General features: G+C 37.7%; 3 protein-coding genes, 4 non-coding genes and 2 pseudogenes across 8 annotated transcripts in view; 6 read left to right on the top strand and 3 right to left on the bottom strand.

The window, feature by feature from the left end:
• The first annotated feature begins 9,374 nt into the window (after window positions 1–9,374).
• VGLL2 (vestigial like family member 2) lies at window positions 9,375–15,609 on the top strand. 2 transcript variants are annotated; one of them, XM_049771367.1, is made up of 4 exons: window positions 9,375–9,458; window positions 11,654–11,972; window positions 13,826–14,353; window positions 15,569–15,609. In XM_049771367.1, exons 1-4 carry the CDS (start codon window positions 9,375–9,377, stop codon window positions 15,607–15,609), a joined length of 972 nt encoding a protein of 323 aa, XP_049627324.1. The 2 variants fall into 2 exon arrangements, with proteins under 2 accessions (XP_049627324.1, XP_049627325.1); XM_049771368.1 differs by lacking the exon at window positions 13,826–14,353.
• Window positions 15,610–25,450: 9,841 nt separating this feature from the next.
• Window positions 25,451–141,469, bottom strand: ROS1 (ROS proto-oncogene 1, receptor tyrosine kinase). The gene is given in 51 exon segments (XM_049772614.1): window positions 25,451–25,761; window positions 50,440–50,546; window positions 52,800–52,935; window positions 54,319–54,515; window positions 54,517–54,537; window positions 54,724–54,818; window positions 66,970–67,099; window positions 68,728–68,792; window positions 69,951–70,074; window positions 70,076–70,105; window positions 72,821–72,956; window positions 76,134–76,200; window positions 80,179–80,223; window positions 83,660–83,744; window positions 84,800–84,917; window positions 85,596–85,654; window positions 89,526–89,629; window positions 92,307–92,483; window positions 92,582–92,814; window positions 93,659–93,795; window positions 94,967–95,028; window positions 96,467–96,542; window positions 96,544–96,611; window positions 96,614–96,657; window positions 98,149–98,204; window positions 98,206–98,314; window positions 103,906–104,080; window positions 104,082–104,210; window positions 105,228–105,375; window positions 105,377–105,423; window positions 109,036–109,168; window positions 109,779–109,788; window positions 112,339–112,449; window positions 112,712–112,719; window positions 113,411–113,488; window positions 113,490–113,601; window positions 115,694–115,774; window positions 115,777–116,139; window positions 120,883–120,928; window positions 121,312–121,361; window positions 121,364–121,495; window positions 121,599–121,606; window positions 121,844–121,877; window positions 121,880–121,934; window positions 130,587–130,659; window positions 136,892–137,020; window positions 137,630–137,711; window positions 138,040–138,073; window positions 138,076–138,176; window positions 139,878–139,934; window positions 141,451–141,469. Coding segments are annotated over 51 exon segments (5,007 nt in total).
• Window positions 94,110–94,313, top strand: LOC126008178 (uncharacterized; annotated as a pseudogene).
• LOC126007386 (U6 spliceosomal RNA) lies at window positions 122,484–122,590 on the top strand. The gene has a single exon (XR_007494962.1). It is a non-coding gene; the product is annotated as a U6 spliceosomal RNA (small nuclear RNA).
• A 35,239-nt stretch (window positions 141,470–176,708) lies between the features above and the next one.
• Window positions 176,709–176,872, bottom strand: LOC126007880 (U1 spliceosomal RNA). Its single transcript, XR_007495356.1, has one exon. It is a non-coding gene; the product is annotated as a U1 spliceosomal RNA (small nuclear RNA).
• Window positions 176,873–193,670: 16,798 nt separating this feature from the next.
• Window positions 193,671–194,087, top strand: LOC126006045 (protein FAM136A-like; annotated as a pseudogene).
• Window positions 194,088–216,200: 22,113 nt separating this feature from the next.
• DCBLD1 (discoidin, CUB and LCCL domain containing 1) overlaps window positions 216,201–288,358 on the top strand; it is an 80,677-nt gene continuing 8,519 nt past the window's right edge. Inside the window, exons 1-10 of the mRNA XM_049771357.1 lie at window positions 216,201–216,315; window positions 240,275–240,487; window positions 264,089–264,223; window positions 269,064–269,115; window positions 271,928–272,000; window positions 278,794–278,927; window positions 284,778–284,818; window positions 286,116–286,331; window positions 287,164–287,285; window positions 287,889–288,048. Coding sequence (XP_049627314.1) covers window positions 216,204–216,315; window positions 240,275–240,487; window positions 264,089–264,223; window positions 269,064–269,115; window positions 271,928–272,000; window positions 278,794–278,927; window positions 284,778–284,818; window positions 286,116–286,331; window positions 287,164–287,285; window positions 287,889–288,048 — 1,258 coding nt within the window. The 5' untranslated portion in view covers window positions 216,201–216,203. The remainder of the gene's footprint in view (window positions 216,316–240,274; window positions 240,488–264,088; window positions 264,224–269,063; window positions 269,116–271,927; window positions 272,001–278,793; window positions 278,928–284,777; window positions 284,819–286,115; window positions 286,332–287,163; window positions 287,286–287,888; window positions 288,049–288,358) is intronic.
• LOC126007426 (U6 spliceosomal RNA) lies at window positions 234,880–234,981 on the bottom strand. The gene has a single exon (XR_007494999.1). It is a non-coding gene; the product is annotated as a U6 spliceosomal RNA (small nuclear RNA).
• On the top strand, window positions 257,874–258,001 carry LOC126007918 (small nucleolar RNA SNORA51). Its single transcript, XR_007495389.1, has one exon. It is a non-coding gene; the product is annotated as a small nucleolar RNA SNORA51 (small nucleolar RNA).

Raw genomic sequence — 288,358 nt, forward strand, 5'->3', positions numbered from 1 at the left:
ACACATAACAAATATATAAGCAACATATATATATATATACATCTACACATACACAAACATAGCTGCATATATTTAGTTTGAAATGCACCTTTACCTCATAAAGTGGGCTTTTTACTAAATAAAGTATAATAGTAGAAAGGTATTCACTTCCTTGTTCTACTTCTAACATTTTTAAGGTAAAATAAATTTATCATAAAGGAGAAAGGATAAGGAACTCCCCAAGTGGAAACTAACTTAGCATAGGACTAACATGTTATAGTTGCCTCTATTTATCTCTTCCATTACTATACACCATTTATTTGCTATATTTTTAATTTTTAATGATTTTTTTATTTAAGCACTGTGGCTATAGAAATCTTCATAGTTGGGTTTCAGTAATCAGATAGACACCACCCTTCACCAGTATAACTTTCCCACCACTAATGTTCCCTCATTTCCCTCGTCCCCCATCTCCTGCCTGTCTTTGGACAGGCATTCTACTTCTCTCTCTTACTATCATTGTCATGGTAACTGTCAGTGCAGCGCACTCACCATTCTTTTTGGTAAGCTTCAGATCATGGGCTGATCCTTCTGGAACTCATCTCTATTATCTCTGGATATTATTATCATACTGGCTTTTATTTTTCTTATATCCCATTATATGAGTGAGACTATTCTGTGTATATCTTTCTTCCTCTGACTCATTTTATTATTCATTACAATATTATAGCAGTCATGTTCACCCATGAAGAGAACAATTTTATGACTGTTTTTCTCCCCTAAATTTCATTTTTCCTAACAACTACACAGTATAGAGGTACTACTGTTTCTTTAGCCATTTATCTGTTGTTGGGCACCTGGATTGTTTCCAGATTCTCACTTCTGTAAATAGCACTGCAATGATAATAGAAATGCATAGGGCATTTTTAGTTGTGTTTTTGTGTCCCTAGAGTATATTCCTAAAGTGGTAGTGTTGGATCATATGGGAGCTCAATTTCTAGTTCTTTGAGGAATATCCATCTTGTTTCCCAAAACGGCTGGACTAGATTGCATTCCCACCAACAGTGAATAAAAGCTCTTTTCTCTCCACATCCAAGCCAGCAACGGTTATCCTTGTGGTTTGTGATGTATGCCAGTATCTGTAGCATGAGATGACACCTCATTGCTGTTTTTATATGCATCTTCCTGATGATTAATAATATGAAGCATTTTTAAAATTTTATTTTAGTAAAAACCATCGTGATTTACTAAGTTCTTCATAGTTGGATTTCAGATGTACAGTGAATCAAGGTCATTCCCACCACCATTGTCTACCTCCCTCCACCAATGTTCCCAAAGTTTATCCTATACCACAACTCTTTGCCCTCTGGCCTGCCAGTATAACAGGGCCATTTTAAGTTTAGATTGTTATAGTTTGGGACTCTTCATTCTATTGTTGTTGACTTTGGCTTGGATATTAATTCTGACCCTTTTTCCCCACCAATGCAACTGAAACCACTTGGCCCCTAACGACTATCCTTTCTTTTTTATTTTTTACTTGTTAATTTTATAGAAAAATGCAGAAATATGAGGTTAACAAAGTAATCCTGCCCCAAAGTTCTATGAAAAGGTGGGAGCACCTATATAAAAGATATAATGGTGGGGTGCATAGGCACAGCAAAAGTTGGAGGAAATATAACGGAAAAGCCTTTGTACTAAAACCAGTGTGTCCCTACCTATGAAGCATCCTGCCATAAGACCAACTACAAGCTCTGATCATACTAAGTTTGTCTAACACCAAAGTCTTTCTTCATAGTTCCAGGAAAGGTTCTCCTCTATCACAGTTTCACTGTAAGGCTTCTGTAATTAGAGATCTTGGTTTTTGCACAGATTCTATGTCAAAGTCAGGGTGTCATGAAGTGTTTTCTGGTTTCATCTCACCATTGGGTGGCAAGGCAGAGAAATCTACCCTGAAAGCAAGTTGTTGCTGTTTCAAAGTCATGAGGGTGCCATATGAACCTAACCTGGAGCAAGTCAGTGCCAGGGAAGCATTAGAATCTTCTTCACTGGAAGTTTGGTTTCTGGTGCTGGGCAGAAAACCATGAATGTGGATCATTTTTTTCATGTGTTTTTAACCGTTTATATTTCTTCTTTAAAGAAATGTCTCTTCATTTCTTCTTCCCATTTTTATGGAGTTAGATAAACCCTATTTATTTATTGGGAAGATTAACATTATTAAAATGGCAATACTCCCCAGATTTAATAAAATCCCTCTAAGGATACCCATGACATTCTTCAAAGTAGTGGATCAAACACTCCTGAAATTCATTTGGAACAATAACTGCCCACATATAACTAAAGCAACCCTTAGGAAAAAGATGAGAGGTATCACTTTTTCCAACTTTAAATTGTACTACAAAGCAATGATCATTAAAATAGCATGGTATTAAAATAAAGACATACCATCAGATCAATGGAATATACTTGAGTATTCAAATAATCTCCAGACATACAGTCAATTAGTCTCTGATAAAGGGGCAAGAAATGCAAAATGGGGCAAGGTAAGAAATAATAAAACTTAGCAGGAATTAATGAACTGAAAACTCAAAAGAACATCCAAAAGATCAATGAAAGCAATCGTTGGTTCTTTTAAAAATAAACAATATCAATAAACCATTAGCAAGACTCAAATAAAAGACTCAAAGAAAGAGAGAGAAACTTAATAAACAGAATCAGAAGTGAAAAGCAGGAGGTCACTACAGATACTGCATAAATTCAAAGTTTAATCAGACATTACATTGAGAATTTTTTGCCACAAAACAAGAGAAACTAGAAGAAATGGACAAATTTTTGTACTCCTATACCCTGCAAAGTTTAAACAAAAAGGACCTGAAATACCTGAATAGACTTATCATGACTGAAAAAATTGAAGTGGTAATCAAAATGTTTCCCCCACAAAAAAAAATATCAGGACCAGATGCACTCATTAGTGAACCCTTTCAAACTTTTAAAGAATATATATTGTCCATCCTTTTCAGGGTCTTACAGTAAATTGAAAAAAAAAAAGAAACACTTTCAAATGGTTTCTATGAAGCTTACATCACCTTGATACCAAATGCAAACATAGACACCACAATAAACAAGGATTATAGGCCAATATCCTTGTTGAACACAGATAAAAAGATCTTTATGTGAAATTTTATTGTATAAATTGTATAGTATTAAATAAAGAACAGAAGGAAAAGGCTCAGTTCCAAAAAAATTATCAATTTATACCGTCAAACTCTTACCTCATAATCAAGTAATTAACACAGTATAAACTTTATATATAATCGTGAAAATGTATTTTAAAATAAATACAGCAGCCAGAGATAATAGGAAGGACAATTCCAGTCTAGCAGTTGTGCTTAAATTTCTTCTACACAAGCCAAGAGAAACTTCCTATGAATATCTAAGAAGCCGTTTCAGACCTCTTGAAGCATGTGACAGGACATCACACTTCAAATGAGTATCTTCACCTTCTGTCTGCTATTACTGTGGTTTCCTTTTAATCCCTTGAGCTTCCTGATGAAATGAAGTTTATAAACAGATGTTTTGGAATGGATCAACACCAATACTGTCAAATATCTAAGCCAACAGTTTAAATCCTTCAGTTTTCTTTTACCTTATGAAATTGAAAATTCCTCCTTGTCCTTTCATCAAATGCATTTTGTCCTTTCACAAAAGTATTTTCACAGAAACATTGATTGCTAGGCAGAATATCTATCTTTTTAGGAAATGGATTTATATTTTAGTCATAAATTAGAGGCATAATGAAAAAAATTGCATTAAAAAAAAACAAAGAGCCATACAGTTAGTTCAACAGGAGAGTGCAGGCTTTGTATGTGGGAGGCCGTGTTTCATTCCCAAGCATAACCAGAATGAGTGACCCTACCCAGCACAGAACTAGGGATAGATCCTTGCCCATCAGGACAACTAGGCATGGAGGGTAAATAGTGTGAGGGAAATAATTGCTCCCAGTAAACTTGAGCCTGAAGTGTTGGGTCACACATGACACTGTTCAGGAGTCATTCTTAGTAGTGTAGGGATTAAACCAGGATGAATTATGTGGAAGACCAGTTCCTTTGACCTTGTAGTATAAGGTCCCTGTTTGATATTCTTATAATAGTAAAATACATGTCAGTAAATTATAAACTCATATACAAAGATTCTACAAATTAGATCATGGAGAATTTTTGCATGAATACATTGTCAGAACTAATGTAATTTTGCTTAAAAACAATTTAACACCCTTAACTTGTTAAAAGAAAAGGAGAGCTCCATAAAGTCAAACTAGAATTCTTCCATTTATACTACTTTTTTAATTTTGGACTACAGGGCTTTCTCTCTTTTTCTCCTTTCCTTCTCTTAATTTTTTTTAAATAAAATGATTATTAACACTCTCATTTAGTTATTAAGGTGCCATACTTAAGTAAAAACCTAGTAAAGCTCGGTAAAAACCTACCTGAAAAACCTAGTTTTCACAAGATAGGCTTTTAACTCTTACTATTAATAGTTTTAATCCACACACTCTTGTCAAGTCTTTCCAAATTTCAAAGGCACCTTTTCTTTTGGGTTTAAAAATAAATCTATGAAATCACTGTCTTCTTCATTTGCTTTGAATGGCAGATGAAGAGAATATGCCAACAGTCAATGATCTAAATTAACCATGAGTTCTCTAAGATCTGGGCTGATTGCAGACAATTTTCCGACTTAATTTTATTCATTTATCTTTATTAGTTATATATTTAAAAAAATGTACCACATAGTTGATATAGTTGATCTCGATGCATTTGTTTCCATATAAGTGAAAGCAAAGTTATTGATCATTCATTCTTTCTTTAAAATTACTTCCTTGATGGTGGGTGTGGTGTAAAATTAAGTGAATGAGAAGGAAACATTAATAGCATTGTAAATCAGAGAATCTCAATTTTTTTAATTTAACAAAAATGAAACAGCAGTGTGCTGGAGCAATGGTAGAGCTGATAGGGCACTTGCCTTGCTTGTGGGACAGAGTTTAATTCCAAGCACCACACCTCTGCTTTGGGGTGTGATCCATGAGTGCAGAGTCAAAAATGAGCACTGAGTACCCAAGGTTCTGACCTAAAAAAACAAATTAACAAAACTGCTTCTTTACAATGCTCTAAATAATGAATCAATAGGACACAAATATTCAAAGGACAGTACAAACAATGAAAAAGGGGGCAGCCTCAAAAAGAAAATAGAATATTTTCTTGTAATGCTGTCTTGAAAAGTATTCACTACAAAATAATTTAGCTTCATTTATTACCTTTGAGAACAGTTAATAAATGAAGGCATTTTCCACATTTCTATATATTGTTATCATTGCACCATAGAATTAGCATGCTAAAAGGGTATATTTGGTGAGTTACACTAGATTTTCCTATAGCAAATATTTTTGAAAACTCAGTAAGTTGCCACAAAGCTATAATAACTGAAATTCATTTCTAACAAGAATTTTGTATTGTTCCTGACCAATTAAGAAGTTTAAGGGGAAAAAGTTATATGGCTTGTAAACAGTTGGTATTTCTGGGGTTATATTTGTATGGGATCCTGAGTTTTAAAGCCATTTAACTGGTTTTTACTCTGAACTAGCAATAAGGTAGGAGCAGTGATGACAGGTCCTGGTCACTTAGGCGATGGTGGTGGTGCAGTAACTTTGGAAAATATTGCCAAGTAATTGGGCACTAATGCAACTTCCTAATCCAAACTATGATTTAAAAAAATTTTTTTTGGTTTTTGGGTCACACCCAGCAGCGCTCAGGTGTTACTTCTGGCTCCATGCTCAGAAATCATTCCGGGCAGGCTCGAGGGACCATATGGGATGCTGGGATTTGAACCAATGACCTTCTGCATGGAAGGCAAATGCCTTACATCCATGCTATCTCTCTGGCCCATGATAAAAAATTTTAAACAAAATGAAAAGTAAAATAAAATTACTTGCATAAAGAAATGGAGAAAAACTAAGAATCCCCCCTCATTTTTCTTCTTCCCTTTAGTTGTTCTGAATCAAAATGTGACTTTAAAAAAAAATCAATGTCCAGATTGTTTGACTAGTTGGAAGAGTTTAAAGATTTCCATTTAGTTAGATTTTACTTTTACTTTAGCATGGGAACAAGAGATGATCTCATCATATTGAGAAATGCCATCCTCTTGTAAAAGAAGTGAATAATTATACTCCTCTCCAATCCTCAGAAATGTTCTCAATAACAAGGTCTATACTATTAATATTTTTCTTTCAACTTTCTTCCATAAAGTTGCAGTTGAGGAGCACTAATGTTTTCCTGAAGAAATTCAAGATCAATGTTCTGGTATTTTCAAACAATTCTTTTCTAGTAGAAGGATGGTTGAGAACAGGAGAGTGAACAGAAAACAACTCTGAGCAAATGACATCAAATTCTCTTTCAAATTCTTTGTTCAAAATGCGGGAATTAGCTTTCAAAATGGACTTTTGAAAAATGTATTTTGCTAGTCCTAATTGTGTTCAGTGAGGCTGTGGACAGGAGGAGCAGCCAAGGTGGCAGAGAGATGTGCATTTGAGTTACACAGCAGGACTAGCCTTACACCTCCAGCTCAGAATCTGTCACCTTGCATACCCTGCAGTGCACAGCAACCAACTCTTTTGCAGTAACTAGGCTCCCCTCCACGCAAGCTCAGATGTCCTCAGCAGGTCCACCTCAAGTACAATATCTGGAGTCCAACTATGAATCTGAACTTGCGAAGAGGTGTGACTTGCAGTGGCTGACTAATGTGAGTTTTAATGGCTGTCACTAATGGTGACATTTGTCCTGGAGGCAATAGCAGCAGTCAGCAGTTTTTTGGCATTTAGACACCTCTCCTGGGGCTCATGGGCTGCAGATAATATTTGACCCCCGCATCGCATCCTCGCATCCTCGCTGTGGGCTACAACAGCAAGAAAGAGACTCTGCAACCCATACATTTTCTGGAGAGACACTCTGTGGCTCCCTCAGTTTGCTCCTTTGCCCCGAGGGAGCACCTAGAGGAAAACTGCCCTCTGCACTTTCTGGGTCGGGAGCTCAAGCAGAGCGATGGGAGGAAGGGGAGTGAGGATGCTCTGTGTTGCTCAGCTCTCAGAGAATCCCAGCCACAAGAGCAATCAGCCTCTACAAAAACGGGCAAAATTGGACTGGAGTCTAGCCATTCTTTAAACTTGAAATTTCACTAACATACACTGAATCAAAAAGGGGTAAATTGACATATATGGTTCCTTTAAATTAATGATAGTGCAAACAATGGGGGGAGGGGAGAGAGAAGGAGAGAGAGAGAAGGGGAGAGAGAGGGAGAGAGAGAGAGAGAGAGAGAGAGAGAGAGAGAGAGAGAGAGAGAGAGAGAGAGAGAGAGAGAGAGAGAAGCAAAATATGGGCCCTAGAGACAGGGGTAGGGGTAGGTGAATAGGAGGAGGAACCAAGAATATTGGTGGCGGGAAAAGTGAATGGTGAAGGGTGGTATACATTCTATAAATGAAGCACAAGTATGAACAACTTTGTGACCACGGTGCTTAAATAAAGAAAGTATTTTAAAAAATAAAATAAAACAAAACAAAAACAAGAAGGGAAAAAATTCTCCAAGATCTCTGGACTACTCCCACTTTACATAAGCCAAACTGGATGTATGAGCCTATAATAACCATTTAAGAATCTAGCAAACCCAAAACTCACGTCCTGAACAATGTACCTTTAAACATTTACCTAATAAGGACGTAAATCATTCCACCTTAAACATATCTTTAAGGGAAGATTTGTTTGCAACTTGACAGCCTGAGAAATGATATCAGACTCTTTAGATTTAAACTGAATAATAGATGTGGCAAGTAGGCAGTTCACATTGCCTTTACCATACTATCTGGGTTCTTTATTTTTAATTTATTTTTATTTTTATTGTGGTCGACGTCTACCTGGGTTCTTAAAACTCCGGACATAAACACTCCAGAAGCGAGTGACCCACCAACCTCTGATACAATCTGCCACATAAAATTTACACTAATTCCTGAAGGGGTGGTGTAGTGTGGTGTTGTTGCCCAGGACCTGCGGGTGACTTCGGGAAAATGCAGGGCATTGCAGAAACAGATGGAACCTAGAGTCCCACTCTCTGGGGTGGGACAGAAAAGTTTTGCGCCTTTCACAGTTGAAATGCATCCTTTGTTGCAGCTGCTCTCCTATGGTCTGTGAAGGTTGCAAATCCTGTTGATCCTGAGTTCCTGAGATGCCTTCTTTTGCAATCAACTATCTCCCCCAACCACCACCCGCACCACCACCCCAAAGTTACTCAAACTTTAAAATATCTCTGACTGAGAAGACCTGGGGCAGCTGAGTCCTGAGTAAACACTCATGGACTCCTCGAAAGCAGCCGAATTAGAGATCGCGCACGAATAACGCCGTCCCGGGGACTGAGGATAAAGTTCTGGACCTCAAGAAATGGGCGGAAGCAGGGGCTAGAAGGGCAGAAATGAGGTGTGAGAGCTGGCGGAGGTGCCAGGGTCCTAGCGACGGCCTTGGGGGTGGGGTGGGGTGTGGAGTTGGAATTGGGCAGCACGTGCAATTCAGCCACGGATTCTTCCCGCAGAGGGAGCTCCTGTCTGCAGGTGGCAGAAGCCATGGACTCCAGCATCCTGTCTTCGAGGATGGGACCTCCTAGACTCCGAGTCTAGGTCAGACCTAGAGGATTCCTGCGTGTGTCGCTGTCCTCCCTACACCCCAGTACACCGGGGGGGATCCAAGCGCAGAGAATATACTCCTCCTTGCAACCCCTCCGGACACAAGCAGCGACTCTACGGTGCAGATCCGAAACTCTGAGACCTTTCCCCACCTCGCACCAGCTTTCTTTCTCGATCCCCCCTGGAGCCTCTTTTCCCTCCTCTCCATCCCTTTAACGCGTTTTCTCCAGCACTCAGGTCTGGCCGTTCCAGCGCCGAGCTCCGAGCCGGGAACTGCGCGTTCGTCTGCCTCCTGGCCACTGAACTTGGCAGCTTAGGGATCCAGGAGAAAACTGCACCCCTAGACCTCAGCGTCCTGGTCGCTCGATCCCCGTTAGGTCTGGGCCCCCACCCCACCGCTCCACCCACCCTGCCTTGCCTTGCCTTGCCTTGCCTTGCTAGCCGGGGTGGCGTCAGCACGCACTCTCCGCGTGGATTCAAATGCCCACTAGCGGGAGCCCGGGCGCCTGCGTCGGGCTGGAATGTCCAGGGGCGGGGTGGGGGAGCGCGAGCGGAATCCCGAGCCGCCGAGAGCGCCCAGGACTCGGGAGCCGGGGTCCAAGCGCCGCCCATGCAGCATCCCTGCGTGGCCCCGACTCGGAGTGGACGAGAAAACACTTAACCGTCTCCGCTGCGGGGAGCCATGAGCTGTTTGGATGTTATGTACCAAGTCTACGGTCCTCCGCAGCCTTATTTCGCCGCCGCTTACACTACCCCTTACCACCAGGTACGTGTCCCCTGCTCGGTCTCCTTCCGCCCGGGGCTTCGGGAACCTGTGGGAAAAGTCCCTCTTGCACCGAACACGGTGTGTGGACCCGGAGATTCCCAGCGCCTCAAAGCGCCCGACCTGGCAGGAGGCGCCTAGGGGATGCGCGAAGCTCGCCGGCACAGCTGCCCTGTTTGCTGCGTTTGCCCCACTAGCTGGCCTTTTCGCTAGCTCGGGAAGACCGCTAAGCCCCGCTAATGCGTGCCCGGTCTTCCTGGGAATCAAGGGGTGAATCTCGCACACGCTAAATTGTTTTCTTTGGAGCTTGTTGGCCTCTAGATTGCTCTTTCAGGAGGTGACGGTGCAGAGAGATGAGACTAAAAAGCTAGCAGAGGAAAAATATCCCACTTTAGTTCCCAAGCTGAGAGTGACAACCAAACGCCTTTCTCTCTAAGATGCATCAATCTGCCTTCTTATCCCTGCAATCTTATCTTTATCTGACGCAAATCCATTGCAATTCTCTGGTGATCGGGACGATTCATTCTAAAAACCGTGGACTCGTTACAAAGAGAAAGTCAACGTTGGGGGAATACATTAGTTTTAGCGTTAGTTTTAACGTTGTTTTAACTTAACATTAGTCTTAACTTGACAAAGTTCCGGAGCATATTACTTGATGGGCAAAGGATGATAATCTGCCTTTCTCTAACTTCATTAAGTGTATCTGACTGTTCTGTCTTCAAACTCACTTTTAGAAAGATCAGTTAACCCGGATTCTGCAAACTCTTCGTTTTTGTTTAATTATTCCAATTTCTCTTTCTTCGGGGATGTAAGATGTATCTGGTATTTATTTCCGTTTCCTCAGCGAACGAGGATAGCAAAATAAAGTATCATTCACAATAGGGAGGTTTGTGGGGGCTGCTGGAGATGCTTGTAGGAATACAGCGAACACTGAATTTGAAGGACTCCTGTTTCCAGATTGAAATATATCCCAATACCAATCTAATAGAATGCCCAGTTAGAAGTGTTCTCAAGTATTTATGATGAAATTGATAGATTTTGAGATTTGCTTTCTTTTCTTTTTGCCTTTCCTTTTAAAAAGCAAAGAGAGAATTTGGAAGTAACAAGGAAGTCCAGTCTTATATTAATTGTATGAATCAATAGAATTTCTCCACCCATCTACCCAACCCTTGCACTTCAAGTGGGAGTGCTGAAGAAGTGTTGATGTTGTGAAATAATCTGAGTGTTCAGAGTCTACAATGAGCTCCTTCCCTGTCTGAGACTCTTGCAGTGGAATGATAGGTTGTTTGTTTTGTTATCATCCTTGACTCTGGACTAATCCATTGCATTAAAATCTAGTCCTTTTCATATGAGAGGCCACCCTTGGAGGCCTTCACTGTTTTAACACTGTGATCAGACTGTTCTTCATTTCTAAAAAAATGTTTTCAACAATTAAACTTGATTTTTAAAATCACTATCAGTCAAACCTATATTTAAAAAAAAACACTCAATCTCAGAGAATTCTTAACCTTTTCTGCTTCTTTTCATTATTTTGTCAATGTGCATAGATGTGACTGAAGTAGAAATGCCTACAGCTCATTGATTTCTTTTTCTCATCCATAAAGAATATCTGCTTTAAAGCAAGTGGGCCTTTAAGTAGCTTACTGGAGACCAAACCAATATCAATTTGTGTTTATTTAAAAAGATCATGTCAGTGTTGGTTCACACACCTCATGTTCCTCTATTTTTCCTTTACTTTCGTGATAACATGGATTATGTTTTGTTATTTTTATGTTCCATAGTGAAGATGCTTAATCCAGTATCTTGTGTCCTTGACCCAGGCCCCAATTGGACTTGGGTGCCCTTTACCCATGAAGCCTGATTTTAAAAATATATCAGTCTTGAGCCTGCCTCTTTAGTCAAGCCCAACTCATACACTAAGATACTTTGGTGTCTTCCAAGACCTTCACCCTTACAAGAGAGCAAAGAGCTCTTTCTGGTCTTAAGGACAATTCTGGGGCAAGAAAAGCACCAAGCCTGTTTGATTATGGGGTAGGAGGTTTGTTGATTGTGTGGCCCAGGTTACTGCTGGGTTTTTAGGGTTTAGACAGAAAAGCCAGGCACCCCTGAATACCTAAGGAATCAGGAAAAGGAAGTGCAGAATGAACACAACTTGCAATCTCCTTTAAAATTGATTTATTTGTTTTCTCTTTGAGCAGAAATTAGCCTATTACTCCAAAATGCAGGAAGCACAGGAGTGTAACACCAGCCCCAGCAATAGCAGCAGCAGCAGCAGTGGCAGTTCCTCCTTTTCCAGCCAAACTCGGGCCAGTATTAAAGAGGAGGAAGGCAGCCCAGAGAAAGAGCGACCAGCTGAGGCAGAGTACATCAACTCTCGATGTGTCCTCTTCACATATTTCCAAGGGGACATCAGCTCGGTGGTGGATGAGCACTTCAGCAGAGCCCTAAGCCAGCCCAGCAGCTATTCTCCCAGCTGTACAAGCAACAAAGTTCCCCGAAGCTCTGGTCCCTGGAGGGGTGAGTATGGACACCACTAGCAGAGGCTAATAAAGATCCCTCAGAGCCTGTGGTCTATCTATAGGTGGTCAAGGGAAAACTGGTGAAAAAAATACTAAGTGTCCGGAAAGGAGTGAGGAAAGTCTTTGGGGAACGTAAGGAAAAGAGAGAAGGAATGAGGACAGGATAGAGCAGAGCATTACTCTACAAAACAAACATTCCACTTGGAATTGAGAAGCCCGGGTTTGTGATTGGCACTACCATTTCCGACCATTAACCTTTGGCTAGTCTCTTAGCATCTTTGAGGTCACTCTATTACTGGTCTCTAAAATTAGACAAATATTCCTCCTCTTAACTATACTTGGAGTTTAGGGTAAGACCAACAGATAAATGTATGCAAATGTGTCATAGAAATGTGAGGTTTTCCAACATATCTAGCCTGGAAGCAATATATCTTCTACCACAAATGACTACGCCATTGCCAAGTTTCTTGAAAATGTGTCCCCAAAGAAAAGTGTTAGACTCTCCCACACAAACTGCAAACAAAATATGCTAAAAATTGACTCTTAACTCTACGTATGCCTTTGCCAGGTCTCAGTTACTTGGGACAGCTAGAAGCAGAAAACATCTTGCAATAAGCAAGCAAAGTAACAAAGTAAATGATATAAAATCTAAGAGCAGCTAAAGGTTTATTTCTCCAAAATACACTCATAGTTCTTATTCTACTCTTCACACAAAATTCACTTTATCTATCTTGAGATAATGAATTTTCAGATAAGTTAACTAAATGGCCCATCTTCCTTGAAATCTCAACTTCCCAGTGCTGCGAAGACCTGGTATTAACTACTAAACATTCTCCTTGAACTTAGTTTATTTATCTATATATTATTTATATGTATAAAATTTATATTGGATTATTGGAATGGCACTTCTTACCCTACCATTGTTTTTAATTTTAGCAGTTTGCTCAAACCCTGACTACACCAGGTACAAAAACATTAGTTAAAAATATAAAACATTCGCTTTCATTCTTTGGTTGCCTATGTATTTTTAGGAAGACTGTTCACTTTAGCATGTGTTTTAAAAGCATCTACAATTGTCCAGTACAGTTCAAGAGGTGCCCCCTTGAACATTTTCTAATCCAAATCGTTCCTTCAGGAGAGCTTTTCTAAAATGCTGCTCTCTTACCATGTTTCCAAGCACTACGTATCAGCAGTGACACACACACACACACACACACACACACAAAATTATTTTTATTAATGCTGGAGTCCACATTTTGATGCAGAAAATTTGTAAAGACTCGGTACGGATACTACTGCTGCCCTCTTGTCTAGTTACCCTTTTGCTTGAGTTCTTGGAAAAAGAAAATTGAAAGGTTTCTAGTAAGGAAGCTAATAATAGCAAGACTTCGAAATATGTCAATGACTTCCAGTCTATCAGAGGTCTTGGAGGGGTACATTTTCTGGAGCGAGGGAAGCTGAAACGCGAGAGCGGGTAGCGAGATTGCTAGGCGGCCGACCAAGACTGCGAAATGGTATCTTTAGCTGGAGAACAGGCTACGTGCTGGAAAAAACGAGGCCGCCTTAGGCCGTTCAGACAGAGAATTTGGAGTGCTCCCTGCTCCCCCAAACCATGACTAGGTGGGGGTATCTCTTTGCTCTCTTCACGGTTTCTGCACTGAAAACTAGCTTGCACTTGAAAAGAGAGAAGCTCCTTCCCAAGGGTTCCCCTATCATTAAGCAGTTACTACCCCAATACCAAGACCTCTGGCCCCCAACCCGACGTGGGGTTCGGCTCCCCTGCGGGGCGCGTCTCCCGACGGTGACGCGTTTTTCTCTTCCTTTCCTCCCCTCGGACACGCGGGCCTGAAGATGGCTCTTTCCCGATGAGCCAGCGCAGCTTCCCGGCCTCCTTCTGGAACAGCGCGTACCAGGCGCCGGTGCCCGCGCCGCTGGGCAGCCCCCTGGCCACCGCGCACTCCGAGCTGCCCTTCGCCGCCGCGGACCCCTACTCTCCGGCCGCGCTGCACGGCCACCTGCACCAGGGCGCCGCCGAGCCCTGGCACCACGCGCACCCGCACCACGCGCACCCGCACCCGCACCACCCCTACGCGCTGGGCGGTGCCCTGGGCGCCCAGGCCGCCGCCTACCCGCGGCCCACCGCGGTGCACGAGGTCTACGCGCCGCACTTCGACCCGCGCTACGGGCCGCTGCTGATGCCCACCGGCTCGGGCCGCCCGGCTCGCCTCGCGCCCGCCCCAGCGCCCGCGTCCGGCAGTCCGCCCTGCGAGCTCTCCGCCAAGGGCGAACCCACTGGCACCGCGTGGGCGGCACCCGGGGGCCCTTTCGCGAACCCCGCGGGCGACGTGGCCCAGGGCTTGGGCCTCACCATGGACTCAGGTAAGCAGGAGAGAGCGCCTGGCCTTCCCGGGCCCCTTCGGCCCTGTGCCAGACCCTGGCCTGAGCCTTGGACACCCTTAGTTGTGCTCGGGGATCCCAGGGACCCTGAAAGCAAAACGACTCCTTGGCTGGGTTGTGTTTCAGCAGACAGAAAACCATATGGCCCTGGTGTGAGTGGAATGAAAAACAGAAACTTGCCCTAACTTGGGGAAAAATTCGATGCTACTGGGGGGAGGTGGCGTGGGACAAGGGAGTAGGGGTAAGGAAATTGGTTGGAAAGGTTTTAGTTTTGTGTTGTTGGATTCTGTAGCACTAGCTACATGTGTTTGTTAATTACTTGAAATATGACTAAGCCGAGTAGAAGTGCGCTGTAAGTGTGTAAAACACTCTGAATTGCGAAGGAAAAAAATGTAAAGCTCATCTCATATTTTTCTATTGATTGCATGTTGAAATATTTTCAGCATGTTGCATATTGAATATATTGGTTTAATAAAATATATTTATAAGACCGATTCTCACCTGTTTCTCTTTACCTTTTCCCAATGAGGTTGCTAGAAATTTAGAATGCAATTTGTGACTCCCGGTGTGTTTTGTTTCTCTTGGACAGCGCTGATCTAGAGTCCCTGCTAAGTCAATAGTTTAAAATCCTCTATAACTGTAGGGGACTTAAGACTGACCACCTGACAGTTATATGGGAAGACTATGTCTCTGATATCACGTTAATTGCCCAATTAAATAAAACACTTAAAGTGGAAAAATTTAGTTTATGATTTAAGTCAGATTCCCTTCCGGGCCATAAAACTTTGAATTTCAAAGCCACTTTGTTATCTAGTTGATGCTATAGCTGATACATTTTGCCTGCCCCACCTTCCTTCTGGTAAGGATTTGACTTTTCTATTGTTTTTGCATTTATTTTCATTCATACCCTTTAGATAAAAATCAGTGACTTTCACAATCAAATGGTGGGATTTGACGTTCTCTTTCCGTAAACATTTTATGCCTCCCCACCCCTTTCTCTTTCCTTCCTTTCTCTCCTCTCCCTTCTTTATTTGCTCTGTGTTTTCAGGTTTGCAGCCTCAGGACAAAAGAAAGGACCTATACTGGTTTTAGACAGCCCAGCTTCTTCCCTGTAGGTCTCAGCATGGTTCTTTTGGTCATTCTCAGAGCTGAAACGAGTCGAATGGGTTTGTAACGGCTTGTGATCTTGGTTTGCAGCTCGTCGTTATTCTCTCTGTGGTGCATCCCTCCTGAGCTGATCATCACGATGATCCAACGTTCCCCTCTTCTTTTTCCTTCTGACCCTCCTCAAGGCTCAGCATCTGTGCCTCTCACTGGATGAGGACTTGGAGGAAGGCAGAGACTTCTGAATTCTCCAGTGCTGGAAAAAAAAACAAAACAAGCATCTACAGAGATTTCATCTAAAAAAATGTATTTTGTTGAAAGAACAGATCTGAGGACTCTGAATTGTGTTTAATGACTTTTGGCCAAATTCCTGGAAATGGTCTTTGGTAAGATCGTGTTTTTTTGGAAGAAGGGAAATAGACTTTTTGATGTGAATATATTTTATACTGGTGTTAATTATTTCATGGAGTAGTGTGGTCCTCGTACTGCTGCTTTCAGTATCCTCAGATTTGAAATGTATTTGTATTTTCATTGAAACTCTGGTAAAGCAGTGAAAGATGTGGATTCCTTCTTCCTTCAGCTCCCTCCCTCCCCACTCGGTGGCTTCAATACCCACCCCAGACAAAAAGACACACTCTTTCCCTTTGGGCTGGGAACATGGAAGCCTAAGCCTGCATGTGAGTGGCATGTGGTTTCTCTGGTGCCACCTGCCCAACTCCGACTGAAATGCAGCTGTTGTGGGACAACTGTTTAGAACACCAGAAATACATCGACCAAGGTGGCATTTACCAGGATTTGGTACAATTGCAGTTGCACTGGATATATTTTATATGTGTGTATTTGTGTGTAGGTCATATTTTTTACAAGGAACATTTTACGAAGAAAAAAGGAACTTTGTCTCCCACAAATCCTTCCCACTATCCTCCTCTGGATTAAAAACATAAAACAGGAGGAAAAAAAAAAAAACAACAAGAGACCTCTACTGTCTCCACATCTCCACAAAGAGCTAGGAATTGCCACTTGGGAAAGAAATGTCCAGAAGATTCTAAACCTTCACCATTGTCATGATTGCATAATTGATCCCTTTAATGATGGGTGTGGGCAAAACTGAAAGTGATGAAAAACAAACATTAAAGGTATCTGTTTACTACAAGGTCACTGTGTTGTTTCATAAAGAGAAAATAAATATTTATGTTTTTCTCTAGTAAAATAAAATAATTTATGGTAGTATGATCTGATGTCATATTACTTGGGTTTACATCTATTTGTGTATCTATATCAATCCATCCACATATATATGAATATATGTACATTGCCTTTGTTTTACAAAATATTTGCTATGCTGTGAAACCTGTTAATCTAATCCCCTTCTCTTCATATTAACCCTGGAAATGAGAACTTAGATGAGCCACAAAAACCAGCATCTTCCCCATTAGCATTCATCCTTATATAAAAAGAGATGGTACAAAATCACCAATACCCATTTATTTTTCTAAAGAAAAATGTTATATTTACCTCTTAAATTATAGATTCTTTGGATAGCAGTCACTACTTAAAAAGTATGTTGTAGTTATTTATTATTTTATACTTTCATAAGATAGATTAAGAAAACAAAACTTTAAAAGGGGGATAATAGAGAGAGTTATTAAGAAAATAATGGTTTGTACTGGAGCCGGAGAGACACCTTGTATACTACAGGCTTGATTCCCTGAGTACCACCAGGAAAAAGTTAGCCCTGAGCACAGCTAGAATTTTTTTTAACATTAAAATGTGTTCTTTCACTAAAGATACTGTAAATTATGTTCACATTGCTCACAATGCCTTCTAAATTATAAAAGTATAGAAGTTGTTTACACCTTGATCTTATTGCAACATTAGAGGAAAATATGAATCATTTTGAATAATTGTATTAGGAGTTGGGTCAGTTTAGGGGCCTTGGAACCTGACTTAGCAGTTACCTATTCTTTTTTCTGTCCTTTGATAAGTTGTGAAGTAGCCTATGATCATTACTATTACTAATTTTGCTCACATGGAAGGTGATATATGATTTGCTGACAAAGTAACAACAGTAATAATAATGAATGATAATGTTCATTGTCATTATATGGCTACATTGAGATATTATGTATTATACATACATATATATGACCAATGACTTAAATTTCCTGATAATTTTATATGATATTTATCTTTATAATCTCCTTTACCTATAAAATAAATTGAGGCTCAGGGCTGGAGTGGTAGCGCAGTGGAAGGGCTCTTGCCTTGCATGCAACTGATGCAAGATGGACCTCGGCTCGATCCCCAAGCCAGGAGCAATTTCTGAACAGAAAGAAAGAAAGAAAGAAAGAAAGAAAGAAAGAAAGAAAGAAAGAAAGAAAGAAAGAAAGAAAGAAAGAAAGAAAGAGAGAGAGAGAGAGAGAGAGAGAGAGAGAGAGAGAGAGAAAGAAAGAAAGAAAGAAAGAAAGAAAGAAAGAAAGAAAGAAAGAAAGAAAGAAAGAAAGAAAGAAAGAAAGAAAGAAAGAAAGAAAGAAAGAAAGAAAGAAAGAAGGAAGGAAGGAAGGAAGGAAGGAAGGAAGGAAGGAAGGAAGGAAGGAAGGAAGGAAGGAAGGAAGGAAGGAAGGAAGGAAGGAAGGAAGGAAGGAAGGAAGGGAAGGAAATAAAGAAAATTGAGGCTTAAAGAGGGGAAATAAATTTCCCAGCCACATAGCATATAAAAGGCAGGGTCAAAATGCAAACTCAGATTGCCCAGGTACTGAGACTTCAATAAATTGTTTATCTGTTTCCTATTTGTCTTTATTCTATTTTAGACTTATTTTTTTCCCCAGTAGGTAAACACAGGTGTAGTCAGGGTGACTGACACTTTTTTGAACTCACAGAATTTCTGGTCTCAAAAGAAATATCTTTGGGTGTGTGAATTTTATCAAAAGTTGCACCTGTAGTCTCTTGGTTTAACTCGGGAAAATTTTAATTTTTCTCCAACAGTATTCTTTTATGATTCTCTCCTGATTCAATCAGTATCTGCTCTGAAGCTCTTCAACCTAACTCATGTTATATAAACTCAGTAAGTATCTGCTCTGAAGCTCTTCAACCTGTTATGTTATATAAACTGGGGGGGGGGGCTTGCTTGTAGTTGGACCCACCAGGAAAGAGTCTGACTTCAGAATCAGGAGTAAGCTTTCACCATCACGGTGTGTGACACACTACCCACAATATATTGAGCTTGAGTTCAGACATTGAAGCATTAATTAAAATTAAGTTGGGCTTTCCTGCTGTTTTTAAAATTATGATTGGTGTGTACAAACGTGTACACTGATATGTAAAAGTATATACAAAATGCATTATTTCCAGTTTCCAGTGTACATTTTAAAATTTGTCACTGAGTATGCTGTTGAAAATGAGAGCATAGCAGCTCGGTCTGCGGCCCTCTCCAATGGGAGAGCTTTTTCAGTGGTGTTCAACTTACTTCAGTACTCACAAGACCTCAGGTCAGAACCAGCATGAGCTTTTTCCCAGCCACGGGGTTCTGATTACTGAAATCTCTCCTGAGTTGCATCTGACCCGAATATCAGGTTACTGCAGAAGAGACTCATTCACTGCAATTGGCCTTTGGGGCAGTCCTAAACAAATCTTCCAGACCACTGGGCCAAGTGTCCTGCCACTTATAGGGGTACACAGAGGAGAGTGTTTTCTTCCATGTTTCATGTTTCTAAAGTTGAAATGTTAGATAATCCAAGCTAGCATGCAAAAATTATCAAAGAGAACACTGGTGAATGAACAAAAGTGGCATCCTTTAGACCTACCAAGTCATGTAAAATAAGAAAGGCAAACATGATATTTTTACACCTACATAGTTGGGGTCGAGGGTTTGAGAGAAAATTTTGATTTTTTTCTTTAATCATTTTCATTGACAATGGGGTTTTCCTCATCCACAGTTTTCCCTTTTGCACTTGCCCTAAGCCAAGGGAAAGGTGATGAAAAGGGGAGAGACAGTTCTCCGCCACCATATAATCCTTTTGCCGATTGCCCTCTGGCTGAGAACTCAGTCATCCAACAACAAGGACTCTGGCTGATCTTCTCCCTTAGTTTAGAAGGAATTGCCATCCTCTCTCATTTCCACTTTGAAGTTTTATGTCAGTGCTTGGCAAAGCATAGCAATAATTTAGGATTGATTCAGGACCATATGAGAGGAAGCAGCAGGTGCTGGGTGTTGAAACTCAGACTCACTGACTGGAAGCTTCCCTTGCCATGCTCTGGGTCTAAGTACTGCATTTTCTTTTCTCTTTACATCAGGGTGTTGCAAATTTGTTGTTGTTGTTGTTGTTGTTTTGCACACATTAATGGTGCTTGAGAATTGCTCAGGAATTGTTGTTTAGATAACACCTAATGGTGTTCCAGGGGTCCCAAGAGTACCAGAGTTTGACCTCCCACATGCAATACATGTGCTTAGCCTATTGAGCGATATATCTTTCCCACCTGGAAAGTAACTCAAGGTAATTCTATATTCCATTTTGTTTAGAATCGTAAACCCTGTATTTGTGTGATGAAAGCACCATATATCTGTCAAAATAAAGAACTTTTAAAAGCATTTGATGAATGGTTACTTGGAACTAAAAGAGATAATAAAATATAAATAGATAACTTTCTATATTAATTTCATTTTACATTAAATGCATTTTATGTAATTTGATAAGCATGTATGCATGGATGGAAAGAAAAAAATATTTGAAAAGCTTAAAAAATAAAACAAAAAATATGATTCTTGGGACCAGAGTGATAGTACAGTAGGTAGAACATTTATTTGCCCTTCAGCCAACTCAAGTTCAATCTTCAGCATCCCATATGGTCATCCTAGTGCCACCAAGAGTGATTTTGAACACAGAATCAGGCATAACCTCCGAGTAATACCAGGTGTAAACTTTCAAAAAATGAATCATTCTTCTATAAGCCAATTTAACGGTTTGTTGATCATTTGCCTATCAATTATTCATATTTTTATTATATACTTAAGTTTTCCCTATACCATTCTTCTTTGCAAGATTTTAAGACTTTATTATTATTTGCTATATATTAATAGAATCTAAAGCCACAAAACAAATATACCGTAGGCATATTTTTTTGTTTTTATGTAACAGGTTTTGATATTTACACAAGCTACAGGGGTAGATTGTGTAAGTAGCATATTTTTTGAAGAGTGATTGTCTCTCATCTCCCATTAAAGAATCCTAACATATAAATATGGTGTTTTTAAAATAGAATCAGTCTATAGATATCGCTTATGATATGGAAGAAAGCCTAAAGAGAAACTAGAGACTCCTTGCCTTTAGACAAGCATAGATATAAATGATTCTTCTCACTTGACAGACCAACTGTACCACTCTTTTCTTGTGTTTCACTTTAGTCCCAGAGGCTGGATCAGAAAAGAGACACTTGATAGCTGCAGGTTTCATGGTTGAAATATTTGTGAAGTTAACGCATAATCTGAGAGCAGAGCTAATAAATTATGGGATGCTAATTGGAGCTGGTGAGGAACTGTCAATCATGTTATCCTAAACACAGAGGGACCCTCATAACCTAAAAAGGCAAAGCAGCCCTCAGGAACAGCTCCCAGTTGTTCTCAGCTAACAAAAACACTGTGTCCAGGCAGAGTAGCCACTGACAGATACTGCTGGCAGAGGAGGTGATCCTGTGAACCCATGCTTACTTCAAGAAAAGACTAATTCTTGTTAAGGGAGAAAGTGAAAGCATCACTTGAAGAAAGCAACTCTAACTTTTAGAGAACTACAGATTGAATTTTCAATAATGGTTATTACTTTGGTAAAATGTTACCCCTTTGGAAGGTTTAACTCTAAGAAAAAACTGCAAAGTAGTGTTCTGTACCTCAAATTACTATACTTTATAAGTTTTCTAACACATTATTTTAGAACTAGATTCTCAAAAACAAAGGTATTGTCACGAAAGTTTTCCTATCTTGCTGCACTTCATTTCAACTAGAAAAGCAGCAGTATTAATATTCTCCATTCTTTGTTGTTCTTCAAATGTCCATAAACTCCAGTTTATCATTTCCCAGTGTTTGAAATGGCTAATGTGATTTTATTCCAATTTTCCTGCCTGTCATCCTTAATTCACTTAATTTTTAATTTTTTACTTTAGTATATTTAATTTAATTTACAATGCTATTATAATAGTTTGGAACATACAAAGTTCTAACTCTAAACCCAAAACCAGTGTCAGCAATCTCTCCCCACCTCCTTAGCAGACTCTTTTTATAGGTATAAATATGTTTACAATAGTGTTTACTCTGTTCAGAGACACAGTGTTGCCACATTTCTATGACACTAAAGTGTATAAGACACTTGACCAATTTTCTTATCTTTATTTCTTATCAAAACTGCATTAAGTGGGACCAGAGTCTATGTTTTGCATGAAGAATATCTTGATTCAATGCTCAGCACTTTTAGCACAATAACTATCTCTAGGAGCAACTCCTGAACTGAAAGCAGCCTTCTTGATACTGCCAACTGTTACCACCTCCAACTCCTATCAAGAACAAACCTAAAGATTGCATAAATACATAATAATTATCACTAAGTATATTAAATTTGGATTTAAACTAAACTTCAGAAAACAAAACTAAAGCTTAATTTTTGATCCTAATATGTAATAACATGATCTAAATCCTAGCTTAGCAAGTCAGACTCTAGAAATTATTAGAGCACATTTTTTTCTTGCTATTTCACTGGGTTGGAGCAATCGGCAGCAACTTTCTCTGTCTTTTCTGTAAATGCATAGCTCCCATTATATTCACCACTGTAACTTTCAACCTAACTAGCCTCTGACCCAAACCCAGTTCTTCAAAGAATTGCTTCATCCCACTTTCTTTGTAAAACCTTGTCTCCACATAGTAAGATCCACATAGTGGATTGTCTCACAATGAGTGATCACATCCTTTTTGAAGCTCTTCCTTTGAAATTCTTCTTATGATTGCTCCATTTATTTGGTATTAACCATATAACATGATATGAGTTAATTATTGGAGATGTTACAGTAACCCTAATATGATTCTGTTCCCTCTTGATATGCAGTTTATAATATTCCTTACTTTTAACCGTTTATAGATTTGATCAGGATCCACTAACAATTATTTAAAATGAATATAGCATTGAATTGCATTTCATGTTTTAATTTTACTAGTAAAAATTCAAAAAATGGGTTAGAGGGCCAGAGCAATAGGATGGCAGTTAGGACATTTGCCTTGCATTTGTTTAAGATCAATTCGTGGCATACCAGATGGTACTCCGAGAAAACTAGGGTATAGAGCCAGAAATAAGCCCTGTGCACTTCTTGACTCAAACAAACAAAAGAAAAAACAAAAACAAAAACCAACAAACAAAAAATAGATTAGTCTAGAGTTTAGAATTTAACACAAACTGAAAAAAAATCTACTTCAGTAAAGAAATCTTTTTATAAAGGAGAGTAGAAGACTGGAACTATGTGGGCCATATGACTAGTAAGTACAAAATTCAGTTCCAGCATGCATGACACCTAATCAGCTCCATGGGTCTCTCAAAATGACCACCAAGCACTTTGGGGATGGTCCTCACAGTGATAACTAAAGAAATAAAAAGTGTACCTAGTACTATCATTATAATTATGAGCCAATTGGTATCAAATATTCTTTTTGCTACATGCAATTTTCCCATAATCAATTTCTGGCTTCTAGAAAAGAACACAACAACATACTTTCAATAATTACTCTTTCCTTTCTGCTTCACTCTCCTCTCTACTAGGACAGTTGCATTAGTATAAAGCACTTTATAATATTGTTTAATTTTTAAGATATCTTCCTTTTTCCCTATCTCCCTTTCTGGTTACTACATTATGTTTAAGTTCCTTTTAAATTTCAAAAGATCTTCAATGAATTGTTTCTTTGTTCTCTTACTTTTCATTTTATCTCATACTCATTCTAATTTGCTTCTCCTAAATACATACTCATCAAGGTCACCAGCTATGTTCATGGAGACCCTGAACATTGTTTCAGAAATCCTTTTCCTTTCTTTTCAGTAGATTATCTATAACATTTTATGGTAAGCAAATATCAAGATACAAGCCCTTGGGGCCGGAGAGATAGCATGGAGGTAAGGCGTTTGCCTTTCATGCAGGAGGTCATCGGTTTGAATCCCGGCGTCCCATATGGTCCCCCGTGCCTGCCAGGAGCAATTTCTGAGCCTGGAGCCAGGAATAACCCCTGAGCACTGCCGGGTGTGATCCAAAAACCAAAAAAAAAAAAAAGATACAAGCCCTTGAGCACTTCTTAACATATTCTAGTAAATCACTGCATCTGTGTAGCAATTGCAATTGGGTCTACTATTGGCTTACCTCCTGCCATGCTAAAATCTTCTCCAGGATCCTGGCATTTTCTATAGGTGATGTGGTGATATAAATGGAGATATTATAAAAAAAAACCCACGAAGCCTACATAACTTTAAATATTTGGTATGTATGGTTGGGCCACCCCCAGCAGTACTGTGGAGATATTATTGGTTCTGTGCCCAAAAGTAAACCATGGCAGTGCTCAGCGACCAAAATATGATGCCAGGAACTGAAAGCAGCCAAATAATGCTTTCAGATAAATGCCTTATTTTCTATACAATATCTCTAGCCCCACAACCTTTAAATCTTTAACAATGACACCCAAAGATAGTTATTCCCCTTAGATTTATTTTCCTTACCGTCTTTGTCCTGGAAGAGAAGTAGGGAGGACAGCAGTTTTATTTGTTTCCACTTATTCTTCTACACCATGATGTATTTTTATTTCACAGAGCAAGGATTACAAGATCTATTCATATATAATTCCATTGTGTACTTAGAATAATAAAATAACTATTTGGTGGTAACATTGTAGTTAGACTTCAATTAGGACCCAGTTCAATACCCAACTTCAAAAACCACTCATACATTGCCTCCTGTGAGTTCCTTATCATACTGCCAATAATTTATGTATATTCTTAGGTTGCAGAGAAGGAAGACATGAAATAAGTTATTCAAGGTGAATGTAGACAGGCAATCTTTCCATGAATGTTTTTTGCTAAGACTATCATCAGTATAGTCTCTTTATCAAGTGAGCACCTTGTATAATGCAGCTGTAAACGTGAAGAGCATGCTTTCATTCATGCTGCTGTTATAGCAATGTGAGGCTTTTAGATTTCAACAGAAGCTGCAAAATGATTGATTAAATCAGTGTTTCACTGAGGAATTTTTGTAATTGTTCTTATTTAAGTCTTGGATTAACATTGTGCAAACATTTGTATCTAGTAATAATTTAGTACTATGTGTTATCTTAAGAAATTTATGTATAAATATATGGCAATAAAATGAGCTTTATAGGAATCAATTGCTATATAGCAAATAGTTACACAAGAGTAAATTTTATACAATCCAAAGATCAAATACTAAACTTTAGCATTTAAAGAGATCTTTATGATTTCTATAATAGGCACTAATTCCTTCTGTGGGTAGTTATTTGAGAATTTAATTTTACATACATCATATTTCAGCATATAAATCATACCAGAAAATGCAAGTTTACTCAGCTGTGCATACTTCTGATCCCCTTCAACCAAGTCACTTAACTTAAGTACATTGGTCAAGATGTCATAGCCCAGAGTAAAACACAGGACAGTGGAAGGGACGGAGAAATGGTGCAGCAACTCAGAAAAAAGGAGAGGACCTAGATTATTTTTACTAAGCTTTGCAGATGTTAAGTGGTTCACCTCAGAATTCTGACCAATGTTAGGCACTTGTTATGGGGATTGCCACAGTTGAAACCAAATGGCTCTTGGAATCAGGACTTCAGGCACTTTTCAGTGTGGATTTGGGGTCATAGACCACCATTTCTATTGCTTTACTAAGGTTTTCTTTCAGGAACCACTTCAAAGGAGTGTTTATCTCAAGTTTGTATTTTCAACAGAGTTATTAATCAGACCCATCTCCATGTCCACTGTGGGTGAGGCAGGCATAGTTCCTGTCTTCAGCCTTGGCAGGAGGGTAATAAGCCACTTGTTTTTCTTGGCAGATATCTGTGTCTGCATGTGATTCCTTCTCTTCTTTCCCAGACCATGATATTCATATTCTGTGAAGCCTAGAGGATCCTCAGGAGTTTCCATTACCTTGTCTGCATTCTGTAGCAAGCACCATATAGTTTAATCCATCCTGGTTCTTGGTTTCCACTAAAGCAACTGATTTAACATCATCTGAATTCAAACAAGCCATACAACCATCTTCACCTGTGAAGAATAAAAAGAACTTAACATATGGTCTATTTTATTTTCTTTCTAATATACATGATAAGAAAAAATTAATTCCAATTTTATGTATTAGTTTATCAAACATCTATGAGGGCCACTAAAATAAAACTAAATAAGGTATTCACCTATTCTTGAGATATTATAGTCTAGCAGGAGAATAAAATATCACTGAGAAGGTGGAGTGTGCTACATTAAAGAGTAAAGTGTGTGAATGCACAGAGGTCATAACAGGTGGGTCATTCAGATAATTATCTTTGAAGTTGTTTTGGTTGGTTTGTTTTGATTCTGAGTCATAACCAGAAGGTTTCAGGGCTTACACTTGACTCTGCTCAGAGATCGATCATACTAGAGGATTCAGGGGACAATATGGGATACCATGACTGAATGAAGTTTCATGTGTGCAAGGCAAGTACCCTGCCTGCTGTACAGTTGCTCTGGAGCCAAGGCCATCTTAATGATTATTCAATCCTAGATGGCCCCTTTGATCTAAAATACTTACCCTTTCATCCTGAAGTATCTTCATCAGCTGAAGTATCTTTTAGTAATGTATTCCTTTTGTAAGGCAATCATTTATTAAGGTAATATTTATTGCCTGAACTCATATGCTAGACTTCATTCTATGCACTGATGACTGAGCACTGAATGAAAGGGCTTTTTTTTTTACTGCTTCTGTTTCTATAGTTGATTTATATTCTAATGTAAGTGAGACAGATAATAAACTAGTGAACAACTAACTAAATTTATGTCAGGTGTAACAAGTACTATAATGGGAAATTCAGCCCCCCCAAAAAAACTAAAAGAGTAATAGTGGTGGTGAAAAGAACTGCTATTTTAGACAGTGTGTCAGTCAAGTCCTCTCAACCAGGGCAAAAATTCAAGTAGGAGACTAATTAATATAGTCAATTTATCATGTGGCTATCTCAGAAAGAAGATGACAGAAAACAATAGGGACAAAGACCATGCACCAGGAGCTGGTTCAGATTGAGGGACAGTTAGGCAACCCAGGTGCCTGATCCTCATCAGCTGTCCACCATGGGACAAGTAAAATATAAAACCATTACATTAAGTGACAAATTATAACTAGCATTTGGCTTATTTTTTAAGTTGTGACAAACTGCTTATGACCACAGAACAGTAGGTTTGATAAAGAAGAAAATGACATAAAATGCAATAATAAAAACTAAAATAATATTAATTACTATTATTATTGCCATAAGTGCTGGAGCATGTTGTTATTATAGGGAATTTATTAAGTACCATGCACTGTTTTTTTTATTAAATATATTTAAGCACCTTGATAATAAATATGTTTGTCATTGGGTTTTAGTTATAAAAAAGAACACCACCCTTCACCAGTGCAACATTCCCACCACCAATGCACCCTAACTCCCTCCTCCCCATCCATTGCCTGTATTTGAGACAGGCATTCTATTTCTATACTATCTCTAAAAGGAGAAATGAAAGTGGTCTAGTATATATATATATTTTTTTTCTATATATATAGCATGGTATCCCATAAAACATGCCTCCATAAAATAAAGAGGATAAAAAATGTACAGGCTACCTTCACATGTTACAAGGCACTGAAATTAAAAGTAAACTACAAAGGAACACAGAAGGAAAACTTAAATACCTGGAAATTAAACTGTTCACTACTGAACAACCAGTGGGTCAGGGATGAAATCAAAGAGGAAATCAAAACATTCTGAAACAAACTTGAATGAAGATACAAATTATCAGAATTTGTGGAACACAGTAAAAGCAGTACTAAGAGGAAATTTTTTTTATATAATTTTTATTTTGATCATAGTGGCTTACATATTGTTGACAATAATATTCTAGGTACATATTTACATAAAATCAGGGGGGATTCCCATCCCTAAATTGTCCTCCCTACACCTCCGTTTTTGTCCTACCTCCCATTTCCTCTTCCCTCCCCCCCAGGGTGGCTAGAATATGTGATCCCCTCTGTATTTGACCTACTACTTAGTAGTCTTGCATCAGTTTGGTCTTGGTGCCTCCCTTATTTCCCCCTCTAAGTGGGGGCAGGGCTAGCAGTTCAAGTTGGGTGGTTTTGCCTGAAAAAGAGAAAATGAGTAAACTGGGGTAAGAGTCTAATACCCCAAAAATGGGCAGAATCCTTCTAGGGGTTCTCCTCATCGATTTGGGAAATGAAGGAGAAAAAGAAGGTGAAACAACCCATCAGTACCAAAAGAAGTGTCAAATATCCAGTGAGGTCTCCAGTTACATCGATAAGCACCACAAAAAACTGATAAAAAAAAATACAAACAAAAACAAACAAACATATAAACCACAAAAACTCGCCGTGGTCTTGAAATAAGAAACATGGTGTAGCACATAACGAAAGAAAAGAAAGGAAGAGAAAAAAAAAAAAAGAATAATTGGGGACAACAATTTCAATAATCACATCCAAACCGAGAAATCGACCAAAATAGGTAGGTAAATAAAAATAATAATAACAATAATAAATGAAGGTAATATATATATGTATATAAAAAAATATCCAAGGTTTTGTGCTTTTTGCATTTTTGTTTTTTCCCTCTGCCCTGGCACAGTAAATATTGGGGTCATTCGAAACGGAATTCACTTGCCCTATGAGATATGGGGATTCTCCGTCCTTGGAGTATACTGTCATGGGATCAGTTCTAGTCTTTGCTCAGGATCATTACTCTCCCGGTGGTGTTTTTGTTTTGTTTTGTTTTGTTTTGTTTTTTTTTGTGTGTGGAAGACTTCTGCTTTGTCCAGGGTGATACATTCAGAGCTCTGTGTTTAGTGGTCTCAGTATCTGTACAGATCCTGAGGTGGGCCTTATGGTGAAGTCAGTCTTTGTGAATCTAGAGGTTCTGTTGCCTCAGTGCCATTTGAATCCATCTTCTGTGGTTGGTGATCTTGGTCTTTGTACTGAACCTAGGATGGCATCTAGGATAGTGTCTTTCTTTGTGCTTCCAGAAGCCCCTTTCCGTTACAGTTGTCTCTACCGGACCTTTGGAACTGGGGATCATGCTTATTGTGCCGGTCTTAGTTCAAAGCCTAGACTAGGGCTTTTTAATTGGTCCCAAGATGTTTACAGTCTGGTCGTGGTTCTAGCAGCCAGTCCTCTGTAAATCACGATCTTGGCTTTTGGACCTACCAAAGGGTGCCACGTCTTCTGGTTTTGTCTTGTCGTTAGCTGGTAAGGTAGGTTAAACTGCTCTAAGGTCAAGTTGTTCACGTTTTCTTCATTGTCGGGATATCATGTTAGCACTGGCCCTTGTTGTTGACCCTGCAGTATTGAGGCCATCCCAGATGGAGTTTGTTTCTTGCAGCTGTTGTGAAGAGCTGTGCCGTTTCTATGCCTGGGCACCAGGGTTCAAGGCTGGATGAATGGAATCTGATCACCTGAGGTCTAAGTTGGTTCCACATGACATATTTTCAAGGTAGGAGATATCCCTGTATTGTAAACAACTATGAGTTCCTATCTCTAGTAGGTAAGAGCTCTTGTTTTTTTTTTTTTGTTTGTTTTTTTGTTTTGTTTTGTTTTGTTTTGTTTTTTTATGTAAGATTTCCCCTTTATTTAGTGTGCCTTTGCAGGGGGAAGTGGTGCTCCATTATATTGTTGGTGTATTTGGGGTGGACAGAGTGGATAACAGAAATAGGTCTCATACCCAAAAACGATTAAAAAAAAAAAAGTGCATGTGCCCACAAATGTATATGTAGGGCAAACATTAAAAAAAAAAAAAAAGGAAATATAATGAGTTAGTGAAGTTTTTAAAGGACCAAAGTGGTGCAAAAGACTACTTTACAATTGGGGGAGAACAGGTAAAGAGGTGGTGTATTACAGGTCTTATGCCTATGTTGGAAGTACTGTTTTTCCCCTTGTCTTTTGGATTTTTCTTGTGGTGTGTGGTTCTCAGGCATCTTCCAATTACACCCCCTGACCTTCTTCAGATTGGTAAAAATTTGCGGCAGGGAGGTCTTGGAAGAGTTCTTGCATTGGGGATACTATTGGACCTAAGTCCGGTTTCAAGAAACAGTCCACGTTATGGGGAGTTGGTAGGGAGGGTCTCGCAGCATGAGTCCACAGGGGAGTTGGCTGTCTTTTCTTGCAGGGGATGAGGTGTGGTTTCGGCTGGGTGTCCCCTCCCCTGGGTGCTGGGTACTGGTTCGTTGGGTAGGAGGTCGATCTTGATGCCTAAAAGATTAAGGACTGAGGGTGGAGAGTTTTATTATGGTGGGAGATCTGGATGGGCTTGAGGGGTGAAGGGATAGTTGGATTTCCGGGGGGGGGGGGAGAAAGGGGAAGGTATATGGGAGGGGTATGAAGGTAGAGAAAAGAGAAAATACCGTAGAAAGAAACGGGGAAGAGAAAGGGAAAAAAGTAAAGAGAAGAATAGAAGAGAAAAAGAATAGAAGAGAAAAAGAAAAGAAGAAAAAAGAAAAAAAATAAAGTAGTGAGAAGAAAGGAGAGAATAACAAGGGAATTTTATAGCTTTTCAAGCATACATCAGGAAAGAAGAAGGGGTCTACATAAATAAATTAATGACACATCTTGTAAAATTAGAAAATAATCAACAAAATGTGTAGTGTATGCCAATTGTATATATGCTATAGGAATTTTTTTTACCTGTTGTCCCAGCTGGATCTTCCAGGTGGGGATGATAAGGGAAGAAATAAATAGCTTGTTGGGGAGGCGTAAGGGGCTTTTTTGGCAGAGCTGATGGTTGGTTTGGTTTGCTTTTTGGAGATGGCTTCAGACTGACAAAAGACTCTCTTTGCCAAACCTTTGGTTCCCTAATCTTTTGTCTGTGTGGATTATTTACTCCAGATATTATTACCAAGGTCTCCTCCAAAAGGGGGACGGGAGAATGGGATTTAATTTATCTTTCTGGGAGCTATTTGTGGACTCAGAAACAATCAATAAGGAGTTCAACATCCACCAACAAAAATGAAACAAAAATAGATAAGCAGAAGGAAATAACAAAGCTTAGAGTAGAAAGTAGTGAAGTGGAAATACAAAGAACAATCCAAAAGATCAACAAAAGCAAAAGTTGGTTCTTTGAAAAAATAAACAAGATTGATAAACTACTAGCAAAATTCACAAGGATAAGAGAGCAAGAAATTTAATAAACCAAATTAGAAATGAACAAGGGAAGATCACTACAGATACTGCAGAGATTCAAAGAGTAATCAGAGACTTCTTTGAGAAACTCTATGCCACAAAACAAGAAAACCTGGAAGAAATGAATAAATTCTTGAACTCTCCCAATCTTCCATCAGGATGATCTAATCTTCTAAAAGACCCATCACTATTGAGGAAATTAAAATGGTAATCAAAAGTCTTCCCCAAAACAAAATCAAAGACCCAGATGGATTCACTAATGAATTCTTTCAAACCTTTCAAGAGAAACTAATACCAACCCTTTTCAGGTTCTTAAAGGAAATTAAAAAAAACAGAAATACTAACATGAAGCTAACATCACCCTAATACCAAAACCTGACAGAAATTCTGCAAAGAAAGAAAGCTACAGACCAATTTCTCTGATGAACACAGATGCAAAGATCCTCAACAAAATCCTAGCAAAAGGCTGGAGAAATAACATGGAGGTAGGGTGTTTGCCTTGCATGGAGAAGGATGGTGGTTTGAATCCCGGCAGCCCATATGATCCCCCAAGCCTGCCAGGAGCGATTTCTGAGCATGGAGCCAGGAGTAACCCCTGAGCGCTGCTGGGTGTGACCAAAAAATAAAACAAACAACAGCAATAACAAAACAAAACAAAACAAAAAAGATTAAAATCCTTTAAAAAAAAAAAACACCTAGCAAGTAGGATTCAATGCCTCATCAAGAAGATCATAGACCATGACCAAGAAGATGGTCATGCAAGGATGGTTTAATATATATAAATCAATCAACATAATACACCATATCAACAAAAGAAAAATAAAAACCATATGATCATATCAATAGATGCAGAGAAAGCATTTGATAAGTTCTAACAATTACTTATGATAAAAACTCTCAACAAGATGGGAATGGAAAGAACTTTTCTAAGTATAGTCAAGGCCATTTACGACAAGCCAACGGCAAATTTTATTCTCAATGGAGATAAACTAAAAGCCTTTTCTCTAAAATCTGGCACAAAACAAGGCTGCCCCCTCTCACCACTTCTATGCAACATAGTACTTGAAGTACTTGCCATAGCAATTAGGTTAGAAAAAGATATCAAAGGCATCGAGATAAGAAAGGAAGAAGTCAAGTTCTCACTGTTTGCAGATGACATGATACTTTCTTTTTGCACTCTGGTATGTTTTTATTTCAGTACCAAGATTATTATGTGGTGCTTGTCTGTATTGCTGTAGTGCTCACTGGATATTTTATTTGATATTTCTCTTTATATTGTTGTGGTGTTTCAATTCCCTTTTTCCTTTCCTCAAACTGAGGTTCAGAGCCTTTAGAAGGACTCTACCCATTTTCAGCTTATTTGATTTTTACCCCATTTTATTGCTTCTCTTTTCTTCAAACAAAACCATATAACTTGAACTATCTAGTTCTGCCTCTCAAATAGAGGGGGAAATAAGGGAGGGTACCAGGACCAAACAGACGTATGATCACTAAATAGTAAGCTAGACACAGAGGGGACCACTTATTCTAGCAGCCCAGGGGTGTGAGGGAGGGGGTATAGGATGCAAGATGGGAACGAGAGTAGAGGGAGGACAAATTTGGTGATGGGAATTCCCCTCATTCAATGTAAATATGTACCTAAAATATTACTGTTAAAGATATGTAAGCCAATATGGTCAAAATAAAATTTATATTTAAAAATACCTAAAGACTCTACCAAAAAGCTTCTAGAAAAAATAGATTCATATAGCAAAGTAGCAGGCTACAAAATTAACATGCAAATATCAATAGCCTTCTTATACACAAATAATGATAGAGAAGAAATGAACATTAAAAAATCTCATTGACACCATAAAAAGATCTGGGGGAGTGAAAAAGAGCATGTACAGAGCCTGTAGTTATTCCCATGACACTATGCTTCAAGGGAGGAGAAACCCTGTATGTGTTAGGCCAAGGAACTCCCTTTCTAATCTTCCCAATATTTACTGTGCCTGTGCAAAAAATAATAAAGCACAATTTCTTTCTTTTTTTTCTCTATTATTGTTTGGTAGTTGTCTTTATTGCTGTGGTGCTTTTTTGTAGTTGCTGGTTTTAGGGGTTTTATTTGTTTGACTTTTTGTTGTTGTTGTTTTGTTGTTATTGTCAATTTAATTTTGTTTTTTGTTTTTCTGTTTCATGTTTAGTATTTTTGTCTTTTTGTCATGCTTTTCTTTTTTCCCTTTCTTTTAAATTGATATTTATAACCTCTATATGGACTTCTCCATTTTTTGTTTGCCTTTGTTTTGTTTGTTTTTGTTTTTGTTTTCTTTCCTTTTTTATTTTTCCTTTTTCTTTTTTTCTTTTCTTTTCAAACAGAACCACATAACCAGAATCATCTTGTTCTGCTTCATAAATTGAGGGGGGGGGGGAATGGATGGTACCAAAACCAAACATTTGTATGAACATTGAATAGAAATAAAAAATTGACCAGATTTAAACACCAAATCTAAAACCAATGACAACAGAACCAATACCCAATCTACAACAAGCTAGACACAGAGGGGGCCACTTATATAACAGCCCAGGGGGCATGGAGGGGCATATGGGATGCATGCTGGGAACAGGGGTGGAGGGAGGACAACACTGGTGGTGGGAATTCCCCTGATTCAGTGTCACTATGTACCTAAAAAAATTACTGTGAAAGAACTGTAATTCACTTTGGTCACAATAAAAATTATTGAAAAAAATAAAATAAATTTTTCATAGGGGGAAATCCCATTAATGTTAGGGCCACACAAACTCAGATAGCTTGGAGTCAACTTAACCAAAGATGTGAAGGACCTATAAAAAATTTTACAAAACACTGCTTCAAGAAATAAAAGAAGACATAAGAAAAATGAAACACATACCCTACTCATGGACTGGTAGGATTAATATCATTAAAATGGTAATACTCCCCAAAGCATTGTACAGATTTTGCAATTTCTCTAAGAATAACCAGGCACTGTGAAGTTACACATATGTTAACTCATTCTCTTATTAATAAATTTTCCATATTTTTTCTAAAATAGTCTGATCAGATCAGTTCACAACATAAGGTCAGTCCAGTTTGCTCATATATGGCACAACCAAGGAACACAATACTCCTACCTGCCAGCTCTCCTACTTCCTGGCTTCCAGCAATAATGTACCCCCTTAAGTCAGTGAAGCAGTGTTTGTGTGGTTAGTTCATGTGGGTATTTTGTGTGGATCTATAGATGACCTTGAGGAAGTACCCATTCTGCGCATACATTGGGTACAGTTTAGCAGAAACATTTTTTTTAGCAGAAACATTTTTAACAGAAATTTGGACAACCTGAGAGCAACTAAACTTCATCATGTTTATATACATGCCATTGATTTACCTATTCAAAGGCTGATCTTTTTACATAAAAATATATAAGAACTTTTGTTCAACCCTGATGACAAACTTCTAAAGTAGTTAACAAAATTTTAGTTAATAATAAATATATAGATCTTCTGGCAGAAAAAATGACCAACTCTACCACCATATTCCAGAATAAAATAATGGTCAGTGATACCTCCCAGGTAGTCTGTTTTGGGCTGCTACCTCTGTGACATTATTAGAAAAGAGAGGTGACAGATTCCCCTTTCTGCATGAACTATAGCAGTCCCACATGATCCCCAACACCTTTGGACACAAAGGGCCCAGCTGTGACTTAAAATTATCAAACATCCAAGCCACCTCATTGCTTTATATTGATAATTATTAGACACTGCAGCTGCATGTAGTGTCATCCCAGTAGTATCCCAAGAAATTGAATGGGAAACTACACAGTACTCTACCCACTACAGTTGAACCTAACCTGTAATTCAGAAGACGCAACTAGCACCAAACCTAGCCCAATAAATCCTGAGAAGACTTTAGCAATACCATCAAGAGATATATGACCATTTCAAATTGGCCTGTGTTGATCTAAGATTTGATGATTCTAGTTGTCTATGTGTTGTAACAAGCAATATGAAGTAAATTTGTGCCTGCATGGCAGCAGGTTATGGTGATGATTGGGTGACTGGGGATGCTGGTGAAGGGATAATCACACTGGTGGTGGGATTGCTGTTGGAACATCTAATGCCTGAAATGACTGTATTTTGAACACTTGGTAACAGTGTTATAGTAAAAATTAGGAATAAATAACTGACAAATAAATTGCAATATGACCTGGATACAAATTGTTTTTGGAGTATTTTGAGATTTAATGTGCAGATAGAGTTGAGATCTAGATTATATAATTTAAATACATAAAATTGCCAAAAAGAAAAAATATACAGTATAAAGATAAATATTCATGCTATTATCATAAAACATCTATTATAAAGCACAAGTTTTAACAAGACCCAATAGTTCACAGAGACCATTCTTGGCTCTATGATGAGAAATGGTCCCTAGTAGTGCTCAGAGGACCATACATGGTTCCAGGGATTCAAACCAGGCTGGTGACTACATTCAAGACAAGTACCCTACCCTCTGCACTATCTCCACAACATATCCTATTTTATAAATTAGAATCTTTTCAGTTGATTATTAATGGTTCTTTTCTTTTGCCGCATTGTCCTCCCAGAATGAGAGCATACAAATGAATTATTAATCAGGGTGATATATGTTGAGTTGCCCACCTTTTGCTTTAGCTCCTTAAACTTCTAGACTAAATTTTATTTTGAATTGGTTTAAATTAAAATGGAGGAAATAAAGTCATTTAAAGGACAAAGGATTGCAGCATTGTACCAACTTTTCCCTAAGAGAACTTGATGTATCTAACTATTAAGTTCCATTTATTTTTATTTATTTATTTTTATTAATTTTATTAACTATTTATTAATCTCTGAACTACAGAGATTTTTTTGATTGAAAAAATAAAATAATGTGTGAGCTACCATCCCTACAAACTTTCATTTGAAGCATACTCTATCCCAGATTTGAAGAATAATACAGCTGAGCTACAAGCCACTGCTTCTGACTTCATCTCATGTTCCTCTTCTTTCTTCAAACATCAGCATGGAATATTCCAAAACACATCCAAGTCAAGCAGTGAAATAAAATATCTCTCCCATAAAAATAATTTGTTCTCATTGCCAGGCCTTGTTAATACCTCAGTATTGAATTTCGTATTGAATATTAGTGAAAGGATACTTTAGCTATGATTATTAAGCTACAAAATAACGGCTATTAGAAATTCATTAGAACACTTGCTGTGTATGACAACAGCAAAATAAAATACTAAAAATACTTGTAGTCTAGTTTTTCAAATTATTGTGAAAATTAGATATTCCTGGAGGTTTTTTTTTTAAGTAAGCTCTGTTTTGGTTCTGCTTATTAAGAAATTCTAGTAGAAAAGTCTTGCTTGGGTTAAGAGCTCAGGTCAAAACCACGGCACAAGCTTGTCATGTTTACCCACAAATGCATCAATAATATAATATGGTATTATTCTTTTTTTGCCTAGGACACTAAAATGGGGAAATCTTATGTATAGAAACAAATTCTTATCTAATAGGTTAAGAACCCACAAATTTTATAATATAGGGATACCTTCCACCCTGAGCATTTGTCATGGGAACTTGACTTAGAACTCATGTGGTTGAACATTGACCGTCCAACCCCAAGGCCCAAGGCCCAACCCTAGAACTGGCACAGTTCTCTGCCCCAGCACCAGGAATCAAATCCTGCCCCCCACTCTGAGGCCCTAATACTGCTCTGGGCCCAACTTGAGCCAAGTAGGTTCATATGACACCCTTATGAGGAGGAAATAGCAAACTTTATATCTTGATATAAGGTTGTTCTACCTCATTATCTAATGGTGAGACAAAATCAAAGGACCCTTCATCCTAGGATCTGTGCAAAAACCAAGATCATTCATTACAGAAGTCTGACGCTGACAACCACGACTGAACAGAATGTTTTCTGGTACCATAAAGAAAGATCTTGAGAACTAACATGTCCAGAGACTGTAATTGAAATCATGACAGTATGCTTCAAGTGTAGAAACACTTTATCTTTTAGGCTAAGGGAATTTCCTTTCTTATTTTCCCAGTATTTACTTCGCCTATGCAAATCAAACAAACAAAATTTGCCACATCACCCACTCTGTTCTTTCTTTTTTTAAATTTTATTTACATTTATAGCTTCTAGACAGGGGCTCCAGCATGCTTTTATTTTTTAAAACAGAACCATAGAACACGAATCATCTTGTTATTTCTCATATTTCTATGTCTTCCTACAAATTAAGAGAAAATGTGTATGGGACCCAGAAGCCAAGTGGTCTCAGGTGCATTGAGTGGAAACAAAAAAATGGTCAAACCTAAATATCCAACCCAAAGTCAACAGCAATAGAATCAAGAAATCCAAACTACAACAAGCTATACACAAAAGGGATCTGTTACACTAGCAGTTCAGTGGGCTAAGGGTGGATGTATGAGATGCATGCTGGGAACTATGGGAGGTCAACACATGTGGTGGGAATGGCCCTAATTTACTGTCACGATGTACCTGAAATATAACTGTGCAAGACTTGTAATTCACATTGTTTTCAATAGAAATTATTTTTTTAATTATTTTTTTAAAAAGCTCAAAAAAGTTTAGAATTTCAAAAAACATATGTCATGTGATTTTTTTAAACTTATTTATTTATTTTTGGTTGGTTGGTGGGCCACACCCAGTGATGCTCAGAACCACTTCTGACTTTGCACATATAAATTGCCCCTGGCAGGCTGGGGGACCATATGGGATATTGGGAATTAAACAAGATTCCTCCCTGTTCACATCCTACTGCTGTGCTCTCTCTCCAGCCCCAATATGCCATGCCTTTAACCCATGAAATAGCATATTGGGATATTTTCTAATAAAGCATAATTTTAACTTCTGCTTATTGAAAAAAACTGTTTATAATGCAATTTTTTTCTATTAAATCATAGTGACGTGTGTCAAAGAAAATCATTAGCAAACTATTTGATTCATAGCACCTAAAGCAATATTTAGTAACTTGACCTTCGTAAGATTTCAGCAGTTAGTACATCTTCTTATCACATTAAGAATTTTTAATTATGGTAAGGAGAGTTTTGTTTAATTTATTTAAAAACTAAATACAAAGCTTGCAAGTCTGGCCTTCAGCAAAAGTCCTGAACAAAGATAGCATGTATTTAGCAACCTTGTCTAGAAGAGGAAAATATTGAAATAAAGACTTCCAAGTAAGACAGGGTATTTACAGATGAGGCATATGCTGGCAACTGGCTAAGTTTAGAACAGCAGAGGAGCATTTAGATTTGTTTCCTGTAGAACTCTCTGGGACTGATGAGGTGATGTTTACACAAATGTTTGGATGAAGTCACTGAGATATTTTTACTAGATGTTCAGATATGTTACTAATCTCTCTCTATTCCTTTCCACCACATTAGGTTAGTAGGACCATAGAACAAGCATGGATTAATTTCTTCCCCTAATTCTAATGCCTTTTTATAATCCTTATTCACATCTTTCCAATAGCTTTTTTATCTTATTGCAGTGTCCCAATAATAGCAATAAAAATCGACATCTTACTCTTTTGCTAAATATATGTGATCAGTCTACAAAGTAGCAAACTATGATTAATTTTTTTATTTACAAAGGAAAATAAGTTTAGATTTTCCTTGAAAGAAACCTCCATGATTTCTATCCTTTTAAATATGCTTTTCATTATATATTTTCTCAATAAAATATCCTATTTACAATTACCAAAACTTATAATGACTTTTATATGTCCTTCTATCATATATTCAGGATTTATAATAACAATAAATAAAATAATGTAAGTTTCTCCTTTACTAAAATTATGTTTGTAATGTCACAGAATTATTCACTTCTATTTAGTACCAATGTTTGACAATATTCTGTTGAATAATATTTTCTTTACTCTATAATTTTTCTGCATTTTTATGTTTACTACTCTAATCTAATTTTTACTCCAAAATATTGTTTATTTCAGAACATTTTTATGTAACACATAAATATTATATTTCTGGTCAGAGCGGTGGCATGGAGCGGTAAGGTGTCTGCCTTGCTGCTAGGACGGACCATGGTTCAATCCCCTGGCATCCCATATGGTCCCCCAAGCCAGAAATGATTCCTGAATGCATAGCCATGAGTAACCCCAGAGTGTCACCAGGTGTGGCCCAAATGAAACAAAAACAAAAACACATTGTATTTGTTGAAATTTTTTGTTTTGGTTTGGTTTGGTTTGGTGTTTGGGCTCACCTGGTGGCGCTTAAGGGTTACTCATGGCTCTGCACTCAAAAATCGCTCCTGGCAGGCTTAAGAGACTATATGGGATACCAGGGATCAAACTCAGGTTTGACTTGGGTCAGCCACATGCAGTGTGCTCTACCACTGTGTTGTCACTTTGGTCCTATTTCTAGGGATTTTAATTTAGCCTCTCAACAACTTGGTACTTAAATAATAAGGACAAATTGCAATATCCTTTCTAAAAGGCTATTAAGTCTAAAAGGCTTCTTAAAGTAAGCCTTTCTAAAATGCTACTTAAGTCCTTTCATTAATGTAGCTAGGAAGCATATATAATTATAATTGAGGAGAAATGTTACCAGTTTTGTTACACCAATCATGCTTTTGAGAAGGCTGCAAGCAAAAATTCTATACTCAAGCCACTTGAACAATATAATCCATAGGGAAGTTGCTATCTCTCAAACTTCTAAATTTATTTTATTTTTTAATTTTATAAATAAATTCTTTAATTGAATAACTATAAGATACAGAATTACAGTGTTGTTCAGGATTGAGTAAAAGTCATAAATGCTTCACCAATGCACATTTCCCACCACCACTGCCATCCCCCCAGTCTGTCCCTGTGGTAGCCATTCCTCTCTCTCTTTCTCTCTCTCTCTCTCTCTCTCTCTCTCTCTCTCTCTCTCTCTCTCTCTCTCTCTCTCTCTCTCTCTCTCTCCTCTCTCTCTCTCCTATTAAACACTATTGCTTTCAATACTGTTAGTGAAGGGATATCATGCATATCATTTTGTCTCCTTTCTAAATCCAGTTCTTGTCCAGTGATCATTTCCAACTATCACTGTAATAATGGTCCCTTCTCTGTTCTAATTGTATTCCCTTGCTATTTGTGGCAGCAAGCTTCTCATTTTGAACAGTGTTATAATAATACATACATATCATACAACTATTGTGAAGATTTAATGAGTTAATTCACACAACAGTGACATAATAAAATGTTAAAGTAAAATAATTTATTTTTGCTATCAATGGTCATTCACCAAAAAGGTTTTGTGTTGTATTATTTAGTGAGAGCATTTTTTTGGGGGGTGGGGCACACCCGGCGTTGCTCAGGGGTTACTCCTGGCTGTCTGTTCAGAAATAGCTCCTGGCAGGCACGGGGGACCATATGGGACACCGGGATTCAAACCAATCACCTTTGGTCCTGGATCGGCTGCTTGCAAGGCAAACGCCGCTGTGCTATCTCTCCGGGCCCTAGTGAGAGCATTTTTGTCACTTATTTCAGCCTCCTAGATGAAGTAACACAGCTAGGTAAAAAAGGAATTTCCTCAAGGCTGCATAAAGACTCATACCGTTTAACATAAAATCAAGACCTCTCAGGCCCATTATGGCAGCCTCTATGATTTTTATGAAAATGTCTGTACATATTCACAGAAAATAATTTCATAAGCAAAAGGTTGGATTTCAAAATGCAATAAATAGGACTGTAGAGATACTATGAAAGATATGTCTTGATTTTATGCAGCTAACCCCACTTGTTGCCCAGGAGGCTTCAGGGCACGAAAGAGCCTCTGAATAGCACCACATCTTTTATCTCTGAAGACCTCCCAAGTTTTGTTTTAAACACAGTACAAATAACAAATAAATAAAAATTCTTGCTTTACTCTGAACACCATCTTTCCAACATTAATCTCTCACTCATTCTTAAGCCTTTCTCCTTTTGATATCCATGACAATGCTCTCTTGTGGTCTATATTTTCTCTTTCTAACTGCTTTCTCTCCCTCAATTTTCTGTCTGTCCCTCATAAATTGGCTTTCTCTGGTCCCATTCACTGTCCTCTCCTCATCGTTTTTTTTTGTTGTTGTTGTAATTAAATGACCTCAACTATCCCCTTTGACTTCTCCTACCTATATTTACAGGTCAGACCTTTTAATTGAATATAGAGCTGCCCGTTTTGAGCCAGCTCAAATGAAACATGTGCAGAGTTCTTCCTCTTTCTTTGCCCCTATCTTTGTCAATAGCCTTAGCATATACATATTTTCTAAATCATTGTGCTTCATTATGGTCTTCTTTCTCTTCTTCATCTAATTAGGTGCCAAAGTCTAAAACATCTACCTCTGTGGTAATTCTAGAGTCTATTTCCTTCTCTCTGTTCTGGCTACATTTTTACCACTTAATTTAATCTACTTTTAAATTTCTTTTGGTTTTTGGGCCACATCTGGCGGTGCTCAGGGGTTACTCCTGGCTGTCTGCTCAGAAATAGCTCCTGACAGGCATGAGGACCATATGGGACGCTGGGATTCGAACCAACTACCTTAGGTCCTGGATCGGCTGCTTGCAAGGCAAACACCACTCTGCTATCTCTCCGGCCCCATTCTACCTTTAATTTTATCACTTGCTATTTTCTTGTTCTTGGTTAACTATATGCATTTTTGTGAACTCCCCATTCACAATTATTGACTTTTTATGTATGGCTCCTTTGACCCTGACATACTTTTTCCTCACTTTCTGCAGCTCTCATCTTGTTAGTCTTTTCCCACAGGCTTTTGTTGAGTCTACTCTACCCCAGAAGGTGAATTCAAACATCTTTCCTCTAGACTTCCACAGAGCAAGATTCAAACATCCTTCCTCTGGATTTCTACAAATCTGACCCAGGTTTTATCCCACAGTCTATGCCACTCTGACAGCAGTCTGCAAGGCAAGAGCCCTATCAGCTGCCCTATTGCTCTGGTTCCATCCAAGTTATTAACTATGGTTAGCTCCATAGTAAGGTGTTAGATAGGAGACTAAATTCACTTTTTGTATATGGTTGAACAGTTGTCCGAACACTATTTGTTGAAGAGGCTTTCTTTCCAGGCTCCATTTTGCCTTTATTGCCCCGTTATCAAAGATTAATTTATTGTATGTCTATAGAACATTCTCTGAATACTCAAACCTATTCCATTGATCTGAGGGTCTGCCTTTATTCCCATACCATGCTGTTTTAATGACTATTACTTTGCAATACAATTTAAAGTTTGGGAAAGAGATGTCTCACATTTTTCTTTTCCTAAGTGTTGCTTTAGCTATTTGTGGACATTTATTGTTCTAAATTAATTTCAGGAGTGTTTAATCCACTTTTTTGAAGAATGTCATGGGTATCCTTAGAAGGATTGCATTAGTTGTTTTAATGATGTAATCCTCCTCCCAATCCATGAGCAGGGCATATGTCTTCATTTCATGTGCCCTCTTTTATTTCTTTAAGCAATCTTTTGTAGTTTTCTTTATATAGGTCCTTTACCTCTTTAGTTAAGTTGATTCTAAGGTATTTGTGAAGAAAAAAACTATCCAGTTTTGGTACAAAAAGAAAATCTACAAAATTTTCAAGTCAGTCATGACAGTTCTCTGTAAGAAGACTCTGATATACACCACACTAGGATTTTGATCACCCTTGTTACAAGGGTGATGCCACTATCAAAGAAACAAGATCTATATCTTTATGAACAACAAAAAATATTTTAAATGATAAAATCTAGCTTACACTTTCTGCATTTCTCACACATTGGCTGCATTTGTCTATAGAGACCTTAACCCCTTTCACACTCAGACATCAGAAATGCCCACAAAGACCATTTCTGGAACAAGTATTTTCTTGTATGCATGTGATTTTTTTCTATTGCAGAGAGTCTACTGTCAAAATAGTAAGAAACTATACTTTCTGGCAGCAAGGAAAGCCATTAATCAGAATTATTTTAGTTTTTGTCTTCTAAATTATCCCTCATCATTAAAACAAAATTCAGACTCTCCATAGAGTAGTAGTGATTACCATATATACTCGAGTATAAAAGGACCCGAGTACAAGCCGACCCCCTAATTTTTTTTTGTTTTGTTTTGGTTTGGTTTTTGGTTTTTAGGTCATACCCGGCAGCACTCACAGGTTACTCCTGGCTCTATGCTCAGAAATCTCTCCTGGCAGGCTCGGGGGTTGCCAGGATTTGAACCACTGTCCTCCTACAAGCAAGGCAAATATCTTACCTCTATGCTATCCCTCCAGCCCCCAGGCCCCCTAATTTTATCCTAAAAACTGGGAAAGCTTAGTGACTAGACGCAGTGGTCCTCAAACTATGGCCCGCGGGCCACATATTGTATTTGTATCTATTTTTTTTTCTTCATTGCAAAATAAGATATATGCAGTGTGCATAAGAATTTGTTCATGGGGCTGGAGAGATAGCATGGAGGTAAGGCATTTGCCTTTCATGCAGAAGGTCATCAGTTCGAATCCCAACGTCCCATATGGTCCCCTGTGCCTGCCAGGAGCAATTTCTGAGCATGGAGCCAGGAGTAACCCCTGAGCACTGCTGGGTGTGACCCAAAAACCACAAAAAAAAAAAAAAGAATTTGTTCATAAGTTTTGTTTTTACTATAATCAGACCCTCCAATGGATGAGGGACAGTGAACTGGCCCCCTGTTTAAAAAGTTTGAGGACCCCTGGCACTAGAGTATAAGCCAAGGTGGAAAATGCAGCAGCCACTGGTAAATTTTAAAAATAAAAATATATACCCAAAACAATTACAATAATTGAGGAATCAGTAGTTTAAATGTTTTTCAATATTTATTGATAAGAAAAACTGTAAACTAGCAACAATAACTTTAAAACTTTAAATAAAGTGCAGAAAACCATAGCTTAACAGGTAATCAAGCTAAATCACAAAGATTAAAAATCCTTCAAAACAGGATTCCCCTCTTCATCATCTATATGTCTTAATAGAGCTTTAGCTGTATCTGGTGTAAGGGCACAGCATAGACATTGCCATCATCACTGAGCTCTCAGATATCAGCATCACTGCTTTTGGTCTCATACAAAGTGCAGAATATTGCGGGTTAAATAGTTCAATGGTATCCAGTTCAGTTCAGCCCCCTACCTGTTCAGCTCAGCCGTGATTTGTGAACTGAGCTGAAGCTCTGCCCCCTCCAGCAGACGGCAGAAGACGATTGGAGACTGTGCATTTGATTCGGTGAATGTGCACCGAATCAAATAACTTGTATGACCTGAGTATAAGCTGAGTTCAGGTTTTTGGGGCACAAATTTTGTGCCAGAAAAATAGGCTTATACTCAAGTATATATGGTATTTTCAAGCCAACACTTCAAGACACAAATATTTAGTGATAGAACAAGAGATAGAAGGCTTATTCAATTTTAGTTCTTTAATTCTTCAGTATACTGTCAATTTAATTAGAGACTTGGTATTATTTTGCTGACTATTATCTTTCTTTAATGGTTGTTAAGAAATGCCTGTGTAACATTATTAACTGGAGTTCATACATTCATTAGACCAGGGGTCCTCAAACTTTTTAAACAGGGGCCAGTTCACTGTCCTTCAGACTGTTGGAGGGCCAAATTATAGTAAAAACAAAAATTATGAACAAATTTCTATGCACACTGCATATATCTTATTTAGAAGTGAAGAAACAAAATGGGAATAAATACAATAAGTGGCCTGCGGGCCATAGTTTGAGGACCATTGCATTAGACAATGATTTATTAAGCAGCTATTATAGAGCAATAGTGTATCAAAATATGAATGTAACAGTTTCACTCTTCTTATAGGGACTATAAAGTGTATAGGACAGATGACTCATGTGAACAGGAAAATATATAGCTCTTTTATATTATCTGTTACTGTTAAGGTTTTTCTTTGATTCCTCTCACCTGAAAAAAAACGAACTTTATTAAATATAGTGGCAGTGTAAAACTTAGTCCATTCAATATTTTTTATCAATACTTAATGTTTTCTAGTGTACAATCTAGTGTCTTTATTTCTAAGCTTTTCTTACTCCTTTTGATCTCTTCAAAACAATGTTATGATATATGTAGCTTGTTATGTTGCATGAATTGTAATGACACAGTAAAGGATTGTTTGTACTCCTTGAAATGTCTACTGGTCTGAGTCTAATGATCAGGAATTCCTTAAGGAGTGAGTACTCTGTTGTATGCTATGAGATTCGTCTACTCTTTTTTTTTGGTTACTCCTGGCTAGGAGTAACCCCTGAGCACCGCCAGATGTGGCCCAAAAACCAAAAAAAAAAAAAAAAAAAAAAAAAAAAAATGAAAGAAATAGCTTCTGGCAGGCACAAGGGACCATATGGGACACCGGGATTCGAACCAACCACCTTTGGTCCTGGATCGGCTGCTTGCAAGGCAAACACCACTGTGCTATCTCTCCAGGCCTGATTTGTCTACTCTTTTCAGCCTATCATCCCTTTGTAAAATTTCCTAACTAAACTGAAATCCCATTGGGTCTCTTTAACCACAGGCTTCTCTGCATATCCTCCCTCTGTTAAAAGAACTCAGGTTATCCATTTCTGTTTCTGTTGCTCATCTGAGTGCTCCTTATCTGATTTTCTTGCTTCCAACAAGTATTTCAACACTTTGGGAAACAGTGGAAGTATAAAATATAAACTGTATATATTCTGTTGAACCTCTTCTGCCTTCTTCATGACGTTGAGTTTTCATGTCAATGTGTGAGATTTTCTGCTTAGTGATCTCCTTATCATATTCCCAAACTAGGAAAAAGAGGACATTTGTTCAGTGTCCCTAGTGTAAACTATACACGGTCACCTAATTAGGCTGAAACCAACAGAGGAAGCTTTAGATACAGATATCGAACACCTTCACCCACATATTTCTATGTGTCAGCATCTTTTCTTCTCATATTTCTCCAAGGTTTAGAAGGTTTCTAGTTGCTTTTTATTCTTATAAGACTATTCTTAAGTTAATTATAAGGTTCAGTGACTCAAATCTGGTGTATAACATATAAACTAAGAACTGAAGGATCCAAGACACTAGATTATCTCACAAGCTTGAGTTTTGAGTCTCCTAACTTACAGAAAAGATCAAGAACCTACTTTTCTTTTGACTTCTAAAAGTATAAGTCAATTGAGGGTAGAGAGCATGATAGAAAAACCAATCTTACAAACATAAAATGGGAACTATTTCGGAGTATTAGCACTACTAGATTTACAGATAAAAATAGTACCACAGACAGAAAATTGTTTGTTTGTTTGTTTGTTTGTTTGTTTTTTGTTTTGTTTTGTTTTGGGGCCACACCCGGTAACGCTCAGGGGTTACTCCTGGCTATGCGCTCAGAAGTTGCTCCTGGCTTGGGGGACCATATGGGACACCGGGGGATCGAACCGCGGTCCGTCCAAGGCTAGCGCAGGCAAGGCAGGCACCTTACCTTTAGCGCCACCGCCCGGCCCCGTTTGTTTGTTTTTAATACCAGACAAAACAAAAGTGAATTTGTTTTCTGAAAGAAATAATACAGCTCTGGTCTGTTGCTCAAAGAAGAACCCTCCACAGGTATGACATTTAAGCCACACAAAAAAAATAACTTTTTTTATAGGAAAAAATACGTTAGCCATGGGAATAGGGTGGGGATGGCTCAGGGAACATCCAAGAAGAAGGACTAGCTGTGTAAATTTCTAAATTTGGAAGAGGCTGGGCACATGTTAAGGTCTGAAATAAAACCAATGTGGCTAGGAAATAGTCATAAAGGGACAGAGTGCTAAGAGATGAAGTCAGGAGAAAGAGCAGGTCTCAAACACCAGCCTAGGAGTTGGATTATATCGTATTATCCTGGGACATTTTATGTTTTAAAGCAGGCAGTATCTTTACATTTTGAAAATATTGCTGCTGCTAACAGATGTAGAGAATGGATTGTAGAGGGAGATGTTGGAAGTAAGGAAGTTAATAAACATGATGATGTGAGAAATATTTATGATTTAGAAATAATGTAATAAAAATGGATTTAATGGTCATATTCAATCACTAGGAATAAAGACTATTAAATACTATAGACTTTGTATTTAAAAGAGTTACTATTCAGGAACTATAATTGAATCTTTAGCTATCATAATATAGCGGGAAAACTCCACTTCCATCATTTTCATTTTTTCTTATTTTTTAAATATTTATTGTTATCATAGATTTTTTTCCTCCCCTCCTTCTCCTTTCTTCCTTTTCTTATCATTGCTGTTCTCATAGCATCACAATTGAGGCTCCCACAACAAGGTTGGTTATGTTTTCAGGAATCACAATCAGGCTATAGTGCTTCCACACTTGTCAATAGTCGTCATCATGATTTGCCCTCCTTTAGTTATGAGTGCTTACAGACATGCTCAGCAGAGTTCTTTCTGTGCTCACACATATGGTTGCCAGGGACTGTACTTCCTGATTATAATCTTCAGACACACATCATTTAACTTGTGCCAGGAATTACCAGAATTTTTCTGGTGCTGCAGTGTAGATGGAAATTGTTTCCAGCACTGGGGATCACAGACCAATAATCTACAGGCTCAGAGCAAAGCTTCCAGGATCCAGGTTGGTATATGAGGGATATCAGGGATTTAAACTCACAACTGTGTGCTTCTAAGGTTGATGCTCTAAGCCCCTGATTTCCTCCTTTGGGCTTCTTTCACTTCAGACAAGCCCCATAGGTAAGAATAGTCAATGTTGGGGCCGGAGCGATAGCACAATGGCAGGGATTTGCCTTGCACATGTATGACCCAGGGCAGATCTAGGTTTGATCCCCTGCATCCCATATGGTTCCCCAAGCCAGGAGTGATTTTTAAGCACATAGCCAGAAGTAACCCCTGAGCATCACCGGGTGTGGCCCAAAAACCAAAACAAACAAACAAAAATCCCTTAAAATCAATGTTAAAGAATTATGGAAAGATATCCTATTTCCCAATATTGGTTTATATTGGTCTATTTCCCAGTAATTTTCAGATAACTTTTAATAGATCTTATATAAAGTTTACATTCTTTTAAGGAGTGCTGAACTTGACTCAGTTTCTAAAAAGTATCATAACTAGAGACTGTAGAGATAGCACAGTGACTAAGGCCCTTGCTTGTAAGTGGTTGACCTGGGTTCTATACTTGGTATGACATATGATCTCCTAAGCATGACAGAAGTGACTACTGAGTGCAGAGCCAGGAACAAGCTTCACCAGTCATTGTTCAACAAAAAAAAATGAAAAAAAAATTGAACTGTATCGGAGAACCTAATATTTTACATGTGTTTTATAGTCTTTGGCAGTCCAAAAGATCTCAATGAAAAAGATCAGACTCAATAAAATAAACATCAGCCTTTAAAAATAATATAACTTTTATTTAATTATAGAACTTGATCAATTATATCAGTAATTAAAATATAATATTGCTAATTAATTTAAGGTGAAAGGAAAAATAAATTTTCCATTAAAATATATTCCTTCTAAATTATGCAATTGGGATTGAAATATATTAAAAAATAATAAAAATTGTACATCCTGGAAAACATGTACAATTATGACATGTTTTTCCTTTTTATTTGTCTGGTCTCTCTTAATTTATAAAGAATATTAAGAAACAAGGACTGGAGTGATAGTACAGTGGATAAGGAAGGCCCTTGACTGCACAAAGCTGAACTAGTTCAGTCCACAACATTTCATATAATCCCCTGAGCCTGCCAGGAGTAATTCCTGAGTGCAGATCCAGGAGTATCCCCTAAACACAGTAAGAGGTGGCCAAAAATAAAAAAAAAATTCAAAAAAAAAATTAAGACACATAATAAAGATTATTTCAAAGGAAAATAAGGAGGGTAAAGGAAGGAAGAAAGGCGGGGAGAAATGGGAGGTACAAAGAAGAAAAGAGACGCTATCCTTACAGTTGTCATTAAATACCTTTCCTACTCACACTGTCTTCCAAAAGTTTAGCCTTAATTTAATTAAGCAGATATTCTGATGATGGTGTGAAATCCAAAGCATACAACTCTTATGTGAAACCCTGGGTCCACATGGGAATATTCTCTGAACACCAGAGTGTGGCCTCAAACAAAAACAATGGAACTGACATTGAATTGCAAGCATTATTTTTAATTTTCTAATGGTCAAAACATATGACCTGGTAGGATAAAAACATCTTTCCCACCTGCCAATGACAAGTGAGAATGAATCACCATATATTTGCTGAGGAGCTCTACAAAGGAGCAATCATTTAAAAGAGTAAATTTATATTCCAAAACAGCATTAAGTGAAAAATGAATCAACTGAAGAATTTTTAATATTCTAACATTATGCCAGATATATTAATAACAACAGTACAAATAATAACAATAATAATAATAATAATACAAATCTTTGGTATAGACATTTTCCTTCAAAAATAAACAGTTGTCTCAATTCAGTATCCTGTTTAAGGTGCTCGTAAATTATAGTTACAAATACTTAGTAAAAATAAGCTTATAGTTTCTTCATTTATGTTAGAATTTACATAGCTCATTGTTCTAAGTCTAAGCAAATATTTATTCATTATATTTAAAACTCCTCATTCATGGCCTGTTTTACTGGCAGGTCAGGGGCAAAGGGTGGTGATAAAGGATGCACTGTGGGTTCATTAGTGGAGGAAGATCAACATTGGTGGTGGGAATGGCCCTGACTCACTGTATATCTGAAAGTCAATTATGAAGAACTATGTAGATCACAATGGTATCAATAAAATAAAATAAAACATTTAGTTAAAAACTATATTACATTAAAATAAACGAGTAATTCACTTTAAAATAAAATAAAATTCCTCATTTAGTTAAATGTTCAGATTCAAATTCCTCTAACCAGACATGCCAACCTGTTACTCCTCTTTACCATGATTTTATCCCTCCAAAATAGCATAAGATTCATTAAACATGTCCATTATTAGTCAGTCACTCTGTATGAAAATTTCTAAATTAAAAAAGCAATTAAAATACAACAAACTTTCAAGAAACTTTCTGCGTTGGTACCTTTTTGCATAAAGGGAATGATTTCATAAGCATTTAAACAAAGTACACAAAGTATAAATTTTAAGAACTTCTTCATTTATTATATACCCAAAAATGGAGGGACCAAATAAGCATCTAGGTGCACATATTTTTTTTAATATAAATTTTTATTTTGATCATAATGGCTTACATATTGTTGACAATAATATTTTAGGTACATATTTACATAAAATCAGGGGGGATTCCCATCGCCAAATTGTCATCCCTACGCCTCCGTTTCTATCCTACCTCCCTTTTCCTTTTCCCTCACCCCAGGGCGGCTAGAATATGTGGTCCCCTCTGTATCTAACCCACTACTTAGTAGTCTTTAGGTAGGTGCACATATTTTAATGGGTAAAAATCAGATGGTGAACCACCACTTTCTTCCATTTTTTGATTCCTACATCGGAGATACTTTCTAGGAATTCCATTTGCACTAGTGTTACATATATCAGAGTATCCAAAAAGCACTCACTTAACGTAAATTGCCCTTTGATCCTATTTCTCCTCAGAAGTGGTGTGATTGTTGTGCCAACTAAAAGCTGAAGAGAATATTGTGGAGTGGGCTTTCCACAGTCCTTCCTAGGTTAGGGAAAAAAGGGAAGGAATGCTCAGAACTCCCACATTCCATTAATAGCTGAGCACAGCAGAGTTATCTATAGGCTCACCTGACCTAGAGTGCATGCAGGTGCTTCGTATTTAAGCAGTGAATAGAGAGTGCAGCACAGCTCAGCACAGACTTTCAACCCCCTAGGCTGGGCCTGTGATCTCAGAAAACTTCTTCAAATAAAAATAAGTTTCCTCTGTACTCTAAGAAGAGTAGTTAATCTTTATTGTGACAACTTAAGGCCACGGCCAGATGGAATAGCATCACTGAGTGCTCCATTTCGTAGCACAGCTTGTTTTCCTGATTGGCAATGGACCATTAATCCTTTTGGGGTTTAGAAAGAATGCAACACTTGCAGGTTAGCATTGTTTATCTTTTTTATTATTGATGTTCAAATAAACCCATGGAAAACTTGGGTTTTAAGGAAACTAGAGATTAAGAAATTTGGAAAATAATATATCATCCAAATGATCAACTATATAGATATTATAAGATCCAACTATATAGATGATCTTTTCCTGCATATAATCAGGAATACTTTTCTAGCCTTTTTCTAGAATTTTTCTTCCCCTTCTTCTAGATACATTTTTGGATAGAACAAATATTGGCATCCCTACATTTTTCTGCTCTACAATAGAATGATTAACAATGTCTTTTTCCATCCACCCAAAATAAAACAAATAAACATATGAATAAAAATGTAGATTTTATTGGTTATTTTTTCAGTTCCTACTCCAAAACACATAATTGTTAGGGAGTACTTTTTAGGAGGAAAAATATGCCAGAAAAAGTTTTAAGTGTGTAATGAATATTTTGTACAATTTAAATAATGGATAAATTTTCTTATAGATATCTAAAATGTAAAACAATGGTATCTGTTATTTAATACAAATAAGTTTCTTATTTTTGGCATGTTAATTTTTTCCTCAAACCTTAACTCAAAGGTTTTTAAAGTTTAGGTAATTTCTTATCCCTAGTGTACATAACTTTTTCACTCCTAGCTCAAAGGATTATATATTATCTATACATACATCTATATCTCAAATATATATCACATAAATACTCCAAAGACTGTAAAAACTAAATCAGAAACAAACAGTGATTCAAATCTTCCTTTAACTGGAAGACTTAAATAATGCAAAAAACATTCATCAGTAGAACATTCAAACAAGGTGCCAGTTCTTAATCATCTTTTTGGCTCCAGTCTGAATATTCCTCTAAATAACACAGCATAGTCAAGGCAGTGCAACCACGGTGTGTATCCGCATACTGCTAATTCCTTCTGCACTTGTCTCTACCACACAGTTTAGCACTTTATTATGTGTTGGCTTGGAATCCAACTGCTCCATGGGCATGTCTTTTCTTTCAAAATACATTCTAAGATACTAAAGAGCCAGAGTCCTGATTTAAAACATTGATGCCAGTGCTGCAATTTGTGATAATTAAGCCATGCTTATCTGGAGCCACTGGTGGTGCACATCAGAGTCAACCTATTAAAGATCTCTGTATTCCAAACAATCCTTATAATGGTACTATGCACATAATAGAGAAGTTTATGATTGTTAATTATTTAGAAATTTTATGGGTAAAACAACTCAGGAAAAGTGTGAAAACTTGAGGCTTCTGCTGAATGAAGATGGTTATAAGAAAAAAGGTGAACTTCTAACAAAGTACTTATCTTTTATAATCATATCAAAGTCACCTACTCTTTGAAAAATTTATTAAGCTTTCATTAGTGGCCAAAATCAAGTTGAAAATGTCACTAAGATTTATTTACTATGTCTTAAGTTCAAAATAGATCATTTGTGTAATTTTAGTAGTATTAAATCCCTATGTCAGATTAACAGCAAAGACAATCTATCAAGCCATATATTCCTATTTAATATAAAAATTTTAATATACAGACTCAGATCAAATTAGATCTCAAATAAAATGAGCAATTATGTACATACAAAAATAGCTATTACTAATTTACTCACCTAACAAGCAGAATGAATATATAATATCTTTGAAAATTTTTTTGAAATGAAGAATTTTTGTTTCACTAAACATCCTATATTTAAGTAAAGTACCACAATAGTCTAAATTTTATGTAGCTCATATTAAATTTTATTTTTATTTAAAAATTTTACCCCAATATATTGTAATCTCATGTGCATCTGATTTCTTTCTTTCTTTTTTTTTTCTTTCTTCCTTTTGAGTTACTTATCTCAACATAATCAACTTACAGATCTTCAGGACAATTTCTTGGAGGCTCCAGTTTCTCTTCTGTTTGTACATAGTTTAAAATATCAAGGTTGGAATGAGCTGGATAAGGCTGATGACCAAGAGTTAAAAGCTCCCAAATCAAAAATTACAAAAGACCTTACAAATATTAAAGAATTTGCCTTAACTATATGCACTACAGATATAAACATTTAGCATTACAGATATAAACAGGTTCACAGAAGGTTATTTTTATTTGTCAACAAAGTAATTTCCCAATACTGAGATACATTTTGAGTTTGGCATTTTGATCCACTAAAAGAAAGATGTGAGACTTAAAAAAAACAGTAGCACAGCAAGTAGAGAGCTTGCCATGCATGCAACCAAGCCAGGTTCAATCTTTGACATCCTATGTGGTTCCCTATTACTGTCAGGAAAAATTCCTGAGAGCAGACAGGAAGAAAGCCAAGGCTTTCTTGTTGCTCAAGAGCAACAAAGGGCTTAGTGCCCAATTTTTACAATTTTTTCCTTTGTTTTTTTTGTGCCACATTACTAGTGCTCAGGGTTTACTTCTGGCTCTATGCTCAGGAATCACTCCTGGCAGGCTCAGAGCCACATGGGGTGCCAAAGATCAAACCTAAGTCTGCTACATGCAAGGCAAATGGCCCTACCCATGTGCTCTGGCTCCTAAACATTTTTTAAAAAGAAAGTTGACCCAAGAAAAAGTAGAACAAGTAACTATGAACTAGCAATCACTTCAAAGACAAAAGTAAGAGTTTGTGAGGATAAGAAAACATGCAACTGCACATTTTGTACTTCCTTTCTGGTTCTCATTGCAGAGCAGACTTACATTACCCTAGGTTTCCAGGGCATAAAAATGCAGACTAACTAAAGAAAAGGTAAGAAAGCATTTCACAATTTTTCCAAAAGTTTGGATGCTAATAAATTTAGAAAACTAAGAGATGAATAAAATATGGCAACATTGAGAACCAATTTTATATCGATCTCAATTTCGGCAGTCTAACTTTAAAAGTATTAAATATATCTCCACATTTAGAATAGCTATAATGACATACTTAAGAATTGCAAACAAAAATGAGAACTCCTACTCAACTACTAGGTGTTCAAACCTCCCCTCTCTTGTGTACTAATATATTTAAAAGCTGCAATTTAAAGTTTACCCATAATGAATAAACCACCCCAAGCAGTAGGCACTTGACACTTACTTGAATATTAATTCATAATCATCGATTCTATTAGCCTTTACTCTAAATTTTAGTAAAGTAAAAAATGCTTGAAGAAAGTGTCCTGAATTCATCTACGATAATAAAATAAGGGAGGGATTTAAACTGTGAGACTCTAAGAGAATAGCCCTCACATTGGTCACCAAATTTCACATTAGCTAGAAGCAAATCACTTATTCTCTCTGCTCTTCTGTTCTACAAATAAAAAGCAAGTAAGAAAACTTCTTTAAATCACTTTCACCTCTGACATAGACTGGTTCTTCCCACATTTCTGTGTGCCCTGTTAAGCTCACCATACATTTGATTAAATGGTGAAGATACAATGGTGAAGATCTTCAATGGTGAAGATCCATCAAACTTTCTGGAGCCATTCACTGAACAGGGAGCAGGCCTTCCCCTCTCTTTCTATAATATTTATTTTTATAGATGTTACTTACCAATCCAAAGTCCCCAATCTTCACAATCCATGATTGACTAGTATAGTCTTTCACAGACACAATTCCTAACTGCCCAATCCCTAAGAAATACAATATATTTAACAATAAAAATAAATTTTAGAGACTAGTAGGCCTTTATAAGAATTTTATATAAACTATTGCCATTATGTCAACAGAAATGTTAGAACAATTTGTATGTTTCATAGAAACTACAAGTAGTTACTGTACAAAAATCATAGGAACATTTTCTGGAATGTCACTTATACCTGTGAATGAAGTGCATTTCCTCCAAGTAAACACAACCTGAAATATCTATACACAGGTCTACAAGGTCAACCAAGGTAAGCAAAGGACCATTAGACTATAAGGAATAAAACAAAAATTATAAGAATATTCCCAGTTTGCAGAAAATATACAAATAGGTATAGAAATTAAATATAAGTATATGGATATGCATATGTTCAAAAACACATATTTATGGTATTTAGAGGTAATTTTGTTATGCTTCCAAGACTTCAAAATAGAATAAACTAAATGTAAATTTCTTTATCAAAATATCCATAAATATTCTATATTAAATAAGCATAGATGATTAATTATGTCAGAGAAGACAAGATTTAAAAATTAGGTCTTCTACTTACTTAGTTGTATGAACTTAACTTATATTGCTTAATTCACTTAGCAACTTTCTTATATGTAAAATATGTATTATAAAGGGTATATAATAGGCCCTTAAGTAGTAGCTGTTCTCCTAAGTAGTAGATCACAGGCTTCTCTTTCAGCACCTGCACAGTAAGCCTGTAGCCTAAACTGGCTGCAATGACATCTTTGTGGGAAAAGGCAGTTGACATTTTTAGTAGTATCACTTAAAAAAAAATCAAGTTTGTGCCATGAGGCTATTCATGCACCTGTGGATGCATTGCCGTTTACCTTCAATTTCCCTTGTTCAGGACTTTATCTTTACTATCTTTTACCTCCCAAATTTCTCATGACTCCTGAAGTCTGTTCTTTCATCATCTTGGTTCCATGTGGCCCATAGTTGATGAGTCAGTGACAAATTCCTGAGCTCAGTCAGTCCCTTTGTTATCCTAGGCTGCTCTCATAAACTATGCTTTGGCCACTCACAGGTCCTTATGTCTTGTCTCTATTTCTCACCCTCCCTTTGTTATTCTGCTATCATTATTGAAATGCTTTTTAATTCTTGATTCACACATCCTTCACCAAGCATCTAAAGAGTTTCTAACCTGGAAAACCTTCCATTTCTCATAGATGGTGCTCTAAAGTGTTGCTTTTCCTGCCTCCCCTGAAAAACTGGAAAGAATCCCTATGTGAGATTCAACTCTGTCATGGCGCTGCTCAATCACAGCAGGTCTAATATTTGCTGATTTTATTTTAAAGACTGAATCTCTCTAAAGCCTTATTCAGATGCACTATTCCAGTCTCGGGAATAGAAGCTAAGAACTTTCTAATGCCTTCTAGTTCATTCATTAATCCTCTGTGACTTTAGCTGTTTGCTTTTGGCAAAACCTGCTCTACTTTTAAAAATTCTCTTCATGCAACATCTTGTCCCTGAACTAAATTTTAGTGAACTGACTCCTCTTCCCTGCTGATAGTTTTTGAAATATTGTTTTCCTGTTTTGATCACTAACCATTACTTCTAAAAGTTGTGTGATAACCTTTTGGGATTCTTCAAGACCCTATCTTAAGCCTTCACAACTTCAAAAGTCCATTTGGGCTGATGTGCAACTACCCAACCCTACAAACATAATGAAGATCACCTGGATCTATCCCTGGTTAATGCTTTTTATTAGGATTTTTTAGGGTTCACTTAGAATTGTAGTTTTTTGTTTTTGGTTTGGTTTTGGTTTTTGGGCTACATCTGGTGACACTCAGGGGTTACTCCTGGCTATGCAATCAGAAATAGCTCCTGGCTATTTCTTGACAATATGGGACAAAGGGGATCGAAACTAGCTCAGTCCTGGGTCAGCTGCATGCAAGGCAACTGCCCTACCACTGTGCTGTCACTCAAGCCCCAGGACTGAATTTTTAAATGCTGTTTCACCCTAACTCATTGTGTCCCAAGTGGAAAATCACTTTCAGGATGACACTTTCTCTGTTTCTTTTTCTCTGACTCCCTTTTCTCTGTCGATCTCTGTCTCTCTCGACTCCCTCCCTTTCTTTCTGGTGCTTCAATAGTAAATTTCATATTATACTCTAATAAGGTCCTCCCAATTCTACTGGAGGGTATAGAATCCTGGAAAGCTATAACTAAATCCTTCAAGCCTTATAACAAACAGGGACTGAGGGAGAAGGAAATAAGTATCTAACAATGGTTTTGTATTATTTCTGTAGGCTGTTTTTTGTTTTGGGTTTTGCTGTATTTTAATCTTAATTTAATCTTTGCAAATCCAATATAAATAAAGTTTGAGATATTTTTGTTTCAATATGTCATTTTATAGATACAGAAATCAAGGTCCTAAAAATTTAGGACAATAAAGCCAGTTAAAATAAATACTCTTGCATCCAGCACAACAGATCACTACAAATAAGGATGCTTATAACTGTTCTAAAAAGATCTCTAAGCACTGCCCATAGAGATGGTCCAGAAAAAGCGTAGCCTAAAGGGGACTAGAGAGCTTCTCATGTCTGACTACAGTCTCAGATCTTTATACTGACATTCAGTATCTAAAAGCATTCTGTCTTATACGATTAGAGATAAGGAGGTGAAGCAGAAACACTGTGCTGGCAGAAAAGGTGCTAGAGGGGCCTGAGAGATAGCACAATGATAGGGCGTTTGCCTTGCACTGGCCAACCCAGGATGGACCTGGGTTCCATTCCCGGCATCCCATATGGTTCCCCAAGTCTGCCAGGAGTGATTTCTGAGTGCAGAGCCAGGAGTAACCCTGAGCGCCACCAGGTGTGACTCCCCAAAAACCAAACAAACAAAAATTAAGGTGCTAGAAAATCTAAAGTGCATGTGGCACCATTATTAAAAATATAAGGAACCTGTAGGAATTCCCTAAAAACAATAATTTGGAGAAAAGTAAGTCAATGTGTTCTTTTTTGTGTGATTTGTCTCTATTTAATTTTTTTAATAATATCTTTATTTAAACATCTTGATTCTGAATATGATTGTGATTAGGTTTCAGTCATGTAAAGAACACCCCCCTTCACCAGTGCAACATTCCCACCACCAATGTCCCAAATCTCCCTCCATTCTACCCCACCCCCACCTGTACTCTAGACAGGCTTTCCAGTTCCCTCATTCATTCACATAGTAATGGTAGTTCTCAGTGTAGTTATTTCTATCACTGCACTTACCACTCTTTGTGGTGAGCTTCATGAAGTAAACTGTAAGTTCCAGCCCTCCTCTCATTGACTCTGAGGATTGTTGCAAAAACGACTTTTATTTTTCTTAAAACCCAAAGATGAGTGAGACTATTCTGCGTCTATCTCTCTCTCTCTGACTTACATCACTCAGGGTGAGAAATTCTATGTACATCCATGTATAGGAAAATATCATGACTTCATCACTCCTGACAGCTACATAATATTTCATTGTATATATGTACCACAGTTTCTTTAGCCATTCATCCATTGAAAGGCATCTTGGTTGTTTCCAGAGCCTGACTATTGTGAATAGTGCTGCAATAAATATGGTGTGAGTAAGGGATTTTTGTATTGTATTCTTGTGTTCCTAGGGTATATCACTAGGAGTGGAATAGCTGGGTCAAATGGGAGCTCAATTTCCAGTGTTTGAGGAATCTCCATATCACTTTCCATAGAGGTTGGACTAGATGGCATTCCACCAGCAGCAGATAAGAGTTCCTTTCTCTCCACATCCCTCCAGCACTGATTGTTCTCATTCTTTGTGATGTATGCCAATGTCTGTAGTGTGAGATGGTATCTCATCATTGTTTTGATTTGCATCTCCCTGATGATTAGTGATGAGGAGCATTTTTTCATGTGCCTGTTGGCCATATGTATTTCTCTTTTATCAAAGTGTCTGTTCATTTCTTCTCCCCATTTATTGATAGGATTAGATGTTTTTTTCTTGTAAAGTTCTGTCAGTGCCCAGTATATTTTGGAGATTAGCCCCTTATCTGATGGGTATTGGGTGAATAGTTTCTTCCAGTCAGTGGGTGGTTCTTGTATTCTGGGCACTGTTTCTTTTGTGGTGTAGAAGCGTCTCAGCTTAAAGTACTCCCATCTGTTATCTCTGCTTCCACTTGTTTGGAAAGTGCAGTTTCCTCCTTGAAGATGCCTTTAGTCTCAATGTCATGGAGTGTTTTACCAACATGTTGCTCTATATACCATATGGTATCAGGTCTGATATCAAGGTCTATTTTTTCCCTTTATTTAAACATCTTGATTACATATATGATTGTGATTAGGTTTCAGTATGTAAAGAACACCCCCTTCACCAGTGCAACATTCCCACCACCAATGTCCCAAATCTCCCTCCATCCCACCCCACCCCCACCTGTACTCCAGAGAGGCTTTCCAGTTCCCTCATTCATTCACATGATTATGGTAGTTCTCTGTGTAGTTATTTCTATAACTGCACACACCACTCTTTCTGGTGAGCTTCATGAAGTGAGCTGGAAGTTCCAGCCCTCCTCTCTTGCCTCCGAGGATTGTTGCAAAAATGACTTTTATTTTTTTTAAAAACCCATAGATGAGACTATTCTGCTACTCTTTCTCTCCCTCTGACTTATTTCACTCAGCATGATAGATTCCATGTACATCCATGTATAGAAAAGTTTCATGAGTTCATCTCTCCTGGCAGCTGCATAATATTCCATTGTGTACATGTACCACAGTTTCTTTAGCCATTCATAGGTTGAAGGGTATCTTGGTTGTTTCCAGAGCCTTACTATTGTGAATAGTGTTGCAATAAATATAGGTGTGAGGAAGGGGTTTTGGTATTGTATTCTTGTGTTCTTAGGGTATATCCCTAAGAGTGGAATAGCTGGGTTGAATGGGAGCTCAATTTCCAGATTTTGGAGGAATCTCCATATTGCTTTCCATAAAGGTTGGACTACACGACATTCCTACCAGCAGTGGATAAGAGTTCCTTTCTCTCCACATCCCTCCAGCACTGATTGTTCTCATTCTTTGTGATGTAGTGTGAGATGGTATCTCATCGTTGTTTTGATTTGCATCTCCCTGATGATTAGTAATGAGGAGCATTTTTTCATGTGCCTTTTGGACATTTGTATTTCTTTTTTTATCAAAGTGTCTGTTCATTTTTTCTCCCCATTTTTTGATGGGATTAGATGTTTTTTCTTGTAAATTTCTGTCAGTACCCTGTATATTTTGGATATTAGCCCTTATATGATGGGTGTTGGGTGAATAGTTTCTCCCACTCAGTAGGTGACTCTTGTATCCTGGGCACTATTTTCTTTAAGGTGCAGAAGCTTCTCAGCTTAATGTATTCCCATCTGTTGATATCTGCTTCCACTTGTTTGGAAAGTGCAGTTTCCTCCTTGAAGATGCCTTTAGTCTAAATGTCATGGAGTGTTTTACTGACGTGTTGTTCTATATACCATATGGTATCAGGTCTGATATCAAGGTCTTTAATCCATATGGATTTTACCTTCGGACATGATTTTAACTGGGGGTCTATGTTCATTTTTTTGCAAGTGGCTAACCAGTTCTGCCAGCACCACTTATTGAAGAAGTTTTTCCTGCTCCACTTAGGATTTCTTGCTCCTTTGTCAAAAATTAGGTAATTGTATGTCTGGGTAACAATGTCTGAGAACTCAAGCCTATTCCACTGATCTGAGGGTCTGTCTTTATTCCAATACCATGCTGTTTTGATAACTATTGCTTTGTAGTACAGGAAAGTAATGCCTCCCATTTTCCTTTTCCCTAGGAGTGCTCTAGTTATTTGAGGGTGTTTATTGTTGCAGAACTTCAGAAGTGTTTGATCCACATCTTTGAAGAATGTCATGGTATTTTTAACGGGATCACATTAAATCTGTAAAATGCTTTGGGGAGTATTGTCATTTTAATTATGTTAATCCTGCCAATCCATAAGCAGGGTATGTGTTTCCATTTCTGTGTGTCCTCTCTTATTTCTTGGAGCAGGGCTTTATAGTTTTCTTTGTATAGTTCCTTCATGTCTTTGGTCAAGTTGACTCCAAGATATTTGAGTTTGTGTGGCACTAATGTAAATGGGATTGCCTTCTTGACTTCCTTCTCTTTCTATCATTATTGGTGTATAAAAAGGCCATTGATTTCTGTATGTTAATTTTGTAGCCTGCCACCTTCCTATATGAATCTATTCTTTCTAGAAAGCTTTTTGATAGAGTTCATAGGGTTTTCCAAGTAGAGTATCATGTTGTCTGCAAACAATGAGAGCTTGACTTCTTCCTTTCCTATCTGGATTCCCTTGATATCTTTTTCTAGCCTGATCGCTATAGCAAGAACTTCCAGTACTATGTTGAAGAGGAGTGGTGAGAGCGGACAGCCTTGTCTTGTACCAGAATTTAGAGGAAAGGCTTTTAGTTTTTCTCCATTGAGGATAATATTTGCCATTGCTTGTGATAGATGGCTTTGACTAGATTGAGGAAGGTTCATTTCATTCTCATCTTGCTGAGAATTTTGATGAAGAATGGGTGTTTGACCTTATCAAATGCTTTCTCTGCATCTATTGATATGATCATGTGATTTGTATTTTTCTTCCTGTTGATGTTGTGTATGATGTTGATAGATTTACGGATGTTAAACCATAATTGCATTCCTGGTATTAAACCTACTTGGTCGTAGTGTATGATCTTCTTGATGATGCATTGGATCCTATTTGCCAGGATTTTGTTGAAGATCTTTGCATCAGCATTCATCAGGGATATTGGTCTGTAATTTTCTTTTTTGGCAGCATCTCTGTATGATTTTAGTATCAAGGTGATGTTGGCTTCATAAAAGCTTTTTGGAAGTGTTCCCATTTTTTCAATTTCATGGAAGAGCTTGGATAGTATTGGAAGTAGCTCCTCTTGAAAGATTTGAAAAAATTATTAGGAAATTTATCTGGGCCTGGGCTTTTCTTTTTGGGCAAATGCTTGATTACAGTTTCAATTTCCTCAGTAGTGATGGGTATTTAGATATGCTACATCCTCCTTACTTAGCTGTGGAAGGTTATAAGTGTCCAAGAATTTTTCCATTTCTTCTAGGTTCTCAAGTTTAGTAGCATAAAGTTTCTCAAAGTAGTCTCTAATTACCCTTTGGATCTCTGCAATATCTGTCGTGATCTCCCCGTTTTCATTTCTAATATGGGTTATCAGATTTCTCTCTCTTTTTCTTTGTGAGTTTTGCCAATGTTCTATCAATCTTGTTTATTTTTCAAAGAACCAACTTCTGCTTTTGTTGATCTTACAAATTGTTTTTTGGTTTTTCACTTCATTGAGTTCTGCTTTCAGCTTTGTTATTTCCTTCTGTCTCCTTATTTTTGGGTCCTTTCTTGGTCATTTTCTAATTCTTTGAGCTGCGTCATTAAGTTATTCAGGTATGCCCCTTCTTCCTTCCTGATGTGTGCCTGTAGAGCTATAAATTTTCCTCTCAGTACCGCTTTTGCTGTGTCCAATAGATTCTGTCAGTTTGTGCCTTTATTATCACTTGTTTCCAGGAAAGTTTTGATTTCCTTTTTGATTTCATCTCGGACCCACTTGCTGTTCAGTATCAAGGTGTTTAATTTCCAATTTTTAAAGTTTTTCTTCTGTGTCCCTTTGTAGTTCACATCTAATTTCAGAGCCTTGTGTCAGCAAAGGTAGCCTGCAAGATTTCTATCTTCTTGATTTTATGGAGGTATGTTTTATGTGTCAGCATGTAGTCTGTCCTGGAGAATGACCCATGCACATTGGAGAAGAATCTGTATCCAGGTTTTTTTGGGATGGAGTGTTTTATATATATATATATATATATATATATATATATATATATATATATATATATATATATATATATATATGTCCTCTTTTCCATTATTCTTTTCAGGGCTAGTATGTTTTTTGTTGGATTTCATTCTGGTTGACCTATCAAGTGTTGATAGGGCCGTGTTGAGGTCTCCCCCAATTATTGTGTTATTATTGATTTCTTCTTTCAGATTTGTCAGTAACTGTATTAGATAATTTGCTGGTCTCTCATTGGGTGCATATATGTTTAATAGTCTTATTTCTTTCTGTTGCACATATCCCTTGATTAGTACATAGTGTCCATCTTTGTCCCTTACCACTTTTCTGAGTATCAAGTTGGTGTCATCAGATATTAATATGGCCACCCCAGCTTTTCTGAGGGTGTTGTTTGCTTGGATGATTTTCCTCCAGCCTTTCATTTTAAGTCTATGTTTGTTCTGATTATTCAGGTGTGTTTCTTGTAGGCAGAAGGTGGTTGGATTCATCTTTTTGATCCATTTTGCCATCCTGTGTCTTTAATTGGTGAATTTAGTCCATTGACATTGAAGGAGATGATTGTCATAGGATTTAATGTCATCTTTGTAGAGAAGTTTGCTGTGTTTGTTGGTCTCTCTTGTCTTAAAGTAGACCTGTCAGTTTTTCCTTTAAGGCTGGTTTTTCATCTGTGAAGTTTCTGAGCTGTTGTTTTTCCATGAAGCTATATATCCTCCCTTCAAACCTGAATGTGAGTCAGGCTGGGTGCAGTATTCTCAGTGAGGCATCCATTTCATTCAGTCTTGTCACAATATCCCACCACTGTCTTCTGGCCTTGAGAGTTTCTTGTGACATGTCTGCTGTCAGTCTTAAGGATACTCCTTTGAATTTTGTAATTTCCCTTTTTGATCTTGCTGCTTTCAGTATTCTATCTCTATCTGTGGGATTTGTCATTGTAATGAAGATGTTTCTTGGGTTTTTTTCTTTGGGTCTCTTTTAGCTGGTACTCTTTGGGCATGCAGGATTTGATTTCATGTAGTCTTTAACTCTGGGAGTATCTCTTTGATGATGTCTTTGACAGTTGATTCTTCCTGGAGATCTCCTACCTAGGCCTCTGGAACTCCAATGATTCTTATGTTGTTTCTGTTGAGTTTATCAAAGACTTCTATTTTCATCTGTTCGCATGCCTTGAATATTTTTTCCATTGCCTGTTCGTTTGTCTTAAGGTTCTTTTCCAATTTCTTCTGTTGAGTTTTTCTGCATCATATCTTCCAGTACTCTGATTCTCTCCTCAGCTACTGATACCCTGTTTGCAAGGCTATCCATTGAGGTTTTTAGTTGAGCAACCGTGTTTTTCAGATCTGTTATTTCAGTTTGGAGTTTTCTGATTTCTGTCTTTGTGTTCTCTTCAGATCGAGCTATGCTTCTTTTGAGTTCTATGAACATCTTCAGTATTTCTATTCTAAACTCCTTATCTGAGACGTTAATCAGATGGTTGGATTTTTGGGGGTCATCCGAGCTATCATATTCATTCTCTGTGCATAATGTCTGCCTGCAAGGTTTCCCCATTGTCACACTTATAGTGTGATTTTTTTTTTCTGCGTGTTGTGGTGGGGTTTATTAGTTAGAAAGAGTGCATGGCCGCGAAGTGAAGCAGAGTGGCTGTGCTCTTCTATGGCCTCTAGGTGACAGTTTTTGGGGGGTGCGCTTTTTAGGCCTCTGAGGAGAGCTTCAAGTTCAGGAAAGACAGACAAGCAAAGCAAAGAGTTCCCTTCAAGTCCTCAGGGTCATCCAAAGCACAGCAGGAGGGCGCAGCCAGCCAAGAACTATCTGTAGCAGTCAGGATCCCCGGTAGGAATGCTGATGAAATCCAATCTCAGGTGTCTGGAAACAGCATGGCCCAAGATGGCTTCTGCGTCCTTCTGACACCCAGCAGAAATCAGCAGGAATCAGTGTGTGTACATCCCAACCCACCTCTGAAGCAGGCAGGATCGCTGGCAGGAACGCTGATAAAATCCAGTCTCAGGCAGCTGGAAACCACATGGCCCAAGATGGCTTCTATGCCCTTCTGGCACCCAGCAGAAACCAGCAGGAATCAGTGTGTGTACGTCCTGACCCACCTCTGAAGCAGCAATGTATTCTTTTAGTTTAAGTTGTATTGTCTTTCCTTTCTATATATATCCCAAAAGATGACTGAAAAAAAAAAAAAAAGATAAATGTCCTTATTTAAGATAGTAACTGAGGGCCCTGAGAGATATAGCTCAGTGGCCTAGAGTTCATGTTTTGCATGCAAAAGACATGGTCCCAGAGCCACATTGTCCCTGAGGATCACTGGAGGCGAGCCCCACATATTGAGTCAGAAGAAGCCCTATTCACTGCCAGGTATGCCCCAAATAAAAAACATATGTATTAAATGCATAACTATACTCCTCCCTTCTTAAAGCTCTCAAGTGATAGAATAGGAAAAAAATCGTGTCGTCTTATGAGAGTAAATGGATCAGAAGAACAGGTCTTAGAGAGAAAATATTGTTTGAGGAGAAAAAGCTTATAAAAGACTGGTCACTTTAGTAGAGCCAAGTGAGATTTAAACTGCTTGTAGAGAAAGATGGAAAAAAACTAAAGTACTTTTCATTGTAATAGACTATTTCACTCTGGAAGCAGCATATATTACTGAATTAGAAATGAAAAGCTAGACTGAAATAAAGGATTTTAAGGTGTTTATTCTAAAAGATAACTAGATTGTATATCCTTATTTTACAGCAAGTAGCTTTCCTAGGTGGGATACACACACAAATTGCCCACATTCACATGCACTCAGTCTCTTTTTCTCTCCTTTCTCTCATTCTCTCATTCTCTCTCTCTCTCTCTCTCTCTCTCTCTCTCTCTCTCTCTCTCTCTCTCTCTCTCTCTCTCTCACACACACACACACACACACACACACACACACACACACACACATTGAACCAAAAGTCAAATCCCAGATATGGTTAACAGATTGAACTCAGGGTCAGTTTCCACAAGGTAAATAACTGCCTTAACATCTACACTATTTCTCTAGTGCTGTGGATCTTTCTTTTTTTTTGGGGGGGGGGCACACCCGGCGGTGCTCAGGGGTTACTCCTGGCTGTCTGCTCAGAAATAGCTCCTGGCAGGCATGTGGGACCATATGGGACACCGGGATTCGAACCAACCACCTTTGGTCCTGGATCGGCTGCTTGCAAGGCAAACGCCGCTGTGCTCTCTCTCCGGGCCCCCCCCCCTTTTTTTTTTTTTTGAGTAAAAGGAGTTTCTCTTAGCCTAGAATTCAGTCACACTATTAAGTGTAAGAGAAAAAAAAATTCTTAAAAATTGGAAAAAAATAAGACTTTGCCTCACATTTGCCTTCTCATCTGTCTTTTTCAGAAACAGAACAAGATGTAGGAAAAAAAGGTACAATCTTGGGGGAGCAAAGGGGAAATAGGGTAAAAACCAAAGACACCCCAGGTGACATTAATGATGACCTCAGTACAAGCTCCTTTACCAGCTCAAGAAGTCTAAGATAAATAGTTAAGTGGTGGGTTATCTGATAAATGATATTGAGGAGTTACAATTCTGTCAGAAAATTTAGATGTGGGGCCAGAGTGGTAGGGCATTTGCTTTGCACACAACCGATGTGGGTCAGTCTCAGGTTTGATCCCTTGCATCCCTTATGGTCTTCCAAGCCTTCCAGGAGTGATTTCTGAGCACAGAGCAAGGAGTAACTCCTGAGTGCTGCTGACTTCGAGCCAAATACCTCCCTCCAATAAAAAAAAAATTAGATGTACAGAAAACAAAGCAACAAAAATATTTTAGGAATTATTTTTTGCTGGTCCAAAGGAAAAAAACATAATTACAGCCTATGAATAATTAAGCTGCAAATAATAATAGCCATAGTAGTGTAAACGTGAAAATATTACTTAATCTGAAAATTTTATTCACTGTCAAAGGATGGAATGTTTTTTCTGTGTAAAACTGATGGGATTTGGGGAGGCACAGGAGGAAATCTAAGGAAGTTAACTATCGATTTTCATTGTGAACAATTCAATAGATTTCTCCCAAAATCAAAATGACAATATGCAAATATATAAGCAGAGTATTTTGGAACATGGAAATAAATACCAGAAAAAATAAAAGTGAATACATATGAAAGTGTGAATGAGCCTCTTTACCTAGTATTAGATAAGTATTGACAATAAGAAAAAAATGTATATAGTTTAAATGTAGAAATAGAGGTAACTTTTCCAATTCTGCCTGATCCCTGTTTTCCAGAAACACATGATTATGACTATGAAACATTTATTTTCCCATTAAATATCTTAAAAAACTGTCAAACAAAAAATTTCAGAAATACATGCCCAGAGTTGTAATAACCCTAATTCAACATCTAAAAAATATAAAAATTATTTCCACAAAAGTTTTCTAAGATTCTACCATATGGCAAAATTGCAGCCTATTGAAAGAAATTTAAATAAAATTAACAGGGCACAAGAAGTGGACACTGGTGAAGGGATTAGTTGGAACATTGAGACTCAATCATGAATTAGTTTTGTAAGCTGTAATTCATGGTGACTCACTGAAAAAAACTCACACCACAACTCCATAACCTACCATGGTCATCTGGACTTTGTGCAAATAGGTCAGAAGGTCTCTTCCTTCCATAAGTTCCAGAATACTGTACTGGAGTTCATTTAGCAAACAAACTCCTAGTTGTTTCAGAATGTTGGGATGATTAAACTTGCTGACAGGTGGAAAGAGACAGGTGACATGACATGACAGAACTGAAGTCCAAGCTAAAAGCCTTTGTAAAGCACAGCAGTTCTTTCTAGAGTTTTCTTCAAAACCCCTGTTTTTCTCTCTAACCTATATAAGATAGCCTTCTTTATTTATTTTTCTATTTTTAAATATCTTTATTTATATGATTTGATTACAAGCATAATTGTAGTTGGGTTTCAGCCATATAAAGAACACCCCCCTTCACCAGTGCAACATTCCCATCACCAATGCCTCAAATCTCCTACCTCACTATTCCCCTGCACCCCATATTTGAGACAGGCTTTCTACTTCCCTCATTCATGCACATTGTTATGTTAGCTGCCAGTGTAGTTATTTCTCTAACTGCGCTCACCACTCTTTGTGGTGAGCTTCATATCATGAGCTGGACCTTCCAGCCCTCACCTCTATTGTCTCTGAGAATTATTACAAAAATGTCTTTTTTTTTTCTTAAAACCCATAGATGAGTGAGACTATTCTGTGTCTATCTCTTTCCCTCTAATTTATTTTACTCAGCATAATAAATTCTATGTGCATCCATGTATAGGAAAATTTCATGACATCATCTCTCCTGACAGCTGCATGATATTCCATTATGTATATGTACCACAGTTTATTTAGCCATTCATCTGTTGAAGGGGATCTTGGTTGTTTCCAAAGTCTGGCTATTGTAAATAGCACTGCAATAAATATTGATGTGAGGAAGAGATTTGTGAATTGTATTTTTGTGTTCCTAGGGTATATCCCTAGTAGTGGTATAGCTGAATCATAGGATCATAGTTGGATCATGGGGAGAAGAAATGAACAGACACTTTGTCAAAGAAGAAATACAAATGGCCAAACGACACATGAAAGATAGCTTTCTTTGCAAGTGCTGATCTTGATACTGCCCTTAAGGGAGGTAATATGGCAACCCCTAGTGGCCAGGCACATAGATAGGGGTGATTTTTAGACATATATTTCATCAAGAATCTTGTGTTGGAGAAAAGAAATTAATTTCTACTAGTTTCTTTCAAAAAACATCTGAAAGCATTATATCTTGGTCACAAATATAATATATTTTTATCTCCCTTTTAGAGAAATAACTCACATGCACTCTTAGTTGGGAAAAAATGTTTTCTCAAGATATGAGAACAACTAAGTCCCATTCTAATTTGAACCTAAATACAGGTCTCTTGCCTCAGGTCTTCCCTTTAGTTTATACAAGCTGTTTCATCTCCATTAATAGGCAACAAGCTTGAAGATAAGTTTACCAAAACAAGGGAGAGTTTTGCTCAGATTGTACTTAAGAATTTTTCTTTACTTTGTTTATTTGACCTTTATCACAATCTAGAAAAAAAGGATATTTAAAAATTGAATAATTTCAGAATTCACTTCAGTACTACTAATTGATGATAAGGTCCTATTGCCTGAGAAATTTTTAGGCTCAGGCAGTGTAGAATGTTTATTACTAAACACTCCTGTTGGAAAGCCAGCCATCTTTGATTGGGGCCTTATTAACTAAGTGGGTCATTTTGAATTTTACAAATACACTATTTGATTATCAAAATGTTCTACCCATAAAAAAGAAAATTAATTTTCCACCTGCCCTGAGACGTCACCAGATGTGCCTCCTTAAGGAATTCAATCTTCTCCTGGTCTGTGGAATCCTTCTTCAAATTCTATGCAAAAACAACCCAAGAATCAGTGGAACAGGCACTTCTCTGAGTTCAGTAAGTTAATAAAGATAATATTTATTTTGTTTCATTTTGCAATATTAACCCAAAAACTGATATAGATAATGAATGAGGTTGTGCTCAAAAGTTAGCTCCTATAAATTCAAGTTGGAATACCTAATATATAAAATGTCAAATAACAGTTACACAACTACCTCCAAAATGCAGATTATTTTAAAGCTCAATTTGGCATTCAGGCTAATTTTTTATATGTCATAGTTCTCTTTTCAGTATCAGTTTACCACTGTTTCCTTACTAACAGTTTCATAATTGATTGATTTTTTTTCCAGTCAGACAACTGGAGACAAACTGTCCAGTCTCTGACAATTAATCAAACTAATTCAGAAAATCATGGTATTCGTGGAAGTCATAGTTTGCAATTTTCCAACTTTCCTTAAAATGTTGGCCATAGATTGAATTTAATTATAATTAATGATATGTACAGGGGGGAACATGCTACAGGCTATAGAGACTTGTGGGAAACTTTTACATTCCTATGTATCTACAGCTAACACATCCTTTTCTATCTTCCTACCTTGAGTGAAGATATGATCCTTTTTCTTAGACAATCGTTTTAGAACCCTGAGGCAACATAAGTAGACAATGTTCAGTAAAGTTTAGATATACATATCTGAGAATGCACAGTACTACACCAAATCCACAAGTTATAGTGTTATATAAAAAAAAAACTTCATGCTGGAAGTTGGGGTTTAACCCCAAATACCACAATGTCCTCTCAATATTCCTGAGGATATCCCCAGAGCACAGAGCTGATATAGCTCCTGAGTACCACCACACATGGCATTTAAATAAAAAAATAACAATTTTTGATCAGTGGTGCTGATAAGTTTATAAAAGAGCCTTTAAGCAGTTCTTTCATAAACTCTAATAAAGTGGAAAATCGCAAGTCTCAGCTTATGAGTAACTTGTAGGCAATATGCACAACAGAATTTATGTAGGGAATGGGAAGCAGTGATTGCTGGTTCCACTTTTTCCAATTTTCTTTATAACTGAGAGCACTCTTCTTTTATTATAGCTGTTCACATATAAATCCATGTAGGTATTATGATTTAACATGCCAAGGTATTAAAAGATCTATGTTACCTTCACTGCTACTTTGGTTTCTACACTACCAACTGCTAAGATGTCTATTGCTGTCCCTTCATACACTTCTCCAAAGGCCCCACTTTCCAGCAAGAGGCATAGAGTCAGTTTGTCCCATGGGAAGACTTTCAATCTCTTCATAGGTTGGCAAAGTACTGCAAAATAATATTTTTGGTCTTCAAAAATTTATATGCATTATATTAAGTAGTTCAGGATTGGTATTAGTATGTTAAATAACAATATGATAAAGGATTTTTATAATTTTAATATCCCTAGTACATTCTACACTATGACATGAAATATTGTTTTTCTTTCTTTTTTCCACCATGCATAATATTCCTTGTCTATTCTAACCCTAGAGCTTATTATTATGCCTCTAGGCATACTCATCTTTATAGAAATGTGCATGTGTGTATGTTATCTTGAGATCATTTTATGTTTTGGATTGTGTATCACAACATATAGTTTTTTGGGGACAAGATAGTGTCAGAAATCTAAAGCATTTGCATGCCAAACAAACATTTAATCTATTTGTCTCTCCAATCTACCAGAAGGATTGCATTGCAGATTGTTGTTATATTTATCAATTATTAATTTTTTAAATCATGTAAAGAACAATTATTATATCTTTGGAATAAATATACCTGAGTTTATGAACTAAACACATTTTACTTCAAACTGTCTTACATCTCTAATATATAAAACTAAATTTACTACAGATACTATATCTAGATCAAACTTCCATTTTCATTAATTTCGTTTAAGCACCATGGTTACAAAATGTTCATTGCTGGGTTCAGTCATACAAAGTACACCATCCTTCACCAGTGTATTCTTCCTCCACCAATGTCTCTGATATATATATATATATATATAAGATATATATATATATATATCTTTCACCAATATCTTTATCTCTCTCCCTCTCTCTCTTTCCTTTTAGATACTGTAGTTTGCACAATTTTTAAAGGAGGAGCGCCTTGCAAGTCACTTTCTCCCCTTTCAGCATTGAGTTCTTGTCCAGGGTAATCAGTTCCAACTATCATTGTCATAGTAGACCCTTCTCTACTCTAATTGCACTGTTCTTTGTGGTGAACATTCTACCCTGAGTTAAACCTACTGACCTTTATCTTTATTGTCTCTGGATAGTATTACCATACTATCTCTTGTTTTTCTTATATCCCTCAAGTGTGTGAGATTATTCTGTGCTTATTCCTTTCACTCTGGCTCATTTCACTCAAAATAATAATCTCCATGTCCATCCCTGTATAAGAAAATTTCATGACTTAATTTTTTCCTAACAGCTGCATAGTATTTCACTGTGTATATGTACCATAGTTTCTTTAGCTACTCATCTGTTCTTGGACACCTGGGTTGTTTCCAGTTTCTGGCTATTATAAGTAGTACTGAAAAGACCATCAGAGTGCAGAGGACATTTTTATATTGTATTTTTGTGTTCCTATGGTATGTTTCTAGGCATGGTATTGCTGAATCATATGGAAGCTCAATTTTTAGCTTTTTGAGGAATGTCTATATTGTTTTCCAAAAAGGCTAGAATATTCTGCATTTCTACCAACAATGGAGTTCCTTTCTCCCCTCATCCATGCCAGCACTGGTTGTTCTTTTTTTTCATGGTGTATGCCAGTCTCTGTGCCATGAGATGATATCTCATTGTTGTTTTGAATTACATCACTTTGATAATTACTATTGTGGAAAAAATTTTATGTGCCATATGTATTTCTTCTTTGAGGAAAAGTCCGCTCATTTCTTCTCCCCATTTTTTATGTTTTTTCTTGTAAAGTTTAATCCATGCCTTGTATATCTTAGATATTAACCCTTTATCCCATCAGACTAATTAATAGAAAGGCAAATTTTTCATTTAAAATATTATGAAAGGAAAATGTGTCATCATTTAAATTTTTGAATTTTCCAAATAAGCATCTTGAATATAAGATATTTTGATGTTTTTTCAAGAAAAAAATTACCTTTGAAGTAGCTGATTTATCTCACTTCTGTATGCACTTCAAATCTTTTAATGCATGTTTTGAATTATAAATTACTAATGCAAGTCTATGACAAAACCTCTCTTGTACAGACCATTCTATCACCCCTTATATGAAGATATATTTTAACATTTTATTTAATTCTGATGATAATTAAAATTAAAAAAATTATTACTACTTTAAAGAGATTTTATATTTAATCATAATAAACTTCTAAAAACAAAAAGATTTATTTAATGATACACACAGGCTCTTAAAAATCATCTTTTCTAGTTTGCTCCAGTTGAGCCAATCATAGTATTTCGATAGTATGTTGAAATACTAGGTTGAGGGGCCAAAGAGATAGCATGGAGGTAAGGCTTTGCCTTGCATGGAAAAGTATGGTGGTTAGAATTCTGGCATCTCATATGGTCCTCCCCCCGCCCCCCCGAGCCTGCCAGGAGCGATTTCAGAGCATAGAGCCAGGAGGAACCCCTGAGTGTTGCCGGGTGGGAACCAAAAACCAAAAAAAAAAAAAAAAAAAAAAGGAAAGAAACACTAAGTTGAAATGTAAAGTATTTCAGCATACTATTGAAATACTATGAATATTAAAATCATACTCTTCAACATAGTATTTACTTTCATTTATTTTTAAGTGTGTGATAGATCAACATTGGGAAACAACTGTTGTTTTTTTTTTCAATTTTCTTAGTATAGAATAACCACATACTTTTTCATTCACATTTGAGAATATAAAGGGAATGAAATTGAAAATTGTTTAAAGTAATGGCATATACAGGACAATCCTGGGAAACACAGGATACACTTGAACTCTAGCATTACCTATTCCTCATCTAGGTGCCCATTATAATAGACCAAGTTACATACTGTACTGCATAACAAGCAGTAGCCAGTCCTGCTCGAGCTGCCAGACCTTGAAATTAATTCAACTCTTTGTCTTCATTTATGAAAACTGACAGCCGTTCCTGGGGAGTTTTATTTATCTTTAATATTCTATACCAGACTGCAAAGAAAAATAAAATAATTTTTAAAAAACATTGATTTTTTTTACATTTTTCTTAGGAATATTTGACCACAGGTTTTTTTATCATTCATGTATAGGATCACTGGTAGAATAAAATTGATGGAAAGATATATCCATAATAAGAAAAACTACACCAGATATAAAGACATAATATAGTTATTTCTTTTTATCTCTCCTCTCAGAAAAGAGTTTAATATATTTCTTATTGCTGTTAAATAAGTTGAAATGAATCAGAAGTTATTCCTCAAAATCTATCCACAAACAAGTCACAACAAATCAAATTTGAAATACAACTAACGACCAGAGAAGCAGATTCATTTACAGTTACATCCAGGGTATATGCTCTTTAGTAGATCTGAGGATTAGTTTCAATATAATTTTGGGGTCTTTTATGCAAAGAGTTAAAAATGTATACCTAATACTTCTCTTCACATATTTAAAGACATGAAAAAAATATTAGAATAAAACCCACTAAATGTTACCAATGTTTTTCTTTCCTCCTAGTTGTAGAGTCATGAGTGACTCCATTTTTTATACAAATAGCAAATATTTTGTAATCATAAAATCAAGTAACATTTGTGCTAGAGCAATAATAATAAGGTGCTTGTCTTGTTTTCAACTAATCTTTATTTGATCCCCTGCATATGGGCTCCAAGCCTCATCATAAATGAGCATACATCCAGGAGTAAGCCCAAACACAGCCAGATGTGAAAACAAGCAAAAACAAGCAAACAAAGAAAGGTAGTCTTTTAAAAATTAAAATACCATATCATAAGTTCATTTAGTTATGCTTAAATTCTATTCCTGTTTCTATACCTAGAGCTTAGAATGTTTGTTAGTCAAATGAAATTCCATTTGAGGGACCACACAGGAAAGATGTTATATGTCTTTGTGAATGCGATTTTTAAGCCTGAAATGTTTTAACCTCCTCTATTCATATTTAGGAGTAAAACTTTCAGGTCTAAGTGATAGTATGAGACATCTGCAATTTTTGTTCATCTCACATCTCAGAACTTATTGTGAGTCTCAACAATTATATATCTGTTTTGTATATTTCATATACTAGTGCATTTTTTCTTTTTATTTTTTTCACTTTTTAAGTTTTATTCTTTTTTGATCAGTGCCAGGAAAAATACCAGGACCTCATATAAATAAGCCAATCACTGTACCACTGAGCCAAAGCTCTGATCCACTATTGCCCTTTATTAACACATATCATACTATTTTTCTTTACACATAGCCTTACTTTACCTCTCTTACTAAATGGCAGGTTTCCAAGATCAGCAACTGTATTTTAATCCTTTACATTTTCCTCTGCTTACGGCATAAGCTAATAATGTTTCAATTAGATATGACTACTTATCACAACAAAGACTGTTAATGCATTTTTAAAAATCATTGTTTCAGTTTTACATTTATAAATATGAATAATGAGATTCTTTAGCATGATATAAAAATTAAAAATTTGGTATTTTCAAATGAATTCTTTAATTAAATAACCAAGAAATACACAATTACAAAGTTGTTCGTGATTGAGTTTCAGTCATAAAATGTATAACGCCCTTTGAAAAATATATTTTCAAATGTTTTAAAAACTTGGACTTTTCTCATGCACTAACACAACCCTACTATGAAACTACTACTAAAAGTAAAGAGCTAAATTAACTAGGCACTTCTTAAAGAAATCTATATGTCCCAAATAGAATAAGGACCTTTTAGTCTTGAGAAAGTCATATATCAAGTTTGCCTTTAGAGAAGAATAGAATGTTTGAAACTATCTCATATATTTCTACTATAATTATAGGTTTAAATATGGTTCTAAATGTGCAAGTAGGCAAGCAAAGGTCAAATAAAATCACTTCTTGTAATCCATTCCCAATAAAAAATTGAACAAGCCCCGAAAACTCAACTATCAATAACTTTGTAAATTATGGTTTTTAACAAAATAAAAAAATTAATAAACTCAAATAAGGAATCAAGCCTAACACAAATTGACAGATATGCTGCAGTCATGTGCATAATTCAGACTGAGAGGGGCTTCTTAGTTGCACAAACATCAACTATACAACATTTAGACTCCCTGAAACTGAAGGTTAAAATCTTGTCAGGGTCATCTAAAATTTTTCAGTTTACAAGTTAGTGGAAGAATTCTATGTATTTTCTCAGTGAAATCTGTAAAGATAAATTTCAATTTATTTCAATATGTTCTCTATGATACACTTAGTGAAATGTTTTCTCTCTTTATACTCTGAGGGAGTTTAACATTGTATTTGTAATTTTTTCTTCAAATTTTCCTTATTTATCAAAAATTACATTATATTTTACAAAACACTGTGGATTGGGAATGTGTGACTATAAAAATGGTATCATTAAAAAATTTAGGCATTTAAAAACTAAAATGGAAATTTTAGATAATACAGAAATACCACTTCTAGGAATTTACCCAAAGGATATTAAATTATTAATTTTAAAATATATTCAGACTTTTTTGTGTATAACAGCCATATTCACAACAGCCAAAACAAGAAATAAATATAAATGCCAGTAAAAAAAATGCCTGGATTAAGAAGCTAAGTAATTCTTGGTAATTTTATTCTTCCACCAAAAAACTTGAAAGTGTGACTTTTAGCACAAAATAGATGAAACTTGGGATAATTAATGTTAAGTAAAACTAAAATGAATATAAAAGATGGTTTTCATCATGTATGGAATATAAGTAGCTAAGAAAACTGACAAAACCAGCAAACTAATTTCTAGTCTCAGATAAAACTGGTTGATAGAAGAGGCAAAGGGAAATGGGATGGAAAGAGAAAACTGATGGCTCTTTTTGGTAGTGGGATGGCACTGAAACGTTGGGAAAGTGGTGAATTATAGAGATAAAGATGTTCAGCTAAATCCCTTAAAATCCATACTATCAGAGATAGTATCATATTGATAGATAGAACAGGATAAATCAATAATAATAATAAATTCATTCATAATTTTATGAACAAATGATTGTATGTTCTTTTCTTCAAAGTGTCATATCTTTTCTGGTTAAAAAAAATTTGAGCAATTGTGGACTCATTAAATTAGCAAATGGTCTGTGGTCATATGCTTTATCATCCAAATAAGACATGGGGAAATGAACATTGAAATAATAGTATTGATGCTCACAGAGCAGGAATAAAATGAGGTCTATGATCACAAATGAGCTCTGATAGTCAATCATATTTTGGGATTGCTAATAGGTATACTAAAATGTTTAGGATTTGTGAAAAATGAGTAGTTGGAAATGGCTAGCTTTCTATCCAACAAAATTCTTCAGTTTTCCTGGTCTTTTATATATAAGTACAGATTAGAAATAAGTAGAGCAGAAATCTGAAAACAAAATCTGTCTCTACAAGCTAAAAGAGATATTCATTCTGTAAAAGAAAGCCTGCTCATTCCAAAGCAGGTTGTCTGTCTAGAGATTCAAGTGATCACAAACAAGGATTGTCACTGGCTCTTCATTAATTCTAAAACTCTTTTTATACCCAGGGGTATTTTTTATAATTTCAAATACTGTCATGTAATTCTTACAATCTACTAAACCAAAAGCAAATGCTATCTTAAAGAAACTCTATGTTCTACAAATAGTTTTCTCTAACATAACCATAATGTAAATACATTTGTCATCAAATAATTACTCTTAAATTAGAAAATAATTCATACAAAGTAGTAGTTACCATTATTATGATTATAGTCAGTGATAATATAGTGAGTTATATTAATTTATTTCATTGAAAGACTGTGTTTTAATCATGTAGAAAGCATATTGCCAATTTTATAAAATATTTTCTACCTACTAGAGATCAGAAAGATTGTAGTAATTAGATTCTGATTATAATAGTAAGTATAAAGCTTATAATAAAATAAATTAATTAATTCATAAGTAAAACTAGATAGTAAACTGATGTGCCTATATTAGAACCAGTTTCAGATATTTGTAGGCTGGTTATTCAGTCATCTAAAATGAAATTTTTTATTATAGAGATGTTTACAGCATGGAAACTCATGAGAACTTTCATTCATTTTACCAAAGACTTAACTCATCAATATAGTCTTCAGCTTGCAAGAGACTAAGAACAGAGATATATAGTAAGTGCACAAGTAAGATGCTTGCCTTGAACACAACTGACTTGTGTTTAATTCCCAGAACTACATACAATTTCCAAGCAGTCCCAAAATGTCAAACACATTAAAAATAAAGTAATTAAGAAAATATACAATTCTGTCAATAAATCATAAAGTTTCAGTCTCTATGCATTAGATAGTTGGGGCTACATTCTCTTCTATACCATCTTCATATGCATTTAATTCCACGGGCATAAAATAGAAATATCAATATCAAAACATGGTACCTCCTCCTTCGGTTGAGCAAAGAAAACAAACATGTATTCCAGAGCATTGCAGACTATGAAAAGCAAATGCTCTACCACTGTGCTATTGGTTTGGTCCCATAATTTAGTTTTTGAAAGCTATCTCAACTATGCATGTAGTCAACAAACTCAAAAAAGTTATCATATGTGGTGGCCTAGAAAAAGAGTAAAAAGTTTTTTTCTATTAAAATGCACAAACCTTCCTCATGTGTAAAAACACAAAACAATTATGTATCCTGTAATTTTAATTGGAAAATTTTATTTTTCTTATTTTTCAGTATCTTAAGCCATCTGTAGTTTGCATGTATGATGCTATAAAAATACAGAACATAAAACTAGTAAGGCAGGTACCAAAAATTCTCAACTACTAAAAATTATTATTATATGTGATTCTTAGGTTCATTGTTTCCTTGTATGAGGAACTGACCTATCCCTCAAAGTCAATCTCTTTTATTTTTCATATGAAACAAAAAATTTTAGGTTAAAAAAGCATAACTGATATAACTTTTAACAGAATCAAAGAATGGAATGCAAATTCCAAGTCTTTGAACTATACCTTCTCTGACAATGTAAAACTTTGTAAGTTTGAAAGTTTTTAAACCACATTAGTTCTGGCACTTTATAAACACACAATTAAACTTTGAGATTTATATAAATGCCCCTTCTTTCTGCTGAAAAAATAAGAATAATTAGCAGGGGCTGAGCCTCTGAATAACAATGCAGGCCAGCGCCAGACATAGAGAATGACTATGGCAACTCTGATGACTTGAACATGACCAACCAACTAGTCAGTCTCTCAGATAAGGAGTTTAGAGTCGCAATATGGAAGATGTTCAAAGAACTCAAAGAAAGTATACAAGAGAACACTAGTAAGAATTAAGAGAATACAAAGATAAAAATCAGAAAACTCCAAACTGAAATTTCAGGTTAAAAAACAGGTCTGAAAAACTCAGTAGATGAATTGAAGAAAAACCTGGTTGAGCTTTCCCATGGGTTAACAGCAGCTGAGGATAAAATTAGTACACTGGAAGATGAGATGAATAACAATTCCATAGAGCAGAAGAAATTGGGAAAAAGCCTTAAAGCAATTGATCAAACAATGGAAAAATTACTCAAAAATGGGAACAGATAAAAATAGAAGTCTATGATAAGCTCAACAGAAACAACTTAAGAATCATTGGAGTTCCAGAGACCCAGGAAGAAAATCTCCAGGAAGAATCAATGGTCAAGAACATCATTAAAGAGAAACTAGAAGAGCTAATGAATACATGCGATCAAATCCTGCATGCCCAAAGAGTACCAACTAAAAGAGACCCTAAAAAACACCCCAAGACACATCCTAGTCACAATGACGAATCCCATAGATAGAGACAGAATTCTGAAAGCAGCAAGATTGAAAAGAGAAATTACATTCAAGGGAACATCCTTGAGATTTACTGCAGACCTGTCATCGGAAACACTCAAGGCCAGAAGACAGTGGTGGGACATAGTGACAAAACTCAATGAAATAAATGCTTTGCCTAGAATACTGCACCCACCAGAACTCACTTTCAGGTTTGAAGGAACAATACATGGTTTCACAGACAAACAACAGCTCAGAAACTTTACAGACTAAAAAGAAAAACTGAATGGCCTACTTTAAGACAAAACTGATCAACAAACACACCAAACTTCAATATAAAGATGGCATTAACTCCCAAGACAATTCTTTCTCTCAATGTCAATGGACTAAATGCAACAGTTAAGAGACACAGAGTGGCTAAATAGATCAAAAAACTCAATCCAATCTTCTGCTGCCTACAAGAAACACACCTGAATAGTCAGAACAAGCATAGACTCAAAATAAAAGGCTGGAGGAAAATCATCCAAGCAAAACACACCCATAAAAAAGCTGGAGTGGCCATACTAATATCAGATGATGCAAACTTTATACTTAAGAAAGTTATAAGGGACAAAGATGAACATTTTGTATTAATCAAGGGATACGTACAGCAGGAAGAAATCACTCTCCTAAACATATATGCACCGAATGAGGGACCAGCAAAATATTTAATACAATTGTATACAAATCTGAAAAATAATATCAATAACAACACAATAATAATGGGAGACCTCAACACGGCATTGTCAATGCTTGATAGGACAACCAGACTTAAATTCAACAAGAATATACTAGACCTGAAAAGAGAAATGGAAGAAAGAGGCCTAATAGATATATACAGGACACTTCACCCCCATAACCCCGGATACACATTCTTTACTAATGTACATGGGACATTCTTCAGGATATACTACATGCTAGAACATAAAACATACTTCCATAATATCAAGAGGATAGAAATTTTGCAGGCTACCTTCACTGAAATTATATGTGAACTATAAAGGGACATAGAAGAAAAACTTTAATACCTGGAAGTTAAACAGCCTAATACTGAATAACCAGTGGGTCCGAGATAAAATCAAAGAGGAAATCAAAACCTTCATAGAAACAAATGACAATAGAGACACAAACTAGCAGAACCTATGGGAAACAGCAAAAGCGGTATTGAGAGGAAAATTTATAGCTTTGCAAGCACACATCAGGAAAGAAGAAGGGGCATACCTGAATAGCATAATGACGCAGTTCATAGAATTATAAAGTACTCAACAAAAGGACCCAAAAATAGGGAGACAGAAGGAAATAACAAAGCTGAGAGCAGAAATCAATGAAGTGAAAGCCCAAAAAACAATCCAAAAGATCAACGAAAGCAGTAGTTGGTTCTTTGAAAAAATAAAAAAGATTGATAGACCACTGGCAAAACTAACAAAGAAAGAGAGAGAGAAACTTGATAACTCATATTAGGAATGAAAAATGAGAGATCACTACTTATATGGTAGAGATCCAAAGGGTAATCAGAAACTACTTTGAGAAACTCTATGCCACTAAAAGTGAAAACCTGGAAGAAATGGATAAATTTTTGGACTCTTATAATCATCCACGGTTGATGAAGAGGATGTTGCATATCTAAACACACTCATCACTATTGAGGAAATTAAGACAGTAATCAAATATCTGCCCAAAAACAAAAGTCCAGGCCCAGATGGATTTACTAATGAACTCTTTCAAAACTTTCAAGAAGAACTTCTACCAATCCTGGCAAGACTCTTTCATGAAATCGAAAAAAAAAGGAACATGTCCAAATAGCTTTTATGAAGCCAACATCACCTTGATACCTAAACAGACAGAGATGCTACCAAAAAAGGAAATGACAGACTAATATCGCTGATGAATACAGATGCAAAGACCTCAACAAAATCCTGGCAAATAGGATTCAATGCCTCATTAAGAAAATCATCCACTATGATCAAGTAGGTTTCATCCCAGGAATGCAAGGATGGTTTAACATCTGTAAATCTATCAACATAATACACAACATCAACAACAAGAAAAATAAAAACCACATGATCATATCAACAGACAAAGAGAAAGCATTTGATAAGGTCCAACACCCTTTCTTGATCAAAACTCTCAGCAATATGGGAATGGAAGGAACCCTTCTCAATATAGTTAAGGCCATCTACCACAAGCCAGAGGCAAATATTGTAGAAAATATTGGAGAAAAACTGAAAGCCTTTCCTCTAAATTCTGGCACAAGACAAGGCTGTCCTCTCTCACCACTCCTATTCAACATAGCACTGGAAGTACTTGCTATAGCGATTAGGCAAGAAAAAGAGATCAAGGGAATCCAGATAGAAAAGGAAAAAGTCAAGCTCTCGCTGTTTGCAAATGACATGATAATCTACCTAGAAAACCCTATAGTCTCTACAAAAAAGCTTCTAGAAACAATAGACTCATATAGCAAGGTGGCAGGCTACAAAATTATCACACAAAAATAAATGGCCTTTCTATACACCAATAGTAATAAGGAAGAAATGGACATTAAGAAAACAACCCCATTCACAATAGTGCCATACAAACTCAAATATCTTGGAATCAACTTGACTAAAAATGTGAAGGACCTATACAAAGAAAACTATAAAACTCTGCTCCAAGAAATAAGAGAGGACACGCGGAAATGGAAGCACATACCCTGCTCATGGATTGGCAGGATTAACATCATTAAAATGGCAATACCCCCTAAAGCATTGTACAGATTTAATGTGATCCTTCTAAAGATACCCATGACATTCTTCAAAGAAGTGGATCAGGCACTTTTGAAATTCATTTGGAACAATAAACACCTTAGAATAGCTAAAGCAATCATTGAAAAAAGAATATGGGAGGAATTATTTTCCCCAACTTTAAATTGTACTACAAAGCAATAGTTATCAAAACAGCATGGTATTGGAATATGGACAGGCCCTCATATCAGTGGAATAGGCTTGAATACTCAGAGAATGTTCCCCAGACATACAATCACCTAATTTTTGATAAAGGAGCAAGAAATCCTAAATGGAGCAAAGAAAGCCTCTTCAACAAGTGGTGTTGGCACAACTGGCTAGCCACTTGCAAAAAATTGAACTTAGACCCCCAGCTAACATTATGTACGAGGTTAAATCCAAATGGATGAAAGACCTCGATATCAGACCCAAAACCATAAGATATATAGAACAACACGTAGGTAAAACACTCCAGGACTTTGAGACTAAAGGCATCTTCAAAGAGGAAACTGCACTCTCCAAGCAAGTGAAAGCAGAGATTAACAGATGGGAATATATTAAACTGAGAAGCTTCTGCACCTCAAAAGAAATAGCGCCCGGGATACAAGAGCCACCCACTGAGTGGGAGAAACTATTCACCCAATACCCATCAGATAAGGGGCTAATCTCCAAAATATACAAGGTACTGACAGAAATTTACAAGAAAAAAATAACATCTAATCCCATCAAAAAATCGGGAGAAGAAATGGACAGACACTTTGACAAAGAAGAAATACAAATGGCCAAAAGACACATGAAAAAATGCTCCACATCACTAATCATCAGGGAGATGTAAATCAAAACAACTATGAGGTATCATCTTACACCCCAGAGATTGGCACACATCACAAAGAATGAGAACAAGCAGTGTTGGCGGGGATGTGGAGAGAAAGGAACTCTTATCCACTGCTGGTGGTAATGCTGTCTAGTTCAACCTTTATGAAAAGCAATATAAAGATTCCTCCAAAAACTGGGAATTGAGCTCCCATACAACCCTCCTATACTACTCCTAGGAAAATACCCTAGGAACATAAAAATACTATACAAAAATTCCTTCCATACACCTATATTCATTTCAGCACTATTTACCATAGCAAGACTCTGGAAACAGCCAAGATACCCTTCAACAGATGAATGGCTAAAGAAACTGTGGTACATATACATAATGGAATATTATGCAGCTTTCAGGAGAGATGAAGTCATGAAATTTTCCTATACATGGATGTACATGGAATCTATTATGCTGAGTGAAATAAGTCAGAGAGAGAGAGAGAAAGGCGCAGAATGGTCTCACTCATCTATGGGTTTTAAGAAAAATGAAAGACATTCTTGCAATAATAACTTTCAGACACAAAAGAGAAAAGAGCTGGAAGTTACAGCTCACCTCATGAAGCTCACCACAAACAGGGATGAAGTTTAGTTAGAGAAATAACTATGTTTTGAACTATCCTAATAATGAGAATGTATAAGGGAAATAGAAAGCCTGTCTAGAGTACAGGCGGGTGTTGGGTGTGGAGGAGGGAGATTTGGGACATTAGTGATGGGAATGTTGCACTGGTGATGGGTGGTGTTCTTTACATGACTGAAACCCAAACACAATCATGTATGTAATAAAGTTGTTTAAATAAAAAAAAATAAAAGTATAAATTGTATTAAAAAAAAAAGAAAGCAGGAAAAGGGGGCTTCTTTAAGAGCAGTGCAGTGGCTGGGGTGCAGTGATTAATAGGACAGCTAGAGGGAGACAGAGTGCCTCCTCTGTGTCCCATAAAAGCTGAACAGAGGACTGAGCACCAGAAAGCCGAATACCAGCAATGACAACCAGCAGCTGCATGGGATGCAGTGCTCAGTAGCTCGGCTCCTCTGTGTGCCCTGAAAGATTAATCAGGACAAGCAGAGGACTGAGTGATGACACCTGGCAGCTGGATGGGATGCGGCAGTAAGAGGGTGGTGGATCACTAGTCCCTGAAGCTGGAGTATTTTTCAGCATGTCGTATACCAGCGTATAAGACGACCCCTGACTTTAAAGAATTTTTTCATGGGTTAAAAAAGTTGTCTTATACTCCGGAAACTATGGTACATACATCTTCATTGTATTCATTGTACTCCAGGTATACAGTCGCCAGTATACTGAAGTGTTTGCCTGCTGATCTTGTTAACTTTCAAATAAAAGTTTCTATCCCATTTATTGCTTGAAGGAGAAAAAAAAAAACAAAATATAAAGCATTAATGGAGCTCTCCACTTACAGTGTTACTAAGAGGAACATGCAAAATGCATCATAAGCAAAATAGTGGTGTTGTCTGGCAGGTGAATATAATTACAGGCACAAACCACTTAAATTATCCTTTTGTTTAGAATATATTTCATAATGCATAAAAAAATTGATAGAAATTTCAAGATTTTTAGCTATAAATGTGGCCTGCACAATTCTCTAGCATGAGTAGAGATACTTTTAAGGTTATGAGGATGAGAGAATGCCAGAAGAAGATTAAGCAAAAATAGATTTAAAGCTTAAGTTGCCAGGACTATAATTATGGAAGTGACTTTGGTCATTGGAGCTTCTTAAAAGATGTCTTCATAGTCCCGTGAGGGGAGTGTCTTTTGCATCTGGAATTCTCACGTTGGCATGAGTTCAGTCCATCTTAGCCAGATATGATTCACAGAGCTCCCCATACAAGCTGGATCTCAGGCTACATATGCTCATTAGCTACGTGTTTCGTGGAAGGTAGATTTTCAGTTCCTGGCAATTGACTGCAAACTGTAGCCCTCGCAGTGGACACAGAATACAGAGTGCATCAAAACTATACAAAAATTTATATATTTTATAATTTAAACTACTTTTACATTCTGAAAAGTATCTACCACAATTCTAATTCTCAACAGACATCTTCTTGATGTCAACAGAAATTTTCCATGTATACCACCATGTAGCATCAAATATCAGCTCAGATTTTTTAACAGAGTACTTACTAAATGTGTATTAGTTCTGTGTGCTAATGACTGAATTATTGCCACAATAATTATTGGATGAATAGTATCGATTTCTGAGAAGAATGCTATGGTCTGCTCATAGTTGCAATGCCAGACATATCTCTAGGAATTTTACAAAATATATAATACTGTCTACAAGGTCCTTACACTATGACTCCTTCATATCTATTATAAATACACTTTTATAGACCTTTTAACTCATATATGATCATACTTTACAACTGACATATTAAATCCTTTTTGAAATGACATACCTGATTTCAAGAATATAGTACAGAAGTCTGCTCCCATTATCTTGAGCTTTGTCCCACTGTAATGAATTTTTACTCCCTTCTAATAATTTTGGAATGTCTGGTTTACTTGAGACTCCAGCTTCAGAAATAGAAATGTTGACTGATATTTTAAAAGTATGAAAATATTCTCTATAATATCTGTCTATGCAATATATTTATAATTAAGTCAACTATATTAAATATTCAAAAACATTCATAGAAGTACATATATATTAAAGAATATCTGAAAGTTTTATTAATGACATAGTATATAAATTCATAATACATGTAACAATATATCACACAAAAAAGATGATGCAAATAAAAATAATTATAAATTTTTTAATATTTCTTTGTAATTTTATATAGACAGCACCATCTAGCTCTGACATGACTTTTAGAATATAAGTTAGTTTGATATGCTTGCTAGAAATATTTTTTAGCAATTAAAAATTTTAGCCTGAAAGTGAATATTCAATGAACACTTAATAATAATGATATTTTCACTTAACTTTCACAGTAAATATAGCTAGACAAGAAATTTGGAAACTAAAAGATTAAATAACTATATACAGTTCTGAATCTTACAAAACTAGCTCTAGTTGAAGCTCCTTGATGCCTTTAAGGAGTCCCTGATCTTTTCTATTTCTTCTCACATAATCTAGAAAAGCAATCCTTTGGATAAATGATTCTGCCTATAGGACTGATGAAATAATTTTTTAAAAAGGAATCACAATTTTAGGGGGGGATACTGAATGTTGTATACATCAATATGCACATTTTGTCTTAAAACTTTCTGGGAGTGAGGTGCTCATTGGTTTATCTCTCTGGTTGAAACTTTTTAAAAGGAAAATATTAACATAGAAACTACTAAACTTGTGGAAAGGAACTAAACTTGGATAGTGGGTTAGCATCAGTAGTTAGGACATATGCCTAGCATGTGCCCAAACTGGGTTTAATTTCCATCACCACAGTGTGTTCCAAGCATCACATGAAGCAACTCCAAAGACCCAGGAAACCATGAAAGGTCTGAGTATCCAGCACCATAGCATCCAAGCAGCACCACATCCTTAGGTCCTTACATTGAACTGAAGTGTCATTGGCCAAAAATTACCATTGCAGCACCCCCACCACCGGAGAACATATTAGAGGCCCATATAAAAACTATATTAGGGCCTTGAGCACAGTGGTAGAGCATTTGCCTTGCATGTGGTCAACCTGGGACAGACCTGGGCTGGATCCTTGGCATCCCATATGATCCTCCGAGTCTACCAAGAACAATTTATGAGTGCAGAGCCAGGGGAAACCCCTGAGTACCTCAGAGATTGACTCAAAAACCAAAATAATAATAATAATAATAATAATAATAATAGTAATAGTAATAATAAAATAAAATAAAATAAAATAAATAAAAGATATCTCCTTTCCGTAAGAAACCATATTAATTCCATATTAATTTTTATTTTCTATTAAAATTAAGATCTTACAAGTATTTCATCCTATATGTAACCCCATATCACAGAATTATTTGACATTTTATTTTGTTTTCTCTTGTTTTGTTTTGAGGGTCACACCTGGCTGTACTCAAGACTTACTCATTACTTGAGGCTCTATGTTCAGGGATCATCATCCTTGGAATTGTTTAAGGGATCCTATGGAGTATTTGCTATTAAATCTGGGTCAACTGTATACTAATTAAGGGCCTCCTTCGTTGGCTGTACTATCTCTCTGGCTCCCACATTGACTAATTCTATTTAACTGACTTAAATATAATTGTCAGACAAGTCTGAAATGGGGTATACATCTTTGAGATAATGACATAATATTAGGGAAGATTCAAAAACTGACTTTCAATTATTCCTGACAATAGAGCCTCACATTAACTCATGATAGCTTATATTTTCCTTCACAATTGAGAGGCAGTAATAGAGTAAGACATTTGTACTTTCAATCCCACCAACTTGCTAATTTCAAAATGATAAATATGTTTACAAACTATTTTGATGATCACCATGACTAATGAAATAAAATATTTAGTTTTTATTCCACAAAAGTCTAACCAAAATTTCTATTTTATACATCAGAAGCCACCCTCCTTAAAAAAGAAAACTTTGTTCACTCTCACTGTTGCTAGATGTGCAATTAAATGTAGAAAATCTTACTTTTATTTTATTTAAATTCTTAATCTATAATTTAGGTCCTTCTTAATTTTCTTTCTGTGTGACATTGTTTTATTTTTAAAACCTGTGTATTCAAATTATTCCTGTCTTCAAATGAGGGTCCCCCCCTTTTATTGTTCTACAAATAGGAAGAGAAGAAGACTATGGCATCTTGTCAAGTGTTCTTAGTGTATTTTCCAAAGTGAAGTTTCCTAAGAAGATCAGTTTCCATAAATAAACCTTACTTTATGACTTGTTTTTGATTGAGCACTCACAGGGCCATGTCATTTCACTGCTAGAAATTCTATTCAGTTAGGAATGATTTTTCTTTAGCCATTTTCAGAAATAGATCACCTTTTTACAAAAAGAGTAAAAAGAAAGAATAGGAGAATTTTGTAAAAATAGATAATGTCAAGAACAATCCTGATAAACTTAAAAGTGTATTAATTTCACTGACATACATAAAATAATAAAACAGATACTTTGCATCCATATTTATGTGTGTATCTGTGTTTGTAAGCAGGTAGAGAGGGTTTTTGTTTGTTTGTTTGTTTTTGTTTTTGTTTTGGGGGTCACACCCAGCAGTGCTCAGGGGTTACTCCTGGCTCTATACTCAGAAATCGCTCCTGGCAGGCTCGGGGACTATACGCGATGCCAGGATGCAAACCACCATCCTCTGCATCTAAGGCAAACACCCTACCTCTGTGCTATCTATCCAGCCCCTGGTAGAGAGGTTTTATGGGCAAGTTTTAGATTTTGCTCTTTGATGTTCTACTGAAGATATTAAATGTTCCATCATTCTATATATCATCTTGAAATTTTTAAAGTACTTTGAAATTAAGGAAGATTAAAAAATCACTCTTGAATATGGGTACTTCTGTAAAACTCTAGCATGTTGGCTTCACCACAGAAATTAATGTCTTGGAAGAAATCCTACCTTATTGAGGCATGTGAACTATGCCAGTAAATCACAAACACCACTTGTAATTTACCTTGCATCTCTGAGAGAACAAAAAGTGCAAAGGTGGATGTCACTATAGAAGAATTTTCAGATTATTTTGGCCAGAGATGGATATGATAGGAATGATGCAGAGACTAGAATGGTAGAGGTCTCTGACAGAGATTTCTCTGTAATCTGAGGATACACTGTTATAATGAAGTTCCATAAAAACAAAAATATCATCAAGGCAAATTAAAATGTCCTTTCTCAATTTCAAATAGTTCATCACATGCTTGTGATGAAGAAACTATAGAATTTAAAGCTTTTAAAGAAAATTATTATTATACTCTTCATCTTATATTCGGAACTTTTGACAGAAAGTAGGAAGACTAAAAGCTTATTTCATCCTCTTCTTTCATAAAGGAGGAATACATTTAAAAAAGTAATGGATTGTGAAATTTGCTTACAAGGATAGATATGGACATGTTGAGTAAAAATGAGTCAGAAGATGGGAAACACAGAATAATCTCACTCATCTGTGAGATTTAAGAAAAATAAAAGACAATATGGTAATAATACCCAAAGAGAACAGAGATAAGGGCTGGAAGTACCAGTCTGTGAAATGAAGCTTACCACAAATAGTGGTGAGCACAGTTATAGAAATAATTCCACTAACAACTACTATGACAATGATTGTGAGAGAAATAGAATGCCTGTTCCAAAGACATGGGTGGAGGAAGAGGAAAATGAAAAACGTGGGTGGCAGGAAAGTTATACTGGTGAAGGGTGATGAACATTAGATGACTGAAATTCAACTATGAACATATCTGTAACCATGCTGCTTAAATATATAATTATCAATGATAATAATAATAATAAATAAAAAGGTATTTAAGAACCTGGAAATAATTCGTAACAGAAGTTTCTGTCATAGAAAGCCACAGATTAGATATCCATTTTTCCCATATGTTCAAAATATGGGTAAAGAACTGTGCTCTTTAGAAGGATCTGTGCCATCACAGAGAGCACAACTATGCCATCTCCAGTGCACCACAGTTAGATGTGTGCCAACACTACACTTCACAGAGCAGAACCCCTCATGTGAGGTGAAGAGAAAAGAGAGCACTCAAGTTCACAATCCCTGGTCATTGCCACAATAACTAACGGAGGGAAAGCAGAGAAAAGAAAATAGTTACTCTCAAAACTCATCCCCAGAGTCATATTGTGGTATTATAGGATCATATAAATCATGTGCAAGATGTCAAAACAGAATTTTCTGACTAGATGTAACTTATCAATGCTTTCAAGACACAGCCTTCTATTGCTCATTCAATAGTATTTGTAGATGTACACACATGTAAAAATCACTAGATCTCACAATTTTATCTCCATAAATTTTAAGTATGGTATCTGGAACCTGTGTTTAGTGCAATAAAGAAATATGGTTTGTTTTGCTTTGTTTTGGAGAAAGGAGTGTTGAGTTACATTCAACAACATTCAGGATTTACTCTTGGCTCTGTGCTCAGCGATCACTCCTGACAGGGTTCAGAAAACCATATGTGGCACTAAAAATCAAACTCAGATAAAATTATGTAAGGCAAGGACTTACCCACTCACTATCTCTTCTAAATGGAAAATAAATTTTGGAACAAAAAGTACAGCAGAAAATTTATGAAGACGGAACCAGGCAATCCCTGTTTGTCTTCTCACAACCTGTGCGGTACTGGGTAAGAGGCTGAAGGTCTCAGATTAATTTCCTAGCTAGCATCTAAGTAGGGTTGTGGTGATGATCATTCAACTGGGTTCCTCCTCTGTCTGGCTGGGAATAACTCACTCATTGTTTCGACCTGGATCTCTAACTTTTCTTCAGTAAAATTCCAATCTTATTTTTTTTTGATATAGAAAATTAACTTTGTGATTGGCCTAGGGTGGGGCTTGAGCTCTGGTCCTTTGGGCCTGGGAGGGCCTTCCTCCCTTCCTGGAGCAGGATTTTCAGCCGGCACGGGCTGACTCCTGGCAGACCTCCGTATGTGCCAGAGGCCTCTTGGCCCGGCCTAGGGTAGGGGGGCCCGGACCTGGGTCACCCGACCACCCTCTCCCCCTTTCCTCCAGATCTCCAGGTGGGTTTCTGGGAGGACCTGATGGGTCACCCTGGGTTTTCCCCACTCCCAGGCCAGCTGCGGAGATTGGCCTAGGGTGGGGCTTGAGCTCCTGAGATTGGCTTGGGGGGTGGTGTTTGATCTGTGGGGTGGCAGATAGCTGGTCAGTTATACTCAGGCTGTCACTGGCAATTTCATACTAGTCTACATGATGCAAACTGCTCGGGGGCTAGCGCCCCCGTGCGAACATATACTCCTCCCAACCATCAGTACCCCAGATTTACCCTTCTTAACTTCAATAATACACTGTTCTAATCTCAGATCAAAGACATACAGTGGATCTAACAATCCCAGAACTATTTAGAAGGACATAAATTGAACACATATATCTTTTGAATATTTTATGTATATTTTCTTTAACAGCTGTAACTCTCTATATATTCTTCTACCATTATGTTTCTATCCACTTTTCATCTTGTCTTTTCTTTGTAAACTGTTCAGTAAGGATTGTTGGTGGAACTGTCCCTCAGTTTAATGCCTATGATTGAACTATGTCATGGAAATTGCTGGTCTTGTTCCTATTGCCTCCAAATGGGCCGATAACGCTTCATGGCATTGATCTTTGTTTGCATGGACACATTAAAATAGGAAAACACTATACCTACAGATAAGTTCTTATCTAATAAATCTCAGTACAATGTACCTTACACCCTGAACATTGATATAATGACCTGGCACAGGCCTCAGAAGAATGGGCATCCTCCATTCACGCCGAAACCAGGCAAGCTATCTATGAAACATCCAAGGTCATTTATAGCAACAGCTGGAAGCAGTCCTCTACCAGGAAAGACACTACCAAGGGTCTGTCATCGACCTCCTAAAAAGAGACTTCCGTTTACACCGAGAAGACTTGACAACAACAATGACCTGCTCTACAGGACATGGTTCTCTCTAGTGCCCCTTAAGTGTGAGGTGAAACGAGAGGATGCTCTGCACCATCCTGACTGCAATATGGGATATGTAGACTCCAGGATCTTTAATACAGAAGCATGATACCAACAACAGAGACTATGTGAGGAATGGAGGTGTATTGCCACTACAGACTATGACTTGGATTGGACAAACTAGTTTGCCTGGAGCCTAGAGTCAGTCCTGTGCCAGGAAACTTCAGGGGTAGGGTTTCCTTGTATTTAGACCATAATTTTTCTTTCCATGTCCCTTATATTTTGGTGGGCCTATGCAAACAAATACCACTCTAACACCATTTTTTACTATTTTCCCTTGACTCCAATCCTTAAGAAAAACAACCCACTAAAACTTTTTAGGTTAACTTAAACTAGTAAGCATGTGCATGGAACTAGATAAATGTACTTTTCCCTCAATGTTTAAGGAGTTACATAAATCTAATCTCTTTGGATTACATTGTGTGCTGCTAAGAAATAGTATGTAATACAACTGGGGATTTGAGGGACAAATTAATTGTATTGTACATGGGTTCAGTTTTGTTTTTCTTAATGTTCTTTGGCTGAAAGTTCAAGGCTGGGATATCTTCGATGGAACTACCGAGAATTCTGTTTATGGGTGATTGTGCTTCCACTGTAACTTTACCCTGTCCTCTTTCTTTGCATCTTTGTTGTCATAATTAAAATTAAAAAAATGAAAAAAAAGAAAGAAAGAAAATTAACTTTGCATCCTTTACCTTGATCTCCACTAAACTATACTAAATTTACTTAAATAGGTGTTGGGGCCTGAGCAATGATACAGAAGTAGGGCACATGCCTTACATATAACTGACCTAAGTTTGATACTCATAATGTTATAGCCCCAATCTCACCAGAAGAAGTGATCCCTGAGCATAGAGTCAGGAGTAAATCCTGAGCAATGCTCCACCAGGTGTGGTTCAAAAGCCAAAACAGCGAAAGGAAAGTAAACAGATTCTAAAAAATTTCTCCAATTTCTCAAATTTCACACATCTTCTTGAATGTACCACATTGTTATAAACTTGAACCCAGAGGCCCCTGCTAAATAACAGCTAAACAAAGTAAAGTATTACAAAATTAGTATACCATAATTTATTCTTTTACATATTTTTTTAAAAATAATTTCTCTGGAAATTTGTGGCATCAGAAATTAGGTAATCTATTGTTTTTACTTGCCAAATGAATTAATGTACATTGTTAAATATATTGTTGATTCATATAAGAGAATGCTCTAGAAATAAGATAAAGACCTAACAATTTTTCTAGCCTCTAAAACAAGGATTTACATTAAAACTGTATAATAAAATCTACCTTTTGGAGCTTAAACTAAAATCTGATGAGGCTAACTTTAGATGGAGCCTTCCAATCTAAATGCAAAGTAATGTTTCCTGGAACCAAGGCAGAAAGTTTTTCTCGTGTCTCAAATGTTTCTGCACTTACAGGAAGACACTCACCACAACACATTTCCTTGGAGTGGCAAGCCAGAACCTTTTTTTTTTTTTTTTTTTTTTTTAACAAAGAACAATTGCTCACTCTTTTTAGACACTTACTCTTTAGAATGGTAATAAAAATGCCCATTTTGGTACCTTTAGCACATATGATTTCACACCAGTCAATCCAAGAACAAGGAGGGCAAGCCTTCCATTTGGATATTTATTTTGTTTTAGAGGAGTTTCAGAAGTAAGTGCCAGGTGTGTTATTGCCTGCTGATAACGGATAAACTCTTTAGGGCCATGCAATTTGGGAGATTCTCTCCAGGAAATAAATAAGCTGGTGTCAGACTGCATTGCTATGTTAATGAGTTCAACTGCCTCTGGTACTAAAATAAGCAATAATGCATGGAAGCAGCAAAATAAGGAAATAAATAATGGAGTGGAGTCTTCACTGAAATAATTCAATCATGAGTCAAACAAATGAATGACAGTTTTAAAAGAAAATATGCCTTATATAACGATAAATATTTATCTGTGAGGCTCTTACTTATATTGTCTGATGATTTACATTTTATCTCCAGTTTAAGGATAAGTCTCACCAATAACACAATTTGATTTTTGTGAAAGTCATCAGAGATGGGAGCACCTCATAATAATCATCATTTCTTAGAATAACATTTTAGACTCCAGGCAATTTTTCTCTAAGGCAGTGCTATTTTACTTTAATGCTCAGTGGACTCAGCAAAAGACATATAGAGAAATAGTTCGTTTTCTTGTCACAGTGCTTTTATAGATCCTATAAATATATGGGAATAGGGTGACACTGTGTGGTGAAAACAAAGAATAATCCAAAAATAGCCTTACATTCTCTTTTCATTTTTATGAAGTATGAAGAAAACATATGCTTTTCTTCATCATCTTCTAGTAGGTATTAAAAGTAAGAAATAGGCCATTATATATTTTTCCTAAATTTTCTACAATTTTCCTAAATTTTCTAAAATATATTTTTTCTACAATTTTCTTTTGAAGATCTTAAAAAAGCTCACCTAGGTATAAAGGTGAGTACATTTGTATGTCTAAAACTGTCGTAAACAATTTTATAAATTATGGTGTCCAAATATAATTTTAAATATCACATAATATAGAGTACTTAGCATTTTTATACAATGCAAATAAACACAAAAATCTTAAGATCCCATGATAAATACCAAGACTAGGACCACAACTCACCTCCACTCTTAGTTTTTCCCCAAATCTCTTTTCCCAGAGGTAATTGTTCCAAAGGATCTGAATAATAATAATTCTTTACAGCTACCCATGTCATATATGTTGGAAATGATTGAAAAACTTCAATAGGGTTGAAATTCCTGTAATCAATTTTTTAAATCAACATATTTATGGTTCTTAATTTTTGTACAAACAGGGGAAGAACTATTTAATCAGGGAAGAAATAATTAAAATAGTTCCAAAAATTTTATTCACTAAAAATTTAAATAAATAAGTATTAAATATTTATTTTATATTTTATATATGCAATATATTATTTATATATAAAATATAAGTACATATTAATCATACAATATATGAATATATAATCAATTATGTAATCATTATATATGTCATATACTATGATTATCATATATTATCATATAATATAATTAATATATAATATATTAATATAATTGCTTCTTGGCCTTTGGCTAAGATCAAGTGTAGTAGCTGTTATTATCAGTTTAATATAATATATTAATATAAATAAATATATTTATATAATGTATTTTATAATTTTATTATGTTTAATTGTTCGATATTTAATTAATAAATATTGGGATCAGAGTGACAGCACAGCAGGTAGGGCATTTGCCTTGCACATGGCTGACCTGGGTTGGCATCCTATATGGTCCCCCAAGCTTGCCAGGAGTAATTTCTAAGCTCAGAGCCAGGAGTAGCCCCTGAGCACAGCCAGGTGTGGCCCAAAAACAAACAAAAAAAGAGAGAGATTATCTCTTCCTCTTCCAAGACCTGGGCTGTTTAACGCCTGCAAGTACAAATACAAATGATTGGTAACTTTCAGTTAACTTTGTGACATTCATGTTGCACAGGAAACTAAATTTCCTAATTAGCATTCACAAAATGTGTTAACTTGTGTTAACATTGCATTAGAAATTCAGCAAGAGTATTGTAAGGAAGTATATAAATGTGAATATGATAAAAATTAAACTACATTATCTGATAATATTTCGAGAGCCCACACTTATCTGTGCTCAAGATTTATTCTTATATCTGCACTCAGGGATCACTCCTGGCAGGTTTAGGGGACCATATGGGATGCCAGGGATAGAAGTTGGATTGTTCAGGTGTAAGGCAAGCTGTACAATATCTCTGGCCTAGCATTATATGATAATTTTTAGAAATAAAGCTTAAAAAGTTAAAAGACAGCCCTGAAGCCAATGGGCCTCAACTTTGCTTGTACTTGGAAATTACCTGGGAAACATAAAAGAAAACACTGATGCTTGGGTTTCACCCATAGAGACTTACTGAGGACGAGACTCAGAGATAATAAAGGCTCCACTGTAAAGGAAGTCAACGTTGAGAACTGCCTTCAACATATATTTATCAATCAATAAAAGGGCAATAAGATATTATCTCTATCAATAAAAAAACATCCAATGACAAACAGGTCTAGTCTTACTCATTCAAGTAGTCCAATTTGTCTCTGAAGAAAATTCCTTTTTGAAATATGTAAAGAAATGTTCAAGTAAAGTAAATAAAAAAGTAATTAGTAGACATACTTTGCTGCAAAGTATATAGTGCTTATGCTTTACCTCAACGTATATAGATGATGGTCCATATCACCTTTGACTTGGTTTAACTGAAAGCATTGGGTCACTAAAAAATAATAAATAATTACCTAAGGCCAATAGCCAAAAAGACAACTCAAATGGCACATAGCCAAATAGATAGTCCAAAGGACGAGATGTGAGCCAGACCACCCTGTTTAAAACTTGCATTTTCTGTAAACATTCTTGTCACTTGATAAGTAATAAATACAAAGTCACTCTCACTCTCTCTCTTTCACAGACACACACACACACACACACACACACACACACACACACACACACGCCTTAGCCTTATTAAATTTTTTCTTATACTAAGGTCCACCCCCAACTAGGAAGATTGTTTCATTTTCTCTTCTACTTTCCAATAAACCTTTCTGTTTAAAAAAATTAAAAAAATTAATAAGCACAAAAGCAAAGTATTAGGCATATGTTTCTAGTATAAGGATAATTAAAATAACTATGCTAAAGAAGGAGTGAAATACTCCAATTTATTCAATGATTTAAGAATACCTAGTGAGCGGCCAGACCGATAGCATAGTGGTTTGCCTTGTATGTGGCCAATCCCGAATAAACTCTGCTTCTATTCCCAGCATCCCATATAGTTCCCAGAGCCTGCCAGGAGTGATCTCTGAGCGAAGAGCCAGGAGTAATCCCTGAGCACCGCCAGGTGTGGCCCAAACCCTCCGCCCAAAAAAACCTAGTGAATTCCTATAAAAAAACAAATATACTAGATGTGAAAACAAAGTCAAATTATAAAGAATAATAGGCATAATCCCTTCAAAATAACACATTTCACAATATAACAGAAATAATGAAAGAATGTAATTACAACTATTATAAAAGGCATAACCTCTGGAAGGAAGGTAGACAGTAATATTTGGGTCCAAATTTGTTTTTAATTCCCAAAATCTGCGGCCTGTTGGACCACTGAAACAGATTTCTAGTTGGTGGGTAAATAATAAGAGAGGACAACAGTTTTCCTAGACATCAGGAAACTGTTATCTGCCTACTGGTATGCTTAGCATACTCCCAGATAAGATCAGAACACAATAATTTCTGCTGTAATAAGGTAAAGCATAGCAAGTTTCATAGTATAATATAGAAAATTTTTCTATCTCTGAAATTTTTTAAAAATTTTACCAGTGACAAGACAAAAACTCCTATCTCATCAGCATTCTGAATTTAAAAAACTTACCAGTATTTTATATTTAAATTTAGAGTAATTAACTTCCTTGTAATATACCAGATATCTTGGAGTAGGGCTGGTGATGCATACCACATAGGTTTGTTCTGGTGGGAGGTAATCTGATTGTGATGCTGGTGTTTGTGCTATTAAGTATATAGTTGGCTCTGCAATATCTAAAGCAAAAGACAGAAAAGCTATATCTAAAATAAAAAGAAAACAGATTAATTTAATCAAAACATAGATATGTATAGTAGTAACAGACTATTTACTAACCTTTTCTTTTTATCTAACTTATGTGGCTTAAAATAGTGAAATTACTGGAGATGATAACTAAAGACAAAAATAATTTTTTCCATACATTCTGGTAATTACTTAAGATTTCCAACAGATGGTGCTAAAGTGCCTTTAATAGCTAACATTCGACTAGAAAAATTAAGTGAACTCATTTTGAAGGAAATAATGAGAACATTATATAAATCAGATTTTGAAAGAAATTTCAATTATTAAAACTCATAGTCCTTTAGAAATTTTAAGTATATATGCACTATATCTTCATTAATCAAATATTGTATGCACTGTAAAAAATATTTTTTACATTTCTCAACTGTAAAATTAACACTGAATTTACTTATATGCTATTCAAATTTTAATATTTTATAATATATTCTATAACTGAATATTTTTAACTGAAGGTTTTGTTTCATTCATTCTTTCCTTATCTAGGAGTCATACTTTTACAGACATAAGTTGGCAACTTGAAATTACTTAACATTTCACATTACCCATGAGGCTGTGTAATGTGTAATGTTTTCAGTTAGATGAATTTAGATTTCAAACATATTTTGATTTTGCAATTCAGTAAAAAAAAAAGAGAGAGAGAGTTCTGCGACAATGTGATGTGCTTGTATCAGCCATGGCTTTGCACAGCATTGCACAGTAAAACTCTCGGAGCTTAAAAAGCTTAAACACACACTCACACACACACACACACACACACACACACACACACACACACTGGCAAATGCAAAATAAAGAATAGTAACTTTGGGGTCAGATCGATACCATAGTGGTAGGGAGATTGCCTTAAATGGGACTGACCCAGGTTCAATGTCAGCATTCCATATGGCCCCTCAAGCCTGCCAAGAAGATTTCTGAGTGTAGAGACAAAAGTAATCCTGAGAGCCGCTGGATGTAGCCCAAAAAAAGAAAAAAAAGTAACTTAACAAAAATAGCAACACATAACTAAGTACACAATAGATGTAGGTTGCAGTGTCATAAATAAGGAACTTTACCTAGGGGGTGGAGAAACTTAAAGCTTTATTCAATGTTTTTTGACACCAGTGAGAAATCTGAAGTATCAGAGGAGAAAAAAAGGAAAGAATAGTAAATATGGAACAGAGATGAGAAAATGAATAGGCAAGTTGAACAAGTTTTCCATATAAAGTTAATCACCATACTGAATAGAATATATACAAAAGCAATCTTGTACCGAGGGCAAACAGCTACCACATGGTGTGCAAGTCCTTGAGAGAATTTGGAATAGTGTTAAGAGCACATGAAGAGCTTGGAGAAACAACACTGGAAATGGGCACACTAGGATACTTTTCTGACACTAACCTAGAGAACAAAGATTTTTAATCCACTTTGGTCAAAATAAAAATTTAAAAAAAAAGTAGAATGTGACTTTTCACCTGAGAAAGGCTGCAGAACTGAGCTGTAAATATGTTTATTCTGTTGGTCTAGCACCTAGAACAGCTGGATTGTCTTTCTTTGCTTAATAAATCAGTGTGCTATCTTTTGCTGTGGTACTCCAATATAGAAGTTCTTCATCCACAGTTAAGCCAGTAAGTTTTCTTCCTGTTGATAAGATATTTAAAGAATTATGGGTCTCTGTGACAGTACAGCATTTGAGCAACCAAGATTTGAATCCTAGAACCTCTGAGACCCTCCAGGCATGATTCAATGAATGCAGAACCAGGAGTAAGCCCTGATCACTACCCGATGTGACTCAAAAACCAAGAAAAAAGATAAAATAACAAAAAAACATGTTTCTAAATAATTTTTTTTTTTGGTTTTTGGGTCACACCCGTTTGACGCTCAGGGGTTACTCCTGGCTATGTGCTCAGAAATCGCCCCTGGCTTGGGGGGACCATATGGGACGCCGGGGGATCGAACCGCGGTCCGTTCCTTGGCTAGCGCTTGTAAGGCAGACACCTTACCTCTAGCGCCACCTTCCCGGCCCCTTTTCTAAATAATTTATGAAAATCTTTTTATATATAATAATTGCTAATTTTGACATTTCAATATAAAATATAACATTGAGCTAAGGATTTTACAGATTTTCTTATTTTATTTCTGAGCCAATAAGGTAAAGACAATGACTATTGGGGTCAGAGAGATAACACAGTGATAGGTCGTTTGCCTTGCATGCAGCCAATCCAAGACCGAGGAAGGTTTGAATCCTGGCATACCATAAGGTCCCCCATGCCTACCAGGAGCGAGTTTTGAGCGCAGAGCCAAGAGTAACTCCTGAGCGTCACCGGGCATGACCCAAAAAAACAAAACAAAAACAAAAGCAAAAACGAAAAAAAAAAAAGACTAAAAAATAAAACTATTAGTTTTATTTTGTGGAAGTGAAAAGTTTGATTTAGAGAAGTAGTTTAGTTAGTTAGTTAGTTTGTTTGTTTGTTTTTGGCCGCACCCAGTGATGCTCAGGGGCTGGCTACTCCTGGCTATGCGCTCAGAAATCGCTCCTGGTTTGGGGGACCATATGGGATCGAACCACCACTGTCCATCCTAGGCTAGCACTTGCAAGGCAAGATGCCTTACCTCTAGCACCACTGCTCTAGCCCCAAGAAGTAGTTTTCTAGAAGTTACAAAGTTAGTAAAAGCACAATCAGGATTTACACAATACTTTAAGTTTTTAATTAAAAATTAAAATCATAGAAGCCAGAGAGGTGGTGCAGTGGTAAGGCGTATTTGCCTTGCACACATCTGACCTAAACAGAAAGCGTTTGATCCCCCAGTGTCCCATATGGTCCCCCAATACAGGAGTGATTTCTGAGCACATAGCCAGGAGTAACCCCTGAGCATCAAGAGTGTGGCACAAAAAAATAAATTAAAATTATACTACGCCATATCAAATAAGGTCAATAGAAATGAAAGTATGGGCAAGAATTCGGGAATTTGCTCTATATTTTCATCAGTGATTTGGAATGAATTTATAGTAAGCATTTTTCAAATTTACAGTAATGCATAAATCTTTCTGTCAACATTCAACTGAAAATTCAAAAATATCCAAAGAATCAGAATTAAAATAATAAAAACAAATAACATCCTAAGTTCAAATTTAGGATGCTTCTGTGAATTAAAAAGCAAAAGAATTATAACTTAATAATAACAAAATATTTCATAGTTTACAGGCTACTTATTGTAGGTTTTCGAATAATTTCATCTGCAAATGGGTGTCATATTTCATTGCAATAGAAGAGCTGGAAGTCAGGGAGTCCAGACCACTGGGAATGCAATAACCAGAATACCTCGATAATATAGTAAAGCAAAGGAGAATGACCTTTAAAATATATTGAGCAGCTGGAATGAAAACAAAAAAGTGTACTTAAAATTAAAAAAAAATGTTAAAAGTTTGAAGAGTGCTTCAATTATTTCTCTAAAGGAATACTTTTTAATGTTTAGGATTAAAAAATATTTCATCTAAAATCTTTAGAATGGAATGTGATAACTATCTCTAAACAATTGGAGACCAGGTCAATGAATGGGAGAACTTGGGGAGGAGATTTTGGAAGATTATTCATAATCTTAAAAACAACAGACTTCATTATAAAGTGATAGTGTTAAACAATGTGTTTGCATAGAGGTTGTTCTTTTCCATTGTCATGTCAACCAAGTGATATTTGAAGACACTGCCATAGTCTAAGTTTCTAATCTTATAATTATGAATTTCAATTACAAGTTGTATAAACTTGATAATTCTAGTTATTCGAGAATTCCCAGCACCTCAGATGATTAGGGAATGTTGCCAGGCATAAACCCTGAGTGCAGAGCCAGGAGTAATCACTGAGCACTGTTAGGTGTATGCCCCGAGTCAGAAGGGTCAAAATAAAGTTTGACCAAGAAAAGTTTTGTGCACCTCAGAGAAAGGATATCTAGGATACTCAAGGTACTCACAATGGTTAACCCCACAAAACTTAAAAATCCCATCAAAAAATGGGGAAAGGAAAGGAATAGACACTTCTCTAAGGAAGACCAATAGATGGCCAACAGGGACATGAAAAAATGCTCATCATCAATTATCATTAGAGAAATCCAAGCAAAACAACAATGAGATACTATCTTATATCATTGAGGATAGCACATATCAAGAATACTGGGAACAATATCTATTGGTGAAGATGTAGTGCGATAGGAACTCCCATCCACTGCTGATGAAAGCTGCCTGGTCTAGCCCCTATGGAAAACAATATGAAGGGTTCTCAGTAAACCAAGAATCGATCTGCCATATGACCCAACAATCCTACTTATGGGTATCTATCATCAGTACAGAAAAACACTGATCCAAAAGGATGCATGCATTGCAGCACTCAGTGCAATAGCTAAGTCTGGAAATAAACCTAGATGTCCAACAACAGATGAGTGGATCATAAAGATGTGGTATATATCTACAATGGACTGTTACATAGGTGTAAGGAATGATGCAATAATGCAATTTGTTGCAACTTGAATGGAACTGGAAGGTATTATGTCAAATGAAGTAAGCTGGAAAAAGAATAAATATAGAATATCACTTAGATGTGGTATTTATTTAGAAATGCAATGGTTTAAATGTGAGTTGTTGAGAATACTCTAGGTCCCAGAGTATGAAAAAAAATTGAGTGCAGAAGGAGAAATACAAATGAGGGAAAGGGGTCTTAGGTGCATTGGTGGTATTAGGAAAGTACAGAACTAAAAATCTAAGTGAGATTCAAAAATGAAAACATGAGATTCATTCTTTAAAAAACAAAATTAAAAAACAGTTCTGTTATGCTGGTGGTCTGGGGTGCAAGGGGTGGTGGCTTGGATTGGACTCTAAGAATATTGGTGGAGAAAGTTTGACAGTGATGGGGGGATTGGTCCTAAACATTGTATGTCTGAAACCCAACTATAAAATACTTTGTAAATCACAAGGATTTTAATTTTAAAAATTTTTAAGGAAATAAAGAAAAATATTATGAATTCAAAAAAAGCAAGTAATGTTCCTAATAAGACTGAACATTGAACTCATAGTTTATAGATAATAGACTGAGCTGTTCTAAAAGCTCTAAATATAACAAAGACATATGTTCAGTTATAACAAATAAACAGTTATTTGTAAATAATAGAAATGTTTGTAATTTTAAGATTCCACCATAAAGACTAGATATGGTCAATATCATTTTTTGTTTGTTTTCGAGGTCAGAGGATACACCTGACAATGTTAATGGGTTACATCTTGCTCTGCACTCAGGACTTACTCACGACAGTGCATTTGGAATACCAGGGATTAAACCTGTGTCGACAACATGCAAGACAAGTGCCCTATCCACTGTACTCTCTTTTGAGCCCTACTCAATATCAGTTTTGATGATGAAAATATTTTGTATTTTCACTGTGCATTTGCATCTTAAGTGACTTTTTGACCTCTGATACAATGCTAGTATGAAGGTGAATTAATGTTTTAGTTTATATCAGTTTACTTCATTTAAACTTAAATCACCATGTGTGATTATCATTTACCATATTGAACCATGAAGTGTAGACTTCAGATATATGTAGGCAATTAGTTAAAATAGTGTAGGGGCCGGTGAGGGGCGCTAGAGGTAAGGTGTCTGCCTTGCAAGTGCTAGCCAAGGAAGAACAGAGGTTTGATCCCTTGGTGTCTCATATGGTCCCCCCAAGCCAAGGGCAATTTCTGAGCGCTTAGCCAGAAGTAACCCCTGAGCATCAAATGGGTGTGGCCAAAAAACAAAAACAAAAACAAACCAAAAGTAGTTTGGAAGCTGTTGTTTGTTGGCCTTTATGTTATGTTTTTCTTCTTTTTTTTTTTTCTTTTTTTGTCTTCTCTGAGCAGAACCACACAACTTGAATCCTCTTGTTCTGCCTCATGAATTGAGGGGGAAATAAAAACGAAAAGGTACTAGGACCAAACAGCCATATGAACATTGAGTAGAAATAAAAAATAATCAGACTTAAACACCAAATCCAAAGTCAATAACAACAGAATCGATACCCCATCTACAACAAGTTACACTAGCACTCCAGGGGGCAAAGGAGGGATATATGGGACGCATGCTGGGAAGAGGGGTGAAGGGAGGACAGCCCTGGTGGTGGGAATGGCCCTAATTAACTGTCACTATGTACCTCAAATATTAGTATGAAAGATTTGTTATTCACTTCTGGTCACAATAAAAATTATTCAAAAAATTAGTTTGGAAGCTTCCAAATTGCTTTATGTTTTGTATATTTTTCCAAAATTACGTAGATTTCAACAGCTAAGACTCCTATTGACTGAACATAGAATTAAAGTGGTCATCAAAATAGAAGTATGGTACGTGGAGTATAAGTAAAAATATTGTAACAGGTCCAATTTTAAAGTCCAGCTTCTTTACTTACTAACTGTAACTTTAAACAGGTTACCTTAAACAAATTAGCTTTCTCAGCCTAGTTTTCTCATCTAAATAAGAATATTATCTATATATACATTATTGAGATATTATGAAGATTAAGTGAGGCAATCCATTTAATACATTATTAATATATAGTTAAACTCCACTAATTATACTTCTATTTTGGGGATTTGGTAGTCTGGAGGTATTATAAAGGGGTGGTTTGGTTTGTTGTTGTTGTTGTTTTTAATTAAGCACAAAGCATATTTCTAGTTCTGTGCTCAGAGATCACTCCTGGTTATGCTCAGGGGACTGTATTGAGTACCAAAAATCAAACTTGTGTCAGCCGTGTGCGAAGAAAACAGCCAAACTGCTATACTATCTTCCCAGTACATCTTTACTATAAATTATATTTAAAAAGTTAAAAATCCTCACAAATTTAGAAAATAATGTGAATACCTATATATAATATGTCTAGAGGTAACTTGAATTGAAGTATGCAAGAATATATGGTATAGTCCAGAGTTAACATGTATATTCTTCTGAATATACAGAAAATATAAGACTTTTTGTTTTTCGTTTTTGGGCCACACCCAGGGACGCCCAGGGGTTACACCTGGCTATGTGCTCAGAAATCGGTTCCTGGCTTGGGGGACCATATGGGAGGCCAGGGGATTGAACTGTGGTCTGTTCCTAGGCTAGCGCAGGCAAGGCAAATGCCTTACCACTTGCATCACCACTCTGGCCCCAAGAAAATAGAAGACTTTTTAATAGAATGTGAGGAGCTGCCATTGCATGTTGGTGTCTTACCAAGCAAAGCAGGCAACAGGATAAGGTACTGACACTGGCATCCTTCCAGATCCATAGCCCAGATCTCTTGACCTTTGACAAAGTATATTTGTGGTTTCTTTATGTCAGAAGTACCAATAATCATTAGTCCACTTAATTCGTGTTCAGTTATATTTCAAGAATATTCTTTTTTTTTTATTTGAATGGTTTGTGGACATAAGTTTCAGAATGTGATGTAAGGACTTATTGATTATACTGCAGTAGAACATCTGAGAGCCCAAATTAGAAATTTCAATCCAACATATGCAAAAAAAAAAAAAAACCAACTTGCAATTTAATAATATAAATAATAAATAATGGTTTCTGATAAAGGGGCAAGTACAGTTTTGGAGAGAATGTGCCCAAGTGTCCAACAACCTTTTGAATTGAGGGAGGCTATCAATAGTCTAGTTGTTGCTACAGTATTTCGAAATATTTCTTAGTAAATATATTAACAATTGAAGCCTAAAACCATAATCATCTTTAAATATAAAATATAGTTGTATTTGGTTTTTTTTTGGGGGGGGTCACACCCAGTAGCATTCTACACTGGCTCTACACTCAGATAATTGCTCCTGGCAGGACCATATGGGATGCTGGGATTCAAACCACCATCCTTCTGCATGCAAGGCAAATGCCCTACCTCCATGCTCTCTCTCCAATCCCTAGTTGTATTCTTTTTATCAATACAATCTCACTGTCTTTTATTTCTCTGCCTCTTAATACTAGTCAACAGTTTAGTTTCCAACTTAAGAATATGCTATTCAGAATGAAATTGCTAAGTGAAGCCCTTATAATTCACCTTATGAAGACAACAAGTTAAAATAAATAAGTTAATTAAAGCATTTTCTGTGCAAAAAAAATTCTGTCCATCAGCTACCTGCTCACATCTTTCCATTGTCTCAGTTTTGTACTTACTGATTGAGGACAAATATGATTGATTTCATATTATTAATATTATTGATATGTATTAACTATTTAACTTAATAAATTAATATTAATTTACTTAAATATGATTAATATGAGTAATTTCATATTATTAAAGTTAGTGATCTAATGATGTGTTTTGTTTTTCTGGTAGTAACTAGCTAATTTTAGCGTAGTTTAATTGCCAATATGAATTAAATTTATTTGTAGAGCTTATAACTTATATAAATAAACATGTATTATGAGCTAATATAGTGAGCTGAGTAATTTAACATTTTATTTTTCATACCTTTGACTTCTAATATTAAAATCAAAGACAACATTAAAGATATCTTTCATTAGAGAAATAAAAACAAAATATATTTCACATACCTTACAAAAGAATATACAGAAAAAGAGATTGATGAATTCCTGCTGCAAGTTTTCAGCTTCCTAGGGTATTTTATATTGTGTTCAAGATCAGTATCAAATATTTTCATTCCATTTTTTGATTCTTTCAACACAAAGAAAAGGTGTCTTGAAATAATCCATTGTAATTATCATGATATCGAGAACTACATCATTTCGAAAAATCTTAATAGGTAAGAAAAACACAGTTGAAAACTATATCTTTCTTTCAAATTTGAGAACACTTCTGTAATTATTAATTTACTTATTAGATTTTTTTAATCCAAAACATCAACAACTACTGAATAGGTGCCACTGTACTTTTCTGGTTAATTTCAACCACCTCAGTTTCAAGTATGATCCACAGACCAGTGTTACAAGACCACATCTTTAGTTAAAAATAACTCATTGACTTGATTCAAATAGTAAACTGCCCACTGAATTACTTGAATGATTTTAGAAAACATTAATATTTAGAAAACATAAAATGTAAGCCTTATTCCCAAAACTTCCTTAATGCTTATATTTTATATTTTTATGAATTTCCAACACTCACCTAAGAAGCAATTACAACAAATATGTTTTTTCTTGACTATTTTCTCCTTTTATTATCCAAAATAAATTAGTTGTACTTTAAATAGCTTCCTAATTTTCCTTTCCCTCCTCAGCATTTAGACTCTCATATACGTACCTCATACTTCCTATCTAGATTTCTGTCATAATCTCCAAATTATCTCTAAATCATTACTCACCTTGCTAACTAAGGTTCATTTTAAAAATGCAACTTAGCCATATTATGGGTCAGTAAATTTCCTGAATGGCCTAACGTTGTCTTTACTTCTGGCATTTGACTACTTTGTACAAAAAAGTAAACCTAATACATTTAGACTCAGCATAGCTCTTCAGATTAACCCCTTGGCCTTAATTTTATTACAGCCACAGTTCCATTCTCAACTCCCTCTATTTATAATTCCAACTTTCTTGTTTCTCTATCTTTTGACATACTACTCCCTCTATGTTTCCCTGACTATTCCTGGCTCATTCCCTTTGAAGTCAAAATGTCTTTTCAATTCTGCTACTACCATCATATCAACCTGGGTTGAGCATCTATTTATTCTCTATGATCCTACTGTTTCCTGCCTGAAGCACAGGAAGCAATCCTTTTATTGCTTTTAAACACCATAATACTTTTATGGTGTTTTCCTATCTTCTCTATTATTAACACTCAGTGACTATGCCCAAGCCAGGGACTGTGCTACATGCCTTATGTGGATTATCAATTAATCTTCATAGGAACCTATCCAAAGCCACTACATAACTACAGCAATGCAATAACCAGCTAATGGTCACAGATCTAGTAAATAATGTGGTCAGAAGTAAATACAAGTTTCAGATTCCAATTATCAGCCAATTAAAAACTCTATAATACTATTTTTTAATGTTAGACTAATAAAACTATTCAAGGAGTGTGATATATTTTTAATTATTATTTTGACCACAGTGGATTACAAATCTTTCACAGTATATTTTAGGTACATAGAGATATTGAATCAGGGACATTCCCATCACAAATGTTGACCTTCCTCCACCTCTGTTCCCAGCATGCATCCCATATCCCCCTTTTTTACTCTCTGAGCTGCTAGTATAAGTGGTCCCCACTGTGTCTAGCTTGTTGTAGATTGGGTATCGATTCTGTTGTCATTGGCTTTGGATTTGGTGTTTAAGTCTAATCATTTTTTTATTTCTACTTAATGTTCATATTACTGTTTGGTCATATTATTATTTCCCCCTTGATTTGTGAGGCGGAACAAGATGTTTCAATTTATGTGGTCCTGCTTGAAGGAAAGAAGAAAAAAAAAATAAAATGGAACAAAAATCAAACAAGCAAAAAATGGGAGGAGTCCTTCAGGGGATATAAATAACAATTTAAGAGAAGAAAGGGAAAAAAAAAGAAGAAAACCATAACGACAATACAAAAAAAAAAATCGAAAAGCACCACAGCTATAAAGACAACAATCACACAATAACCATGTCCTGAAATAAAAACAAAGCACATATCATCCACGATGTAGCAGAAAGTTTGCAGGCACCACCGAAGGACCAAGGGGAAAATAAAAGAACATGTATAGAGCCTGTAGTTATTCCCATGACAGTATACTTCAAGGGCAAAGAAACCCTGTATCTCTTAAACCAAGGGAATTCCCTTTCTAATTTCCCCAATATTTACTGTGCCTATGCAAGGAAAAAAAAAAAAACAGGAGAAGCACAAATTAACTTTTTTTTTTGGTTGTGCTATTGTTATTTGTTGCCCCCCCCCCAGCTTTTCTTTTTGTGTATGTGCTTTGTTTTGTTTTGTTTTGTTTCAGAACCGTGGTTATTGTGCGGTTGGTATCTTTATTGCTGTGGTGCTTTTCAAGTTTTTGTTTTATTTTTTTAGTATTGTTTTTAGGTTTCTCCCTTTTTCTCTTTCTTCTCTTAAACTGATATTTATAGCCTCTAGAAAGACTCCTCCCATTTTTTGCTTGTTTGATTTTTGCCCCATTTTATTTATTTATTTTTCTTTTTTTCAAACAGAACCACATAATTTGAACCATCTTACCTCGCCTCACAAATTGAGGGGGAAATAATGGAGGGTACCAAGCCTAGACAGTCTTATGAACATTAAGTAGAAATAAAAAAAATGATCAGACATGCTAGACACAGGGGGACCACTTATACTAGCAACCCAGGTGGTAAAGGAGGGGGATGTGGGATGCATTCTAGGAACAGGGTTGGAGGGAGGACAACATTTGTGGTGAGAGTGCCCCTGATTCAATATCACTATGTACCTAAAAATTTACTGTGAAAGATTTGTAATCCACTTTGGTCAAAATAAAAATTTAAAAAAAAAATGAAGAAAGTATAGTTTCAGAACAAAAAAAAAAGCACAAAAGAAAAAAAATAAGCCACAGGGAAAAACAACAACAATAACAAAACCAAAATAAATTTATTTGTGCTTTTTTTTTTTTTTTTTTTTTTTTTTTTGCATAGGCACAGTAAATATCGGGAAAATTAGAAAGGGAATTCCCTTGGCTTAAGAGATACAGGGTTTCTCCACACTTGAGGTATACTTTCATGGGAATAATAACAGGCTCTGTACATGTTCTTTTACTCTCCCCTAGAACCTGCTGACCCACCAGCTGCAGGGAGTTGGATACATGTGGTGCTGAGCTGAAGGAAAAAGGCCTCCATCACCATCCACCACCATCCAGCCCCATCCAAAGGGCCTATTTATTATTTTATACAACAAAAATGTGCCCTGAACGTGGATTTGAACTCTGAACCCAAGAGGACAGCTATCATGGTGAGATTCCTGTTCTGAGGTATGATTTTGGCTCTTTTCAGGTGGAATAAGCCCAAAAATGTGGGCCACCATGTGGAGCCATTTTCAAAGATGGCCAAGACCTCTTCTGGGGATAGAAAGGCCATTGAAACAAGGTTGGTGGAAGCTTGGATCACCCCCAATCGAGGCCCAGGACTGAAACTTTGTTGCAAAAAATTATTTTTCCAAAAAACTCAGCCTACTCAGAGACTGATGGAAGGCTTTTATTGGAAAAGAATGAGAAAAAAGTCTGTTAAGAGTGGACTGATTTCCCATCATGACTTTTAACCTGAACTTGGATTTTGACTTTGGAAATTTCGGACTTTGGACACAGGTGACCCTAAGTTGCTTTAGCTCCCAGGCAGAGGCTGCAGTGACAGAGAGCTTTGGCAGTGGCGGCAGCGGCAGCGAGCATCACTCTCTCCGAGAAAAAGCACCGAAACTCCCTCCTTGTCCTGCAGCAGGGCAGAGCAGAGAGCTAAGAGGCTGCAGCTGAGAAGCACCACACCCAGACCTGTCTGCGGGGCTGGGACTCCATGGAAGTGAAGCCCCATGGAAGAAGCCCGGTATCTGGACAAATGGTTTTAGGTGAAGGGAAAAAAATGGGAAGCCCACAGATTTTACACAAAGTCTAGACAATTGGTGTTGGTGATGGAATAAAATTAGGTAGTGGTTTCTTTTAAAAATAAGGGGAGAAAAACAGCACAGACCAACTAAAAATTTGATTTAAAACCGCCTGCATTTAACTTTGTTTCAGGTGTATCTCTTGATTTAAGTCATTTTCTTGCCCATTTAAATGTGCTTTATTGTTTTCCATAGTTAATGTTTTCAATGGCATAATGTTTTACTGTGTATTTTAATGTACTGGCCTGTTTTCAAAATGTATGTTCTGTATATATGCTTTTGTAGTTTGTGTGTAGGGAAAAATTAATACGAACATGAATGTTTCAGAAAAATGGGTAGATGATATAATAGGAACATGGAAGTTCCAGGATAAAATGCTTAATTTTAAATAACATTAAGAGGTATAGGAACTAGGAAGTTCCAGAATAGTGCTTGGTAGAAAGCATTAAGAAAATTTTGTTACAGTTGTATGGTGTATTTTGCAGAAAAGTTATGTTTTTGGAAAAGGATAATATATTAATTTTCACTTTAAAACTTGTTGCTATGGAAATATTACTTGCCTTTGGCTATAGGTGGAAGCCAGAAAAACAAAGGATAACTTATGCTTTTTTATTTTTATTTAAAAAGGTAGGGCAGATATTACCACACACCCTCATTCTTCGTGTAACCTTACCTACAAGAAAGACCCTCCCATTTCTGGGAGGGGTCTTGGGAAGGTTACAAAAGGTTTGGCCTCAGGGTAAAAAGGGGGTTTGGCATGAATGCAGAATGGAAGAGGAAGAAAGAGGAGGAGATGGCTGAGGAACAAGGTACAATGCAGGGCTGAATAGAAATCCAGCATAAAAGGTTATGAAAGAAGCCACACATGTTGGCTAGGGCATGAATAAAGCTAATATTTTCTGGAACCTGTCTGTGAATGATTTCCTCGCCTCTACTTGAACCTGCTGACCCAACGGCTGCAGGAGTTGGATACACATGGTGCTGGGCTAGAGTAAAAGGGCCTCCATGATCATCCACCACCATCCAGCCCCATCCAAAGGGCCTATTTATTATTTTATACAACATAATATCACTAGATTATTCCTTGTCATAGCATACATTTTAGCAGAAGTTACTTCATGTTAGCAACTCATCACTATAGTCCTTAACAAATTTATTCCCTTCATCAATTTGCCTTCTATACCTAGAAGTATTTATAATTTTCTATACTTGCTAACACAAAAAACACTTCACCACCTTTTGATTATTTTTCTTAACTCTGTCCACACCTTTAAAATAGTCATTTCACTTATTTTTCTTTTATGAGTTTGGTTGGTACCATTTTGCTTCAGGACATTGACATACAACTTAACATTGTATTGATATAAGACATGATTTAAAACATAATTAACATACTAAATAGAAATAAAATTTTCTATTAATCCAAAGATCTGGTGATAATTAATTTTTCAATAATATTTCCCAAAATCTTAACCCTTAGAGCAGGGAGTAGAACCAATACTCTTTGAACCTCTTCTTTTCCAAACAATGTTCCATGTACTTTCTTTGTCTCACTTAACAAAACAAAGATATAAAGTAGAAATTATCCACATTTTGAAAATGAAAAACCTGAAACTCATTGGGATTATTTTGCCTAAATTCTCCCAGATTAATAAAAGAAAGTTTCAGGCTCAAGATATTCTGTTGAACTGCTTTTAATTAGTATTACACTACCTCCTTAGTCTAACTATAGGTTAGTCAGAAAAGCTTTTTTACTTTTAATCTAAGTAAATCAATAAAATAAATGGATAATTATAATTATGTCATTTTCTTACCTAGCTGATTAGATGGTATTATCATCTAGTCAACATCACTATTACACCATTTCACAATGAAGTTTCTTCATACCAATATCTTCTGAGCAATTACCCACTTGTTACTTAATACTCTCTTTTGACAAGGTAACTTTTTCATTTTATTCTGAACTTTCTACAGCCATTTCTTATTTCAGTCTTAAATCAAATTAATAAATTACTTACAATATAAGCTTTTACTGTAAGATAGCATTAATAGAGTAAAATAATACCTGATAAGTATATCAAATCTGTCCTTGGGTGACTCCCTGAAAGGGGGTCTGTACTTTATGGCATAGAGAAATCTCTCAAGTAACTTAATTGAGAAGCAGTTGGAGAGTAGGGAATCAGAACCCCCATCTGGAGTTCAGGGAAGGTTGTTGGTGATTATTGGTTGCTTGGTTGGTTGGTTGGTTGGTTGGTTGGTTGGTTGGTTGGTTGGTGCTCGTGGTTGTGGCTGCTTCTTTTGATATTTACTTATGACTGTTTCTCCTGGATGCTGGCTGTATTTCCCAAAAGACTTAAGTAGTGATTTCTGAAGGGACCCTGGCTTCTTTGTCCTGCCTATTCCCTGTTAAACTTGGTCTGATAAAAAAAACCCTGTCTAACCAGAGTCATTCCTGTTCAGCCTCAAACAGAAGGGAATTTCTTTACAGGCACAAATCAATAAATAACCACATACTGTATAATAAATAACACTTCCAATTGCAAACTGACACTATCTTAGTAGTATCACTGTCAGCAGAGTTCAGTCAATATTTTTCTTTCACTCTCAAGTTGATATAAAAATACTCTTTTCTGCATATTAAAATCAATTTTATTATTTTAAAATTCTCTCTTGACCCAGCAATTCTACTCGTTTATATTAATATCTTTATTTAAACACCTTGATTACAAATATGATTGTAGTTGGATTTCAGTCATTAAAGAACACCCCCTTCACCGGTACAACATTCCCACCACCAATGTCCCAAATCTCCCTCCTCCCCACCCCACCCCCGCCTGTAATCTTATATCTTCATATCGCTTACCATAAAGGCTGGACTAGATGGCATTTCCACCAGCAGTGAATAAGAGTTCCTTTCTCTCCACATCTCCGCCAGCACTACTTGTTCTCATCCTTTGTAATGTGCGCCAATCTCATTGTTGTTTTGATTTGTATCTCCCTGATGTTTAGTGATGTTGAGCATTTTTTCATGTGCCTTTTGGCCATTTGTATACTCTTTTTTTTTTTTGAATATTGAATAGCATAGGGAGTTTTGTAATAAGGGATTTGGCATTTACCTGATACATTTCCTAATTCAGAAGATAAGAGTTCTCCTGCATCAAAGGTATTTAATGGTTTGCTCCACAGCCCATCTTTTTTCACAACAATGATAAATGGTGACTCTGTAGCTACGTAGTAAAAAGTGATGTTTAAAAATATGGTCACGGGGCAGAGGGTGGTGGGATAGGATGCACTCTGGGTCCATTGGTAGAGGGAGGTTGACTCTGGTGGTGGGAATGCTCCTTATTGTTTGTTGGGAGCCAGATCCAGTGGAGCTCAGGAATTAACCCTGGATCTAAGCAAGGGATCACTTCTGATTAATTTCAGGGACCATCATATGGAGTGTGTGGATTAAACCTGGTTTAACCAAGTGCAAGGCAAACTCCCTACCAGGTAAACTATTGCTCCAGCCCCATAAAATATATTTTTAATGTCTTCATGGTTACCCTTATTAAGTAAAAGAATACAAACAATAAATAACAATATAAAAATAAAATTAAAAGTTTGGAAAATATTGTGAAAGAATATAAATAATAAAATTAACCATCATATTCAATACATTATAACTTTTACATACTTACATTGTATAACAAGTGTGTAGTGATGTGGATGGTTGTTCCTTTTTTTGTTCATTTTTGCTTTGGATACTGATGGCCATTGTCCCAAACAGTGGCCCAAAAGTAATTATAATAACAGTAGTAAAAACAGTAAAATTATCTTTCTATATTTCTTCAGTCTGCAGAATTTATGCCATCATTTCAACCTCTCACTAATGTCTTCAACATTTAAAAATTCCTGTTGTTTAATAAGTCTGTAAAACATAAAAGATATAAAAAATAAAATCATTGCTTCAAATGTATCTATAAGCTTTAAATAGCAGACCTTTAGAAATATAAATTAAATTAATTATGGTGTCTTATTTGCTTTCCTAATTTTAGATACAAAAATATTCAAGAGGTCAATATATCCTTGTTATAATTTTCTTTACCATATTGGATGACAGAAACTTTAAAGGACATAATAAATAAGACTTTTTATTATTATTCAAAAAAATATTTCCGTAATCAAAAACATTTTCTTATCTGGCACCAATTAGTACCAGTCAAGGGATCTGACCAAGGGCCTCACCCCTTAGAAGAACTTGTTTTCACAGAAACCTTGTACTTCTTGGCACTCAGGTATGTTGAGCATAGTCTCATTTATGTTAGAGAAAACATGAGTGACTTCAAGAAAGTTTAATACATTGATCTCATAAGTCCTATTCTGCAATAAAGAAGTGCCTAGTCAGAAGTATTAAACAATATTACTGACTAGGCTTGACATTTAAAGGGTAAAGGATTGTAAGTAAATTCATCTATAACCTTCTCGTGTATAGGTAATGGAGCAATAATACATTTTATTCCCACTGTTTATCATAGTTTAAAAATATGAGTTGCACAAAACCCATTCTACCTATGCCTCTTATTTCACTTTATAAAAGAAGTTAGCATTCACAGCAAAAAATGGTATTCTTCAGTTAAATCTTTATGCTTGGGTGCATAGCATTATCAGAGGGGTTCTCTACAACACCAAATGTAACAGCTTTTAATAAAAGTTTGACTGGAGGGGGCGGAGAGATAACATAAAGGTAGGGTGTTTGCCTTGCATGTAGAAGGATGGTGGTTTGAATCCTGGCATCCAATATGGTCCCCTGAGCCTGCCAGGAGCGATTTCTGAGCATAGAGCCAGGAGTAACCCCTAAGCGCTGCCGGGTGTGACCCAAAAACCAAAAAAAAAAAAAAAGTTTGTCTGAATGTATAGTATAATGTCTAAGGTATTTTCCTTCCATGCAAATGACCGGGATTCAACTCCTGGTAGCTTATGGTCCTTTGAGAACTGCCAGGAGTGATCCCTAGTGCAGAGGCAGGAGCAAGCCCTGAGCACCATTGAATATGGCCCAAAATGAAAATCAAATAAAAATAAGTAAGCAAAATGTTAATTATAAACTCCAGTAAAATTCCCAGTGTTTGTAGAACACTTTCCTCTGGGGAACCTGAATAATACTCAAAAAAACTGCCGATTAAATTTAAACCAAATGGTATAAAGTTATAAAGCAAATAAACATAGAAAACTCTGACTTCGGGGCCGGGCGGTGGCGCTGGAGGTAAGGTGCCTGCCTTGCCTGCACTAGCCTAGGACGGACCGCGGTTCGATCCCCCGGCGTCCCATATGGTCCCCCAAGCAGGAGCGACTTCTGAGCGCATAGCCAGGAGTAACCCCTGAGTGTCACCGGGTGTGGCCCAAAAACCAAAAAAAAAAAAAAAAAAAGAAAGAAAACTCTGACTTCAATTAAAAAGCAGCCAGTTTTTGTTAAATGTTTTATAAAACATGGGCTGACTAATTATAGCTAATAAGCTACATATGGTCCACTCAGGTTTTGTAAACCAGTTGTACTAGAAAACAGCATCAGTTACTGCCTTATATATTCTCTGTGACTGTTCATATATTACACTGACAGAGTTGAGCAGTGCAGCAAAACTCAAACTACAAAGCTGAACACTTTTTCTATCAATTTCTTTCTCTCTATAAAAAGTTTGCAACCTCTGTACTTGATAGTGTCCTGTGTCCTACTTATATATATATTAAATTGAATTTTATGACATTAGCATTAAAAGATACTGATATTGGAGCCTGAGTGACAGCAGAGTAGTAGGCATTTGCCTTGCATGAGGCTGACTCAGTACTGACCTGGGTTCTATCCCCAGCATCCCATATGGCCCCCGAAGCCAGGAGTGATTTCTAAGCTCATAGCCAGGAGTAACCCCTGGGCATCACCAGGTGTAGCCCAAAAACCAAAACAAACAAACAAACAAAAAGATACTGATATTTTCATTTTTGAACAGTGAAAATGAATGCATATTTTTGCTAAGTAACTTGGGCCCATGTCATTCTGCTAATAAATAACAATATCAGCCTTTGAATTTATGCAGGATGATACAAAGACTACTTGCTCACTGACTATAAATTCTGCCACCCTGGAGATAAAGGTTCCATTTCAGAAAGTCTTAGAAAGTTCTTCAAATTTTTACAAGATTGCAATAGCTACAAAATCTCAGCACAAGCAGTCAAATCCCCTCTTACATATAGTTGCCAAGATTACATGTCAGCTCCTGACTTCTAGTAGACAGATATTTTAAGTAGTCTCTTGGGATATACATAGGAAACATATTCAGCTAATGCAAAACTAATAAAAACAGAGCAAATACAGAAAAGCTTTTTGTTAACACTAAAAGAAATGGCTAAAGCTTCCTGGATGGTGCCAGGGGAATCAATCATATGTGGAGGCTCAAAATTCCAGGAAGTTCAATACCCACACTGTAAAAGGACACTCACTGACTTCTATGGCAAGTGCAGGTAGCTTTCACTGAAGTAAGGCTTTATTGGAGCCAAAAACCACAGAGAGCAGTTGAGGCGGCCAGGCAGAGGATATGGCTGGGTGTAGGAAGCAAAGACAATCAAGTTACCAAATCAAAATTCTTCTATATGACTCAGATCATATCCTACAATAAATTTATTGAAAGACTAGGAATTCTATTGGAAAAGAGCCTTACCATCTGTCACAAGGAAGATGTTGTTTTCACAAGCAAAACTCACATCCTCACAGGAGGCATGAGGTAGGATAAGATGGGAAGCAGAGCCATCTAGAAATGTTGATGTAAAGAATTAGGCAGTGTCATTGAAGTAAATGATTCCTTTAGACTGTGGCTTTACTCTCAACAATCTCCACAGCTTCAGAATCCCACCCAGGTGGTATGGGAATTCAACTCTGTAAATGCCATCTCTCAGGAGATAAAAAAAAAAAAAACATACCTGACATAGGAATAAAAGAAATGCAAAGGGAGTCAATGACGTGTGGATAAGTAAACACCTGAGCTTATTGCTTTAATTTGCTTTCCAACCAGAATCATATATTTCCAGAGTCATTTAGTACAGGATTTCACAAGGTGCGAAATGGTGACGGCAATTGTTAGATATGCTCCAGTCACCAAAGTTAGAAGTGGAAGCATTAGAAGTTTTCATCATAAGTTACAATAGTTTGCTTCATAATTACTATACATAACATTTTAAGAAAACATAGCTTTAAAAACAGTAGTTTTTTAGTTATTTTAATGAATTTATTCTTACAAAAATGTATAGAATATAAGCATTACATAAAGTATATTTAATGCAAAACACTTTTCACCAACATGTAAAAAATTCTTTTTATAAGAATTTATTTAAGCACTTTAAGCATTTTTGTAAATATTAGCAGTTGGGTTTCAATCAACAAATATACACCACCATTTACCAGTGTAACTTTCCTGCCACAATTGTCCCTCATTTCCCTCCTCCCACACTGGCGCTGCCTGTCTTTGGGGCAGGCATTCTATTTCTCTCTCTCACTAACATTGTCATGACAGTAATTAGAGTAGTTATTTCTCTAACTGCGCTTTTTACCACTCTTTGTGGTAAGCTTCATATTATGGGCTGAGTCTTCCAGCCAGCATTTATATTGTCTCTGGGTATTATTACCATTCTTTCCTTTATTTTTCTTAAATTCCACAGATGAGTGAAACTATTCTGTGTCTCTCTCACTCTGACATATTTCACTCAGCATGATAATCTCCATGTCCATTCATGTATAGGCAAATTTTATGACTTCATTTTTTCGACCAGCTGCATAGTATTTCATTGTGTAGATGTAGTACTATTTTTTTAGCCACTCATCTATTGTCGGAAACCTGGGTGTTTCCAGGTGCTATTGTAAATAGCTATTGTAAATGTCTATTGTAAATAAAGCTCTGATAAATACAGGTGTGCTGAAGGCATATTTCTATTGAGTTTTTGTGTCCCTAGGGGATACCCCTAGTAGTGCTATTGCTAGGAGTGCTATTGCTGGATCATATGGGAGCTCAATTTCCAGCTTAATGAGGAATATCCATATTCTTTTCCAGAAAGGTTGAACTAGGTGGCATTTCCAACAAGAGTGAACGAGAGGTCCGCATCCACACCAGAACTGATTGTTGTTCTTTTTTGTGATGTGTGCCATCTCTGTAACATGAAATGATACCTATTTTGATTTGCATTTCTCTGATTATTAGTAATATGCAGTATTTTTTCATGTGCTTCTTAGCCATTTGTATTTCTTCTGATGATGAGGTTAGATTATTTTTCTTGTTAAGTTCTGTCAGTACTTTATATATCTTTAATATTAACCCCTTATCTGATGGGTATTGAGGGAATAGTTTCTCCCATTTTGTGAGTGACCTTTGAACCTTAGATGCTGTTTCCTTTCAAGTGCAGAACTAAAATTGAAGTGCCTCAATTTTATGTAGTGATGTTTTTCTTCTTTCTTCCCATTTTCTTCTTTCCCTCCTTTCTTCCTTTCTTTTCTTTATATCTTTCTTCCTTCTCTCCTTCCTTTTTTCCTTCCTTCCCTTCCTTCCCTTTCATTCCTCCTTACCTTTCTTTCCTATCTTTCTTCCTTCTTTCTTCTTTCCTTTCTTCCTTCTTTCTTTCCATTATTCCTTCCCTTTCTTCTTTCATTCCTTTCTTCCTTCTTTTCTTCCTTCCTTCATTTCTTTCTTCCTATCTTCCTTTTTTGTTTCTTTCTTTTTATATTATCTTTATTTAAGATCTATGATTACAAGCATGTTTGTAGTTAGATTACAGTCATAAAAAGTATACTGCCTTCACCAGTGATATCTTCCTGCCACCAACACCACCCATCTCCCTCATTCCCTAAACCCTGCCTGTCTTCGAGACAGGCCTTCCATTTCTCTCACTAACTACCATTGTCATGATAGTTGTTGGTGTCGTTATTTCTATCTGCACTCACCACTCTTTGTAGTAAGATTCATATAGTGGGCTGATTTTTCCGGCCCTCATCTCTATTGTCTCTGGGTAGTTTTGCCATACTGTCCTTTATTTATTTAAGTCCCATATGAATGATACTATTCTGTATCTACTTTTATACCTCTAATTTATTGCACTCAGTATAACAGTTTCATGTTCATCCATGTATAGAAAAATTTCATGACTTCATTTTTCCTGATAATATTTCATTCTGTATATGTACCACAGTTTCTTTAGCCACTCAACTGTTGTTTGGCATCTAGGTTGTTTCCAAATTCTGTCTATTGTAAATAGTGCTGTAATAAACATATTGTGCAGAGGGCATTTTTGTATTGTGTTTTTGTATTCTGTTTGATCATATGGGAGCTCAATTTTCAGTTTTCTGAAGAATATCTATATTGATTGCCAGAGAGGTTGGACTAGATAGTGTTCCACCAACAGTAAATAAGAGTTCCTTTCTCCCTAATCCCATGCCAGAACTGATAGTTCTTGTTATTTGTGATGTGTGCCAGTCTCTGTGGCATAAAATGGTACCTTATTGTTGTTTTAATTGGCATCTCCCTGATGATTAGTGATGTGGAGCATTTTTTCATGTGCTTCTTGGCCATTTGCATTTCTTCTTTGAAGAAATGTTTGTTCATTTCTACTCCCCACTTTCTGATGTGGTGAGATATTTTTTCTTGTTAAGTTCTGTCAGTTCCTTGTATATTAGATATTAGCCCTTGATCTGAAGGGTATTGGGTGAGTAGTTTGTCCCATTCTGTGAGTGGCCTTTGTATCCTGGTCACTATTTCTTTTGATGTGCAGGAACTACTCAGTTTAATGTAGTCCCATCTGTTTATCTCTGATTTCACTTGTTTGGACAGTGGTGGTTCCTCCTTGAAGATGTCTTTAGTCTCAATGCCATGCAATGTTTTATCTACATGTTCTTCTATATACCTTATGATTCCAGGTATAATATCAAAGTCTTTTATCTATTTGGTTTTGACCTTATGCATGGTATTAGATGGAGGTCCAAGTGCACATTTATTCATGAGGCTGGTCAGTTGTCCCAACACAACTTGTTGAAGAGGCTTTCCTTGCTCCATTTTGCATTTCTTGCCCCTTTATCAAAGACTAATTAATTATATGTCTAAAAGACATTCTCTGAATATGGATGTCTATTTTATTATTCTGAGGGCCTGTCTTTATTCGAGTACCATGCTATTTTCATGTCTATTGCTTTGTAAATAATTTCAAGTTGGAGAAAGTGATGGCTCCCATCTTCTTTTTCTTAAGGGTTGTGTTAGCTATTCTTGAACATTCATTGTTCCAAATGAATTACAGGAATGTTTGATTTACCTCTTTGAAGAATGTCATGGATATCCTTAGAGGGATTGTATTAAAACTGTACAATGCTTTGGAGGGTATTGCCTTTTTAATGATGTTAATCCTCCCAATCCATGAACAAGGTATGAGTCTCCATTTCCTTGTATCCTCTTTTATTTCTAGAAGCAGTGTTTTATAATTTTCTTTCTATAGATACTTCACCTCTATAGTTAAGTTGACTCTAAGGTATTTGAATTTCTGTTACACTAATATGAATGAGTTTTTCTTTTAATGACCATTTCTTTTCTATCATTATCTGGTATAATAAGGCCATTGATTTTTCTGTGTTATTTTTGTAGCCTGACACTTTGCTATATGAATCCATTGTTTCTAGAAGCTTTTTTGGTAGAGTCTTCAGGGGTTTCTAAATTTAGTATCATGTAATCTGCAAACAGTGCGAGCTTGACTTCTTCCTTTTCTTTCTGGATGCCCTTGATATCATTTTTTACCTAATTGCTATGGCAAGTACTTCTATTACTATGTTAAATAGGAATAGTGAGAGGGATAGCATTGTTTTGTACCATATTTTAGAGGAAAGCTTTTACTTTATCTCCATTGAATATAATATTTGCCATTGGCTTGTGGTAAACAGTCTAGACTATATTGAGAAAAGTTTCTTCCATTTCCATCTTGTTGATAGATATTATCATGAATAGGTATTGAATCTTATCAAATGCTTTTTCTGTAGCTATTGATATGGTCATATGGTTTTTATTTTTTCTTTTATTATATGGTATATTATGTTGATTGATTTGCATATAATAAATCATCCTTGCATATCTGAAATGAAAACTATTTGGTCATGGTGTATGACCTTCTTGATGACTGGATCCTATTTGCTAGGATTTTGATGAGGACCTTTGCATATTACAATTTCATCTGTAGTTTTCCCTTTTTTGCCGCATCTCTGTCTGCTTATGATATCAGGGTGATGTTAGCTTCACAAAAACTAGAAGTGATCCCTGAGTACAGAGCCAGGAGTAAGATCAAAGCACTACTACTTGTGGTCCAAAAAACAACAACAACAAAAAACAAAATGCTTTCATATTCTAACTCATAGTGAATTTATATTCTATCAACATCAATGAAATATGGGTGCCTATTTTCCTGGTTTATTAAGACACTTAACTATTTTTAATATTTCCACTATGTCCAAGATTATGGAACCCAAGCCTTCCCACTATAATAATTCTTTCAAAGAAGAAAATCTGAACTATACCAAGGTGTGTCTGCTAAAATATTTCAGTGGTTTGGTATTTTTAGATACCTACTAAAGTTGCTTGGTAATCTTATTCAGTGATAGCAGAGGTACAACTTACCATCTTCTGGAAAGTGAATTATCATTGCTTTAATAAGCACATATGTCTAAAATTTTTATTTATAAAGAAAATTTTATGACAGAATTGAACTAACATTAATAAAATCTAAATTCTCTTGTAACTCAACCTGCTAGCCTATTGACAATAGCAAATACTCAATAAATATCTATTTTGTGAAAAAAATGTTATTTACTTCAAAATATGCTCAAATGTACTTATGGTGTCAATATTTACATTTTATCTAAAGATCAGGGAACAGCAGGTAGTATTTGGGTCTTACTCCCATTTCTGCTCAAGAATCCATGGTGGAGTTTAGGGGACTATATGGAATGCCTGAGATAGAATCTGGGTTTGCTGAATGCAAGTCAAGTGCCCCTGAGTTATCTCTTCAGCTATAAATATCTATTTATTTTAAATTATCAGACTAACCATCTTGCCCATGATGAAATATATTCTTTGATAAAGCCAGTTTATGGAATAGAAGAAACTAATCCGGAAACTCTACAAAAGATTCTCAGGTCAGACACATCAGACTTGTTGGCAGTATGCTTTACCCATATGATAGTTCCTTCTGAGAAATAAACAACTTGCTGGTGGACATTAACTGATATTTCTAGAAGTCACACAAATATATTAAAATATATAATAACAAAGACAAACCTTAAATATATGCAAATATATTTCTTTAATTTTAACATATTAAAAGAAAAGCCAACCTGATTTTCTTTTTTACACTTAGGAAACAGTTCTGTGGCCAGAGAGATAGCACAGCAGTAGGACATTTGCTTTACACACCACCAACACAGGACAGATCCCAGTTCAATTTCCAGCATCCCATTGGTCCCCCATGCCTGCCCGGAGTGATTTCTGAGTGCAGAGTCAAGCGTAACCTCCCAGTACCATCGGATGTGACCCAAAAACCAAAGGAAAAAAAAAAGAAAAGGAAACATTTCTATTATACCTAACTGTAATATTATGGTGAATGTCATTGATGGAAGGCAAAGTGCTTCATCTACTAAATTTTTTAGTGATCTCATTCTTAGAAAGGTTTTCTGAGGGGCCGGAGAGATAGCATGGAGGTAAGGCGTTTGCCTTTCATGCAGGAGGTCATCGGTTCGAATCCCGGCGCCCCATATGGTCCCCTGTGCCTGCCAGGAGCAATTTCTGAGCCTGGAGCCAGGAATAACCCCTGAGCACTGCCAGGTGTGACCCAAAAACCAAAAAAAAAAAAAAAAAAAAAAAAAAGAAAGGTTTTCTGAATAAAAATAATCACTTTTTCACTTCTTGAACTGAAAAAAAACTTGATTTAAGACATATGGACAGACCATTTGCACATTAACACAAAGATTAATACCACCCATAAAGGGAGCTACACTTGAGTTTGGAAAATTCTTTCCTGAGGACAAAAGTTCATTTATCTATGGCATAAATCATAGTATTGGATAATTGGGGATAGAAAGTACACCAGTCAAATGAGATTTATTTGTTTACATATTTCTCTTATATTCCCAACAATAGCTTTCCTGTGGTATCACCATCTAAATGATCTTGTCCTACTAGGAGCTCAACTCACTACCTTAGACATAAAAATATGACTTCTCATGCTCGCTTCAGCAGCACATATACTAAAATTGGAATGATACAGAGAAGATTAACATGGCTCCTGTGCAAGGATGACACTCAAATTCATGAAGCATTCCATTTTTAAAAAAATATGACTTCTCAGTGGAAGTTGCCCTAACCCAAGCCAAAGAGGGATGCTGTATAACACACACACATACAGAGAGAAGAGAAAGAGACTGATTGTCATCATCTGTCTTCAATATCACTCCCTTTAACGTGAAGAAAAAGCCCTTAAAAATTTTGTCTACCTTCCATCAGTTAATACTGATGGACTGTGTGTAGTTAACACTTAGGACAATTAGTAAATGTTATACAATAATCAAAATAATAACAACATTAAGCTTGCACTATATTTAGATTCCCTTTAGACATGTTTATTGCTAGCAAAAATAATTCTTTCCTAGACTCTCAGTGACAGCCAAAAACTAAAGCTAGTGATATGTGACAATTAATACCCTCTGGCATAGGTCTATAAAGATAAGGGCAAAAGGGACTTAAGTCAGCAAAAGTGGTTCTAGTGTAAACAGAAGACAGGCATCCAAAACTATGAATATTTTTGCATCATTCAAACTCTTTTACTAGTTTCCCCTAAAAACATTTCCAGTACTTCTTTGAAAGCAGTTTCATTTGCTATTTTGTTCATATAGACTGAATTTTTATGTAGTAAGCATTCAGTCTTTCAGGGGAGATGCCAAAATAGCAGATTTGAAAAATGGTATTTACAAAATAACAGAAGTTTATTTTGTAGAATAAATATTCAAAATGATGACATGGACCACAACTCCCACACCTTAAACCTCCAGATTGGCCCTAGTCATCCTGAACCCCAGGGCACAACACCACACCTTGTTGCACTGAATTGCCAAAGAATGACATGATGATCTGGAGAAATTCCCTATGACAGCTGAGCATGTTTGATAGCTCCCTCAATGATAATGAGTAAATTATTAAGTCCAGATACATTTTTTTTATTTAAACACCTTGATTACATACATGATTGTGTTTGGGTTTTAGTCATGTAAAGAACGCCACCCATCACCAGTGCAACATTCCCACCACCAATGTCCCAAGTCTCCCTCCTCCCCACCTAACCCCTGCCTGTACTCTAAACAGGCTCTCCATTTCCCTCATACATTCTCATTATTAGGAAAGTTCAGAATGTAGTTATTTCTCTACTTAAACTCATCACTCTTTGTGGTGAGCTTCCTGTGGTGGGCTGGAACTTCCAGCTCTTTTCTCTTTTGTGTCTAAAAATTATTATTGCAAGAATGTCTTTCATTTTTCTTAAAATCCATAGATGAGTGAGACCATTCTGTGTTTTTCTCTCACTCTCTGGCTTATTTCACTCAGCATAATAGATTCCGTGTACATCCATGTATAGGAAAATTTCATGACTTCATCTCTCCTGACAGCTGCATAATATTCCATGGTGTATATGTACCACAGTTTCTTTAGCCATTCATCTGTTGAAGGGCATCTTGGTTGTTTCCAGAGTCTTGCTATGGTAAATAGTGCTGCAATGAATATGGGTGTAAGGAAGGGGTTTTTGTACTGTATTTTTGTGTTCTTAGGGTATATTCCTAGGAGTGGTATAGCTGGATCATATGGGAGCTCGATTTCAAGTTTTTGGAGGAATCTCCATATCGCTTTCCATAAAGGTTGAACTAGATGGCATTCCCACCAGCAGTGGATAAGAGTTCCTTTCTCTCCAGATCCCCGCCAACACTGTTTATTCTCATTCTTTGTGATGTGTGCCATTCTCTGTGGTGTGAGGTGGTATCTCATCGTTGTTTTGATTTGCATCTCCCTGATGATTAGTGATGTGGAGCAATTTTTCATGTGTCTTTTGGCCATTTGTATTTCTTTTTTGTCAAAGTGTTTGTTCATTTCTTCTCCCCATTTTTTGATGGGGTTAGATGTTTTTTCTTGTAAAGTTCTGTCAGTGCCTTGTATATTTTGGAGATTAGCCCCTTATCTGATGGGTATTGGGTGAATAGTTTCTCCCACTCAGTGGGTGGCTCTTGTATCCTGGGCACTATTTCCTTTGAGGTGCAGAAGCTTCTCAGCTTAATATATTCCCATCTGTTAATCTCTGCTTTCACTTGCTTGGAGAGTGCAGTTTCCTCCTTGAAGATGCCTGTAATGTCCTGGAGTGTCTTGCCTATGTGCTGTTCTATATATCTTATGGTTTTGGGGCTGATATCGAGGTCTTTAATCCATTTGGATTTTACCTTCGTACATGATGATAGCTGGGGGTCTAAGTTCAATTTTTTGCAAGCAGCTATCCAATTGTGCCAACACCACTTGTTGAAGAGGCTTTCCCTGCTCCATTTAGGGTTTCCTGCTCCTTTATCAAAAATTAGTTGATTGTATGTCTGGGGAAAATTTTCTGAGTATTCAAGCCTATTCCACTGATCTGAGGGCCTGTCCTTATTCCAATACCATGCTGTTTTGATAACTATTGCTTTGTAGTACAGTTTAAAGTTGGGGAAAGTAATTCCTCCCATATTCTTTTTCCCAATGATTGCTTTGGCTATTCGAGGGTGTTTATTGTTCCAAATGAATTTCAAAAGTGTCTGATCCACTTCTTTGAAGAATGTCATGGGTATCTTTAGAGGGATAGCATTAAATCTGTATAATGCCTTGGGGAGTATTGCCATTTTGATGATGTTAATCCTGCCAATCCACGAGCAGGGTATGCATTTCCATTTCCGCGTGTCCTCTCTTATTTCTTGGAGCAGAGTTTTATAGTTTTCTCTGTATAGGTCCTTCACATATTTAGTCAAGTTGATTCCAAGATATTTGAGTTTGTGTGGCACTATTGTGAATGGGGTTGTTTTCTTAATGTCCATTTCTTCCTTATTACTGTTGGTGTATAGAAAGGCCATTGATTTTTGTGTGTTAATTTTGTAGCCTGCCACCTTGCTATATGAGTCTATTGTTTCTAGAAGCTTTTTGGTAGAGTCTTTAGGGTTTTCTAAGTAGAGTATCATGTCATCTGCAAACAGTGAGAGCTTGACTTCTTCCTTTCCTATCTGGATTCCCTTGATATCTTTTTCTTGCCTAATCGCTATAGCAAGTACTTCCAGTGCTATGTTGAATAGGAGTGGTGAGATAGGACAGCCTTGTCTAGTACCAGAATTTAGAGGGAAGGCTTTTAGTTTTTCTCCATTGAGGATAATATTTGCCGTTGGCTTGTGGTAGATGGCTTCAACTAGATTGAGAAAGGTTGATTTCTGCTCTCAGATTTGTTATTTCCTTCTGTCTTCCTATTTTTGGGTCCTTTTGTTGAGCATTTTTTTGTTCTATTAGCTGTGTCATTAGGCTACTCAGGTAAGCTCCTTCTTCCTTCCTGATGTGTGCTTGCAAAGCTATAAATTTTCCTCTCAGTACTGCTTTTGCTGTGTCCCATAAGTTCTGATAGTTTGTGTCTTGATTGTCATTTGTTTCCAGGAACCTTTTGATTTCCTCCTTGATTTCATATCGGACCCACTGGTTATTGAGTATGAGGCTGTTTAACTTCCAGGTGTTAAGGTTTTTCTTCTGAGTCCCTTTGGAGTTCACAAATAATTTCAGAGCCTTGTGGTCAGCAAAGGCAGTCTGCAAAATTTCTATCTTCTTGATCTTATGGAGGTATGTTTTATGTGCCAGCATGTAGTCTATCCTGGAGAATGTCCCATGTACATTGGAGAAGAATGTGTATCCAGGTTTCTGGGGGTGGAGTGTCCTATATATATCCACTAAGCCTCTTTCTTCCATTTCTCTCTTCAGGTCTAGTATATTCTTGTTGGGTTTCAGTCTGGTTGACCTATCCAATGTTGACAAAGCCGTGTTAAGGTCCCCCACAATTATTGTGTTGTGATTGATATGATTTTTCAGATTTGTCAACAGTTGTATTAAATATTTTGCTGGCCCCTCATTCAGTGCATATATGTTTAGGAGAGTTATTTCTTCCTGCTCTATATACCCCTTGATTAATATAAAATGTCCATCTTTGTCCCTTACAACCTTCCTGAGTATAAAGTTTGCATTATCTGATATTAGTATGGCCACTCCAGCTTTTTTATGGGTGTTGTTTGCTTGGATAATTTTCTCCAGCGTTTTATTTTGAGTCTATGTTTGTTCTGACTATTCAGGTGCGTTTCTTGTAGGCAGCAGAAGGTTGGATTGAGTTTTTTGATCCATTTAGCCACTCTGTGTCTCTTAACTGGTGCATTTAGTCCATAGACGTTGAGAGAAAGAATTGTCCTGGGATTTAACACCATCTTTATTTCAAAATTGGTGTGTCTTTTGGGTAGTCTTGTCTTAGATTAGGTCTTTCAGTTTTTCTCTTAAGACTGGTTTTGTGTCTGTGAAGTTTCTGAGCTGTTTTTTGTCTGTGAAACCATGTATTCTTCTGTCAAACCGGAAAGAGAGTTTTGCTGGGTATAGTATTCTGGGTGAAGCATTCATTTCATTCAGTCTTGTCACAATATCCCACCACTGCTTTCTGGCATTGAGTGTTTCTGGTGACAGGTCTGCTGTAAATCTCAGGGAAGCTTGCTTGAACGTAATTTCACCTTTTGATCTTGCTGTTTTCAGAATTCTGTCTCTATCTGTGGGATTTGTCATTGTGACTAGGATGTGTCTTGGGGTGTTTTTTCTGGGGTTTCTTTTGGTTGGTACTCTTCGAGCATGTAGGATTTGATCACCTATATTTTTTAGCTCTGGAAGTTTCTCTTTAATGATGTTCTTGACCATTGATTCTTCCTGGGAATTTTCTTCCTGGGTCTCTGGGACTCCAATGATTCTTAAGTTGTTTCTGTTGATCTTATCATAGACTTCTATTTTCATCTGTTCCCATTCTTTGACTAATTTTTCCATTGTCTGCTCATTTGCTTTAAGTTTTTTGTCCAATCTCTCCTGCTGTATGGAATTGTTATGTATCTCATCTTCCACAGCACCAAGTCTATTCTCAGCTTCTGATACCCTGTCCCAGAGCTTATCCATTTTGTCATTCACTTCGTTTACTGACTTTTTCAGGCCTGTTAATTGATATGTTATTTCGGTTTGGAGTTTTGTGATTTCTGTCTTCATATTTTCTTGGTTCTTATTAGTGTTCTGTTCAACTCGATTCATGGTTTCTTTGAGTTCTTTGAACATATTCCATATTGCTAGTCTAAAGTCCTTATCTGAGAGGTTGATTATTTGGTTGGCCATTATCTGGTCATCAGAAATGTCCTCTTCATTCTCTATGTCTGATGCTGGCCTGCGTTGTTTCCCCATTGTCACACTTGTATTTTGGGTTTTTATAGGTGTTGTGGTGGTATTCATTGGCTTTTTGATGTAGGCAGTACACTTCTCTGGCTCCGCCCTTTCTAGATGGGCTGACTTGTCTCTAAGGGAGGGGTGTCCTCTGTGGGTGAAGCCTCACACTGGATCAAATCTTAGGCCCAAGCATTCAACGGAGAAGACAGTTCGAAGAGGAATGCTTGCTTCTGTGTTATAGCTCAGTTCTAAGTGTGATTTTTTCTTCTTGTTACGATGGTGTTCTTTTCTTAGAAAGAGCGCACGGCCGCGTAGCGAACCGAAGCGGCCGTGCTCTGCTGGAGCCTCTTTTGCCCCATTCCCAAGAATTTCACGCAAGAGGACAGTAGAGAAAAATTTACAAGGAGCACTCACAGTTAGGCTCCACTGGGCGGGCGCAAATTCGTGGCTTTTCCCTGCCTGGTGTCCCAAACAGGGCGGCTGGCTTCTGCGAAAGCCTGCCGGTTTTCACGTTCTGGAGACCCGCCCTGGAAATGGCGTCTGGGAGAGCAGATTTCTGGAGCCTCTTTTGCCCCACTCCCAAGAGTTTCACGCAAGAGGACAGTAGAGAAACATTTACAAGGAGCACTCACAGTTAGGCTCCACTGGGCGGGTGCAGATTTGTGGCTTTTCCCTGCCTGATGTCCCAAACAGGGCAGCTGGCTTCTGCGAAAGCCCGCCGGTTTTCACTTTCTGGAGACCGGCCCTGGAAATGGCGTCTGGGAGAGCAGATTTCTGGAGCCTCTTTTGCCCCACTCCCAAGAGTTTCACGCAAGAGGACAGTAGAGAAACATTTACAAGGAGCACTCACAGTTAGGCTTCACTGGGCGGGCGCAGATTCGTGGCTTTTCCCTGCCTGATGTCCCAAACAGGGCAGCTGGCTTCTGCGAAAGCCCGCCGGTTTTCACGTTCTGGAGACCCGCCCTGGAAATGGCGTCTGGGAGAGCAGATTTCTGGAGCCTCTTTTGCCCCACTCCCAAGAGTTTCACGCAAGAGGACAGTAGAGAACATTTACAAGGAGCACTCACAGTTAGGCTTCACTGGGCGGGCGCAGATTCGTGGCTTTTCCCTGCCTGATGTCCCAAACAGGGCAGCTGGCTTCTGCGAAAGCCCGCCGGTTTTCACGTTCTGGAGACCCGCCCTGGAAATGGCATCTGGGAGAGCAGATTTCTGGAGCCTCTTTTGCCCCACTCCCAAGAGTTTCACGCAAGAGGACAGTAGAGAACATTTACAAGGAGCACTCACAGTTAGGCTTCACTGGGCGGGCGCAGATTCATGGCTTTTCCCTGCCTGATGTCCCAAACAGGGCAGCTGCCTTCTGCAAAAGCCCGCCGGTTTTCACGTTCTGGAGACCCGCCCTGGAAATGGCGTCTGGGAGAGCAGATTTCTGGAGCCTCTTTTGCCCCACTCCCAAGAGTTTCACGCAAGAGGACAGTAGAGAAACATTTACAAGGAGCACTCACAGTTTGGCTCCACTGGGCGGGTGCAGATTCGTGGCTTTTCCCTGCCTGATGTCCCAAACAGGGCAGCTGGCTTCTGCAAAAGCCCGCCGGTTTTCACGTTCTGGAGACCCGCCCTGGAAATGGCGTCTGGGAGAGCAGATTTCTGGAGCCTCTTTTGCCCCACTCCCAAGAGTTTCACGCAAGAGGACAGTAGAGAAACATTTACAAGGAGCACTCACAGTTAGGCTCCACTGGGCGGGCGCAGATTTGTGGCTTTTCCCTGCCTGATGTCCCAAACAGGGCAGCTGGCTTCTGCGAAAGCCCGCCGGTTTTCCTTAAAAACCTTAAGGAAATGATGAGAAAAATATATGTGGCATATAAATTTAAAAAGACAGATTAAACAGAGACAAGCCAAATGGTTTTATATAAGTTCTAAGTGCCTAAAGCGATATATCACAATTACTGTTTTTTGGGGGTTTTTTTGTTTGTTTGTTTTTTTGGTATTTGTGTCATACCCGACAGCGCTCAGGGGTTACTTCTGGCTCTACACTCAGAAATCGCTCCTAGCAGGCTCTGGGGACCATATGAGATGCCAGGATTCAAACCACCAACCTTCTGCATGCAAGGCAAATGCCTTACCTCCATGCTATCTCTCCTGCCCTGATATCACAATTACTAGTGATCTCCACCAAATTAAATATTTCCTTTGGATCATATTATAAAGCCCTAAACTTATGTTTTACTTTTTTTAATTTCTTAATTCAAATGTGAAACCTTTGTTTAGCAACATATATATATATATATATATATAGGTTTTTAGGCCACACCCGGCACTGCTCAGGGGTTACTCCTGGCTGTCTGCTCAGAAATAGCTCCTGGCAGGCTCAGGGGGCCATATGGGACACCGGGATTTTAACCAACCACCTTTGGTCCTGGATCGGCTGCTTGCAAGGCAAACGCCGCTGTGCTATCTCTCCGGGCCCCATATTTATATGTTTTAAAATATACACTCACTTAAATTTGAAACATTGAGGCTGGAATGTTGGCACAAGTGGTAGGGCATTTACCTTGCATGTGCTCACCTAGGTCAGACCTTGGTTCAATCCCCTGGGGTCCCATATGGTTCTGCAAGCCAGGAGCGATTTCTGAGCTCATAGCCAGGAGTAACTCCTGAGTGTCACTGGGTGTGGCCAATACAAACAAAAGAAATTGAAACCTTACCAAATACCCACAGACCCTTTGGGAAAAAAAAGGAGTTCAATGTGGTCCCTCAGATGAACCAGAACCTGAGATCTGAGCTCATCCTTGCCACCTCCTCAATCCCCATGTTATCAGAAGCTCCCTCATCCCTGCTAAGGATGATGTAGTAATACTAGATTCTGCTTCTGGCCCCTCACCAACTTCATTTACTGCTGCAATGGAAAACCTATTCCAAAAATAATTTGGAGAGATGCTTTTCACATGGCATGATGTAATAGAAGATAAAAATAGAAAGTCATAATGTTTCTACTTCAAGAACTAGAAGAGATAATGATGACATAGTAAACAGAAACATGTTCAGAATTCATGTGTATATGTAGAATATGAAAGATGTCTTGGTTTTTAGAAGTTAACATAAATAAAAATTTAATTAATATTTAAAGTAAGTAATAGATTATATTAATGAGTTGAAGCTTTATATCTTTAAATGATACCAGATAGGAAATATTGCAAGTATTATTTTCCTTACATCTAATTTATGAAGTAAAATATGTGAAATTTACAAATTGAATAAATGAGGGGAATGTTAAATATCCAGAGAACTAAATAAATTGAAACATAGAATTACCAATTAAGGAAGAAAAGAACTTGAAACAAAACTGGAGTCAATACATAAGTTGAAAATTTTTGAAAGATAGGACCTTTTTTGGTCCCTAGAGTGCTGTGGTCTGTCCAGTTTCTGCAGAAGATATGGCTCAGATAAGCCTAAATTACAACAGTCTGCTTCACTTTTGCAGGCATAACTCTCTGACCCTGGCTTCATTACCCCAACTCTCTGGGATCCAAGATGACTTTATGTTTTAGCGGTATCCCTTTCCTCAATTATTATACCTCCCATTCCCTGAAACGACTCTTGTTTTTCCTTTTTATACAAAGATATACATGATTTTCCTTTGAACTTGATTAGACTTCTCTCCCTCTGAACTTTTGATGCTCTATATGAGCTAATTCATTAGATTTAGCAGAAATAAGAGAGCTCAGTTCTCATGCTGGATGAGTTTTAAAAGGACCTTTTAATTAATCTTTCAGCCTTTCTCCTTGACAGTTATTTCCCAACACACAGATTTATCTTTGGCAAACACAAACATCATTATATTCTTCTCTACTAATTAGAATAAGGATGTTAAAAAAAACTTAGCTCATTTGAGTAAATGCACAGACATGGATTGTTACACTTCAAGCCAATTAAATTTTACCTATAAAATGTTATCATTGGCCAGAGCATTAGTACAATAGGTAGGGAGCTAAATAAAAAGTGATCAATGTTCAAATTCACACACACACACACACACACACACACACAAATTCTTCCTGAAAAGATCCTCAGGTTAATAAATAAGCATCCTTATAACCACAATTAAAAAAACAGCAAAGGCATCAAAAATCATACATTTCTAATCACTAAAAGAGAATGAGGCAATGAGGCAGAGGAACAAAAAAAATTACACCAAATTTTTAAAAAATAATTTTTATTTAGACAAAAGTGAATTACAAATCTTTCATAGTAATTTTTTAGGTACATAGTGACATTGAATCAGGGGCATTCCCACCACCAATACTGTACTCCCTCCATCCCTGTTCCCAGCATGCATCCATATCCCTTCCTTTGCCCCTGGGATGCTAGAATAAGTGGTCCTCTCTGTGTCTAGCTTGTTGTAGATTTGATATCGATTCTGTTATCATTGGCTTTGGGTTTGGCGTTTAAGTCTGATCATTTTTTTATTTTTACTCAATGTTCATACTACTTTTATTTTTTTTATTTTTTTATTTTTTTTGGTTTTTGGGCCACACCCGTTTGACGCTCAAGGGTTACTCCTGGCTGTGCGCTCAGAAATCACCCCTGGCTTGGGGGGACCATATGGGACACCGGGGATCGAACCACGGTCCGTCCTACGCTAGCGCTTGTAAGGCAGACACCTTACCTCTAGCGCCACCTTCCCGGCCCCCATACTACTTTTTGGTCTTGGTACCATCCATTATTTTCCCCCTCTCAATTTATGAGGCAGAACAAGATGATTCAAGTTATGTGGTTCTGTTTGAAAGAAAGAAAAAAGGGAGGTGCAAAAATCCAACAAACAAAAAACTGGGAGGAGTCCAACCAGAGGTCATGAATATCAATTTAAGAGAAGAGAGGGAAAAAAGAAAAAAATATCAAAAATACAAAAAAATCAAGAAAATAAAAACATAAAAAATCCAGCAACAACAACAACAACAAAAAAAAAAACAGAAAAAAAACCTGAAAAGCACCACAGCAATAAAGATAACAACCAAACAATAACCACAATCCCGAAATAAAAATAAGACTAAAAAAAGTGCTTTTTTTTTGCATAGGCACAGTAAATATTGGGGAGATTAGAAATAGAGTTTCCTTGGCCTAAGAGATACAGGGTTTCTCTGCCCTTGAAGCATACTGTCATGGGAAAAACTACAGGCTCCATACATGCTCTTTTACTCTCCCCTAGGTCTTTTTGTTTGTCTGGAAACTTTCCACTCAGTCATGGATGATAAAATCAGGCCTCTGTAACTAGAGATCTTGCTATTTGCACAGGTCATAGGGTGGAGCCTAGGATTAAGTCTTTCTTTACAGTTCTAGAAGTTCTGTTCCATCACTGTTGTTTTAATCAATCTTCTGTAGTTGGTAGTCTTGGTTTTTGCACTGATCCTAGGACAAAGTCTAGGATAGAGTCTTTTATTATGTTTCCAGAAGTTCTGCTCAGTTGCAGTTGTTTCAGTCAGACCTCTGGAATTAGAGATCATGGTTGTACAGATCGTGGGCCAAAGCCTAGGCTAGGGTCTTTCTTATTGCTCCCAGAATAAGTTCTGCCCAGTCATGGTTGTCACAATCAGTCTTCTGTAGTTAGCGATATGGGCTTTTGCACAGATCAAAGGATGACGTATCTTTCAATTTCATCTTATCATTAGGTAACTAGATAAGACAACCTGCTCTTACCTCAGTTGTTGCCAATTTCCTCATTGTCAGGATGTCATATCAAAACTGGCGCATGTTGGTGCAGAGCATGTTGGTGTCAATTCTGATCTGATATCCCCCTTATTAATGCTCTTTACCCTCAGTTCTTAACTCATTAGGTATCTAGACTGACTCCTTCCCCAATAAGCCATCACCCAGCTCCCAAGGGAAAGGATACCCTCTCAGCCCCACATCTTGTTCCCCAGCAAGAAACTACAACCAATATTCCTATAAACTCATGCTCTGTGGCCCTCCTTCTCACCCCCCTCCCAAATGTGGACTGTAGCTTGCTATTAGAGTCAGCTCCAGAAGGACCCCCCACCCCAATGCAAGAACTCTACCTGAGCCCTTCTGCCATAAATCACTTTTCAAACACAACAAGACCAGAGTGTGTGATGAAAATGTGCCTGGACTCCACTGCCACAAGAATATCTCAAAAGACAATGGGAAAGCCTATATTTCCTTTTTATGTTTAATACCTCTATAATACTACCTGTTAACCTGTTTATCCCCAAATGTAAGGTAGTCTCCTGCAGCACTTTTGCCCTTACTTTTTTTAAATTCATTTTTTATTTATTTCTTCCTTTATATATGTATGTGTGTGGGTAAATATATATATTTACTTGTTTTTGTTTTCTACTCGTCCATAACTTCATCTTTTTTGGTTCTGCTTGGGACATAAACCTTAAGAGAAAGTCTTGCCTGGGATATAAGCTCAGGTCATAATCAGGGCACAGAGATGATGGAGCCTGACACTCTCACCCCCAAATGCACCAGCAATATAATATAGCACCATTTCTTTTTGCAAAGGCATACTAAAAAAAGGAGAAATTTTATTTATAGAAACAAGATTTTATCTACTAAGGATAAGAACTCATATATTTTACAATATAGAGGTGCCTCCCTCCTTGAACATTTGTCATGTGGTCCCAACTTAGACTCCCTGTGATTAGACAGCAGCTGTCCAACCCTGAACCCTAGATCTCAGACATAGAACTGACACTGTTCTCAGCAACAGCTCCAGGAACCAAACTCTCTCTGGGACATTCTTTTTTGTTTGTTTGTTTGTTTTGGGGTCATATCTGGCAGTGCTCAGGAGTTACTCCTGGCTCCACTCTCAGAAATCATTCCTGGTAGGCACAGGGGACCATATGGGATGCCAGGATTTGAACCAATGATCTTCTGCATGAAAGGCAAACGCATTACCTCCATGCTATCTCTCCAGCCCCTCTCTGGGACATTCATCAACATTTAATGTGACTGAAAAAAAAAATGAAAGGAAATTGAAGCATGAGATAGTATCCAGGGAAAGAAAATTCACTCTTGGGTTGGGACACTTAGAGCATTTGAAGTTGCATATACATGGAAAGGCCCAGAATTCTAAAGCATAATTTTCCTTCTTGATTATTTTGATTTAACTATGGGCCAGGGACCATGATGTTTCTCTAACACATGTACATTGAAGTACATGAAACATTACTTTGTATCATTATAATCTCATCTGAAACATTTTATTCTGTTTTGTATCTGGAACATTGTTTTTACCTCTCTGTCTCTTTCAGTTCCTTCTCTCTGAATGATTTTATTTTTTGTTTTGATTATAAAATTTAATTTAAGGACCATGATTACAAATATAATTATAGTTGGGTTTCAGTTATAAAAAATAATACCCCTTCCCCAATACAACCTTCCCACCACCAATGCCCCCCCTGCCTTTATTTGAGAGAGGCATTCTACTTCTCTCACTCACTATCATTATCATGATAGTTGTTAGTGTGGTTATTTCTCTAACTGCATTTACCACTCTTTGTGGTAAGCTTCATATCATGACCCAGTCCTTCCGGCCCTCACCTTTATTGTCTCTGGTATTATTACAATAATGTCTTTTATTTATCTGAAATCCCACAGATAGGTTGGACTATTCTGTGTCTATCTCTCTCCCTCTGACTTATTGCACTCCGCATAATAATTTACATCTGGATGATTTTAAAACTGACTCTAGCTTAGTCTCTGACCTGAGGTGCTAAGGATTATCAGAAGATAATCTAATAAAGGCAGCCACACATATTCTATAACTGGTTAAGCAAAAAAGAGGACATTGATGAGAGAAGATGTAAAATGTCTCATACAGTTCATTAATTGTCTAGCTATCACCAGGTTCAAGCCCAGTTCATCCTGAGTCTCTCTGAAAACACCTGAAACTCCAAAATGGAACATAGAGGATCTAACATAGAAGATTAACATAGAGGATACCATTGAACTCTTCCCCAAAGTCAGGCCCAAACATAGTGCCTTAAAATTTGAACGTTTTTCCTCATATGAGAGTAACTTCTTCAAAAAAAAATAGGTAAATGTTTCAATATACATATTTTAATTGTGAGAAAAAACATTGATTAATAATCTCCCAGTTGTTCCCTTTTCCTCCACATTTCTTTTTGTTTGTTTGTTTTTTGTTTTTGGGCCACACCCAGCAGTGTTTAGGGGTTACTCCTGGCTTTACGCTCAGAAATTGCTCCTAGCAGGCTCGGGGAACCATATGGGATGCCGGGATTTGAACCACCATCTTTCTCTGTGCAAGGCAAATGCCCTACCTCCATGCTATTTCTCCGGCCCCGTTTCCTCCATATTTCTAATTTTTCTCATTCCCTCAATTCACCGATTTATCTAGGAGTAGTTAGAATTCCAAATATTACTTTAGTTTTTCTATTTTACAAAAATTGTGACTAATTTGGGGCCGGAGCAATAGGGCAGCAAGTATGGCATTTGCCTTATATGCAGCTGACCTACCTGGGTTTACTCCCCGGCATCCCATATTGTCCTCAAGTCTGCCAGGAGTAATTTCTGAGCGCAGAGTCAGGGGTAATCCCTGAGCACTGCTGAGTATAGCCCAAAAATCAAAAGAGAAATAATGACTAATTTAATGTTTCTATATTTTTCACTTTCCTTCATTTTTTATTACAGTAAAATGCATAGCTGCCAAAAAGTATCTTGGCAGGAGCATGTAGAACAGTTACTCCTCCACTTTAAAACAGTCCATAAAATTTAACTTCTTATTGAGGTTTATTCACATTAACTAATTTAGTACATCCAAAATCTTTCCTCTGGACTTACCATTTTTAATCCCAAAAAGGGCAGTCTCTGCTTAAAATAACTATGCAGCCACTGTGCATAGCACCTGCTGTTTTATAATGCCCTTTTATTATTTATTACATTTAGTACTTAAAGTATTTCTCCACTCCAAAAATGTGTGTTTCATAAAAATGAATATTTTTTGTTTTTATTACAGAGGTACAGAGATCATTTATAACACACTTAACACATAATCAGGTTTTCAGTCATTGAAGGAATCATTAATAAGGGAATCAACTTATTTCATTGTTTAAAATTAAACCAAAGCTTTACAATTGTTCCATTTTTTCTTAATCAATACATACATATCATACCTCCATAAGGATATATCCTGTAATTGGAACTTGTTTGAGAGTAGAGTTACAATTTGGCTGTGAAAATATAAACCATAAGGAAAAAATATACAATAAAGGATTGGACACTTTCTAGACTGAAGAGAGAATAATAATTGTCACATATACAATATCTATTGAATATTGTTACTCACAAACACAGATTAACTTGTATGATGATATTTTGGATTTTGGTTAACTCCAAGTTTGCCAGAATAGATTAAATGGAAACCTGTATAAGAGCTGACATACTCAGACCAGTCAGGCTGCATAATTCATACAGAAATTCCTTTCTTCTTTAGAACTGCAAATTATGAAGCAGTTACTCTACGTATACCTCAGAGTTTTAATTTGTCTATATTACTATCCTTTGGTGTCTTGAAACTACATTACTTAGAACTCATTCATAGTTTCATAAATAGAACAGTCCTGGATGATCACCCTAGATGGCACATATAATTTAAAGCAAATTCTTTCAATGGAAGAATCTTTTCACTAGCTTTCATCCATCTTAAATTGTTTTAAGATGATGGGCAGATACTGGCCATGACATGAGTAGTTGGTTGGTCATCCCATGATGAAAAAATAATATACATGTTCAATAATAAATTTTCATCTTATAAAAAGGGGTGAAAATAATGGGTTGTTTGTGGGGGCAAAGGGGATAGGTGAGGGAAGAGAACACTATGACAATGAGAAGTGCTTACTGTTTAGAAGCAAATGGTGCTGAAAAGAGGTAAAATGATGTGCATGATACCCTATTAGTAACAGTATTATACACCGCAGTGCCTAAAACGGGGAAAAAAACGAAGAAATGATGCATGTCATAGACGCAAAAAGAGGGGAACAGGAGAGAAAGGACCAGAGTGGGGTGGCAGAAAACTGAGGACATTGATAGAAGGAAGTGGGCACTGGTGAAGGGACTGGTTTTGGAACATTGTATGTCTGATACTCAATCATAAATAACTTTAACTTTGTAATTCACAGTAATTCAATTTTTAAAATAAGAGCTTGAATTTTCCCTAGGATGTACATTTATAAAAAGCATGAGGTAATTGGGTACTTTTAATAATTTGGGGAGAAATTTATTTAAATGGGCTGCTTAGCATACCTCAGCTTCCCAGAAGTTGTGCATATTTCCACTGAATAATGTGGTGTATATTACTCCAGAAATATTGGCTGATTTTCATCGTACTGTCACATAATAAGTTCTAATTAAAGAAGCAAAGGGTGCCAAGGAGTAATATGCCTTTTCTAGAAAGAAATGATATTTAGGGGGGCAGGAGCGATACCAACACACGACAGACCCTGATTCAAATCCCAGCATCCCATATGGTCCCCTGAGCCTGCCAGGAGCGACTTCTGAGGGCAGAGCCAGAAGTAACTCCTGAGTGCCACTTGGGGTGAAGCAAAAACCAAAACAAAACAAAATTTAGATTTTGTTTGTGTTTGTTTGGTTTTTGGCCACATCTTACAGTGCTCAGGGTTTACTCCAGGCTCTGTGTTTAGGGATCAATTCTGGCAGTGCTCAGGGGCCCATGATGCCTGGAATTGAACCCAGGACAGCAGTGTACAAGACAAATGTCCTACCTATTGTACTATTGCCCCATCTGAGGTAAAGAAAATATTTTGACATAGTAATATGCATATAAAATTCAGAAGACTACACAAAAAATATTAGAATAATAAGCTTATGCTGCAAAATGGCAGTTATATACCAATATACAATAACTAGTTGTATTTCTGTTTGCAAACAATGAACTAGATGAGAAAGAATTCAAAGAACAGACTGGTAATAACATAAAGACATTGTTCTTGGGTGTTTTGATGGTTTAGAGGTGAGGTAACTATGTTCATCAAAACCATGATTCAACACTATTATGTGTAACAAACTATAAAAAGTAATTTTTAATTAGTTTTCTAAAGAGGGAAGAAATTCATTGGTGGAGTCATACAGACACTAGTGGATTTGTTCACATTGCTGGATTTGTTCTGTGTTGCTTGGTTTTATTTTGTTTCTTTCTTCTTTTTTTATGTTTATTATTTTTTTTATTTAAACAACTTTATTACATACATGATTGTGTTTGGGTTTTAGTCATGTAAAGAACACCACCCATCACCAGTGCAACATTCCCATCACCAATGCAACATTCCCATCACCAATGTCCCAAATCTCCCTCCTCCCACACCCAACCCCCGCCTGTACTCTAGACAGGCTTTCTATTTCCCTCGTACATTCTCATTACTAGGATAGTTCGAAACGTAGTTATTTCTCTAACTAAACTCATCCCTGTTTGTGGTGAGCTTCATGAGGTGAGCTGTAACTTCCAGCTCATTTCCTTTCGTGTCTGAAAGTTGTTATTGCAAGAATGTCTCTCATTAAAACCTATAGATGAGTGAGACCATTCTGCGTCTCTCTCTCTCTCTCTCTCTGACTTATTTTACTGAACATAATAGATTCCATGTACATCCATGTATAGGAAAATTTCATGACTTCATCTCTCCTGACAGCTGTTTCTTTCTTCTTAAGGAGTGAGTTTGGTTTTAGAACACTGAATGCGTGAAACTCTATAAAAAACATTGTAAATCACAATGTCTAATTATAAATAAATAAATTAATAGTCTCAATATTATGTACTTAGAAATTAGTTTAACAAATGCTGTGAAAGAACTTTACATAAAAAACTATAAGTCATTATTATAAATTTAAGAAAAAGGGGACACCAAGACATGGAAAAAATATTACATGTTCATGGGCTGGAAGAATTAACATTGTCAAAGTGGTCGTCATCCTATCCAGATTTGTCTGAAGTCATAAAACTCCCCAAATAGAGAAGAAACTGAATGTGATAACATATTGATATCCTAGATAGACTTCAAGTTGATTTATTATCCTGACATAAGCACAAGTCCTTGAAGAGTGGTAGGTGATTCATAGATGCCCATTCTGGTTACCCAGCACTTCCGCCTCATATGCACCTTCCACACTGCTACAGCTGATCTCACAAGATTCTCACTATGGAGATAGAGCCCAGGCCAGTCAGAGCACTGCAACTCAATTTTGAAATTAAAATGTCTCATATGCTAATATATCGATCACTTTGGCTGTCAATCATACAGTTCCCATTTGTTAGTGGGGTCAGATAAGCATCTTCAAAAGCAGCAAAAACAAGATTGTTCTTTTCAGATCTCTATGTTCCAGGAGTTACTACAGCTTCACCCCTGTATTCTGAAAGCAACTGGTGCTTTCTCACATGATACACATAATTACTCTCAACTCTTTGGTGATGGAGACTAAAAAAAAATTACCTATCTCACCATTACAATTGTATCAGCCTTATATGACAAATATTTCTGTCTCACATAAGCTGAAAGAAATATTTTATATATAGAAATATGCATATATGTAAATATTAGAGATAGGTATACACACAAATATAAACAAATTTTTCAATAGTATGCTAGAGTACTAAAGAAGAATACATATAAAACTTAAATAGTACGTGGAATAAGTCAGAAGGAAAGAGACAGACACAGAATAGTCTCACTCATCTATGGGTTTTAAGATAAATAAAAGACATTTTTGCAATAATTTTCAGAGACAAAAGAAAGGAGGTCTGAAAGGTCCAGCTCATGACATGAAGCTCACCACAAAGAGTGATGAGTGCAGTTAGAGAAATAACTACATTGAGAACTATCATAACAATGCGAATGAATGAGGAAAATAGAAAGCCTGTCTAGAGTACAGGTGGGGGTTGGATGGGGAGGAGGGAGATTTGGGACACTGGTGATGGGAAAGTTGCACTGGTGAAGGGGGGGTGTTCTTTACATGACTGAAACCCAACTACAATCATATTTGTAATGAAGGTGTTTAAATAAAGATATTAATAAAAAAAACTTAAATAAATCACTACCTAAGTGATTTTGTGTGGGGTTTTATTTTTTGTTTGATTTTTTTGTTTTGTTTTTTTTGGGAGGTTTTGTTATTTGTTTTTTTTTTTTTTTTTTGGTTTTTGGGTCACATCTAGCAGCACTCCGGGGTTACTCCTGGCTCTATGCTCAGAAATCGCTCCTGGCAGGCTCTGGGGATCATATGGGATGTCGGAATTCGAACTACCATCCTTCTGTATGCAAGGCAAATGCCCTACTTTCATGCTATTTCTCCCAGATATTTGTGTTTTTTTTTAACTAGCTGTCATAAAATTACAGTAATTCTTGATTGGGTTTTAGATATACAATGTTTCTACACTGATTCCTTCATCAGTGACCACATCCTTGCACCAATGCCTGACCTTCACAAATCAGCTTTTTCAAGAGACCTTATATGTATATATACATATATGTACATATATCCATATACATATATATATGTACTGTGGTTAGCAGTACTGCTTCTGATAAGGTTTCATATAAAACACTTTCCCACTTTAAGCAGCACTTCCTCCTGTTGGCTGAACAGTTCTCTTCACTATAAAGATTGCTCCTTCCCTGTTCTATCCCCAAATCTCACAAGTGGAATGTTTCTTACCAGTCCTCTTTGTTTCCATCTTTGGGCAGTTGTTCCACCATTCTTTGTGCCCCTCATATGAGAGAAATTATTCTGTCAGTCTCTCTCCCCTGATTATCTTTACTTAGCTTAAAACTTCTCAGGTTTCTTCATACAGCAGCAATTTCATGACTTTATCTTTTCTATGACCAAGTAGTATTGCATTTGTATTCATACCATAGCTTTTGGCCAGTCATCTAATCTTGAATACTTGGGCTTTTCCCACATTTTGGTTATTGTAAATTGTTCTGCAAGGAACATAGGGTGTACATGTGTTTTTCCATTTTGTTTTTAGGTCCTTGTGATTTAATCCAAGAAGTGGGGTTGATGGGTCAAATAGAAGATCAATTCCCTAGACATTTAAGGAATGTTTATATTGTCCAGAAAAACTGGAGAATCAATTCTCATTAGCAATGAGAGTATCTTTGTTCCCACATTCATGCCAGCACCAACTGTTGTTGTCATATATTTTTTATATTTGTATTTTCTTCTTTATTTTTATATATATTTTATTTAAACAACTTGATTGCATACATGATTGTGTTTGGGTTTCAGTCATGTAAAGAACACCACCCACCACCAGTGCAACATTCCCATCACCAGTGTCCCAAATCTCCCTCCTCCCCACCCAAACCCCGCCTATACTCTAGACAGGCTTTCTATTTCCCTCGTACATTCACATTGTTAGGATAGTTCACAATGTAGTTATTTCTCTAACTAAACTCATCACTCTTTGTGGTGAGCTTCATGAGGTGAGCTGTAACTTCCAGCCCTCCTCTCTTTTGTGTCTGAAAATTATTATTGCAAAAATGATTTTCATTTTTCTTAAAATCCATAAATGAGTGAGACCATTCTGTGTCTTTCTCTCTCTCTCTCTGAATTATTTCACTCAGCATAATAGATTCCATGTACATCCATGTATAGAAAAATTTCATGACTTCATCTCTCCTGACAGCTGCATAATATTCCATTGTGTATATGTACCACAGTTTCTTTAGCCATTCATCTCTTGAAGGGTATCTTGGTTGTTTCCAGAGACTTGCTATGGTAAATAGTGCTGCAATGAATATAGGTGTAAGGAAGGGATTTTTGTATTGTATTTTTGTGTTCCTAGGGTAGATTCCTAGGAGTGGTATAGCTGGATCATATGGGAGCTCTATTTCCAGTTTTTGGAGGAATCTCCATATCACTTTCCATAAAGGTTGAACTAGACGGCATTCCCACCAGCAGTGGATAAGAGTTCCTTTCTCTCCACATCTCCGCCAACACTGCTTGTTCTCATTCTTTGTGATGTGTGCCAATCTTTGTGGCATGAGGTGGGGTACCTCATAGTTGTTTTGATTTGCATCTCCCTGATGATTAGTGATGAGGAGCATTTTTTCATGTGTCTTTTGGCCATTTGTATTTCTTCTTTGTCAAAGTGTCTGTCCATTTCTTCTCCCCATTTTTTGATGGGATTAGATGTTTTTTCTTGTAATTATATTTAAGGTGTACTAGTTTCTGTGGTATGAGATGATATCCCATTAATGTTTTTCTTTGCAACTCCCCAATAAATAGTGAGCAGAGCAATTTTAATGGATATTAAAATTGTATTTTTCTATTGTATTTCTTCTGTGAGGAAGATTTTGCTCATCTCTTCTCCCTATATTTATGGGGTTGGATGCTTTTTGTCTTGTAAAGTTCTTCCAATGTGTTATATATATTTGATATCAACCCCTTATCTGATACATGGTAGATAAATAATTTTCCCACTCTGTGGAGTATCTCCTGTGGCTCTTAAACTTTTTCATCAGGGGGCCAGTTCACTGTCCCTCAGACCATTGGAGGGCCAGACTATAGTAAAAACAAAAACTATGAACAAATTCCTATGCACACTGCATATATCTTATTTTGAAGTGAAGAAACAAAATGGGACCAAATACAATATGTAGCCCACGGGCCATAGTTAAGGACCATTCATAAAGGGTTTTTTTTTGTTTGTTTGTTTGTTTTTGACGCTCTGGGGTTACTCCTGGCTATGCACTCAGAAATCGCTCCTGGCTTGGGGGACCATATTGAACATTGGGATCAAACTGAGGTCTGTCCTAGATCAGCCACTTGCAAGGTAAATGCCCTACCGCTGCACTATCACTCAGGCCCATGGTCTAGAAGGTTCTTAAGAAACAAAAGTCCCATTTGTTTATCTTTACTTATACTTGCTTTGTCAGTATTCTTCATCCTTTAAGATACCTGTAGTTTCTACATTATGAAGATTTCTGCCTACCTTTATATATCTATATCTATCTATCTATCTATCTATATATATATCTTATGGATTCATTTCTGATATCAAGGTCTTTAATTCATTTTTATTCTATTTTTAATCATCATGTTAGAAAAATGTTCATTTTTTGCATGAGTTGACCAGTTCTTCCAACACAACTTGTTGAAGAGGCTTGTCTTGCTCCACTTCATTTTTTGTTGCTTCTTTATTAGATAGTAGCTAATCATATACCTGAGGGTCTGTCTCAGAATATTTAACTTTATTCCATTAACCTGAGGATTTATCTTTATTCCAGTAACATGCTGTTTTAATTACTACCATATTTTAGAACAGTTTGAAGTTGAGGAAAGTGATGCCTCCCATCTTCTTTTTTCCCAAAGATTGATTTAACATTACCAAGTGGGATATTCTTCCATATAAACTTTAGGAGTGTTTGATCCATTTTTAGTGGTTTGGGTATCCATATTAGCACTGCATTAAATCTGTACAGTTCTTTAAGGAGTGGTACCATTTTGATAATTTTGATAATACTAATCTTCACAATCCTTGATCAGAGAGTGTGCTTTCATTCTTTGTGTCCTCTTTAATTCTTTGGGGGAGGTTGGGGCCACACCCAGTGATGCTCAAGGGTCACTCCTGTCTATGCACTCAGAAATCATTCCTGTCTTAGGGGATTATATGGGATGATGGGGGATCGAACCGCAGTTCATCCTATGCTAGTGCCAGCAAGGCAGATGCCTTACTGCTTGCCCCACTGCTCCGGCCCCTCTCTTTTATTTCTTGTAGTAGTGTTCTGTAGCTTTCTTTATATAGGTTGATGGGACAGTTTTATAAATATCTCTCTTCTCTTTCATTACTTTCAGATAGGAAATCCGTGAGCTTTCCATTTTAATACTGCAGCCTACCACTTTACAGTACGAGTTTGTTGTTTTTTGTCCCTAGGAGTTTTTGTAAAATCTTTAAATTTTATCAAGTATAGCATTGTGTCTCCTGCAAATAGAATGTGAGAAGTCTGGGGATCATTCGTTCCTTACAGGCTTACATGTGGGCACAAAAGATATGAAACATATCTAGACAAATAATGACTCAACTTGCAATGTACATAAGGTACTACTGAAGGATTAAAGTGTTTGTAGAGAGTTGGATGATTCTAACTCCAGGAAGCATCTGTCGTTTTAGGCATATGCCATTCTTCATGGCCCCAAAACACAGGAATTAGTGCAAGTAACTTCCATGGTGAAAATTTATGAGGACATACTATTCAAAAAAGCTGAAAGGACGGGCGCAAGTGATAGTATAGCGGTATGGCATTTGCCTTGCATACGGCTGACCTGGAACTGACCTGGGTTCGATTCCCAGCATTTTGTATAGTCTCAGAGCCTATGAGGATTGATTTCTGAGTGCAGAGCCAAGAGTGTGGCAAAAAAATTTCTTTTAATTTAATGAAATACTTTTTTATTTTGACCAAAGTAAATTACAAATCTTTCACAGTAATATTTTAGGTACATAGTGACATTGAATCAGGGGAATTCTCACCACCGGTGTTGTCCTTCCTCCACCCCTGTTCCCAGCATGCACCCCATTTCCCCCTCCTTTGACCTGAGCTGCTATGTGAGATATCACAGTTACAAAGCTGTTAATGGTTGAATTGCAGTCCTACAATGTTCTAACACCCATCCCTTCACCAGTGTACACTTTTAAGTGACAAAACTTTTATTCATGAGGTCAGAGTATTCATAACATACACTTCACATAAGAAGGAGATTCAGGGGCTGGAGTGGTGGCACAGCAGTAGGATATTTGCCTTGCATGTGCTGATGTAGGATGAACCATGGTTCCATCTCCCAGAATTCTATATGGTATTCCTAGCCAGGAGCAATTTTTGAGCTGCTCAGAGCCAGTAGTAACCCCTGAGTGTTACTGGGTGTGGCTCAAAAACAAACAAAAAACAAAAACTAATCAACAACAACAACAAAAGGAGATTCAAATTTATAGGTAAAAAAAAAAGTAAAGTTCCCTAACAAGGTCATATACTAGGAGGTGAAGTCAAATTAAATTATAAATAATTTATATACATATTATATAAATTATATATATCCCTCCAAACTTTGTTTCATATTTTTATATGTATATATATTTTATATAAGGTGGAGTAAACCAAGATGTTTGTGTGAATTTAATTACCTAAAGGCTCTGTAGCCAGCATGCAATATAGTTTATCAACACTGCAACACCTGAATGCTTGTTTCAAGTATGGAAACTCAGGTCCCACCTCTGACTTAATAAATTAAGATATGGAGTAACTAAGCATATGAATAAATGGGCTTATTGTAGAAAAGTAAAAAAGCTATAAATGAAATGGCTAGCAGAAATACTAAAGGTTAATCCAACCCTCTTAGAAGACACAGAATAGAACTAAGTCACAGAAATATTGTGTAACTTGCCTAAATCGAATTAGCAGAACCAAATTTATAAATTTTGATTAGTCCTGCACTTTCATCACTTCTGTCTGTGATTTTTAAATATTTTCTCATGGGTCAACATCACATATTCTGGGGCCGGAGAAATAGCACAGTGGCTTTTGCCTTGCAAGCAGCCATCCCAGGACCAAAGGTGGTTGGTTCAAATCCCAGCATCCCATATGGTCCCTGTGCCTGCCAGGAGCTATTCCTGAGCAGATAGCCAGGAGTAATCCCTGAGCACCACCGGGTGTGGCCCAAAAACAAAACAAAACAAAAAAAAATCACATATTCTTGCGCTTGAGAGCATGCATGATATTCAGAAGGCCCAGCTCAGACCTAGGCACTACTAGGAGTGTCCTCTAAGCACTAATCCAATAGTATTCCCAAGCATATTAGGAAGCCTAAAAATCAAAATCCTTTCATTCAAATTACAGGCTATTTTGTTCATCTTTCCTTTAACAGAAATAAATAAATGTGATGTTTGTCATTTGAGCCACACTTAGCACTGCTTCAGGGGTCATACCTGGCTCTGTGCTCAGGGACTACACCTAGTAGTGCAAGGATCTGAATCATTGTCATAGTCACAGATAAATGCAGAGCAAATGCCTGAATCTCTGTACTATCTCTTCATACCTAAATGAGATTGATTTTGGAGCAATTTTTCTTTTTTCTTTTCTTTTACTTTTACCTCTCTTTCTTTGTTTCTTTCTTCTTTCTTTCTTTGTTTTTCCTCTTTCTTTCTTTGTTTTTTTTTTTACAGGGGCCTCATGAAGATAATAAGGTTAAAGGTACCAAAACTCTTACTGTGGTAGCTCAGTTCTTGATGCAGACCTCCACACCCACCCACTTTCCAGAATACTCAGTCATGTTCTCAGATGCACAACACTAGGAAGCACCAGGACAACACTAGTGGGACTTATGTGGGACATACAAGGAATAAAATTTGAGGTTTGTACATGCTAGGAATGTACTAGGCATGTACTCTGCCACTCCATTATCTGCCAACCCCAGGAATTTTTATAATAATAAAACCATTGTCCTTTCTTTTTTATTAGCACAAACATTGTTAAGTTTCTGGAAATATAAACATTACTCACCATTTCACTCAGATTATATGTTGTGCCATTATCAAGCTGCCAGCTCTGAAAATAAGGAAGTAATAAATATCAGCTGTCAATATTGTTTTCACTGTAACTACTATGCCTTCTTAAAATGAACTTCCTAGAATACTGTGGCTCCACTACCTCTTATAATTATAAATAAGCAGCTACACTTTTTTAAAGTACAGTTTTAGAGCCATAAACCAATCAATAAACTGAAAAAATACCACTACAACTTATAAAGTAGAATGTCTATGATTTCTGCAGGATTGATAATGGTAGAAGAGCTTATTTGAAATGAGTGTCCTTCAAGCCAGCCTAATAGTCACACAATATCAGAGAAACTATGACATTGGTCAATTAATCAATTAAAGGACCCTGGATTCAAGATAAATTATTTTCAGCTTTTTCTTTTTTGTACTTTTTGAGGTTATTTTTGTTTGTTTAATATTTTGGGGATGCACATTTGTGTGCTCAGGGCTTACTCCTTGCTGAATGCTTGGAAATTAGTATTTTAGGGTTAAGAGGACCAAATGCAATGACAGGGATCTAATCTGGGTTTGCAAAATGCAAGGCAAGCACCTTCCCCATTTTATAGTCTCTCCAACCTCTCCAATGAATGAGAAAAAGACCCCTGTTTCCTTTTCTGATGAAAAATAATAGGGTTTTTTTTTCCTATTGTCCCTTACACATAGACAGCTGAGAAAAATAGAGAAAAATAAAAGCTGCTAAAAACAATTGCTATGCCTGAACTATGAGGTGTCTATGCCTTTACTTTGAAATAATCTCCCTGATTCTGTCTGAAAACTATGTTTAGAGTGTAGAAGTATGCTTGAGATGCTCATAACTCTTCTATGCAATAGTACATTTGGAAATTTTTGCTTCTGTATTCCCCTTCCAGCTCCTGCAAGCTCCACCCCCTTCCACCCAAATTGAAACGAGGCCCTTTTTGGGAACCCAAATGGGTTCTGCTAGTATAATACACTGAGCCTCCCATTTCTCCGAAGCATACTTCTTGGTTTCTTGCTCGGTTTGGTGAGAATTTCTGCAATACAGTCACTTCAGTTTTTCTTAAAAGCAGAAAATAACCCTAACTCAAGTTATTCCATATATTTCTAACATTTTCAAAAACCTTTAGGCACTTTTATGCCAAGGAAAAATAAACTAAATAATTACATAAAAATAAAATAAATGGTAGCTGATGTGGAGCAATACAAATTGCTCATTCTTTCATTTATCATTATTTGAACAGAAATTTTATAAATAAAAGTATTTACATTAAAAATACAATAAAGGGCCTATAATAATAAAAATATGTGCCAGAACAGTGTGACACAGGTCTAGTCTAATCAACCTGCTTCATGAATTGACTTTAGGCAGAGGAAGACAACCTGACATTTATAATTGCTTTAACTGGTATTGGCCAACACATTCCCCTAAAAGTTGCAGAATTTAAAGCATTAAATTGGAGAGGTAATTACACCAGCAAAGGATATGAATCTGTTCCTAGCCAACCTAGAAATACAAGTAAAATATGTCCCAGGAGGAAAAAAATCCAGAAGTGGCTTATTGAGTGATTTAAGCATATGTTGTGGCTTTCTTAACAACCTATGCTTTTCAGAGGAAAGGCATTCCTCACTGAGAACATTGAGCATACTGAACACTCCCTTCCCTTCCAAATAAGCACTAGATATTTTGTTTTTTACCCTATCCCCACACCTATAACACTGATTAAGGGACAATAGGTGCTCAGCAAATATATGTTAGAGATTCAATCAGGAATTCAAGATAATCTATTATTTAAGAGTATTTCAGTAATCCTTTCAATTGAAGAATTGTTTAGGTCAAACTGGAGATAAGTAAGGCTGTCCAGTCTAATCCTTAGCACCTATCACATGATCACTTGAGCATCACCAGGAGTGACCTCTAAGTCCAGAGGCAAGAGTAGCCCCTTAGATACTCTTGTATAACTCAAGGTATAACTCAAATGATCCTCATTCACTCAAAATTATTCAGTATTCTAATATTAGGGGATTATTAGAATCAAGAACAAAATTAAACAAATTGCCTTTTCTTTCATTTAATTTGTGAATTAAAAGTAATTTAATCTCCATTCTGAAATAATTCATATTCTCAGAAAAAAAAGAGAAGAGTATGTAATATTTTTTTTCTAATTTGCTCTTGTTATTCCTGTTCTTGGAAACCCAGAGCCTCAGATTTTCATGTCAGCTATTTAATTATTGGGTCACATTCCAGTTCTATTACGTTATTGTTTGTTGATAGTAGATATAGAGAATAATTATTTCCCTTAATTGTGCAATTGAATGCTTTTTAGTAATCATCCTTTGTTCAAAATGACACTTTTGATTTCCCTTTCTGTTACTTAGTTAGCAATATCAATTATTTCTGATGACAAATCTCAGGAGTAAAATTAACAGGCTGAGTGGTGTGACCATAAAGAGATTTTCTGCAAAAATCTTGTTTCTGAGCCAGGTCTAATCGCTTCTAAGTAAGTGTGTTTTGTCTTCACTCTTACACAATCTCTATTATCCATCCTCGATTTCTTTGTCATCGTCACAGTTAACATTTAGTGTAAGGACTTATGTTTCAGCACCTTACTTGTGTGTTACACTAATATAATACAACATTTCAACAACCTGTTAAGGTAGGGGTTAATATTAACTCTATTTTACAGCAGAAACATGGGGATGTTTGTGAAACTGTCCAGGAGCTAGGATTGAAAGGAGATGGTTAAATAAAGTTTCCTCCAGAGCCTCTGTTCTTGGACAAGGCACAATGCTACCACAAATCTACACTGGCACCTCATTTACCTCGTTACTTTGAAGTTGGAATCTTCACCAGTTTACCTTAGCTGCAATTGTTTCAATCATCTGCTTAAAATATGCAGTAACGGGGCCGGCGAGGTAGCGTCTACCTTGCAAGCACTGGCCAAGGAAGTACCGCGGTTCGATCCCCCAGGGTCCCATATGGTTCCCCCCCACCCCCAAGCCAGGGGAAATTTCTGAGCGCTTAGCCAGGAGTAACCCCTGAGCATCAAATAGGTGTGGCCCGAAAAAAAAAATGCAGTAACAGTGCTGGATCTTAAACCCGCTTATTTAACAGCTGCTTGTAGGCACAAGTCTGTCTATCCAGTCTTTCAGCTCAAACTGACTTCATTCTTTTCTTCCTACCCTGATGAAAGAAAAAGCAGAATGGTCTACATTATATTCCCATATGGCAAGGTACTTGCTCTAAGTGTAATGTTTTCCGTTTTCTTTCTTCTTTCTTTCTTTTCTTTCTTTCTTTCTTTCTTTCTTTCTTTCTTTCTTTCTTTCTTTCTTTCTTTCTTTCTTTCTTTCTTTCTTTCTTTCTTTCTTTCTTTCTTTCTTTCTTTCTTTCTTCTTTCTCTTCTTTCTTTCTTTCTCTTTCTTTTTCTTTCTTTCTTTCTTTTTCTTTCTTTTTCTTTCTTTCTTTACTTTCTTCCTCCTTTCTTTTCTTTCTTCCTTCCTTCCTTCTTTCTTTATATTTCTTTCTTTTTTTTTAAAGAGCACCAACCAATTCCCCTCTGTAATTACATTCCCTAACATTTTATGTTAACATTTTTTTTTTTTTTTTTTTTTTTTTGGTTTTTGCGTCACACCCAACAGCACTCAGGGGTTACTCTCGGATCTAAGTTCAGAAATCGCTCATAGCAGGCTTGGCAGATCATATGGGATGCCGGAATTCGAACCACCGTCCTTCTGCATGCTAGGCAAACCCCCAACCTCCATGCTATCTCTCCGGCCCACATTATGTTAAAAATTTATTTTTTGCTGCCATCATTTCTCATGAGAAAATATCTATAAAACAAAACTAATTTCAATAAAAACAAGTTCAGTTCTAATGTTCTCATATCTGGCAAAGGCAAATATTAGGCCAATAAAACTTACCAGGCTAGTTAAACATGACTTTAGGCAGCTGTACCACAGAAATTCATATGTAGCCAAGAATTGCAAAATTAATAGGATTCAGAATAAACCAGTAAATGTTCTTCATCACTTAGCTTATGATGATTTCTAGATAAACATTCTTCTCATTTTCTCCATTTCGTTGTGTGAATTCATTGGGCTTCCTCACTTTAGTTGAAAGAGTAGCTGGTGCATTTTTGCTTTTGTTTTGACATGTTCAACTATGCCTTTTAAAGTAATAGACCTTTTAGTTTAAACCTTTGAATTCTAAATAGCCGGTAAGACTCATATCCTAGCTACTTCATAATTGAGATTCCTCATACTTCCATAAAGAAAGTTACCTTTCTCATGACTCAAGATTATGTCTTCGAACGTTTCACGTGGAAAGTAAACAAATTAAAAAAACGCAAATTAGCAATTTAAGCAATCGTGTTACACATGCAGTCTGAAACTGGAACCCTTTAGTGGATTATCCTCTTCACTTCTTTGAGATTAGTTCTGTTATGCAAGAAACTGAGTTTTGCCCATCTATGTGTCACAAACAGTAACACTATTATATATAATAAAGAATTCTTAGGGGAAAATGGAAGAACCTTAACCAAATGATGTTACAGGAAAGAAAAACAGAACCACTTTAAACCAAATACATATCTTAGAAACTAAAAAGTAAATGAAGCTTAAATTAATAGACAAATATCAGGATTATTTCTAGAGAAGGAAGTTTGTTAAATCACTTTCATATTTACTACATATTAACTAAAATACTGCCTTATCAGATCTCATATGACTGAGAACAGAAACCAACCACCACAGAAACCTAAGGTATATTAAAGTGCAGCTGCCTTAGAAGGAAAATCAGGTACAAAATTTAAATTAGCCTAGCATCAAGATAAGGTTAAACCTTTAATAAAAGGAATTTTAAATCTGTGAAGTACAGAAATTAGCCATTCTGGATAGTTACTATTTAAACTAATAAGGGATGCTCTTTTTCAGGTTTAGTTGGGGAGGGATTTCCAAGCATTTTATTGAGAGACTACAGGAAAAAGATGGAAATACTGGGATCTGGAATACCCAGCTTTTCCAAAGCAGAAAATTATACGGAATTTTTTATTTTATTGTTTTTCTTATAGCAAACTAAAAATGTTGTTAAGTAAACTTTCTTGCCTTCTTTTTTTTTATTGTAAGAATTTTTTTCTTCTTTTTTTTAAAGGCAAAATAAATTTTATTGTTTATTTTCAATCCAGCAGGACAAAAACCCACTTTAATGAAGCTGGATCTTTTTTAATTCATTTCTGAAGAAAAGTACAAAAGACCAGGTTAAAACTGAGACAAAGCATTTAAAGAAAAATCCTTCAATTCAGTCCAAAACAAACCGTAAATAATGCATCCTACCAAAAGAATTAACTTTTGTACAAAATATATAGAATTTTACACTTGAAACAAAGACTTCTAGATGTTAAAGTAGAATTCTAGCATCTGCTTTTCCTCCAGTTATTCCCAAACACAAAGCATAAGTGCAAGTCAATAAGTTAAATAACCACAGCGGGAGACTAATAAACAATGAGCTAATTTTTACCTTTCATGAATCTGGGGAGACAGAACTGGTTCTTTCCCTTGGCTTAACATCCATGACATCATCAATTACTGTTTGAGGGGACCATACCTGGCAGTGGTCAGGGAACAATTTGGGATGCTGGGACTAGAACCCAAGTCAGCTGCATGCAAGGCAAGCACCATACCTGCCGCAACTATTAGTGCTCTGGTCAAACATCTACACGGTTGTCGCTTAAAAAACTGAATGAACATCAAGAGCAAAGTAATGCTTAAGATGTTAAGACTTACTTTGTAGGTTGTAATATGACAGAGCTCAATGCAAAATCTAAGAGATGTCCATCTAGGTCTAATATTGGTTAATCTCAACAACTTCTTTCTTGCCGTTTCTTTATATTTCCTACTCTGAAACTCTATTTACAGCTAATCTATGGAAGAAACTTTCAAATCAAATATGGTCTAAGTCAGAAAAAATAATTCTCTAGAAACTTTAAACATGATGAGGAAAGTGAATAATTTCTACACATAGATATCCATACAGGAATACAATTCTTATTCAAGGCTTGTTTGTGACAGTATTTTACTTTCTACCTTCTTACATTTGAAACCTGTTATCTAAAAACATCCAATAAAAATGGTGAGCTGTAAAATGATTGCAAATTAATTATTATCAATAAGCTTTCTGCTGATAAAATTATTTTAAAGGGGACTATTTTCAAAGTTTGAGTTTAAAACACGTCGGTCTTTAATATGACTGACCAGATAGCAGACCATAAATAAGAATTTATTCAAGAGTCAAAATTGATTAACATAATGAGGTAAACTAACATAACATAATATAGTAACATAACATAATTTAATTGATATAATAATAATACATGTAAGTCAAAGAAAGTTTCTGATTAAAAACACAAACATTTTTTCCATAATGGCTTACATATCTTTCAGAGTAGTATTTTAGGTACATATTAACATTGAATCAGGGGAATACCCATCACCAAATATGTCCTCCCCCCATTCCAGTTCCCTTTCTACAACCCATATACCCCACCATAACCCCCCGGGCTGCTAGAGTAGGTGGACCCCTCTTTGTCTGGCTTACTATTAGTGATCACATATCTGTTTGGTCCTAAAACTCTCCCTTGTTTCCCCCTCTATTTAAGAGGCAGAGCTAGATAAATCGAGGTATGTGGTTTTGTTTGACGGAAATAAAAGCAATAGATTGGGGTACAAAATAAGAGGAAAAAAAAAAGTCAAAAGTCAAATATGCTGAAAATGGGTGGAGTTCCTCTAGAGGCTTCCAACCTCAGTTTGAAGAGGATGTGAAAAATGTAATTGAAACACCACAACAATACAGAAAGAAATGTCGAATTAAATAACCAGTGAGCACTACAGCAATAAAGACAGGCACCACACAATAGTCTTGGTTCTGAAATCAAATCATGCTTGAGTGCAAAAAGAAAGAGAAAGACAAGACAAAATAAAATAAAATAATATTGGAGACATCAACCTTAATCTCCACACCAAAATAAAGACGTCAAAAAAATCGATCAATCGATAAACATGTGGAACATTGTTGTTTTGTGCTTTTTTTTTTCCTTTTCTTTTTCCTCCTGCATAGGCACAGTAACTATTTGGGATATTGTAGAGGAAATTCCCTTGACCTAAGAGATACAGGGTTTCTCCACCCCTGAAGTATACTGTCATGGGATTAACTCTAGACTCCTTGCATGATCATTTACTCTCCCCTTATTGTTTTCGTGGTGTGTGGAAGACTTCTGCTTTGTCTTGGATGGTAAAATCAGACCTCTGTATCTAGAGATCTTGGTGGCTGTGCAGTTCAGGGAATGGAGCTTATGATGAAGTCTTTCTTTGTGGTTCTAGCAGTTATGCTTCTTCAGTGTCATTTTAATCCATCTTCTGTAGTTGGTGTTCTTTTTTTTTTGTTAATTAAATATAATTTTTATTTTAATCATAGTGGCTTACATATCATTGACAATAATATTTTAGGTACATATTAACATAAAATCAGGGGAATTCCCATCACCGAATTGTCCTCCCTCCACCTCTGTTCTGTCCTTCTTCCCATAACCTCTTTCCTTACCCCCCGGGGCTGCTAGAATAAGTGGTTCCCTCTGTGCCCAGCTTACTACTTAGTGGTCTTACACCTATTTGGTCTTGGTACCTCCCTTATTCCCCCACCCAATTGGAAGGCGGGACTAGATAGTTCAAGTTATGCAATTTTGTTTGAAGAAGAGAAAAGTAATAACCTGGAGAAAAAAAAGAAAAAAAGAATCAGATACTCCGGAAATGGGCGGAGTCCTTCTAGAGGCTTTCATCCTTGGTTTGAGAGAGGAAGGGGAAAAAGAAGGTGAAACACCACAACAGTACATAAAGAACTGTCAAATAAAATTTCCAGTGAGCATTCCAAAACAAACAAACAAACAAAACAAAAGGGTAAGCACCATATACAAGCCATGGTATTGAGATAAAAAAAATGTGGCAGAGCACATAAGAAAAGAAGAAAATAAAAAAAAGTTTTTTAAGAAATAAAGTAAATCCTGGTTTCTATATAGGTTCTATGTCGAAGTCTGAGTGGTGTGTAGTGTCTTCTGGTTCCATCTCACAATCAGTTAGCATTGCAGACTGTTGCTGTTGTCTGGTTGTCAGGGTAATATAAGAACTATCTTTGGAGTAAGTCAGTGCCATGGTGGTAGTGGGGTCTTCCTTGGTAAAATTTATATTCCTGGTGCTTGGTGTAGGAGACCATGCTTGTTTCTGTAGATGGTATTCATGGTTCAGGAGTGAATGGTCAATAAAACATTTAAAATTTTATTTATAAATTTTAGACATTGAGATTTATAATACTGTTAATGATAGGGTTCTATGCATACAGTATTCCAACACCCTCCACTAGAATATTCCTCCACTCAAACCACCTCCTTTGTAAGCTTAATTCCATAAACCAGTTCTCAGGCATCTGTTACTGGTGACTGTATTATTCCCTTAAGTTTCTTCATATTCACTTATGATCATTCTGTGTCTGACCCTCTTCTGAGTTATGTTACACAACCTTGTATGCCTGAAGCCTCAAGTTGGTCTTATGCCAAAATACCTCAGGGGTAAGATCTCCCTGTTTTAAGACCAAAGGTTTTTCCTTCCAACTTCTTCCATATTTTGCTGTGCCTATGCAGACAACAACAACTGCCCCCCCACATATATTTTTGGGTTGTGTGTGTGTGTGTGTGTGTGTTTATCTCCCATCTCTTAAAAAAAAAGGAGTGTACTAAACTTTCGGCTATTGTATTAATGACTTCATTGGTGATACAATAATTTTCACGAATATAACTGCTAATGAACTCTCTCTTCTTTTTTACAAATTTTTTAAGATGCTTTATTTTCTATTTTTTAAATAAATTTACTTCTGTCATCCTGCAACAAATATATCATGATCAGTTATGTCAAGTATGTGATATATTTTCTTTAAATAAATAAATTTAAAAAATTTTAAAAAATTAAAAAAAAGAAATAAAGTAAAAAATTAATTAAAGGAACAAGGTGATGCAAGAAAGTATCTTGCATTTGGGGAAAAGCAGGTAAAGAGGTAGTGTAATACAGGTCTTATGATGGTAGTATAGGTTTCCCCATTGTCTTTTGTGGTATGTGGGTTCCCGGGCACCTTTCCATCTCCCAACCTGACCTTCTTGAGATTGGCAAAAGATTTGTGGTAGGGAGGACTTGGGAAGAGTTCATGCATTGGGGGATACTTGTAGAGGTAAGTCCGGTTTCAAGTAACAGTCCACGTTAGGAAGGGTTGGTAAGGAGGACCACGCAGCATGAGTTAGCAGGGGAGTTGATTGCCTTTTCTTGTAGGGGGCGAGGTGTGGGTTTGACTGGTTGTCCCTTCGTTTGGGTGCAAGGTACTGGTTCGCTTGATGCCTAATGGAATAGAAACTGAGGGTGAAGAGTTTTAATGTGGGGAATCTGGATGGGATTGCGGGGTGAAGGGATAGTCGAATTTTCAAAGGGGTGAAAGGGGAAAGTATATATGAAAGGGTCAGGAAAGAAAAGAGAAAATAAATTAAAAATAAAAGGAGAGAAAGAGAAAAAAAAGAAAAATAAAAAACAGTAGTGAGAAGAGTAGAGAAAAGAGCGAGGGAATGCTAGTTTGCTTGAGTGTGTTCAATGAGTAGGGCCTGTAGTATAAGTCTATAGGTCACAGTTGTTACTTCAGTGGTTTGGGTGGTCACGTGCTTCAAGTCCTAAATGAAGGTAATACCTAGGGATTAAGGGAATGTTAAAGACTTTTATTGGGACATTCTCGTAGTGCAAGCTGGATATGATATCTCGTGTGATTGAGCCCCGAGATGCAACCTTAGTTTGTCCACCCTTTGTATCCAAGAACACCTGTAGACAGAAAAGCTGAGAGGTTATTTTAAGTATAGAAAGATTAAGGCATTAAAACATATTTTTATGGCATGCTTCCATGGAGTCAGTGGTTTCCCATGGTATCCTTTGCCTGTAATCCTGTATAAGATCCCTAAAGGCTTATTATGGGCCTTTGTAGTAGAAGGCTGATTACTTACTTGTTCTTTCTATGCTGCTGTTTTGGCTGCTGCTGGTTTTTTGTTGTGTTGTTGTTGTTGTTTGTGTGTGTGTGTGTGTGGTATAATGTGTAGTCAAGAGTTTGTGTTGTTCCTCTTTTATGTGTTTGGGCACTTCTCTCCTGTATATGTTGACTGTTACAGTGTTTGGGGTTTCTACCCTGTTAAACCTTGTTATTTGATTGTTGAGTATTAGTTATATATAAGGTGTATGTTCTAGGTGCTTCAGAATAGTGCTATCATTCTGTGTTTATCTTTCATCTTCTGGCTTACTTCATTTAACATAATATGTTCTAGGTCCATCCACGTTGCTGCAAAGTCTGTGATCGTATCATTTCTGACTGCCATGTAGTATTCCATTGTGTATAGATACCACATCTTAATGATCCATTCATCTGTTGTTGGAAATCGAGGTTGGTTCCAAGATTTGGCTATTATACAGAGTGCTGCGATAAATAGTGGGGAGCAAATATACTTTGGAATGAATGTCCTTCCAACTTGGGGGTAGATACCTAGGAGAGCAATTGCTGGATCAAATGGTAGCTCAATTCTGAGTTCTTTGAGCACTCTCCAGACTGTTCTCCATAGGTGTTGGACTAGGGGGCATTCCCAGCAGCAGTGGATGAGAGTGCCTTTCATGCCGCATCCCCGCCAACATAGATTGTTCTTATTATTTTTTATGTGAGCCATCCTCACTGGTGTAAGGTGGTACCTCATTGTTGTCTTCATTTGGATTTCCCTAATGATGAGTGAAGGTGATCATGTTTTCATGTGTTTGTTGGCCATCTTTCAGTCTTCCTCAGAGAAGTGTCTATTCATTTCATCTTCCCATTTTTATGGCTTTATTTGGTTTGGGGGGGCTCAGCTTTCTGAGTGTTTTGTATATTCTGGATATCAGCCCTTTATCTGATATGATGGGTGAAAAGATTTTTCCCAGTCACTTAACTGTCTTCTTGTGTTAAGTAGGGTTTCTTTTGCCATGCAGAAGCTTTTTAGTTTGATGTAGTCCCATTTGTTTATGTTTGATGCTAAAGTTCTTGCCATTGGTGCTCCATCCCCGAAGATCTTTTTGATATGTATGTCTTCGAGTGTTCTACCTATTTTCTTCTCTATAAACTTTATAGATTCGGATCTAATTTCGGGGTCTTTGATCCATTTTGAGTTGATTTTTGTATAAGGAGTGAGGTATGGGTCAATTTTGAATTTCATGCATGTGGTTTTCCAGTTGTACCAACACCATTTGTTGAAAAGACTTTCTTTGTCCCATTTCAAGTTCTTGGCTCTTTTGTCAAATATCAGTTGACTGTATATCTGGGGGCTTATGTCTGGAAATTTAGTTCTAACCCACTGGTCTGAGGCTCTGTCTTTGTACCAGTACCATGCTGTTTTGATCACTATGGCTTTATAGTATAGCCTCAGGTTAGGTAAGGAGATGCCACCCAGCTTCCTGTTTTTTAGTATGTGTTTGGCTATCCTGGGTCTTTTGTGGTTCCAGATAAATTTTATGATTGATTGTTCTAAGTCTTTAAAGAATGATGTCTGAATTTGGATGCGGATTGCGTTAAATCTATATAGGAGTTTGGGTAGGATGGTCATTTTGACTATGTTGATTCTGCCTACCCATGAGCATGGGATGTTCTTCCATTTCCCAAGATCCTCTTCAATTTCTTTCTGAAGTGTTTTGAAGTTTGCCAGGTATAAGTCTTTCACTTCCCTGGTAAGGTTGATTCCTAGGTACTTGATGTTTCTGATACTATTTTAAATGGAGTTGTATTCTTAATCTCTCTCTCTCTTCTACTTCGTTATTTGTATAGAAAAATGCTACTGTCTTTTGTATATTGACTTTGTAACAAGCCACTTTTCTGTACTGGTTTATTGTTTCTAGGAGTTTTACTGTGGACTCTTCAGGGTTTTCCATGTATATCATCATGTCATCTACAAAAGAAGATAGTTTTAATTTCTCTTTCCCTATTTGAATTCCTTTGATTCCCTTCTCTTGTCTGATTGCTATTGCTAGGACTTTTAAGACTATGTTGAATAAGAGTGGAGAGAGTGGACATCCTTGCCTAGTTCCTGACTGTAGTGGGAATGCTTTCAGTTTTTCACCATTAAGGATAATGTTAGCTGTGGGCTTTTCATAGATAGTTGTAACTATCTTGAGAAAGGTTCCTTCCAGACCTATTTTGCTTAGTGTTTTCAACATGAATGGGTGTTGAATTTTGTCAAATGCCTTCTTTGCATCGATAGATATGATCATGTGGTTTTTGTCTTTTTTATCATTGATGTGGTGTATGATGTTGATTGATTTGGGTATGTTGAACCAGCCTTGCATCCCTGGGATGAAACCCACTTGGTCATGGTGTATAATCTTTTTGATGTAGTGCTGGATTCAGTTCGCTAAGATTTTGTTGAGTATTTTTGCGTCTATGTTCATTAGTGAGATTGGTCTGTAGTTTTCTTTCTTGGTGGTATCTTTGCCTTCTTTGGGAATCAGAGTGATATTGACCTCATAAAAGGAATTGGGAGGATTCCTGTCTTTTCAATGGTTTGGAAGAGCCTGTGGATCAGTGGAAGTAATTCTTCTTCGAATGTTTGATAGAATTCACCTGTAAAACCATCTGGGCCTGGACTTTTGTTCTTGGGGAGTTTCTTAATTACTGTTTCAATTTCCTCTGACGTGATTGGCCTGTTTCGGCTTTCTAAGTCCTCCTTTTCTAGTCTTGGAAGCTGGTATTTTTCCAAGAATCTATCACTTTCTTCTTGGTTCTCTAGCCTAACTGAGTATAGTTGTTCATAATATGTCCTCATGATGTGTTGGATTTCTTGGGGTTCTGTTGTAATCTCTCCCCTTTCATTTGTGATCCTGCTTATTTAGGTGTTTCCCTTTTTTTTTTTTTTTTTTTTTGGTGAGTCTTGCCAGCGGTTTGTCTATCTTGTTTATTCTTTCAAAAAACCAACTCCTGGTCTCATTGATTTTTTTGTATTGTTTTCTTAGTTTCTATATTGTTTATTTCTGCTCTGTTTTTTATTATTTCGTGTCTTCTGGTTGTGTTTGGGTTTCTTTGTTGCTGTTGTTCCAGCACCTTAAGATGGTCCTTTGGGGCCGGGCGGTGGCGCTGGAGGTAAGGTGCCTGCCTTGCCTGCGCTAACCTAGGACGGACCGCGGTTCGATCCCCCGGCGCCCCATATGGTCCCCCAAGAAGCCAGGAGCAACTTCTGAGCGCATAGCCAGGAGTAACCCCTGAGCGTCACAGGGTGTGGCCCAAAAACCAAAAAAAAAAAAAAAAGATGGTCCTTTAAGCTGCTAATTTTGCCATTTTCCTCTTTCCTGCATAGGATTGCATTGCCATGAGTTTCTCCCTGATTACTGCTTTTGCTGTGTCCCACAAGTTTTGACAAGTTGTTTCTTCATTGTCATTTGTCTCAAGGAATCTTTTTATTTCTTCCTTGAGTACCTCTTTGATCCAGCTGTTTTTGAGCAGCATGTTGTTTAATCTCCAGGTGTTGGATTTTCTCCATTATTTCTTTTTACAGTCAATTTTGACTTCTATTGCATAGTGATCTGACAGGGTGCTTCTAATAATTCTTACCTTTGTGATTTTATGCAGGTTAGATTTGTATCCAAAGGCATGATCTATTCTAGAGAAGGTTCCATGTGGACTTGAGAAGAATGTGTACTCTGCTTTCTGGGGGTGGAGGGCCCTATATAAGTCTATGAGCCCTAGTCCTTCTAATTTTTCATTTACGGTTCTTATTTCTTTGTTAGTTTTCTGTCTGGTGGATCTGTCCAGTGGTGATAGTGGAGTATTAAGGTCTCCCACTACTATCACATTTCCCTTCATGTGTTTCTCCAGTCTTGCAAGCAGTTGCTGTACATATTTTGCTGGCTCTGCATTAGGTGCGTAGATGTTAACCAGCATTAGCACTTCGTGGTCTAGTGTTCCCCTGATCAGTAAGTAGTGACCCTCTTTGTCTCTGAACACTTTCTTGAGGTTGAATGCAATTTGATCTGATATAAGAATAGCCGTCCCTGCTTTTTTTTTTTTTCATTTCCATTGGCCTGGATAATTGATTTCCATCCTTTTATTCTAAGCCTGTGCCTATCTTGTACTTGTAGGTGTGTTTCTTGTAGGCAGCAAAAATCTGATTTATGTTTTCTAATCCAGTTCTTTATTATGTGCTTTTTAATGGGAGAGTTTAGTCCATTAACATTTAATGAGATTATTGACAGAGAGGGCTGTTGTGCAGTTGTGTTGTTTAGGGTGGTTGTTACAATTGGGGGTTTGGATTGTATAATTCATCTCTGAGTAGGTCATTTGGGGTCTGTTTTGTTTGCACAAATAGTGCAAGTTCATTTTTGTTTGAGAATGATTTTAATCTTCCCTCCCATATGAATGAGAGTTTCACTGAATAGTGGAATCTAGGTTGAAAATTTCTTTCATTCAGTTGTTTAAATATGTCATTCCACTGTCTTCTTGCTTGAAGTATTTCATATGGGAGATCTGGTTTGATTCTAATGTTCCTTCCTTTGTATGTGTTTTTTCTCTCTTATTGCTTTAAGTAGGTCGCCTTTCTCTTTGTTTCTTACCATTTGAATTACTATGTGTCTTGGAGTTGGTTTGTTAGTGTCTATTTTGTTGGGGACTCTTTTAACCTCCTGGATTTGCTCAGATTTGTCTTTCCAGAGGGTGGGAAAATTTTCCTCTATTACCTCCTGACTAATTGTTCTTCCCCTTTCCCTGTTTCCTCCCCTTCTGGTATACCTACAATTCTTAGATTGTTTCTTTTGTCTTTGTTCATTAAATACTGGACTTTTACTTCCAGTGCTTTTTCTTCTCTTTGTTGGCTTCTTTATTGTCTTTTGATTGCAGTTTATCTTTGAGTTGTTCTATGTGATTCTCGAGCTGTGCGATTCTGCTCTTCCGGCTTTCTACGGTTTTACGTATTTCATTTAATTCTGTTTGTATGGAGTCTTTCATATTTTGTACAGTTCTTGTTTAAATTGGCTCATTTGTTCATCTATTGATTTATTGTAGTCTCTGGTCAGTGTGTCTTTCATTTCTTCTAGCATGTCTTGGAATTCTATTCTCATGGCTGTTTTAGGTCTTCCTCTCTTGGGTCTTGGCGTTTTGGTGGACTTGGGAACTTGTTCTGATTTCTCTCCATCTCCCCTGTTGTTAATGTGTTCCTTGGTTTACCCATCTTTCTTTGCATTTATTGGCTTGGCTTGGAGTGCAGTGCCTTCAGGTTTCAGCCCGCCTTTGCCACCTGTGGTGTGGGGCTGGGTCTCTTCTCAGGATGTGGCTCTACGTATGTTGGGTGATGTCACTGAGTTTTGGACCTTCCCTTGTCCTCAATCCAGCCTGACCAATCACCACTCCCTTCAAGCCAGACAATGCAGGTTCACTCTCTGGCCTGTCCCTGTTCCCTTGAATGGCCGCTTTTCACCCGCCCTAGTCGGTGACCTCCTGCACCCACTCTGGCCTCTACCGAGAGTTCAAGGTTCCCTAGAATGGCTGCTTTTCACCCGCCCTAGTCTGCGACCTCCTGCACCCACTCTGGCCTGTTCTGAGAGTTCAAGGTTCCCTAGAATGGCCGCTTTCCACCCGCCCTAGTCAGAGACCTCCTGCACCCACTCTGGCCTGTTCCGGGAGCTCAAGGCTTCCTAGAATGGCCGCTTTCCTACCGCCCTAGTCTGCGACCTCCTGCACGCCTCTGGCCTGTTCCGGGATTCAAGGTTCCCTAGAATGGCTGCTTTCCACCCTGCTCAAGACAGCGACCTCCTACACTCACTCTGGCCTATTCCAGGAGTGCCAGGATCCCTTGAATGGCCGCTTTCCACTCGCTCCAGTCGATGACCTCCTGTGCTCACTCTGGCCTGTTCCAGGAGCTCAGGGTTCCCTAGAATGGCCGCTTTCCACCCGCCCTATTTGGTGACCTCCTGCACGCACTCAAGCCTGTTCCAGGAGCTCAAGGTTCCCTAGAATCTAGTTGGTGTTCTTGGTCGTTATGTTGCTCCTAGAATGGAGCCTGGGATAAAGTCTTTCGTTATGTTTCCGGAAGACCCGTTCAGTTGCAGTAGTCTCAGTCAGACTTCTGGAATTGGAACTCTTGTTTGTTGAACAGATCATAGACCAAAAGCTAGACTAGAGCTTTTTGTTCTGTCGTTGTTGTTGTTGTTGTTGGTCCCTGGATGCGTACTGTCCAGTCTTGGTTGCAACAACCAGTCATCTGTATTTTGCGATCTTGGCTTTTGCACAGATCAAAGGGTGACATGTCTTCTGATTTTGTCTTATCGATAGCTGATGAGGAAGGACAACTTGCTCTTAGATCAAGTTGTTCCCATTTCCTCATTGTCAGGTTATCAGTTTAGAACTGGCACATGTTTGTGTCAGAATAGCATTGTAAATGCCCTGGAGGGGATTTGGTTCCTGGAGCTGTTGTGGAGATCTCTGTCATTTCTATGTCTGGGATCCAGGAGTTAAGGCTGAACGGTCAGTGTCTAGTTCCCTGGAGCCCAGGTTGTTTCCACATGACATACATTCAGGGTGGGAGATGTCCCTGTGTTGTAAACAAGTATGAGTTCTTATCCCTAGTAGATAAGAGCTTGTTTTTATACGTACAATTTCCCCTTTGTTTAATATGTCTTTGCAGGAGGAAGTGGTGCTACATTATATTGCTGGTGGATTTGGGGGTGGAGAGAGAAGAAAACAGACACCCGACAAAAACTAAGAATATATATGCTCACACATATCTAAAGGAAAAAAAGTTTCTTTAAAAAAAAAGATTAAATAAAAGATGTAATTAAAGGGATAAAGTGGGGCCAGGAGAGATAGCATGGAGACCAGGCGTCTGTCCTTCCTGTAGAAGGGCGGTGGTTCAGAACCCGGCATCCCATATGGTCCCCTGTGCCCACCGGGGACGTTCTCCAAGCATAGAGCCAGGAGCACCCTCCGAGCATCACCAGGAGTGACCCAAAAGAAGCAAAAACAAATCAAATCAAATCAAAAATAACTAAAACAAGACAAAACTAACAAACAAAAGAAACTAACAAGAATAAAAAAGAAAAGAAAGAAAAGAAAAAAAGAAAAAGGGGAGAAAGTAATACAGGAGATCACTTTACATTTGCGAGAAACAGGATAAGAGGTAGTGTTATATAGGTCTATACTTATGATGAAACAATAGGATTCCCCCTTGTCTTTTGAGATTTCCTTGTGAGGTGTGGGGTCCAGGCAGGGAGGTCTTGGGTAGAGTTCTTGCAGTGGGGGTCCTTTGGAGCTAGTTCTGGTGTCAAGCCACGGTCCACATTAGGGAGAGGTAATTAGGAGGGCCATACTGCATGAGTCTGTCAGGGTGTTGGTTGTATTTTCTTGCCGGGAACAAGGTGAGAGCTTGAGTGGGTGTCTCTTCACTTGGGTAGTAGGTACTGGCTCATTGTGGTAGGAGGTCTTTCTTGGTGCCTAATGGATTAAAAGCTGAGGGTGAAGAGTTATAGTGTGGTGGGAATATCGGGAGTGGGATTGAGGGGTGAAGGAATAGTCGAATTTCTGGAGGAGGGAGAGGGGATAGTATATGGGAGGGGTTATATAGGGTATAGGTATGAGTTGTTTGTTTAGGTTTGTCCCTTAAGGAGAATTCCTATCTCTGTGTGCTCCTGCACACATATAAACATATAGAAGTTAGCTTAGGTATATATTAATGTAGAGAGGTGTGGAGTGTAAACTTTCTTGCCTTCTTAAATAAAGTATATTAGATCTAATTTAACTTTTTCTGAATGGCATAAGATTCTCATTGTGAGCATCACATGCCTATGGTTTTGTTTTGAGCTGAACAATTCTTAAAAAATCCTGATAAAATTAAAATACTACATCTAATAATTATACTGACTCCAAAACTCCTAAATGTTATAAAAAATATATTTAATATATACTGACCACTGCTTATTTTATTTGCATTTCAAAAGCACAGATTCTTAAATATTCAATAATTGGATTTATTGCTGAGGAATATGAGCATCTTTCTACAGAAAGAAATTTATTCTGAGTGCCATGTTTACAATAGCATTAATGGTTATGGCTTTGATATACAACTCATCCTTACCTCACCACTAACAAATTTCACAAGAATCTCTGCCAATGATCCTGTTTCTTCCAATCTACCTCACCATTCCCAACCACTACATGCCTCTTTCTTTTGGTATTCTCAGTTATGTAATCCAGGACCAAGGATTGTTATATTTTGATACTGCCTATGCACTTATTTTTTTCCGTGGGTTTGTGTGTGTGTGTGTGTGTGTGTGCGTGTGTGTGTGTGTGTGGTGTGTGGTTTTTGGGTCACACCCGGCAGTGCTCAGGGGTTATTCCTGGCTCCAGGCTCAGAAATTGCTCCTGGCAGGCACGGGGGACCATATGGGACACCGGGATTTGAACCAATGACCTCTTGCATGAAAGGCAAACACCTTACCTCATGCTATCTCTCTCTCTCTGACTTATTTCACTCAGCATAATAGATTCCATGTACATCTATGTATAGGAAAATTTCATGACTTCATCTCTCCTGACAGCCACATAATATTTCATTGTGTATATGTACCACAGTTTCTTTAGTCATTCATCTCTTGAAGGGTATCTTGGTTGTTTCCAGAGTCTTGCTATGGTAAATAGTGCTGCAATGAATATAGGTGTAAGGAAGGGGTTTTTGTATTGTATTTTTGTGTTCCCAGGGTATATTCCTAGGAGTGGTAAAGCTGGATTGTAGGGGAGCTCGATTTCCCGTTTTTGGAGGAATCTCCATATTACTTTCCATAAAGGTTAAACTAGATGGCATTACCACCAGCAGTGGATAAGAGTTCCTTTCTCTTCACATCCCCACCAACACTGCTTGTTCTCATTCTTTGTGATGTGCGCCAAGCTCTGTGGTACCTCATCGTTGCTTTTATTTGCATCTCCCTGATGATTAGTGATGAGCATTTTTTATGTGTCTTTTGGCCATTTGTATTTCTTCTTTATCAAAGTGTCTGTCCATTTCTTCTGCCCATTTTTTGATGGGATTAGATATTTTTTTCTTGTAAAGTTCTGTCAGTGCCTTGTATATTTTGGAGATTAGCCCCTTATCTGATGGGTATTGGGTGAATAGTTTCTCCCACTCAGTGGGTGGCTCTTGTATCTTGGGCACTATTTCCTTTGAGGTGCAGAAGCTTCTCAGCTTAATATATTCCCATCTACTAATATCTGTTTTCATTTGCTTGGAGAGTGCAGTTTCAATTTATCTAAGGAATTTCCTTACTTTCCCCAACTCTTTGTTTTTATGCATATAATGTTCATAACATTTACATGTAACTTAAACTACCAAATGCTTCCTTGAAACATTAAATACATTTTTTCTCAATTTGTTTACATTTGACCTGATGAGAAAAAAGTGTACTTAAAATCTAAAAACTATTATGACTTCTATAACTTCACTTTTGCAATTAAATTCATTTGTTTATTTTATTTATTTTTTTTTTGGTTTTTGGGCCACACCCGGTGATGCTCAGGGGTTACTCCTGGCTATGCACTCAGAAGTCGCTCCTGGCTTGGGGGACCATATGGGACGCCGGGGGATCGAACCGCGGTCCGTCCTAGGCTAGCGCAGGCAAGGCAGGCACCTTACCTCCAGCGCCACCGCCCGGCCCCTCATTTGTTTATTTTTATCTATTTATTTTTACTCCCTTTCCCTCTTTCTTTCCTTTTCTGTTGCTTTTGATGTACTGATGAGGGGGTATACATAGACCTGTATATGTTGCTCACACAAATTTTAAGTCATTATTTAGATAAGATGGCTACAAAATTGCTAAATAGTATTGATATTAAGAAGTATTGTGCCCTGCCACCATCAAAGTGATCATGACCCTGCACCACTATCCCTATGTCACATATGGTGCATTCTTCATTCTCTGCAACACAGTCCACCATGTCACTTGATAACTAATTTTGTAATCCAATGCCAAAGGTTTGTCATTATACAAGATTCTTAATCTCTTTTGACAAGTGATATCATCTAGAATTTGTTTTACTCACCTCTGACATATTTTGTTTAACATGATGCCTCCCAGTTTCAGTCACATTGTAAGAAATTGACTGCTTTTATATTTACTTACAGCTGCATTGCATTCCATAGTGTATATATGCTACAATTTTTATATGCATTTATCGGTGGTTGGGCACTTGGGTTGTTTGCATATCCTGTTTATTGTGCAAAGTGCTGCAATGAACACAGGTGTACATAAATCTTTTCAAAATATTATTTAGGTGATTTGGGCATGAGTGCCAAGAAGTAGAATCACTAGGTCATGTGAGAGTTCTAGTTTTCTTTTTTCAGAAGTCACCATGCTGCTTTCCATAGATGATGAGCCAAAGAACTTCCCCATTGAGATTAAGTGTTCCTTTTTCATCCCAACCCCACATATACTGATTTCTTCTAGTCTTTTATTTATGCCTTTGTCACAGGTGTGAAATGTTATCTCATTATTATTTGAGTTTGCACTTTTGGCTCTACTGCTTACCCTTTCAACCTCAGCAACTCTAAGGGATTGCTAGTTTTTATATATTTTCTCAAATATTTCCAAATTATTTCCATAATTTCCATAATATTTCCTGCTATGATAACTGGGATTATTAGCCATCTTTGTAATAACTGAAATAAGATTCTTTTCTTTTGTTTGTTTTTTGGGCCACACCCATTTGATTCTCAGGGGTTACTCCTGGCTAAGTGCTCAAAAATTGCCCCTGGCTTGGGGGGACCATATGGGATACCAGGGGATAGAACCGCAGTCCTTCCTTGGCTAGCGCTTGCAAGGCTTACCTTACCTCTAATGCCACCTCGCCGGTCCCTGAAATAAGATTTTTAAGGGCACAGAAAGTATTAGGTTATAAAAAGTAACTGCTTGCTGAAAAATAATTATTGAGATCAGATCTCAGATTATTGGAAATCTGGAGCTCAAATCACAGCACCCACTAATCTTAAAAAAAATGGTGAAACAAAGGAATTTATCTGCTCTGGCAGATAGGGATAGAAGTCCCAGCAAATCATTGAGCTCAAATAAAGCCTCAAGCCTCAACAATGAAAAACTCAAATCAAGGAAATCACTGGAAGAAAAATTCAGCCAATTCAAAAACATACTGACCCAGGATATCAAAGAGTCCATACAAATGGGATTGAAAGAGTTTAAAAAAATGCAATAGCAAGCCACAGCAACAGAATGTAACATGCTGATGACTGTTTCAGAGATATTGAAGACAAAATAGTAGATATAATCAACAATAAAATGACAAAATAAAAGTAAATTAATGGAAGAGAATGTAAGATTCATAATAGGTAATAGCAAGATGAATAATCTTCAAATTTAAGAATACCAGAATGAGTTGAAAAAGAGAAAGGAAAAGAATGGCTGACGGAGAATCAAGAACCAAAAACTTTCTTCTTTTCTGGAGATTGAAGAGACCCAAAGAGTACCAAGCAAAATAGACTGAAACAAAACGATGCCAAAAATATAATAATCAGATAGTAACATCAAAACAAACTACATTCCAGGCCACAAAACACACCTCCATATAATCAAGAGGATAGAAATTCTATCAACTCTCTTCTCAGACCATGATGCACTAAAAATAGAAGTGAATTAAAAACAGAAATGGATAAATAACTTTAACACCTGGAAATTAAACAGCTCACTAGTAAACAACCAGGATTCAGAGAGGAAACCAAAAGTTTCTTGGAAACAAATGAGAATGATGGCATGAGATATCAAAATTTGTTGGACACAAGGGTGGTATTATGGTTTTGCAAGTATTCATCAAGGAAGGAAGAACCCACATAAATTACTTAACCTAATAGCTCAAGAAACTAAAAAATGACCAACAAAATGAGCCAAAAGCAGACAAGAGAAAATAAATAATAAAACTTAGATATGAAATTAATAACTGACTCTCCCAAAAAATGGTAAAGTCATAAAACAAAGACACTTAAAGCAGCAAGAGAGAAGAAAATTCTCAAGTACAAGAGAAACAACATGGAGCCAGAGCAGTGGCACAAGCGGTAGGATGTTTGCCTTGCACGTGCTAACCTAGGACTGACCGCAGTTTGATTCCCCGGTGTCCCATTTGATCCCCCAAGCCAGGACCGATCTCTGAGCGCATAACCAGGAGTAACCCCTGAGCATCACCGGGAGTGGCCCCAAAACCAAAAACAACAACAAAACAACAACAAGAAGAGAAACAACAGAATAATAATCACATAAGACTGTGGCATGAAATTGAGTCCACTGCTGATATATTCAGGGTCCCCAAATATCTCCCAAATTGAGAAACCAACTCCCATTCTCAGGGAGACCTTGGCAATAATTGTCCATAATAAATGATCCAAACAAAGAGGTTTTGGGGGACCAAAAGGCTTGGCCAAAAGAGCCTAATCCTCCCCGGTCCGATATATATATATATATATATATATATATATATATATATATCTTCCCTCTCTCCTCCCTCTCTCCTCCCTCTCTCTCCCCTCTCTCCTCTCTCCTCTTTCTCTCCTTTCTCCTTTCTCTCCTCTCTCTCCTCTCTCTCCTCTCTCCCCCTCTCTCCTCTCTCTCCTCTCTCCTCTCTCTCCTCTCTCTCCTCTCTCCTTTCTTTCCCCCTCTCTCCTCTCTCCTCCCTCTCTTCTCCCTCTCTCCTCTCTCTCCTCTCTCCCCCCCCCTTGTCTGTCTCTTCCTATGTCTCTCTTTCCTTTCTGTCTTTCTCTCTGTCTGTATCTTTCTCTGTCTCTCTCTGTGTCTCTTTCTTCTGTCTTTATCCTCTCTCTTTCCTCTCCCTCTTCCCTGTCTCCTCTCTGTCCTCTCTCTCTCTCTGCATCTGTCCTCTGTGTGTCTGTGTGTGTGTGTGTTCCTCTCTCTGTGTCTCTCTGTCCTTCTCTGTGTGTGTTTTCTCTCTGTCCTGTCTTCTGTCTTTCTCTTCTCTCTCTCTCCTCTCCCTCTTCCCTGTCTCTCTCCTCTCTGTCCCCTCTCTCTGTGTCTTCCCACAACCCCCTCTGTCCAACTGCCTCTGCCCAACTGTCTCCTTTGGCCTCCCCTCCAAGCTCCTTTATTTACAAAAATACTCTACAATTCCCATTTTTAGTAAACAACAATAATAAACAATGTAACAATATATATAACCAACAAACCCTAAGCAAAACCTTAATGAAATACAAAATTAAGTTATAAAACAATAAATACAATACATAAAAAACATATAGAACCAAATATACTTTTATAATCAATACAAATTTAAAAGCTAAAATATCTCCCAAATGTAAAACCACTGAAAAAATATATATATATTGTGGGGTTTTGGGTCACACCCGGCAGTACTCAGGGACTACTCCTGGCTTCATGCTCAAAAATTGCTCCTGGCAGGCACGGGGGACCATATGGGATGCCGGGATTTGAACCGATGACCTTCTGCATGTAAGGCAAATGCCTTACCTCCATGCTATCTTTCCGGCCCCTGAAAAATATTTTTTAAAGCAAAAAGCAGAAACATAATTTGGGAAAGTATCAACAGTACAACAAAACCACTAACCTAAAGTTGTTATAAGCAAAAACCATAATGTAACACAAAAAAATTTCCTAAAAATAACAATTAAGATGGTGGAGAACAATAATTACAATAGGCAAAAGAAGACTAGTATCAAATATATATCAAAGGATTACACTCAGAAAAAAAAATACAAAAGGTGACAGTCCTTTGAAGTCCAATGCAAATCTGCAACGATGAAGGATCTGGAACTCTGAATAATTCATCCAGGAAACTTGAGGAGTCTGGAAAAGTGAGTCACAGCTTGTCACAGGCTGCGAAACTCCAAAAGAGAAGACTCTTTCGAAGGCCAAAATCAGGAAGCTTGTCATTGAGAATGGAGGAGATGATTTGAAGAGAGGGAGGAATTTTCTGAAAATTTAAGGACTAGAAGGAGAGAAGAAAGGATCTGGTAATAGTAAATCGTGGAAGAAAAAGATAAGGGAACTATACAAAATATAAAAAACAAACAAGTAAGAAAACAAACAGAATTAACAATGGTGACCACCACTCTCACTCACATTCACACAATAGGTCAACCAAAAAATTCAATGGAGTGAATCCAAAATGAAGCAAAAGAAAAATCTGCTGAATCAGTAAAAAAAAAAAAAAAAAGTGCTTCAAAACTAATAGCCGGCAGACTGGGTAGAAGAACGACTTCAAACTCACAATTTTTTTTCAAATGCAGAGTAGAGCAGATCTGAAAGAATTTCATGTACAATATGACCATGAAGTTCAATAATGCAAATATTGAACAGTAAACCCAATGTAGTCAGTCCTCTAAGATGAGCACTGTGAAGAGAGACCACCGAAAAAGTATGGTTCTGTCAAGATTATGATTATACCTCCATGGTATAGTGAAAAGTTAAAAATTGTTAAATGAGTATATTTCAATACTTAACCCTAAACCAACATTAATATGATGAAGAATCTTTCTCTTATGTAAGCCTGAAGTAACATCAGTAGATTGCAAAGTTTTCCCATTAATAATGACCTAAAACAATACTGAAAGTAAGGCATTAATACATCATACAACCAACTACAATGGAGATCCAATGTATTCACTCCTAATAAACAGTCATACTTAAAAATGAACCATAAAACATTAACAGGTACTTATCATAGATCTCTGAGAAGTATAAAACAGGATATATGCTGCTGTGGATTTTACAGGTGTAATAGGAATTTTCTTGATCTTCTTGTCATCAAAATTGATCCAATATTGTTCTGAAACTACTTCAGCACATGACAAAGTCAAATGAAGAAGACATTCATGAACTTCTTGGGCCCGGAGAGATAGCACAGTGGCGTTTGCCTTGCAAGCAGCTGATCCAGGACCAAAGGTGCTTGGTTCGAATCCCGGTGTCCCATATGGTCCCCCGTGCCTGCCAGGAGCTATTTCTGAGCAGATAGCCAGGTGTAACCCCTGAGCACAGCCGGGTGTGACCCCTCAAAAAAAAAAAAGAAGACATTCATGAACTTCTTAAAATGATACGTAACAAAATAGATGCCAAGGAATGGACATGTGCAAAATGTCACCAAGTGGCCCATGAAGTCATCATGTTCCTAAGAATAATGAAACCCGGTAAGGAATTAGAAAATGTGTGCATTGCAGTGCTAACCTCCGCTGGATTTGACTTTCCAGACACTCTTATCGAAGAATTGCTGTACTCAATACATCGCCTTCCAAGAGGACTCTTGTTGGTTGTTGCAAAGATCTATGCCTGTGAAGTACTAAAATCAGTAATTGCACAAGATCCACATTATATCGATCAAAATGCAAAAGATGAGGAAGAACTAGATGAGATGGACATCAAGACTTCGAAAACCATAGTAATACTGCATCAATGTTGGTACCAGATCAATGACATAAAGATTACAGAGGAAAGGATAAAGACACTAGGCCTCCTATTCTTTCTCCTGCCTCTATCAAAACTAAAAGAAGAAGGCTTTTTTTAAAATAAATTATCCAGCTTGTTATCAAGAAAAAGTGGCCCCATTTTAATTTCAAAGTGTGTTTGAGAATTTTTACTTGTTCTGCAGAAACATAGGACCAGGGGTTTCAACAATGAAAATGTTTTTGAAAAAAAAAAAAGGAGAGGTGAATGAAATAAAGGCCTTTCTTTTCAATAAGCTGAGCAGAGGATTGCCATACACAGATCCTCTATCTGTAATAAATTGTAACATAGTCTTGGAATGTTTCCAGATCCTGACATCATTAAACAGTGTATGGGTCCTGCAATTGCTGGTTATGGACATAATTTCGCAAGACATTGTTCTAACAAAGTTGGCCCTGAAAGTTTTAATGGACGTACTACAAATGAAGCCACAGAGGGATGAAATGAAGAGTGCGATGGCACAGTCCAACAATACATCAGATAGTATTTCAAGTCCCCCCTCGTTAATACACCCCATCAACCTGGCTTTCAAAGTGCTGGAAGGTATTAGAGAAAAGGAAACTAATGTGACTTCCTAAGGCTGGAGCATCTACAAAGTCATTTTCCAGGAAATCTGGAAATAACTATGCTTTCTGATTCAAGAAGACAGAGACAAAGTGAGAATAGCAGCCACTGCTGCCCTTGGAACAATTTTGAAAAGGATCCATCGATTCAAAATGAAATCAAGATTGAAAAAAATTACTAAAACCTTCCTACTTCCTCTGCTTCCAATATTCAGGATCACAACATAGAAATGTTGAAGGTCAGTTCCGACACCTTCAATGAATGGGTCAATGTGATCAGATGGTCATCAATAACCAGCAAGTTTAGGTATGAGGACCCAAGATACAACAAAAAGGTTTTGGGGGACAAAAGGTTTGGCCAAAAGAGCCTAATCCTCTCCGGTCTGATCTATCTATCTATCTATCTATCTATCTATCTATCTATCTATCTATCTATCTATATCTTCCTACGTCTCTCTCTCCTCTCTGTCTGTCTCTTTCTCTGTCTCTCTGTGTGTCTCTCTTGTGCTGTCTCTTTCTTCTATCTTCTCCTCTCTCCTCTCCCTCTTCCCTGTCTCTCTCCCCTCTGTCCTCTCTCTCTGTCTCTTTCCTGTGACTCTGTCTCTCTCTGCATCTGTCCTCTCTCTGTGTGTGTCTTTCTCTCTATCCTGACTCTTTCTTCTGTCTCTCTTCTCTCTTTCCTCTTCCTCTTCCCTGTCTCTCTCCTCTCTGTCCTCTCTCTGTCTTCCCACAACCCCCTCTGTCCAACTGCCTCTTCCCAACCGCCTCTGCCCAACTGCCTCTGCCCAACTGTCGCTGCCCAACTGCCTCTGCCCAACCGTCTCCTTTGGCCTCCCCTCCAAGCTCCTTTATTTACAAAAATACTCTACATAAGACCTTTCATGTGATATTTTACAAGCCAGGAAAGAGTAGAATGTCATATTCAAAGTACTGAAAGAAACTTCCAGCCTAGAGTCTACCACCCTAAAAAGATATCATTTAGACTTGTAGGAAGGACAAGAACTTTTTCAGAAAAATAAGAGCAGGAAGCATTTGCAACAAATAACTGAATTCTGAAAAGTGACCTATAAAAAAATAAAAAAATTTTTGCAAGATGACTTGTACACACACACAAACACACACATACACACACACACACACACTTTATATCAGTAATCTCAAAGTTAATGGACCAAATTCTTCTGTAAAAGCACAAAATAGCTGGATAAATGAGGAAAGAAAACTCACCCATCTGGTGCTTACAGAAAAACATGCCTAAACTCACAGGATAAATACAGATTCAGAGTTAAAGGATAGAAAACAATCATAAAGGCAATGGAAGTCCTCCCCTCCCAAAAAATGCTGGGCAAGAAATCCATATTTATATGGACCAAATAAAATTGAATGTAGGGAAAATAGAAACAGTAATGATCACTACCCATTGATTAAAGAAATAAGAAAGATTGAGGCCAGAGAGATAGCATAGAGGTAGGGTGCTTGCCTTGCATGCAGAAGGATGGTGGTTCGAATCCGAGCATCCCATATGGTCCCCCAAACCTGCCAGGAGTAATTTCTGAGCATAGAGCCAGGAGGAACCTCTGAGCGCTGCCAGATGTGACCCAAGAACCAAAAAAAAAAAAATGAAATAAGAAAGATCAAGAAATCTGTCATCAACATTTATACACCAAATAAAAGCTGAGCAAAGTTCATAAGTTTCTCCACAAAATCCTAAAGTAACACAATAGCAGTGAGAAAATTCAACATCTCACTTTCACCACTAAACAGATCAACAAAACAGAATAGCAGTAAGAGACAAAGAAACTAAACATGAAAGAGCTCGGTTTGTTGGTTTTATATAGGTTTTAATACAAGTTACTTCATCCTCAAAAAGGTTACTTTATCCTCAGAAAGGTAAAATTTTCTTAAATATCCTCTCTTCACCTTTACTAATTAAGTATTTTATGATGTTTATTCATTTCTGCTCTAGTACACATAAGAACACATAGAGATCTTTATTACAATCGTCTACTTATGAATACAGCTCTTAAAATATTATCTTTAATATTTTATTATTTATAACTTTGTTCATTTAAAACCATGCACTGCATGGTTGCTCATAATTTTAGCTCCGGATTTGAGATCCGACCCAAAAAAGCCAAGGAGGTGAACAGTAATGCTAAAAGTAAGAAATTTTATTCAGATACCAGCATGCTGGGGGCTGCACTACTCACAGGCAGAGACAACAAAGGGACTTGCGAGCCCTTTTTTAAGATTGCTGGGGCTCAAGCTAGCGATAAAACTATAGGTTCTTAGTACATGTTGCATCAGCTAGGTTTAAACTGGTTGGCTGGAGAGTGAATGAAAACTCGAGTGCCTGCCAACCTTCAGATGCAATTGGATAGAATTTATCTACCACATTCCATTTGGGTATGTACAGGTCCCTGGGTGCAATTAGATTCCTTAGTTAATCTAACTGTCCTGGCCTCTGCCCTTAAAGTTCCTGAAGCTGTCTTTCTAGGCCTAGTCCATGTCCTCTGCAATTTAAACTGTAACACCTTTATACTAAACAATCATATGAGCATTTTACTAACTGTACAGACTATGTACTAGAGAAAAAAACTGATTTAACTATGTGAAAATAGAGAGTATGATGATTTATAAAATATCATAATGCCTTGTTACTGGTAAGGAGAAAACAAAGGCAAAGGAAGAGTGAATAGGTAAGAATATAGTGACTGACACTGCAGCAAGAGTAGTGAGAACATTAACCACTGCCCTTCAGGAACTGCAGGAGGTCTACGTAATCATGGAGTTGGGCTCCCCAAAGTCGGGGGAAGTTACCTCTCCTAGCAACAGTCTGATCATTTAAATTTCTAGAAGATGGCAGCTCAAAGGAGATCATCAACACAGTCAGACCATAGTCATTTTGCAAAGGACAAAAAGTCCTACATGACCTTAAAAGGGCTTTCTCTCTTTCACTCAGACTCAGGGTTTGGTTGGTGACTGGGAATAATTTTACCTTTGGAGTCAACCAGATCTCTCAGATCCTACTCCTTTATTCCTTATCACTGTTCCTAGTGACCAATGTAATTAAGCCCACTTCATATGTGAACAAACAGACACTTGGGCCTTAGAACAATGGAATCAAGTGCCACACTCAAATGGATGATATCTTTCTACATCCCTATATAGGCATATATATATATATTTAGGTTGAGTCTGAAATTACTAATTTCTATATAGGCAAATATATAGGTTGTGTTTGAAATTAATAATTTCTTTTTTTCCAGGGGAGAGTGCACACTCAGTCCCCCACTACCATAAATTACACAGTTGAGTTTCACACATTTGGGGAAATTGCAGGGGTCAGCAAGTCCAGAGTGCAATGGGTGAGCCTCACCCTGGAAAATCCACCTTTCTGATCATGGAATCGCCCCTGCCAGGTAAGTATTAATTTCTTTACTCTATTAACTTATTATTAAGTTAAGTGATGCCACCATTAACTCCATTATGGGGTTAATTATGGGAAAACTTCACCTATAATTAGTTTTAACAAATGTTTATTCTATTTTTATACTTTTGCTTACTGTCTGCCTCAGCAGAAGTAGGAAACAAAGCAAATTTATTGAGGGGTCCTGAGATGTGGTCAATGGTGGAGACCCCATCTTTGCAAGTGTGGGGCTACATGTTCAATAACTAGCACAGGTATGCATCCCATAGACATTGTAACAAGAAAAATGGAAGGGGAAGAAGACAGTTTTATGAGATGCAATTCACCTATCCTACAATTTACCCATTTTAAATATGTTATTCCATGTTTTAGTATACTTACAGTTGTACAGTTATCCCATTGTCTAATCCTGGAGCATTTTATTACTTACAAGATCAACTTCTAGTCATTCCTCATTCCCCCATCTGCCAGCTGTTGGTAGGCACTAATCTACTCTCTGTTTCTCTGAATTTGCCTTTTCCAGACATTGCATATAAATGAAATTAGGCAGTATGTGCCCTTTTCTGCCTTATTTCTATCACAATACAATTTCTTTAATATGTATACCTGGCAGCATATATAAGTACTTTATTCATTTGTACTGATGAGTAAGATTCCACTGTATGAATATACCACAGTAAAAGTATCTATTCTACAGTTGACAAGTATTTAAATGACTTCTACATGGAGCCTATTATAAATAGAGATGCTCATAAAATTAGCTTCATTCACTTTATTCTAGTTCATCAGATTCTTTTTTTTTTTCAGTTTTTCAGGCCACACCCACACTTGATGCCCAGGGGTTACTCCTGGCTAAGTGCTCAGAAATTGCCCCTGGCTTGGGGGGACCATATGAGACACCAGGGGATCAAACCGCAGTTGCGATCTTTCCTTGGCTAGTGCTTGCAAGGCAGACACCTTACCTCTAGCGCCACCTCGCCAGCCCCCATCAGATTCTTTTTTTTTCTTTTTTTTTTTTTGTTTTTGGATCACACCCAGCTGCTCTCAGGGGTCACTCCTGGCTCTACACTCAGAAATTGCTCCTGGCAGGCTCGGGAACCAGATGGGATGCCGGGATTTGAGCCACCGTCCTTCTGCATGCAAGGCAAATGCCCTACCTCCATGCGCTCTCTCTCTCTCTCTCTCTCTCTCTCTCTCTCTCTCTCTCTCTCTCTCTCTCTCTGGCTCCCAGATTCTTTTTTAACCCCATAAATTCTATTATGAGTTTCTATAGTCTAAGACAAATTATAAGACATTAAGGCAAAAATCTTTGTACAGATATATCTCTGTCCTACCTAGATTAATCAACTCTTTCCTTAAATGCCTAGAAAGTCCCCAATTTTAGTCCAAAAAGTCCTGTGTCCTGGAAAATATTTTAGTCCCAGCCAAAGTGGTAAAGTTGATCATTCTAGACTGGAATTTTTTAAAATAATATATTTATTTAAACACCATGATTATAAATATGATAGTAGTTGGGTTTCAGTCATAAAAAGAACACCCCCCTTCACCAGTGCAACATTCTCACCACCAATGTCACCCATCTCCTGCCTCCCCCCCAACCCTGCCTGTATTTGAGTCAAGCATTCTACTTCTCAAGTCAACATTAGTCATTTGGAAAACACTCGTCTGCTTGGTTGTGCATTTCTGCCAAATACTGACAAATCTGAAATATCTGATTCATCATTATAAATATCATCAGTGACTAGACTGGAATTTAGTTAATAAAAACTCTAGATATATCCAGGACTTTCCAGGACTGGAGTATAGCTGGTAGGGCACTTGTCTTCCAATCAACCAACCCAGGTTCAATCCCCAGCAACCCATATGCTTTCCCAAGCACTTCCAGGAGTGATCCCTGAGTATAGAGCCAAGAGTAACTCCTAAGCAATGCTGGGTATGGCTCAAAATACCACCGCCACAAAAAAAAATCACACTTCCCTAAATAAATGTTGTGATTTCTGGTAAAAAAAAAATATATTTTCTAAAACTTATATTACCACCTTTTATAGTTTTATTTAATAGAAATAATTATTGTTTTAATTTCCACATAGTAAATAATGCTTAAAATGTTTATGTGCTAATTGTAAACTTATTGTATACTATAATTCTATATAATCATAAAGACAATTTACTATGTAATGTTTAGTAGTTATACATACAACTATTTTCCCTGATTTTTGTGTGTATAGGTCTTTAAGGTGTGCCAGGTAAATAGTACAGAAGTTAGAGCATATGCTTTACTTGAACCAGAAGCAAGTTCAATCCCTAATCGCACTGGTCTTAACCCTGAAGACCCTCACCAGGATGGCCCCGGTGGTCCTATATACCACAGAACTGGAGAAGAAATGCATTTGCACCTTCTCACTAAAGAGACAGCTGGATTGGTCTACTATTGGCCAGAGCCCCCCCCTCAGGCATAGCTTGGGTAGCACCCCAAAATAAAATACTTTGATTTTTACTATTATTATTTTAGATAAATTTTAGGCTCACAGCAAAATTAAGAAGTAAATAGTAAGATTTACTGTGTCCCCCATAATAACCCGATTGCCAAAAACTAATGAGAGACATTAAGTACCATTGATGGTACTACATAATTAGGTGAACACTAATTAATCATTGAAAGACCTCTAATAATTAAAAAGTTTTATGCCCACAGGGTGGCAGTGTGACACCCCATAGACAAATGCAAGTAAAAACTAAATAAAATTTCATCATCTTTTGTTTGGACTATGTAATTTCATAAGAAATGGATAAGATCAATCAACTGTTTATGAGATCAGTCATTTTGTTTTATTCTGGTTAATAGTCACATGTGATTAATTAATTTATTTGTACCATAGACCTAAGAAATACAAATTCAATAAAAATACACAAAGGCGAGTAAGGAATGCAAATTCAATAAAAATGCTCAAGGGCAATTAATTCTAAATGTTAAAGTTTTTTTGGGGGGTGAGCTTGGGTCACACCCGGCAGCACTCAAGGGTTACTCCTGGCTTTATGATCAGAAATCGCTCCTGGTAGGCTCAGGGACCGTATGGGATGCTGGGATTCGAACCACTGTCCCTCTGCATGCAAGGCAAATGCCTTACCTCCATGCTATCTCTCCGGCCCAGCAAATGTTAAAGATTTTTTTTGCTTTCGATAGAATTATTGATTTTTAGGATTTTTATAGATTTCAAGCTTTTTGGGGAGATGTAATATCCAACATTTTTGGTTCTGTTTTCCTGCCAAAAATTATAGAACATATAGAACATAAGCATATATTAAGCATACATTTGACATATAGAACATAAGCATATATTAAGCATACATTTGACATTTCACTAAATGAAATCTTACTACTTTTCCTTTATGTAAGAAAACATAAAAATTATGTTATTATTATCGCCAAGCCTGTGCTTGGCGAGTCCTTGATGGGGCGGAGGGGTACACGGGCGGGTTGGGGTGGGATTGGGCACCAAGCAATTGGGGGCAACGCACGTTGTGTGGGTTGCGGGGTGTCCTGAGACAAAGGGATGTCATAGTCCCTTTGGTTTGTTTGGTTCTGTTGCCCCTGGAGACGTGAGGTCACAAGAGTTGGTGCCTGAGTGGCTCCTGGCAAGGGGGTAGCAGACCCGTGGCTGCTTCTTAATCCAACCCTCGGGCAGCGTGCTCTTCTTGGGGGAACTCCCTGCACCCCAAAGGGACCCCTGCTTCCCACCTGGACTGGTCTTGAGCACAGAGGTGCCCAGCTCCTTCACCTCAACCAGGAGACAGTTTCAAGCAGAGGAAGCCTCAAGTCAGACGAAAATCTGTGGCAGATGAAAGGCCCTCAAAGTCATTCCCAAAAGGCATCTGGGCTCGATGTTCCAAGCAGCATCAGTCCCAAGAACCACCACGTGGAAACAAGTCCCCACCCAAGTGATCTGAGTGCAAGTTCTGTGGCGACAGACCAATCTGTCTCTCCATGTGGGGAAGCATCTTGATCTGGCTATGGATCTCTGTATGCCAAGTGGCTGATAAGGAAGCGGGTGGAGAGTTTCCTGCAGAGTCAAATCATGAGAAGGACCTATGGAGAAGGATTTCTTCAGGATGTGCTAGAGAAGGCAAGTGCAAGGACAGAGCAGAGTGATGATGATAGCACAGCTGGTAAGGAGTTTGCCTTCCACAAGGCTGACCCGGGATCCAATGGGGCAGGCAGCTCAGAGGGTCCCCCTAGCCCTCACAGACCCAAGAAAAGGCCTGAGCGCCGCTGGGGTGACAACGCCCAATCTCACCCACTACTCCTCCTCCCCCCAAACACTCACACACTTGTGAGATGGTAACTCCACGTAGTAGTTTTGACTCGAATTGGCATGATAATCAATACAGGAAGGTGAGCTTTACTTGGTAAGGTGCTGTTGGCAATCTATGTCTTCTGGAAGGAGGCCTCTGTTCCTCACTTTCTCCACTTAGGGACAAAACCGATACCTTGTGGTAGCAAGGATTTTGAGGTGCCTTCTACATCTCAGTTTTCTGTCAGAAAGGCCAACTGTTTCCTGCCCCATTGTTGAGGATCTCTCAAAACATAGGATCTCTCAGTCAGTGAAGCATCCTTCTGTTGGTGTGTTTCTGGGCTCCAGAGACTTGTTGAATTGAGGTTCATTGGTGTCTATCCAAACATACAGATTTCCATGCTAATTTGTTTCTATGATGTTGATCTGAATTTGCTTTCCTTGGCATCCATTTCTCCTCCGCGTAGAACAATGATGATGAAATATGGGTCACGTTTGCTCAATAAATAATCTGTGCCCAGAAAAAGTCCCTGAAGACATGGGTCTATCAGGAAGGGCGGGTTGAACCAAACTTGCTGGTATCTAAGTGCCTCTGGCCCCAAACTCTGGAATCCTTCCAGAGACCTCAATGCTGCTGGATAGGTAAGCAGGTCCTAGATGGACGTGGAGGTGATGGAAGGATCACTGCATGCCAGGCAAGAACTTCACTTCCTCTCCTGTCTCTCCACTCCCCACACAAATTCTGCCTTTGTAACTCCCAGCCCACAGAAGACACTGTAGGAAAGTCGAAACTGGTGGCAATGGAAGGCGGTGAAAACCCCTAGGTTCCAGGGGCTTTTATTTCAGCACTAAGTCATTCAGGGCAGCACTCCCTTACTCCCCACTAAGGAACTACCCCCAAAGACAGTCTTTGTCCAACAGTTCCCTTTGCCTGGGGCTAAGATGCTCCAGAATGGAACAGAAATTTCTAAATTGTTCTATCTTGATTCACTTATATCTGGTTTGGGGAGGGGCCACACCTGGCGGCAATGAGGGGTCAGTCCTGGCTCTGTGCTCAGAAATCACTCTTATCAGTGCTCAGGGTAACAGAGGGGATATGAGTAATTGGACCTGTGTCGAATACCTGCCAAGCATTTCAACCATGGTGCTAGGACTCTGGTCTGGTCTACGTGCTGCGGTGTTCTTTTTGGTGTATAAAAGAATATGCTCGGATATAATTTGATATAGCATATAATATTATAACATTATTATAATTATATCTATAATAGTATATTATATAATAATTATCTCTATAAAGAAATAATATAAGTAAATATTTGTTTCTGTATTTATATGTATGTTATTATGAATATAATAAATAATATAATAAATTATATAGTATAATAATATATACTGCATAATAAATAGAATAAATTTATATTTATTTTTATATTGATGTATAATATAAATAATTATTTTATAATATAAATATATCAAATATATAGAAATCAAATATAGATATGATTAAATTATACATGTTATATGCAATAATATATTATGTAATTAATACATTTTATGTAATATAATATGATATTCTAATCTAATATAATGCAACATAGAGTAACATTATAATGTAATGTAATAAAGTGTGATTTGATATCATATGATTAGATATATAATATCATCTAAAAATTTAAGATAAAAATAGTAATAGTATAAAGAGAATTTTGAATCTTCTCTATTTTTATTTATTTATTTTTGGTTTTTGGGCCACACCCAGCGGTGCTCAGGGGTTACTCCTGGCTGTCTGCTCAGAAATAGCTCCTGGCAGGCACAGGGGACCATATGGGACATCAGGATTCCAACCAACCACCTTTGGTCCTGGATCGGCTGCTTGCAAGGCAAACACCACTGTGCTATCTCTCCGGGCCCAATCTTCTCTATTTTTAAGTTAATCATATACTGGCTCCCACAGTTACTTTCACATGTTTTGCAATTAATCTGCATATAAATGTATTAAAATTTCCAAGCTGAGAAAACATAACCATGATTTCTTTTTTTCTTTCTTTCTTTCTTTTTTTTTTTAATTTTTGGGTCACACCCGGCAGTGCTCAGGGGTTACTCCTGGCTCTATGCTCAGAAATCACTCCTGGCAGGCTCGGGGAACCATATGGGATGCCGGAATTCGAACCACCGTTCTTCTGCATGCAAGGCAAATGCCTTACCTCCATGCTATTTCTCCGGCCCCTCACCATGATTTCTTGAATCTTAAACCTTCCAGAACATTCTTAACAGAAATCAATCCTCCAGAAAACAGACACAAAAGCAATGATCTTTAGCCTTCATTAGCATAAGCCAGTATTTGTAGGACTGACGTTCAAAAATAGTATCTGCTGTTTCATTTGTTCATATTATTAGAGTAAGGGAAAGTATGAGTTATTCCTTTTTAACAAAATAGAAAGCTTTCGGGCCCAGAGAGATAGCACAGCGGTGTTTGCCTTGCAAGCCGATCCAGGACCAAAGGTGATTGGTTGGAATCCCGGTGTCCCATATGGTCCCCTGTGCCTGCCAGGAGCGATTTCTGAGCAGACAGCCAGGAGTAACCCCTGAGCACCGCTGGGTTTGGCCCAAAAACCAAAAAAAAAAAAAAAAAAAGAAAGAAAGAAAGCTTTCACTTAATAAGGCACAGTAGATTTAATACCTGAGTAATGATAACTCAGCAAAGGAAAAGAAAGACTACAGACCTACTAACATATTTCCACATTCTCTTCTTTTGTCTTGTTAGGTTATAATATTTTGGAACATAAAGCAGCCTGACATTTAGGAGCTCTTCCTACTTTAATCTGTTCTCTTTTAGAAGTCTTTAGTCCTAATCGTAGCTGTTCCATGTTTTGTTTGCCTCTGTTGACCCAGACATTTATCATGGCATTGCTGAAATGTAGACAATGAATATCTAATCTACAGAGAATAAAAGATCTTATGTTTTCATTCTGTCCCATTCTGTTTAAAAACTTGCAGTTCAAGATTCAAAATGCTCACTTTTAAACCCAACTACAAAATAATTACATCGAATTGTATAGCTTTTTTTTGTTTATATCTAATAATGTTTTTAGTATTGACAAGTGCCTTCAGGACTCAAGCTACTTGTAAGTCAATGAAGGATAAAATATAGATTTAGGGCTTGTGAAAACTGTTTTTCTTTTTAAAAATTAATATGAATTAGGTAATAATTGTATTGATTAAATAAATTCTATACATTTTACTGCCTAAAATGCATGAAGTGTCAAGTCACTAATCAACTAATGTAATAATTCTTTTACAAGGAACCAGGGACTTCCCATTGATTATAAAGTTTATATAATAACTTCCTGTTTGATATAAAAGACAAGTTATACTACTCTTATATGACTGATGCTTTTAAGTAGTATGTCTTTCATATTTCTTTTAGGGGTGGCTGTTCACCTTTGTAACATATTTCAAGGTCCACTCAGATAAGTACCTGTTGCTGTTGGTAACTCTGGAATGCAATGCAGCCTTCTGAACACTCCCAGAAGTTGCCTGAAAGTCTGGGTTGCTATCAGAGAAGCCTGAAAGTCAAGCTAGAACTGTCAAAGGTGATCACCCTAAAAGCTGCCACTTACTGAGTGCTTTAGTAACAATGCTAGTATCTGTTACCATATTGTCATGTGAGTGTTAACCACTAGTGTAGACAAAAAAACAAACTCAAAAAGACTCTGAAACCTCCACAGTATAAAGCATGATTTGAACCTGGCTTTAAGGCTTCTGCACCTCCACTGTACTGTCCTGGGGCTCCTCACACAAGAGATGACAGGAAGCTTAGATCTAGGAAACGTCTGTTTCCCTATCCCAAAGGGCAGAATTGCAGAGAACTAGAGGTCTTACTTCAGGAGCTAGAAAGTGGAAAGTTTTAGCACCAGTCCTCCCCACAATCCCATCTAGCTAAAATGTGAGAACTTTTCAGTTTTAAGACTGAATTTTTTTTTATATAGAATCAGTGAATTTTAAAACTGAAGAGATAGTACAGCAGGGGGAGGTGGTTGCATTGCATATAGCTGACCCCTTTTTGATCCCTGACACCAAATTTGGCACTTGGTCTCTCTCTAGGAGTGATCCCTTAGTTCACAGCCAGGAGTAAGACCTGAGCACACTGAGGGTTGCCTTCCAAAAATCTAGCTTTTGTTTAAAATTTACAATAACCTTTTTTGTTATGATTTTTAAAAGCACAAAACATAAAATGTTCACCTTTTACTAAATATGAATAGTGTTGGAATCATTGTCAGTGTTCAAGATCCTGTTTTCAATTATTTTGAATACATATCCACAAATGGGATTGCTGTATCATAATTTTTTTTTGAAGAACACTGATATTGTTTTTTATAGTAGCTATAACATTTGCCTTCTTATCAGGACATGGGGATTCAATTTTAATCCTTGCAAAAAAACTTAGAAGGGAAGGGACAGTTATTATATAATAATTATAGAATTATATTATATATTATAGAATAACAATATTCTATAATATATAATATAATAATATTATTATTTTTATAGAATAATATTATAGAAGCTACATTATTTTTATTATAGATATATGATAGAAATGGTTTCCTGACTTTGGACTATTTTATTTCTATTTCATATTTATTTGGGCTATGTTTTTGCTTTGTTGATTTTTATGTTCTTGAAATTTTACAATAAATATATTTGTTTTTGTCATTTTGAGAGTGTGGCAAGTATTTGGTAGCTAATGAGGTAATATTCATGGGGCTCAGAGGCTATTCCTGGCAAAACTTCATAAAACAGCTCAGCGGATCAGTGTGAGGGCCTGAGGATGCAGTACTAATCCCTCCCAGGACTATATCCAGCAGGACTGGAGAAGCATAATGTGGTGCCTATGATCAAACCGAGGTTGGCACATGCAAGAGCCCTAGCCCTTTCTTTTTGGACCTGCTTTATTTACCTCTTTAATAAACAATAAAAACATAAAATGGTTAGTGATTTAACTTTTGCAACTAAGACCCACAAATTTTGATACTATACATCCCTAAAATTTTTTTTACACTGACAGACAGCTATTGCTTTCTTCATTTTAAGCTATTAATTTTTGGCCAAAACTAGCTGACTTTTTTCATGGAAAGAAAAGAGAAGAAAAATGTAATATAGATAGTACAATGGCAAGTTTTTATTGGCTATATAACATGTGGAGTAAGTTTGAATTGAGCCAGTAAAACATTGTGTGAACCAAGAAAAACAGGCCTAACCAGATCTTTTTGCACTAAAGAATGAAGTCTAAAAATAGTCAGGTCTAACATTGTAAAATTATCCCTCAATCTCCCTATGATAATTTTACAGATAGTAAACCAGATTTTAGCTCATTTAAAATGTTTACACATATGATGGGTCAAAGTAGTCACAATATAATAATTATACATAAATAACAATGTTTTAGGCAGTTTGTAAAAATTCTCACAAATATGTTGTAATGGTTAGCTGCAGAAGGGGAAAGAAAGTTAATCAGAAGACACAAGATCAATTCTGTCTAGAAATTTTCTTAATAATAATCATTTTTAAGCAAAATTTTGTTTTAATTTTATGTTTGGTTTCTGAAATATATGTGAACTATAAAAAAATATCCTTACATACATGCATTTGTGTGTGTGGGGGGGGGGAGAGTGGGAGCATCTGCCAGTGCTTGAGAGACCATTTACAACGTGGAGATTCAAGTCATTGTTGAAGCTATAGTGACATACAAGGCAAGTGCCTTATCCTCTGTACAATAGGGTTCTACAACCCTATTTGATATTTGAGGTACAATCCAGTGGCTGAGGTAGTCAGGAGAAACTCATAGCTCTGTTACTGAGAATCACTCTGTCAATGGTTGGGGAACCATTTTGCTGATGAACATCAAACCAGGGTCAACTATAGCAAGCCAAGTACCTTATCCACTTTATTCTCTCCAGGCTCTATTCTGTATTTTAAAGATGTTTGCTCATATTCACATTAATTTCTTAAATATTTAAGTACCTAAGATATTTAAGGATCTGATCAATATGCCATAATTTTAGAGATATAAAGGAAATACCAGACCTATGTGCTTCTGTTGCTTTAATATAAAATATAAAATCCTAGTGTTTGGGGAGGCCTTCCTCAGCATGGCACCTCTAGATTCTTCAGCCAGTGGGTCTGAAGATGCAGTCAGTTAAAGCAGTCAGTTAAATTTCTTTGACGTCAGCTTGATTTATTCCATGGTCCTATCCACCATGTGCATTTCTTCATGCTTCTATGCTCAGCTTATTTCAAGCAGCCTCTCTCTGCTGCTTCTCCTCTGGCTATCTGCCTGTTTTCTCTCTGCTGTTTCTAAACCATGTCTTTTTCTCATCTCTTCTCTGGAACTCTCTCTGTCTCTTTTTCTGCTACTCTACATGTTTCCTTGCTGAGTTCCAGCTCCCTGATAGCTCCTGTTTAATAATCTCTGAGCCTCTTCCTCTCTCTGGTTCTCTCTCTTATCCATTCTCTCCTCCAGATAGACCCCTCTACCCTTCCATTTCAGGTGTGGGCAGTTCTGATCATTCAGGTGGGACAAATAGGAAGTTGGGGGAGGGGATACCCACAGACTACTTCTAAGGCCTCTATTTATACCTCCCCCTTCTTAATTCTATAAAAAAATTAAAACAAAATGGAGATAAGTAATAGACCCTGAACATCGATGGAAAAACTAAAAGTGAATAACAATAATTTGCATAGGCGCATCAAATATTTTTTGTTTTGTTTTCTAATACAAAAAAGGTGAAGAATGTGGTTATTCTTTCCCCCAACTTCCTGATTATTCCACCTCTATTTGAGGATCCCGGGTTCAAGTCCCTGTTCAGGTGCCAGTTGTTGAATGTTGGATTGAATGTTTCACAGTCTCCAGTGGGAAAAAGGGAATGCCATACCCCCTATTCAGGTAGGATAGGAGAAGCTGGTCCAGTAGTAATTCCCTACAATAAATAATACCACTCAGATATGAAGGTTTTTATCAGGCAAGAAACTCACACTGCTAGCTGTTCACCCACAAGCCAGTCACTCCACTACGTGGAACCACAAACCAAATGGCAGCTCTCAGCTAAAGCCTCCTCACTAGCATTTATTGAGATAAAAAACAAAGCCTCACCACTAAGGGGAGGGGAAAAAGCCAGATGAAAAGGCAATGGAGAAACAGGACCAACAGAAACCAATTAAGATACATATGAGAATTACTTCAAAGGCCTCTATTTACATGCTTCTAACCAATAAGAGATAATATTTCCAAATAAAGTTTTCAAATACAGCTACCATTTTAAACTGAGAATAAGTGTTGCAAAACCAACAAGATTGCAATGTTATAGACTACTATATTATAGACTACTTTTTTTAGATGACTATTTTGGTCTAATTATAAACTACTGCTTAACATGTTCTTTTTGTCTTTGGGGCCATACCCTGCAATGCTCGAGTTACTTCTGGCTCTGCACTTAGGAATCACTCCTAGTGGACTTGGGGGACCATATGGGATGCTGGAGATGGAACCTGGGTAGTCCATAGCAAGTCAAGTGCCCTAACAACTATACTATCACTCTGGCCCTTAACATGTTCTTGATCAAAGTCTACAATGGTACAATAATATATATATATATATATATATATTACAAATTCACATTATTCTGTAAAGTAGAACTATTCAATACAATTATTTAAATTGGAGATACTTCTTTGTTTAAAATAATTAAATATTTTGGATAGTTTTTAAAAGACATTGAAACTCATAATAATGAACTTAGGTTTATTACTTAGGTCAACATTCTTCAACCATTTTACATATATTAACTAGCACCTGGCTGATAAACCAGTCTGTGCACCAACAATTAGAATCCAGGAAGTAGACTAGTGGTTTTCAACCCTTCTACACTTATGGACTGATACCAGTGTGAAGACAAGTGGCTGATGACCACTGACTTAGATAACACCAAAGAAGAAGAAGATGCAAATTTTTATAAGAATATGTCTATTAAAATAGACTTTGTAAATACACTAATAACTTAATAATGATATTAGAAAATTAACTCAGTCAGTAAATAAGACTGGGAAAGTAGGTACGACCCACTAGTAATTTTTGAATAACAGAAATGAACCATTCCAGGGTTGTTTTTAAAAATTATAGCCCAATAAAATTGTATCATATGTTCTCATTTTAATTGAACAGATTACAATGTCACCTTTGTCCTAGCCTCTCAGGATGCCAGCTTATGTGTTGCACAAGGTACATCATAAATTACCAAGATTTTAATAAGCTCTTTACTACCTTCTTTTCCAGCTATGGTTCCTAACACACCTGCAGCCCCCTTTCATTTCCTCTAGTGTGACACACCCTAGGAACATAGCCATAATTAAAAGTAGCTAGTGAAAGCCTGATAAGCGAGCTGTTTAATCTGTAAACTTAATTTTACCCACCAACTTGAGTCAACAAGCTCTGATATGAAGCTCTGATAATGAGTTCACTCCTCATGGTGGGAACATTACTTTTACTCGGCCAAATCAGTTCATTATTTTTGCCAAGTCCAGGCTGCAACTTGGTCCAAAAGGATAAGATGGTGGGAAACTGCCAAATAATAAAAGCAGCATAGTTAAGATGCTTTGCATTCCTATGGTATCAGCAGCCTTTGAGTGTTCTCTTAATAAATAGTGCCCTTCTTGCATAGTCAGTTTTCAACAAGTATTAAGATAAAAAATGGGAATCACAGGTGTCAGGGAAATAGTATAGTACATAGGGGCACATGTCTTGCATATGCTTGACCCAGGTTCAATCGCTGGCACACCAGATGGTGCCTTAATTAACCAAGGTTAAACCCTGAGCACAGATTCAGGAGTCTGGGCACTGGATCTGAGCCCCCCCTCTCAAAATGGGAGTCATTAACTGTAAACTTTCATAGGAAGTTTAAGATCCGGTTAGGCCTGCTGACTAAACAAAAGGATTGAGGCAACTTGCCTATATATTTCCATATCTTTGTACCCAAGCAGACATATGAATGGAGACTCCTCCTGAGAAGAAAGTAAAGGACTAGAGAATAGAGCTGTGTGTGATAGTATGTCTTTTTTGTTTGTTTGTTTTTGGGCCACACCTGGTGACACTCAGGGGTCATTCCTGGCTATGCACTCAGAAATCGCTCCTGGCTTAGAGGACCTTATGGGACACCAGGAAATAGAACTGCTGTCCATCCTAGGTTAGTGCATGCAAGGCAATGCCCTCCATCTTGTGCCACTGCTCCAGCCCCAGTATGTCATTCTTAATTTAGCTACAACACTTAGTTGAGATTTATATTAAGTCATCCCAAATTTTTATTTCATGTGCAGCCAGCCTTTCACTACTACTTCCTTTCTTCCTACTACAATCTCCTCAGCTTCAGAGAATTAAGCGGGTCACACTCTTTCCCAGGTATAGTCAAAAGTTCATACAAAGACCGTTTTTGCTTACCTATAGAGCAACCTATTTATGCATATTTGTACATTGTCTCTTATCTTTATTTTCATTGCAGATAACTAATCAAAGTAGCTTGTATGTTTTCTTAAGTTTGCTTTTAACTTCATAATAACTATTGAGTCTTTTTTAAGCCTTATAAAAATTTTATATACTGAAAAATGAAGCAATATTACAATAGATTAAGGTAATTACCTAGGCCATGGTCAACTTGAGTTTGATCCCAGTACCTCATATGGTACCATGAGCCCACCAGGAATAATCCTCTGAGCACAGAGACAGGAGTATGCTCTGAGAAAGTGTGGCTCAAAAAAATATTTACATATACAAGGACCCTTTCCATGTCTTCTCTTACTCCATATTATGTGTTGGAGTTTTTGGTTTGTAGGGATATATCCAGCGTCTTTTAGGGAGATACTTCTGGTTCCATGCTCATGTCTCTTTCAATAGTGCTTAGAAGACCATATAATGCCAGGGATAGAACTAACTGCAAAACATGCACTTAGTCCATTAAACTATTTCCACAGCCCTCAAGATGGTTTTTAAAATGTGTCTGTGCTGTTCCACATACATCAAGTTTATTATTCTAAAAATTATACTGTTTTTTTGAGATATACACTCAACACCTCATATTCTTTGCCACAACTGGTTCTTGTCCCATCTTGATTCTTCTTGATTCTTGATTCTTCTACTTCCCTGTGTATGTTGTATTAGAGTCCTGCTTGGACTTAGAGTTGTGGATACCTAGTTTGGTTTAGAATGCTCAATTTGTTCAGTATGGCTACATTCATTTATATTTCATTTAGCAAAGCAGGAGGAGGTCCCAAATTCAAACCCGATTTTATATTATTTAGCTTTAGTAAAAGCTTGGAAGATTTTGTTTGGGGGCTACACTTAGTTGTGTTCAGAGACCATGCCTAGTGGTACCTGGGATCATGAGGTACCAGAGATTGCACTGGGGTCAGTGCACTAGGGTCAACTGTACACAGAACATGCACTCCAATTCATTGAGTCATCTCTCTGGCCATCATTGAAGAGTTTTTTAAATGCTGTTCAAGCATTATGGGAACCTTGCTGTCCCTTATTAGTATACCTTGTTTTCAAATAAGACATTTTTGTGGGGGGGTTGTTTTTTGGTTCACACTTAGCAGCACTGAGGGCTTACTCCTGGCTCTGCACTCAGAAATCACTCCTGGCAGGTACATGGAACTATATGGCATGACAGGATTCTAACCACCATCCATCCTAGATCAGCTGCATACAAGGCCCTACTACTGTGCTATCTCCCCAGCCCCTCAAACGAGACAGTTTAATTTTTTGGCTTTAAGCCCTTATTTTTACTTTTGGCCTTGTCTTTACCTTTTTCTTGGTCTCAACTATTCTCAATAAATGTTATTCCATTCTGCCTCTGAGGCCCACTGATATGTCTCCACCTAGAAATCAAGTAGACTTTACTCCTTCCAAGAAATAACAGGGCCACTTTGATCTGCCAGAGAGGACTTGGAGACTAAGAAAGAAAACAAGAATATGGATATAAAGATGTTCTAGGTTACTAGTCCACAAATATGAATAATATATAGCCCCATGTTCATTTATTAGTAGGAAGCTTTGAAATGTTCAAGCTTTCATAGAATGGCCTTAGGAAAAAAAACCAGGTTCTAGAACTTGGTACAGTGGGTAGGGCATCCCTGGCATCCCATATGGTTCCCCTCAGGACTACCTGAATACTGAATACTGAATAAGTTTCTGAATACTGAATAAGAAGTAACCACTGAGCATTTCCAGATGTGCCCCTCACAAAAGAACAAAACCAACTGGGTTCATCCTCAAGTAGGGACTATAAACAATGGCCCAGAAATGTTGACCCGAGAATAAATTAAATTGACTTTATTTGTTTTCCATAGCATTTCTGCTGTAGATTGAATGTGTCTCTACAAAATTTAGATGCAAAAGCTCCAATCCCCAATGCGATCTGTTGTGAAGAGAGCTTTAGGAAAGTGACTAGGTCATGAGGGTGGAGCTCTCATGAACAGAACCAGGGCCCTAATAAGAGACCCATATGTAGATACAATCAAAAAAGCACCCATTTACAAATCAAGAAGAGGGTTCTCATGAGAGCTGTCTGCTTCTTGATTATAGGTTTCCCAGTTTCTGGACGTACAAGAAATAACTTTACATCATTTAAACCATAAGTCTATCATATTTGTTATACTAGCCAGATAAAAATTCCCTTCTTAAAATGTCTCTTCTCAAAACAAAGCAATAAATATTATCAAACAATTATAAACTCTTGGCCTTGTATCACAAACCCAGATTGCCTAGTGGTGAAGAGAGGAGAAAAAAAGATGAGACATAGGGATAGTGGTGGAATCTCTTGAACAATTTGCTCGTGGTAGAGTACAGTAATTTGTTTTGTTTAGGTTTTTATTAAAGAGTTGGGTGTTTGTATGTGTTCTGTTACACCCAGCAGTTTTCAGGGCTACCCTACCCACTCTACTATTGCTCTGGTCCCAGAGAGCAGTAGTTTGTATATCAAAACCATAAACATTAACATTATTGTAACCATTTAAACTAAACTGTTTACAACCCTCAAGATATAATAATTAAATGAAATGGTGAAATGTGATCATTGAACACTCCAAAGCAATTTTTAGTTTATAAGAAAAAGATAATATTTTGTAAAATTGTTCACAGAAGCACAGACATCCTTTAAAGCTGCCTTGAGGAATAGAATAGAAAGGGAGCAGAAGAAAAACTTTTTGGCTCATATTTTGACCATAATTTCCAAAGTTACATGCTCAAAGCTCATATTGGATAAGTCTGTGAAAGCAACAAAGAGTGGCTGGAAGCAAAAAGCAGGAAAGAGAGAGGAAGAGAAGAGTCTGGTGTCAGATTATCTAACTTCCTGTAGGTGCTTTGCTAATAGCCTTCTGGATCTGATATCAGGTATTCTGTATTCCTCATAACCTACCTTTTTATGTATTAACTCTAGGGAATTTAGCCTGGAGTTATCATGGCAGAGGTACAGCAGATATGGGTGCAGGAGGAGCTAGACTCCACAAAGAGGTAGACTCTCTCTGGGGAGCAAGAACATATGGAATCTGCAGGGTTTTATGTTCTAGTGCAGTGCCAGCTGTTGTGAGTATAGCAGGCATCCATGCAGCAGGTACTCCAGTGCAGTTTGTGATGCCACATGTAGCTTGCTCAATCCCAGGTCTTGGTGAAGAAGTTCCAGGACTTCCTGGCTCAGTGCACCATGCATTCCAACAGCTAAGCCAAACATTCAATAGATATAGATAATAAAAAGTTTTGGGTGAAATGACAACTGGAGAGTTGTGTGACCAAGTGTGTAGATGACCATCTGATCATAGACCTCATCCCAACAATGACCAAAAAGATGAAGGAATCTCTCTCATTCATCAAGAAATAGAAGTCTTTGCCCCTGTCCATTGAGTCTAACAGCAGGAATATGAAAAAGAGAAATGAAAATGTTTTTCTTTTAAGGAGGGCAGCAAATGTAAGGTCTCTGTCACTTGCCTCTGGACACTGATTTATTATTTTAGTCTGAGAAGTAAAAAGAATAGATGCTGATGATCAAGTTTGTATCAGAGGTAGCATAAGAGAATGTTTGATAACATAAATATCTGTGGTAGCTGTGTGGCCTGGTTGTTGGATCTCTTATGCCAAACCATAGCTCTCCAATGTACTGTACTAGCTGCTTCTTAGCAGTTAGATATATACCAAGTTTGCAGATTCTACCAATGAGCTGATGGAGAGTAAAGAAAGGTATCTGTTCCAAACTGTTAAACATCACTACATTATTTTTTTATAAACTAGTAAAGTAAAAGTCCAAGAGGTTCTTAATGTGTGTTGGGATTGGGGGTAGGGGGCTGAAAGGTTTCTGGGTCTTTATTTTGCTTTGTTTTATAGTATATACAAGTACACAAAATTGATTTAAGAAAAGGAGTTGGGAAAGAGAATAGTTTGGTTAAGAACTTTGAAGTTTCTTATGGCTGTCTATTTCTGACTGCCCTGATGTAAATGTATACTACTTGAAATTTTCCAAGCATGACATACTTCAGCCTGGAGACCCTGCAGAAACATAACTGGTGATATCACAGTTGGTATTAGAGACAAAGTGTCTCTCTTATTGGCTGCCAGGATATGTATGCCTTGAGGCTCTCTGTACCTGAATGGCAGGATAGTATTGCAGACACTCTACCTGAAAGACAGAGGAGAGTTTGGCTGTATGTATACCACTAGTCAGGAAAGAACAATGATAGAGAAACTGTTAGCTAATTAAAGACTTTTAAGTGACTGGATCTAGAAAAACCTGTCTTTCATAGAAAGAATGCTGTGAAAGCCTAAACTTGGTATTCTATATTGTGTATTTGGTGTCTGAAATAACAAGGTCAAGGGAGAAAAAGCAAGTAACTAAGGGAACTGTGACTCATTTAGAGCAGAAGAGAGCAACCCCTTTCTAAATACTATGTTTGCCTGGTGTTTACATCCTACGTTGTCTTAGCACCAGCACCTTATCATTTTAAAAAGAACCTTGCCTTTTTACCAGCATTTTGATGTTTGTAGCCTGTTTGTTTGCTGTTCAAGATTGTGATATATTTTTCTAGTGGTTTTGCTCTAAAATAATAAGGTTTAATTTTTTTGTTTTGTTTTGGGGCCACACCCAGTGACGCTCAGGGGTTACTCCTGGCTACGTGCTCAGAAATTGCTCCAGACTTGAGGAATGATATGGGACACTAGGGGATTGGATCGTGTTTCATCCTGGGTTAGCACTGCAAAACAAATGCCCTACAGCTTATGCCACCACTATGGACCCAAGGTTTAATTGTTTTTTAAATACTTAATTCTATGCTCTCTATTTAAATAAAGGGCTCACTAAGAGACCTGTGTAAAGACTTCAGAATTTAAGCCCACATATAACTCTCTGAGCACTTAGAAACCTCTGCCTTAAGTAAGATTAACAAGCAATGTGTTTTTGTTTGAGGGCCACACCTATCAAATCTCTGGGGTTACTACTCCTGGCTCTGCACTCAGGAATCACTCTTGGCAGGTTCAGGGGACTATATGGGATGCTTATCATCAAACCTGGGTCTGCTGCATGCAAGACAAGCACCCTACCTGCTGTTCTACTATTCCAGCCCCTAACAAAAAGTTTTGATTTCTAAATTTCTGGTTAGGGGCTGTGGCATTGTGAACACTTAGTACTCAGGGACGATTCAATACCCTGATTGAAATTGAGATGCTAGCATGCAAAACAAATGCTCTAGCTCTCTAAATTATTTCCCATTAATGGTTTTGGGTTTTTTGTTTGTTTGTTTTATCTCTCATTTCTTTAACTGTGATTATAATTGGTCTAGAATCATGATTCTAACCCATCAATGCTCAGGAATTACTCCTGGTTTTGTGCTCAAGGATCACTCCTGGCAGGACTCAGGGAAGCATTTGGGGTGTTAGGGATCAAACCCAAATCAAGAGTGTGAGAGGCAAGCACCTTACCTGCTGTACTATTTCTCTTACCTAGGCTCAAAGTTAGAAAATAGAAAAGTTGGGGCCGAAGAGATAGCATGGAGGTAAGGCGTTTGCCTTTCATGCAGAAGGTCATTGGTTTGACATCGGCATCCCATATGGTCCCCCAAGCCTGCCAGGAGCGATTTCTGAGCATAGAGCAGGAGTAACCTCTGAGTGCTGCCGGGTGTGACCCAAAAACTGAAAAAAAAAAAAAAAAAGAAAGAAAAGTTTAGGGGCTGGTGATATAATAGAGTGGGAAAGGCTCTTTCTTGTCTTGGACTCAGCAGACCCAAGTTCAATTTCTGGCACCCCATATGGCTTCCCCAAGCCCACCAGGAGTGATCCTTGAGCATAGAACCAGGAGTAATTCCTGAGCAGTGTCAAAGAAAATAATAAAAATAAATAAAATAGAAAAGTTTACTGTGAGGTTGAAAGAAAAGGGAAAGAAAAACCTCCTGAGTGGGTGGAACTTAGTATCAAAACAAGTTAAATACAGCTTTTTTAACAAGGCTAAAAAGCCCTCTGCACTACCATCTTCATTTAAGGCTTAAATTTTAAGCACTATGCACAATAGCTAGAATCTGGAAACAACCCAGAACAGACATATGAATTAAAAAAAAAAGGTACATCTACAGAGTGAAATTTTATGTAGCTGTCAGTAAAATTGAAGTCATAAAATTTACTTATACAAGGATGCTATAGAGCAGGGGTCTCAAACTCGCGGCCTGCGGGCCGTATGCGGCCCTCAGTACGACATTTTGTGGCCTGTGGCCGACCTTCAAATATCGCAGTATTCGCGATTATTCGCTTAACGAATAATCCCAATAAAAATCGCATTAGTAAGAAAAAAATTGCATTAAACATTCACATACCCCGAGCAGTTCCGTTCGGGGTATGCAAATGTTTAATGTGATTTTTTCGCGATATTTTTTCTTACTAATGCGATTTTTATTGCGAATATTCAGTCAATGAAATCCTTTATGCGGCCCTGCCTCACCCTGACTTTGCCTCCTGCGGCCCCCAGGTAAATTGAGTTTGAGACCCCTGCTATAGAGAGTATAATGCTGAACAAAATGAGTCAGAAGGAAAGGAATAGATATAGAATGATCACACTCATTTGTGGGATTTTTTTTTTTTTAAAGATAGTATGGTAATAATACCCAGAGATAATAGAGATGAGCCCTGTAGGTCCAATTCATGGTAAGAAGTTTGCCACAATAGCAGGATGATGCAGTTAGGGTAGAAAAGGGACAACTATGACAATTATAATTAGAAATTATCACTCTGGACAAAAATTAGGTGCTAAAAAGAGATAAAATGATTAGCATGATACTGTTTCAATAACAATAAAAGAAAAAAAAAAGGAAGAGAGAGAAGAAAAATGTCTGCCATAAGGTATGCAAGGGGGAAGGCAGGAGGGAAACTGGGGACTTTGGTGGCAGAAAATGTGGTTTGGTGAAGGGATGGGTGTTGGACATTGTATGACTGAAAGTCAACCATGAACAACTTTGAACCATGTTTCTTGTGGCAATTCAATAGCATGGAGGTAGGGCATTTTCCTTGCATGAAGAAAGACCGTGGTTCGAATCTGGCATCCCAGATGGTCCCCTGAGCCTGATTTCTGAGTGTAGAGCCAGGAGTAAACTTTGAACACTGCTGGGTGTGACCCAAAAACAAAACAAACAAAAATAAATAAATAAATAAATAAATAAATAAATAAATAAATAAATAAATAAATATGGCATGTTCTGTGTAAGGTTTTTTTAAAGGAAAAATTTGTGTTTTTTATGTTAAGTGTCAAGTGACAAGAATGTTACAGCAGACACAGAGATAATACAGAGTGGTCTGACAGGTTGAGGGCTTTGAGGTTATCTATTTGACCATTTCCCTTAGGTACCAGCCATTATCTTTTAGTTTCCTGTGAGACAAGGATCTGAAACAGAATCTATAATCTTAGGAAATAGTTAACCTCCCATTCTCAGAAAGAATTCGGGAATTATCAGGAATGTTTAAAATGTGAAATGGAGATAACTAAAGGTTTTTTTAAACTAATACCTCAAACCCTAACATGTTTTCTTTCTCCATTGAATGGGTTTGGAAGGAAAAAATGGAAAACAAAACCAAAACCAAATAAAAACGAAATCATTCTCATTCCCACTATCCAAAACCAAAAGTTAAATTTCATATATGTTTTAGAAATAATAGTCTTGATAAATAGTTCTTTATTTATAGCTTTTCCAGTCCTTAGTGTGCTCTGTAAGTCTCTTAATGGGAATAAACTGTTTCCTGGGAAACATAAGACACGGTGTCTTAAAGTTGCCTGAAGAGCCAATTCAGAGAGATAAAAGTATTGTACAAATGAGTTTTTCAAAACCATGCTTAAACTGGACACATATGTTGCAGGCAGCACAGGGACTACTAGAACTTGAAAACAGGGCAACCCCTTCAAAGTTATGCCATTAAGCAATAAATAATGAATTGATGAGAACAGAATGAGTGGCCAGTGAAGAAAGACCATGCTGGGGAAAGCTGATTATAACATTAACATATCTAAAGAGGCAAAGGAAAGTAGAGAATGACTAGTAAGGAGGCAGCTTACTGAGTTTGGTTAAATTCATTGGGACAAGTTTAATAACATCACCCCAGCTGTTTGGTGAGGGAAGAAATATTCACGTCCTTGTGACAGTCTGTTCTGTCTAAAATCAGCCATAAGTAGGCCTCATTTTTGGATTCTATCTTTATTCTAATTCAGTTTTAGAAAATTTTTTCAAAATCAGTTCAAAAACTATCTCTCACCTTGATATTTGATGGTATTCTCTACACCCTGTCTTAAGTGTATACATTATCAAGTGCTCGCCATTTAAAATTTAATCCTGCTTACTCTGTTCATTAATTTGAAATTCCAGTTGTCTTTGCTATAAGCAGAGTTGAACCTGATCTGTTCCACCTGTCTTGAATATGAAGTAAAGTCATAGTTATCACTTCAGTGTGTCAGAATATTTTTTTTGGAGTGGGGAACTACTGGTGGTATTCAGTCCCTACCTCTAGCTCCAGGATTAGTCCTGGCAGTGTTTCGGGGCCATGAGATTGAAATCAAGGTTCCCATAATCAAAGCATGAATTCCAACTTTTTGAGTCATAACCTCAGCTTTGAATTTTTTTTTAATTTTTGTTTTTGGACCACACCTCTCAGTGCTCAGGAGCTAGCTATTTTCGGATCTGTGCTTTAGGATCACGCCTGGTGGAGCTTGGGGTATGGTACCAGGGATAACTCAAGCCTCCCACATGCAAAATGTACTCATTACTTTGTGCTACCTCTCTCCACTTCTGATACTTTTAATTTAACAATAAAGTGGAGTGGAAAGGATCCAATTCTTTTTGCTTCCTTCAAACATTGGAACCACTCAGGGCCTAGATGTAACTCAGTGATAATGTGCATGCTTCACACACATGACTAAGTCCTGGATTTAACCTCTAGCACTTCTAAAACATAAAGAAGAGTCTCTTAAATATTAGATCCACTCCATCAGCTTTACTTTTCTTCCATGTTCAACAAACACCCTCTGTATTCTAGCTTCCAAAGTTGTTTTCACATTTAAGTGTTCTTAAATATGAGCGGGCCAGGCGGGAGATAACCACAGTGAGCCACAGCACTTAAGGGTCCATGCTGGATCTTAGATGACATGCTAATGAATATTAGCAACCACTGATTGAAAAGCAAACAGGGAGTTACGGATGAAGATTAAAAAGTAGGTGAGTATAAATTATTTTGGGCAATCACATTCAGAATTTAATCTCTCTTCACTATGTATCCCCAAAGTCTCAGTATATTTGGTGTTTCTACTTCTTTTCTTTTTCTTCCCTCCTCCCACTTCTCTACTTCTTCTTTTCTTAATATCTTTATTTAAACACCTTGATTTCAAACATGATTGTGGTTGGGTTTCAGTCATGTAAAAGAAAACCCTCCTTCACCAGTGCAACATTCCCATCACCAATGTCCCAAATCTCCCTCCTTCCCAGCCCACCCCCACCTATACTCTGCACAGGCTTTCTACTTCCCTCATTTATTCACATTGTTATAATAGTTCTCACTGTAGCTATTTCCCTAACTGCACTCATCATTCTTTATGGTGAGCTTCATGTCATGAGCTGGACCTTCCAGCCCTCCTCTCTTTTGTCTCTGAAAATTATTGCAAGAATGTCTCTTATTTTTCTTAAAACACATAAATGAGTGAGACTATTCTGTGCCTATCCTCTCCCTCTGACTTATTTCACTCAACATAATAGATTCCATGTACATCCATGTATAGGAAAATTTCATGACTTCATCTCTCCTGATGGCTGCATAATACTCCATTTTGTGTATATGTACCACAGTTTCTTTAGCCATTCATCTGTTGAAGGGCATCTTGGTTGTTTCCAGAGTCTGGCTATTTTAAATAGCGCTGCAATGAATATAGGTGTGAGGAAGGAATTTTTGTATTGTATTTTTGTGTTCCTAGGGTATATCTCTAGGAGTGGTATAGCTGGATCGTATGGGAGCTCAATTTCCATTTTTTGGAGGAATCTCCATATCGCTTTCCATAAAAATTAGACTAGACAGAATTCCCACCAGCACTGGCTAAGAGTTCCTTTCTCTTCACATCCCTGCCAGCACTGCTTGTTCTCGTTCTTTGTGATGTGAGCCAATCTCTGTGGTGTGAGATGGTACCTCATAGTTGTTTTGATTTGCATCTCCCTGATGATGCTTCCTTTGGAATATTTTTCATGTGCCTTTTGGCCATTTGTATTTCTTTTTGGTTAAAGTGTCTTCCATTTCTTCTCCCCATTTTTTTGATGGGATTGGATGTTCTTTTTTTTCTTGTAAAGCTCTGTCAGTGCCTTGTATATTTTGGATATTAGCCACTCTGAATTGGATATCTGATGATTATTGGATAAATAGTTTCTCCCACTCAGTGAGTGGCTCTTGTATCCTGGGCACTATTACCTTTGAGATGCAGAAGCTTCTCAGCTTAATATATTCCCATCTGTTTATCTCAACTTGCAATTGTTGAGAGTGCAGTTTCCCCCTTGATGATGCCTTACGTTTCAATATCATAGAGTGTTTTGCTTACATGTTGTTCTATATACCTTATGATATCAGGTCTGATATCAAGGTCTTTAATCCACTTGGATTTTACCTTCTTACATAATGCTAGCTGGGGGTGTAAGTTCACTTTTTGCAAGTGGCTAACTAGTTGTGCCAACAACACTTGTTGAAGAGGCTTTCCCTGCTCCATTTAGGACTTCTTGCTCCCTTATCAAAAATTAGATGATTGGGGGTCGGAGAGATAGCACAGCGGTAAGGCGTTTGCCTTGCATGCAGAAGGACAGTGGTTCAAATCATGGCATCCCATAATGTACCCTGAGCCTGCTGGGGGCAATTTCTGAGCGTAGAGCCAGGAGTAGCCCCTGAGTACTACCAGTGTGACCCAAAAACCAAAAAAATAATAATAATAATTAGGTGATTGTATGCCTGGGAAACATTCTCTGAGTACTAAAGCCTATTCTATTGATCTGAGGGTTTGTCTTTATTCCAATACCATGCTATCTTGATAACTATTGTTTTGTAATACAGTTTAACGTTTCTTTTCCCAAGGATTGCTTTAGCTATTCGAGGATGTTTATTGCTCCAAATGAATTTCTTCTTTGAAGAAGTGTGTCTTTAGAGGGATCACATTAAATCTGTACAATGCTTTAGAAAGTATTGCCATTTTAATTATGTTAATCCTGCCAATCTATGAGCAAGGTATGTGTTTCCATTTCCATGTGTCCTCTCTTATTTCTCAGAGCAGGGTTTTATAGTTTTCTTTGTATAGGTCTTTCACATCTTTAGTCAAGTTGACTCCAAGATATTTGAGTTTGTGTGACACTAATGTGAATGGGGTTGTTTTCTTAATGTCCATTTCTTCCCTATCATTATTGGTGTATAAAAAAGCAATTGATTTCTGTGTGTTAATTTTGTAGCCTGCCACATTGCTATATGAATCTATTGTTTCTAGAAGTTTTTGGGTAGAGTCTTTAGGGTTTTCTAAATAGAGTATCGTGTCATCTGCAAACAGTGAGAGCTTAACTTCTTCCTTTCCTATCTGGATTTCCTTGGTATTTTTTATTGCCTAATCACTATAGCAAATAGTTTTAGTACTATGTTGAAGAGGAGTGATGAAAGGGGACAGCCTTGTCTTATACCAGAATTTAGAGGAAAGGATTTTAGTTTTTCTCCATTGAGGATAATACTTGCCATTGACATGTGGTAGAAGGCCTTGACTATAGTGATAAAGGTTCCTTTCATTCCCATATTGCTGAGTGTTTTATCAAGAATGGGTGTTGGACCTTATCAAATGCTTTCTCTGCATCTATTGATATGATCACGTGATTTTTTCTTTTTCTTTTTGTTTATGTTGTGTATTATGTTGATAGATTTACAGATGTTAAATCATCCTTGCATTCCTGGGATGAAACCTACTTGATCATAGTGAATGATATTCTTGATGAGGCATTGGATCCTATTTGCCAGGATTTTGTTGAGGATCTCTGCATCTGTGTTATTGGTCTTTAATTTTTTTTGGCAGCATTTCTGTCTGGTTTTGGTGTCAAGGTGATGTTAGCTTCATAAAAGCTGTTTGGAAGTGTTCCCATTTTTCAATTTCATGAAAGAGCCAAGCTAGAATTGGTAGTAGTTCCTCTTGAAATGTTTGAAAGAATTCATTAGTAAAACCATTTGGGCCTGGGCTTTTGTTTGGGGGCAGACATTTGATTATCGTTTTAATTTCCTCACTGGTGATGGGGCTGTTTAGATATGCTACATCCTCCTTATTCAACTGTGGAAGGTTATAAGAGTCCAAGAATTTATCCATTTCTTCCAGGTTCACATGCTTAATGGCATAGAGTTTCTCAAAGTAGTCTCTGATTACCCTTTGAATCTCTGCAATATCTGCAGTGATCTCCCCTTTTTCATTTCTAATATGGGTTGTCAGGTTTCTCTCTCTTTCTTTGTGAGTTTTGCCAAAAGTTTTGCCAAAGCTATAAATTTTCCTCTCAGGACCGCTTTGGCTGTGTCCCATAGATTCTGATAGTTTGTGTCTTCATTGTCATTTGTTTCCAGGAAAGTTTTGATTTCCTCTTTGATTTCATCTCAGACCCACCGGCTTTTCAGTAGCAGACTGTTTAATTTCCAGTTATTAAAGTTTTTCTTCTGTGTCCCTGTGTAGTTCACATCTAATTTCAGAGCCTTGTGTTTAGCAAAGGTAGCCTGCAAATTTTCTGTCCTCCTAATTTTATGGAGTTATGTTTTATGTGCCAGCATGTGGTCTATGGAGAATGAACCATGTACACTGGAGAAGAATGTATATCCAGGTTTCTGGGAATGGAGTGTCATATATATATATATGACACTTTTCAGGGCTAGTATATTTTTGTTGGGTTTCAGTCTGGTTGACCTATCAAGTGTTGAAAGGGCTGTGTTGAGGTTTCCCACAAATATTGTGTTACTATTGATACCTTCTTTCAAATTTGTCAATACTTTCAATACTTGTATTAGATAATTTGCTGGTCTCTCATTGGGTGCATATGTTTAGTAGTCTGACTTCTTTCTGTTGCACATATCCCTTGATTAGTATGAAGTGTCCATCTTTGTCCCTTACAATTTTTCTGAGTCTAAAGTTGGTGACATCAGTATTAATATGGCCACCCCAACTTTTTTAAGTGCTTTGTTTGCTTGGATGATTGTTCTTCAGTCTTTGATTTTTGAGTCTGTTTGTTCTGACTGTGTGTTTTTTTGTAGGCAGCAGAAGGTTGGATTCATCTTTTTGAGCCATTTCGCCACTCTGTGCGAATTGGTGCATTTAGTCCATTGGTATTGAGGGAGATGATTGTCATAGAATTTAATGTCATCTTTGTGTAAGTTTGGTGGGTTTGTTGGTCTGTCTTGTCTTAAAATAGACCTTTCAGTTTTTCCTTTAAGGCTGGTGTTGCATCTGTGAAGTTTCTGAGCTGTTGCTTATCCGTGAAGCTATGTATTCTTTCTTCAAACCTGAACGTGGGTCTGTATTCTAGGTGAGGCATTCCATTTTATTCAGTCTTGTCACAACTCCATCACTGTCTTCTAGCCTTGAGAGTTTCTGTGGCACATCTGCTGTAAGTCTTAAAGATGATCCTTTAAATGTAATTTTTTTTTTGATCTTGCTGCTTTCAATATTCTATCTCTAACTGTAGGTTAGTCATTGTAACTAGTATGTGTCTTGGGGTGTTTTTCTTTGGGTGTCTTTTAGATGGTACTCTGTGGACATGCAGGATTTGATTGCATGCAGTCTTTAGCTCGGGGAGTTTCTCTGTGATGATGTCTTTGACTGTTGATTATTCCTGGGGATCTCCTACTTGGGCCTCTGGGACTCCAATGATTTTTATGTTGTTTCTGTTGAGTTTATCAAAGACTTCTATTTTCATCTGTTCACATTCCTTCAGTACTTTTTTTCATTGTCTGATCATTTGCCTAAAGGTTCTTTTCCAATCTCTTCTGCTGTATGGAGTTGTTCTGCATTTGATCTTCTAGTTCACTAATTCTGTCCTCAGCTTCTGTTACCCTGTTGGAGAGGCTTTCCACTGAGTTTTTCAGTTGAGCTACTGTGTTTTTCAGATCTATTATTTCAGTTTTAGTTTTTGTTTTTTTTGAATTTTCTTTTTTTTTATTTATTTAAACACCTTAATTACATACATGATTGTGTTTGGGTTTCAGTCATGTAAAGAACACCACCCATCACCAGTGGAACATTCCCATCACCAATGTCCCAAGTCTCCCTCCTCCCCACCCGACCCCCGCCTGTACTCTAGACAGGCTCTCCATTTTCCTCATACATTCTCGTTATTAGGACAGTTCAAAATGTAGTTATTTCCCTAACTAAACTCATCACTATTTGTGGTGAGCTTCCTGAGGTGAGCTGGAACTTCCAGCTCTTTTCTCTTTTGTGTCTGAAAATTATTATTACAAGGGTGTCTTTCATTTTTCTTAAAACCCATAGATGAGTGAGACCATTCTGCGTTTTTCTCTCTCTCTCTGACTTATTTCACTCAGCATATTAGATTCCGTGTACATCCATGTATAGGAAAATTTCATGACTTCATCTCTCCTGACAGCTCCATAATATTCCATTGTGTATATGTACCACAGTTTCTTTAGCCATTCGTCTGTTGAAGGGCATCTTGGTTGTTTCCAGAGTCTTGCTATGGTAAATAGTGCTGCAATGAATATAGGTGTAAGGAAGGGGTTTTTGTATTGTATTTTTGTGTTCCTAGGGTATATTCCTAGGAGTGGTATAGCTGGATCATATGGGAGCTCGATTTCCAGTTTTTGGAGGAATCTCCATATCGCTCTCCATTAAGGTTGAACTAGACGGCATTCCCACCAGCAGTGGATAAGAGTTCCTTTCTCTCCACATCCCCGCCAACACTGTTTATTCTCATTCTTTGTGATGTGTGCCATTCTCTGGGGTGTGAGGTGGTATCTCATCGTTGTTTTGATTTGCATCTCCCTGATGATTAGTGATGTGGAACATTTTTTCATGTGTCTTTTGGCCATGTGCATTTCTTCTTTGTCAAAGTGTCTGTTCATTTCTTCTCCCCATTTTTTGATGGGGTTAGATGTTTTTTTCTTGTAAAGTTCTGTCAGTGCCCTGTATATTTTGGAGATTAGCCCCTTATCTGATGGGTATTGGGTGAATAGTTTCTCCCACTCACTGGGGGGGCTCTTGTATCCTGGGCACTATTTCCTTTGAGGTGCAGAAGCTTCTCAGCTTAATATATTCCCATCTGTTAATTTCTGCTTTCACTTGCTTGGAGAGTGCAGTTTCCTCCTTGAAGATGCCTGTAATGTCCTGGAGTGTTTTGCCTATGTGCTGTTCTATATATCTTATGGTTTGGGGGCTGATATCGAGGTCTTTAATCCATTTGGATTTTACCTTCGTACATGATGTTAGCTGGGGGTCTAAGTTCAATTTTTTGCAAGTGGCTATCCAATTGTGCCAACACCACTTGTTGAAGAGGCTTTCTTTGCTCCATTTAGGATTTCCTGCTCCTTTATCAAAAATTAGGTGATTGTATGTCTGGGGAACATTTTCTGAGTATTCAAGCCTATTCCACTGATCTGAGGACCTGTCCTTATTCCAATACCATGCTGTTTTGATAACTATTGCTTTGTAGTACAGTTTAAAGTTGGGGAAAGTAATTCCTCCCATATTCTTTTTCCCAATGATTGCTTTAGCTATTCGAGGGTGTTTATTGTTCCAAATGAATTTTAAAAGTGTCTGATCCACTTCTTTGAAGAATGTCATGGGTATCTTTAGAGGGATGGCATTAAATCTGTATAATGCCTTGGGGAGTATTGCCATTTTGATGATGTTAATCCTGCCAATACATGAGCAGGGTATGTGTTTCCATTTCCGTGTGTCCTCTCTTATTTCTTGGAGCAGAGTTTTATAGTTTTCCTTGTATAGGTCCTTCACATATTTAGTCAAGTTGATTCCAAGATATTTGAGTTTGTGTGGCACTATTGTGAATGGGGTTGTTTTCTTAATGTCCATTTCATCCTTATTACTATTGGTGTATAGAAAGGCCATTGATTTTTGTGTGTTAATTTTGTACTCTGCCACCTTGCTATATGAGTCTATTGTTTCTAGAAGCTTTTTGATAGAGTCTTTAGGGTTTTCTAAGTAGAGTATCATGTCATCTGCAAACAGTGAGAGCTTGACTTCTTCCTTTCCTATCTAGATTCCCTTGATATCCTTTTCTTGCCTAATCGCTATAGCAAGTATTTCCAGTGCTATGTTGAATAGGAGTGGTGAGAGAGGACAGCCTTGTCTTGTGCCAGAATTTAGAGGGAAGGCTTTCAGTTTTTCTCCATTGAGGATAATATTTGCCACTGGCTTGTGGTAGATGTTCTTCACTATATTGAGAAAGGTTCCCTCCATTCCCATCTTTCTGAGAGTTTTGATCAAGAATGGGTGTTGGACCTTATCAAATGCTTTCTCTGCATCTATTGATATGATCATGTGGTTTTTATTTTTCTTGTTATTGATGTTGTGTATGATGTTGATAGATTTACGGATGTTAAACCAGCCTTGCATTCCTGGGATGAAATCTACTTGATCGTCGTGGATGATCTTCTTAACGAGGCATTGAATCCTATTTGCCAGGATTTTGTTGAGGATCTTTGCATCTGCATTCATCAGTGATATTGGTCTATAATTTTCTTTTTTTGTAGCATCTCTGTCTGGTTTAGGTATCAAGGTGATGTTGGCTTCATAAAAGCTATTTGGAAGTGTTTCTGTTTGTTCAATTTCATGAAAGAGTTTTGCCAAGATTGGCAGTAGTTCCTCTTGGAAAGTTTGATAGAATTCATTAGTGAATCCATCTGGACCTGGGCTTTTGTTTTTCGGCAGACATTTGATTACTGTTTTAATTTCTTCAATGGTGATGGGGGTGTTTAGATATGCTACATCCTCTCCCTTCAATCGTGGAAGATTATAAGAGTCCAAGAATTTATCCATTTCTTCCAGGTTCTCATTTTTAGTGGCATAGAGTTTTTCAATGTAGTTTCTGATTACCCTTTGAATCTCTCTCATATCAGTAGTGATCTCTCCTTTTTCATTCCTGATACGAGTTATCAAGTTTCTCTCTCTCTCTTTCTTTGTTAGGTTTGCCAGTGGTCTATCAATCTTGTTTATTTTTTCAAAGAACCAACTTCTGCTTTCGTTGATCTTTCGGATTGTTTTTTTGGGTTTCCACTTCGTTGATTTCTGCTCTCAGCTTTGTTATTTCCTTCTGTCTTCCTATTCTTGGGTCCTTTTGCTGAGCATTTTCTAGTTCTATTAGCTGTGTCATTAAGCTACTCAGGTAAGCTCCTTCTTCCTTCCTGGTGTGTGCTTGCAAAGCTATAAATTTTCCTCTCAGTACTGCTTTTGCTGTGTCCCATAAATTCTGATAGTTTGTGTCTTGATTGTCATTTGTTTCCAGGAACCTTTTGATTTCCTCCTTGATTTCATCTCGGACCCACTGGTTATTGAGCATGAGGCTGTTTAACTTCCAGGTGTTAAAGTGTTTCTTCTGAGTCCCTTTGGAGTTCACAAATAATTTCAGAGCCTTGTGGTCAGCGAAGGTAGTCTGCAAAATTTCTATCCTCTTGATCTTATGGAGGTATGTTTTATGTGCCAGCATGTAGTCTATCCTGGAGAATGTCTCATGTACATTGGAGAAGAATGTGTATCTAGGATTCTGGGGATGGAGTGTCCTATATATATCCACTAGGCCTCTTTCTTCCATTTCTCTCCTCAGGTCTAGTATATTCTTGTTGGGTTTCAGTCTGGTTGACCTATCCAGTGTTGACAAAGCCATGTTAAGGTCCCCCACAATTATTGTGTTGTTGTTGATATTATTTTTCAGATTTGTCAACAGTTGTATTAAATATTTTGCTGGCCCCTCATTCGGTGCATATATGTTTAGGAGAGTGAATTCTTCCTGCTCTACGTACCCCTTGATTAATATAAAATGTCCATCTTTGTCCCTTACAACCTTCCTGAGTATAAAGTTTGCATTATCTGATATTAGTATGGCCACTCCAGCTTTTATATGGGTGTTGTTTGCTTGGATAATTTTTCTCCAGCCTTTTATTTTGAGTCTATGTTTGTTCTGACTATTCAGGTGCGTTTCTTGTAGGCAGCAGAAGGTTGGATTGAGATTTTTGATCCATTTAGCCACTCTGTGTCTCTTAACTGGTGCATTTAGTCCATAGACGTTGAGAGAAAGAATTGTCCTGGGATTTAATGCCATCTTTATTTCGAAATTTGGTGTGTCTTTTGGTTAGTCTTGTCTTAGATTAGGTCTTTCAGTTTTTCTCTTAAGACTGGTTTTGTGTCTGTGAAGTTTCTGAGCTGTTTTTTGTCTGTGAAACCATGTATTCTTCTGTCAAACCGGAAAGTGAGTTTTGCTGGGTATAGTATTCTGGTTGAAGCATTCATTTCATTCAGTCTTGTCACAATATCCCACCACTGCTTTCTGGCATTGAGTGTTTCTGGTGACAGGTCTGCTGGAAATCTCAGGGAAGCTTGCTTGAATGTGATTTCCCCTTTTAATCTTGCTGTTTTCAGAATTCTGTCTCTAACTGTGGGATTTGTCATTGTGACTAGGATGTGTCTTGGGGTGGTTTTTCTGGGGTCTCTTTTGGTTGGTACTCTTCGGGCATGCAGGATTTGATCACATATATTCTTTAGCTCTGGAAGTTTCTCTTTAATGATGTTCTTGACCGTTGATTCTTCCTGGAAATTTTCTTCCTGGGTCTCTGGGACTCCAATGATTCTTAAGTTGTTTCTGTTGATCTTATCATAGACTTCTATTTTTATCTGTTCCCATTCTTTGACTAATTTTTCCATTGTCTGCTCATTTGCTTTAAGTTTTTTTCCAATCTCTCCTGCTGTATGGAATTGTTATGTATCTCATCTTCCACAGCACCAAGTCTATTCTCAGCTTCTGATACCCTGTCCCAGAGCTTATCCATTTTGTCATTCACTTCGTTTACTGACTTTTTCAGTTCTGTTAGTTGACATGTTATTTCAGTTTGGAGTTTTGTGATTTCTGTCTTCATATTTTCTTGGTTCTTATTAGTGTTCTGTTCAACTCGATCCATGGTTTTTGGAGGTCTTTGAGCATCTTTCATATTGCTAGTCTAAAGTACTTATCTGAGAGGTTGATTAGTTGGTTGGTCATTATCTGGTCCTCAGAATTGTCATCTTCATTCTCTATGTCTGATGCTGGCCTGCGTTGTTTCCCCATTGTCACACTTGTATTGTGGGTTTTTCTACGTGTTGTGGTGGTATTCATTGTCTATATGATGCAGGCAGCACACTCCTCTGGCTCCTCCCTTTCTGGATGGGCTGACTTGCCTCTAAGGGAGGGGAGTCCTCCGTGGATGAAGCCTCACACTGGGTCAAATCTTAGGCCCGAGCATGCAACAGAGAAGACAGTCCAGAGAGAAATGTTTGCTTCTGTGATATAGCACCGTTCTTAGTGTAATTTTTCCTTCTTGTTGCAATGGTGTTCTTTCCTTAGAAAGAGTGCACGGCCAAGTAGCAAAGCAGAGCGGCCATGGTCCGCTGGAGCCTCTTTTTGCCCCACTCGCAAGAGTTTCACGCAAGAGGACAGTAGACAGACATAGACAGGTCAAACTCACAGTTTTTCACAGTTGGGCCCCACTGGGCCAGTGTACTTTCATGAATTTTCCCCGCCTGGTGTCACACACAGGGAGCCGGCTTTTGCAAAGTGTTGCCAGTTTTCATGCGCTGTAGTCCCTCCCTCCAGTTTTAGTTTTTTTGATTTCTGTCTTTGTGTTCTGTTCAGCTAGAGCTATGTTTTCTTTGATTTTCATGAGGATCTTCCATATATCTATTCTAAACTCCTTATCTGAGAGGTTAATCAGATAGTTGGTATTTTTTGGATCATCAGAGCTGCTATCTTCATTCTCTGCGCATGGTGTTTGCCTATGAGTTTTCCCCATTGTCAAGCTTGTAGTGGGATTTTTTTCTGCATGTTGTGGTGGGGTTCATTAGTTAGAAAGAAGCACTCAGCTACAAAGCAAAGTGGAGCGGCCTTGATCTTCTGAGGCCTCCAAGGGACAGTTTTTCTGACCCCTTCCTATCCCTCTGAGGAGAGCTTCAAGAAACCAGAATAGAGAAACACATAAAGCCAACAGGTCCTCTTAGATTTTCCCAGTCACCAATCCCATAGCAGAGCAGATGCCTTCACAAAGGCATCACCTCTCTGCCTGGCATCCCTGATAGCTGGTTTTTACTCACCTCTTCTACCTTGGCCTTTTGGCCTTTGTATGATGTTTCTACTTTTAACCACATTTCTTATCTGCCTGATATAGAGAAATTGTAATAATTCAGAAGTCATAAGCAGGGAAAAGGATCTGAATTTCTAGCAAGATACTAGGTGGTTTAAGTGCTACAGGTGAGAGTACAAGTGGCACAGGCACCATCTCTTCTAGAACGTAACCAAAAATTTTGATTTTGGAATGTAACCAAAATCTTGAACTCATCTTTTGAAGTTAACTCATTTCTCGGCCTTCATAAGTATGGGCTTCCTAAAATGTGAGGTGGACATTCCTCTGCCCTGCCTGTTTTTTATGGCCCTTCTTGTCCAGATCTACTTCTGCCTTCCACTCTATCTTCAAGCAGGCAGTCTCAAGTTCAATCTTCCAACCCTGCTGAATTACTGTAATTCCTTATAATCATCCTCTGCTCTTTATTTTTGTGTTTTCTCACATGCTATTCTAATCTGATAAACATTTATTTTTCTTCTAATTACTATCTTTAACACTCCCACATCCTCCCTGGCTTTTGAAATGTATTATAGGTATTTCCTCTCTGATTCTAGAGCACCCTAAAACTCTTCTTTCATTGTAATTATAAACCTGTATAAGTAATTCTTGAATTCCTATCATTAGTTCATGATTGAAGAAGAGAAGTAGGGCTATTTATTTTTATTGTGTCTCCACATTGTTTCACATATAGGGAATGCTTTAGAAATATTTACTGAAGTAGGCTTAGATGGGAGAACATCAGGAAATAGGAACCTTTAGAGATTTCAAATTTATATCTCAGATGACCTTCATAGTCACAAGCAGAATTACTAAATGTTATGGAAAAAAATCCATTAGGTTGTGAAAATGAACCACAATCTACTATCATAGTAGATTTGCAGTTCTGAATAAATTCTATCTTATGTAAGTTAGAACACATATCTTTGCATGAAAAATATGCATCTTTGACCAGATATTTTCCTTTTATTTATATATATATATTTTTGGTTACACTGGCTGCACTCAGAGGTTACTCCTGGCTCTGTGCTCAAAATCACTCCTGGCAGGCTGTGCTATCTCTCTGACCCCATATTTTCCATTTTTAAAGATAAGTTAGCAAATACAAGTACAAACTATAATAATATATGCAAAATATAGATGAACTAAATGAGAAGAGGAGAGAGAGAGATTATGTGTGAGGTAGTGTGAACAAACCTTTCCTAAAGATGTTCTATTTGATAAACAGTTATTTCATCTTAGTGTGCGGTTGTAAAAATTTATAAAGTTTTGTTTTGCTTTTGTTTGGGGGGTCATATGCTGCAGTGTTCAGAGGCTACTCCCAACTTTATGCTGGAGAAATAGTCCAGGAACCATGTGGTGCCAGGGCTCTAGCACACAAATCATGTGTTCAACCCTTTAAGTCATCTCCCAGCCCCGTTGTTTTTTTTCCTTTAAATTTTTGGGCCACATTTAGCAGTGCTTAGGGGGTTACTCCTTGCTCTGTACTCAGGAACCACTTCTGGCAGGCTCAGGGGACCATATATCATACCAGAGTTAGAAGCTTAGCCACTCATAAGGTAAGTCATCTGCCCATGTAGTTTCACTCTGATCCCAGTTTCAATCAGGCCCAATATTTTAATGAATCTCAGAACTGTAGAATATTCATACAAATGCATTTAAAAAAAATAAAAGTGCAATCTTTCTTCTTCCCTTTCTTTCTATTTTCTCTTCCTTCCATTTTTTCTCTCTTTCCCTTTCTCTCTCCTTTATCTTCCTCCATTCCCTCTTTCCTTTCTTCCTTCATAAATCTAGCAGTACTCAGGGCATATTCCTGGCTTAAAGTTTAGGGAACAGACCTGGCAGCATGAGATAAATCATACAGAGTACCAGAAATTAAACCTGGAATAGTTGTGTAAGCCAAGTTCCCTACTCACTTACTATCTCTCCAACCCCCAAAGTGATATCTTTTTAAGAATAAGAAGACAAATTACAATGGTTTAAATTTAAAAAACTTTTAATAGAAAGACATGCTTAATATATACATTTACATGGTTGAGTATTTGATTCAAAGTGGCCTATTTACCCATTACATAAAAGAATATAACTGATACTGTTTTCATCCCCCCCCCTTTTTTTTTTTGGTTTTTGGGTCACACCTGGCAGTGCTCAGGGGTTATTTGGCTCCAGGCTCAGAAATCGCTCCTGGCAGGCTCTGGGACCATATGGGTTGTCGGGATTAGAACCAATGACCTTCTGCATGAAAGGCAAATGCCCTACCTCCATTCTATCTCTCCGGCCTCTATCACCCTTTACAAAAAAAAAGGAAAAAGGAAAAAGAAATTGCCTCTTATTTTTAAAGAAATGTAAGGCATAACGAAAATATAGGGCATAGCTGGCCTTTGTTTTTTTCATTGCTACCAAATCCTAATTCTCTCTTCAGCTATAGCTCAGAATTCTGGCATCAAATAGGTTATTTCATTCCTATCAAGGCATCACCTGAGATGGAGAGGTGGCTGGAACCCACCTGTCTCACCCTGAGAATTCCTCCCTGCTCCACAATGCTCCCTTTGTCTCCGTTCATAGTTCACTGAGCTACACCTGTTAGAGGCCAGTAGCAGCTATCCAAAATCACCTTCTCTGAGTTTAAAAAAAAAAGAAAGAAAGAGAAAGAAAGAAAGAAAGAAAGAAAGAAAGAAAGAAAGAAAGAAAGAAAGAAAGAAAGAAAGAAAGAAAGAAAGAAAGAAAGAAAGAAAGAAAGAAAGAAAGAAAGAAAGAAAGAGAAAGAAAGAAAAGAAAGAAAGAAAGAAAGAAAGAAAGAAAGAAAGAAAGAAAGAAAGAAAGAAAGAAAGAAAGAAAGAAAGAAAGAAAGAAAGAAAGAAAGAAAGAAAGAAAGAAAGAAAGAAAGAAAAAAAACATGGAAATTTGAAGTGAGGAAATACTTCTGAGTATTGATCAAATTACCTTTTACTTTTTCGTGAACACAATCCAATACTCTCATAGCTGTGAATTATTTTCAGTACAATATGAATTTTGTTTAAAAAATACCAACCTACTCTTAACTGTTAGATTTTAACCTCTTGGTAACCAAGAAATTTAAAGATTTTACTTCCCACAGAACTGGGGCCCAGCTAGAATGAAATCCAGTCAGTGGCTGATCCTGGATGCAGTCTTGAATCAGTGTAATTTATAAAGCCCAAGTTCATTTTTCTAGGTTCTGCTCAGAAAGCAAAGCTTCAATGAGGATCCATTTTATTTGAATTTTCAACAATGTTTTTTTTTTCTGTTTGTTTTAGCTTTTGAGTCACACCCAGAGTCATTCCTGACTCTGCATGCAGGGAAGCGACTTACTCACTTTACTCTATTTCCAGCCCCAACAGTGTTCTAATTTAGTTTTTTTTTTTTTTTTTAAATGTAGTGGGAGAGTGGAATTCATAAATGAAAAGTGTCTCTGGAGTATTCAAAGAGTGAGAAGCCAATATTGGATCTTAGAGGGATTGTTGCTTCCTCTCTGCCTGTAGGCGTGACTGTAGCAGGTTTTACACAGGAAATATGCAGGACAAGTGTGAAGGTTATAGCAGCCAGCAAAGGAAGTAGCAAAGGAATAGAACTGACTATAGACATGGGATCCTCCTAAGGAGGGCCAGCCAGAGAGATAGTACAGTGAAAGGGGCACTTGCCTTGCATACCAATCTGGGTTCAGCCATTGGCACCACAAATGATCCCCTGAGCTCCACCAGGAGTGATCCTAGAACTCCAGTCACAAGTTAGCCCTTACTACAGTCTGTGTGGTCCTAAACAAAACAAAACAAAACAAACAAATATATATATATATATATATATATATAGTTTAAATGTATAAACAAAAAAGAGTCCCAATTAATACTGTATTTTATCTTCCTGGATCATTTCCTCTGCTTTTCACCCCATTCAACTACTAGGTTGTAATCCTCCACTCTTCTAGCCTGTCCTCCCCTCAAGCTTCTCTCCATATTCCCTAAGAATCAGAGTGTTGCTTTTGCTGTCAGAATCTTTAGTGACTGCTAAATGCATTGATGATTAATGTAAACGAACTTTGCAGGCCTTCCAGGTGGGCCATCCAGATGATCCACGTCCATTGTCCCACTTTCATCTTCATGTTCCAGTCATCCTGGCCCTTTGTAAGACTCAGGTTAGCTCAGTTCCCCTGAATAGTGTATCTATTCTTCTGACTCTTGAACCCCTTCCCTCACTTTTTGGAGTTCCCCTCACTCTGCAATCCTGTCCCTTTTCAAGACAGGCCTTTCCTCCAGAGTTGTGCCCTGCACTTTCCTCACTGCCAGCTAACTCCATCTTCCCAAAGGAGCCTTTTTCACAGATTTTGATGACTTTCCCCTTCAGCGGGCTGTCCTGGGCTGTACGCACAGGTGTCTGGCAGGCACGCTGCTGAGGCTTCATCCCTTTAATTTTTTTATTATTAATAATTTTTATTTTGACCAAAGTGGATTACACATCTTTCACAGTAATATTTTAGGTACATAGTGACATTGAATCAGGGGCATTCCCACCACCAATGTTGTCCCCCCTCCACCCCTGTTCCCAGCATGAAAGTATGAAATAATGAATGCGTGGGCTTGAATTGGACTTTCATGTCGCCACCTCGCCCTGTCTTCTCAATATTTCGAGTGTCCAGTGATACTGTCTCTGGCATGTCCACTTTACTGGGGTCGCCAACAAATGCGTTGTCTCTCCCGGGGAGACACCTACCTAACCGCGCTCTGGAACTCTCCAGGGAAGGTCCTAGAGAGGTCTGGACACGAGGCGACTCGAAGAAGATCCCAGGGCTGTGTCCCCGGGTGCTCGACGTTCAAGTGCAAGGGGACAGGCGGGGGGAGGCCAAGCACGGCGAGCAGAGGGCGCCAGGTACCTCTCCGCCTGCAGCCGGCCCGGGAGCGCCGTTTCCTCCTCTGGGCCGGGCGCGGGGCTGGGCGGGGCGGGGCGGGAGCCGCCCCGGGGCCGCCCCAATGGGCTTCGGTGCCCGGCGCCGTGGGAGCGAGCGCCCAGTCCCGGGGCCGCGTTGCGCCGCGTAGGTTGTGCCCGGGGCCGGGCCGTGGCGGCGCGGAGCCGGCTGCCAGGTTGGCGCCGGGAAGGGAGGGCCATGGTGGCCCGCGCGCACGGTGGACACGCTCCCGACGGGGCTGCCCGGCGCGGCCTCCTGGCCCTGCTGCTCGCCGTGTCCGCCCCGCTGCAGCCGCGCGCCGAGGAGCCGGGTGAGTGAGTGAGTGAGTGAGTGAGTGAGTGAGTGAGTGCGGCGCGAAGGCGGGCGGCGCGCGGCGGGCCGGGCCTGGGGACGACGCGCGCGGGAGGAAGTTCTGCTTGGTGTCGGTGAGCCCGGCTCCGGGCGGCTCTCTGCACGGCCGGGGCGACGTTGCGAACCGACCCCCAAACTTTCCTTCCGGCCCCCCGAGCCGGAGAGGGAGCTTGGCGCCTCCCCTCGCTCAGCCCACCTCGCTCCAGTTCCCAGGTCGCAGGCTTCTTAATTGAGCTGGCCCAACGCGCGGTGCCTCGGCTCTGGGGTCTCGCCTGGGCTGCAGGGGGTCCTGGGGAGACTTGGGGGGAAGCTTCTCTTGCAGCCTCCTTTGGATCCAGCGCTACGCACTGGCAGGGCCCGGCCCTCCCGGCTCCGCGGCTCCCGGGGCTGCAATGGGCAAGAGTGCGGCTTCTCGAAGCCGGTCGGTGCTGCTCGGCGCCCCGGGTTGGAACCCGGTGACTCGGTTCTTTTCTGGGGTGTCTGAGCGACTTAACTCCCGGCCATGCTGCTGGCTACTACTTGAACTTGTTTCTCTCTCTCTCTCTCTCTCTCTCTCTCTCTCTCTCTCTCTCTCTCTCTCTCTCTCATCTCTCTCCTCTCTCTCTCTCTCCTCTCTCTCTCTCTCTCTCTCTCTCTCTCTCTCCTCTCTCTCTCTCTCTTTCTCTCTCTCTCTCCTTCTCTCTCTTTCTCTCTCTCCTTCTCTCTCTCCTTCTCTCTCCTCTCCTATTCTCCTCTCTCTCACCCCCTTCTCACTCCTTCCCTCCTCCGTACTCCCCTTAAGAGTATTTGAGAGCTCTTCCTCCCATTTTATGTTTTCTAATCAGAAAATCAAGAGTCTAATCAAAGCTCAAGCCTAGTCAAGAGTCAAAACTACACCAAGTGTAAATTTATCACGGAACCCTGCATTTTCACACGAAGGTTTTGACATTTAAGGCTTTTGGCAGCATTTCCTGAAGTTTATGTAAAACAACGTAGCAGAGCACATGCAAGAAGTAGAGGGGCACATGCAAAACAAACAAACCAACCCCATGCCTTTTCATCAAATATGTAGCAATTACATCGTGAGGATAGCATGGAGGTAGGGTGTTTGCCTTGCACACAGAAGTACTGTGGTTTGAATCTCGGCATCCCATATGATCCCCCGAGCCTGCCAGGAGTAACCCCTGAGCGCTGCCTGGTGCTACCCCCCCCCCAAAATAACTCACTCTAGGAAGATGTTCTGCTTATACGGCACATCTGTAACTAGCCTTGCACTAAACCAGTGCTTCTCAATTATTTTCTGTCATGCCCCCCTAAGAAGAAGAAAACATTTTTGCGCTCCCCCGCACGACTGCAAATAGTATCTTTATTTTTAAAAATCTTTAACCTGCAAAACAAAAACATATAAAATAATTTGAGCTGATTTTTAATCAGAGGCGATGCCTGGATTAATGGCTACAATGAGCATGTTTGCAAAGCATAGCTTTTCGAAACGGGGTTTGAAGCAGGACACAGCAACTCTCAGCTCCAGAGACATACAGAGACATAAGCATGGGGCTTAGTTTGTTAGTTGTAGTGCTTGCCGAGGTCAAACGCGCGCCCCCCTTTACGGAGTCTCGCGCACCCCTTTGCGGAGCGTCCCACTATTTGAGAAGCACTGCACTAAAATAAGCTGGCGCTGTATTTCCAAATGTAGTTCAGGTGTCTACATGGTAAATGAATGGTTTCCTGGAGTGGCTCTCTAAGAAATCATGATAGCTTAGATTTAGTTTAACTTTCAGATTTTGATGTCACTTGTGACTATTGGCTCCTTCATAGGACTGCTGTTTGTCATGTGATACCTTTGCTTAATTTATTTATGTATTTTAAAGTGTCCATATCTCCTATTTCATAACCTACCAGAACTATTACCTTTGAATGTCACTTGAAACTATTGGCTCCTTTATAGGGCTGCTGTTTGTCTATGTGGAGCTTTTAATTAATTTATTTATATATTTTAAGGTGTCCATATCTCCTGTTTCATAACCTACCAGACTATTACTTTATTTATTTATTTATTTTTGGTTTTTGGGTCACACCCACTAGTGATCAGGAGTTTTTCCTGACTCTACGCTCCTGACACATTTTGGGGACCACGTGGAATGCTGGGATTCGAACCAACGTCCTTCTGTATGCAAGGCAAATGCCCTACCTCTATGCCATCTCTCCGGCCCCAAAACTATTACTTTAAAAATAATATTTGGGTTGATTTCTACTCCCATTTATGCCCTGATCTTAATAGATTGTTTCACATGATTTTTGATCTTATAATAAGATCATATATAAGTTGATCATTTGTGTTGATTTAAATGATATTAATCTATAGGCTTGAATAAATCCAGTCTTATTACCTTGTTTATAAATTTTGTATAGACTAAAATATCCTTAATTCATGTGATTATTTTATACTCCTAAAATTCTTTTTTCTTTCTTCAAAATAATTGGGAACAAGAATTAAGAAATTAGGGCCGGGCGGTGGCGCTGAAGGTAAGGTGCCTGCCTTGCCTGCGCTAGCCTTGGATGGACCGTGGTTCGATCCCCCGGTGTCCCATATGGTCCCCCAAGCTAGGAGCAACTTCTGAGCACATAGCCAGGAGTAACCCCTGAGCGTTACCGGGTGTGGCCCAAACCCCCCCCCCCAAAAAAAAAAAAGAATTAAGAAAATTTTTTTATAATTTAACTGTGAGTAAAAAATGAAAATAAGTACACATATTGGTTACTTAAAAGTTGCTCTAGGGCCTGGAGTGATAGCGTATCGGTAAAGGTATTTGCCTTACATGAAACTGACCTGGGATATAACCAGGTTCAATCCCCAGCATGCCAATGGTCTCCGGAGCCTTCCAGGAGTGATTTCTGAGGGCAGAGCCAGGAGTAACTCCTGCTCACTATCAGGTGTGCTCCCCCCCCCCCCCAAGAAAAAGTTGCTCTATAAACTATCTCCAACTTTAACTTGTTACAATTGAAAAGTTAGTTCCTATGTTCTCTCTTTTATTTGAAAGCTGAACCCTAGGATTTTGAATGAGTCACTTCTGAAAAGTAAGTACAAGTATATTCTGGCTTCTTTGACACCCCAGTTCTTACCTGTGTCATCCCAGTTCTTACCTTTGACTTGCCCAATCCTGATTCCATCTTCTCCTGAGTAGCAACTTGAGTTGTCCTTATGGGTATTGTAAATGGCACAGATGTTAATAATGGCACAGATTGTTTTCACTAGTTTCATTTATCAAGTACAATAGAAGAATGGAGTAGTGCTGATAGAGCAGCAAGAGGTGCTGAATCATTTAGGTTCTTGTAGACATAATTTGTGCGCTCACAAATATTCAGAACAAAAGGAAGTTATGTCAGAGGATTACTGAGCCTATCAAAGGATGCTGTTTAAGCTTTCATTACTGTCCCAAACTGTATTAACATTCCATCTCATAAATTGAATCCTTTATTCTTGAAAATCTTATTGAGAGGCAGCAACAATAGATTATATAGCTCAGCAGATTGAGTCCATGTTTTGAAAGCAAGATATTCAAACCAACATTTGTAAGAAATATTTATTTTAAGATGCATAGAAAGGTTAAATAGGAGTTTTTTAAAATTCATATTAAGATGGGTAGTGGCATGAGGAGGAAATGTGTTCTGTAAAGTTTTGGACTTCTTGTAAGTATGTTCTAAGTCAACTTAGTGCATATTAAAACACTCTTGCTTTGCTTTTTTGGTTTTTGGCTTTTGGTTTGGTGTCACACTTAGTGATGCTCAGGCGCTACTCCCAACTTAGTGCTTGGTATTTCTGCATCTCTGGGGATTCATGTGGTACAGGGGTATTGGACTCAGGAATATATGTGCACTTTTTGAACCAACTCTCAAGACTTTTATTACATTTAAAGGAGATAATATGCATAACTTGTCTGGGAGTTTCATTTGGCACAGAATAAGGACTCAATGAGTGCAAACTATCTTATACTCCATTACTGTTTTATTTTACAGTATTACTTCAGTTTTACAAACATGGCAGCTTTTTTCCCCATTTCTGTCACCTACAGACCTCATTCCATACCGTACTTCTTCCCATTCCCAGCCTTTGGCTTTCTTGCTTTGTTGCTCAGAGGTAATAGTCAGGCAACTTTCTACCTCGGATTTGTTGCATGAACTTGTTCCCTTTGCCTGGATCAGTCTTACCCCCAGATGTCCTGTGGATACTTCCTCCTTTGTCTTTGTTCAGGTGAGATGTCCCAGCCTCCCTGCACACTCTCATCTTCCCCCAGAATTCCCCCATCATCCCTCTTTTCATTCCCATTTTCCAACAAATGTATAGTGTATGCCTTTATTTAATTTTCTTCTCAAATTTACCATAATGTAAGTTTTGTGATTTAAGAAGTTTTATGCTTTGTTTGATCATCGTCCTGTGCTTCAGGGATATTCAATCAGTGGGAGGTGAGAGCTAAGCAAGGATGGGGAAGCAGAGAAAACATAGGTTTGCCCTTCTGTTGAAAACAAAGCTGACTTTATTTGGGGATTCAAACTTGTTCAAGGTAAGGGAATAAGATTATATGTCTGACCCAGCTGTTAATTATAAATGAAAATCCTGAAAAATACTGGTTTAAAATAGAGGAAACTAAGTCTGATCTATTAGAAAATCTGGTGTTTTAAAGCCAAAAATAAATAAATAAAACCTACACTACTAGATTTTCATATATATTTTCATGAAGAATTTTTTCCTTGCAATACCAAAAACTTATGTTGATGTCATCTTTTTAGATGTTTGTTTTTTGCTTTTTGTATAAGCAAACTATTTGCCTTGAAGATGGGTTGATGGTAGAAAGACTTAATTAATGGAGGAAAATACATAGTGATTTTTAACATGATATGGAGAATAAAATTCTGTCCCCTAGTGTGGCTAAATCCAGAATCAATTGCCAAACTTGCCTTTTAGTGGAAATTGAAGGAATAAGAGGGGTTTTGATTTTTCTATTTTATTTTATATTTTTAGCAGAGATGTGGGGAAGGGGGTGATTGTGTTGAGAGAAAGATGGAGTCCAAAATTCAAAATGGCAGAAATGAATTGAATCTTTTAATTCAGCATCTGGTTTGGTACCTAGCAGATATATAAGCTTCAGATTATCTGAGACAGCATAGTTTGAAAGAAAAACTGTGAAGGGTAATAATAACTGTTTTTTTTAAGCTGCATACATGGTCATGGATATCTTAGGAGACATGTGTATTAAAAATATAAAGCTATACAGACTTTTTTTTAAAACTAATTCATTTTTCTTCGTATGGGCTTTTCTCCCTTACTTTCCCAAAGATTTTCCTAATGCTTATAAGGAAGGCAGAAAAATTTTTGGAAAAGAAAGAATATCAAAATAACATTGTATTAGTGTATCATAATCCTGCTAGGAAGAACTCACACAAAGAACAATGAAAAATCTTGGCATAAACATGGAGATGCATGTGTATGTACATGTGCACACATGTGGACACACACATGTACACTTCTACTGAAATTCTTAGAAATTAGTACTACTTCGGTCCATTTTCTGATTAAGTTTTTGATGGCTCTGCCTGAAGCTTGTGTTGCAAATGACTTATGGTATACGTAATTTCTCACTAAATAAGTTCTTAGACATTTCAAAACTTTAAATAAAATATTGAATAATGATAGCACTTTTTTCTAAATTTTGTGATACCACCCCTTATGAATGATTCTGGGATAATTTAGAGAAACTAAAATAGCCTTGGATTGCAACTGGGTGGTACTTTCTGTCTGTTTTCTTCAAGAAGGTAGATTTTTGGGGAGTTGGGAGGGGTGCTAAATGACTTTTTTTTCGGAAAAGGGTTGGTAAGCTAAGTAAGTTTGAGGACCTCAGTGCTAATTGATATAGACTTAAATTCATACAATATATTTATTCTCATAAAAACATAACTAACACTCTAGATAAAAAGCCTTCATTTTTATAATATTAAACAGCGCTGGGGGCCAGAGAGATAGCACAGCAGTAGAGTATTTGCCTTGTATCTGGGCCAACCTGGAATGGACCCACTTCAATTTCTGCTATCCCATATGGTCCCCCAGCCTGCCAGGAGCAATTTCTGAGTGCAGAGCCAGGAGGTGATCCCTGAGCACTGCTGAGGTGTGGGGTTCAAAAATCAATCAATCAATAAATAAAAGTTTAAAAAAAATAAACAATGCTTTTGTTGTCTGTTTATTTCCCAGCACACCATATTCCTGTTCAGGGTCTCTGGTGGCAGGGAGACTATTGCAGCAGATTAAGACAGGGTAACCTCATTCCCACCCTCAACCCACTCCACATCTATACACGGTCACTCATACCACACATGATTTAGAAATGTCATTAAATCTATCATGTGTACCTGTTTGGGATCTATAAGGGAAACGTAAGAACCTGCCGAGAGAAATCTTACAGAGATGACAAAAAATAGCAAACTGCATAGACAATTGCTCTATCTCTGAATCAATTTCTCATTACTTATGACAATGAAAAAAAATGCTGCATAAAATATCTTTCTTTGAGGACCTGCCACACTGTAGACTAAAGGGGAAAATCCAAACTTAAATTCATAGTGATTTCTGATAATCATTATTAAAAAGTTACAAAGTTTGATTATAAATACATAAAGCAGCTTCCAGCAGGGAAAGTAGACAAACATCTCTGTGTCTTCACTTAAGTTTTAGATGGTCAAGAAGGATTTTATCTTTTTCTTGTTTTTCCACAAAAGACCCAATTTACTCAAACTGTTTGGGTTGATTTCAGCCCCAAAGAAGTAACTAGAGACTCACTAGTCTGTGGGTCCACAGGAATATGAGATCTGTATATTGAATTGTTTTCACACCACAGACAAAAGGAAAAATATTCCCACATCAAGGAATTTGAAATGGTCTCTGCTTATTTAAAGATTTGTGTGGATTTGCTTTCATTTTGTTCAGTCTTTGCCCCTAGAGACTTGTCCACTTTGGCAAGTCTATAATTCTCAATGATCTTAAAACTTGTGAGATCCTATTGCCCTTTGAGTAGGAAAATTTCCCCCAACCCAAGCTTTTAAAATTTATATTTCTTTGCAATTACGGGTGCTATGTTATTAAAATCATGTTCTACGCAATGTTTTTATATACATGTAAAATATGTACAACATACTTAAATATATTAAAGACTTACATGGCATTTCTTCCTAAATACATTTCTACCTATAAACATTTTCTGATATAGCTACAATGCTATGAGTGCATCCAAACATATTATAGTGATTTTTAACATAATCTAATGCTGATACCATATTTCAATTTCCCCTAGTTTACCTAAGCATGACTTTGTAACCCTTGGTTTATAAAATAAGGATCCTAAAAGGTTCCTTATATTACAGTCTCATAAGTCACTTTGAATCTATTGCTGACACTCAGACCCACATATACTTTCCAAGAAAATCTGGGTATGGGCTGGAAAGATAGTACAGAAGTTAAGGCACCTGACTTACATGTGTCTAACCCAGTTCTCTCCCTAGTACTACACATCATCCACTGAGCACTGCCAGGAGAACTCCCTGAACACATAACTAAGAGTAATCCCTGAGTACCACTGGGCATAATGAAGAAAGGGGAAGAAAGAAAAGCTAGTCCAGTTTTCCCTGACACAGCTTTCATCCTAAATTGGACTGATTACTTCTGAGTGGTGTGTCTTATGGGATGCAAAAGCCTGTAGGATGGTTCTCATGTCCTTAATCATTAAGGGAACCTCTCACCTAATGGAAATCAAATTTTAAAAAAAAGGTTATGTTGTTGTTGTTGGTGGTGGTGGTGGTGGTGTTTTATTGGGGATACCCGGTGACTCAGGGGTTACTCCTGGCTTTGTGCTCAGAAATTGCTCCTGGCAGGCTTGGGGGACCATAGGGGATGCTGGGATTAGAACCAATGTTCGATTGGCTGCAGGCAAGGCAAATGTCCTACCGCTGTGCTATCTCTCCGGCCCCAAAGAAAAAAGATTTTGTAACGAGCCAGAGTGCACGGGTAGGGTCTTTGCCTCACATGTAGCCAACCCAGCTTGCATCCTCAGCATTCTATATGGTTCCCTATAGCTATCAGAAATGGTCCCTCAACACAGAGCCAGGAGTAAGCTCAAAGCACCAGGTGTGTTCCCCAACCTCCAAAAAAGAAGTCGGAGCCAGAGAGGTAGCATGGATGTAAGGCGTTTGCCTTGGCATGCAGAAGGATGGTGGTTCAAAATACCGCTATCCCATATGGTCCCCCGAGCCTGCCAGGAGCGATTTCTGAGCGTTGGAGCCAGGAGAAACCCCTGAGCGCTGTTGGTTGTAACCCAAAAACCAAAAAAGAAGTCTTTGGAAAAATACAAGTTTCCAGGCAGGTGATAGATACTATGCAATATATTTTCTTATATTTTGTTTTAGGACCATCCCTGGTGGTGCTCAGGGCTTACTCTTGGCTCTGCACTCCAGATCACTCCTGGCAGGGCTAAGGGGCCATATGCGCTTCTAGGGATTGAACCAAGGTTGGCGTGTGCAAGACAAGTGCCTTACCTGCTGTACTATCACCCTGGCCTCTCATTGATTTTTTGTTTGTTTGTTTGTTTGTTTGTTTTTGGGTCACACCGGCTGTGCTCAGGGATTACTCCTAACTCTGCACTCAGAAATTGCTCTTTTGCAGGGTCGTGGACCATATGGGATGCCAGGAATTGAGTCCAGGTCGGTCCTGGGTCAGCCACGTGCAAGACAAACACCCTACCACTGTGCTATCCAGGCCCTCTTGTTGATTTTTTTTTTAGAAATATATCTATTGTCTAAACAGAGGTATATGTGTGAGTACAAAATATTTGCAGTTTTAACTTTTGAAATTCAGAAAAATTCTCTCTATTCCTGGTAATATTGGATTTTTTTTTTGACACCAAGAGAAAGTCAGTCACCCAATTACACTTTATTTGAATATTGGAGAGTGTGTATTTTTTAAGATGAAATTGATTGTAGGAAATAAAATATCTCTAAAGGAAACTCATTTTACTTTCACCTTCACAGTACCTACCGTTTGGCCACTGAAGAAATATGCTGACATTGTTCATGAATGTCAGCAGCCACTTTTCTCTGCTTCAACAGATATACAGTTATTACCCTTAGCTTTATGTTCTTAACTGTTCAACCAGTATTTTTTTTTTATAATTTACCACTAGAAATTAAGAAATGTCTCCCATTGTTCTTGTTCTTTGTGATGTGTATCAATCTCTGTGGCGTAAAATGGTGCCTCTTCGTTGTTTTGGTTTACATCTCCCTGATAATTAGTGATGTGAAGCATTTTTTTTATGTGCCTTTTGGCTATTAGTATTTCTTTGAGGAAGTGTCTATTCATTTCTTCTCCCCATTTTTTGATGACCGATTTATTTCTTGTTAAGTTTTGTCAGTACCTTGTATATATTAGATATTTGCCCCTTATCTGATGGGTATTGGTGAATAGTTTCTTCTCCATTCTGTGGGTGGCCTTTGTATCCTAGTCACTATTTCCTTTGAGGTGCAAAAGCTTCTCAAGTTTAATGTAGTCCCATTTGTTTATCTCTGCTTCACTTGTTTGGACAGTGTTGTTTCCTCCCTTTGAAGATGCCTTTATTTGGCAATGTTATGGCCTATGTTCATTGTAGCTAGCTCTGTTTTACAGTAGCCAAAATCTGGAAACAACCCAGATGCCTGACAACAGATGAGTGGCTTAAGAAACTGGAACATATACACAATGGAATACTATGCAGCTGTCAGGAAAAATTAAGTCATGAAATTTTCCTATACATGGATGGACATGGAAACTATTATGCTAAGTGAGATGAGTTAGAGAGAGAGAGAGAGAGAGAGAGAGATATTAGTTTAACTCATCTGTAGGATTTAAGAAAAAATAAAACACAATATGGTAATAATATCCAGAGATAGTAGAGATGAGGGTTAAAAAGACCAGCCCATGATATGAAGCTTACCACAAATATTGGTAAGTGCAGTTAAAGAAATAACTACACCAGCAACTATCATTATAATGGTAGTGAGTGAAATAGAATGCCTGTCTTGAAGACAGGCAGGGGGTGAAGGAGGAGGGAGATGGGGACCATTGGTGATGATGGGAATGTTGTACTGGTGAAGGAGGGGTGTACTTTTTATGACTGAAATCCAACTACACATATGTTTGTAATAATGGTGCTTAAATAAATATATTAATAAAAATGTCTTCCAAATAATGAGTTCAGTTTGTTATGAGGCCCAGAAAACACTAATTGAATAACAACAGTGGGAATAGACATGTATGTTCTCTTTTTTATATTTTAAAAATGCTTCAAAACATTTTTAAAATTTCCATTTATTTAGGCACTAGACTATTCTTTTAAACAGGCTTTACATGGTACAATTCACAATCATTACGATACCTTTAAGACCAAAATCTGTTCCTTCCATATGTTACCTAGAATCTGAGAAGGCCTAAGAGGGGATGTCTGTAATTGCACTTTTGAGCACCAGCCTTGAGAGTTGGCTAGTGTAGTCCCCAGGATATGCCCACTGAGGAAAGAGTTCTCCAGTATAATGTCCACTGATTCCTCTGTTAACTGTAACTGTCACTAGTGTAGACAAGGATTTTTGACGTGTGGTATGGTGGGATTCTTATTAGCACTCCTTGTAAATCTCAGGATTTAGCAGTCCACATGGCTCACTTTGGGGTGATGTTCACTTGGTAGTTTCTTGTACTTTAATGTTTTAAACTTCCCATTCTTCCCTTCTATTGCTTTTGAAGTGATTATGAACATCACACAAAGGCATGGTTGTGATGCTCACCATATTTTGATTGTGGGGCTTGCCTATGATCCTACATGAGGGTTGCTCGGCTTATCAGGGTCAATTTCTCTTTTTGTTGTTGTTTGTTTGTTTGTTTTTGGGTCACACCCAACAGCGCTCAGGGGTCACTCCTGGCTCCACACTCAGAAATCACTCCTGGCAGGCACAGGGGACCATATGGGATGCCAGGATTCAAATGCCAGGATTCAAACCACTGTCCTTCTGTGTGAAAGCAAACACCTTACCTCCATGCTATCTCTCCGGCCCCAGGATCAACTTCTTAATAGTAGTCCTCATACAGGTGCTTGCCAGAGTCAGGGGGAGGTCATACTTCTGGGCTCTGGTGCTTTCTGATCACATTTTTGTTTTTCTGAGCCATACCTGGCAGTACAGAGGGAATACTCCTAGCTCTGTGCTTAGGGATCACTTCTGGCAAGGCTCTGAGGACCTTACAAGTTCCAGGGATCCAACCCAAGTTGACTGTGTACAAGACAAGTGCGCTACACATGTTAATACTATTGCCCTTGCACCTTATTTATTTGTTTATTTTATTCTTTATTTTGGTTTTTGGGTCACACCTGGCAGTACTCAGGGATTACTCTCCTAGTTCTACTCTCAGAAAATAGCTCCTGGCAGGCTCAGGGGGACCATAAGGGTGTCCGGGATTTGAACCACGGTCTCTTCTGCATGCAAGGCAAATGCCCTACTTCCAAGATATCTCTCTCCGTTCCCTTATTCATTATTTTTTAGCTGCAGTGCTCACATGTATTCTCACCTTTTAGTTGTGATGTTTACACACATTTGACTCTGGTGTGGTTGGCAATCACGTGCAGGGGATTTACAGGGCTCAGAGCTGCTTGGCTTCAACATTAGGCTTGGGATTGTAAGTCTTTCCTTTTGTGTTTGCTTTCATATTATTTTCAGATGTTTTCACATGCTGAGACAAAAGTTCCATCTTAGTTCATTTATTATGTCATATTACAACATAGACCCGCCTGCCCTTGTTTCTGCCTTTCTTTCTAGGCAACACAATGTAAGAAAGTTAAGTACAACTGGAGAAGAGCAATTTATGAGATAATAGTTGACAGTGAAATTAGTAATACCTTGGGAAATCTGCTCATTTTACCATCAAAGAACTCTGATAATTGGCTAGCTCCTCTTTGTGGTTGAAAAGATTGTAGTCATCAGTAACTCACTTGATCTGAGACTTGGGAAGGCATTTTCTCACACCCCCACAGAGGTGATGGTTCCTGTGTTCAGACCTGCTGTAACTTGAAAATTAGAAAACGAAGGGTACAATTCTTATTAAACTGTATTTCTGGAAATGGTTTCATTCAAGATATTGTAGAATACTGTTCCTTAACTACAAATTGTGTTGTTAGTTGGCTATCAAATAAATTCTGTTGACACAGCCAGTTTGACTTTAAATAGAAAAAAAAAAAAAAAAAAGAGGCCAGAATATGCACATACTAGAACTGAGAGGAGTGTGACCCTTGGCAAGAACATATATATAAGCATTCAGATAAAGGAGTATGCTTGCTAGTTAGCACTCATCCTCAAATGCAAAATACCATAGCCTGATGTGTACCCCTGGTGAGCTCTGTAGACCTGTGTCTGACTGCACAGCCCCATCCACACCCCCCAGTCATTGGAACAACAGCTAAGAAGGGTAAAAGTTTGAAGACGGCTGCCTTTTTCTAGAAACTAGCTAATAATTAATAAGAAAGTTATTTTTGCACTGTTTATTTCACTTTAATAGTTTCCCAGCAAGTGCAATTCAGTTGAAAGTTTCTTAAATCCAAATAATGCTTTCTAGTACTGCAAAATTTATTCCATACCGGTAAATCTTAATTTATCTTTCTGTAAGTGGACTATGATTTCTTATCAGAGGGACATATTCTTTAAGGAAGTTATTGTTTTCCTTTCTGAGTGGCTGGAATTGGAGTAGACTAAATATGCTGTTGTCTCGTATACACAAGCATATAGGGTTTGTTTTCAGAACATTTCTTGTACTACTAAAACAACAGACATTAACGGATACAGTCATTCATTTCAGCTTTTGGAGAACAGATATTGACACCTCCCTCCCCCCACCCGTGTTTTCTTTTTGGACCTAAACTTTGCTCTCAGACTTAGTTGTTAGCATCTCTCTCCCTTTGATGTGAGTTCCTTTAAATGTGCAAAACATTGAAATAAATTCTTAGCTATTGTGAACTGAGTTTTTAATGGCAGTTTCAGCAGTTTGAGATTGGATTTCAGAAAACTCTTCTAATCTGTATCATATAGCTGATGGTATAGTAGCTTTATATATTACAAAGAATAGTGGGTGAGTTTGATATTTAAGCATTTTTATTCATATCTACATATGCTTTTGATACTGTTTTAAAATTGAGATAGTTTTAGCACCTAAGAAATAGTTCAAAGGGCTAGAGCAAAGCATTCAAATAAGTATTTGAGCTTAATCCTGGTACTTCAAGTCCTCCTCCAACAACACTAGGAATGTTCTCTAGGTCTGGCACTGCTGAGAATCACAACCCCCCCCCCCACCTCCCGCATTAAAAGCCTTATAATGTGTACCTAACTCAGTGCTTCTCAATTATTTTCTGTCATGCCCCCCAGAAAGAAGGAAACATTTTTTGCGCCCCCCCACACGACTGTAAATAGTATCTTTATTTAAAAAAACTTTAACCTGCAAAACAAAAATATATAAAATAATTTGAGTTGATTTTTTAATCAGAGGTGATGTCTGGAGTAATGGCTACAGTGAGCATGTTTTGCAATGCATAGCTTTTTGAAGCAGGGTTTGAAGCAGGACACAGCAACTCTCAGCTCCAGAGACCTACAGAGACATAAACACGGGGCTTAGCTTGTTATGACAGTGTTTGCCGAGGTCAAATGCGCCCCCCCTTTATGGAACCTCGTGCCCCACTATTTGAGAACCACTGGTCTAACTTTACCTTTAAATCACATTCAACTATTTTTGTTTGTTTATTTTGGGTCCACACCTGGCAGTGCTCAGAACTACTCTTGACTTTGGACTCAGGGATCACTCCTAGAAGTGTCAGGTATTGAATAGGGTCAGCCATGTGCTTGTCCCTTATCCGCTATGACTATCTCTTTGGGAGGGTGTCCCAGTTCTTTTTTTTTTCTTAAATAATATCTTTATTTAAGCACCATATTTACAAACATGATTGTAGTTGAGTTCAGTCATAAAAAGAACACCCCCCTTCACCAGTGCAGCATTTCCATCACCAATATCCCCCTATTTCCTTTCTCCTCCCAACCTGTTGAAGACAAGCATTCTACTTCTCCCACTCATTGACATTGTTATGATTATTGTCAGTGTAGTTATTTCACTAACTGCCCTCACCACTCTTGTGGTGAGCTTCATATCATGAGCTAGTTTTTCCAGCCCTCATCTCTATTGTCTCTGGGCATTATTACAATGTCTTTTAGGGCCGGAGTGGTGGCACAGCAATAGGGTGTTTGACTTGCAAGTGACTGACTTAGGATGGATCATGTTTTGATGCCCCCCCCCACCTCCAGCATCCCATATGGTCCCCAAGCCAGGAGCGATTTCTGAGCACATAGCCAGGAGTAACCCCTGAGCACCACTGGATGTGGCCCAAATACCAAAAATAAAAAGCTTTCTTTTTCTTTTTTTTTTCTTTTTTTGGTTTTAGGGCCACACCTGGCAGTGCTCAGGGATTACTCCTGGCTGTCTGCTCAGAAATAGCTCCTGGCAGGCACCGGGGACCATATGGAACACCGGGATTTGAACCAACCACCTTTGGTCCTGGATCGGCTGCTTGCAAGGCAAACGCCGCTGTACTTTCTCTCCGAGCCCAGCTTTATTTTTTTTAAAATCCATAGATGAGTGAGACGATTCTGTGTGTGTGTGTGTGTGTGTGTGTGTGTGTGTGTGTAGCTTATTTCACTCAGCATAAGTTTCCATGTCCATCCATGTATAAGAAAATTTCATCTCTCCTAACGTCTGCATAATATTCCATTGTGCATATGTACCACAATTTCTTTAGCCATTCATCTATTGAAGGACATCTTGGTTGTTTCCAGATCTGCCTATTGTAAATAGCGCTGCATGAATATAGACATTAAGAAGGGATTTTTGTATTGTATTTTTGTTTTTCTAGAGCGTATCCCTAAGAGTGGTATAGCTGGATCATATGAGAGCTCAAGTTTTTGAGGAATTTCCACACTGTTTCTATAAAGGCTGGACTAGATGTATTCCCACCAGCAGTGAATGAGAGCTCCTTTCTCTCCACATTCCCACCAGCACTGATTGTTCTTGTTCTTTGTGATGTGTTCCATTCTCTGTGGCATGAGATGGTACCTCATTGTTGTTTTGATTTGCATCTTCCTGATGATTAGTGATGTGGAGCATGTTTTCATGTGCCGTTTAGCCATTTGTATTTCTTCTTTGAGAAATTGTTCATTTCTTCTCCCCATTTTTTGATGGGGTTAAATGTTTTAATCTTGTTAAGTTTTGTCAGTACCTTGTATATCTTAGATATTATCCCCTTTATCTGATGAGTAATGTGTAAATAGTTTCTCCCATTCTGTGGGTGGCCTTTGTATTCTAGTCACTATTTTCTTTGAGATGCAGAAACTTCTTAGTTTAATGTAGTCCCATCTGTTTATCTCTGATTTCACTTGTTAGACAGTGTTGTTTCCTCCTTGAAGATGTATTTAGTGGTTTATAACAGCTCAATTAGAAATATTTAAAGTTAATTAAAAATATTGGACTGGGACCGGAGAGATAGCACAGTGGTAGGGTGTTTGCCTTGCATGCGGCCTATACAGGGCTGACCCTGGTTTGATTCCCAGCATCTCATAGGTCCCCCGAGCCTGCCAGGAGCTATTTCTGAGCACAGAGCCAGAAGTAACCCCTGAGTGCTGCCGGGTGTGACCCTCCCCCAAAATGGGAAGATTTGGTTTGTTTTGGGGGTCACACTCAGCAATATTCAGGGATTACTTCTGTCTTTGCACTCAGGGATCACTCCTAGTGGGTTTGGGTGACTATGGGGTGCTGGGAATTAAACCAAACCCAGGTCTGTACTATGCAAGGCAAACCATACTCACTGTACTATTTCTCTGACCCTAAAAAACTGTTGATGAGTAATTGTAGCCTTTTCCAACATGCAATTTTATGCAGTTTTGTTTTAAATTGCCTATCTCACAAATCAGCTGTGAAACCTGACAAATACCAGGATGTAAATCTGTCTTGGGACTTCTTTTTAAATAGTCTGTAGAGGAGCTTTCAGACTAAAGAGAGATACAAATAATACATGGTTTACTCATCATGTCCTTTAGCTATTAAATTACAGTTCAAAGAAAGAAAAATATAAACATTGTGTGGTAGCCACTTTTGAAAAGGGAACAAAAAGGGGAGAAGCTTCCTCCTCCCTTCTCTTGCCAGGTTTTACCTTTGATGTTACATAAGTGTCAGTTTAATCTTGCTGTCACTGTGGGCTGTTCCATTACAGTGAGCTCAGTGGCCCACAGTCCTCCCACCACTGTATGGGACATTAAAATAAACCAAGATTACTTTTATTTTTTTTTTTATTTTGGTTTTTGGGCCACACCCGGCAGTGCTCAGGGGTTATTCCTGGCTGTCTGCTCAGAAATAGCTCCTGGCAGGCACGGGAGACCATATGGGACACCGGGATTCGAACCAACCACCTTTGGTCCTGGATCGGCTGCTTGCTAGGCAAACACCGCTGTGCTATCTCTCCGGGCCCTACTTTTATTTTTTTACCTTAAAAATTAACTTCTTCAGGGTAGAGCTTTATAGTACAGTGAGTAGGGTGGGTGCTTGCCTTGCATATGGCTGACCTTGGTTTGTTCTCCAACATCCCATATGGTTCCCCCCACCAGGAGTGATCCCCTAGCACAGAGCCAGGACTAAGTCCTGAGCTTCTTTGGGTATGATTTAAAATGTAAACAAAACAAAAATTGACTTTTAGGTAGGAGGATTAATACTTGCTTGTCTTTTAAGTGATTGGTCTCTGATTTCTGGCACTATATATGGTCCCCAGAGGACCCCAGAGCACAAAACCTGGAGTAAATCCTGAGCACTGCTGGGTGTGCCCAATACACCCCACCTCCATTGGCTTTTATTTCTTTTTTAAGTTTAATTTTTTTTTTTTTTTTTTGGTTTTTGGGTCACACCCGGCAGGGGTTACTCATGGCTCTATGCTCAGAAATCACTCCTGGCAGGCTCAGGGGACCATATGGGATGCCGGGATTCAAACCACTGACCTTCTGCATGAAAGGCAAATGCCTTACCTCCATGCTATCTCTCTGGCCCCTTAATTTTTATTTTTAATCTGATCGTCACTCCAGCTATATCAGCCATAGCATTCCTTAGCATGTTTCCTCACCCTTTTTGGCTGAATTATTCTAAAGCAAATCACAGAATGTCATCTTGTCATTTCAGTCAGTAGACATCCCGGAGGGTATAGGAAGATGTTGTTTTACTTAACCTTAATCTTATTATCATACCCAATGAATTGAATAATATTTCCCTAATATTATTTAATATTTCAGTTTATTTTTTGTAAAGAGTTGTGTTTGTTTCAGGTTTCAGGTTTCAACAAGATTCAGTAGATTGTTGTGCCATAAATTTTCTTTGATCTAAAATAAACATAGCCTGAGTATTATTAGTTTAGAGGACTAGGTGCTTGCTTTGCATACCAGAGGTTCAGTTTTGTGCCACCCCCTTCATGGTCCACCACACACTGCCAGTAGTGACTTCTGACTATGCAGCTGGATATAGTACAAAATCCACATGCAAAAGTAAAAGTAATGAAATTTAGGGGCCAGAGTGATAGCACAGCATTTGTGGGTTCAATTCTCGGAATCCCATATGGTCCCCTGAGCCTGCAGGGCAATTTCTGAGAGCAGAGCCAGGAGTAATCTCTGAGCACTGCTGAGTGTGGCTCAAAAACAAAGAAGGAAGGAAGGAAGGGAGGGAGGGAGGGAGAGAGAGGGAAAGGAGGGAGAGAGGATTTTTTTTATGCCTCGGAAGGAAGGGAGGGAGGGAGGATTTTTTTATGCCTTTGTACAATTTATTGCTGAAGATTACAGTCAATAATGCCTAGAATGTTATATCCTGCGTTTGGCTAATGTTGTATATGAAGACAGTAAACTTGTGCCTGCACTCTCTGTACTTGACCTAAAGACTGGAAGTTAAACCTAAAGGCTTTACAAGATTTATGTTTAGTGGTGCATTTTAGCACATTTTATTCTACTAAAATCCCAGAATATTTGATTACATTATTGATCATCTTCTTGAACTGCAGGAGTGATTTTATATGCTGGCATGTCTGATTCTTCCATTTTTATATTCCTCTACTCAATGGTTTTCCATCTGGGTTGGATCAGTATGGAGTCAGTTCATCTTATTAGACAGGAAATGTTTTTGATGGAAGAATGTTGTGAAAGGATAGATAATAGTAGCAATCTGGGAGTTTTTGCAAGATAAAAGACTCACAAAATCTAGGAGGCTGAAGCAAAAGTAGAACCGGATTAGGTAAGTTTAAGCAAAGTCCTTTCTGGGCCTCCTTTAGAATCAACATACAGGAAATTTGTGTTCCAGAGTTTACAAGGATAAATAAATCTTGGAATAAATATGGTCTCTTTTACAGCTTGTTGTTCCATACAAATATATATTTTTTTTAATATGGAACGCTTCACGAATTTGCGTGTCATCCTTGTGCAGGGGCCATGCTAATCTTCTCTGTTTCAATTTTAGTATATGTGCTGCTGAAGTGAACACCTGTACAAATATTTTCAATGCAAATGCATTTAAATATTTAATTTTTAAATAATTGAAAGAAATATAAATTATGGATAGTAAAGTTTAAGTAGAATAAAAGTTATGAAATGGATTTCATCTTTTCTCTCCACCAGCCAAATTTATGCAGCCACACAGATTCAATTTCTTTTGAACTTTTCATTCAGAAATCATTATAGATCACAAGCAGCTGTAAATAATAATGTAAATAGAGGTTGTGTATCCTTCATCTGGTTTTCCCAAGGTTTCGAAAATGTCTTTAGTATAATATCACAATCAGGATACTGGCATTGTCATTGCACGATATGCAATTCTATCTGATTGTTTTCAAATAACTGTCTTCTTTCTGTCAGCTTTTCTTATTAGATTTAGAATTAAGCTACCAGAGTGAAGCCCTGGAAATAGTGCTTCTCTATTGTTCGTTGTATACACCTAAGCCAAGCCTTTGGTATGTTCTTATCCTGCAGTTTTTTTTTTTCCCTTTGGCATATTTTTTTGTCTTTTATTCCCCTCACAGCATTATTGAGGTATAACTTGTATATTTTTTGTTAAGTTTAAGCTTGCAATGCATTTCTTTGATACACCTTTCTTTGTTTTTTGTTTTTTGGGGAGGGGGCACACCTGGTGACGCTCAGGGGTTACTCTTGGCTATGCATTCAGAAATCGCTCCTGGCTTAGGGGACCATAAGGGATGCTGGGGATCGAATAGAGATCCTTCCTGGATCAGCCGCGTGAAAGGCAAATGCCCTACCCCTTCGCTATCACAATCGTTCAGGCCCTTCTTTGGTACAAGTAAGGATTAACTAACGTTACTCCATTGCCACATACAATTAATTTCTGTGTTGAGAACAGTTACAACTACAAACTCTTGTCACAGCTTTCACCTTGCCATTATAATATTGTTAATTTAGGGTTTATTTTCAGTTACAAAATTGTTATTGATTGAGTTTTCAGTCATACAGTGTACAGCACCCTTCACCAGTGCACATTTCCCATCACCAACATCCCCAGTTTCCCTCCCCATCCCCCCTTGCCTGCCTGTGTGGAAGACATTTCTTTTTCTTTTTCATTTTTTTTTCTGGTGGGGTTGGGCCACACCCAGCAGCACTCTGGAGTAACCCCTGAGCTCTCAGAAATCACTCCTGGCAGGATCCAGGGACCATAGGAGGTGCTGGGGATTGAACCTGAGTTGATCCTGGGTTTCTTTGTACAAGGCAAATGCCCTACCCCCTGTGCTCTCCTCTCCCTCTCTCCCTGCCTCCCTCACCTGTCCCTCTCTCTCCCTCTCCCTTTTTTTTTCCTTTTAGAGACTGTAGTTTGCAGTATTGTTACTAAATGGGTATCATGCATATCAATTTCTCTCCTTTCAGCCTCAATTCTTGTCCAGAGTGATCAATTCATACTATTATTGTCTTTGTGGTGCATTACTGCCCTAATTGCACTCCCTTCCTACTTGTGGCATGCTTTCTACCATGGACTGGTCTTCCTGGACCTTGTCTCTATTGTCCTGGATATAATTACCATATTATATTTTTTATATCCCATAAATGTATGTGATTATTCTATGTCTGTCTCTCTCCCTCTGACTCATTTTTCTCAGCATACTTCTCTCAATATCAATCCATGTATAAGCAAATTTCATGACTTTATTGTTCCCAACAGCTGCATAGTATGGAATAAGTACATTAATATTTTTCATATGTCTCCTGCCATATGCAAAAGTGAAATTCAAGTTCGATGATAGTTTGCATTTTAATAAACAAAGATTCAACAATTCTGACTCTAGTACAGAACAATGTGTTACTGTTTCTGTTAATGGAAAAGGAAAGCATTTCCAAAAAGATTTACATATACCACACAAAGTACCAATGGGAGTATTTGGAGACCTAAACTTGCTCATATTTTGCCCATGTTACTGGGTGAAAAGCTTTCGGAAAAAAATTATAATTTGGGGGTTGAATAAAAATGACATCCTGGGATTTTTCTTTGTTATGTCATGTAAACAAAATTTAGAATACCCTGTGTAGGTTGACTTATGTATAATCTTTCTTCATGTTTAGCTGTGTTTTCTCAAAAAAGGGTTTGCTTTTCTATCCAATTAAAGCAGCATTTCATAGTTTTGAGAAAAAAGGTATTCAAGTACTTGACCAGATTTCTTGGTGACTTAACAGGGTTTAGTTATGCCAGGGTGGAACTATAGTTCAGGGGATTTGCCTTGCATGCAGCTGACCCCATGTCCCACTTTTGGTCCTCTAAGCACCATCAGAAGTGGTTACTATGCAGAGACAAGAGTGGTCCTTAATCACCACCAGGAATTCCCCCTAAGTGCTGAGCCAGACTAAACCCTGAGAACCATCATATATGCTCTGGCAAAAAAGGGATTAGTTATATATTAATTACATACATAATCATTTATAGACTAGTTCCTTTGGGATTACTTTTTCAGGGTGCTCAAATCATTGCCTACAATGAGGCAAGTCATGGAAATGAATAACAAAGACAGGACCCTGTACCTTTTAGAGGGCAGCCATCAGACTTCTAGGATAGTAAGAATCTCTCATTCAAGGTTTCCAGGGCTTCCTATTTTCAAGAGAAGTTGTCAATTGGATTTCTTTGTAATTTTCTTTAAAGGCAGGTATAGAGTTCAAATTTTAAGTTACATTGTTGTGCTATATGCTTCTACATAATGATTCTAATATCATTTTTCCATTAACAACTTTGGTTTTACCTTCTAGAGAAACCAAGGAATAGATTACCAAACTTAACTAGACTGAAATAAAAATTTTGTCCCCAACACCTGCTTGCTAAATCTGGGTGTCTTTTTCTATTTAGAATACCTTCAGTATTCCAGTCATTTCCAGACTCAAAATCTCAGAGTTGGTTCTATTTTTCCCATTTCCTCTGTCTTATTTACTATTGCTAACACTAGTGTTTGCTTGTGAATTTCCTGCTGATTTCCAGTCCTAATAATGCAAATTTCCCACTGATATCTGTTCCTAGTCTTGACACTTCCCTTCTGATTCAGATTTTCATGGCATTGTAGATCCTGAGTTTTGTCCAAATACACTATCTTCCTTCTCAAAAAAAAAATGCCTTTGGATTCCTGTTGTCCATTATCTACATTCCATTATTTCTTTTGCACACAACTCTAGGTTTTATAATAATTTATCATAGCTTTCTAATCTAAATTTCACCCTAGTATTCTCTAACTCACTGCTTCTCCTCCTTTAATCTAGTGGGAGTTACTGGATAATGCCCAGGTTCCTTCTAACTAATTTTGTCTTTTGTGCTGAGATGGGGTGGATTCTGGAGTTCTCTTCAGTCAAGTGTGTGTGTGTGTGTGTGTGTGTGTGTGTGTGTGTGTGTGTGTGTGTGTGTGTAAGATAGACATACAGGCAAGTTGTCCTTTGTCTGCAACTCTTAGGGAAAGAAAGAAGTTGACAAATAAAAGAGTCCAAGTAAATCTGCTAGCTAGGGATGAGTGTGGAACAAAAAGGCTTCTTTGGACTTTAGGTTTTCAGTATCTTTTTTTTTTTGGGGGGGGGGTCACACCCGGCAGCGCTCAGGGGTTACTTCTGGCTCTATGCTCAGAAATTGCTCCTGGCTGGCTCGGGGGACCATATGGGATGCTGGGATTCGAACCACGTCCTTCTGCATGCAAGGCAAAGGCCTTACCTCCATGCTATCTCTCTGGCCCAGGTTTTCAGTATCTTAAGTTAGAGTTCCTCAATGAGACTCTTTTACTAGCAGTTCCTTCAGCAGAGAATTTTGGCTTCCTTCCTTACTTAGGGCAAGACATTCTTGCTATGCTTGCTAAGCTATTTTAACCACATACATTTTGTGGCCTAGACACAGACTTAAACACCCCCCCCCCTTTTTGTGAGTCCACTCGTTGTGCAAGCCAGTATATTTGTGTGATTAACATGGTCACTTTAATCCATTGAAGCCACTTGTTAGTCAGTTGATGACTTTCCCTATTTAGAAAAGTCTTTTGTTATAACAAGGGTTTGATAATACACTGAAATAGAATCACTCAGCAGTTACTTTAAGCTTCTAATATAACACATTACACCGTGGCTGCCTCCCATTTGATGCTGAGTTCTGTGAAGTAGCTATTGTTATTTTTTTATGTGTTTCCAGTAGCACTCTCTTAGCTATGTGGCAAGCTTTCAATGCTGTGGATTCTTGGATGTTCTCTAATGATCTGGCCTGAGTCTTTCAGGAATCATCAAATCTGTGACTGCCATTAACAGAAATGAATGTTAAAAGATTGTTTGTTTTCAGTTGAATGGCATGCTCTTAAAGTCCTCTTAGATTCTTTTACCTTTTGAATATACTATCTCATTAGATCAGTACAACAAACCTCTGAAGTGATTTTATTTTACTGCAAATCATGCTCTTTTGGGGAAGGAGAAGCAGTAATTTAGAGCATACTGGGGGGGAATATAGATTAGAAAGCTGTAATAAATTTATTATGAAAGCTGTAATAAATTTATTATGAAACCTAAGAGTTGTATGCAAAAGATGCTATGGAATGTAGATGGTGGACAATAGGGACCCAAAGACACTTTTGAAAAGGGAGATAGTATATTTGGATAAAGCTCAGGTATAGTGCCATGAGAGCTGAATCAGATATGAATTTTTAAATTCATTATTTAAGAGATGGTATTAGGCTTAATAATAATTCATTTCTTGGTGATAGCACAGTGGGGAGGACATATGCCTTAAATGTAGCCAACCTGGTTTTGATCCCTAGCATCCCATATAGTCCTCAGAGTCTGGCAGGAGTAATTTCTAGGTGCAGATTCAGGATTAGCCCCTGATAGTGATAGATGTAGCTCGAAAGGAAGAAAGAAAAGAACAGAAAAGAAAGAAGAAAGAAGAAAGAAAGAAAGAAAGAAAGAAAAGAAGAAAAAAGAAAGAAAAGAAAGAAGAAAGAAAGAAAGAAAAAGAAAAAAGAAAGAAAGAAAGAAAGAAAGAAAGAAAGAAAGAAAGAAAGAAGAAGAAAGAAAGAAAAAAAAAGAAAGAAAGAAAGAAGAAGAAAGAGAGAGAGAGAAAGGAAGGAAGGAAGGAGGAAAGAAAAAGGAAGGTAGAGAAAGAAAGAAGGCAAAGAGAAAGGAAGGAAAGAAAGGAGAAAGGAAGGAAAGAGAAAGCATGAGAGAGGGAGGAAGGAAGGGAGAGAAAGAAAAAAGAATTCATTTTATATAATTTATTTCACTTATTTTCACATCAATAAATTTCAGTTATTTATTTCATCCTTTTCTTTCTTTGTCAGGTAATGGCTGTGGGCACATAGTGACCTATCAGGACAGTGGCACAATGACATCTAAAAATTACCCAAGGACTTACCCCAATCACACTGTTTGTGAAAAGACTATCACAGTACCGAAGGGGAAGCAGTTGATCCTGAGGTTGGGAGATTTGGATATTGAATCCCAGACCTGTGCTTCTGACTATCTTCTCTTCACCAGTTCTTCTAATCAGTATGGTAAGAAAAAAGATTTAGGCTTTTGTGAGTATGAAAACAAGACTTGAAAAACAAGTGGTGTGTTAAATGGCAACAGAGACTGGGTCACTGAGAAGGAAACTTGCTTATATTAAACTTTTCAGGTAGTTCACATGAATAGATTTGCTTTTTTTTTTTTGGGGGGGGGGGTTGGGTTTTGGGTTTTTGGGTCACACCCGGCAGTGCTCAGAGGTTACTCCTGGCTCTATGCTCAGAAATCGGCCCTGGCAAGCAAGGGGACCATATGGGATGCCGGGATTCGGACCACAGTCCTTCTGCATGAAAGGCAAGTGCTTTACCTCCATACTATCTCTCTGGCCCCTACATTTGCTTCTTGACAATAAAGACATCCAAGGAAATGTTTATGCTAGCTAGTGTGTATATCTCCAAAGCTTTGTCTGGAGATCTGTCTTACTGAGAAGAGAAGTGGAGATGTATGACACTTGGCTAAAGCATCCACTGTCCGTCCATTCATTCATTCATTCATGTGACAGGTATTTATTGAACTGTGATTCAAATACTTGGAAAGACTGGGTGACTTATAGCCATGAAGCTTTTCACCTTTTATGGAGTACACATTAGTGTGAAGAAGTAAAGGGAGAGTAGAAAACAAAGTAATAGTATAAGTGGGCCCAGAGAGATAGCACAGCGGTGTTTGCCTTGCAAGCAGCCGATCCAGGACCAAAGGTGGTTGGTTGAAATCCCAGTGTCCCATATGGTCCCCCGTGCCTGCCAGGGGCTATTTCTGAGCAGACAGCCAGGAGTAACCCCTGAGCAACGCCGGGTGTGGCCCAAAAACCAAAAAAAAAAAAAAATTTAATAGTATAAGAAAATAATCTGGGAGACTGTGAAAAAGAAAACTAAACACTAAAAAATAGAAGACATCCTAAGGTGATACACATGAATATGTTGGTGCTACTTCCATTGGAATGACCCAAAAAGCTAATTCAATAGGGGATGTTTGCACAAAGACCAAATGAAGTGAGGAACTCGACAGGCTCTGTGTGTATCGCTGCAGTCAGAGTTTTTTCTGGTAATGAAACATGTATAAGAAATCATTTTTGGGGGGCCAGAGAGATAGCATGGAGGTAGAGTTTGCCTTTCATCAGAAGGATGGTGGTTCGAATCCCGGCATCCCATTTGGTCCCCTGTGCCTGCCAGAGGCGATTTCTGAGCATAGAGCCAGGAGTAACCCCTGAGCGCTGCCAGGTGTGACCCAAAAACAAACAAAATTAAAAACAAAACAAAAAAATGTGTTTATCTGGGGCCAGAGAGATAGCATGGAGGTAAAGTGTTTGCCCTGCATGCAGAAGGTCAGTGGTTCAAATCCCGGCATCCCATATGGTCCCCCGAGCCTGCAGGGAGGGGGGGGGCGACGATTTCTGAGTGTAGAGCCAGGAGTAGCCCCTGAGCGCTGCCAGGTATGACCCAAAAAACAAAAAAAATAAAGTAAATAAATCATTTTTTGAAATTTCCAAAAATTTTTTTGAAATTAAGTTTGTGCTTTGGGGTACACTGCTAGCACGTCAGATTCATCGATCCTTGGATCTTGGATAGTAGTGATCCTATATCCCAGGCGAAAAAAAAGAACTTTTTTTTTTTCTGAATTTTTGTTTGTTTTTGGGCCACACCCGGTGACACTCAGGCGTTACTCCTGGCTGTGCGCTCAGAAATCGCTCCTGGATTGGGAAACCACATGGGACACTGGGGATCGAACCAAGGTCAGTCCTGGGTCAGCCGCATGCAGGACAAAGATCCTACCACTGCACTATGGCTCTGGCCCCTTTTTTTTTCTGATTCTTTTTTTTTTTTTTTTTTTTTTCGGTTTTTGGGTCACACTCGGCAGTGCTCAGGAGTTACTCCTGGCTCCATGCTCAGAAATCGCTCCTGGCAGGCTTGGGGGACCATATGGGATGATGGGATTCAAACCAATGACCTTCTGCATGAAAGGCAGACACCTTATCTCCATACTATCTCTCCGGCCCCTTTTTCTAAATTTTTTTATGCATATGACTCCAAACATCATACAGGCTTTTAGTAAAGTTCTATCAGCCTTCAGTAGCACAGTGTATTAAAATACCTGCATACAAACATATACACACACAAACATCTTCAGCCTTCAGTAGCACAGACAGTATTACACACACACACACACACACACACACACACACACACACACACACACATATATTCCAGGTGGCCTTTACCTTTGCACCGGAAGAAAAGAGCTTTTATCGCTTTGGGTACTACCTCCCAATAGGAAAGCCTTTCAGCAGTTCTGAGATTGCTCATATCTATATGCTCTTGGAGGAAAAAAAAAATCTTAGCTGTTTTTCCCAGGGAATATTATGGTTACTTATCAATGGCTAAATTACTCTTATCAGAGAAGGAGCAATTGAGTTCATACAATTAGTTGCAACTTTTGTTTGTTTTATTTTGGGTGGTACTGAGGCCTTAGTCAGTGGCTCTGCACTCAGAGATCACTCCTGGCAGACTTAGGGGACCATATCCAGTGCTGGAGATGGAACCCTAGTCAGCCAAGTGCAAGGCAAAAGCTCTACCATCTGTATTATTGCTCTAGTGCCTGGTTGCAATTTTTAAACTTATTTGGGAAAAATAAGAACCACAGGGACACTTTAGGGCCATGGGAACACATTGTTCATTAATTGCTGGTTAATTGTGTATCATTTTAGAAAGATTTTCTCCAGGGAGTCCTTCATTAGGTAATTTTGGTCAGATGTAGCAGTGAAATTCATTGAATGTAGTACAAAGTATGAGATAAAGTGTAGGGCTGGGGCCAGCTTTATTATGTTGGTCTCTGGGCAGAAAAATACATTCCCAGAACCTGAATGGTAAATTCTGATAGCCGTGCATAGGTATAGTCATCTGCTGCTTCTAGGCTCTTTGAAATCAGAAACCAAGGTGGGAAGAACTAGACATGGCTATTTTAGCCTAGAAGTTTAATCTATCATCTTTGGTACATTTTCACAAATGTTCAGAAAGTAGGAAAAGCATTGGGTTGACTTGATGATAGGAACTATGTGATCACTCTGATCATGGTTGATCTCAGGGCTCTATTTGTTTTGTTTTTTGGCGGGAGGTGGGTGGGTAGGGGGATTTGGGGCCACATTCAGCTGTATTGTATTGTACCTGGCTCTGCACTCAGGGATCACTCCTGATGGATTCAGGAGAGCATAAAGGATACAAGGGATTTAACATGGGTCACACTCATGCAAGGCAAGAGTCCTACCTACTGTACCATCCCTCTAGCCCTTGCTCTCTTTATATCTGGAATCTTGAAGTTCCAAGACTCAGACTCTTACATAGAACAAGTAATGATTTAAAATTCATTTATAGAAATAAATTCTTTTAAATTAATTTTTCTCTATATAATGTTGCAATGGTCTTTTTAAAAGTGGAATACATGTTCATTATAGAAATAAGTATTGTGAGTTTGCTAAATATACTTGGCTCTTCTATAGATTTTTTAAAATTTGGCTTTAGGAAAAAAATTTGGCTTTGGGGCCACATCCAATGATGCTCAGGGCTAACTACTGGCTCTGCACTTAGAAATTAATCCTGGCAGTGGTTGGGGAACTATATGGAAGCCTGGGATATAACCTAGGTTAGTCACATTGAAGGCAAGCATTCCACTATCTCTCCAGTCCTAGAAATTTTTCTTATATAGATTTTCCACCTTGCACAATGAAGATGAAGATCACTAACTCTTTACAAATGTGGAAACAAACACAATAAAATTTAAGAAACATGTTTGAGATGAAAAGCTAGTTATATGCTAAGAGGAAGATCATGTTTTGGTGACTCTTAAGACATCTGTCTCCAGATGTCTTCTCTCACCCATTCTTTTCACCCACATCAAACCACAGTGAGTCATCACCCTTCCCAGGTGGGTCTATTCAGCATTACATCATGCAGCAATTTTGTCAGAAAATAGCTATAGTTAATACTTTTGGTTGGAGATGTTATTCAATTAGAATGTTTAATAATACTCAGAATTTCTTTTTTGTGTGGTCATGCTAAGGTCATCTTTTATGCAAAGATAAACCAAGATTATATTTTTAAGAAAAACTATGTGGGGGGCTGAAAAGGTCATATAGCAGTCAAGGTGTTTGCCTTGTATGTAGCAACCGAGGTTTGATCTGTGGCATTCCCTATGATCCATGGTGCCTCGAACCCTACTAGGAACACAGTTCAGAACCAGGAGTAACCCTGAGTTCCATCAGGAATGACCAAAAAGAAACAGCCCCTCAAAAAAAAAGGAAAAAAGAAAAGTAGACAAAAAAGAAATTGGGGGGCGGAGAGATAGCATGGAGGTAGGGCATTTGCCTTGCATGAAGAAGAATGGTGGTTTGAATCTCGGTGTCCCATTGATTCTCCGAGCCTGCCAGGAGCGATTTCTGAGTGTGGATCTAGGAGTGGCTTCTGAGCACTGCTGGGTGTGACCCCCTCCAAAAAAAAGTTGGAATATTTCAGTTGGATTAGTAAAATTTTAAGTCATTTATCAGAGTGGTGGTGCAAGCTGTAGGGCGTTTGCCTTGCATGTGCTAACCTAGGACGGACCACGGTTCAATTCCCTGGCGTCCCATATGGTCCCCTAAGCCAGGAGCAATTTCTGATCACATAGGCAGGAGTAACCCCTGAGTGTCAGTGGGTGTGGCCCAAAAACAAAAACCCAAAAAATGTCATTTATTGGGGTCAAAGCTATAGTGTAGTGAGTAAGGTATTGCACCTGGGTTTGATTCCCAGGCACTCCATATAGCCCTGACACCCCATAGAGTCCCCTGATTCCTCCAGAGAGGTGGCACTAGAGGTAAGGTGTCTGCCTTGCAAGCGCTAGCTAAGGAAGGTCTGCAGTTCGATCCCATGTGTCCCATATGGTCCCCCCAAGCCAGGGACAATTTCTGAGCGCTTAGCCAGGAGTAACCCCTGAACATCAAATGAGTGTGGCTCTCTCAAAATAAACAAACAACAAAAAAAAGAGTAATTGATTCCAATGTATGTATTTATAAAAACAATTCTATGTAGTTTTCAGTAAATAAATAATTTTTTGAAAAAGGATTCTACAAGTCAGTGACTAGGAGCCTAATTAAAACATGCCATAACGACTTGGGATAGTAAGTAGCTGTTTGTTTAAAAGTATTCACATGGAAAATTGCTTATGAAATATTGTTATACAAAACAAATATACAGTAGTAATGCTATAACAATAAGAAACAAAGCAACTGCAATAAAAGTTTAAGTGTCTGTTCTTTTTTTTTTTTTTAATCATTTTCAATTATTTTTTGGGTCACAACCAGCAGTGCTTAAGGCTTGTTTCTTATTCTGCTCAGGGAGCACTCCAGGAAGTCCTTGGGGATTCATTGTGCAAGGCCAGTCCTTACCCACTGTATTCTCTCCAGTCCTAAAGCAGGACTTTAGAAGTATTCATTATTATTGTGTCTTCCCTCTACTTTCTATTTTTAAAATAGACATATATCTTATAATAATAAGATAATAATAATCAAAAATCCCTAAATTTGCTTTGAACAAAAACACTAAACTAAACTTACATTTGAAGAGTGTCCTGGTCAGTTTGTATTTCCCAGAGTGTAGATGTTTGCATAGAAAGAAGAGATGAAGCAAATGTGTTTTGTGGCTGAACTCTGGGAACAGGCATGACTATGGGCCTGAGCTATTGCACTTTCCTAAAAGGTGGTTTAGGGAGCCAGCAAAGCAAGGCGGGGAGAATGGGTGCAAGGGAAGCCTAGTGTTAGCTGAGTCCTAGGAAGCCACATATTATCCCCTTGGCTGCAGCTGAGCAAACTGCAAGGAGCAGAAAAGATATGTTTTAGAACTTGGAAAATTCCCATTCCCATCTTGGTACTAAGGAATGCATGTATCATTGAAACTGCTACATTGTTTTAGTTTTATTTTTTTCATTAGTCAACTAATGGCTAAAGGCCATTGCCAAGATGCTATAAGACTACACTAACATGGCTTTGAATAGAGTTAATGTTTTCAGAAAGAATAATGCTCTCTGGCATTAGTGTTTGCCAGCTCTGCCAAAAGTGCACATACTTGGAATGTGATTGCATTTACTGCCTTGAATATGCTGAGGTTGCATAGTTTCTTTGCAGTTCACTTTTAATGAGTCTCCCCAAGCCAACACTGTTTTTGCCTGATTATAATCTACATTTGTGGTGACAAAATACACTACAAACAGTGACAATTCTTTCCTGGTCTTCATGGTAATCAGACAAAATATTTTTAAACTAATTAATATTCAAAACCCGCTACAAAGTGAGTTTTTTCTTCTGTTGTATACTGTTTAATAGCTGGTATTTCAGGCTCAAGCATTTGCATGTGTACTTGTATATCAATGTCTGAATTAAGAAACTCTTTAAAAAACACCCTGGAAACCACCAGGAAACAACTACTGGTAAGTTGATAAACTATTTTCAACATTACTTTATAAAAGAAGATTTGCAAAGAAATAAAATAGCTTTTGAGAGTTATTTTATGCTAATATTTTTGTTTTGGTTTTGGGGCCACATTCAGCAGTGCCCCAGAATTATTTATGGCTCTGCACTCAAGAATCACTCCTGCTGTTGCTCAGGGGACCATATGGGAGGTTGAAATTATATCCAGGTCAGCTGCATGCAAGGCAAATATACTCTCTCTGGCCCTGTCAATTTAATTTTTAAAAAGAAAATAAAGGTTGTATACCAAATATATAAAGACATTCAAGATCATGTGAGCTAATATCCTGGCCAAAAACCAAAAACCCTTAAACATGAGAAGATCAGACGTTGCTTAAGAGATTAAATTTTTTGTTTTTGTTTTTGAGCCACACCCGGCATTGCTCAGGGGTTACTCCTGGCTGTTTGCTCAGAAACAGCTCCTGGCAGGCACGGGGGACCATATGGGACACCGGGATTCGAACCAACCACCTTTGGTCCTGGATCGGCTGCTTGCAAGGCAAACGCCGCTGTGCTATCTCTCCGGGCCCCAAGAGATTAATTTTTATTGGGTGTAAAGGAATACTGAGTTTTTAAGAAATCAAAGAAACTGAGGTGTCCATCAAAAGAAACAGTAAAAAAAAAAATAGAAACAGCAATTTTTCTTTTTCTAATTTAGAATCTCTCCAGGATCAGGCTATTTTTCAGCCTTTCTTATCTTTTAGACAGTTTCCATGTGTACTGACTATGGATTTTGTAAAATGCCTATTGATTTCAATTGTATTTAAATTGCATTGATTAAATTGTATGGTTTAATGTATTTTCATACTTCAATTCAGATTGTGCATTCTTGGCAAGCTTTCTAAGAGTGATGTTAACAAGTCTTGTTTGCAACAACTTTCAACTTAGAGATTTTGAGGTTATTTATGCCCCTCATAATCCTTCATGCCCACTCTAGTTAAGAACTAAATTGGTGTTGTTTTGTTTACTTTCCTTTTCAGTGTTTTTGTCATGACAGCAAACTTATTTTTACATTCAAACATAGATTCCTTAAGGTTATTTCAAGTATGTTCTCCAAATAGTTTTTTATTGTTCGAAGAGATAAATGTAATAGAACATTGTGTGATTGGTTGACTTTTAAATTTATATATCCTCCTTTATGCTGTTTATTATTTTTAATGTTTTTGTTAGTTGACATTATGGAATTACAGCTACTTAGCATTGCAGTTCTATATGTGTGTACTCACAGAAATATTCCTCACTTCATACCTTTTGTTCTTGCCCCCTTTTCCCTCTGGTAGCCAAGCAGAGCTATTTAGTCTGTTGGTTGATTAGTTAGTTTTTTTGTTTGAGCCATACTGGGCAGTACTCCAATGTCTCTCACTGATTTATTTCTTTTGGCATAATTAGCTCAAGATTGATTTTGTTCTAAAAGGCATCATTTCATCTTTGTGAATAAGATTATTTTCTATTGTATATATATACTATATATATTCCAATCATTATGATGGTCATCTAGGTGATTCTTTATTGGGAATAATGCTGCTATGGGCATCATGAGTACAAAAATTCTTTGAATTGGAGTGGGTTTTCAAACAAGGCACTAAGCGTAGGGGCCCAGGAATCACTTCTAGTGACACTCAGCCTCCAGATGATTCAATGTTGGGACTCAGCAGTGCAGTGCTCCTTATGACTAGAAGTCCTGAGGCTTTGAGGGTTCACTTGGCAGGGGATAGGAGTAGAACTAGGGATCAAACCTGGGTCACAAAAAGCAATCTTCTCAACCCTTGAATGGCTTACCCATTGAATAAATAAATACCTTAGTAAGATTTAGTTCTGGATTATGTGGAATGACACTTTAAGGATTTAAAATACCACTTTCCATAGAAGTTGTCTCAGTTTACACTCTCACCAGCAATGTGCTTATGTTCCTTTTCTTCCACATCCTCCCACACTTGTTGTTTCCAGTTCTTTGGTATACTTTTCTGTTTGGTTTTTTGTTTGTTTGGTTTTTTGTTTTGGGCTATACCCAGAGGCGCTCAGGGATTAGTCCTGGCTCTGCGCTCAGAGATCATTCCTGACTGACCATATGGATTCCGGGTATGGAACTCACATCTTTCCTGGGTCAGCCATGGACAAGTCAAATGCCTTACCACTGTGATACCACTCCGGCTTTTCTTTTGACGTACTTTATTGGGGGTGTTGGGTCACACCAGCATCTCTCAAGGGTTACTTACACCTGGCTCAGCACTCAGAAATCACTCTTGGCAGGCATGGGGAATCTAACCAGGGTCCCCCCTGGGTTGGTCACGAGCAAGGCAAACCTACCACTGTGCTATCTCTTTGGCCCTTCTTTTTGACATACTTTTAACATACCCTTCTCGTTGGTATAAGGTGCTACCTTGTATGGGTTTTGATTTATATTTCCCTAATAATGCCCTACCACTGTCCTATCCTCGGCACTTACCTTCAGTTCTTTTTTTTTTTTTTTTTTTTTTTTGGTTTTTCAGGCCACACTCGTTTGATGCTCAGGGGTTACTCCTGGCTAAGGGCTCAGAAATTGCCCATGGCTTGGGGGGACCATATGGGACGCCAGGGGATCGAGCCTCTGTCCTTCCTTGGCTAGCGCTTGTAAGGCAGGCACCTTACCTCTAGCACCACCTCAACCGCTCCACCTTCAGGTACCAGAATATTCCCCCAAACCAACCTGCTCTTTGCAGGCTCCCTTGTTTTGGCCTGCAAAGAAGCTGCCACCTCAGTTCTTGCTGATTTACTCTTGGAGGCCCCTTTTCTCCCACCTCTCTTCACTTTGGACTGTTATTCTCTACTGGATTTGGCTTTTGAGAAACTATAACTTTCTCTTGGGTTCTGAGTTCATATTGAAACCAGGTTATAGGGATAGTTTATCTTGTTATTTTTACTCCCATACACACCAGTAGTATCCTGTTGCATTGTCCCTTTTTGCATAGGCACATTAAAATGAGGGAAATCTTAAGCATAAAAAGTTTTTATCTATATGGATAAGAACTAAATTTTTATTGCAGGGGTCCTTTCACTCTAAACATGTGTCAGTGACTTTACCTAGGCTTCAGTTGATTGGTCATAGGCCATTCACCTCCTAAATCTTGGATCCCATCATTTGAAATGGCACAGTATTCTGCACCAGCACCAGGAATCAAACTTCTACTGGTGAAGTAATGCTGCCCTGGCATCATCTTGCTACAAGATGTGTTCATACAACACCCTGACAACTTGAAAACAGCAACAATTTGCTTTTGGGTTGGGTTTCCCTGCCTCGCCAGCTAACGGTGAGATAAATCACAAGAGACTTTGTGACAGTGTGACTTTGACATAGGATCTGTACAAAAACCAAGATCTCTAATGACAGAAGCCTGTCTGTGACAACTATGATTGAGGAGAACCTTTTCTGGAACCATGAAGACTTTGGGATTTGACAACTTAATATGCCTGGAGTCTATAGTTGGTCTTATCACAGGATTATTCATGAGTAGGAACACCCTGTTTTTAGGCCTAATGTTTGTTATTTTTATATTCCCCAACTTTTGCTGTGCCTATGCAAAAAACTGCCACCTTTTTTTTATCTTTTAGATTGGGGCTCTTGCCTTTTTCACAGAACCTTGGGACACAACTTATTCTGTTCTACCTCATATTTCTGCATTTTTCCGTGAAATTAAGGGGAAAAAAGAAAGGATGGGGCCAAGAGCCAAGTGGTCTCAGGTGAATTGGTGGAAATAAAAAAGGACAGAACTAAATATCTAAGTTAAAGTCAACAACAATGGAATCAATGGAATCATGGAACCCATGTGGTTTAGAGGCAGTTTTAAGTGCAGATTTTCTCTATAGAACCTTATGAGATGAGTAGAGAACATGTTTTTTCCTAAACCTGCTGCTATGCTTCGTTTTCTATTCATTTTCTTTGAGACTGCCAATCTATATATTTGTTTCAATTTTTTTAAAGCTAAACAAAACTTTAATCCATTCGCCAGCACTTGAAACTAACCTCTCAGGGTCTTCTCTCACAGAAGACAAACCCCACCCAAGGTCATAAGGCAATTTACCATATTTTCCGGCATATTTTCTGGCGTATAAGACAACAGGGTGTATAAGACAATTCTCTACTTTTCCTATTAAAATAGAGGGTTTGGGCTATATTCACCCTATAAGACTACCTCTCTTTTAATGCACACCAAATGGAAATTAAGAAACGTAAACAAAAAAGAGAAGAAACCTCAAAGGTTAACAATATATGTTTAAAACGTAAACAAAAAAGAGAAGAAACCTCAAAGGTTAACAATATATGTTTAATAAAACTAGTCTTTGGAGTACCAACAATCATTTTACATTTGTCATTTGTAGTGAGTGACTGTGATTTTTTTAATTGTGATCTACATTGAGAGCATGGAGAGGGAGCTCCTCTAAGAGCCGCTGGCTGGGGTGCAGTGATTAATAGGACAGTTACAGGGAGACAAAGTGCCTCCTCTGTGTCCCATAAAAGCTGAACAGAAGACTGAGCACCAGAAAGCCACATACCAGCAATTAAATCCGGTGGCTGGATGGGATGCAGATCTCGGTAACTCAGCTCCTCTGTGTGCCCTGAAAGATTAATCGGGACAAGCAGAGGACTGAGTGATGACATGTGGCAGCTGGATGGGATGCAGTGGTAAGAGAGGGATGGATCACTTGTCCCTGAAGCTGGAGTAAGTTCCAGTATGCCATATACCAGTGTACAGATGACTCCTAACTTTTAAGAAGTTTTTCATGGGTTAAAAAGTTGTCTTATATGCTGGAAAATATGGTATATTGGGAGGGGACATAGGGAGGTTTTAATTTCTGTTGATTTTTAAGAATTAGATTACCTTCTAGATTACCTTCCTATTGCTCTCTCCTGTTCTTTCTAGATAGGATACCTGGTATGGTCAGGTAGCTTGGGGTGGTAGTAATAGAAACTTGGACTTGAGAAAGAGAAGTCTAACTTGTCGTTTACAACATGTGGTTCTTACAAAATGGCATCCCTCCTTGTTCATAACCCAGGGCCTTATATTCCCTTCCCCTCTTACGGAACTGAGTCAAATCTTTGACTCTCCTTGAGGTTCCTCATCCCTATCCCTGCTTATGGGCACATACTGGGACCTCAGCAGAAGCACCTATGCATGCCTAAATAAAGCAGGTGAAGAAATTAATCATGCAAGGACCTACTAAGAGAATCATAAAAATAATGAACAGTGGCCTAACCAGTTACCTAGGTTGATTGTGTTTCTATTTCTATGGAAAGAGCCTCCTGATGTTGATTTCTTTGCCAGTCTCTGTTCTCCCCTAACCAGACAAGGCTATCTTAAGTATCATTGCTTGTTTTCTCTCAAACATTATTTTTCAGAAATTAAATAATGCATTCAAGGTTGTTTTTCCTTCCCCACATTTTGATATTCTTTTTTTCTTGTCTTTTCTTAAATATGCCATATAATTTCATTTCCCAGGACATTTGTTGAAGTTTTTCTTCCATGTGTGAATCTTTCTTCCTTCCCTGCTTTTCCTATCTTTTAATTATATATACACTCACCTGGTCTTACAGGTATTATTATACACATATTATTATACACACTCTATATATATACCCTCACACATACTCATCTGCACATTCTCAATATATATTCTTTCACATACATTGACACTCACACATTCTATGTCAGTTACACACATATGCACATATAGTCAAGGCCAGCCAAGTCCATTGTTACTTAAAGTAGAATCTTCCCTGATGTCCAGCAACTCCATGTGTGATCTCATGGTTTTTTTTCTAAGCCTTCAATAGAGCATGAATCTCAGGCTGAAATAAATTAGTGGTGGTGGTGGTGGTGGTGGTGGTGGTGGTGGTGGTGGTGGTGGTGGTGGTGGTGGTTGTTTTAGTTTTGGGGCAATACATAGTGGTGCTCAGGGATTACTCCTGGCTCTGTACTCAGGAATTACTCCTGCTGTTGCTCAGGGAACTATATGGGATCCCAGGAAACGAACTCAGATTGCCCACATGCAAAGCAAAGCCTATCTGGCCTCAAGAGACAACTAATTTTTCTCAGATTGAATTAAGTATGAATTAAGTATTGAATTAAGTATGCTTCAAGAGAAGCATTTTAGCTTCTCTACCAGATATAGAGTTCCCTTATTTTTTCACATTAGTATTTTCCACTACTTAGCACAAAGCCTTGCAATTACAAATACTCAAATCAATATTTAATGAATTTGACCATATGCCATGTAATTTTTGGCAAACATTTTAAAAACTGGATTTTTACAAGAGTAGAATACTGTCATTTACACTGTAAAAAGATTCATAGTAAGATTTATTTCTACAAATATTCTTATGTCTTTAAAGAATTTAAAGATTTAATTTACAAAAATTTTTAGGACTCTGCTTACTACATAGAAAAAAAATTGAACTAGGGCCCGGAGAGATAGCACAGCAGTGCTTGCCTTGCAAGCAGCCAATCCAGAACCTAAGGTGGTTGGTTCGAAACCCAGTGACCCATATGGTTCCCCATGCCTGCCAGGAGCTATTTCTGAGCAGACAGCCAGGAGTAACCCCTGAGCACCGCCGGGTGTGACCCAAAAACCAAAAAAAGAAAAAAAAAAAGAAAAAAATTGAACTAGTATAAAAGGTGTCTGGCATTGAGCAGTCATCTCTGTGCTGAACTCAGGGCTCAAAACTGAAGTTTTGAACTCATTTAACCTTCACAATAACCCAATAAGAGAGCAGCTATTATGAACATCAAAACTTATGGAAATTGTAACTCAGTCAAATAACTTGCTTACAATCACTTAACTAGATCTGGAATTCAAGTCTGGACATTTGACTTCAGAGGACATCAATCATTCTAATTCTATGTGACAAAAGCCATCTGATCCTGTGACTTGTGTGTAAAGACCAAAATTGTAGTTCTTGTTTGTCATTTTGGGGAAGAAATGGGAACTTCTCCAAGCCTCCCCATGGGGATATCTGAAAATAAAATGATAGAGAAATCATGTGAAACTGTCTATATACTAGTGTAAGTGTAAGGTTAAAGCTTCTTACTCAAGATTAAGGCAGTATCATGATCAATGATAGAAAGAAACTAATTTACTAGAGGCTCCTTTTGTAATCATAATGAGTTCAGTGAGTTTTGTTCTATTAGATGACTTGCACTGTAGAGAAACCAGGAAGCAGGAGAATTGTTCTCTTACATTTCCTGTATTTCTACTTCCACCCCCCAATATTTTTATAACCATTGTCAGTGACTTAGAAGTAAAGGGGTGTGAAGCCAACTCTTATTATTTATATTGTACTAAGAACAAGAGAAATGAGAAAAGTAGGAAATAATACAAAGCATTTTGACTTATATTGCAACATGATTTCTGTGATAATGTTAAAATGACATACATTTGACATCCAATAAGAATAAGGTCTAAATCATTAAGCCTTGTTTATTGTTTTTTAAAATCCCAGATAGAGAAAAACAAAATTGGCAGACTTGTGTGGTTTATTTCTCACAAACATTATAGAGAATGCGAAATTCCTAATGACTTCTAAAGATAAGTCTTTGGGGGCTGAAGAGGCACACATGTTTTGCATGTAGGAGATCCAGTTTGATTCCTAGCTCCACATCTCTGAGCATCATCAGAGTGACACGCATCCCTATCCCACACACATAGCACAGCACATGAAGAGTAGGCCAGATGTGGCCCCCAAATTAGAAGGATAAAGACATCATTGAAGACATTTCCAGTATGTGAAGTTACTTTGTAAATCAAATAATTGAGAAGTATTTTTTCTTTCTGTGGTTGGGGCCATAAGAAATAACTTGAAGAAAGATCATATTTTGTTTTCTTGGGTTTTTTTTATGCCAATTAGAATTCTAAAAGAAGTATAAACTTACAAAGGTTGTATCAGCAAGAGTGTTTCACTCTGGATATTTTATTTACTAAACATAAGCATCAAAGAGAAGAAGCTTCAAAGAGTAAAAGCCTCATCCTGCTTACCCCCTACTACTTATAGGGAAGTACATTGTCATTTAGTCAGTAATTGGCTTGTTTTGTGGGAAGAGAAGTAATGGCCTAGGTTTTATTTGTGATCGACAATATTAAGACACTTCTTAACTCGGGTCCCATAGCCCCAAGCCCCTTACCTTTGTCTAGGAATCTGCTTGGTTCATTTATCAACTGCCACTGTTTTTTGTCTGGAAACCAGAGGAGAACTCTCCAGGGATACCACTTACATTCTTACGTGACTATGGTTTTAAAGTCACAGTCCAGGAATATCCTTTTTTATGTTAATTTTTCTCTTTTCAAAGAAAATGGCCCTGAAAATTCTGTCATTGTACACAGTATGCTAGCCCAATTAGCAGGCAAGGACAAAACTTATCATTTGACTGCAATGAAAAAACAAATAGGAAAAGGGCACAAATAAAACTGCATTTTCAGCTTCAGCATTTTTGGAAATTTTTTTCAGCATGCCTCTTACCACAGATCTGAGCCATGCTGCTACCAAGAGGGTGCTGAGGTGCTGAACAGATAGATAGTATATAGGTTAAGGTGCTTATCTTGCTTGTTGCAGACCCTGGTTCAACCCCAAGCACCACATGATTCTCAAGCATCACCAGATGCATTTCTGGTGTACCCTGCCCCCAAACAAGCACTGACAGTTATGTATAACCTGGGAGCTCCTCAAAGGATATAATGATCCAGGTGATAAAAAGGTAGGGCCTGCCTGAGCAATAATGCATCCTTGGCCTGGTATTGAACTACCAACCCATTTGGAGATATCCTGAGACCTTCCTTAGCATTTTCTTCTTCACAAGAAAGTAAATGTTCAAAGGTGCCTGCATCTGATTCAATAAAGACCTTTAGGAGGTTTTTTAGATAGTGTTCGATTTGTTTCAAATTTAGAATTTTATTTGGTCTTTCTATATTTCTCTAATGTGAGCATTGTTGTGGAGGATGACTGATTATTTTTTCTTAAACAGGTATACTAAGGTTTTGGGTTTTTTTTTCTTAAACAGGTATACTAAGGTTTTGGGTTTTTTTTTTTTTTGGTTCTTTTTGTTTGTTTCTGTTTTTTTTGTTTGTTTGTTTTGGGGCCACACCCAGTGATGCTCAGGGGTTACTCCTGGCTCTGCGCTCAGAAATAGCTCCTGGCTCAGGTTACTTATGGGACACCGAGGATTGAACTCAGGTTCATCCTGGGTCAGTTGTGTGTAAGGCAAACACCCTACCACTGTGCTATCACTCTGGCTCCACATACCAAGTTTTAAACTCAACCCTTTGATAGATGACAACTGGTGATACTCATCAGTTTCAAAATAAAAAAAATACATACAGATCTGAAATGTCTTGGAGCTTTTTTTTTTTTTTTTTTTTTTTTCGATTTTTGGGCCACACCTGGCGGTGCTCAGGGGTTACTCCTGACTATCTGCTCAGAAATAGCTCCTGGCAGGCACTGGGGACCATATGGGACGCCGGGATATCAACCAACCACCTTAGGTCCTGGATTGACTGATTGCAAGGCAAACACCACTGTGCTATCTCTCTGGCCCAGTCTTGGAGCATTTTTAAACCAAATTAGTACTGCTTGTAATGTCTAGGGTCTGAATTAGATACACCACTCAATGATGTGGTACTGTAAATGCAGATTGTTTTCTGGAGGATCAAGTATTCAGGACTTGGATCTGCACAGACATTTCATTGCCTTTTTGTTCTTGTTGTTGTTGTTGTTGTTTTTCTTTGTTTTAATTTTTAGTTCATTACCTTTTTGATGGGTTTTTTTTTTCTATCCACACATGGAAAGATGAAGGGGCTGGATAAGTTTGATTAACAAAGGTTTCTTGTCAGCTGCTCACACAACTAGAGTTCTAGGTAGATGTATTTAGAGGAACTGCCTATTATGCCCTTAAAAAAGGCAGCTTTTTGCCCTTTGCCCTTTGTTCCCTTAATCCAAAGATTTAGCCCATTTTGGCCTCGTGTTTGGTGACAAATACCACAATGCTATTTCATTTAGTGTCACTGGTAGTTTTTCCCATAATTCAGGACTACAATTTTCATTTGGTAGAAGGTAGAGCTGTTTTGTTTTTCTGTTTGCTTGATGAACGCATCAAGCCCTGCCCCAATCTGATGGGAATTTGTGATTGTCAAGGAACCTATTTATTAGACAAGGATAGAGGGGAGGAGGGAAGTTAGAAGTCCATCCATTTGCTATGAAGCACACAGTACTGTAGTTGTGAACTTCCATGGAGACCTGGAATCCTGCTTTTAGGTCAGCTGAAATTTGTTAAGAACCACTCTGGAAAAGTTGGGAGTTCTGTGTCAGTGTGAGCTGAGCTGGCTTTACCATTATCAAGGCAGAGAATGTGGTTAGAGTTATAAGTCATCAAGCTCTCCTTTTCCGTGATTCCCCTGATATATGTATAAATGTAGAAGTAGACCATTTCTAAAAGTCAGATGTAGAGTGCTAATAGTAAAATGAAGTACATCATTTGAGCTGACTTGAAGAGAGAGAGAGACTTTCATAAGAAAGGAGATTCTTGTGGGTATTTGGCTGAAAACTGAGAACATTTTTAGATTGACTTAGAGGATCTTTCAGTAGTTTCCCACTCATTATTTTTCCCTCCATTGTCAGTCACTATTTTTGTTTTCATCTCTTGCCTTTTAAGGCAGGAATGCCTTTCTTCACTTTGTCTGTAAAAAGGAATTTGTGAGACCTACAAACAGACAATATTTTGAAGGATTTGCCTTAGGCAAAACAGTAACTATTACTCAACTTCATCTTTCTACTTTGGACTAAAAGGCACTCTTTCCTTTTATTCTGACTGATGTGATGTACTCATCCAAGTAATGTTTAATGATGACATCTATAAAGAGAGATATCCGGCCTCCCAATGCTTACCACAGGCTTACCACACTGACTGTATAGAAAGAGGAGGTACAGTAAATGCTTCCCATATACACCTCAAACCAGGTCCTTTGCCTGGTCTGTATTGTGAATGGGGGGACAAAAAAAGAGAAAAAAGAGAGAGAAAAAAAAAGAAAAAGAAAAAGACAAAATCACTCTAGTAGTTTTTATAGAATAAATAAAAATCTTAATGGTAAATCATGATAACCAACAATTTAACCTACTTATAGAAGCTGAAAGTAAAAATATTATTTGAAATAAATTGTTTATACCTAAAAAAAGAGAGAGAGAGATATCCTTTTCTTTGTCAAGTTTGGCTATATTTTTGCAGCCCCTCTATAAGGTTGTGACCATATGAATGCTGGGAATTGAACCTCGTCTGTCCTGGGTCGGCCACATGCAAGTGCGATTGGTGTCTATAAAGCAGGGTGATTCAAAGAATGTGTTTACATTTCCTTTTCTCTTAACTTTTCCCAAAATATCTGCATTCCTATCATCACTTTAGTAGGATGCAGTCAGAGTTTTATTATCTTCTCTATGTTTGGTCTAGGAAATCATCTGTTGCACAATATAGCACAATGTCACTCACTCTTATCTATTTGTGTAAAAATATACAACTTGTAACCTTTCAACTGTTCTGTTACATCTCAAAAAATACAAACATGTTTTCACAGAAATCAGTTTAGACTTGCATATAAGTCACTGTTTTCATTATAATTCATTGGGATGCTATCTCAATTTAAGGAAAGGTTAGTATCTTCATCACCATTTGGGAAGGAGTATATATATACATATATATAACTGTCCTTTTGGAAAGAAAAAATGGATAGGAAAATACTGGCATTTATTAATAGAAACATGTAACTTATTTCATTTTTATTTATGATTTGCAAATTAAGTATCTACCCTCAATTGTGCAAAGCTTCAATGAATTTTAATGTATATGAAAAAAGGAGAATGTTGCTAAAACCAAGCAGTGTGACCTGACTCAATTTAATTTTGCAGAAATACTATCATTCTATTTACCAAGGAAAATTAGATAACATAAGAGACATTACAACTGAAATCATAAAAAGGCAAAGTATAAAAGACTGCAGTCATATTTCACCTAACATTTTAAATAATAAGCCACATATGCCAAAGTTTTTCAAACTTTTTAACATGTGCAGATTGGTGAGGAAAGTTGTATCTAAGGCATCTTCTTATACCACCTACACTCTATAAACAGTGGTATCTCACACCACGTTACTCCAGGACCCAGGCACACCGTGTGTTAAACCAGAGCTTCTTAAAGTTCCTAAAATTTTTTGTCTGCAAAATTGTTTACAAGAGCTCAGGTTTATCAGTATTTATTTTGGTATGCAAATCAAACATATACTGATAGTAAATTAGAAAAAATTGTTAAAAATTCTTTTGTATACATATAATTATTACACTTATTTTGTTTTTGTTTCTATTTTTGGGTCACACCTGGCAGCGCTCAGAAGTTACTCCTGGCTCTTCACTCAGAAATCGCTCCTGGCAGGCTCTGGGGACCATATGAATGCTGGGAATTGAACCTCGTCTGTCCTGGGTCGGCCACATGCAAGGCAAACACCCTACCACTGTGCTATTGCTCCGGTCCCAATTTTTCCACTTATTAAAAGCAAATTATTATACTAAAGAGATGGACACGTTTGTTCATTTTTGGGGCGCCACACCCGGTGACGCTTAGGGGTTACTGCTAGCTATGCGCTCAGAAATCGCTCCTGGCTTAGGGAACCATATAGGATACCAGGGGATCAAACCTCGGTCTGTCCTAGGTTAGCGCGTGCAAGGCAAAGCAGATGCAAGGCAGACGCCTTAACGCTTGCACCACCACTCCGGCCCCTGCTTGTTCATTTTTAGCCATGGCACTAGCAGTGTCTAGCCCCACACTAGCCTAGGACACACACACACACACACACCACTGTTGGATTTACACACACACACACACACACACACACACACACACACACCATGTCCCATATGGTACCCCCTGAGCATATAGCCAGGACCCGGTGTTGCCAAAAAAAAAAAAAAAGAATTCAACTCTAAGCTAAATATCTGATGCTGCAGGAATTAGCTTTATTCACCATTTTTCAGGTTGATCAATATTTTTATTTTATAATTGTCGATATTGAAAATGCCACTTTGCATAAATGTGTAGTACAAAATTGCCTGAAGTATGTTTATGACTATTTCAGAAAATGTTAAAAATGTTGTTCTAATCTCTAATAAATTTTGATAAATTTATTTAGGAAATTCAGGTTTTAAACCTGTTACTTGGTAGCTGGGTAAATTGTTAAAAAAAATTTTAGGGGGGGAGGGTGTGAGAAACACCTGGCGGTGCTCAGGGGTCACTCCTGGCAGGCTCAGGATGTATATGGAATGCTAGGGATGGAACCAGGGTCTGTCCCAGGTCAGCCACATGCAAGGCAAATGCCCTACCTGCTATGCTATGACTCCAGTCCCAATTGTTGAACTTTAGTAATAGATGATTGATGTTTTTATTTCAGTTACTCATGGTTTATAAACCAAATTTTGCTTTTATGATAACCAGTTTAAATATATGCCATTATTTCTTATTTTAATTAAGATACCATGTATCATTCTATTTTAGTTTATAAAAATGGATTTACATTGCTGGAGCCATTGTACAGTAGGTAGGGTATTTGCCTTGTACATGATAGACCTGGCAACCCATATGGTACTATAAGCCTCACAGGAGTGATCCATGAGTAGTGATCCAGAAGTAAACTCTGACAAACTCTGGGCATGGTCAAAAATTGATTTACTGCTGGGGCTGGAGTGGCACAAGTGGTAGAGTGTCTGCCTTGCACATGCTAATCTAGGGTGGACCACGGTTTGATCCCCCAGCGTCCCATATGGTCCTCCAAGCCCGGAGTGATTTCTTAGCAAATAGCCAGAGTAACCCCTGAGCATCACAGAGTGTGGCCCAAAATCCACACACACCAAAAATTGATTTACTGCTAATTGTCTATGTATTATTTTTAAAGTGGTAGACAAGTTCATTAAAATCAATGCAATTGTAGTATTGAAATAGTATCTTTTTAATTGGATTTGCAAGGTAATAATAGTGGTTTTGATTTGCATTGCCCTAATAAGTGATGTTGAATTTAGGAGTTCAGTAACACTTTGGAGAAGTGTTCTATGTATTTTGCCCATTTATAAAATTACATTGCTTGTTTGTTTTTAGTTGCTAAGTTGTATAATTTTTTTATGTATTTGGGTATTAACTCCTGTCAAATGTATGATGTGCAAATATTTTGTGCAATTTGTATGTAGCCTTTTTGTTTTTGTGATATCTTCAATGGGTGGGCAAAACTTTTAACTTGATGTAATCCCATTGACAAGAGAATTGAGTCTCCAAATATATAATTGAGATTGAAATACTAGAATGTGGGGCAGGAGAGATAGCATGGAGGCAATGTGTTTGCCTTGCATGTAGAAAGATGGTTCAAATCCCGGCATCCCATATGGTCACCCGAGCCTGCCAGGAGTGATTTCTGAGCATAGAGCCAGCAGTAACCCCTGAGCACTGCCAGGTGTGAGCCCCCCCCCAAAAAAACCCTCAAAAAACAAAAAACAAAAAAAGAAATACTAGAATGTATTGCCTAAATTTGGATGGGCACACCCAGCAATGCTCAGAGATTACTATTGGCTCTGTGCTCAAAAAATAATTCTGGGCCAGAGAGATAGCATGGGGATAGGGTGTTTTTGCATGCAGAGGGATGGTGGTTTGAATCCCAGCATCCCATATGGTAACCCGGGCCTGCCAGGAGTGATATCAGGGCATAGAGCCAGGAGTAACCCCTGAGCACTGCTGAATGTGACCAAAGAAAAATAATAATAATAATCCTGGCAATATCATTGAACTATATGGTATGCTGGTTATCAAATCCAGATTAGCCATATGTAAGGCAAATGCCCTATATAATGTGCTATCACTCCTCCCCCCCCCCCCCGCATTGCCTAATTTTATTCTATGTATTTTATAGTTTTGGGTCTGATATTTTGGTCTTTAATTCTATGAGCTAATTGTTTGGTGTAGTATAGAGTTAAATAATGGTCAACTTTCTTTCTTTTTTATTTTTTTAACGTTTCATAGGAATCAGCCAGCTTTATTTCATAGCCCTAACCACCATCTGCATTTCCTCACATGGCTTCTATGCTAAGCCTTTTCTAAGCAGATACTTCTCTGCTCTTTCTCTGGCCCTCCCTGCCTCTGTCTCCCTTTCAATTGCTCTCCATTCTTTCTTGCTGCCTTGACTTTCTTTGTATTTTTTTTATCTGTTTTGCATGTCACCATACGGTTTTGGTACCTTGATCATAGCTGTGATATTCACATATGTGTGGGTTTATTTCCGGGTTCTCTATTTTATTTTATTGTTCCAATCTATTATTCTAACTTAGGCTATGACTGGACAAAGGTTTTCTGGAGCAAATGTACAATAGGTAGAGCATTTGCATGGCATGCAGCTGACTTAAATTTCCATCTCTAGCACCCTTTCTAGTCCACCAAGCCTAGACAGGGTGATCACACTGCTGGGTGTGGTTGGTCCAGAAAGATTTTTCTGTGAATTATAGTCAATCTCTCATTGTACTTTAACAGGGAGAATTTTTGCCATAATCTGGCCATTTTGCTAAAGTCTCTACACTTCTTTCTTATTTTGTCACATCTACAGAATGGGGTAGGACAGAAAAGAAACAGGGCTGGATGCATAATCAGGTGATGAGGCACGTTTCTTGCCCCAAACACCATAGGAGTGATCCCTGAGTGCAAAGTTGGAGTAAACTCTGAATATCTCTGGGTATGTCCCAAAAATCAAAGGAAAAAAGTAAGACAGAGAGAAGAGGTGGGGTGGGAGAGAGAGAGAGAGAGAGAGAGAGAGAGAGAGAGAGAGAGAGAGAGAGAGAGAGAGAGAGAGAGAGAGAAAGAGAATACAAAATTCTTAAATAAAAAGAGAGGAATTATGGCCCCCTGAATCTTTCAACAGTTTGGTTACTATGTAGGTTTTGTTTCTTGTAAACCAATTTTACTCATGTTGGCTTCATGTGGTCTTCCACCCTACTCTTTCCATAACCTGAAGTCATTATTGTTGTTATTACTTTTGACTACTTTCATACAGTTTTGCTGTGGGAGTGTGGGATAAGTTGAAGAAAAATTCTTCTCTTTAAATTTTGCTTTATGAGGGTCAGAGAGATAGCATAGCGGTAAGGTGTTTGCCTTGCATGCAGCCTATCCAGGATGAATGGTGGTTCAAATGCTGGCATCCCATATAGTCCCCCGTGCCTGCCAGGAGTGATTTCTGAGCACAGAGCCAGGAGTAACCCCTGAGCACCACAGGGTGTGACCAAAAATATTTTGCTTTCTGGTATACAATGTCACCCACGTCTCCCATCTTGAGATGTAGTCTTTTGTATTTTGGGCCAATTTCATCCCTATTTCTACATTCTGGAGAAGCCGAGAAGCCACTGTTCTTTGTGAGCACATATCAAAATCTACCACCCTTTGCCTCCCTCCCTTTGCTTGACTTCAATTTTTTTGTTTTTATTTCTTTTTTCATAAAATTATGTCTTGCATATATAACTTTTAAAATGATAGCTTATAAACTAAAATTTTACTTATGTGGTCTTTTTTTTTGTCTCCAAATAAAATTTGTTATTTGAAACTCTCTTGAGCTTCTTACTGCTTTTCAAACAACGTATTCTGTAAGAAATGTATTACCTCTTAAAAGTTTTCTCACTGGGGCCAGAGCAATGACGAAGTGGTAGGACATTTGCCTGGCATGCGGTTGAACTAGGATGGACTACGGTTTGATCCCCCAGTATCCCATATGGTCCCCTAAGCCAGGAGCGATTACTGAGTGCAGAGCCAGGAGTAGCCCCTGAGTGTCTCTGGGTGTGGCCCAAAAAAACAAAAGAAAGATTTCTCTTATTGTACTCAGAGATATAGTACAGCAGGCAAGGCTGTTCCGTCTTGCATGCAGTCCACCCAGGTTCAATCCCAGGCATCTCATATAGTCCCCCAAGCACCTCCAGATTAGAATCTTAGTTGTGTTGAGTAAATTAGTCTTTCAAGGCAGAAAATGTCATGTTCTAAATCTTGTACTGGTTTTGACATGTGCTACAATTGTGCTTTGTTTTTAGGTCCTTATTGTGGAAGTATGACTGTCCCCAGAGAACTCTTACTGAACACAAGCGAAGTAACTGTGCACTTTAAGAGTGGGTCCCACATTTCTGGACGGGGATTTTTACTGACCTATGCCAGCAGTGACCATCCAGGTATAGCAGAATGAAAAATATTCGTAAACCTTTATCTAATATTTCTTCACAGATCTAATAGGGTGATTATTCAATAGTTAATTCTGTGGATATAGAATTGTCAGACTCTATGATAGTATAGTTCAGGGCTACCTTCGTGGCCTTCCTAAGACCTGGCCTCCAGAGGACACACCTTTTAACCAGTGACACTTACCTATCTCTCTTGCATATGTACTTGCATGCACACACACACACACACACACACACACACACACACTACTGGATGGGAGATTTGTGTGTGTAAGCAGGACAAATTCACTATCACACAGTTTTAAACATGGATCTGATACCTGAATGGCAAAGAAGCAGAACATAAGAAAAGAAATAGCCTCCCATCCAGATTTCTTCTACCCAGACTCATTCCATATCTGCACAGTGCACAGAGATTCCCAAAGTTATAATTCTCCGACTTATCTAGCTAATATTTTCTGAGATAAAGGGCATCATTTATCTTTGTCTCTCTCAGCCTTTCAAATCTACAGTCTTAAGAGCTCAGCCACTCCTATTTCTCAACCCACCCACCCTATGTGGCCAGTCTTTGCCATGGGCTGTTCCCTAAGAATTAATGAAAATATTCAGAAAAAAAATACTAAGCAAAAGAGCAGTCATTTGGAAACTGTATTTAATTGATCTAGATACATCAAAATGTGTAGTATCTCGGGAGACTGAAGTAATCCCTGAGTGTAGACTGAAGTAATCCCTGAGTATAGAGCAAAGAATTAGTCCTGAACACTAAAGGTTTGGCTCAACTATTCGTCCCAAACTGTAGTATTTCAGTGTCTCCATTAATGCAAATTAAAGTATCGCAGAGAGCACACTCAATTAAAGTGCTTTGTCCTGAAGACCTATTGGCAATCCTTCTCAGGGTCTTCTAGGAAACTGAAGTAACAAATATACTCACAAATAACTTCTATGAAATTAACATCACCCTGACACCAAAAGCAGGCAGAGACACCACAAAAGAGAGAGAGAGAGAGAGAGAGAGAGAGAGAGAGAGAGAGAGAGAGAGAGAGAGAGATGTAAAGATCCTCAACAAAATACTAGCAAATAGAATCCAACAGCTCATTAAGAAGGTTATACACCATGACCAAGTAGGATTCATTCCAGGGATGCAACGATGGTTTAATATACACAAGTCAATCAATATAATACATCATATCAGTAAAAAGAAAAATATAAATCATATGATCATAAAAATAGATGCAGAGAAATCATTTGACAAGGTTCAGTACTCTTTCATGATAAAAATTCTCAAGATGAGAATTGAAGGAACTTCAATTGAAGGAACTTTTGTCAATATAATAAAGGCGATTTACCACAAACCCTGGCAAATATTATATTCAAAACCCTTTCCTCTAAGATCTAACCCAAGACAATGTTGCCCCCCTCTTGCCACTACTATTCAGTATAGTAATGGAAGTACAAAGTAATTAGGCAAAGAAAAGATAGCAAGTTCATCCAGATAGGCAAGAAGATGTTACAATCTTACTGTTTGCAGATGACATATTTAGAAAATCCTAAGGACTCTACCAAAAAGCTTCTAGAAACAATGGATTTGTATAGTAAAGGGACAAGATACAAATTAACCCGAAAAAATCCATGGCTTTTCTATATACAAATAATGAAAGAGAAAAAGAGACTTAAAAATACCATTAACAATTCAAATATCTGGGAGTCAACTTAACTAAAAAATATGAAGGACCTATACAAAGAAAACTACAAAACCCTGTTTCAAAAAATCAAAGAGGACACAAGGAAATGGAGACACGTACCCTGCTCATGGATTGGGAGGATTAACATTAAAATGTCAATACTCCCCTGGGCCCGGAGAGATAGCACAGCGGTGTTTGCCTTGCAAGCAGCTGATCCAGGACCTAAGGTGATTGGTTTGAATCTGGTGTCCCATATGGTCCCCCGTGCCTGCCAGGAGCTATTTCTGAGCAGACAGTCAGGAGTAACACCTGTGCACCACCGGGTGTGGCCCAAAAACTAAAAAAAAAAAGTCAATACTCCCCAAAGCATTATACAAATTGAAAGCAATCTCTCTAAGGATACCCATGACATTCTTCAAAAAAGTGGATCAGACACTCCTGAAATTTATTTGGAACAATAAACACTCGTGAATAGCTAGAGCAACCCTTGGGAAAAAGAAAATGGGAGGCATCACTTTCCACAACTTTAAATTGTGTTACAAAGCTATAGTCATTAAAACAGCATGGTATTGGAATAAAGACAGACCCTCAGATCAGTAGAATATACTTGAGTATTATGAGCCTGATCCCCAGATATGCAATCAATTAATCTTTGATAAAGGGGTAAGAAATACAAAGTAGAACAAGGAAAGTTTCTTGTTGTTGGGAAAACTGGTCAACTCATGCAAAAAGTGAACTCAAACTTCTTTTTAATATCATGCACAAAGGTAACATCAAAATGGAATAAAAACCTTTACATTAAACCTGAAACCATAGGTACATAGAGGAAGACGTAGTAAAACACTCCCTGACATTGTGACTAAAGGCATATTTATAGATGAAATACCACTACCAAGCAAGTAGAAGCAAAGATAAACAAATGGGACTACGTTAAGCTGAGAGGGTTTGTACTTCAAAGGAAACAGTAACTTGAATACAAAGGTCACCCCTAGAATTATAAAAACTATTCACTCGGTGGAGGGAGGATAAATTTGGTGATGGGAATTCCCCTGATTCAATGTTAATATGCGCCTAAAATACTACTGTGAAAGATATGTAAGCCAATATCATCCAAATAAAAATTATATATTAAAAAAAAACTTCACTCTATATCCACCTGCTTAGGGGCTAATATCTAAGATATACAAGGTACTGATAGAACTTAACTAGAAAAAGGTATCTAACCCCATCAAAAAATAGGGAGAGGGGCCAGAGGGTGGCACAAGTGGTAAGGCATCTGCCTTGCCCATGCTAGCTTAGGACAGACTGTGGTTTGATCCCCTGGCATCCCATATGGTCTCCCAAGCCAGGAGCGATTTCCAAGCGCATAGCCAAGAGTAACCCCTGTGCGTCACCTGGTGTGGGCCCCCCCCCAAAAAAAAAATAGGAAGAAAAATGAATAGACATTTCCTCAAATAAGAAAGACAGATGGTCAAAAAGCGCATGAAAAAATGCTCCACATCACTAATCATCAGGGAGATGCAAATCAAAATAACAGTGAGGTACAATCTCATGCCAGAGAGACTAGCATACATCACAAAGCACAAAAATAATTAGTGCTGGTGGGGATGTGGGGAGAAAAGAACTCCCATTCACTGCTGTTTCGGAACACTGTCTAGTCCAGCTTCTATGGAAAACAATACGAATTCCTCAAAAACGGGAAATTGAGCTCCCATATGATCTAGCAATACTACTCCTAGGAGCACAAAAAAATGCTATACAAAAGTGCCCTATGCACACTTATGTTCATTGCAGCTCTATTTAACAATAGTCAGAATCTAGAAACAACCCAAATGCCCAAGAACAGATGAGTGGCTAAAGAAATAGTGGTATATCTACACAATAGAATATTATGTAGCTATTAGGAAAAATTAAGTCATGAAATTTTCTTATACATGAATGAATATGGAGATTATGCTGAGTGAAATGAGTCAGAGAGAGAGGGATAGACATAGAATAATCTCACTCATTTGTGGGATACAAGAAAAATAAAAGTATGTTAACATCCAGAAGCAATAGGTATAAGGGACAGGAGGACTGGTCCATAGTAGGAAGCTTGAACCAGAGTGGTGAGTGCAGTTAAGATAGACAAGGGGGGGGGGCGGGTAAGGGAAATAAAAAAAGAAAAAAAAAGATAGACAAGGGACCACTATGACTATGATAGTTAGAACTTAGCAGTCTAGACAAGAACTGGGTGCTAAAAGGGGATAAAGTGACAGGCATGGTCCTCTTTAATGAAAGTGCAAACCATAGTGTCAAAAAGCAAAAGGAGAGGCAGACAAACAGAAATACAATGCCTGTTCAAAGACAATCATGGAATGTGAAGGAGGAAAATGGGTGACAATGGTGGTGGGAAAGTTGGCACTGGTGAAGGGGGCTGTGCATTTTATGGCTGAACCCCAATTATGAACATGTTTGTAACCATGGTACTTAAATAAAGATTATATATACAAAAAAAAGATAGAAGCAAAATGTCTACCCTAAAGACAGGCAGGGAGGGGGCTGGCTAGAAGGGGGACCCGGGGACATTGGTGGCAGGAAGGGTGCACTGATTTGAGTTGATGTACATTCTATGACTAAAACTCAAGTGTGAACAATTTTGTAACAATGGTGCTTAAATAAAGAAATTGTTAAAAATATTAAAAACAAAACTGAAAAAATAATGTGCTTTGTCCTAATAGAGTAAAGCTAATAAACTGAGTTCCCAGAAAACTGGTTTTATGATTATTGGATACCACTGCCTAAGCTATTAAAATAAAGAACAATTGAGTCTTTTCTTGGAATCACATTGAGCTTTTGCAAGGAAAATTACATACCTGATTTGCACAGACATATGGTCGATAGGAAATAAGCAGTGCTGATATTTTGTTGAAAGTAGATTTTATTATCTTTACTTGAATTATTGCCAAAAATTCATTCTTGTTGGTAGAAAAGAAAAATGAGGAAGGCTGATTAAGCTGTAGGGATTGTAAACTTTTGATTTTATTTTTGAATAGGTAAATTCATATAACTAATGAATTAACACTTTTATTTTAAAAGAAATACTTAGAGCATTTTGTGTTTCAACTTCCATTCAGCCCACTAATCACAGTTATTTTTATTTACAACAGATTTAATAACATGCTTGGAACGAGCTAGCCATTATTTGAAGACAGAATACAGGTAAATAGAGCGGTCCCGTGTGTTCCGCAGGCATATGTTACTTAACATTTTGTTTTTCTGGATATCAAACAAGATAAAGTTCCTAATTTATGCATAATGTTTCAAACAATATATTGTGAAATGAACACTATTTGAAATTATTTTATATGACAAGAAAATAAGCAAACCTCTTTTAGTTAAAGCCAAGTAGCAAATATTTTATAGATGTAAGGTTTGCAGGGCAGGTTTCTCTCTTACGTCTATTCCTAATTTCTGTAGTGCCACATAATACAAAGCAGCTACAAGTCACAAGCAAATACATGTTTCTGAGTTCTAATAAAAAACATATACATGAGCACTCCATAATTCAGATTTAGTCCCTGGGTCACAGACTGCCCACCCTGAGTTCTACTTTATCACAAAGACCCAAATGGGTCTAGGATGTTTTATGGTTTGTATTTAAATCTGGCCCATATTTCAATATGACTCTTGTCATTTTTAAAAATCTTTTTGAAGGTTTCCTATTGTTTTCCTAACAGAAGAGAAATCTATTCAGACTAAGTAGATCAAAAATTTTATGCCAGCTTTATTTTTACTGGACAAATTAATTAATCTGTTTTCTGTACATTTTTACAATTTCCTGTCTATAAAGTCAGAGTCTTAGCTCTGTTGATATTTTGGTTTGAATGCTTCTTTTCTCTGGAGAGTCCCATGTTGTTGGACTGTTAGCAGCATCCCTGCCCTTGACTTTCTACTTACTAATTGTGATGACCAAAAAATGTCTCTAGATGTTGCCAGATTATTCTTTCAATGGACACTCAAACCCAATTGAGAACAACCACTGTTCTACAGATTATTTTAACAATGCAGTAGGGACTAAAACTCTTTAGAATGCTTTCTTAGTTCCAGCTCAACTCTCAGGGCTAGAATGTAAGTGGTTCATGTGAATGTTTTAAGGTGGATAGGTTGTTTCTATCATACCCTGAATACAGACATAAAGCAGTTAGTTAACTTGCCCAGGGCTACACAATTTACCAGTATCTCCAGATAGTCAAGCGGGAGAGTAATGCTCTTAACCAACACAGGACATTCTAATTATAAAATTACTTTTTTACAGGCAGAGCCAACTGTATATTAGTTAACTCATATAAGACAAGTAGGGGAAAAAAAGGAAATCATATTAGAAAAGAACTCGTCATCCAGTATAAACATAAAAGCATTCTCTGAGATCTTTCTAGTGTGATGAGGTCTCTGAGCACTGGTGGTTGTTATTTCCTGTCCTGAAGAATCTAAATGCACCTGTGGCAGTTTGGTGCCAGATCATCTAAACTGTACTTTACACATTTTATTATGTTTGGTAAAAGATAGGAATGGCGACTAGTATGGGCCAACATTCCCTCATTCATTATGAAACAGAAAAAGCTACCAAAGTCAGAGGCTTCTATAACTCCTTTAGTGACAAAATGCAATTAATTCATTTGAGAGTAGTATTAGACAATAAATAAGTGCATTTAATCTATGTGTATGTATTTGATTTGTTCTATTCATGTTTGAATAGCAAGATATTATTTTTTATTATTACATGCAGACTTTTTAGGCTCTTATATGATATACACCCTTGATGTATTTTATGAAAACCAAAAAATTCTGAAATGTATCTGACTGAAAGATAAAAAATATAAAGCTGTGATCGGAACCCTGCTATTTCTACTTAATCTTTTTTTAATACAATGCTAAGCTCTGTAATATCATAGGAAAGGATAATAAATCTCACTATCTCAATATCTCAATAAATCTGAATGCATATGCATAAATAATTTGAAACAACTTATAGTATTACCTTCCAACACATTGTATTTTTCTAAACATACAAATATCAATTTGATAATTTAGATAGAGCTTTGTATGGATATCAAGCAGTTAAACTATGGTTAGTTCAAGTTGAGATAGCATCTAATTACTATAGATTTTGACAATAATTTTGAAAACTTGGAAGTATCTCATAATTTTTACAGTTCATTGCAGTGAAATTTAGAAAACTTGAAAATATTAGGTTTAGGTAGGTGGGTTAAAGAGAATACATTTTTTAATATTAATTATGTGTTTCTTTTTTTATTTCCATTATCAAAGTATTTTCTTTTATATCTTTATTATTTTCATTTTGTTTGTATTGGATTGGTGCTAGAAGTTTAACTCAAGATTCTACAGAAAAAAAAAATGAAAAGTATTTAAAATCCTATTCCCAGAAAGAATTCAGAGATAACTATTTATTATCTTTTTTTATACATAATAAAACATAAGCTGGGGAACTAGGCCAATGGACTGAGCAAATACTTTGCATATAGTAGGTCCAGGTTCAGTCCCCAGCACCGCAGTTTTGCAGAACACCATCAGGAATGATCCCTGAGCATAAAAGCTGAAAGTAGTGTCAGCACTGCCAAGAGTGGCCCAAAAGCATAATAGAATACCCTAACCCTATCAATAACAGTATTGTAAATCATAGTGAATACTGCTTTTAATAGCTTAGAAACCTTTCCTTTTTTCCTTAGAGATATTTTTTGGCATCCTTGAATCAATTAAGATGCAATAGGGAAACTCAGTTGTTTAACAGAGTTTAACAGATTTTTTGAGTAGTATATAAACAAATAATTGTTGTGTAAAGCTTTAATTCAGATTAGTGTTTTGAATTAATTTGTGTTTCACAGATCAGGTTTCTGATTTGTCATTGAGAAAGTATTTTTTCCTGTTTGATGTTGGAATAAAATACTTTTAAGTATATTTAATTATTTTATTTAAGAATAATTTAATAAAATGAGTATTATATTCTTTTCAGCAAATTTTGTCCAGCTGGTTGTAGAGATATAGAAGGAGACATCTCTGGGAATGTGGTGGATGGATATAGAGATGTAAGTATGGCACCACATATGGTTCCCTTGAGCATAGAGCCAGGAGTAAGACCTGAGTCTACTCTGATGTAATACAAACACTAAATAAACTAGAAAAAAGAATGTTAGGACCAGGGAGATAGTAAATTGGTTAATTTCTTTATCTGCAGCCAACCCAGGTTTGATCCTGTGTATTACATAGAGCTAGGTCCAAGCTCTCCATCATGAGTGATTCCTGATGACAGAGCCTGAAGTAAGCCTAACTGGCCACACCTGAATTTAGTCAAGTGTGGCTCAACCCTTTCTTGCAACTCCCCCACATACACAGAGACACAAAAGAGATGTAAGTAATTGAAAGTAATTTTATGTAAGGGAAAAATTAAAGAGTACTTCTATTGTCAAAATACATTGCAAAGCCAAGTATAGAAACAGAAGTAACCCTTAAGCATCACTGTGTATGGCCAAAAAACTTTTTGATAAAGTGTTTTCAGTTCAAGAAACTTGCTTGCTGACATTAGAAATGTGAACTATATATAAGATGGAACAGTTCTAAGAATTCTTGACATAAGTCTCCCTGAGGAAAACACATGATCTAGGGCAAAATCTGACTTCAGTTTTTGTTTTCAGCATATCCTGAACAATAATGTCTGTTATTTTTGTTGCATTATTTTGTTTATTGTCTTGGTCATATCTATCAATGCTCAGGGCCTCTCTTTACTCTGTACACTAAAATGACTATTAGCTATTCTCTAGGACCAATATGCAGTGCCAGGGATCATACCAGGGCTGGCTACATTCAAGGCACAAACATTACTCCTATACCATCTCTCCAGCACCTGATAGAGCTTTCTTATTTACAAGATTGACACAGAATATTCACATGGCCTATAAAGTGTTTAATCTTAAAATGATTTATTCTGCCTCAACTACTCCTGAATCACTTCAGGATACTAATTTGAAGTATAATAGTTTTTCTAGCAAAAGGAAGTATCTGTATCTGTTTTCATTATTTTATGTTCCTATATAAGAAGTTATGTGCAGTAAGAGAAGTGACAAATTTTTATATTGGTGTTTAACTTGATTTCCTCTGACAACACTCTTTTACATCCTAACCAGTAAAAGATTTGAGTACCTGATAGGCAAGTGTAAGCAAACAGCTTTCCTATTTAACTTACTAACTGATTTTATATGATTAGTTATTAGAAATTATATTATCTGGGCTAGAGAGATAGTGTTTGGTTTAAAGTGCTTGTCTTATATGTGGCCAACCTTGATTTGATCCTTGATACTGCACAGGGTCTCCTGACACTGCCTATGGTCCCCCAGAGCACAGAAATTATTTTATATGAAAGGATAAGTTAAGTTTTAAAACTAATTTTTCAAAAAGTCTGATTAGTATCTTTTTATGCATTAATATTTTATGTGTTATTGTTACTACATTGGTAGCAAAATTGGTACATTGATAGCAAAATTAATTTGCCATTACTACATAACAACAGTTAATGTGACACATTTATAATCTCATGTTTTGTGCAGGACTTTGGTGGTGGCTCATTCTAGTTCTCTTTCTCAGGTTCTCACTCGGGTACATTCCTGGCATCAACTGGGGCTACAGTCTCATTTGAGGCTTAATTGGAGGATTTGTTTTCACCTCCACAGGGTCTTGGTAACATTCAGCCTGTTACCTGGCGGCAGACCTCAGCTTCTTGCCCTATGGCACTTCTCATATAGCTGCTTGCTTCTTTCAAGCCAGCAGAGTTTCCTCAAGATTCTCCTAGTAAGGCAACTTATAATCTAATATCATGAGAGAGGTTTGACCCTTGCCATGTTTGTTAAAAAAGTCAGCTCCTACTCAGAACCAAAGGGTTTATGAAAAGGGGATACCAGAGGGCAGAAGACGTGAGAATTAGAATCTGCCTCCCATGTTGCCTTAACCTTGTGAAATGTATCTGGTGATAGTCTTTTCTGAAAGTAAACCAAAGCATATCCTATAGGTTAAAATGACAAATTCCTTGAGAAAAGTTATTAGAGATACTGTTTTAAAAAATGGGATTCTGTCTCAGTATAGAAATTTATTTTCTTTTTTTTGTTTTTTTTTTTTTGTTTTTTTTGTTTTTGTTTTTGGGCCACACCCGGCAGTGCTCAGGGGTTACTCCTGGCTGTCTGCTCAGAAATAGCTCCTGGCAGGCACGGGGGACCATATGGGACACCAGGATCCGAACCAACCACCTTAGGTCCTGGATCGGCTGCTTGCAAGGCAAACACCGCTATGCTATCTCTCTGGGCCTCAGAAATCTGTTTTCTTATAAAGCAGTTTTAGGAAATGAATTGGTTCATTTTGTGTTTGCTATTCTCACCGGCAGAAGTGGGATGGTGGGTGCAATTTATAGGGAAGTCAATTTAAACTGCCTTTAAAGAATAATTGAACCATTGGGGCCAGAATGATAGCACAGCAGGGAGGACATTGGCCTTGCATGCGGCCAACCCAGGTTCTATCCCCAGCATTTCCCCAAACCTGCCAGGAGTGATTTCTGAGTGTTGAACCAGAAAAACCCTTGAGCACCACGGAGTGTGGCCTAAACCCCTCTCCAAAAGAATAATTGAACAATAAAGACAGTTTAGAAAGTTTTAAGGAAGAGTGAGTCCTTGTCACTGAAGTGTCAGGTGAAGATGTTGCAGACATTTGTTAGAGTGGTCTCTGATCAGGTGGGAAGTTCCTATAGAGTGGTGAAAGAAATTGTCATCTGGTGTTAGGGGAGAACTTTATAGGCTTTATAGGCTCTTTGAAAGCTCTCCATGTTAGTTATACAGAACAGGCTTCTTTTTAAGATCTGCTTCACCTGGAAAGCTGAAATAAGTCATCAGAACAGTTGTCCTCTAGGTACCTTCTGAAACCTGCTGACCATGCTGTCTGCTTTTAAGTAGAAGTTATCATTTAATCTCCTTGGGGGTTATGCTATATATCTCCCAAATATTCAAGAGATGTTGATATGAAGAAAAACAGCAACATAGAGTGTGTTCCCACTTTAGAAGGCAGAAATTTATCCCATTGTACACTCAAAAGAAGCCAGAGAGAAATACATTACACTAGTGCTTGACCTAGATTGGAAGCAATAATAAGGATTTTAAGTTTTTCACATTTTGTAACATTTATTTTCGGTTTTGTTATTAAGCCACACCAGGCTGTGCTAAGGGTTATTCTGTAGTGCTCAGGGGACCATATTTGGTGCTGGGACTTGAAGCAGTGTTGCAGTCTCAGCTGCATGTATAGCAAGTGCCTTAATTTTTACACTGTCTATAGCCCCAAAGTGCGAATTTTATAGCACTATTCAAAAGGCAAGTTTTTGTTTGTTGAAATCTACTAGTCAGTGGTATAGGACTGCTTTATTGCTGGGGACCATGCAGTGCTGGAAATTGAACCTAGGGCTTCCACCTCTCTAGCCCTTTGCACCATCTCCCTAATACAAAAAGGGATTTTTAAAAATCAGGTACAATGAATACAAATTTTAAAGCCTGATACCAGGAAAGGCAAAACTTTATCACAATCAGTTTTATTTAATTTGGGTAAGTTAAAGGATGCTTTTTTTTAAAAAAAAAAAAAAAAAAAGAAATAATGCTGGAAGGGGCCAAAAATATAGTACAGAGAGTAAGGCACTTGTCTGCATGTTTCTGCCTTTGTTTCCATTAGCACCTATAGCCCTGGTGCTGGATTGTATAGTGATAGGGTGCTTGCCTTGAATGTGCTGGCCCAGCTTTTAATTCTTGGCGTCCCATATGGTTCTCTAAGCACTGCCAAGAGTAATTTCTGAACACAGAGCTAGGAGTAACCCGTGAGCATTGCTGAATTGACACCCCCCCCCAAAAAATCTACCTGTAGTCCTTTGAGCACTGCCAGGTATGGTCCCTGAGCACAGAGCCAGATGGGGCCCCTGAGCATTGCTTGTTATACTCACAAGGAAAGAAATATGGAAGGAAAGATGGATAGATCCTGAAAAAGGCCAAAGGCCAGTAATTATATAATAGACAGTATAGTAGTTGTTCTCTTGAAGTATATCCTATTACCTGTTTTTAATTTTTTTTTCTGTTTTTTTGGACCACACTCAGTGATGCTCAGCATTTACTTCTGGCTATGCACTCAGAAATCACTCCTGGCTTAGGGGACCATATGGGATGCTGGGGGATTGATCTGCAATCCGTCCTAGGCTAGCATGTGCAAGGCTTACTACTTGCACCACCACTCCAGCCCCCTGCTTTTAAATTTTTTATTGGGGGGGGGGCTTATTCCTGATTCTGTTCTCAAGGGTCACTCCTGGTTCAGAGATCACACTTGGTGGGCCTTGGGGGACCATTTGTGGATCAACCACATGCACAGCTCTACAATATCACTCTAGCCCTGTTTTTAATGTTGCAAAAATTAGATTTCCTCAATTTTAAAATATTGTGGGCAATGAGAATATTGGCCAAAATGTTGGTAGGGCCTATTCCTTGACCTGTGAACCTGACTTGAACTCTTAACCAGGGAGACCTTGGGACATGCTAAATCCAGTGAGAACTCTAGTCACAGTAGCTGTCCCTGGATGAAAGCCATCATGTTCCCTAATCATGTGCGCCCGCACACACACACACACACACACACACACACACACACACACACACATCACCACTGACACTAAATTTTAAGGCAGAAAGATAAGCCAGGAATATAACTGCAAATTAGATCACTGCATTAATTTGATTTTCATGTGTCCCTTGGAGTCACAAGGTGATACTACTAGAAAAGATCTAAGATATCATCGAATCCAGTCTTTGTATAGTAATAAATGATGAATTTGGGAAACAGGTTCAAAATAGTTGAAAAGACCTAAGAACACACAGTAGAATTGGAAACAGCTAGATAGATAACAACTAAAATTATTGAATGTAAGTCCAGAATGCAGCCCACTAATATTGATTCTTTCCTCGTATTTTGTAGCCCAGAAATTCTAGAAATAATTGGACAAAGCTTTATCATAAAAATCACTTGGGAAAAAATTTAATGTAAACTTTTTAAAGGACCTATTTATTTTCTTCTAATAATTTTTGTTCAGAAGGGCAGTGTTGCATTTGTAGTCCAGAATTCTCACATATCTTCTTTATTGTGAAATTCTCCATTTTTTGTTGTTTTTGACTATGAAAACAGTTTTTGCATAAATGACTCCCTTTGCCCAATCTAACTTTGGGACATTTGAACTCTCTAACTTGATCACAAAATTCTCCATTTTATTGTAGGCTGAGTTCATTATAAAACATAGTATAGCTCATTTATGCTTCCATTATTGTAACTTAAGTCCAAGAGAGTTTCCCATTGTAAATAAGATCAGCAATTGCCATTGCCAAATAGATTAATATACACCAAGGCCAAATATCAAGACACAGATTTCCTGATTTACTTTTCTCTTTTTTTGTCATTTGCCATTTGTGGAGAAGCAGGGACATTGTTTTAGCTTATTTAGAAAATTATCCTTCTGGGTCCAGAGCAGTAGCACAGTGGTAGGGTGTTTGCTTTGAATGTGGTTAACCCGGGTTCAATCCCCGGAATCCCATATGGTCCCCCAAGCCTGCCAGGAGTGATTTCTGAATATGGAACCAGAAGTAACCCCTCAAAGCTGCTAGGTGTGGCCCCAAAACAAAAAACCAAATAAAAAAATATCCTTCCCAGCCTCTTTGTTTAGGCTGGCATCTATGTCTTGCTCTAATTGTAGTCCTGTGCTCATGGGGCCTGTGAAGCCAGGCTCACCATGAAAAGGCTGAGTCCATCCCCAGCCTAACTCCTCAAAGGTCAATTCTAGTCACAGCCAGTCTATGCTACCACTTGGCTTGTCACCCCAAGGTTTGTTACCCAGCAGCCTAAGGGTACAGAGAAAGTCACATTTGACCTTCCTTCCTCTCCCTCCTCCACTGTGGATATTCCAGAAATTAGGTGGACACTTTGGGTGCTGAGATCTGAGATCTAAATGGAGCTTTCTGTTCCACTTAGTGTTAGATGACTGCCTTTACCTTGTGTTTTGATACCTTATTAATATTCAGATTAATTGTAACATGAAGTTGTGGTGTGGAAGTTTTACCATATCCTGTGATGACTAGAAATGTGTATCTAGTAAGGTAAAGGGATCAGTTAACAAATTCCACTTACACTCTGCCTCAAAACTTAGTGACTTAAAGTAACAGCCATTCTATTTGCAAATGAGTTTGTGAGCCAACAGTTTGGACATATAAGTTATGTCCTGCTTCTCTCAAACTGAGACCTCGTGTAGCCCTCCTCCGGGGTAGAGGGGTCAAGGACCTTCTTCACAGATACCACGGCACTTCACAGGGCATGATTTCCTAGCAGAACAATATAGTTACACAGTCCAGTTAAGTGTGAGGGAGAGGCTATGATAACTAAAAGTTGTTACACTATTATTGTAAGTGTTAGCAGAAATAAGGGAATTCTGATGTCATTTTTAGATGATTGCACAATGACTTCTCCGTATGAGTTATGTGTATATGGTAGTTTAGCAATGTCATGCTTCAAGTAGAAATCTTGATCTTAAGTAACAACAAAATGGAAAATTCTTTTTTAAACAAATATTGGAGTTAGGCCCAGTAATGCACAAGGCCCACAAAGGCCACTCAGAAATGCTCAGGGATGTTCTCAACCCAATGGATGCTTCAGGTCCTCACACCTGCTAAATCTGTGCTAGATTACCTCTTTAGCTAGCGCCCCAGCCCCTAAACTCTTTATTTCAGATGTGTTCTTAAGTATACAAGGGATGATGGTATTGCTGTGTTCCAGACCTCTTTGTTATGCAAAGCTGCCATCCATGCAGGAGTAATTGCGGATGAACTAGGTGGTCAGATCAACGTGCTTCAGCACAAAGGGATAAGTCGATATGAAGGAATCCTGGCCAATGGGGTGCTGTCAAAGGAGTAAGTACTTTGCTTTTTGTTCTGAGTGAAAAGCCACCCCAGAGGCTTAATTGTGAAAGAACAGCAAGCCTGTGATACCAAAGGTTTGTCAACTGGAAAAATACAAGTACTTAGATCAGCATTTATGGTCTCTGTGTAGAAGATAAATACAGCAGTTAATAGAAAAGGCTTACCGAGGGGTCTCTAGGAGATAGGTCTAGCAGGGGTCCTCAAACTTTTTAAACAGGGGGCCAGTTCACTGTCCCTCAGACCATTGGAGGGTCTGACTATAGTAAAAACAAAACTTATGAATGAATTCTTATGCACACTGCATATATCTTATTTTGCAATGAAGAAACAAAACAGATACAAATACAATATGTGGCCCGCGGGCCATAGTTTGAGGACCACTGGAGGGTCTGGGATGCCTGGTGCCTGGTATCGCCCAGCACCAAACTGTAGCCTGAACATGTGGGAATGGCCTTGCATCTTGAGCATTGCTGGGCAGACACACTGCTCAACACACACTCACACATATACACACACACACACACACACACACACACACACACACGTCTCTTTGTTGGTCTGTTTCTCTAATTCACTCATTACAATGGCTAATAATTAAAATATCATACATCTGAATTCTCAGGGCAAAGGAGGATTTTACACTATAAAGACATACTCCTTGGTTTTTCTAGCTTCAGTTATCTCTCATATCTCCATATGACCAAAGATACTATAGTATGGGGAACTTTTTTTTATCAGTTCTGTTCAATGTTTCAACCTCAACTTTTGATACTTTCAAGGTTTCTCAGCTTCCAGCTTCAAAAACTAAATTCTTAGAACTAAATATAGGTTTGCCTTGAAGTGCAGATGTGGAAACATATAAACAAGCAGCTAGATGGTCCAGAGGGAGGTTTCCTTGGATAAATGCCCAGTGAGGGAAATGTGCTTCTTGGGCCATTGTGTTTTGCCCTTGTTCCCTCACTATCTGTCCGGGAAAAGTTTTATCCCTACTGCAAACTTACTTTCTTATTTATTGTTGCTGATTGCCTCATGGGCCTTGATCTTAAGGACATACTACAGGTAAAAGCATTAGGAATTTAAAAATCCAAGGCAAGAAAAAATAGTTCATGATCTATATTTTCTACCACTCCTTAATCTCTGGGTAGATCTCCCTCTACCGCCATATTTTGCCTTAATCCACTCTTGCATGCTGAAATATCACACTTTGCTCTTCCATTTTATAATGAGCTGTAGACTATATTAAGTAGTTAAAATGCACGCACACATATAACACAACACACACAATGTGCATGAATAGGTTTCCAAGTTAGTTAGCGTAGTTATAGTGAGCCAGATGTCATTTTGAGAAAGTTAAGCAGCACTTTGTTTTCTACCCATCTGCTTTGTATTTAAATGAATTACAGTTTTCAGCAGTGTTGTGGGTCACTTTCCCATCCATAGAGGGTTTTTAGCCATAAAAATTTCCAAAGTGCTCTCCTCTCATCTGAATATTCAAAGACTAAGTAGTTACAAATTTGTACCAAAATGTAAAAGATCTAAAAACATGGTAACAGGGCCTAGAGCAATAGCACAGCAGATAGGGCATTTGCCTTGCTCACGGCCAACACAATTCCCAAACTCCCATATAGTCGCCTGAGTATGCCAGGAATAATTTCTAAGTGCAGAGCCAAGAGTAACCATCAGTGCTGCCAGGTGTAGCCCCAAAATCAAAATAAAACAAAACAAACAAAAATAACAGAATGTTTTTAAGAAATTAAAATCCTCACTCAACTAAACAAAATATACCTATGTACTCTAATAAAAATGTGTTTGCATACATATTATACATATATGTGTAATATTTTTCACGATGTTTTTGCCTCCAACTTTAGAACATTCTATTTGATTTATAGTAAAAAATGTTTATACAGTAAGTTCTCAATGTCAGATTGAACTTGACTTTTAAGAATTTATTTCTGTGTTTTTTGTTTATAGTGTCTTCTATTAGGACTTGTTTCAGTAAGCTATCAAATTATGGCCTTGACTTGTTAGGTGCTGATAAATCCTAGCAGGAATAAAGAAATAACCTATGCATTTACATCTGTGTGTGTGCCTATGTTTGGATATATTTGAAACTTTATTTTACTTTTAAAGAGAAATTATTTTTTAAAACTAAATAAAAGTAAATATTATATTTAGAATTACTTCTGCTACATCAAACTGGGCTTAGTATATTTGAAGTCACTTTATATAATTTGAAAGAAATGTAATTTGGTGCAACAATAATGTAGAAATTCAAATAATTAATGAATTTTAAAAGCTTTGCTCCATATCCCATGGAGTTTGAACAAATTGTTTCAATTTTTGTGTTTGTGGGAGTAGACAGAATGTCCAAACTTATATCAAGGGTTCTTTCTGTGAATTGTGCTGACTTTTTGAACTGTAAAATAACTCCATGCTCATACAGTCTGTTCTACTCATTTGGGTTTCCAGATCTTCAGGGAGCAGTTGTTTTTAATCTGTGCTGTTTTGCTTTAGGAAACTTTTGGGCACAGAGTCATTGAACTCCTGTTCCCACATATGATTGTTTGATGTTAAGGAAAAAACACAGAAGGAAACATTACAGCTGAGGAGGAAGGAGTCCCTAAAGTAAATATCCAGGGTTCTTTTTGGAGTCATCCTGGGTCAGAGCACTTCCTTGATTTGAGGAGCCCAGAATGGAATCAGGAAGTGGGTCTGACCTCATACAGAGGATGATGGCTTGAGCCACTGGCCAGGAAGGCTTCTTTCTGTTTATATCAGTCTATTTTTGATTGCTTCTATTGACTTCTGGGAAAACTGGCAGTTTTGCTTATCTATTTGAATTCATTCACCCTAAAGTGTAAATGTCTTGAGACAAACTTTGCCCCAAACTTCTAAGGCTTTGGAAGGTTGTGGGTGTCACACCTGACAATCTGAGTGATATGCAGTGCCAGGGATCAAGCTCAGGTATTTTCATTTTAAAAAGAGACTTACCTGTATAATCTTCTTTGGTGGTCTGTTTACTTTAATAGACCAAAAAGGGAAGCATTCCAGCTGACAGTGCCTAAAAGAAAGCCTTGTAGAGGTTAGGTAGAACCAGAGCATTCCAACTGTCTCCTCAGGGTTCACTCCAGTGCTCTTCTATACACAGCTTCTCTTTTTTCGCCACAGACAAAAATTAAAAATTTCATTTTTTGGATCTGGAGAAATAATACAGTGGTAGTGCATTTGCCTTGAATATGCTCAACCTGTGTTCAATCCTCGATAAACCAAATGGTTCCCCAGACATCACCAGGAGTGATCCCTGAGCACTTAGCCAGGACTAAGCCCTGAACATGGTCAGACATAACCCCCTTCAGTCTCCCCACAAAAAAGAAATTGCATCTTGGCTTAGAGAGATAGTACAGTAGAAAGTGCACTTGCCTTACACACATCTAATACAGTTTCACTTCTCAGCACTACATATAATCAATCCTCTGAGCCTGCCAGTAGTGATCCCTAAACACAGAGCCAGAAGGAAGTCATGATCACCACTGGGTGTGTCCATAAACCAAAAAATATATAAAAATAGAAAATAATAAAATGTCATGTTTTATAACAGTGGAGGCAATCATTGACCCCATCCCCCAAGATTGCTGCAGTATTATTTGTCTTATTTGAACCGAATTTCAAGTTTGATCCTTAGCATAGAATCAGCAAAGAAAAAGGCCAAATTAATCAAAGAGAGGTTCTAAATGTATCTTTCTTTTTTATTATGTTTTTGTTTGAGGCCACAGCTGGTTGTGCTCAGGGCTCACTTATGTCTCTGTGCTCATGGTTCACTCCTGCAGGACCTGAGGACCATCTGGGTTACCAGGGATGGAACCCAGCCATGTGCAAGACAGTCACCTCAGCCATTGTACTATCACTCCAGCCCCATAATACATCTTAATTAAAATTTAATTTTGAATACAATAATGTGCATCTTTTCTTTAGAGTCAGAAGAGCTGGATCCTCATCTCAATTTTAGCACTTGCTAAATGTGAGTATTTCCCAAGACACAAAAGTTGTCTAAAAATATAAAAATAATATAAAATATTAAAATGGGGCTGGAGCAATAGCACAGCGGTAGGGCAGTTGCCTTGCATGCAACAACCCGGGTCAGACCCAGGTTCAATCCCTGGCATCCCATATGATCCCCCAGGGCTGCCAGGAGTAACCCCTGAGCACTGCCAGGCTTGGTCCAAAAACAAACAAACAAAAAAATACCAATAAAATGCTTGGTGCCTGCTCTGCCTTCAGTACTGAGCTTTAAACAGCATCTTTATGTGGAATATCAGTTTAGAGTCTTGGCCTGAGATTAAACAAATTGTGAAATACAAAAATCCATTTCAGATTATCTGTTACTTAAAATAAAATTTTGGGTGCTGGAAAAGTAATAAAGACCCAGGTTCCATCCAGGATGTTCCATATGGTCCTCAGAATGCATCAGGAGTGATCCCTGACTACAGAGCCAGGAGTAAGGCCTAAACACCACCAGGTATGACCTCCAATCCAGTGAATAATAATAAAATAAAATGTTGATGGGCAAGTGTGTTTCTTATAAAGTATTTGGGGAGCTATTTGTGTACTTCAGAGTTTAGTACTCTGTCCAGTATTGCCATTATATTCAGAGTTAACCATTTAAAGTAGTAAATAGTACTCTATAAAATAACTCACCACGTGGCCAGAATGATAGTACAGTGGGTAGAGCATTTGCCTTGCAAGTGACTCACTTGAGTTCTAGCCCCAGACCTGGATATGGTGCCCCAAGCCCTCCAGGAGTGATCTGAGTATAGAGCCAGAAGTAAGCCCTGATCACTGCCAGGTGTGATCCACCTGACCTTTCTCATCCTCAAATAAAAAAATATATTCACTACAAGTGTCATCTATTCTGTATCTATAATATCATGTGCACATAGAATTAATCTTGGTAAATCCAAGTTTTTTATATATCTACTTAATTTTGCAGTGAAATATGGCCTTGGGTTTTAGTAATCTTCTACGCCATAGTAGACAACTGGAGAGCAAAGATGATATATTAACTTTCACTCAGGAAAGTGATTGCAAGAACTCCAGGACTCAGAAGTCTGAAGCTCAGTACCCAATGAGCAGTAGGAAGTAGGACTAAGTAGGACTACACTCTGAGCACCCAGTTCAAACCAGCTCACTGTGAAGCTATGAGGTTTATCCAGATATACCTTGCCATCTAGAAGCAGAGCTTTATGGCTTAGTTGCTGCAATAATTATAGGTATGGTTAGACAGAGTCTGATTTAAGGCTCTGTCCGAAAAACCACTGCTGGGGCATCATCTAATGATCCTGCTCTTGAGAACAGTCAATGGAGAAAGAGCTGGCAAATGGCATGCTTGTTCTAAAAGTGGGCATGCTTTCCATTATCTCTGTAGTTCTTGGTTGTTTACAAGTGGGGTGCTTTTAAGATGAACTTAAACTAAGGGTATTCAGCATCCTTTCTGTCTCCATCTCCATCCTATATAAATTGATTGGGGTTTAGGATTGCTCCTCAGACTGTGTAGCTGCACATTCCTTCTCATCATCAGGAGGCATGGTCAAAACAGCACAGGATATTGATTCAAAAACAGATTCTTAAGATTTCTGATCACTGTCATCTCTGAAATTTAGGAAAGGTACTTACCATCAATGACTCAAGTGTGTTGATTTGCAAAAGACCAACAGTGACGATATCAGTGACTGCCAGGATCGCATGAGGTGTGGGAGTCCTTTGAGCCCTGTTCTGTGGTGTCATTTCAGTCATTAAGATCCAGCTCACAACTCACCTTTTTATTTGTGTTTATTATTTCAGTGGTTCACTGTCAGACAAGCGATTTCTATTTACTACTAATGGTAAGGATGATTTTCCTTAAGGTGATATCTGAAATCTATAATGATAATTTGTTCTTACATATCTCTCAGGCAATATAGTTTAAAAGTTTTTACCTTCTGGGGCTGGAGAGATAGCATGGAGGTAAGGCATTTGCCTTTCATACAGAAGGTCATTGGTTCAAATCCCGATATCCTATATGGTCCCCCGAGCCTGCCAGGGAGCCTGGAGCCAAGAGTAACCGCTGAGCGCTGCTGGGTGTAACCCAAAAACCAAAAAAAAAAAAAAAGAAAAAAAAGTTTTTACTTTCTCTTTTATTCAGGTCATATAGACTAAAATGCTGTGAATTAAAGTACAACAGTTTTTCCAACTTTTGCCAAAAAGAATGACATAAGAAATTGAGAAGCATATACAATAAATTCCTTTATGTTTTTTAAGACAAATATTTTTTGATATTGCAATTTGAAATTTGGATATCTGATTCAACTTACTGGCTATGTATATATAAAATTAAGGCTTTTTAGCACCTCCATCATTGTATAGTCTCCTCAGTGACCAAATAGTAATATATGTATATTATATTCATACAATGTATATTCATCTATCTAAAAATAGATAACATACAAGAACAGGGGTGGCAAACAAGTTCAACACAAAGAGCCAAAATTTTAAACTGAGAGTCAGAGAGCCACACCACGCAGCGACCTGCCAAAACAGACAAACACACAAAAGCATACAATTTTAATAATGATATATTAAACACATATTGCATTTTGCCATTTTGAGTGAGGGTAAAAATCCTGTTCGCCACCCCTGGACAAGAATATGAACATTAAAAGACAGGGTTCTCGTAGAGCTTGCTCGTGGCTCATGCCTGGTGAAGCTCAGAAGACCATATGTGTTGCTGATGCTGGTACCTGAATTGGCAACATGTAAGGCTAGTCAGATATAATTTACCTTTAAAAAAAGAAAAAAAGTCCATTGTTTCAATCCTTTGCACCACATAAAGCCGCCTAGTCTGTCAGGAGCAATCTCTGAGCACAGAGCCAGGAGTAAGCCCTGAGCATCACTCACCACTAGATGTGGCCTCAAAACAAACAGGATTTGAAAACATTCAGCTGTAGCCAGAAAACCACTCCAGAATTGTCCCCAAATGCCTTTGAAGTAATAGAACAGTTTTGGGGGGGAGGATTTTTGGGTCATTGAAAGGCTAGTAAAGGCAGATTTGATATTCAAATGGAAGTTAATGAACCTGATGACTGAATAATATGGGTAACTATTATTTTCTTGTTTCCTTTCACCTCCCCACCCTTCCCCCAGGTTGCAGCACATCCTTGAGTTTGGAACCTGATAGACAAATTAGAGCTTCTTCATCTTGGAAATGGGCGAATGAGATTGAAGATCAGGTTCATTGGGCTCCTGGCCAAGCCCAACTTCAGGACCAGGGTCCATCCTGGGATTCAGCAGACAGCAGCCAGAACCCAGAATACCGAGAGTGGCTGGAGATTGATTTGGGAGAGAAAAAAAAGATAACAGGTACATGGATGCAGATGCATCTTCACAAAAGCAACTTTAACTTTTGTTAAAATTATGTTTTCAACTCTCAGGAGCCTGTATGTAGGTTATATGTATGGAATTATGGCTTAAAGAATTAATAACTCAAGAGCGACACTTTCTTCCACATTTTTTATTATAATTTTTATTTTGACCATATTGGCTTACAGAACTTTCACAATAGTATTTTAGGTACATATTAAATTGAATCAGGGGAATTCCCATCACCAAATTTGCCCTCCCTCCACCCCCTTTCCCATCCTGCATCCCCTACCCCCACCCTCACCCTCCGGACTGCTAGAATAAGCCCTCTGTGTCTAGCTTACTACTTAGTGATCATATATCTGGTTGGTCCTGGTACCCTCCCTTATTTCCCCCTGTGTTTGAGAGGCAGAACTAGACTTTTATATGTCACTTTTTCAGTGTGAAAATACTCTTCTATGTCAGGTTTTGAAATGCTAATAAGAAAAGTTCACAGGCCCGGAGAGATAGCACTGCGGCGTTTGCCTTGCAAGCAGCTGATCCAGGACCAAAGGTGGTTGGTTCAAATCCCAGTGTCCCATATGGTCCCCATCCGTGTGTCGTCCCCCCCCCCACCGTGCCTGCCAGGAGCTATTTCTGAGCAGATAGCCAGGAGTAACCCCTGAGCACCGCCGGGTGTGTCCCTAAAACCAAAAAATAAAGAAAAAGAAAAAGTTCACCTGTAAAATAAATTGAAATATCAAATAGGGAATGTTAAATATAAAGTTATACTATATTTTAAATATAAAGTATTTTGAAAACTAACATATATATATATATGTTTTTTAACTAGGAATTAGGACCACAGGATCCACACAGTCAAATTTCAACTTTTATGTTAAGAGTTTTGTGATAAACTTCAAAAACAACTCCAAATGGAAAACCTATAAAGGAATTGTAAATAAAGAAGAAAAGGTAAGAAGGGAACTAATTAGGAGAAAAAGCCTCCAGCTATTTGAAAAAAAAATGTGTGTACAGAAATAAATTAACATTTCCACCTTAGTTAGAAAACTTAGTCTTGTTTGAAACACCTTGTCTTCATGTCTCTTTGTTTGTTTTTTGTTTTGTTTTGATTTTGTTTTTGTTTTAGGAACACTATGCTCAAGATTTACATCTGGCTCTGTGCTCAGGGATGACTCCTGGCTCTGGAACCAGGGATGAACCCAGGTCAGCTATGTGCAAGGCAAGTGCCTTAACCACTGTACTGTCTCTCCAGCCCCATATCTTCATTATTAAAAGTATGTACAAAGAGCCAGAGAGATAATACAGTGGGGGATGTACTTGCCTTGTATTCAACTCACCAGAACCTATCACTGGTACCACATATGGCCTACTGAGCACTACACAGAACCAGGAGTAACCCCTAAGCACTGTTAAGTTCATGTAACATAAAAACTAAAAAAGAAAAAAGAGAGTATGTATAAAATGACAGATTCTGGTTTTTATTTCATAACTAGGTATAAATGTCTGATGATTAAAGATTTAAAACCTTCACATAAAAGCAATTTCTTTCTGTAGGTATTTCAGGGCAACTCTAATTTTCGGGACCCAGTTCAGAATAATTTCATCCCTCCTATTGTAGCCAGATATGTGCGGGTTGTCCCCCGCAAGTGGCACCAGAGAATAGCCATGAAAGTGGAACTCTTTGGTTGCCAAATCACACAAGGAAGAACTCAGGGTAAGTCACAAGTTATTTGATTTCATTCATCTCCTTTCACAACTTGCTGTTTCTCAGATAGTATTTTTAGCATCTTCTCTCTCTCTTCTTTCTCTCTCTCTTCTCTCTCTCCCTCTCTCTCCCCTCCTCTCTCCCTCTCTCTCCTCTCCCTCTCTCTCCCTCTTTCCTTCTCTCCCTCTCTTTCCCTCTCTCTCTCTCCTCTCTCTCCTCTCACTGTCTCTCCTCTCCTCTCTCTCTCTCTCTCTCTCTCTCTCTCTCTCTCTCTCTCTCTCTCTCTCTTTCTCTTTCTCTTTATTGGCGTGGCATAAAA

The sequence above is a fragment of the Suncus etruscus genome, chromosome 4 (genome assembly GCF_024139225.1).
Source record: "Suncus etruscus isolate mSunEtr1 chromosome 4, mSunEtr1.pri.cur, whole genome shotgun sequence".
Taxonomy (NCBI): domain Eukaryota; kingdom Metazoa; phylum Chordata; class Mammalia; order Eulipotyphla; family Soricidae; genus Suncus; species Suncus etruscus.

Excerpts from the sequence above, each read along its gene's own strand:
- VGLL2 (XM_049771367.1), top strand. The coding sequence starts at position 9,375 with ATGAGCTGTTTGGATGTTATGTACCAAGTCTACGGTCCTCCGCAGCCT. Across the intron at positions 9,459-11,653 it reads ACACTACCCCTTACCACCAG|AAATTAGCCTATTACTCCAA; the intron begins GTACGTGTCCCC and ends CTCTTTGAGCAG. Across the intron at positions 11,973-13,825 it reads AAGCTCTGGTCCCTGGAGGG|ATGGCTCTTTCCCGATGAGC; the intron begins GTGAGTATGGAC and ends GCGGGCCTGAAG.